Source organism: Seriola dumerili, unplaced genomic scaffold, assembly GCF_002260705.1.
Source record: "Seriola dumerili isolate Sdu_G_001 unplaced genomic scaffold, Sdu_1.0 BDQW01000362.1, whole genome shotgun sequence".
NCBI classification, from domain to species: Eukaryota; Metazoa; Chordata; class Actinopteri; order Carangiformes; family Carangidae; genus Seriola; species Seriola dumerili.
This window is the reverse complement of record NW_019174617.1, coordinates 999,766-1,246,792: the sequence shown is the minus strand read 5'-3', so window position 1 is coordinate 1,246,792 and position 247,027 is coordinate 999,766. Positions and strand designations below refer to the sequence as shown.

The 247,027-nt window shown below is 40.5% G+C and overlaps 3 protein-coding genes across 3 annotated transcripts in view; 2 read left to right on the top strand and 1 right to left on the bottom strand.

Moving 5' to 3' along the window:
• Positions 1–3,785: 3,785 nt before the first annotated feature.
• Positions 3,786–116,084, bottom strand: arap2 (ArfGAP with RhoGAP domain, ankyrin repeat and PH domain 2). The gene is made up of 33 exons (XM_022760736.1): positions 115,876–116,084; positions 115,258–115,806; positions 113,085–113,167; positions 109,714–109,790; positions 109,328–109,392; positions 107,608–107,970; positions 106,553–106,622; positions 98,172–98,292; positions 87,434–87,627; positions 77,541–77,647; positions 69,441–69,640; positions 63,750–63,835; positions 63,261–63,443; positions 57,914–58,088; positions 48,790–48,915; positions 39,674–39,818; positions 33,867–33,969; positions 32,973–33,171; positions 27,389–27,452; positions 26,656–26,819; positions 25,763–25,975; positions 25,389–25,494; positions 23,586–23,733; positions 21,495–21,572; positions 16,537–16,611; positions 15,639–15,756; positions 13,222–13,350; positions 12,062–12,198; positions 11,045–11,127; positions 8,846–8,881; positions 7,620–7,683; positions 5,623–5,727; positions 3,786–5,224 (listed from the first exon to the last, which is right to left on the bottom strand). Exons 1-33 carry the CDS (start codon positions 116,082–116,084, stop codon positions 4,871–4,873), a joined length of 4,929 nt encoding a protein of 1,642 aa, XP_022616457.1. The 3' UTR covers positions 3,786–4,870.
• An 8,725-nt stretch (positions 116,085–124,809) lies between these two features.
• dthd1 (death domain containing 1) lies at positions 124,810–134,021 on the top strand. Its single transcript, XM_022760735.1, has 8 exons — positions 124,810–125,076; positions 125,989–126,168; positions 126,695–126,954; positions 127,476–127,631; positions 131,127–131,416; positions 132,338–132,645; positions 132,747–132,801; positions 133,714–134,021. The coding sequence occupies exons 1-8, from the start codon at positions 124,810–124,812 to the stop codon at positions 134,019–134,021; spliced, it is 1,824 nt and encodes a 607-aa protein (XP_022616456.1).
• Positions 134,022–215,664: 81,643 nt separating this feature from the next.
• nwd2 (NACHT and WD repeat domain containing 2) overlaps positions 215,665–247,027 on the top strand; it is a 43,419-nt gene continuing 12,056 nt past the window's right edge. Inside the window, exons 1-5 of the mRNA XM_022760793.1 lie at positions 215,665–215,711; positions 216,742–216,913; positions 225,911–225,999; positions 236,238–236,354; positions 247,008–247,027. The exon at positions 247,008–247,027 is cut by the window's right edge and continues 184 nt beyond it. Of these exons, the coding sequence (XP_022616514.1) occupies positions 215,697–215,711; positions 216,742–216,913; positions 225,911–225,999; positions 236,238–236,354; positions 247,008–247,027 (413 nt within the window). The 5' untranslated portion in view covers positions 215,665–215,696. The remainder of the gene's footprint in view (positions 215,712–216,741; positions 216,914–225,910; positions 226,000–236,237; positions 236,355–247,007) is intronic.

Below are 247,027 nucleotides of genomic sequence, written 5' to 3'. Positions count from 1 at the left end.
GGGGGGGGGGGGCCTCAGTGGACACTTCCACAGGGCCAAGGGCTGATCAATAACCTCCACATTTCAAAACTGCATCGGATCAAGTCCAACATGCCTTGTTTTTAAGGGGGGGGGGGGGCCTCAGTGGACACTTCCACAGGGCCAAGGGCTGATCAATAACCTCCACATTTCAAAACTGCATCGGATCAAGTCCAACATGCCTTGTTTTTAAGAAGCACAGGCTCCGGGTTTAATTGAGAAGCATCTCACGTCGAATCAGAGGGCTCATGTCTGTTCTTTTGAAATAACTTGTCATTTTCTCTCTTTCTCGAGCATATCAGCTCGCCCCTTTTTCTCTCTAATCCCCCTCCTCTCTCTCTCACTCTCTCTCTGCCATCACTGTCTGTGCGAACACTGCATACAGCTCAGGTGCTCTGCTACTGTACACCTCTGCATGCATGTACCGTGTGACTCAAAGCACACAGCGAACCACAGGTGGAGGAAATATTCTGTTCTCTTCACTTACTTTAAATAGCAACATGGCAATACCTCAATGTAAAAGAATTCATTACTAGTAAAGGTGATGTGCTGTAAATTAGTATTATCAGCTAAATGTATTTAAAGGACCATACCTGTGTTTTCAAGGTTTAGTTTCTAAACTAAAAATCATGTTTTGTATTTGAAATAATGATTTTTGAAATGACTTTTAGATTTTGTTGGTGTATTTTTCCCGACTGTTCCCGGCATCTGCTTCTGTATAATATGCAGATCAATTACCTGCCTCTTGAAACTTGTTTGGGCTGTTTATTCCATCACACAAAATATCAAGTTTGTACTGAAAAGTTAAATCATTTCTGCCTGGTATTTAAGTTTTAAGTGCAGATTGACTCCAAAAAGACTGCATGGAATCACTTCGTGATAATAATTATAATGTAACTTCAAAAAAAAAAAAAAAAACTGTGATGGATTCCACAACTCAAGCATTTTAAAGAGTTTGCCACTTCAATTTATTACTATACAGAGATGAATGGAGGCCAAACAGATGCCTAAATAGAAGGAAATTAGATACAGACGCCTTAAATAGAAGGTGATTAATGGAGTAAAAGATAAGAAAAAACAAAATTCTGCTACATGAATTCGCATTCAGCTTTTGAACTTTTCTCTAATCTTTGCTTTTTCTGTGAAATATTGGATAATTTTACCTCTTTGTGCCTCAATTACTTAAATGGAACTAAACCAAAATCTGAAACATGAAAAGGAGCCCTGACTAGTTATTGATTTTTCATATGGGGCCAAAATGGTGGGGAATCACTGCTTGAATCTTTAACAATTTAATGAATTTGCAATGTTTTAATGCAATATCTTATTTTGAAGAGTAACTACTAACTATATCTGTCAAAATGATGCAGTGGATTAGTAAGAGTAATAATAAGTACCTCAAAATTGTATTTGCTTAGTGTATGTTTTGGATGTAAATTTTGACTCTTTGTACGTCTAGATTTAATACAGTACTTGAACAAATGTACTTCACACTGCAGCCATTCATGTTCAGTGCAGTGACATGGTCAATGTCAATGCATACAATAATGTCCATGACTTTGCAGAGCTTCTCACTGAACTCTTTTACACCATATGGTGACCTTCATACACTATAGGTCTCAGAGGGATGGCAAAAAAAAAAAAGAAAAAAGAAAATGCTGGGTTATAGAAACACAGAGGACAACAGAGGTAGATACACACAACAGTCCAAGGAAAGATGCAGAGGATGTAAAGATGGTCTGGGATCAGTACAAGTCAATACAAAAGAAATGAGAAGGTAATGTGGATCCAGAATTTTAAAAGGGTTGTTATCCTCACTATTCTCAAGGAATAGGCATTTAATGCAAAACAACTGATTTAGAGTCAAAGGCTCATATACTGTATTATCACACATGAGAACCAAGAGGCTATACTGCAAGTCTGTTGCCAGTACAAGCCAAACTGCTCAGAATATAAAAGATTCTCAACAGGCCAATTAAGTAAGAACATATTCATTTATAGTAGTGCAATGAACATAGTAATATAATTAATAAAGGCAAAAGAAGAAAATATATATTTGCACAGTGCAAACAAAGCCTTAATAAGAAATGCTCAGACCATGAATGCACAAATGTGCTATCTCTATGATTAGAATATAAGGACATGAAACAAAGGACGCGCAGCTGGCGTATGTGGCATAATGAAAATAAAATGTTAATATGAATTTTTCATGGAGGAACCTGTGTGACAATTGCCTACGTGTGCATTTTCCGACTGCTATGCATTATTCAACAAGTGAGTGTGACTTGAGGTGGGGAGTTTATTCTTACATTTGACTTGAGAAAAAAAGCAGACTGTGATGAAACCTACAAATAAAAATAATGATATAATTATGTATGAATAAGTCAAAGATGGAGGATGGAGTCTTTTGCAAGTTGAAATCCACAATGGGGCTGAAGATGCTCCGAGCTTCCAGGGCTCCATCTTTTATATCTTGCAGATATGTTCATAGAACACAACAGAGTCTCCAGACAGAAATCTGTAATATAAAAGTCCTACACATACTGGGCAGATGATATTATATAGAGCTGCGCAGAGCAGATGCAGCATTAAAATAGAAATAAAACACAGATAAAGAGCTCGAAGCAATTTAACAGAAAAAAAATTAATCATGATGCATAATAAACCTGAGAGAGATAGTGGTAATTATCATTAAACAACAACACTGATGATTATCACTTTTTAGTTTACCACATTTCTATCATTATATAAGGTATCTTTCATTTTCATATTATTTTGATGGCCTTGTTTAATGTAGTATTTTATTTTTTACCAAACTGTAATTATCTGATGAAACCCTGATCAGGGTTTCTTTGCTATATAAAGTACAAAACTTACAATTTCTCTGAAAAAAATTGTTTCTGTGTGTATCTGACTTTCTGCTACACACTCACACGCTGACACCTCTACAGTCTCCACTGTTCCCACCATCTGCATTTCTGTGAAAGCACAGGAAAAGCAATTTTTAGCATGTTTTCAGAGTGTTTGGCAAAAATAGAAAATTTTAATTTGCACTTCGCCCAAAGTTTCTCCTCAATTCATAAATGATTTTAAAGTGAAAGTCTAAAATTAAGCATCAAGAGAAACCAAACATGCCTTTAATTGGATTTTTTTTTAATAATTTTTCAAAATTCAAGAATCAGAGATGATAACCAACACCTGAATGTGAACAACCAAGCTGAAACCATGTTTCTCATCCATTATATTGAACTGGAAATCTCTTAAATGGATATCTGATGGTGTTTCTGTGGCAGATAGTCACAGAATCTTAATGACAAATTTCATGTAATAATACACATTTAGTTAAACAGAGTTTGTGCTCATCTAAATTCAGAGTGGGTATGGGGTGGCAGACAAATTACATAGAAGGTGAACACTGTCTTTCAGTAATAAAATAAAAAAATAAAAAAGTTTAAAAAAATAAAATATGCATTTCAGCGGATCTGGAGACACCTGTGGTAACTTGTAGTCATAAAAGCCATTTTAATAGTGTATATTTCAAATTTTCAACCAAAACGAAAATGATTTTTTCCATTTTAATTTATGTGTATTTTTAGTAAGAGCACTAAAGTTAACAGTGAAGCAACTGTTAACTTGTGTATTGAATGAGTCCCTGCCTTTCAGTGTTGCTGACTTCACTATATAGCAAAAACTTGACAATAAGACATTTTTTTAAAGAACATAAATAGAAATCTAAAGTCTTGGAGACCTTTTTAGTCTCCTGCAAATGGGTAAGGCAGCAATAATTTTATATTGTGAGGTGTGCATGCCAAATCAAGCTAGCAAACAGACAAGCTAGCTAAATTTGGCTAATTTTTTGCTTAAATTATTTTGTTATTAAGAGAAAACACTGAACATGATGGTGCAACCTCCACTGAAATATTGGGCAAGCGGAATTAACGTATCATTAAAGCTTAAACTGGTCAGTAACACTGCATGTAAAAGCATTTTGCAAAGTTTATTAATATATTTATACTGTACATTAAAATTACATTTGGTGGCGGCCAGTGCAATTTTAAAAGTGGTGTGCCACAGGATCATTTGCTAAAAAAAAAACACTGCCAGTGGATACAATTAAAGGTTACAATGTTAACTGCTATAAAAAAATAACAAATAATTATAAATAAATACTCATCTCATGTCTAATTAAATATGCGACTATTAGCCACCGTTAACGGCTAGAGGCCTAAAACTTGCTCTTCTATTTTGTATTGGATATGCACATACAAGTATTTTAATTCTTTGTTGTAATGGCAGATCCTGCCACTAACAATTACAAATATGAGGGAATGCTATTTAATGTGTGCAACTACATTAAACTGTTCTTGGAGCAAAAGTGCTACGAAGAAAAGGTAAATGCTTCACTAAAGATCAAAATAATCAATACTTTTCAGATGAAAGACAAAACAGCCTTTTTAAAGTAAGTGGAAACATAAAAGCATGAAGCAAGCAGTTTGGAGTATTTCTGGAAACTTCTGAGGTTTGACAGCTGAACATATTTCTGTAGCATTCTCAGACTTCAGAAGAGCGGTATATAAATCATGTTTTGTAGTGCTTATGTCAGCGCCATGTCCAGCTGAGGTCTGCGTGACCTCCAATGTCTCCTGCACCTGTTTTCCACATCCCCTTGTGCATCGGCATCACTTTATATATCCGAGTTCAAAAGCAGTCTTCAGGCTATGACCCCCCCGCCCCCCGACATGAAAGCAACTTTATTAGTCTTCATGTGCATTGTGTGCTCTTTCTTTGTCAGTCTCCACACTTTTCTCTGTCTTCTAACATTTCAAACTCACAGTACCTTTCTTCCTCCTGCTTATTTCTCTTCCTGCCAGTCATTGTTCTTTGCATTGCGACCGGTCTTGCTCAGCACCAAGCTCAGTTCATTCAGCAGATTGGACGGTATCACACCCTCCCCGCCCAGAGTGGGTCTCTTGCTGGTGATTTTACAGCCACTCTTAGGGGGAAGAGGCAAAGGCATCGGCTGCGAGTGTGTGGACAGGGACGGGGACGGGTAAGGGAACTGTGGAGGCTGGCCAATATCCACAGAAGATCTTCTGTGTGGGACCTCCGGGGCTTTGAGCAGGTTGTTGTGCAGACCAGCATCCATGGTGGTCTCCCGGTTGCCACCGCCAAGAGAAATCCTCCTGTGGATCAGTTGTGGGCAAACCTGGCCGATACAGATGAGTCAACTTAAATGCACGAGTGCTAACTTTAACATATTTTAGTAACAGGTTATTAGAATTATTTTGGACATTTTTCTTCAGAGTGAAGCATTTAAAACAAGTTTCAAGCCAAAGCACTGAAAAGCGGATCCTCTGCCTCTTCAAATGTAACATTAATAGTAGCAGAAGCCAGTGTTAGCAAGGCAAAAAAGCATTAGTTAAACAACTTAAATTGCTCATGCACAGCTATTTAAGTGTACTGAATGTAGGAAATAACTAGCTTAATTCTTGAAATGATTGATTTAATGATAATAAATAGATCATAGTTTTTGCTCAGCCATGTTAGCAAATAAGAAATGTTATATAAGTAAGCAGAAACTAAAACTGGCACAGCTTTCCTCACCTGTTTGCTGCAATTGATGCTTTCAGTCACAGCTGCTCCTCTGGACAACTTGTTATCTGCAGCTTTTTTTGAGTTAACGGTCTTCGAACAGAGGTCAGAACCGTACTGAAGACACACAGCCAACAGCCCAAATTTGTGATGGTTGTTGAATGTAGACAACAAAGACAGTTTGTGTTAATATATTGCCTCTTTAAGTGATGTATGCTTCGGATTGATACTCTCCACGTATATACAGGCACACACATGCAGACGGTCGATTAGCAGAACATGGTGTACGCTGTAGTTTTCCTTTTCAATTAATTGTATTCACAATTTATGAGGGAAAAAAAAATGGTTACTATGATAAAGCAAAGAAGAAATAGTGGAAAACAGGATGTGGAAGCTTAAACTGCTGTTTTTGGACAGAAACACAAAGAAACACAAGCACCTTTAAAAAATGAGGGAAAGTCAGAGTGTGACAAATCTCTGTTCCACTGCAGCTCTCTGACTGAATTTTGGTCTCTGGCTAAACTTTCTCTTTAACAATGTCTTCTTTTACATCACTGTGACCCCAAGACCTATAGAACTGTCTCTTTTTAACAAATCCTTATTTCATCACTGCCGCAACCTGTCCTTGGACCTTTACACCCTCCCCCCAACCCTCCAACACTCACCACCACCACCACCACCATCACCACAACCCATTCCACCTTGCTTCAACATGAGGCCCTCCGTTGCCAGTTGCTATGGAAACTGCCGGAGCACAATGCTCTCTAACAGGTAAGAGAAAGGAAATCAAGAACACCAAAGTGCTCTCTGTCTACTTTCTCATCTACACTTTCTCTCTGCCCTTCCCACAAGTCCTGTGTCCTTCCCACAAGCCCCGGCGTTGGAAGCTGACAATCCTGATATTTAGCGGATTTGGGAGGAGAATCCTAATATTTTTAGCCGGCTCCAGTCTGCTATAGATTTAGTCGCTGCAGAGCTAAGGGCTTCTCCAAAGAGCAGAGAAAAGTCACTGAGCCAACTGAAATAAACACCTTGAAACACTTAGAAACAACAGACAAAAATTGGCTTCTCCTTTAGATCCATCTCTCCCTGACAATGTTGCCCTTTTTACTTGCTAACCCAAACTAAGGCACAAAAAGGCTTTTACAGTAAGCACCTGTGATAAACAACACTGTGCTGCAGATGGGCTCCCATAAAGGAAGCCGAGCAGCGGGCTAATACTGACGAAATGTGCTGAGCATACAATACAGAGCTGGGATTTCTCTGTTTGATCTTTCCGTTTAGGATGAGCGTGATGTTCACGTTATAGTCATTTACTTGGAAATGAGCAGAGAATAGACACATGTGCTTGGTCTAATGAGGAAACAAGATGCTATTCACTAAAAAGATAGCAGCAATGAGTGTGAGAGTGAAAAATAATACAAAAATATGACACATTCGTTGCTGTTCTCCTTGTGTTTGCTTTGTCTTGCATTATTTATGTCATATGTGCTGTGTCAGCGACTGACAGCGACAACACTTAGCTGTATCTGGGGGCTAAGTACCACAATGCGATTGTTACAGTCGCCTTGACCTTATTCTCACAGCTTTTCCACATAAAATGATTTATGTTATTGCTGAGTGACCTCGAAAACTTTACAGTTCTTTCCCTGTTTATGTATTTCATCTGCCTAACAGCACAATGGAAATGGATGATTGGGGTAAATATGATTTATCATATCTCCTTGTTCTGAGATACGGATTGTAAAAGATGATTTATTCAGGCTGTAATCAAGAGTATTTTTTCGACCATATAAGGAGGGAGGATATGTCCACATCATGTGTCACATTCGCTGGTATTTTTGGTTTGCAACATAACTATAAAAATGGTTAGAGAAAGGGGACACAGACTTGTCTTGCACTCCCTAAGTAACTGAATGGCTTGAGCCTTTACTCATTACTTCATCAAGCTCCCGAATGAGTGAATTCCTCAATCTTTGCTCCAACATCTCTGTTGCACATCATCTTACCTTCATCCTGATTATGTCCGTCACCCAGCTGAACTGCTCCTCCCTCTTCTCGCAACACAAATGCCTGAGGAGGGAAAACTCACTCACATCACTGATTTCCACATTGTTTTTTTCACAGTAATTTTAAACTGCCGAGTGGATTCAGTGAGTCACTGCACTGGACACAGTTTGTTCTGAGGGGACAGTTCATTGATCACTGTAAATAGAATTGACGATAGGTGGGCTGACTGCCATTAACTATGATTACATGCATCTGCATGGGGAAAGTATCCCTTAGCAGCACTGATTAGTGCTGAAACTAACAATCTAGGATGATGGTTTAAATAATGCCTGTCACCTGCTCAGATTTATACAGTATTCTGTTTGGATTTGAGCTATTTCTGGTGTGTCGTGTACTGTACTGTACTGTACTGTATGTACGTTATTATTAAAGCCCTTTGAGGCTAATTTCTGATTTGTGAATTTGGGCAAAACAAAAAGGACTAAAATTGACAATATAACATCTTCTTTTTTCTTTGGCATAGAAATGTAAGCACTTGCTAAACAATACATATTCCCTTTTTTATTTAATTTTTCTCATCTCATCTGTTTCTTTAAATCATTTAAAAAATGGTATTTGGTAAACATAGATCAAAATATGCCTTAATCAAGCTAGCAAGATTAACAGTCTACAGCTATGCTAACAGGCTGTATTTAGCCACAGCAGTGCTTTGAGCTAAATGCTAACATCAACATAGTGTCAGTGCTAACAAGCAAATGTTTAACAAGTATAATCTTTAACCTGTTCACTGTCTTAGCTTAGCATGTTAACATGCTAACATTTGTTGATTAATAAATGAATTATTTTAGTCCGGACCAAAGTAGTGAGCTGATCAACCAAGAGCCTTGTTGTTAGCATGACTGAAAAATAAAGCCTAACATCCAACTGTGACGGAAATGTTCCCATCCTGTTCAAAAAGGTCTTATTTTATTAACTTCATTGTATGTTATTTCACTTCCTACCTGTTGACCAGAGAGAAGCCTCTCACCATGTGACCATCAGTAATACTATTTAACCGGACCGATGCTCCCATTACTAACCCACTTAGATCACGACGACGTGCTTTAACTTCAACTTTATAACTCTCTTCCACTTGATTCTTTCTGTTTTAGAGATATTTTGAGTGGAAAGTATAAAAGTCAAACTCATCAATGATTGAACAGGAGGACTTCTGCATGGCACTCACCATTGTTGTTTATCAGTGTAGACTGTGAAGCCCCAGCTGTTGAAACGAGAAGGACATGGGTTAGATTTTGAGATTTCGCTTCTGCAAACTGAAGCTTACAATTCCCTGTGCACCAGATTCTTTTGGAGACAGAGGTTATAAACATGTTTTTGTGATGTATCCAACTCAACAATAAAGAGAAAACTTGGTGAGAAAGTATTGTTAAAGATAGAAGCGGGTCAGAACCTTTTCATTAAAATGCAAAGAGGAAAAAAAAAGTTCACTACAAATGCTAGGTGCTAAAGAGTGGAGTTAATTAAGTTAATCAGTGCACTTCCAGCCCACATGTTTATGCATGCGCAAGCCTCCGTATGCTCTGGGTTAAAGTATACAATACACTGAGCGCATGTTGTTCACCTTTAAGGTTTAATTTATAGATTAAATTTAAGATTGTTGTATACTTAAAAACGCATGGATATGTGTATATGTGTGTGCATTTGTGAGAATTAACGTGGACAGAGGCAGTATAAGGTGAAAAGACCACCTTCCTGGAGAATACCTCTCCCTGAAACCTTTCACAGCTGTGGCTGAACAGGAGCAGAGGAGTGGGGGAAGAACAAAGCGAAAGAGGGGGCAGAGATAGAGAGCCCGCAGCCTGGAGCACCACTCCTGTGAGTTAAGGCAGCCGATCCAACCCCGCAGTAGGCCGCTCACAGATAGACCTCTGCCTAATGAGGTACTGGAGCGCTGCCTCTCCTAACCCTCTCACTATGACTCTCTCCGTTCTCCTCAGCACTCTGTCTTTATTTCTTTATTCAGCGTATCACTTCTCCCACAGCCCACTCAACAGTATATCTATGATACCACGCTGTATCATTCTTTCCTTCTGTCCCTCTTTCCCTCTCTTGCTTCATCTCCCTCTTCTTCCCTCTTATCCACTTTTTCTCCCCTGAAGGACTGCGTAATGCAGACAATCGCTTGCTGGACTCATTTTTCACGCTTCCCCAGACTCGAAATTCCGACATGGGGAAAATTATGAGGAATTGTAATTGGGTAATGTGAAATATAGGGTTTGGCTTCTCAAAAAATTCCCTCTTTGTTTGACCAACAAGAACTGCTGCACTTTTGCCATGTGTCATAAATTATAATAATAGAAGATCATTAAAATATAACAGCGGCGGCAATGTTTTCAACCCACAGTAGCAGAGTTTGATAATTTGTATTTGTTAAAATGCAATTACATTTAATCAGTTTCATTACAGTGAAAAATAAGATGGGGTCAGGAGTGGCTTGGGCATCCCAAACTTTGAGGGGAAAGAGAAAGGGCAATATATCTTTGGGGACTATTAGCTCAGACACAAACTGTTGCACATGTGCACAAAATACGCTTGAAAAGACAATAGCGATACTAAATAATCACTGGTTCTTTTTATATACACAATAGGGGTTGATTCGTTAAGAATGTGTAGCAGCTGTTTTGGTGCTAATGAGTCACTATATGTTTTCCAGTGAAATGACAAAACATTGTTTGACTCAAGGCAATATTTATCGCACCACAACATATGCAAGGAGGGAATGGAAGTTTAAACAAATGGCCTGGAACAGTAGTAACACTTTAACTCAAGGACCACTTACTAGCTTCTTGCAGAGCATTTAACTGCATCTCACTGTCTTCCACAGCAGTCTGCTTCGTTGCAAAGGTGATAATGTGACAAAAAAAAAAAATGCTGATGAATTGACCTAGAGTTAGCCCATAACTTGTCTTGTCAATCTTCTGTTTCCACATACATATTTTACCCATGATGTGAAAAACCTTCCATGATTCATTTTCTATTATTTACGGAGGCCTCTTTAATTCAATCCCTGACCTTCATGTTGAGCTGAGAGCATATTTTTTACTACCTTATTCTTGCTCGTAGCCTTTTCTTCTTGCAGCGAAAAACGTGCATAGTTGAAATTTCCAAATACATTAGATTTATTACTTTCTTTCTCCAATTATTTAACAGCCCAGTATCAGGCCTCAATGGTCAGCAGCACATTCAAGTTTAGTCAAATGTAGCTGCGCTCATTTATTTCAACGGTGTTGATGAAAACTGGAAACATGGCGGTGCAAGACTATTATTTAGATAATTTTATTGCAGAGATTTTAATTAATTTTAATCCCTCATTCACATACATTCAGACACTAGAGATGTATCACGCACGTGGAGTGCAGATTACCTGGTTGGAGGTTTGAGCTTTTTCTTCAGGCCTAGGTAACATTTCAGAGACTTGAGCTGGATCACTTTCTCTGCTTTAGTGCTCTGCAAAACAAAAAACAAACAAAAAAAAAACAAAAAAAAAAAACAATTGAATATTTTGGATAAATACATGAAGGAAAAAAACTAAGCGAGAAACACATTACACTCAACTTAACAAAATAAACCAAGATTTTAAAAAATGCCGGCAAATGATCTGTACTACTTCACAGCATCACAGCACGACAATCAATCAACTTCTTTCAAGCAACAAAGAAGAAAGTAGAAGAGAACAAAGCCAGAAAAATATAAGTAATAACTTGAGTCTGACACCTACACATCACACTACCCACTCCGTCTCCTCCAACACAATTTGCACTAAGTATAGACCTGACAATAATTGTAGAAGCCAAAGATATCAATTAGATTTCATTAACACTTCTCATTTCCTTTGCATTCATGCAGTAATTAGCCACATTCGTGTGCAACCTGATATTTTAAAAAAGCCTTCGGAGAAAGCCCCGCTAAAACGCCCCTCCCTACAGGCAGAATTACTGCACTTCCATCAATTATTAACACTTCTTCTCACTCCTTTACGAATCCCATGTTTCAGCTGCAGAAATGTGCTGAGAAGAAAAGCCCTCCAGGGAAAGCACTCTATTCTTCCTTTTCAAGAGAGAGTGGGAAGTCCAGTGCCATGAGTGTGTTTTATATTCCTCCTTAACGCCAAGATTTGGAACCCCGAGACGGACATGTCGCCAGGGATATGAAGCACAGAGAGTTTGGGTGGAGTTCGATCTGTGTGGTTGCAGTCATGCAGGCTCTGTTTTAACACATTTTGGTATTCTTAAGCAGCTCTATAACCTTTTAAATTCCCTCGTGATACAAGGCACGCTCTGCTCGCCAGATAGTTTGCGTGTGCATGAGAAAAATCCCTACGGTGGCAAGTGTTTACAGTAGATGCGGCAGTAGATTAAGTCGGAAATAAAAGTGTACTCACTTTGATATCTCTGTAGAGCAGCAGCTTCTCTGCACGTAGTACAACATATTTGTCTTGGAATTTGTGCCCCGACAGCAGTTTGGAGGATCCATCATTGAACTTCAGATGGTCGCCTTTAATAAACTGCCTTTGGTCTGCTATAACACAATGACATCAATTAAAAGGGAATATTTTCTATCCGCGCAAAGCAGAAGCAGTAGACGATCAACTGGTGCGGAAAAAAATCAGTCAGTTTAATCAATACTTTGATCAACACAAATTTTGATAACTGATTATAAGTAATATTAGATTATAAGAGTCATAAGTCATTTATGAAGAAAAAAGCTGTTTAGATTGTCAAATGTGATGGTTTCACTAGTTGTTCTGTTGTATGCTTTTTTCCTGTTTTTTCAGTTACATAATTTAAAGATGTCACGATTGGTTCTGGGAGCTACTCACTGTTGTATAGCTCCATGGATAACTATGTAAACTGTTTGTCCATTGCTTTTAGCTAACAAATATTTCAAATGCTTATGCATTACTATTTAACTGTTTACAAGCCATTGCCAATTACTTTCAATGGAAAGTTGCTGCTATAAAGCCTGCTTGAAAAGTCACTTAATGTCGCTAGATGATGTAATACACTAATCAGCACATTTTATGACGTCATCGTGTTGTATTCGCATTCAATTCAAATCTTATTTGTATAGCACCAAATCATAACATATATTATTTCAAGTCACTTTACTAGGTAAGGTCAAGACCTTACAATATTATAGAGAGAAACTCAACAGTTGCCACAATGAGCAAGCACTTCAGTGACAGTGACAGTGGGGAGGAAAAACCCCCTCCCTTTTCACAGGAAGAAACCTCCAACAGAACATTTTTTTAATAATGACATCAAATTTTTTCCAATTAGTTGAGTGGAAAATCTTTCCAAACACCACTTGGCTGCACCCTACCCCTTGGGGTAACAGTTGGTTGGGAATAACTGGTATAGACTAAACAATTGATAGAAAAAAAAAGTAATCAACACATGAATATGTAATGAAAAAAAAAAAACATCAAAAGAACTGACAACGACACATAACTAGTACAAAAGCTGTATAAAAAAAAAAATAAAAATCTGCATTAAAAAGCATCATTTTCTATGACTTTGTACCATCAATAGCATACTTAACCTTTCCCACCAGCCACTCCTTTGGCCCCTGCAAACTTCTTTATAACAAGAAAAGCTGAGCTTGGGCAGTCCAAGGTACTCCACTCCAACACCTGCTCAAGAATCTTCTCACTGTGGTGCAACGGGCGCTCTGTTGAACATTAAAACAACATCGGGTCAAAGGGAAGGGAATAATCAGCAGGTACAGTAAATCTGCGAGGAAATAGCAATGGTCAAACAACAACGCTTAGAAAAGTCAACCACACACAGCAAAGCTCCCTTCTGCCTTCTGGTCATACATGAATTATAAATGCATAAAACAAAATCACAACCTCATATCGTAAAATCCATGACTAATTCTAGTTAACCAAATAACAAAATTATGTTGTTGTTCTCCCCATTTTCATCACAGAGTAGTTTAAATTATCTCTAGCATATCAGGACCTGATTATAAAAACACACTCATGTGCAAAATAGACCTATTATCTCTTCCTAAATGGTGAACAGGGTACATGCTATCAGCCAAAAAAAAAAAAAAAAGCTGATAATTTGTGTACCACCACCCCTGCTCTGATGCCTCCATCTCTACACTCCCCTGTTTTTCATAACCGAAGGAGGTAAAAAGAGCCACAATGGCATAACTTATTCATAACAGTGAGCTTATCTTCTCTCTGGAATCTCTGCAGACCCAGGCCATGGAATTAGTTCCTCATTTCCCAACAAATATTAGCTCCCCTTTTCTGCCTATTGTCCTCGATAACAGTGTTTATCTGTAGCTATCCCCCAAAATGGCTAATTAACGCACTTTCCCTCCCTTCTTTATGGTTTTATGAGCAAAACCTGTCACGCTACTGCCTTCAAAATAGCTTGACTGTTTACTCTTCCACAGACATATTGTCTTGGCATGGAAAATATGCTGAACTGTCAGCAAATATATTCAGTATTCAACACACCTTCATTTTTAGAAGAGGACAGCCTGCCCTCTGTAACTTTGCGAGGAGAAAAACAAACATAAGAGCGTGGTGTAAACTCTCAGTGAACTGATGAAAAGTGCACAGGGACCGCCAGCTAAGCAACTTCACGACAAAGCTCAACTTTGACTTCCCCTTGCTCGCTGCTTACTGTGGTATGATCAAATGCGAGCGTGCGAGCGTGTGAGGTGCCATCAGCGCATATTAATGCAAGATGAGGTGGGTCAGTTCCCTAGGTTGATCATGCGAGTAAGATTAAGGTAATTTATGACATATGATGGTAAAGATGATTAATTAATGTGCATATCATCAAACCGACGATGCTTGGCTAATTTCCCAGTGTGCTTCCATGTTCACAGAGACTGCTTTATTAGAGAGATAGCATAGTCTTCTAATCACGAGGTCCTCCGATGAGAGGAAGTGTGATCTTTCTATATGCCCTGCATGAGAATAGCCATTTAAATGCTGATGTGACACATCAATCACAAATTGGATAAACTTTAAATGTCGGTGGAAAGTTTTTAGCTGTGATCATTCAACAGGTGTCTAATGATAAGAGAAATAAGTTTTTAGCGTGCTTAACATGAGCACTTTTAGAAGTGTACATCTAATAGTACGTTTTTCCATAATACATCATAATACATTGGAGTTGGAGCCACAGCTGATATAAGTCAGTAATTAAAGCAGAGGCTGAATTAAAAAATTGAATGAGAAAAGAAAAAGGAAATTACATATCACGCTAACTACCATGACATGTTGAAAAATATGAATTAATTGATTGTTCATAAACACAGTGAAATGAGGACAAAACTACAGACTACAATGGCAAGGGAAATCATTTTCATGAAGATGAGTGTATAGAAACACAATCACATTTGTCAGGTCTCTGTTAATCTACTGCAGCACTTCAATTAAAGAATAAGAACTCCTTGACTCGAACAAAAGAGAAGAATGAGGTATTCATTCCTAAAGATGCACTTCTGGTTGATTAAAATAAAATGCTTGTTTAATGTCTTCAAATGGATTCTAAGAAATGCTATTGAAGTTGCTTTTGCAGCTACTATGAGTAGAGTAAATAGACATTTCTAACGCTTGTTCTTTGATGTCATCATGGAGGAAGTGAGTTTACCCCAAAGCATATTTTGCTAATGCTAACCCCTAACCCTACACAAGAGTAGAGTTACTCTCAAGAAGGATATGTAGAATATACAATTGCTGGTTTCTAATGCAAGTTAGTTGAATATGAACAAACGCCAGCAGAAAACAAAATAGTGGTCAACAGCCATGTCTCAAAACTTTATGTGCTTGTGAACCTTTGAAGTGAAGTAAGGTTCACATGTTTGGAAGTGAATGCAGAAGTACAACCGAAGTGTGATGTTTTCGAATTCGGAATCATCACTGTTTGAAATGTAGTGTTTTCAGGGTTTGAATCGGTATCATGAGGTGACTCTCAGAGAGTCCTACATACCTAGCTCTCCATTCTCAATGACTTCAAAGGTGGTCCAGAGGTCATCACCGCTGAAGGCGACGTTCTTCGTGCTCAACGCCGTTTCAGCGAGCTCCGTTGAGCACATGCTGGGAGAGACCTACCGCGAGCACAACAAACAGATAAATTCATACCTCAGCAAACAGCACAATGAATAAAAACAATAAACAGAAAAAGAACAAAAGCTCAAAGCTCAAAAGATCATAAGCTCTCTCTGTTGATACCGCTGCCTTGAACCATCTCTCCCTTTTGAGCAGCCACTCAATATTTAACATGTCACATTTATTGCAAAGATATTTGACTCGCAGGCATATCCACGCCGCACTGATTAAATACTTGCTTCTTTGTCAAGTTATTAGGTGTACCTGAAAAGCAAATGTGCTGCCTTACTCCAGGGGGAGAGAGTGGAGTATTAAAGTCCAACTGTGCTGCTGAGCGTTCCTCTTTAACCCCATCCCTATTCTGCCGCCGCCGCTGACCTGAAAGGAATCCGTAACCTACAGCGGTCTACGTGCCTTGTAAAACGCAATTACTCACACAATTAAATCAGACATTTCTTTGATTAGTTCGCTTTTGATTTATTTCAGTGGTGGTAATCCCATCAGGTTAAACCACGGATGTCTCGGCCCTATTCTATCAACCTCTCCACCTCTCATTCTGCCCACCCTCATCCCTCTTCCTTTCTCCTGCATCACCTGCCTTCATCCCACACTCGGTCTCCCCCCTCCCCCTCCCTCTCCCTCTCCGCTATACCACTGAAGGACCTATGGGAAAGCAGGCACACACATTGACAACATGCCTGTTGAAAGCACAGATGCGCACATTAACACACAGACACACACAGACCCACACGCACACACGCACACACACACACTTATACCTTGATTAAACAGCAGTTCTCTGGCTCTCTCTTTTCCAGGTACACCTCGAAGATCAAGTCCCCAGCTGGAGAGAACTGAGGAGGGAGGGAAAAGGAAAAAGGAAAGAAAAAAACCCAGTGTGAGACAGAGAGATCAGCTGAATTACAAAAGCAATGGGTTGGATTGATTGGCTTTTCTCCTAAATTCCTTGCTCCAATGTGGCATGAATCTAAATGGAGAAAAGTGAGAGAAATGGTTGGAGGATTTGTGGAAACCAAAGGTCGTTTTTGGAGCTAGAGGCAAAGTAAACCCTGTAGCGATTATGGAATGCCAAACCAGGCTAAATAAAGAGAACAAGTGTGAAACAGAGACACTTGTAAATGTGGAAGTGTAGGGTGTATGTTTCACCTACACTAAAACTGAAATGCTTTCCTCAGGTGTTTGTAGAAAGTGAGATTTCCTTGCGTTTTGTTAAAATTATAAAGCAGGTGCTATATTAATACTGTGAAGGTATCAAAGCGCTCAGTCCACAGAGAAAAATGCACGCAGCCTGTATTCAGGAACTGTGCCTTAAAACGAGCCGTCATGACTTCCTTAACTTTGTGATGTCACTGTCCCCAGCCACACCCTAAACCCTGCCCACCTGGACCCACCATCCAAGCCTCGCAGGATTTGGTTTCTCTTGAGTGTTCGCCTGAAATCTGCTATATTTCTATTCAATCACTCAGAAAACAGTCAGCCAATCAGAAGAGAGCTCTCAGAGCCTCTCACCTGATTGGCTCACCAGAGAGGAGATGTAAAATTACATTGATATGGTTTTGGTACTTATAACCACACATATATCTTCTTATGGGGATCAAAACTTCAGATAAAACACAGGAAAAGTGTAAAATATGGGACCTTTAAAGCAAAGTGTCAGAATGAACCCAGCAGATATGTAGATCTAATGTCATCTAATGTTAAAACCTTTATAAAATGTTGCCTTTCTGTAAATGAATTACCATAATGTCTTTGATTTCTAGTCATCTACTGATTTTATATTGATTTCTGAAAGCTACATAAGCTAATCAGTGCATATTAAACAAAATGTTAAAGATTCAATACACCCCAAGTTCATGAAGTTTCTAAACCTTGGTGGCAGTAAACAAAAGTTAAACAACATTAAAACACTAAATTGCTTTCTTGAGAATTAGATGAGAGGATTGATACCACTCTAATATCTGTCGATTAATTATGATGCTAGAGCCGGGAGGCAGTTATCTAAGCCTGGCAGTGGTAAAAGAAGCCTGGTAAAGAAAAGGAGGGAAACTGTTAGCGCTGCTCTTTCCACACAAACAAACAAACAAACAAATAAATAAATAATGAATAGGCTTATCATGTAATCCGTACATAAACAGAAATGCAAAGAAGGTAATTTGTGGTAGGCTTTGCTGTGTAACTGCAAACCTGTCTAGTTTAGAGTTTGTTTCTTCTTGTGTATGTATTAAGCAAAAAAAGATTTAACATTTCATTTACTTGTGCCTAGCTTTAGAGGTGTTAACTTACCCAAATGTTTCACCTGCAGATCAACAGATAGGAGATGACACAGTAAATATAAATTTTAAACTAAATGTAACCTCTGTGAAATTAAAACAAAGAGTTTTAGGTGCCTGACATTCAAGAGGTATGGTCGTCAGTATAAATCACCTTTCTCGGCTTCCAATTAAAAACTTTTTGGTGTGAAAAACCAGAGAAATTAAGCAAGAGAGTCAAAATGTAACTTTCTTTTTAGCTCATTTGAGGCACTAAGTCCAAATTTCTGGCAGTCTAAGGGGAGTGGTAATCCATCTCTAGAAAATGAACAACTAAGTGAGCACGAAAGGTTTCTTTTCCTTTGGCTATCTGGAAATTACAGTTACTTTTCCTTTGTCATTTTAATGTGCAGGTGAATTGAGGTCCATTATTGGCTTGAGCTGGGAGAACTATCGTATGATAAGAGGGAGGAAGCCACTTCTGACTCCCGTGGCCCTAAAATGACACAGAAATTACAGTCATTCAAATCAATGGAGCGAAAGCTGTAATTGTGAAAATGTCACACACAGATATGGGACCATGCTGGGTTTCTCAGTACACTCTTCCTCCTTCCCTTTCATTGTTATGTGATGGGAAGAGGACCACGCACACTTTACAAATATAGCATCTGCACAGTCGAAAAGAAAGACGGGAAATGAAGATGCCGACAAATTTCCAGCAAATTACAGCTGGCCAATTTGGCCAAAAAGGATATCACGATAAAAATGTTCATATCACTCAATATAGATAATTATTGATCATTTTTAGTGACCTTCTTTGTTTTTCCTTGTACCGTTTGGATTTTTTGTCATATGGTGTTGTTGCTGAGTACTTCTCCATCATCGACTGCCTGTGGGTTGTTTCTTGAGATGTAGCAGATGGTGGTCGTGACTGACATGATGTGTAATCCATAGGGTGATAAAATAACTTTGTTGTATTCCCGCTTTTGGTCAGGGCAGTTTTCCTGCACAGCAACGTTGTTTTGATATCAGGCAGGACTCAAAGAAACCAAAAAACTACCACACTGGCTAAACGTCACCGGCTGCACTCACTCTCTCCCTCCACGCTTTTGCTGTTGTTAGTGTCACCCAAAATCACACCTGTTAAATTATTGGCGGTTTGTCACTCGAAGCACGCTCCATTGTCAAGGGATATGATCGCCTGTTTGTTGTGAGCTGGGGAGGGAGCATGCTTGAGGTTTGTTCATGCAACTGTGAAACTATTGGACTTTTTATCGAACTATTTTCATATTCAGATTGGTAAAGTGTCTGTCAACAGTACACATCTCTACTGTTTTAATCACCCAGGCCTAAAGATAATGCAACAAAAATAAGTGTTACACAGTTTTACAGCTACCAAGGTCATACTACCTCTGCACTCACCGTGGCTGTAAATTCAGGTATTAATTTTGAAGTGCCACTTCTAACTTAGAAGGCATGACATTGCTTTGCACCTCATTATATCACTGATTTACTTACTCCCTAAGTTTAGCCACCCTATCCACTTGCAGGGTGCAGGCCTCCTTGTCATTCTCTGCTTTTAAAAAAGGGAAACAGATTAGATCAGACCCTTTACCTGCAGGGGCCGAGCCCTCTGAGACAAGCTTCCTGCGAGTGTCAAAAGCGCATATTGTCTTGGCATTCGAGAGCAGACTCAAGAGCCATTTGTTCAGTAAAGCCTACATCTTGTACCTTAACTCCTACCTCCTCTGTTTGGCAACATCCGCACTCTAGTTTGAATAGTGCAATAGTTCAATTGTAAATCTTCTCATGTCAAATGCACCACGAACCACGAAATCTGTGTGCTTTTAGCCATGCTAGAGTCATCGCTCCAGGGATGGTAGGGTCAGTGTAGCTGGCAAAGGCACGAGTCCGAAATACATTTCTTCTGGAAAGCCACAGTATTTTTTCTCTGTCCTAACTTATTTTCTCTCTGAACTCTAGTAGTATTTCTCCATTCACACAAGTTTCTTTTTACTTCTCCAGAGTAAGTGTCTCTCCAAAACTGTTGACATTGACAACACTGCACATCTGAATCTAGAAAAAATGCTTAAGATAATTATTTATTAGCTGAAAAAAAAAAAATCCAGTAGCAAGCAGTGCTCCAGCCTCAACTGAGTCAGTTAAACATTATCATGCTGCATTTTTATATACAAGTGTTTATGAGAAACAGAGTAAAAGAGAGGTAAATGTTTAGTGCCGATTAGCATGTCACCATGGTAACCTGCTAACATTAAATGCTAAACATCAGCATGTTAGCATTCTGATGTAATGCCTTTAATAAAAACTACCATTGTGCCTAAGTACAGCCACACTAAGCTGCTAGAATGACTGTAGACTCCATTTTGACATCAGCAACCCAGGCATCAGTTTGCTTAACTTCACAGTGATGGAAGAAAGAAGAAATAACTGACCTTCCTGAGCTTGTCAAGTAAAATGTCTCAGAGATACAAAAATCTACAGGATGAATGAAGATGATTAAAGACATTGTTTCACCACCATCTTCAAGACTGTCTGTAAAGAAAAGGTATTTTTAATCTAAGAACCTGAACTGAAAGAGACTTTACATCATTCCAATGGTCCACTGAATGAAAAGCCAAAGATGATACAGATGATATATAAACCTGAGCCATGAACCACTTTAAATGAATGGATGAATATCGTGGACATTTCATGTTACAACATTAAACTTGCACTTCCAAATCGGTCGTTACAATGACTGGGTTCGATTGCTCTGCTGCTTAATAATGTTTACTAATATTTTAAATCATCCCTAAAATAAGCTTTCCCATTATCTCGACAGAGAAATCTTCCCCATGCTGACTTTTAATTACGCTACATGATTATATTTAATGTCTTTTTGTCGACTACAGTTTTCCTCGGTGCATAGCATAAAACCTGCCAAAATTCGTATCCATAGCCAAAATGCTGCCCCAATTTTCACCTCTGACAGCTTTATAATAGCACGGGCTTTCTGCTGCGTAACCCTCCTGACCCACAGCAGCAGACATGTTCTGAAAAGTCTATGGACAAGGTGGAGAGAAGTGTGTGTGTGTGTGTGTGTGTGTGTGTGTGTGTGTGTGTGGGGGGGGGCATAAACAACTTACTTCAGATTTCAACAACAGCAGCGGCATGTGATTAAATTTTTTTTTTTCCAGTTATCCGAACCAAATGTTTTTCTCGGCTGAGGCATCCAGGCATAAAGTACCTGCCGTAAAGGTTAACAGGAACAAAGCCCTTTTTCCTCACCTGCCTGCTCCTGCCCCCCCCCCCCCAATCCAGAACCCCTTTATTTTTGCCAGAAAAACAGGAAACCTGTTCAAATGAATCCCTGATTTGAGACACCTTGACGCATGCGGGCAAATCAATATACACACACACACACACACAACACCCATTGGTGATTTGGGTTCTGTGGGTCGACTTACTGTGGTGTCCTTCTTGTCGTTCCAGCGTGTGATGAAACTATTCTCTCTCTCCATCTGTTGCACCTGGTCTTCATTGACCTGTTGGAAGCATCACAAAATAGCACGCACGCATGCACAAACACGCACAGACACACACACACACACACACACAATTCAAGTCAAACTCAGCCAAAGAGAAACTTTCGGATCAAGTTAACTGCACTTGAGAAATATTAAATTGCTTCATGGAATCATAAAGCCGTTTTTCAATAGTAATATTAATTTCAGCACTTAAATACAATACACGGAAGACCGGATTGAACCAGGAAAAAGGTATCATCACGCAAACTGTAGAATTGGGTCGTTCAGCTGACACTCCTAAAACTAATTTCAAAGGAGGAAGTTGGCTGTGAGTGTTTGACACAGCTCAGCACCAAGTGAATACTCTTTTCTTTCACGAAACTCTGTGTGGGAAATGACATTTTTTATTCCAACTTTTTTTCTTTTTTTTTTTTTTTAACATAATTATCATTTTCAGAGAACAATTTGCTTTGTTAGAGTTATACGAATGGCAGAGAAGATTGGGGGGAGAGAAAAAAAAAATTCACAAACTCATCGTGTGTGTGTTTAGGCCTGATAATGGGCCCCGTCGACGACATCCAGCACAGAACTGGCGCTTTAATTAGCGAGACGTCTCACTCGTTTTGTGTCACAGCGTGTGTATTCACCGCTATTGGGCTCATGATTGGTTGAGCTTAATGGCTATTTGTCATGCGAATGATGGCGTCTCGAACCGATTTGGAGTGAATGCTCCTCCTTTAACGTCAGAACAAGAGGGATCCAGGCGTTCCGCTGGGAATTAGCAGTTGCTCTGTGCTGCGTATCCCATAAGCCAGGCAGCTCTCCAAGGGTAACATTGATCCCACACCCCCGCCCGTCCACACATCAGCAAAGTCAAGCCTATTGTGGAGATTTGGCAACAACAGTTCTGCTCCCCAGATGGTTGAAGTAAGGGAGTGTAAATAAAGTCATGCCTGCAGCCTGGTTTAGATATGCAATATGGTAATATCTGTATGCTTTGATAGCTGTTTATTTATAGCTGTTTTTTCCATCATTGATCACTGATTGGACAGTCAGACAGACAAATCCAGTGGACCAAGCACATGAGATTGGATATACCCTATTCCTACTGTTATGAATATAAGCAGAAATATTTCATGGATGACTTAGATAATAGGTAAAACCGCCTGTCACAGGTTAGCTACAATGCCAATGAGGAAGTGATGCAAAGCCAAAAAGTTATTATAATACACGGGTTATGGTAAATAAAGCTGGGCAGTATAAATGAGAATACATAAAACTATGCTAAACTATATTAATTATGGATGGTAGTGGTGTATGCAACATGTATGTACTGCTGTTTTTTTGTACATCAATACAGTATTACTCCTACACACTGTCAGCCATCAGTCACTCGTATTCACTTTGGTAAGTAGTTTTAGTATTGACATTTTTTGTCTATCAAAAACAGAGTAGATAGATAGATAGATAGATAGATAGATAGATAGATAGATAGATAGATAGATAGATAGATAGATCACTGACAGGGAGGGAAAAAAAAATCTGATTTTTCTACCATTATATTTTTCTTCTATCAAAATGGTACCTAACATATAGAACAGAGGCATAAGCCTGGCCTCCTTTCGCCTCAAGCGAGAGATGTCCTGAACAAGATTCCAGTGTTATTTTTTGTTCTAGGTGACCTGTTTTTTTAATATAATCTCTGTGTTTTCTGGAGATGTGTGCCGTCTGTGTGTGCAGAGCAAAGTCGGCGAAGACACCTGTTTCCATATTTGGCCGTTAATTCTGCCAGCAATAACCTGAGCAGAGTAGCACCAAGTATACCAACTGTTCTTTCTTTTTTTATGAATTACATAATGCGTGTTTATGCAATAGAAATTGGATGTTATCTAACTTACAGGTGGACGATATCATGTAACCACACTCAGCTCAGCCTTCTGTCAACCTCATTGTCTCCCAATCAGCTGCTCTCCACTTTCAGCGCTGTCAAATGGCAAAAAAAAAAAGAAGCAAACAGCACTTTTGACTTACACTGAAGAGTGTAATGTAGTTGTTGATGAGGTCATGCACCACGCTAATTTCCTGTGGGGTTTGTCCCCGAGTCTGGAACAAGCAGGAGGAGAAGACGGAGGCCAGTTTTTCGCTCGGCATGTGGTTGATGTGAGAACACTGCTGGATCCTGAATCACAGGGACGAGACATGTTTAGGAAAAAAAAAAAAAACCTCTTTCAATCTCTAATGCCCACACATACTCCACACTCACACGGACTTTAATGAAATGCGAGGCCTCAATCCAAATTCAGCAAAGGGCCAATAAAGTCTTCTCTAAACTATTTCCATCATTAACATAATGCAGCTAAATCACGACTATCCACAGCAGGTTTCCGGAGAAATGAGGTGTAATGTGCGTGTCAGTGAAGGAGACATTAAGACGGCAGTGTTTGGATTTAAATGCAACTGCGGGTTGACTTCTTGTGTGGAATGCTGACACTGTGGATTGTACACAGCGTATGTGCAGATTCCCACTATGTACATCAGGGGTTCCACCTCCAACCTGTAATGTATTAGTAGACATTTCTACACATAAAGCAGAGTAACAGTGCTATTGAATGAAATAAATTACTTTCAAAACAAGCCCACACAGCCAAAAATGCTCGAGTTTATAACGTAAGCACGATTTATCTTATGGACTTCAACTACTGTATGTGTGAGGTTTTAATAATGAGCCACTTGATTCGTCTTGCTTTGTAAATCCAACAAAAGGTACAAATAGTATGGAATCGATTCATCATATTCAACCTAAGGGCGCTGTTGCTTCAGTGACAAAAAAAACTAAAAAAAAAACAGCCTTTTCCTTTTCTGCTTGCAATCTGAAGGACCTGCCACCATCTCAGCTCCATATACAACTACAGCATCCCCGACTAAATTCAATTTGATTGTTAAGATGATTAAAAAAACTCACACACATAACAAAGGAGCGAGTGGGTCAGAGGAAAACAAGGGGGGCGACAGGCTAATCAGCAGGTGACAAACAGCAACCCTAAGGCGACTCAGGCCGCGGGACCTTTGAGTCCCTGTACTTGTTCTGTCTGATGCTACAGAGCTGCACCTGTTCCATCAGCCACAAATTCATTCAAAAACGTGATGAAGATGCAGACTTTTTAAATCTTTTTTTTGGCTGTTTTAATAGAGTCACAATGCATCATTTGGCATCAGAAGGGGGCTGTGTATAAATAAAGCGATCTGTTGGATCTCTACGTCGCATCGAGTGCCATCAAGTTGTCGCAAAAGTGGCTGCACTGATTAAGTTGATTTTGGACTTTATCACATCAAACCAAACAGAGATGGATCACAGTTAGCTCAGCGTAGCGCAGGCGAAGGCCCAGAAACATTTTCTTTCTGATGACAGCAGCACAAGAAACAAACCAGACAGAGATACAAACAGGCACAGAGAGAGATAGAAGTAAAGCTATATACAGTAGGCCAGAGAATATAATATGAGGTGAGTTTTATAATAAAGGGTTAGTCATACAGCTGTCAGGGGCCTGTTGTGTTGTCCGTCCAATTTATTGCGTTTCCTGTTTATTCATAAATATGGGAAGTACATTGTTCAATGTTGTTTTGGCATCTTAATCTCCTGGTTTTAATGTTTTGAAAACACTTCACAACATGAATGTCCCCGTCAGGATATTAATGTTTACACAGACAGGGAGCATGACCTTGAAAAACCCTCTCTAGTATAAGCTCTAAACGCATCTCATATTTGAAGCCTGTGTGTGTGCGTGTGTGTGTGTGTGTGTGTGTGTGTGTGTGTGTGTGTGTGTCTGTGTGTACCTGTACAGATGTTGCAGCAGAGCATCGAGGGTTGACCTGTTTATCTTTGGCAGACTCTCTATGAAAGTGGAGTATTTCTTCACTCTCTGCCTCTCATCCTTCTCATCTGTAAACCCACACAGATGAGGAGTACTTGAAATAATGCCAAATGTAACAAACTATAAACGGAGACATGACCATGAACACAAAAAGGAGATGAGGGTCACACTGTACTTTTTGTATTATTTATAGAACATTTAATATTTTTTCCATCGGTAGTGATGAAATCGTGTGTCTGCTGTTCAAAAACAGCATAAAGCAAAAAACATGGACTGTATATCTTTGAGACATTGGCATATTTTGTGTCACTCCATGAAAGTTTACACCTAACATACCTAGGGCAGACACCCAGTATGGATAGAGCTCCTTGGTCAGCAGCGCGTCCTCGGCTTGGGTTAAGAAGCTCTTGAGGGTGTCTGTCACGTCCTCCAGCTGGTGCTCCTTCTCTCTCAGCTTCACATTACGGGCACTGCGGGTGAAATCCTGCAGGAGCAAGGCGACTCTACCAGGGTCCCCGGGCCTCTGGTAGACCCCCTCTTTGCATAAACCTGGTTGCACAGATCGAAGGATGGGTCAGATTCCTAGTCATACTGTGACTGTCTGATGATTAATACCCTCTAATGTGTAGAATCTGCAACAGCAAATGACAGTAGATAGATTTCTATATGACTACATACAATTACAGGGCAATAACGGACCTTATAGACACTTTGACTTGTGGGATGTAACAACGTTACATAAGCACATTTGAATCTAAATTGCCGGTAGAACAAAATTGTCAGTGCAAGGTATATTAACCTTCTGTATCACTTTATAGTTTCACTCAAAGTTAACTTTAATGCCAGTCCTTCATCGCAATGCACACTACTTATCATGATATACGTCCCCCCTTTTGCATTTATGAGCCATTTCTCAGGCAACAGGCACTATGTAATGTAGATTTGCTGTGGTGTTTATATTTTTGAAGCAATCCTGCAGTAATAGTACACTGAAAAGTTAAGACTACATTTTCTACATTTCTAAAAAAAAAAAAAAGAAAAAAAAAATATGGTGAAAGTAGAGATAGGATAATGTCACAGCATTATGCTAGACAACATTAGAAAGCATGAAATTCTCATCACGACACAGCACACTGGATGAATCAGCTCCTTAAGGGGAAATCATAATAATAGTCCTGCAGAACTTATTTTTTAAAACTTTTTCTCCCCATAAATTTAATGCATCTCACCATACTGAGTGACAAAAGCAATGCAACTGTCGACTATAATAGGGACTCCATTCTTAGTCAGCTGTTGGTCACTGAGGGCCTTGCCATCTGTGTCAGCGGCCATTGTGATGGCAGAGTGCCACAGTGCAAAGTCCGTCTTGTTGAAGCCATGGATGTAAACTGTTCTGTTAAAAAAAATAAAAAAAAAAAAGATGAAAAAAAAAGAAGTCATTATTTATGAAGAACCTCGTAATATAATTTCCTATAACAGTATGGAGTTTCATATTTTAAGAGCTAAAGATGTTCATATATTTGGAAAAGCAGTGGTAACTCATTACATAAACAAACCAACAAGATTAAAGGAATCCAAAAGCGCTTCTACAGAACACACATCTATAAACAACCACCGGTTTCCCCCACGAGGTTTGATCAAAAACACACAAACGAACGGCAATTAACAGAGTAAGCACAAAGTCTTGTTGCATTACTCTAAAAGGGAGCCTGAAACTGTCGGCTTGTGTGAGGGCTGCGATGTGTTACGTGCCATCTCACCTCCTCTCTCTAACTAAAGCAGGCAGCCTGGCGAGGCCTTAATTACCTCGGATGGTTACAGTAGGTAAAGTGCATTCGGACTAACAAGACAAAGGCAGAATCAAAGCTAGCACAACTGCATAATGCATAGAGTTGCAGTATCACAAATACGTTGCCAATTAGCACACCTTTTTTTTTTTTTCATTTTCAAGGAATGACATACCTTCTGCCCTCCACCATCAGCAAGACTTGGATCTTGTCCTCGCCCTCGGTATGTGTGGAGACAGCTGAGGGAAAAGGGCAAGGGGCTTTAGTAAATGCAGGCTCCGAAACATTGGTGTACATTCAAAAGAGCAACACGTTCTGCACTAATGCACTGTAATGTGTAGGGAAGAGTTTAGGTTTGACATTTGCAGTTGTTCAATCTCTGTCAAAAGCATGGACACTTAGACGCTTTCGCCATGAAACCTGGAAGTTGACGCATTCATTACCTGTCACTGAAAGGTCTCCCTTCTCCTAAGTATTCATTTATGTTTTAGGGCAATCATGGCAAATAATACATTGCACAATATGTCTAGACATAGCTGACTATTTTTTCTCAAATGTGCAGACATACAACAGAAAGAAAAGTGAGCGACCAGTACAGGAGTGGAAAATGCCAAATGCATCCAATTCAAGTTAATAGCGTTTTCTTGTTGTAATGGGAAACACGAATTCACTTTTTGTGTCAGTGACTTACTAAAGGTAGTTTAAACAAGAGACGGAAGCAGGGCATAAACACTAGTGCCATTAGTCATTAAGCTTTACATAAAGTTGTTTTAAATACCATTACCAAATAAGACTGCACCAAGGGGAGTATTTAACACAGTGTAAAAAAAAAAAGAAAAAGAAATCTATTCAGTCAATCTTTTAAAACTGAAGTAACAGTGCAAGGATACAGAAAAACTGGGCTATGGGACTCGAAAGCTCAGCCATAATCTCTTCTGTGGGTTCAAACAGCTGCTTGGATCATGGCAACAAACACACACGCACGCACACACACACACACACACACACACACACACACACACACACATACAGAAGAAAAAAGTACAAAAAGAGATATGAGGCTCTGCAGTTGAGTCACAAATCTCCTTGAAACGACATCTGGCACTTTCATCATACTCAAGTTCCCACTGGTTGTGCTCAAATAATGGATGTAAAACCTCAATAAACAGTTGATTTCTAAAGATTGTTATCTCACTAAACAACTACGTGAACAGAACGTAATTGTCAAGTAATGCATGATTTTGTCGGAGTGGTTCGACATTTTTGGAAATAAGTTTATTTGCTTTCTTGCCACGAGTGAGGTGAGAAGTTTAGACTCGAGGCCAGCTGTCTCCGCCCAGTTTACTGTCTTTATGCTAAGCTAAGCTAACCGGGCCAATGGCGGTGGCTTCATATTTACGCCGCGTCCTGTGATTTTCGCCCTCCACTTTTAAAAAACATTTAGCATTCGAATGACAGAAAAACAAAACTTTTCAATTTCTTCTACCAATCACCACAATCTCTGCAACCGCTTCTTTAGTAAACACATGTATCGATAATCTCCACTGACAGAAAAATTTATTTGATTGTTGTCTCAAAAGAGGACACAAGGACTGGTAAAAAGAAAAAACATTACGTAATAGTGTTATTTTGGCCTTCAAATCATTTTTATAGGCCTTTGTATGTTGAGCTAAACAGCAAAAACAATTAATTCCCAGAAGTCTGACTTAACAAACAATTTGCTTTTCATTTTCGCTGGCAGATTTTCAAGGGCACAGTATTTCATACTGATATAAACAACAAGAGAAGAAAGCAGAGAACTTCAGAGATTGATATTGACATGAGAGAGGTTTATTAACAGTGTTATCAGGTAAATGCAAAACACTTGTCATTGTTGTTTGAACAAACACACAGCAATCCTCTTTTATCCATCTTACAGCTCAGTGGGAATTTTTTTATTACTTAATATGTTTGTGTGATAAGGAACTAAGTCTGCAGCCTTGTTCTCTCCATAATTTGCACTGGCTGTCCTGTAAGACGTTTTCATTATGTTTTTCCCTTCTGAAAATCAAGGGGATTCAGGTTGCTGGTGCATATTTTTCAGTGCAAGCGTTAAAGTTTTGATTTTTAGTTTTTTTGGACGGGTATTACCTCTGCAGACCTGGGTTCAGTTACCACCTTTGGTCTCCAATAAACCGTGATCATGGGTGGGAAGCAGTTGAGGGATCCAATGTTTTTTGTTTTTGTTTTTGGTGTGATGGCATCTTTTTGTGATTGGGAAGGGGGATGTAAAGATGCTGTGGCACTGTATAAAAACGAATGCTCAACCAATACTGAATCTTTGAGGCCAATACTGATATTTAAAATAAACCGGCTGATCTTTTTTTAACATAAATGTAAGTATAAGCATTTATTGATAGGGGTCTCTTACATTTTGTTATTTAAAAATCATAACTGACGTACAGTATATGATGGACATGACATTTTACTATATTTTTTTTTATTGCTGGACAATAATGAAAATTAACTTTCAAATGTCTGTCCATTTCTTGGTACTTATCAGCTGACATATACAGTATACTGATACAGATGTATCTGTTATAAACCCATGTCAGCCAGCTGCTTTATGCAAACTCTTATATACCATATAGAGTATACTACTCCATATGCACTATAACGTTCTACAGTGTCGCTGTCCTGTGAAAACCATGGATCTCTAGAATGTAAGCTTTTCATGTGCTAAGAAAAACAATCGCTTTTTCATCTTTCAGCTAATCCACTGGTTTTACAATGGTTTATTTAGTTTACAGCCCACATAGGAACACTTAATCCCTCATTTTATCTGGAAAAATTCAAAATCACAGAAATTCGGAAATACATGCTTCTCACTGTTGTCTCCCAGGGGAACAGCTAAAAAAACTGAGGCTACTTGAAAGGAGATGAACACTCAGCAGGGTTATTGTTTGCAAAATGCAAATGCATATAGGATACTATTTGAAGTGAAAGTTCAGCTGTTTGAATGTCAGTCATAACATATCTTAGCAACAGTGGATTGGTTTGATTAACTTTAATGGACTCAGAGTGAGTATTGTGCCGCTGTAGGCTATCGCAAAAAGTGGGAAAATGTTCATCAGAGCAGGACTGGTCTTCTTGCCCGTTCTGAACATGTTAGCTGTGATATCTGAGCTAATAATCATAAAAAGAATTTTTTACTTTAAAAATGAACCTCAGTGTGGACACAGTGAAATTTGACTGCTAAATATGCTGGACTTCAGTCTTGTGCTGATGCCTATCTTAATTTTCAGATGATTGAGCAGAGCAATGGGATTAACATTTTTTTTTTATCTATTTAGCCACTGCCTTAAGAGAAATCCACTGAGAAAATTGCACTAAATGAGATCAAAGTTAATGTGCTTATCTTGTTTGAAAACCTTTCATTTCAGAAAGTTCTGGGTGGGAAGGCTGATTTGTGCACTGTGACAGGTTAATGATTATCCAACTGTATCTGTCATTTTCCACTCATTTTACTTTGGTTCTAGTTATTTGTGCGGGAGACATCTTGACACACGACATCACAAAAAGATCAATCCTCTCTCAAGTACACAGCTAAGCCCCCGGGAAGCCATTCTGAGAGGTAGTGCACTCTCATTCTTTGGAGATAGGATTCCTTTTTTTTTGGTTTGTTTTTTATTCATTTATTTATTTATATAGCACTTTCCAAAAACAAAGGTACAAAGTGCTTCGTAGTGCAGAGAGATTAATATGGAACAATTGACACAGATCAATAACACATTTTGAACAATTAGCTTAAGGCAGTAAAAATTGCGTTAATCATAGGGTTGACACAAACAGAGAATAAATGACAGACATGGCAATTAAGGATAAAATGAATAAAAGCCAAAGATTAGAGCTTCCACTTTACCTCCAGTAAGAAAACCCTTTGGCGGGATTTGAGAAAAGATTTTAAAATGATCACAACTCTTGCAGCCTGAGGCCAAAAAAAGCAGGAACAGACTGCATCACACTTACAATGAACTCCTGATGCAGTATGAAGTGCTGCATGTAGGAAACGTGTAGTGATTTTAATTGAAAAGTATATTCATTTAATCCCTCGGTGCTACACAGGGCCCACCTTTCATGTGGTGGTGTCACTGTTAGAGAAAATAACAGTTAATCCCGTGTCACAGACTGCGATTCCTAAAGGAATCCTTTCAGTGCTCCAGAACCTACCATCCCCCGACAAAACACAGTCCCTTCTGGCGCTAACGGCTCCCTGGCTGTGACAAATACGGTTTGAGAAAGCCGGGAATAAAAATGAGCACCGCTGCAGTTCTTTATCCTGCCCGAGGTGAGTAGATGGGGCAGCACATTGCGCAATTTGATCCGCGTGGAGCTGTAAATAGATTAAAAAGATCCAATGATTCTCCCTCCTTCTGTTCGCACTTTTCACTGGCGCAATCGATTGAAATGTTACCAAAATCTTTATTATCTGTCAAAGTATGTGTGAACTTTTGAGCCTTCCATCCCTTCTGGCAGCTTCCCCCGACTAACTGTCCTTTAAATAACTCCCATTTGTCAGCCATGTGAAGATACTTACATAAATTCATGTTAGTGGGCAGTGGAAAACGGTGCAACCACGACACCTGCGCACTGTGAATATTCAATACGCTATGCTGAAAGCAACGTAGATCACATTACTCTCTCTGAAGATCATGTTTTCACACCAGATTTTGTGAGAGCAGCAAAGTGAAATCTGAATCCTATTTTGACTGATGCATTACGTAATATTGACCACTGCTGACTTCATGTGAATAGATCCTCTCACACACAGGCCTGCGGCACCTTTTCAATCTCCTCCAAGCCCTCTGCAAGCGTGATGTTTATAATGGAAGACTAAGCCAGCCAATTAGCCATCCAACAGAAATGTGTAATGGTGTGAGAAGCTGAGATGTCTTCAGACACCAGCCGCTTGCGTGCATCCTCCGACATCATTAAGCAGTTACAAATGCAAGTAGCAGCAAAGTGTTATGGATTGGTGGCTTTTTTGGAAATTGCAGAGTATAGGAAAATAATGGGAGTGAATTTTAAAAAGCCAGAAATTACAGCAAGTTGAGTGCCACCGATACTATCAACCATAAACAGATATGGTCACTTTGTGCTGGAGGATTTTATAAGTCTGATTTATTGCCAATTAAAAGCTTAGCTGAGGCTATTGAAGGAAGGACAGCTTGCTCATGTAAACTGTGGCAATTTGGGACAGAGCAAAAGTAAAAGTGTATTAACCAAAAATTCATTAAATGGAGTGTAAAATTTTTCTTTTACGCATACATAATAGAAAAGGTCAGTATCTGAAGTAAAAAAAAAAAAACTCATCTCAATGGATCTGACACGAAGAATAGATTTTTGCTCACAGAGGCAAAGGCACTCTCTTGTATCTAACATTTTTTTCTGAGCATTACATTTGAAAAAAAATGGGGATCATGCTACATATATTCAAGGACGAGGCATTTATGGCTTCACAACAGCAAATGCTCTCATTGAGTGTTGCATTATAGGGGTTTTTGGTTTTGGGAGTTTTGCTTTTTGAGTTTCTTTGTGTCAAAAACACGACTTTGATAGTGAAGTGTTTATGTTTAAAGGTTTGTCTTATGTCTGGACCAATACAGTTGAACATTAGCTTAACAACCGAGACTACAAATACTTGCTACGGCGCTGAGTTCTCATCACGAAGAGATAGTGAGAAACAGAGAAATAATCATGCAAATAAGCAACATTCTTACTGAGCTCCTGTAGTTGTTTGAGTTGAAGGACTTCCTGCTCGCCCTCCTCTTCTCCTGAGCCGAAGTGCAGAGCAGAGCCTTCCAGCATAAACCAGCCCAACCTCCAGTGGTACAGGTCATGCCCCTCTTTGTAGTGCAGTCTGCCAATCAGCTCACTGTCTTTCTGCACCAGTCCCTCGACTTTGGACGGGACGAAGCACTGCAAGTCGGACACAGACGGTACACAGAACGGAGCGAGAACAGGCTTAGGAATTAACAACTTTCACAATTAACTGTGTGAAACTTTTCACTGCGTCACCTCAGGACAACACAAAAACACGACAGGTGCAGCTTTTATTCTTGAAGGGATAAACCTTTGCACGGGTTCTGGTCCTTGGCTGAATTTTATTTTGCAAGTACAGATCCATCTCTCCTGCTCGGCTCTGTCTGGCCATTGTGCTGTGATTCAAAATGAAATATGGAGGTGTAGAAGGGCCGATGGTACAGAAGGAGAGACATATGGACTGATGCAGCTATACCTCCCACTATCTATGACTGTGTTGCCTGGGATTAAAGAGATAAAAAAAAAAGGGAGTTGTGGACATATTTATGTAGGGTGTTATTACAAGATCCTGTCAGCATGTGGGGGAAGAGATAGCAAGACCACTTGTCTTATAGAAAAAAAGCACAGGCAGAAAGGGACTCGCTGAGGACAATGTGTGCATGTGTGTGTGTTGCAAAGTAACTCAGCGAATAAAAAAGTGTGAGGTGGATGTGCTGTAGCTCTGCAACATGTTCACACAGTTTCTTCTTTGTAACTTTAAGTGAAAAAGAAATTTATAAAAAGAAACAATGGTAATAAGTGTGCTTGTGTGTGCTTGTGCGTGCGTGCGCGCCATATGCACAACGTGCTACCTTTGTCAGTGCCTGGATCCAGTCATGCTGCGTTTCCTGTGTTTCAGCTCCGACAACCAGCGCTCGCTCGGTCCGCAGGTACAGCTCCACGGTAAACACAGCCCTGCCACAGACGCACAGCTCACTATTAGATATCTGGAATGGAAAATGTCCTCACACCCACAAGCAGGAAGCAGGCAAAGAAACATCCAAAACTATGTAGGCTACATGTGCACACACAGAATGAAATAAGGGAGTTTATACTTCAATATGCCAGAGCAAGCCTAGTTTTGCTGGACTGAGAATCGAAAATAATAATAATAATAATTATATAATATTATATAATAATTTGTAACCATGAATATATTAACTATATATAGGATTATTTATTTATTTTATTTAACTTTTATTATTCCAGTCTAGTTTCACTAAGCAATGATCACACTTGCATGATTACATGCATTTACACATTTACACCTTCCCAGTACATTCACAGTCTAATCATTTGGCAGCTCAGCTCATCTGAAGCCGCTGGAATCACAGTTGTGGCACTGACGGAGGGGCAAGTTCTTCTCTCTCACTTTTCCCACCAAGTTTTATCCCGTTATGTTACAGCTTTTCTTTCTGTGCGTTGGGACATTAGCAAAACGTGTCCAAGCGTCTCAGTAGGTCATGACAGAGAGCGAGCATGCTGGGGAAACTAGCTCACCTAAATATACTGCAGCTGTTTTAACATTATCAATTACACCTGTGCCTTTCCTGCCGTGGCAGGCCGAAACGTCTGCTGTGAAATGGAGATCAGCTGCGCGTAGTCACGTGGTTTCAAAGGGATTAAACCAAATAACGAAGATTTGTTGGCGAGCCTTGTCTATATGCTGACCTTTAAGAGTTAAGGCTGGATTATCATGTCATATGTTTTATATATGTCATGGTTTATTCACTAAGTCTGTTGCCATTTCACTTTGTTGCATTTTGCTTTTATCAATACACCAACTTTTCCACCTCAGCCAAGTGTAAAAAACTAAAAAACTACACTCAGGGTTTTTTTTTTTAATTTTTTTTAATTTATTTATTTTTTATGCACAACTTGACAATGTGCATTAAAACCGATGGCTGGAAACTCACCTATGGAGAGGGCGGAGAGGCGATACAGTTTAAATATTGTGCACAATTTCAGACTCAGTCTCACAGAGAAGACAGTGTCACACTTGGTTCACATTAAAAGTGCCACTAATAGTTGTGTAACAACTAAAAGACAGAGCTAAAGAGAGAAGTGCAAAGTGGGTGTGTATGTCTGATTGTCAGTTTCAGAAAGTTACAGACATCACTAATCTGACATGGTGTAGTATGAGTCTGTTTTAAATAATACTATTTTAATACACGCTGTGGCTAAGGTGCAGTCAGTTCAGCCACAACAGGCATCTCATGGATAAAAACAAATTTTAATGGTTTTCCAGATAACAATGACTTTCTGATAAATTTTGCATGAATTTCAACTCAAAACCTCACAGCTGATTTTATTTATCCTCACACTTTCATATAGAGCTCCCCAAAGGTAAGAGACATTATTTTTCATTATCAAGTCTGCACAGAAAAGAACATCTGTCTAGACTTCAGGATATCCATATATAGTTTGAAGTTTGTTTTTTTGAAAACTTTTTCCATAAGCAAAGACTTCAGATGTTAAATAAAGCGACAAAGTCAAGCTTCTTTTTCTTTTTTTTTTCTGGAATCATTAGTATAAAGTAGATTTTCCAATGTTTTGTAAAGACAGTAACTTTGTTTATCAATACACAGTGTCTTTGCTCATGTTATAATGTAATGTCGTTCACATATACAGACTTTGCCTTAAAAGTGTCATGCATGCAAATTTCAACAACGTGTATGAGTCAGTCAGTGAGGGACAGTCTCCCTGCTGGGTTTCTATTTGAACAGAAAATTGTATGCGTGCACGGTATGAGGCTATACACACACCAAACGCATAATCCTTCAAAAAGAAAAGGATCACGCATTCACTCCCACACTCATTCGTCTGCACACACAAGACACACATTTGCAGGCAAAACCCTTGCTGTCGGAAGCAAAAAGGCAGCTATTAATCTTTGTTGGTCTTTCTCCTCCTGTCATCTCTGCCTCCGCCCTCTCTCTGTGTCTCTCTCTCTCTCTCTCTCTCTCTCTCTCTCTCTCAGTGAAGGCACAGAGGTCAGAGTATCACTATCTTAATGGTACGAACACAGTGCCAAGCTGTAGCTACGTTTCCATTGGTACGCTGCAGCGACGGAGGCTCTAAATGCTACAGCGATGGGTGTTTAAGGTGGCGTGTCACGAGGGGTCACGGCAGCGCTGAGTCGCTCTCTTCTCACGCGTGTCAGGGGAACAGGCGAGACACGGGTGTTTGTGTGCCCTCACGTGACCCCGCCTCCCTCCTCCTCCCCGCCGGCAGGTGTGCAGGCGCTTGTTAGAAGGGGTCCCGGAGGGAGAGAGCGAGGGAGGCTGTGGCGGAAGGGTAAGGCAATGTGCTGGTATCATAAAGAAAGGACAGGAGGAGAAGACAGAGGGAAAGAGAGGATGAACGCTGCATTATGACTGATCAGTGATCAGGTTTCTCCCCTACCTGCTCCTGTAATTCTGAACCAAACTGGTATATTTTAGTTGTCTTAGTGATGAATATGATGCTAGTGCTTTGTTTTTTTGGGTCAGAGCACTCGTGCTCATGCTGCAGTGAGATAACAGGCTCTGGAGTGAGGAAGCACATCGGCTTTTCTTGTGTGAGTATGTGTTGAATTCCAAGTCTAGATAACTTTATTAATCCCAGAAGAGAAAACTTTTTTTTTTTTTAAACAGAACATGGATAAAATTTAATACATTTTTCATGGTCATCCTGTCCAAAGTATGAATGTTTGACAGAAAACCAGTGGGGATGATATGCTTGAGAAATACATAATATGAATTTTTTCAATACTTCTCGGCAGTATATATGGCAATAAATCTTAATGATACCATTCATTAAAACAGTGATACCTAGACCTGGATAAGCAGCAGAAAGAGGGATTTTATCTATAAGCTATTGAGCTTTTGATAAAAATCAAAACTTGCCCTTTATGAGACGATGAGTTTCCTTGCTACTGTAGGTCGCAGTCGAGACAGTGTTTGCTACAGGTGTGATGGTGCTGACTGAAACGCCACAATATAGGATTAAACCCACCGTTGCAACAATCACATTTTCAGTTTATAGGTGTGTAATGTCCCTGGACAGACCACAATCAGACAGAAAAACATTTCATAATTAAGATAAGGCAGGTACGAGAACACATTTAAGACTTTTGTAAATGAGATCAAAAACTTTTAAAACATTTACAGGCCTTTGTGCAGGAAACTGAATTTGGTATAGATGAGAATACTTTCTTACTGCTGTGTTGCGGTTCTGGAAATCTGTATTTTTACTTTTGCAACACTCTATTATCACTAACTTACTTTACATTATTGGAGTTATTGGGGAAAAAAAGAACCAAACAACCAGTACAAGTCATTTGCAACAAAACAAAACCAGTCTTTCCCATGTACTCTCTGTAACTCACACCTACATTGTTGGCATGTGCAAAACACAGCGTCAGGGGATTTGATATTGGCTGGGAGATAGGCAAAGAGGTTCATCATTATTATTATAATGTGCTTATCTCAGTGTGCTGGAAAAACACTTTTTGTTGTCGACTAAAATTTAACAGAGCTTACAGACACTCTTCCTTGTGCAGGAGTCTTTTCCATGAGATTCACCTGTGGTTTCAACATGCACAGAGTTACCTATAGTGTTTCTGCAACCTTTTATTTTCTCCGTAGGGCTTTTGTGTGCTCAGAGAAAAGTCTTAATTCCCAAGCCCTTATATATTTATCTATATACATAACCTGTCTCAGTGGCAAAGCTGGCAGCTAAAAAGTCTTTAAAAACGCCGATATTTTCGTTAGTGTGTGTGAGAGAAGGAGACGGTGAGAAAGGGAGCGAAACGGTGCAAAAAGCAGCCAAAAAACGACAAAAAAAGGAAAAACAGGAAAAGAGCAGACAGGTTTGTTACCAAGGGTTTTTTTTGTTGAATTTGAAGGTCAGAATCGACTGAGAAATATTCTTGTCGAAACAGGAAAATGAGTCAAAAAAAAAAAAAAAGTCCCTGGAAAACCTCAACTTATCACCAGCCAACATACTGGCTTCGCATTAATTCCTTAGGAGAGGGTTTGTAATATTCATACAACTTTAGCAAACGTATGTGTCGGGGCAACGCTATAATTCACGGTGTCCTCTGCCACTGTGAAATTACCCAAATGCTGTGTTTAATGGAAACGACACCTACGGCCTCCTGTAGAGCGCCGATAGGTTGCTGGTGGGAGTGTGTCATCTGCATACGTTAATATTCATGAGCAGCAGACAGTCAAAAGGTGAGGCGTCCCCGCTCTTTTGGCGGCGCAGGCACGCTGGGAACGCGGGAGTGAGAGGGAGAGAGGCAGAGTTTAATCCAGCGAAACGCGCTGGCATTATGAGTGTTAGCGACAGAGAAGTAATAGCCACTCTGGAGGTGATGCCGTGACCTGTAACTGGGATGTATGCGCTAAGCTAAAAATGGTACGTGTCACTGTCGGTTTGTAGAGATAGAGCATGCACAATATTATCACCATAACCTGTTGCGACTGTGTATGTGTCCACTTCATTATAAAGGTCATAGTTTTATCTGGCCAGATGTGTTCCTAATAGCTGTATAAATAACATTTACAAATAAAAGCATTGTTCCCTCTTCATAACATCTGCTACTGTCATTAAGGACCTGGCTTCTGCTTTAATCATAAGCCATTATCAGACTCTTCGCCGAGGGACTGGCGCGCACACACAGGAACACACATACAGGACAGATCCAGTAGGAGCGGGTAAACAGGAAAGGATTGAGACGTCTGCTTCTTCTTTGTGTGTTTGTAACGCTTCCAGAAGAAATAAAGAAAAGTTTGTCGCCGGAACAACTTTTTAACTGAATCATAGTCTGAGAGAAGAAGTGAGGGAAGCGGTGCAGTAGGTGGAAAGGTACAGTGAATGGAGGGAGGGCAGTTAAAGACGCAACATTCGCCCGCATCTCCGCCTAAGTAAACAGGAAATATAGCACTCATAAAGCCTTGATAGGTTCTGTTAAAGTGAATAATGCCCAAGTTAAGACTATGCTAATGAGACATATGACAAGGAGGAGAAAAAATGCAGAGGCCTGGGTTTACATGTGTGTGTTTATGTCCTTAAACCAGGCCCTGTAATATATGAATTACATGTGCAGTACATTGTAATTTAGCCAAATAAAAGAAAATAAATCATTTTAAAAGGGGTTTTGGGTGTGTACGACATGTGTGTCCTTAAAGCAGGTTGAGCAATCACATAAATTATGATTTAGTGGAGAAGATGCAAATTAAGCATTTCAAATGTGTGTATGTGTGTGGGTGTGTGTGTATGAGAGCAGATTTTAATGGTGAGTGTAAATGAGTGCCCCATAACCTGGCTGAACAGCTGTAAAGTTTGATTTATGTGTAAATTACCATTTAATACAGTGGATTTAGATTAATATTAAATGTTAGATATTAATATTCATGCTCTAACAGCCATGGTAAGTCTGATTTTGGTGATTTAACTTCAATTTTGAAATTCTATCTTAAACCATTTGATACTTCAAAGTTTAGGAGAAGAAAATAAGTATACATAAAGCTACAAAAACTTTTTCTAACCTTGCTGCGAAAGTTTATGGTATATATATGGTATATGGTAGATAGCATGTAAGTGTGTTCATACAATACGTGTTTGTTCATACCCAGCTCCAGTCATTGTCTCCGTGTTGCTGATGGCCAGGCTAACCACCGCGGTGACATCCACCCTGCCGATGGCCGACGGGCTTCTCTCGTTCTCATAGTAACTCAGGAAGCCACCCTCCAGCGTGCACCAACGACGTGTCATGTCTGAAATACACACATAATCAGCCATATTTCCCATTAGAAATATACTTACATACATACATACGTACATACATTCATACAAGGACAAAGACAGACCAGAAATACTTATTTCAAGTTTTACTTGGATGAACTACTTGGATAAACTTATTGGTTATTGGTAGATGACGGGAGGGAAAGTCAGACACTTTATATGCCCATCCATCCACCTCAGTCATTCAACAAATTTTTGTGGTGGCGTTCAAGGGTCATGCAAGTTTTTGCTTAGCTACTGAACTGACTCACAGCTCGTTTTAAGTTGACTGAGTAAAGTCTCGACACAAGATTTAGCATATTAATTAAGAGGTGCTGGTGGGTGGATGTTGGTACCTTTGGACAGAGCCAAAATTGCTGTTTCCTATTCCTTTAACATTGTCATTAAGCACATGTTGGCAAGCTGATGATAGGATTTAGCTTTAAGTACAGCCTCACACAAACACCAGAGAGCCTGACTCATTCTTGTTCTTTTGTAATGCAACCAGCGAAATGTTATGCTGTGTCATGATGATATGCTGAGTGACAGCAGCTTAAAAACAGAGAAGAATAATAAAGACAGAAAATTGACAGCAATATCTATCTAAAGTTGGCTAACATTAGCCACCAAAGGCTACTAGTCATACCAGTAAGGCTGTAGCAGCAAAAACCCACAGTGTATTATTGAAATGAGCAAAAGTGTGTTTTACTGCTCTTAACTTTTCTTTTTTTTTTTTTTAAGAGGAGGAGGAGTGTGTTATTTCCTCTTTCAAAAATTACATAACACTACTTTAAGTGCCACATGGTTAGGATTCAATACCAAGATAGACAGTCTCTGTTAAATGTCATTTCGTGTGTACATTTTGAAACTTCATCTGATGAAGCACCCTCCAACATGTCTGGTGCCATTATTGGATTACTACTGTAGAATCATACATTTGCATACTGATAAAATTGAACAAACTGGCTATTGTTTGTGGAGTCAGAAAAAGAAATTAATTAGTGCCTGCAATGTTAGTGATTGGTCTGTGAACAATTAGCACCACTCCAACCCCATTTAACACAGCTAATGACTCTCTACAAGCTAAGGCAGCACTACCAAGAAATCGTTTAAAAGTTCGGAGACAAAACGCTGTGCATACAGTTTTCACACATGGATGGATGTATGAAGACGCTGCATTGTCAGAAGCCTCAACCTTTCTTCTTCTTTAGGGTACACTTGACTCAAAAACCAAGTCTTTTATATGTATATCCAAACCAGGTGGATGTAAGGCTACCACCGAGCTAACATCTCTCCGCAATCAACATCCAAGATACAACGCCAAAAGGAAAAACATCCGCACAATCAGATGACCATGCCTCATCTCTCTGTCCATTTGAGAACAACTGAGTCAAGCAAACGGCATGTGCAGGCAGACACAGAGAATTAAAAGAGTTAAGAGACTCCAAGTACTGAGCAGATTTCAATCAACAAACATGATCTCAGTGGAAAAGCTGGAAAACACACAACATTGTCTTTCATGACTGTCTGACTGTGCAATTTACATAGCCAATGAGCATGAAGTTCATGAAAACATACCTAATTTTGGATTTTCAAAGTCACCGTGCCATCTGCTTTTTTGTTCCGCAACAAACACTCACACGCATACACAGACACACACACTCAGACACACACTCACACAAACAGCACCCCCACCCTCCCCCCACCCCCTGTCGCTTGCGACTCCAAAGTTTCCACTGTATTCATCTCATGAATATGCTAATTGTGCATTCCTCTGCCAACTGTGTGATGTTTCTGAAGGAACAGATATAGTTCCAATAAAAAAAGGAAGTGTCTACAACTGGCTGTTAAAAGAAAAAAAGATGTGATAAGCATAGGAAAGGAGGATGTCAGTTTCACTCTATTCACCCTTGAGCTGCCTGTCTGTATGGCTCTTTCTGACTTTTTCTTTGTCTTTATCGTCTGGAGAAAAAAAAACAAAAAAAAAAAACAATTTGGACATGATTCTGCAAACAGCTTTAAAACTGCAAAATGACTAATATCTAGTAGCTTACTGTGGCATTTAAAAAAATAATATTCTTTTGACCCCACTTCCCTTCAAGAAAAGAATTATTCCAGCAGCTGAAGAATCATCATCTCTATCTGAAATGAACCATGCATGTAGCAGGTTTGTATGTGTGCATGTTTGCGTCTGTGTGTGTGTGTGTGTGTGTGTGTGTGTGTGTGTGTGTATGGGAGAGGGAGAGAGACTGACTCTGGTATTTAAAGTCATTACCAATCCAATCTATCTGACAGGACACTGTTGTCTAGGTGACAGAAAAGATCGTAATGCACTTCGCTTCCGTTGCAAATGTGTCCCTGGATTGCTAAGGTTTTGCACAAAATGTCATGTCCATCATTTCCCACCGGAGGATAGTTAAGTTTTTGTTTTCTCCCATATTTTCCAGTAATTTTGCCTTCCTCCCCAAGGTCCGACCTCCAGTAGGGTAATATCTGAACAGTGTCATTTGCACTGACATCTGAAACGCTCACACAATCATCTTCTTAAGAGGCACACTTAATTTCCGCACTGAAGTCAATTGCTATCATAAGCTGCTAGAAAGCTGTAATGCCACTGATTATCAAGACGTTTTGCTTTATGGTTCCTGTGGACGCAGAGGTTATTAGGGAGTTCAGCTTATGTATGAACTGATGTAATGGCAAATAAAAACAGTATTGTCTGGGGCAATGGATCCCAATCAGAGTCTGCAAGATAAACGAAAAAATAAATAAATAAAATAAAACATAATCTCCCACGCATACCTGTGTTGTTTTATATGTGGTCCTTTAATCTTTGCTTTTTTTAAGCCGACCTAAAGGCATCACTCTACAGAGGGAAATCGGTCCAGAAGGAAATATCTCTATCGTTTGGATTGTGAGGAAATTTTACAGACATTCATGCCCCCCCCCCAGAGGAAAAAGCCTACTGACTTTTCCCCTACCACCACCATGAGGTCGACACTTTTGGTTTCAAGTGAAATGTCTTGACAGTTATTGGATGTATTGCTTTTCATGTTCCCCAGGGGATGACTCCTAATGACTCTGACCACAGCGAAATATCTCGACAACCATTGGATGGATCGCTATTGAATTTGGCAAGGACATTCATAGTGTTTGTGAACTTTCGTGATCCCCTGACTTTTCATCTTCCGGCACCATCATCAAGACAAAATTTCGATTGGTCAAATACTTTCATCTATTTTTCTAACAGTTTGGTTTTTCTTTACAAAGAGCATTACAACCTCAGAGAGCCTCCTGAGCCTGGCTGCAGTTATTTTCTTTTCTTTTCAGGCAAAAATGTCAAACATCCTGTAGTACCAGCTTCTCCAATTTGAGGAGTTGCTGCATTTTCTGTATATATGTGATCATAAAATGAAAATGGTCGTATTTTCAACTGTTGGTCGGACAAAACAAGGACTTCTTAGGAAAAAAAACAGTTGAAGTTAATTAAAGACCTTACACAAAGTTTAGTTTTCTTAGGAATTACTGGATAATTTCTGACTTCTTTAAGCTTTTGAAAATGAAAAAAGGAGGAAAATATCTTTTCTGGTTGACGAGGAGTCCCACGTCCTGTAGTTTTCCGGGTTCTTGAGCCATAAATGTTGGGAACCATTTAGAGCAGGTTTTTATAGGAATTTTAATGAACTACTGAATAACTGTATCTCTTTTTTCTATATCTAAAAATTATCAACATATCAAAGATTATAAAAAAAAGACAGGGGTCACAGGAGACTTTCATTTTGAGTGGTCACTAGTCAAAACAGTTGGGAAGTGCTGGTCAAGGGCATGTAGAGTCCCAAAGAGTGTAGACCTCGAAATATGTATATGAGAGGACTCATATGTCCTAATACATCAAAAATATTAATAGATCTCATTTTGATGTCGGGATATGTGGCATCAGGATCATGTCTCCTTGAACGAACAGCATCTGACAGAATCTTTCATCTACACTACAGAAAAGGGGAAAAAAATTTTTTAATTTGCTCTCACCTCCAAGGACAAAGACCCAAAAAATCCCTCTGTGAATCCAGGAAGCAAATTGCTGCGGGATCCTGGGTCCAGACAGCATGGACACATGAATGGGCTCACTACTCGGCCAACCAGTTTCTGAAAAATTATCCTAATAAAGGCCAGCACACCCACAGGTACAGATGTCCACATAAGGCCTTAGCATGCCAAGGAAAAGGAAGGTTGAGAAGGAGAGGGGATTTAACAGGGGCCAAAAGGTGAGCAAATGTTTGACAAATGTAATTTCAGATACAGTTATCTCCTTTGGGTTTGAATTGTGAATGAATATGAGGGATTTGGTAGATTAAGGAGAGAAGCCAGAGACAGAAGAAGACAGAAGAAGCGACGCTGAGGGGAATTAGACATTTTTCATGGAGGCCTCTAAGGAGAAGAATATCTCAGACCCTTCAAAAAGCTGTATGACCATAGATAGAACCAGGAGCATTGGTGTGGCTGCCATTTCAGTATCAAAAGGACTATGGTGTAAATGTAGAATTGCTGCATTGAGTTTTACTGATGATTGTAACTATTATCCAGTTTTGTTGGAATCTGTGGCGCAAGTTGCTTCCGAAAACAGCAGTGAATGTCTCTGGATCCCTTCAAGACATTCCACCAGGAAACTGGCTTTATCAAAAACGTGCACATCACCGCACCACAAGCATCCTCCTTCCTTCTTTGTTTGTGGTTAAATATTTCCTTACTGGGTGGGATACCACTTGCTTCTACACAAGCACCAGTGCAATGGGGGGAACAATAGTGCTTGATTTACAATCAAGCAGCTGCGTCCATTGCCAGCTGTTCCACACACACACAGTATCGGCCCCGTGGCCCAGCCGTTCTCCACGGGGGTCCACAACCAGCCGCCAGAGACAACGCTAGCGGAAGCCAACCGTGGTACATGCCTCCACCAGCTAAATTGGGCCAATTAGCTTGTACGCCAAGAGTGCTCCCTGCTTAGCATTTTCCAGAGGAAAAGAGGCCTACAAATCTACAATGTGGAATCTATGTCTCTCTTTGTCTGCTTTTTTTTTTCTCATTCCCTCTCTCATTTCAGCAATTTGTACAATAAGCTAAATGCTCTAAGTATGCGAGATGAACAGGTTGATTAGACTAATCAAGTCATCAATGAGGCAATTAAACTGTCTTATTGTTCATCCACTGAATGGACAAAGTTATAGAAACATATTTACTCAAAAGTTTTGACTCTGCTAACAGCGCTCTTCCCAGATTTACCCAACGTCCCTCTAAACTCTTTATCGACATGGCACAGACACCCATTTCAGTATGCATCGAAACAGCAGGCTGTGGATCTTTCCACTGAATCACCCTCTTCCCTCGCTCACTCTCCCACCTCTCCCCCTTTCCGCCAATCTTCCGCCTATCTCGCCATCAGACTAAAATATCTGTGATGAAGACATCTGCTGGACAGCTTGTCAGGGGGGCTGAAAATGGAAATCGAGAAACTGAAGGGATCTGAACGATCTGTCTGTGCCAGAATTACAGCCCACTTCATTACAGGGAGAAATGGACAGATATGGCATACGATAAAGAAAAAAAAAAACACTATCTACCATGTATTTTTGGCTTTAGCAACAGAGCTGCTCACGCGTTTAGACAAGCAAAGGCGCAGTAATATGAACAAAGACATTCTGAAAAGCATATTAGATTAAGACAAATTGATTAAATAGGCTTTTGTGTACTTCTCATGAAATATAAAACAGAACAGCATAAATGTCACTACTTAGAAAGTCCAATCATTTTACATTCTTTGAGAACTAATTCTCACTATAAACCATAAAGAAGATTTGGTTTATTAACAAAAACTTGACTCCAGCTTTGTAGCTGCAAAGTAATTGAATTGTTCATGTGGGCTCAGATTTGTGTCCTCAATAAAACTGTTAACATAATTCTACTTCTCTCTCTCTCTCTCTCTCTCTCTCTCTCTCTCTCTCTCTCTCTCTCTCCCTCTCTCTCTCTCCCTCTCCCTCTCTCTCCCTCCCTCTCCTCTAGACAACCCCTCCTCCCTCTTCTCCCTCAGCAGCAGTTGTGAGTTACTGTTGCAGGCAAAAAACAGAGTGCCGCTGATGAGGAAAAGACAAAACTAATCAGAAATTAGGGGTGCCATTTCCCTGCTGCCACTCACCATTCCAGACGGGAGCTGCCTACTGTCTCTCTTTTCCTCCCAAAGTCTCTCACAGAAACAACACGGAAACGCACAAAGCAAGTACACACTCTTTAATGTGAGTGTAGCATGAGTCACTACCCTGCCCATTTGTGTGTTGGGAGGGGGGGGCTGGGGGCTTCATTAACGTTGGAATCAATTGTGTAAACCGGATATAGAGCGGAGAACAGAAATACAACAGAACAGCAAATAAAGTGGAGAATAAACCAGTTCAACCTTGATTTAAGCAGAAATAAAACAGCGAGGAATATTGTTTTCCTAAGCCTACTGTAATCTATATTCCCAGCAGCATCTAGAATGAGCACATTCTTGCTAAATGCTATTTTGTTTCATTATAGCGGACCAACACGATGATCCCCCGTGCCACCTCTGTCAAGGCCATTACCAAAATTGCTTGCCAAATTAATTTATGTCATACTCTGAATTTAGTTCCCATCAGTGGAAATACAAAAGCCTATTGGAGTTGTCTCCAGTTAAAAAAAAAAAAAAGCGAAGTTTAAGACGCTGTGCCAGAGTGCTTTTATTAAGCCCTGAGCACAACCTATGAATTATTAAGAACTTGGGTGTATCTATAGACCATCAAACCATTAGCCTGGGAGCGAAAGGCATCCTGGAGTACATTCAAAAATACCTCATCCCTTCGTGCTCACAAAGTCCTGACAGCGCTTCTTCGTGATTGAAGAAGTTGGAACACATTGAGTTTTAAACCCAACCCCTCTGAATTTTTCAACAGCTGCAGCTGCAGTTAAAGCACCATTAAAGCACAAAAGCCAAACTCGCACCGCTCTCCATAATAGATGAAATAACAAGGTATTTATTGGCCGAAATATTACCAGCACTTATCTGAGGGAAGACAACTCTGGAATGGTGTGGTGTCTGTAATGGTACAAAATGTACAACAGTGACTAAAATGGACCCTGGCAAAATGGACACCTGTAGTGTTAGTCCAGGAACTCACTGTACTGTAGGAGGAACAGTACAACAAACCATGCATTGTCATAATGACTGGCTTTTATAAGAACAGCAGTAGTGCTGTTTTTCTGCAATTACTGCAACATGAGGAATCACACTTTAAAGATAAATGCTTATTTAAAGCTGCTCCAATTTCTTTTATATTAACAATGGTTCAAATGACTATGTGTAATGTAAAAGGTGAATCCATAGAGAATTCTCTCCCGAATCTCTACGGAGCGTTTTAGCATCTTTCAGCTCATTATTTTGGTTTTACTGTTGTGGTTCATTCTACTACTACTACTCTCATCAACATCGTTTCCAGATGCAGGCAGCTGTTTCCAGCAAAAAAAGCAGAGAAACGCATTGCCTACTGCTTGTCCAGCACTAAACAGCAAACAAATTTAGTAGGAAGTTTAGCATTTAGCAGTAAGTCAACTACTAGGTGATGATGTGTTTGTTTTGTGTTTACAGTTTATTCCTGCTACCCCCGGTTGGCCAAAAGATAATGAATGCAGCTTTAAAAACAAGTCAGACGGGGCAAGAAACACAAACGTAAGCCGAGGTTTATGGAAGAAACAACAAAGGTGAACAGTGCAATTTGTGAGGGATTTATTAGCTGCATTTCAGATACACTAACTTTTAGGTTTACCTCCACATTGAGTTGTTGGTTCAGATAAATGGTCTTATTTTAAACACGATTGATCGTCTTACCGCTGGACCCATCAGACTTCATTGTAGTCACCATGTTCCCCAGAACTCAGCAATTACTTTGGTGAGTAGAAAAAATGATTAAAAATAGACATTATGACTAGAAACTATGAAATTAAGACCCAAGTTGAAAGATATTAGAATTATCCTTTAACTAATGAAATTAAAATTGATTCCATTTGTACAGATAATGAGAATTTCAACAGAAATTCATATAAATCTTCCCCAATCTCCTTTAAGGGGCAATTTCCCAGACCTCAGTCCTGTTCATTAGCAAGCATGTACAACCACCAATGAGAGCAGAGCATGTGTGGGGTGATGGAAATGGAGATGGATGTCTTGCCCAAGATTCAGCTCATTCAAGTGGCAGGTAGCTACAAGCTGTCACCCCCACACGCACACCTCCCATTCCTCCTCCATTCCTCCCCATCCTCCAGCCCACTCCTCCACCTTCCCAATAACCCCATTCCCCAGGGGAAGCATCCAAAGCCGACTCCATCTCCTAATTACCCATGGGCCCCTGAAACGCTCCAGCTGTTTGGAGAAGTGGGACCATTGCGGAGCAGGAGGTGCAGCAGCAGCAGCAGCAGCAGCAGCTGAGGAGTCTGAGTGTGAAATAGAGCCTGATTAAAAGTTTTAAAGTGCCTTGGAAGACAAAAGAAGGGGAAGAAGAAGTTTTGGTGGAAGCTTCTCTCAGGTAGATTGAGAGAAGACTTGTACCAAAAATTTTAATATCTATCTTTATTTTTTTTATCCTGGCCCTAATCTACCCTGTTCTTCCGGAGAGCATTCACTGCTGGGTCATCTACGAGCATACTTCTGTCTGACAAGTATTCCCAGAGGACCGATGCAGAGCGAATTTGAAAGACAGATTCATTGATCGTTTTGACTGGACTGTTTGGTGTACGGATTAAATGATTGGCAGTTTGACAACTGACAAACTGACACTGATTGATCGATCAGCGCTTAACTGGAGTAGACCTCTGACAAACATGCAGTTTAAATTGCTTACAAATGGATTGATGGATTGATTGGCCTTGCCGTGGATTTTGCAAAACGGCATTTAAACTCACCATCTCTTCTGCGGCGCTCCAACGTCGACTTGGCAGGGCCAGAGGAGATGTAGAGGAAGCCATCCATGAAGAGGGAAGTGTCAGACAGCGAGGGATTCTCCGACCACTGCTCGAGTCTGGGGAAATCTACAAAGGGGGGTAGAGACACAGTAGATGAGCAAGGGAATGGTTTTCCCCAAAGAATGCAATGGCAGTGGTGCACCATCCTGATCCTTCACTTGCACTTGTGTAATCAGTTCACCTCCACCTCCATACTATTACTTTTAAATATGATTTTTACTGTCCTTGATCCCCAGTGAATACTGGTATACTGCTCTCCAATAGCAACCATGTATCACTGTATTTTGTGATAAAGACAATTTCAGATAAACTGAAAGATTAATTGCTCCTTTATAAGTTGAGTCTTTCACTGCCAAAATTTATATTCAGGTTCCAGTTTATTAGGAAAATCTAGCTAAAGCTAATGCAGTCTAAAACAACAGTCCCACACTAAATTCTGCTTCATGAAGGAAAATAATGATATAATCCCTTTTTGTTGAAACCCCATTTATATCAATGAGGGCAGACTCAACAACAGAAACACCTCAATACAGTTCAACAGCACCACAAACTACATCCTCCAAAATGATCACAATGTTGAATCGACACCACTTTAAAAAAAAAAAAACGGTTCAATTTTGCCAGACACAGAATTTTGCCTGTATTACTGCAGCAACTGCATATACAGCATTATCCAGATATTATCTGTCATATTGTGCAGCTTCCATCGCAATCATCGCTGATATCCTATATTATAAAAAAAATAGTTTTGGATTTGGAATGTAGGAACGTTCCCAGATTAAGATAGCACTAATCCCAGATGTGATTCTACTGTATCTTTTTCTCCCCAACCATATTCACGTTAAAAAAAAAAAACAAAACCTGACGACAGAGATCGTCCTTCAACCCGAAAACATGGATTCATGGCCCAGCGTTAGCGTGCTGCTACACTGCTGAAGTGTCCGTAAACAAGACGCTGAATCCCCATCAACATCACGATTGCCGTTCTTCAACCTGCACTCTAACCTCCATGTGGAGAGTATTTCCCAGCGGGCATCAACTAAGAGGCACATTATTATCCACTTTTGTCCACGAGGAGCATAAAACATGATTATACAAACCGCTGTTTATTTAGTCATGACTTTGTCACATGGTCATTCTCTTGCAAAGTCAAAGATAAGGTGTAATGAGAGCATTACAATGCACCAAGTAACCTTCGTGTACTGTATCTGTTCAAAATGAGCTTTACACTCTGTCCTCTCTTCATCATTGTCCATTTAAATGAGAAGCTTTCCTCGCTCATTTTCCCCCTTTTTCCTCTAAACTCCCTCTACTCATCCTTTCTTGCTAGTTTTAAGAGATCCCCACATTCAACCTTATCGTTCTCAAATTCAATTAGCCCCAATTCTGGGGTTCAATTTTCTGCCAGAGCCTTGGCAATATCTTGGAGATTTTATCTTCACTACCTCTGGCTCTCTCATCAAGCAAGGTAAAGTAACTTTAATTGAAACCACTTTTAATTGAAGCGACATTTCCACCCTTTACTGACACCACCAACGCCACATCTCAAGGCCACATGTCAATCCACACAGAGAAAAACAAGATGCTGTGTGTTGTGATGCTGTACAGGTAATTTGTTTTGTGAAATACATGTTGATCTCAATGACACTCCTAGATTAAATAACAAAATGAAAATGGACCTCCAACATAGTGATCATAAATGAGGACTGTAAGGGATAACAAGATGAAAAACCACCTAACAATAGCATCATCATCACTAGGTAAATTAGCAGCAACAATAACAACAACAATAACAACAATAACAACATCATTATGTCTGGCATGATACAGGCATTTTTATGCACTGTAGCTATTTCTTTAAAATGCAATATATTTTTAATGTAATGCCAAGGATGCTGAGCCAATGAGGAGCAAGGTGAGATAAAGCCTGAGTGACGCTAGGTAGCAACATCTGTAATCTAGCTGTGAATCTAACATGGAGAATGTGCCTGCCAATAGCTGCATCATAAATACAAGGAATCTGACATACAATTTAATCAGCAAACTGCAGGGAGGCGAGTCTAACACACACATACACACACACACACACACACACACACACACACACACAAAATTGTCCAACCACTCAGGTTGAGAGAATGTAAATAAGCCAGTGGCATGATGCTGTATCAGTTGAAACAAGGCTCTCTCCGTGAGCCTTGTTACAACAGTCCCTCTGGGCCCCTAAAGCTGGACTCTGTTAAGATGGGACTGTGATGTCTGTGGGGGCGGCAGTTGAGAAGTCTGGCCTGTGCTGATTGGCTCAGTCCCCAGTGAAGGGAGGTGACATGACAGAGTGCTCAATTAGCCATCTGGTCGCCCACGGCAACGGTCACAAAGTGGTGCCCGACAAGCAGTGGACAGTGGGGTAATCAGAGGCACTCGCTCACACGCACACGCACGCACGCGGAAATACAGCCACACATAGTAAATGATAACACAAAGGACTAACATATGCAAGGCGAGCAAAGATAACATGTACAAGGCAGTTAAAGATAAAAGAGGCCAGAAGGCTAAATTTCTAAGTGTAAAAACACACAATCGTTCACATGATTACGGAAATGAAACCAATTTATTTACTGAGATATGTAGCCAGAGGGCACAAATACACACAGCCACTTTTTAGCCAATAACACTTCAAAGTAATTCTTCAAAATTAAAGCCATCCACATATATAGACACTCCATCAGGGAGAAACCTTTAATTTTCTCAAACTCTCAGCAGCAGCTTGTGACCTCCTGACCCTGTAACAATCCTGTGTACAGCCCTGTGTGTTGGTTAAAAAAAACAAACAGCTTCAACAAGCACAGAAAAAAAAACAAAAAAAAAACGACAGAGCCGTGCGACGTTGCTAACAACAGGGTGGAATGGAGACCCAAGATGAAACAGGCCCCTCTGATTTAGTGTTTGTGTATACGTGTGTGTGCTGGTGCTCATCTTTTTATTATCCACACAGAAAGCCTGCCAGATAAATTTTTAATGTGCCGCGAGATTCAGAGATTCCAGGCGTCAGGGATGCTGGGGTGGCAGGAATAAAACTTTTTCTTTGCCTCCAAATCCATGGTGTGTCATTTAAGAAGAAGCAGGATGATGTCGGCAGTATGAGGCATTGCTGTTTAGCTTGGTTTTACAGTACAACGACCCCCTGGGTGGAGCCAAGAGCCGCCATAAAACGCAATTTACATGTTTATATGCTCTGTTTACAGTTTAGGTATTAGCTGACACTTTTATCCAGAGATTTACAGTGGAATAGCTGGCAGGGATTCAGTATCTTGCTTAAAGACAAACAAGTTGTTTTGGACAGAAATCAAACTTGCAACCTTGAAACCACTATTTGTAGAATTTTTATGAGTTTGACATCTTACAAATAATTCTGAAAGCACAAGATATTTTTATAGTGAGACACCCAGAGATGATGGCACCCAACTCTACAGCGCTGTGTGGCTTTTTAGCGTTGTTCAGCTTGTTGTTTTGTTTGTCAGGTCTGCAACTTTACTGTTTTGGTTCAGCCTTACCGCTCTCGTTAGCATCATTTCCAGAGGAGCTGCTTTTAGCTTAAAAGGTTTCACTGTATGCTACCTGCCCAGCACCCAACAGTAAACAAAAGTTAGCAGCTATTTAATGAACACAGTGGAGCATTTATCAGTTAAAAGACCCATATATTTCCTTCAGGGGTTGGTGGACCGAAGCAGGGCTAGAAGGACACTGAATATCGGACTTAGATTTGTGAGGTGGACACAAACACTGCTCCACATGAAAGCTAACGTTGCTACATTTCTGCTGGATGTGTCAATAAACAACTGTTAACTAACACATTCATCTTAACAACTTTGTCACTGTTTTGTTTACAGCTGACATGGTTCTGCACCAAACTGCCATTGCGACTGACTTACGATATTTGACATTGGTCAGAGAATACATTGTTGAAAATAACATTTTTGTAAATTTTAATATAAGCCACTGTTGAGGGTCAAAATGGAAAAAAGACCTAAGACATAAACCAAATGCAGTAGCATAAAATTATCTACCAGATTAAAAATAATATATGTCAACATATTAGATTTTAAATACATGATACAAACGACACGTGATACAGCCAAGTTTCTCTTTATAAATGTTTACAACATAAAGACCTCAATCCATGCCCCAAAACATCGTCTACTACAGAGTTGATGCTTCAGTGCTTTTTTTCCCAGATTTGCTTCGCCAGCCTCTTTGGGAGTGATGTAAATCTGTGTGCCGGTTGGACAATAAATGCAACTAATACATCCAAACAAATGTGGGGCAGTAAATTGGAAAGGAGGCCAAGTGGAAGGTGGAGCTCTCTCGCTAATGTTGTGCAATACTTGCAAGATCCAATTACAAACTTGTCTTTCCAGTTGGACAGCGACCAGTGGCGCAATCAAACAGAGTGACAAGTCCAAGGACGTAGACTTCTTTGGGGTGTTACTTAACTATGCTTGTTTGCCAAACTGTTCTGTTGTACCATCCAATTAAACCACAGACCTGAATGTTGTAGCAGCACTATCAAAACGATCAGTGTTTCTTTGTCCATCAGCTGATGCTTTTATCAAGAATGATTTCCAAATTAGTGCAGAGGCTTTACGGAGCCACTAATTACTGTTCGCGCAGTTTCAAACCCACAAAATTCCAGTTATAGATTTGTTTCCTTCACCACTGGCGCTCTAAATTAACGTTCAAAAAGCAATATCAACAAATATCAAAGTACAGTATCCACAGTATTTGGTGTCAGGTATTATATCCATCACCATCTTTACGCTGCCAAGTGACAGGACAGACACTGGTGCCAGCACGGTTAGACACGATCTGTGCCAAAACAGATTATCCTAAAAAAAATGACATTGACAGTGTATGCTTATTTTGCCCTTTTTAATTCTTTTAGTTCCAGTTTTAAAATTTTGGCTTAAACTGTAGAAAAATGTTTCTTTTGATGTTGTCTATTTGCCACAAGTTGTCACCAATGGAAAATAATTTAAAATTTTCTGTCATCTCCAAAGTTTTAAACCCTTTTTTTTTTTGTTCCAGTGATGAAAACAAAACTTTTATATACATGCTTTTGATGGTTAATTTTATTTTTGTGGTCTTTGTGGCCTCCTGAGTATAACTTACGGGAATACGGCGCACATAAAAAATGATAGAGGAACCTAAAATTATACAAGAAACCACCACGGTGGCAGCCTTTGACTATAAGGGATAGAGCCATCATTGAAGCTGTCCACAGGGGTTCCCAAAGTACGAAGAAACACTGCCTCTGAGAGCTGTCCTTGGCTTTTTCTTTAATGGAATCTGGGATGGGGATATGTAAATGAACATGCTCCTACAGTATCCCAGGGTGCTTTGGGGCAAGCAGGTGTGGGAGGGAGAACGAGGCCCGTCGAGGCCTGTGTGCATGCACTCACGTATGCTTAGAGAGAAGTAGCAAATGAAGAGGCAATGCTCTGCCACCAGTGGATGTCCTAACACCGGCGCTACAAATGAGCTGCTGTGGAGGGAAGGGACAGTGGGGGGGGGGGGCAGGCTGACAGCTTTGTTTTGATTCGCTATATCCAGGGGAAATAGAGTTTTCCCATCTTTATTTTTACAAACTGGAAGCATGATTCTCACTAAGAGCTGCTCCAATTAAGACTTTAGTTGAGAATTGTTTAGGGTTGGCGATTGTTTATTGCTAGCTTGTTCCAGCCTCCCAGCAGGGGGATAGTGAATTTGGTAAAGAACCATGTTTATCATCATTCCATTCAGTGGAATTTCTGGCTTTACAGCACCATGTGGTGGTTGAATGAGGGCCTGAAGTGCACCCTTGTCTGTGGATGCATGGTTTATAAGACAAACAAAAGAGAAAGCAGTAAGGCGCGAAGGCACCACAGGTATGCACATGATGGCATGCTGCTGCAAACAAATGACATTCCTATATCTGTCCTCGTGTTACCTCGCCATGTGCGCTACCACTGTCCTGCTGGAGCAGCTGTAACTCAAGGCTGAGGTCTTTAGAACTCTACAACAACCCTTAACTGTGTTCTGCCCTCGTTACTGGCTGCTATATGGCTCCTTTTATTCTTCCCTCTATCTTCTCATTGTCAACACCACTCGATACAGTAGGGAGGGTGTCATATGGGTATTGAATTGTTCCCGGTTTCTGCCAGACGTAACACTGAGCACAACAACTGAGAAAGTTCAATTTCTGTTTAATCAGAATTTTCACAAGTTTTTTTTTTTTTTCTTTTTCTGCAAACTCAGGGGGCCACATGCACAAAAACAATGCAGACGCCACTTTCCACAGCTTTGTGTGATGTGACAATGTGGCCCGGCAGAAGGAAAATGTCAAAGTGGGAATTTGGACAGTAATTTGTCTGGAGCCTTAATCTTCTCCACAAACCACAGTAGTCTATTTCTTCACTGCAGTTTCACATATCATATTTATAGATGTATGTTTTTACATTATTTTACAACCAGTTCTTTTTAACCCTGTTAAAAAGGACGGCGGTGTTCTTGCCTCACAATATCCTGAGGCTGAATGATAATGATTGTTCGCACACCTAACTGAATGTGAATGATCGTCAGACAGAACTTTGGTATTAGATTATTTTGCAACATCAGTTTATATGGGATCAACTAAAAAATAAACTACAGTGCCATTTATCCATTATAATCAAGGAACATGTCACTTGTTTTTTAATAGTTTTTGAACAACAATGTAGGTCTATGGTAAAAAGGAGTATGTTATCAAGTTTTGGCTACACAGGCAATTGTTTGTTTTGCATCATCTGTAAACATCTTCAAATCATTTTCACCCTAATAAAAAAAACGCATCACTGATTGCTGGAATGGGTTTTAAATGTTGGTGCTTAACATAAGTCGTGTGCTGCAGAGTTGTCAAATATGGAGGTAATTCCTCAGGACACTGGGCTGGTGTTTCAGGATCTGAAGAGATTGTGTCATTTGAGGAATAGCCTCCTCCTTCCACTCTGCCACACAGTCCCAACAACAAGTGAACACTGTAAATCGGTCAGTATCATTTGGGTTCTCAGTAACCCCCCTGACCTAGGTCGTTCTTGCCTGCAGTAGTTGGACGGGTTAGTTGGACTCCCATCACTACAGGAAGAGCCTGGATAGCTCCATGTTAGTTAATGATGAAGCCCTACAACTTCTAGACACATAATGAGTGTGTAGAGAAAGCCTGTACGTACACATTTCAGATGGACAATGCCACACACGTGAATGTGTGTGCATCCGTCTGTCTGTCGGCATGTGAGTCTTGTAGCACAACTCCAAGTAATGGCCATCACCATGGCGACCAGGTGACCCATGCAAGCAATTAGGAGTCCCTAACAGGCTCAGTGCCGGCGAGTGTGCACAGATGCGGCGCATACATTATGTAAAATACAGTCCCTGAGAAAGGCTCCCCCGGCCCCAGCCAATGGCCTATCTCGCTCCTTTAATTTAATACATTCTTATCATCAGCCCTGTGTGGAGCCACACAAACAAAACACAGCCATCATGAGGAAGCCACACGACACAGCACATCTGTGCTGTGCCTCCAGTGCAGGGAACATGAAATGGGTAATACAAAGACTGAATTTTTAACTTATAACTCTCTGGTTTCAAATTTGTGGGTTTTTCTGACTTCATTTCCTATTCATGGCAGTGGAAAAAAGAACTTCCCACTGTGCTTTTATAAATGTGGCGGTACAGCGGTGAGTGAGGGTTTTAAACATGATTGGCTTGTTAAAGTGTAAAGACAATGGGCTGAATATATGTGGCGCCGATGGTTGTAAAAGTCCAACTCTCACACCTAGTTTAAAGGGCTTTTCACTGATTTATATGAGTGTCCGCTTTTTTTTTCTTTTTTAGGTCTGACCAGGAAAATATATGACTTATTATGTTTCATAGCAGCTTTCTGGGGTCCAGGACCTCACCTGGGTTGAACAATGGCTATGGAAAAGTTTCCTATATTCTAATTAGAACTCTTATTTCCTTTGTTTTTGAATGAAAGAGAATGTACAGTAATTATGAAAAATATATGCTCAGATACTCTAGACAAAACACACTAGGACAGAAGGTCGTCTCTTCCTCCAAAACCAAACACACAAGAGCAAAACTGTAAGAAGTTGATTAATCAGTGTGTTTGTCTGTTCTAAAGAAAGCAGATGACGTTAGCATAGCCGGCTAACTAGCTTAACAGTAAACTAGCATTACCTCCAAAGCCAAGGAGCATACCGGTAGCTAGCTACATTCTTTTGTCGGGTTACAGGTCACGTTACAAAAAATCCTGTTGAGGATTTAAGAACCAAATGCAACTACATCAGAGTTTAACGTTAGCTGCTCTGTCCTGCTTTTTACTTTCTAGTTGTCCTCATCTCACCTCATTTCTACAAGTAACAGCAAACAATAAAGCATACCTCTGTTTTGCTTGTCTGATTATCTGTACTTAGCATGCAAACACGGTTATGTCGGAACTAAATAACATTTTAATTACTTTTCAGAAATAATACTTCACTATATTATTAGCTACTTAGCTATTTGGCTAATGCTAAATAGCTCTACCCTTCAATAAAAAAAATTATGTAGGTCCTCCTCTATTTGGATAATCAACTGGTGAGGATGCTAACTTTTCGGCTACGACATGTCAATTTAGCCTCAATCTTTTATATTATTTATTTAGCTATCAATTGCATATTTAAGATGGTTTTGCAGAATTCCTAATTTAACATAAGTCAGTTGGAAACATTAAAAAGTGGGTTACGGTCAGGTTAAGCTGGAGATAGAGTTTTAAGCCAACTCACCAGAGTTCAGCTAGCTACAGCTGCTAAAATCTGCAACCAACTGTCACCAACAAACTCTGCAGTCACAGTTAGAATGAGAAGCCTGCTTTTGTTCACATCCCTGTGACCTGTTTGAAAAGTGAACATGGATTTGAAGTGTTAAATCTGCCACCATTAAGTGTAAAGTGCATATGTGCTGTGCAACAACGGACAGCTGGACAGGAGGGGCACCAAAAGTTACTTACCAGATAGTTTGTTCTGGTGCAGAAACTCCATCTGTAGCTTCTGTCCAGCACGTTGAGCCAAGAGATAGGGGGTGGAGTAGGTTGGATCTCCAGTGGCACACATAACATCTGCCCCACTGAAGACCAGCGCCATGGTCTGCAGCACGTCGGGCAACACCACAGCTGCACACAGCCCCTGTACACACATAAAACAAGATAAAAGAGCACATGATGACTTCCTCTCGACTGTGCCTTCTCTCGGGCCCACTATGTGTCCCATGCGGGCTCAACACCATTTATAAAACTCTTCAATAATTTATTTGTGGGTAATACTGTATTTCTGATTTTGACATGTTTTTGTAAAGCAGATTCCTGAGTCTGATTTTTAGTGGTCACAAATCTTATTTATGCAAGTCCACCTGTCACTTGACGTTTCCTGGTGTGATGGACTAATAATAAAAGACTGAATAAGTGCAGTCGCGGCTCATTGCATTCCTAAGTAGCTTTCTGTAGCTGGATTAATACTTTTAAAAATTTCACATCCCAGACAATGAGCCAGTGAAAATCCCTGAAATGCGAGTATGGTCTCACTTCCCTGTGTGGGAGGAGCAGCCTGGTGTCGCTCTGTGTGTCTATGTGTGTATGCCAGGTTGATAGAGGACAAAGAGTCTATAAAGTGGCGTCAGAAAACCATATAAAGTTTAGAATTGAGTTCCGCCCGTTGATCTCAAAAGAGAAGTTAAAATAAGATCAAACTTTAATACTCCCTGCGGGAATCATTAAATCTCTAATCCCTGTGAAAAGGGGAATATAGCAAATAAGAACAGGACAAATGGGCCATATTAAATATAATGAAACTAACAATTTCGAAGAAGAGAAATGTAGGAATAAAGACATGAAAAACAATGGAGTGAGCAAAATTACAGCGGCAGAGAATACTGAGGCAAAAGGGAAACAGGTAGTGAATCTGCTGCATGGAAACAAAGCAAGTATGCGAGACATATACAATATGAAACTGAAAATAACGACATGCAGTACATAACATGACACACACACACAAACCTTTGAAAAATTTGCTAAATATAGGAACACAGACTGATTTAAAATGCTTTCATGCAACTTACATTTTAAGGCATAGAACATGCAAAATCGAAACTGCCAAAAAATAGATTTCAATCATAATGTATGAAATCTACATTAGGGTGCCCATAATCATACAGTATGCCTTCTAATTTTAAACAAAAGGGAAAGTACGACATGAACTCAGTCTCATAGTCTTATTTTCATCTTGAGGGGCACTTTCATTAAGTCGAGAGACAGATTTAAAAAGAACGATCAAAATCAGCGCAGCCAAGCTGAGATATCTCAACATTTTGTCCCTAAAAATGAGTCAAGCTTGGAGCCTGCAATTTCCATAATGCAACTTAACAGAAACTTTCATCAGACTGCCTCTGCCTGTGAAATATCCTCATCTTTCAAACTCCAGCCAGTTTTTTAACGCAGGTTCTCAAATATTTAAAGTCTCGAGATATTTTCTTAGACTTCAGAAAGCTCCTCCAGGGTGACAGAAAACATTCTACAACCGTTTTCACAAGCTGGGCAGCACGATGCAGACTATGATAAGCTGAGACATCTGTCAATCAATCAATCAAAATCAAATCAAACATTACTATCAAGAAACAGGAAGAGAGGAAATACCCAATTAATTTCTTTACTCTTCTCTGTCACGTCTGTTTTCTCTGTACTCTATTTCTCCTATGCAGTGAGTCCCTTTATAAAAGTGCTTTAGCCTTGACTTCACTACAGACTGAATCTTATTTAGTGCCAGCATCCAGCGGCCATTAAAGGAACTGCTGCTTTAAAAGCACCTCTTCACTGAATTCATCATTCAGTGGTGGAGGGAGACACTTGCTCTCCAGGGCTTGCTTTGCTTTTATAAATACATGATGTTAAATCCCTTCTTTAATAAGGGCAGAAAACTTATATACTTAGTGTTTAGCCATGCAGACATGTTTTGTTAAAACTATTCACCCATTTCACTCAGTATTCCAGATAAGAGAAGGAAGATAAAAGGGCCAGAAGAATACAGTCTGACCGAGGAAAACATTTTCTCTCTGTATGTCTCTTCCTATCAGTCCAGTCAATTGATGTGACATTGTGCACGATGACCCACAACGAAGTGGATCAACAAAGGAGTCAAGTGGCAAATAGCGGAATTTCAACGAGCAACCTCTCCTTTCATCTGACTTGGACCGAGTCAGTAAGCTGCATTGATCTGCCACAAACAAGCAAGATCAGTATGAAAGTGAGGCACAGCAAGGCTGCGCATATACACACAGGCAAAGTACACACACAAACAGAGTAACTGTCAATATAACCTGCCCACCCACACAAAGGACCTGCACTGAGATAAAGATGTTTAAGTATTTGTGTGTTCCAGGCTCACAGGCTTTTTTTTTCCTATTTATGTGCACAATTGCTGCTGCAAAAAAAAAATCAATTAATCTCCATCCACAGAAAATGTCAGAAAATGAATTTGTGGAAAGATATGATTAGTTTATTCACTTCACTCTTTGTCTTTTTCCTCTCACACACAAGAGGGGGGGGGGTCAGATTATGGCAAAACAGTCCCATGCAACCTGGCCTTATTCTGTATCGTCTCTGGAAATGACCTTCCGTGTCATAGCAATTACTGCAGCCACTAGAGGGTTTATGTGTGTTAGTGTGCGAGTGTGTGTAATGATATAAGAGGGTCCTTTGACACCCCCCTCTCTAGGTCATGTGGCCTGCGGAGACTCTGTGGAGGTCACTGGGATATGAGCTTCTAATGGGGAACATGGGACTGAGAGATGGAGAGAGCGGCGGATAGAGAGAGGGCATGAAATGAAGGAAGCGGATGTAGAACGAAAACACCTTAAACAGAATAAGCACACGCGGTTGATATTATGTAAGGAGACGAGTTGACGCAATCAGGTATAAATCACTTCGCCACCTTTTTATTCTTATTTCATTACTTGAATTGACACTTAAAACGGCGATTTACTGTATGTGTCGAGTATGTTTCATGACCCCGGGGCGCATAAAACCTGTTAAAATGCCATTGCATGATTTCAAAATTGCATGAATGTCAATGAGGAAATTACTTTTATTATTGTCTCTGTACAAGAGAAGCCTCCCAAAGGAATAGGTTTTATATAGCTTTTATTTTTTTTCCTGTTCATACTTGCGTTATAGTAAGTAAATGTGACACAGAACTGGAACAACGTGTCCAATGAGATTAGACTCAGTGTCCTTGTTTATGTTAAAAATACTTTTTTTTGTATTTTTTTTTAATAGGTTGCTGTGATTTATTACTTTTTGCTGAGATTTGTGGACCTGTTTTTAAGAGTTTATCATTTCAGCAAACAGACACACACAAGTTGAGCCATCCTGTGGCATAATGCCTCTATGACATATTGATCCCTATCAAGTCTGCTGAGCCCATTTATAAAGGCAGACTAGACAGAGCGACAGCAAACACAACCACCCACCTCCACTTTTTTTTTCTATTCCTATCTTCCTCTCTCTCACACAGACACATAGATAAAACACACACACACACACACACACACACACACACACACACACATCTCCACTGGCCAAAGCCTTTTAGGCAGCTACAGGCTGAATCCAAATGTCCGGACGTGGGCTGCCCAAATCAACAATTCATCAAGTCCACAAGGGCTGTCGAGTGGACTTCCTGCAGGACTTCCAGAGGGTCCGCTAGGGGTAGAGACTTTAAGGGACTTTGCATGGAAAATGACCCATATTCAATAGTGATTTGGATGTGATGAAGTAAAATCCATTATTTTTGAAGACTTTTTTTCCCCTCATTTTTGTTGTATGAGTTTATTCGTGTAGTAAGGTTTCATATTGCACATAGAGAATATGAACATGGCTCACATAATGTAGCAGAACTGCACATATCACACACAAGTTGTCGATATGAAGATCTAGCCAGACAAAAAATCCTTTGCATTGAGTTACAGGGTGAGACATTTCAGTTAATCTCCATGGAAACACATGAGGTCTTCAAGTCCCGTCTCTTAGCTCATTTTTAACCCCTCGCAGTCCAGCAGACTTGCTGACACGAAGACGGCGAGGACGGTACACTGTGCGTTATGACAAACGTCTGCGAGGGCTCAGCCCAGAGGGTGGACATTTGAATTCAGACACATTCTCTCTGTGTCTGTCACACTTCCTCTCCTACACCGCCCGGCGAAAAAAAACTCCCACTATAACAGCAAATTCACACATCTCTAGCGGAGCAGCCCACATGTTCACACGCATGTACACACACCACACACTCCCACAACCACTCACACACACACACACACACACACACACTCAAAAGCCAGCAAAGCCGCAATAAAACCAACCCAAGCGTTTCTGTTGTGGATCCTAATCCACTTTTCCACTTAGCTAGCTAGTATATCTCTTCCTTACTTTCTCCCCTCTCTCTCTCTCTCTCTCTCTCTCTCTCTATCTCTCTCTCTCTCTTTCTCTACATCTCCATTCCTCTCTTTCTACTCAAGAAAACAAAACAAGGGGGTTGATCTGCGTAAATGCTGACGCAGGTGGAAACTTAGAGGCTCGATACACGGTGCTTTTAAGACCCTCTTTTTAGAGACAGGTTTTTTTTTTTTGCCGCAGCAATAAACCCTAAACCACAAACTGGCAGAGAAGGCCTTAGTGCCAACTTGCTTATACTTAAGATCAATAAGATGCCCCCTTTGGCATCTTTAGACTTATAGTGCAGTTTTACTGGCAGTCAAAAGGTCAGAAGAATACGGTCTATTTCAGGTTCAGGGGATTTAGCTAATGGAGTGGAGCGATGTAGCGTGTTCCTTAGAAGCACAGATGAGGCTTCTGTAGGTGCCCACTTCTGACTGCATGCTTGGTGCACTTCAACTGCACTTTGGTCTCCTCATAACAGACAATTACCTTGGTAACCAGCAATAGTAAAAGACATTCCAAGTCTTAATGTTTTACCTGTTTACACTATTGCTGCTATCAGGACATAACACTGCTAACTCTAGACGTTGTGTGTGTGTGTAAATGTGTAAATGACAGTGCAGCTGAAATGCACTGTGGCTGCCAGGTAGAGAGTGCAGCACTGCAAAAATCAATGGAACCTAAAGCACAAGTTAACAGACAGGTGTGATACTCAATGGCCAGTAAAAGAACACAGAGACAGCTCCTAAACGTTAATGTATGAATAACAGAACCATGTTAGCAATATACTAGCTGAAAACCTCAAAACATTATTTCTATAACTTCGATTTCTAGCGTTGTGACTTCTGCTCAAGTGGCTTTATGGAAATCACACCTGGTTGAGCTGCTCCAGGTCATGAAAGCCCTCCACGACCCTCCGGTACTTCCTCTCCCTGTACTTCCTGCGGATGAACGTGGCGCGCTGCTCCGCCGAGGCCCCGCTGTGCAGGTCCTCCTCCAAGGGAAGATTAGCAGCCCAGAAACTGTTAGCATTCTTGTTCCCCACCTCCAGGAAGAGCTGACAGGTTGGAAAACGTACACAGGGGAAAAGGAATCCAGGTGAGAATCATTTGTAGACCCATTAGTAGTGTTTGAATTTGCATCCACCAAGCGCAAAGTAAAAATGAATGTGTAACACATCACAAACACATCAAATCTGATCCATTTTAGCTGGGAGAAACCGCTGATACAGTAGGTAAATGGCTGGGGGGAAATATTTGAACATGTATAGTAGTTATTTGGCAGTAACAAATGATTTTTGGCAGATAATAACTTAATTTTTCTTATGAGGGGGAAGAAATAATGATGCGAGTTGCACACATACCTCCACTAGCTCATTGCTCCAGATACTGCTGTCCAACTTCAAGCTCCGCACTTTGGAAATACTCGGGCCGAGGGAGCGGTGTTGTCCTGGTACACAGGAAGACACAGTCATCAGCGCGATTGCACAGATACACAAACACGCACAGACTCAGAAAATCATACGAGCCTTGTGTTCATGAAACCTTTCTTAATTAGATATGGCTGGCTGTCAGGGCTCTTAGTTCCTGAAAAGTAAAAAGAAAAAATTAAGATGTACATATATGCACAGAAATCTCCGCCGTGTGCACAAACACACACCAAATGTCTGCAATGGAAAAAACAATAAACAGGCAGTAACAAGATGGAGAAACAGAGCATGACCGCAAGCTCATTCTCTCACTCACAACAGACATATTTAGTCCCCTCAGCATTTCTAATTGGAAATGAAAGCACAGAACGAGGGCCATTAATTGCTAATGAGTCATGAGTAATTCATTGTGTTTGTTGGTCGGCCTGTTTATTTGGGTGAACGAGAGGCTTCTGGGGTTGCTCATGGCCAAAGACAGAGCATACATGCATAATACATTAGACAGAAACACGCTGTATGTGTGAATGTGAATTATTGTCCTGTGTGTAACGGCGGATAATTTTAGATTTAGATTTGGCATGATCTCATTACTGTCTTCTATGCTCAAGTAGAGCAGCTGTGGATGAAAATGCGGTGCCATGAGCTGTGAAAGGCCATCTCGACACAAATCTAGAGGGCACAGATGCCAGAAATCTCTGAATAATTTTCAGCCATCATCAGATATTAAAAAGAGATACTAACTAGTAAGTTATTTTTGATAACAAGTGATCATTATTTACCCTATGTACTTTAGGAATGCCGGTGTTTTCTCATGTCCATACTGAGCGGAACAAACCATAAAATTGGGGTCTTAGATTATGAAGATTAAGCAGTACGTACTGCATAATCGGTGTAAGAGCAAAACACAGACTTTATGCAGTATAATAAACTTTCCCAAATGTGCTTTCATTATCATTTTTTTAGCTTTTCTCAAACATCTTAAGCTGTGGTGCCTTTTTGAATGTGACACCAGGATGCATGAACTGACTGACGGACTAATTGCTCCAAGATTGGATTTTGAATCTGGTATGCCATGCCATGCCCCATTCTGATCAGGCTTGATGTGACCAGATGATAAATTAAGGGGCAACTGGCAGTCCCAGTTTTCCTGCCACAACAGTTGTGAGCCAAAATTATCTGGTATACTGCTACAGTTTAAATTGCAAAGTTTTAGACCACTTGTAATTTAGTTTCTTTCAGAATCAACACCAATGACTATGAATTTTTTTTTTTTTTTTTTTTTGTTAAACAGCTGTGTGTCATCTGCACTGTTGAAAATTAAACATTTACATCGTGTTGACTTACAACTTGGCTGAATGGAAGTATGTTTAATGAAAAAAGTGGGTGGACGAAGTACTGAACCCTGAGGAACAAATCATCAATATTTACAAAAAAACTGTTGAGGGCCTTTACAGAAAAACAAGCCATGTGTTTTCAAGTTATTCAGTAGCACTGTGTATCTACCATATGGCCTCCTATAATGGATGAGGCATCATCTACATCAGCACTTTGTCTGAAGTTGTTCAAGACTTTTGCTAGCACAGTGTAACATGAGCAACGTGATGCACAATCGCCTTCAGCAAGTATGTTGAAATGGGATCCAGGCAGTAGGTGGAGGATTTTAATTATGTTGTTATTTCAACAAGCTCCAAATTATCTTGTTTGTTAAAAATATTAAAAGTCTGTCTCAGGAGAGACACTATACCCTTGTACTCCAGATGTTATGTCTGATCAAATTCTCTCATTTTCTGATGAAAGAATTTAGGAAACTCTTTAACAGTCTTTAACAAAGACCCAGCAGCAATCAAGGCTGTTTAGACTGACTCACTAGATGGTCAATCGCCATGAAAAAAACCTAAGGTTTTTTGTTTGTTTGTTTGTTTTTTGTTGTTGTTTCATTTGTTTGTTTACAACTACCCAAATGTGTTGCAGCTGAGCCCTGAAACTACAAATAAAAAGGATTCCCCTCTCTTCCAAGGTTAAATCAAATGTTTTTTTCTGAAAAACTTTACAAGTGTGGACACATTAGTGTAGTCAGAAGTGTTTAAATATGGTCTCTTCAACCCCTAAAGTCACATTGAGAAGACCGGAATAATCACTGCCTTCCGGACCACATGGGTCCAGCTTGACAAATAAAGGCCAAAGAGCCAGATTCTCCTGTGAGGGAGTGAAATTATGGCACTCTGGGTGCCTGCTGCAGTGCTATAGCCAAGCTCCAACCACTGAGCCATATAGCACCACAGGACCATTTTCACTTGTGTAAGGGTAATGAAGCTGAAAAAAGTGTGCTTGCGCACGTGCCACCGGGTACGTGGTGAGATCTTCACATATAAATAGCCTGTTGTAAATGTCTTTATTTTTCCTGTGTAACCAAAACAACATTCCAGACACAGCAGCAGCTTTCACAAAAAATTTTAAAAAACAATTAAAAATTGTCCAATCTGCCAAGGATTTCAGCTCCAATCAAAAACGTTCCCAGTGACTCCAGCGACAGGTCATGGAGCACTTTTCCAGCTCTCCATACTTATGGAATTTCCCCCTCATTCAATGACAAGTCAGAAGGAAACAAAGCAATGAGCACTGCATTTTTGTGTCACCATGGCAACTGTTGCCAACGGATGTGTCTAGAAGTTGCATCCTGGTTTAAAGGAGTTTATTGCAATTATATGAGAAGACCTTCCAGTCTGTGGAGTAATGCCATTTCCTCTGGGGGTTGTGCCAGACAGAGGGAGAAAGGGCAAAGAGAAGGAACAAAAGTTAAAAGTGGAGAAAGAGGGAGAGCTTTTGTTATCAGGGAACTAAGATTACTGATGAATGAGTGCAAAAGTGGTCACTTACAGTGATAAACCCACAAAATGTATCACAGAATTCTATAGTTTGCCTCTGCACTATGTGGAGTTTTAGCTTCTTTCTGCTCATTTAGTTTAATTTAGAGTCACCACTCTCGTCAGCCTCATTTCCAGCAGCAGCAGGTGGCAGTTTTCAGTAAAACTGGCTCTGATAAACCTACTGTACGCTACTTTCTCAGCAACAACGTGCAGACAGACAATGCCAGCAAGATGCATGGGTGGAGCACTAATAGATATTCAACCCAGGAATTGGCAGAGACCAAATAGAGCTTAACAGAGATGAACTATTGGACTGGGTGACCAGAAACATGACTCTAAATGAATGCCAATGTTTCTCTATGTCAAACGAATGCATAAATAGACAGTTTCTTTAGCTAGATCAAATGTATGTATGTTAATGTGTTTACACTTGGTGTGGTTGCACTGCTCCCAAGTGGCCAAAAAAATCAATTAATGCAGGATATTGCCACCGGTTTTTGGTTTTTACTCAATGTTAACAAATAATGCCCAGAATAATTCTGAAAGGAGTGTATTATATTATATATATTATATATCTGTAGAAATGATTCCTGCTGCAAGACGACATTGGTGTTCCTGTAAATAAAAACCTCTTGTGGCAAGGACAGTTCAAAGTATGCATCAGTAAGAAAAACATTCTTTGTGTTTACTTACTTTCTAATAAAAGACACTAATGTTGAGCTGAGTGGTTTGCTGCATCTCTTAAAGTAATTAAGAAACCACAGGAGTGTGCAGAGTGCTTGTGCTACATATAGTATTTAAGAAAAAAAGATTTTCACTTACGTTTTTGTATTATTTAGTTTTTGGTCAGATTCACCTGTTTTCTAATGATAAAGCTAAAAGCGGATTATTCTACTTTTAATTAAACTGACTGCGAGCCCCTTCAAGTCGACGCAAACAAAGACAAAATATTACAGTATGAAGCTGCTCCACAACAGAGAGTGAAGCTATAGACTATTAAAATTCATTCTGTCTTGGCAAGAAAAGAGGAAAGCCAGTCTGGGATCATTTTTACCATTAGCCTTCTCATTACTTCTTTCCTCTTCCTCTTGTTCAGCATTTCTCTTTATTGTCCATGACATGAGAGCGCTAATTAAAAGCGTGAGCAGTCATTGGTATTCCAAATGGACCACCGCCTAATTTAAGGAGAGCGCAGTGTGAGGACAGCTTCCTCCGTTGCAGATATTCACCCTCTCTCTCCCAGCGCGTCGACAAAATGTAATATTAAACACCCCTGCAAATGAAATCATTTAAGGGTGTTTGAAAAGGGATGTTGGATATCTGATGCGTACCAATTACATGGGCTTTGCAGAGGTGAGGTGAAGAATCGCATTAAAACTTATGACTCTGGGAGAAATCTCAAGCTTGGAGAAGGTCTGGAAGGGGAGGAGGGAGTGTACAGGAGCATGCAAGAGAAAAAATATATATACACCAGACACCAACCAGAAAGCCCCTCCACATCGAGCATGGCTGCTGCTGCGTCTCTCTAATCATGTTTAGCGGGTCAAGAAGCAGTTTGGGATTCCCCAAGTTCTCGCCCGGGGCTTAATCTTTGTTGTCATTTCATCTGAGACATCCAGCGTTGCCAAATAGATTAGAGTGAGTCCAGAGGCCAGGCGCCAAGCCCCGTGAGTGGCTTATCAACCTGAGATCTTATTCCAAAAGAGCCCTCTGGGTCAGAGTACATACTCACTAACAAATATCAGACCGCACAAACAGATTAACAATCGAGTGCTAACGCCCCTTTTTTTTTTTTTTATTTTAGCATGTTTTTGAGTCTTGCTCATAACTTTTCATTAGCAGCATGGTCTTTTTTTTGTTTCTCTATATAAACTTAATAAGCAAATAACATCACTTTATATGAGCAAAAGAATGGTGTATGTTGATTTTCCAACTGTGACCCTTTACAGCCAGGCGGTGCTTAGTCATGACTCCCTGTCATAGGTCATATATGCATGTGTATGAGCTCTGAGAAGAATGAGGATGATGTTCCCTATCCAGATTCTTTTATTTTAAGACATTTTAGAAGTAGGATTTAAGGATTTAACATAATTTTGAGTTGTTTTTTTTTCAGTGAAGGATTGCTTTATGGGTCTATAATTCATTAACAATTTCCAATAATTATTTCCAATGAATTGCAAGCATAATCTAGCGGGTCTTTTAGTCTGTGCAAAACAAGTCCGCTGAAGATTCAATAGAAATTTGTCAACAGGAAAACTATTACTTTTAAATTTAACATAACATAATCAACAAATTCCTAAAACAAAATAACAGTCTCAGACCTTTGTCTCTATTCCGCCTGTTTTTTGTTTCATTTTTTCCAGGAAACTTCTTATGATAACCATGAGGGAAATTGTGGACCCGTAACATAGAGTGTTGCAGTTTTGTTCTCCTTTTTTCCTCTCTTGTTCATCATCAAGCGACTGACTCTTCAGATTTGTCTTGTAGGTCCCTACTCGTCGGTGGGGAACCACTGGTTTTAGAGCGACCTAATGAAGCGTGTTGTGACAGGCTGTTTGTTGCTATTCATACAAAAGCTGTCTTTACAAGTAGGCGATTGTTCATCTGATTGTTTATCTTTAGTCTATGCACAGTATGTTGTTCAGCAGTTTGTATGTCGGCATCCGGCACGTGTGTGTTCATCACAGAGCCAAAGGAAGCAAAGTGTAAAGCTGTGTGCGTGTGTGTGTTTGTGTGTGTGTGTGTGTGTGTTCCTTACCTGCACATTTCTTACAGATGACCACACCCAGATTGACAGACGCCCACTCCGGCTGCGGGGCGCGACAGTCGGCGCAGCTCCTGTTGGCCTCGTCGAACCAGATCTTCTCTGCCACTTCATAGTCGGAGAGTGTCTCAGCGATCGATTCTTGGACCGCTTCAATCCACTCCTCCTTCTCCCGTTCTGACTCGGCCGTGAAGCTGCAACAATTGATTTTTTGCCCCCCCCCAATCCCCAACACATGCCTCACTGTTATTGATTTGATTTGAGAGAGCAATTAAACAGCATAGTATCGCTTGGCAGGGTTACAGGGGTGTGCAGTATTTGGAGTAGTTTTGAGGGGGTTGCTGAGTGTGTATGCCTATGTGTGATTGCAATAGATTTGGTGAAACTGATAGTGGGGGTGGGGGGTGGGGGGGTGGAGTGATGAGAGCAGCAACGGTGCAGGTAAATCAATCTGTCTCACCTTGCACCACTAAAATCTATAGTGCTAATGCAGGATATTTTTCCAGGATATTATTTCTATATCAGACTCAGGAAAGTTGAGAAATGGTGATGGAAAAAGAGTAAAAAACATTTACATTAAAAGAAATCGTGTTTAACACTCTTGTCCCATCAGGACTTACAATCAAGAGCCCTGTCAATTTGAAAGTGAGAAAATGTACGAAGGAGAGCAGTGAGATAAGCTTGGCAATAAAAGTGGTGTTGCTTCTTCTGTTGACATGGCTGCAGTTACAGACTTACAGACTCGGATTATAAAGTAGATAACAAGAGTGATTTGGAAGCAAACCTCATTAATTGTGAGTGAGACTGCGCTTCACTTTCATGTCAACCACAACTCACCATGTACAAATTATATGGGCACTTGTCCAATTCAGTGGAGAATCTTAATAGAAATCTTGAGGCCTCAGCGAACAATGACTTTGTTTACATGGACATAAGAAATCAGGATACTCAGGAAACAGCGTTTACATGCACTGTAGTAACGTGGTTACACGGACCAGGTCAGGAATGAGCCTGATCTTATTCTGGACACATTATTATTTCATTATCATATGTTATTTCACCTGCATTGGTGATACAATATGATGTTTCCTCACTGAAAAGTGGTGGAAACTTATACTTATATATACTTATACTTAAAAATAATAATAGATGGGCTACTTTGAGTTTCAATTCTGGTCTGATTGGATGGAATTATTTTAAATATGAGGATGTATCTTTAGATGTAATGATTTTTAATATATATACATACACACACACACACACACACATATATATATATATATATATATATATATATACATATATATATATATAAATGGTTATATATAATCCCCTAAGAGAAGTCTAGCCGAGGAAACCAGGTTGCCAGGTTTCTCTTTAAGAAATCAGCTCACTGGAAAAAGCCGACTATAATCTGGTTACGGCATTTAAGCAAATAGACTGAATGATATTTTATGATAACCGACTGATAACACTTTAGAGAAGGATTTTTTTCCATTTGAACGTGACAGTGCCCATGTCCACAAAGCATTGAGTCAGTGTCTGGTGTGGAGGAAACTCATCCAACTCCTTTGGGATGAACTGGAACAATGGCTGTGAGCCAGGCCCTTATCGCCCGACATCAAGTACCCATCCTCCTCACTAATGCTCCTGTGGCTGAATGGGAGCAAATCCCTGCAGCCAGGTTCCAAAATCTTGGCTAAAACCTTCCCAGAAGAGTGGAGGCGGTAACATTTGGCTTTCTACATACTTATTTCAGGTGTCAATGTTCTTTTTGCCATATGGTGTATTTAGGAAGAGAAGGGTTAAATGATTTAAAAATGGCTATATCTCATTTACTGATTGAAATAATATCACCAGAGAGGTCAGACCAGGGGGAAAGACAGGGTTGGGAGGTAAGGAATAAAAAAAAAAAAAATCTAGTGGCAGTTGGTCACACCTGGGAACATGTAGAACAGGTATACAGTACATGCATTTAAAATATAAAAACATAAAATATACATATGCACACTACACACATTTAAATATCGTGAACCGTTAGAGATCCCACAGTGGGATTCGCCTGTCATTCAATCCATCTGTGTCTCACGCATATGTTTTCCAGAGTGAAGAGATCTTGCTGGAAGACACACACACACACACACACACACACACACACACACACGCACACACACAAAGCAGCGACTGGATATTATTAGGCTACATCGTAGGGACAGACAGCACAAGTCTCTGACGGAGAAGGTGGTATTTAAGTGTGTGCGCTAAATGTACTGAATAACTCAAGATTAGCTAAATGTAAAGAGTGTGTGACAAGCAATATGAGCGCAAGTGTGAGCTTAAGTGAGAGCACGCGAGAGACAAGAAGACAGACAGCATAAACAACAGAGATCGACAGATGTATAAAATTGAGAGGGGAAAAAAAAGAGAGAGAGTCTTAGCTTGACTGAAAGAAGCACTTAGAAAGGAGAAATGGGACCACTGGTTTCCATGGCAACCTGGCGGACCGGTGCCGCAAAGTAAGACAGAACACGAAGGGTTGGGGGGGGCGGGGGGGGGGGGGGGCTTTCGCCCGGAGCAGAGGATGTGCACCAGGGCCAGCTTCACCCAAGTAACCCAGCAGGGATCGATAGGTTGATTGGGTTCAGCCGTTCTGTGCCCACCGGCCTCTGCCCAGTGCCCCCGTCTAAAAAGATGACTGCGCACATCGGCCGTTGAAGTGCAACGCGGCCTCCGAAACCACAGAGGGGCAAAGGGAAGCGGCAGGCAGGAGGCAGCGCAAGTGTATGGGGAGGCTCCCAAGCTGCAGAGTTTTAGATACGAAGTGAAGACCTGTGTCAGCTGAGGCCACAAAACAAGCTGCAGCTTTAAGGACAACAGGCGGTAAAGAGGAAAAATATCAACTCCAAGACAAGCTCAAATACGCCTTCCAATCCACTGAAACATGAAAACAAATGGAAGTAAAATTACTTTGTTTTACGGGCTAAGAATAATTAAATTGTTGCCTTTGTGGTGATTATAAATTTACTCGTGACTAAGCTGTTTGCATGTGCTATTTTTCATTAAAATTACAACTTTCAATCAGTCTCATACTTTGTTGAAAAATGTCAATCATCCTCATAACCACAGGCTTCAAGCTTCCACCATCTCCCTCCCCGCCACTAACCACAGTCATAGAGCTCACGTTATTCCACGCTGTTTCCATGTAATTATCTGAGAATTTATCAAAACTGAAAGCAAACTAAGAGTTCAATGAATAGAGTAATCCACAGATCCGAGGAACACTTCGTAAGCCCCCAAGTCTATGTTGTTCAACAATTTATTGATTAGTTTGACATTTTGAGGAAATATGCTTTTCGCTTTTCTGGATGACAGATGAGAAGATTGATACCACTCTTGTGTCTGTACATTAAATATAAGTCAGGATAAGGTTATATCATGGACAGAGCCAGGCTAGCTGTTTCCCCCCTGTTTCTAGCCTTTATGCTAAGCTAACCCACCCATCTCCTTGCTCTAGCTCCATATTCAACATACAGTCATGAGAGTGGTATCAAGCTCCTCATCCAACTCTCAGCAATAAGGCAAAAGAAGGCAAACTATTCAAAAACCATAAAAAAAAATTAAAAAAAGCACATCTAACATCCCATTTCAACTGGCCGACGTGACCTTCATGGTCCTGGAGTTGGAGAAACTGCTCTTTATATTCAGCTTAATGGTTTCCCATTCACCCAAGGACGTCACATCAGTCCCTGCTCATGAAAATGTATTTTTTATAAATGTAAAATGACAGTTAAATCTGGTAATCCAATTTTGATGTGAAGTATCTTGACATTCTTTTGAAATTCTCAATTATGGTGGGCATTAAATCTCAGGTTTACTTCCACTGGTGTCTTTCATCCTATTTGATGTGTAAGGCTTTTACGCTCTGCTACCCTAGAGTTTTCGTTAAATATAGCATTTAGTTCATCGGTTTAAATAGAGGAGCATCAATATTTCTTTCATCACACCTAGTCATTCCCAACAGCATTCATTACTGAAGAGCTTGGATATGAGAATAATCAATTAAGCCTCCATAGTGACCTTGATGCGAAACAGTTCAGTGCACTTCTAAAAGCCACAACTCACCATCATTTAAAAAAAAGAGTTACATTAAGCTATTGTAACATTGTCAAATGTATCTAAAAATGGGACTCCAATTTCAAATGCCAGTCAGCAACACCTGTAAATTAATTTTGGCTTCAGAGAGCCAGCCAGAAAATTACAAAAAAAAAAGTGTTATTCCAACAAACTGAAATCAATCATTATGACAGAAAATATACAAGGTGGTACTATAATGTAAGATGAAAAAACTCTGAGGAAACACTGGCAGAAATAAAAAATTAAAAAAAAGATAAATCAATCAAACATTTTACCCAAAATGGGATTCAGCCTATTTAAAGTGGTTTTCAGGAAGGTATGAGGAGGTAAAAAAAAAAAATAGTGACACAATGCCGTCTATTGTTTCTACAGTCGGCGGCACAACAATGTGATCAACTACAATAAGTAACTATTTGAAGGATCATGAGGTTTATATTAAACAATCCTGAGACTGCCTGTGAGTTCAGATTAATGTCAAGTCTGCAAAAATGACCCTGATGATGTCACAGTGATGTCATCAGTGGTATCTTGGCTTATGCTTGAGACGCTAAAAGTTTGCAACAGATAAGCCGCTTTAAAAACTGGGGGCAGAGAGTTCAAAAGACTCAAACTAAAATAATGGTACTAGTTGCATTGTGGGAAATGTAGGATCCAGTGTTTTTGCAGCTTTACTTGGAACGAAAACTAAGGTTATCTTAACCTCTGCTGCTCCGATATTGACCATTCTCTTTTCAATCCATCTCTTGTGAGCCTCCCAATGTTACGGAAGTGCACAACTAAATAGCTGAAGTGCCCCTACCTAAACATATGTAAATATAATGAAAGAGTTATCGGTCACTGTAAACCCTTCCTAACCGACTTAAAGGGACAGAAAATCCAGAGTCAAAGAGGGAATATGGTAATGAAAAGACTGTAAATGATGGAAATACCTTCTTGATTTGTTTAACTCAGACTGCTAAAGCCTCACATTAGTTTCTGCTTCACGGAGAGGAGCAACCAGTAATTCTCTCAATGTACATTTGAGTATATGAGAAGTGCTTTAAGATAGATTTGAAAAATGTAAAACGGTAATATCCAAAATGCAAACAATTTAACCTAGTTATATCTACCAATACAGACAGTGTAGCTTTGGGGTTTTATATGTCATGTTTTTCTATCATCCAACTGTGAGCATTTCACAGTGAACCTGTATTTTTGTGCCGCTCAAAGATTTGAAAAATTAAATTCTAGATATTCAACAGAAAACATGCCCTTCCAAAACCAATGCTCAGGATAATCCAAAGACCTCGTGCCACAATTTTTGATTAGGAAATATTTTCTGTCAAAGATAAAAAAAAAAAAAAAAAAGGAAAAAAAAAAAAGAAAGAAGTGAAATTGTCCACACATTTCAATAAACACACCAGACAAACACGGATTCTCTCCAATATGCCCTTGAGCTAGCTGTTTATCTGCAGCTTTATTTTAGTAAAAGTGTTTTCTGATCAAGAGCAAAAAGTTTGGGTTTTTTTCTCCAAACTTGAGTGTCTTTGCCTGGTAATATCTCCTCTCCGCCTCATTGTCATTCTCTCTACTCATAGAAGTGTGCGATTGTATCAACCATAGTGGACTGAACGCTCTGTCCATTTAACGGCAGCAAAACAATGGAAAAGCTAAAGTGAGTCTCCACAGCTTAAAGTGATTAGATGAGTTTCTCACTAATCCCCACCTTGAGCAGGTAGGAGAACGCTCCCAGGGCTACCAATCGATTTGACACACACACACAGACACACACACACACACACACACACACACACACACACACACACACACACACACACACACAATAAAACTCTTTCAGCAACCAACCTCATCAAAACAATTCGGGAGACCTGAGCTCATTTTAATTCCACCCCTTTTTTGTTGCACACAAAATGGGCAATTACGTCCACCGTATTAACGAAGCTGCCAAACGATGGGACCATTAAGGCAGCTGACACAAACAGATCGATCGGACATACAACAGACAGGTAGAGGAATTGGGGGGGGGGGGGTCTTTACACAAGGCGAACGGGCAAAAAGGGAAGGGGTAAAAAAAGAAGAGAAGATGGCGAACAAGCGCATACAAACAAACAAGCCATGCTTTGTCCAGGCAGCTGTGACGGTTGTATTCTAAATGGGCCATTACAGCACAAACAAGCAGCGCGCTCATTGATTGTAGGCCCTCTGGGACTGGAGTCGCCTCAGAGGCTTTTGTGCCCTACAGGGGCAGAGATACCTGCATGAAGCTCCCATGGGGAGGCTTCATAAAAAAAGTCCTGATCGATAATTAGTGATTTTTGTGCAGAAGCTTGCTCGCACGTAACGCGAGTACAGCAATGGCCAATAAGTCTGCGAGGCGTGCGGTGGGTACGGCGGTCGGCAAAGTGGTTTGTGAAAGAGATTTGACACAAATGAAAGAGAGCGCGACTAAAATACAGTGAAAACAAACAAACAGTGAAAACAAACTCTTTGTCTCATTAGAGCCGAATCTTAACAGTGTGTCATGACTGCTCATTAGTTTCACAACTTACATCTCAGAGGAAAACATACACTTTATTCGGGTACAAGCGTATACATTTGGTTTAACTGTCTGACAATAAAAGTGAATTTCCCTGAATAACTTTAAATAATTCAATGTATAAATAACTTTTATTTTTGTTTGCGGAATGACTCCCATTTTCACATCTGCAGTTTGTCCTAAAACAAAATTAAACGTTGTTGCTTTATTGTTCACACCAACCAACACAGTCCTGAGAGATTTTTTTTTCTTGCTTGAAAATGACTTAAATGATTTATCAATTATCAAAGTAGTTGCAGATTATTATTTTGCTGATTTACAAATCGATTAATCGATTAATTATTTGAGCTCTGCTTATTTTTACTATGTTGTGGGTAAGACAAACTTTCTATATATCTCATGAAGATTTTTTTTATATATACAAGTCTTTATAGACCATTCTATTTTGAATTAATCCTCCAACTCTCCAGGTAAGAAGAAAAGCCATGGTGATGAAAAACACAAAAAGGGAAACCTGATATTACTACAGTATGTGAATATTCTTTTACTACAAGTACCTAAACTCTTATCGCACAATGAGACTCTTAATATCTTACATGTATAAGAGCAGATTAACCATAGTGCCTGCCGTCGCCGATGAATACGGATGCTTTATGAGATATGATTATTAAGATTAAAATACAGTGAAGCAAGAGGCTTAGTGTATGTGAAGGACATTTCCCAAACTATATGGTTGAGATGAGATGATAATGCAGTGGGATTTTTTATAGAAAGGAATATGAATGAAGTCTTGACATCCCGCTGCTTCCTGCAGTAGGATTTTAAACTAATGCGGAGGTGTACTACAATGTCAGCCTGTTGAATGCATCATTCTGAGGGGTCTGTATCCAAGGAGAGATTCCTTCACTTAACATTCATTTTTTACATGATGAAAAAAGCAATAAGAAATGGAGTGTTAAGGAAAAAGCTGCGAGATCAAACAGAGAGAGCGCACTTTTCTCTCTCTCTCTCACACACACACACACACACACACACACACACACACACACACACACACACGCACACACACACACAAAAAGACAATTCATACATCACACACATCTTTGCATGAATCGTTCCTTGTTGTGGGAGATGGGGCGGCAAGAAAAACACACACATGCACACACACAAACACACACACAAACACACACACACACACACACACACACACACACACAAACACAAAAAGACAATTCATACATCACACACATCTTTGCATGAATCGTTCCTTGTTGTGGGAGATGGGGCGGCAAGAAAAACACACACATGCACACACTCAAACTCACACACACACACACACACACACACACACACACACACACACACACACACACAGGTAAACATACTCATAGACATGCATATACACAAATGGAGTGCATACGTACCAGAAATTCTTGAAGGGTGTGTTGACTTCAAAGCCCCTGCGGTCCATGTCTCTAATATTGGCAGCAGTCAGTTCCACTTCAGCAATAGCCAGCCCCGCTTTATAGTCCTGGAGAAACACAAACAAAGAGATGGAGATCCATAAATGTAACTATAATGAAGTGTGAGGTAGTTACAGCCTAGCCACTACAAATCATCAACAATTTATCACCTTCTTTTATTCCCTGAAGAAAATAACTTATTTGCTGTTTTACCAAGAGTTAGAAGAAAAGACTGATACTACCCTAAGTATGGAGGTAGAGCCATGAGGTGATTAGGCTAGCTTAGCAGTCTGGTTCTCTGTAAAGTTCTGCCACTGTATGCCAAGAAATAGATCCAGTATATAACTACCCATAAAACCACAAGTTATCTTTTACATTTCTGTTTGTTTCTGTAGGTTAAGTACAAAGCTGGACCAAACAGCATGTTAGCTTAGAATAGAGAATGAAGACAAGGGGAAATAGCTAGCCTAGCTCTACCCAAAGGTAGTGAAATCACTCATCTTGTTTGCTTAATTAGTACAAAAAAACAAGTTAAAGAAATATATTGGAATAAATTGACAACAGTTCGTCAGTTTACGACGCACACACACACACACACACAGGTGGTAGGAAATGGACGGGTTCAAAACACTGCAACACAAAAGAGATAATGATTTCCCAAAACACCCCGCAAATATTAGGGGCCTTCACTAAGACACCATCTCAAGTTTTTTTTGGTCAGAGGCCCTCCCTAATAAGGTGGGATCAACAGGTGGTTGTTTCTCATACGGGGCTTGAATGTCATTTGGTTTAATAACAACCAACAAACACTGAAGAAGAGCTACAATAACTGCAGGGACATTCTCAGTCTCAGTCCTTCCTGTGGATTGTTTTTGTTTTGTTGTTTTAGGAAATGGAACTGGATATAGACTTAGACATGTGAGAGAGGCCTCCTGAAAATAGCATGTGACAGACCAGTCACACACCCAACTGTCATCGGCTTTCTCTCTCCTTCTCACTGGTGACGCACAAACCTGGCCTGTGTGCGACATGTGCGTACATGTGCGCGAGCGTTAAAGAAAAGTGATAGAGAGGCTGTGGTGTGTGTTGCATTGAGTGTGTGTGTGTACACCTGCGTGAATCAGCAAAGCTCTGCAAAAGGCAAAAGGTGCGTCTGGGGAATCCAAGCCAACCTGAGCTTTCAGCCTCGATGTTTTCACAGGCCCATTTCAGAAATAGAGGTTAGATACAGAGCCACAGTTTTCATAAGCTCTGTAACTCGGCGCCCCTCCCTTCTCCACTTCAGCCTCAACACTCGCAGCAGTTTAGACCATTTTCTATAGCGTAAAGCTTGAGGCATCTGACATTACAGTACAGAAAAATGCAAACTTTACTCCACTCCTGAGGCACGTAGACAAAGCCAAAAACATGAGTCGAAAGACGGGGGAGAGAAAGGCAGCGGGGACACAAAGGAAGGTGGAATGAGGGGGAAAATATAAGTGTGAGAAGGTCCTGGTAATCCTCACTGAGTGTGGGTGAGACAGGTGAGGGGTCAGCTGAGCAGTTTACGAAAAGAAAGCGTGCGTGTGTGCGTGCGTGTTTCTGTGTGTAGAAAGAGCCAGAACAAAGGAGGATCTGCGCCAGTACTTGACGGCGAATCACAAAAAATACAGCCTTCTCAAGCGCTAAATGCTGCCTCGCTGTGCCAGCTATAGAGCATGTGTGTTTTCCGTGCTAGCTGTAAAACAATTTACCACTAATTACACCAAACAAAGAGACAAAAAATGAATCGACACCATCTTTGTTGATTAGGCACTTTTTTTCTTGGGAATACATGGCCTATTGTAGCAGTGCAAAGAAGCGTGTGTTTATGAATGGGGGGGGGGGCGCTTTGCCAGATCTCTTGCAGAATTCTTCAACTAATTAGCAACAAACTTCTCAGATCAGCCAAATTTTGCAGATTGTAACACAAGGGGGTAAGTCACTTAAATATTTGCGTGCTGCAGGATTTCCAGCCTGATCTTTTAGTATTGTGTGGGTTGGTTCAATTGAGGCTAATGTTGTCAAAATCATCATTTGACCATCATTAGCCCCAATTAGACTACTTCAGACAAATTTAGAGGACTGTAGTGAAAAACTCAATTATTCTCTTTTCCTCGCGGTTCTGCACAATAATACTGAGGCAGAGCGAGTGGAAGAGAAATATAGCCAGCGTGGAGAGATCCTATGAAGCGTTATGAGTAATTAAGACACTCTGAGCAAGAGGATGAAATAAGAGACACGAAGATAAAGAAAAGAAAAGAGCAAGATGGCGTGAGTGACACAATTGAATTCACTGTATGGCCAAGTCCTAATTGAGCTAAAAGTTTTGATGTGAGGGCTTTCGGTGCAGCAGAAACTTGCCTCTCTATCCTATCAATTATAACTACGTACAGTACATTGCTCTTTTAAGTTCAGTATGTTCTGAGGTTTGAAGATGCATGACGCGATAATGAGAGAGCGGGGGTGACGGGGTATAAACCAACCTCATTCAAAGCTCATTCTCACCAACCACTTGGTTCAGCCAAGGATCTCAAGGCAACAAACGGCAGTAATTCAAACACAGAAGGACAAATGGTTTACATGTATAATTGTATAACTGTTTTGTTTCATTCTGGGAAGATATATGGAGGAGGAGAGCACCTGTGCTGTGTGTGCGCGCACACACACACACACACACACACACGCGCACGAGCCTTCCCGCCTGTCTGAATGTATGGGCATGTGAGTGTGTGACTGTGCTGAGAGGGCAAAGCAGTCACCTATACCTAATGACCCTCATCCCTCTCAGGCAGCCAATTAGAGCGCTGGGTGTTAGCGGCCGTCCAGCCCTCGCCACTCGTTACCTACCCAATATGTGCCGTGGCCTCCTGCCCTCTCCAATTAATTCACCAAGGATGGAGGGAAGGAAGGATAGAAAGAGGAAGGAAAGGCATTAGAGGTAAAAATAACTCACCCAATTACAACAGCCGAGGGGTAGGTGGCAATAAAGGTGCTTACAGGGGGAGAGGGGAGAGGGCCCTTAGGCAAATGTTCGTGCGCATGCGCATTTTTTTTTCTTTTTTTTTGGCTACTTTTTGTCCACAAACCATACCACATAAATAATCTCCAAAAACTTGAACTCAAACTGAACTCGAAGAGGAAAAAAAATAAATAAATCAACTCAAATCAAGTAAACACACCAAATTCCTGCAAGAGAAAAAGCATTTCTCTCGCACCTATAATGAATAACCTTAACCTGATAAGTGCTAAGCAAAGGCTTACTCTGAATATTCTAGTCATGCATCCAATTATAATTTCTTTCAAAGCTTTTCAACCTCTTATTGTGTGAGTCAGTCACTCCAGAGTGCCGAGCTGCTCTAAAAGAAGCCAGACAAGTAGAGGCGGCCTCTACTTCTATCTCCAATTCCATGTCCACTCAACCACTTAAACTGCTCTAAAAGCATGCAGGGTAAGACCGTCTCACAAAGGGGTAGGGGAGTTTAAAAGAGCACACACTCAATGGAGACAAAAGACTTTTATTTTAAACATCAGGCAGCGAGACAGAGAGTCCAAGGAAAGTGAGGAGCTATGGACAATGATAGTGGATAGAAGAGACGCGGAAATAGACAAATAAATGTATAGAGACAAAGGAGAGAAACAGAAAGAGGCAAGTGATGAATGAACTTCTAATAGACCTGAGGAAAAGGTAACTTACTAAAAAAAGAAAAAGACATATTCTGGAAATACATCTGAAAATCCTGTATTGAGTTAAGGAGAGGTTTTGAACTGCAACCAGCAGCCAGTGCAAGTCATTCCACGGGTCTGAGAGTCACATTTGGTCAAAAATATTTCATAAAACTTTACTGTGCATGTGGAACACGGCTATAAAGGCTTTATGAGTCTGACTGCTGCTTCAGTGTGTGAGTTAGGCTGAGCTGATAAAGAGTAGGTTTTAAGAGTAGCTTTGGTAGCATAAAAGGTCCTGAGGTTGAGGTTCTAATCCCAAATGAGTCAATTTACAGTGAAGCGCCAACCTGGGTGGATCTTAGTGTGAACCACATGACTGTTCAGACAAAACTTTGAAAATCCAACTCAATATTTAAAGATGCGCTAAGAAATATTCTTTAGCCATGCTAGGAATGCTAGCCCTCGGGATGTCAGTGTCAGTCAGTCTGTCCACCAGCCTTTGGATGGACTGCTATGAATTTTTCTACAGACCATGATGTTCCCTGAAATTCCACTGGACATTCCCATCAGCCCTAGCGGTACTTAGTGCAAAATTTTTAAATGTTAGCATGCTAACTAGCTAAATTGGTGGAACATGGTTCAAACTGTACATGCTATCATCATGTTAGTATGTGCAGATTGTTGTGCTGCCCTCCAACAAGCCAAAAAAAAAAAAACTGAATTACAGCCACAGTATTTAAAATTCGCTCTTTGAGCTGTATTAGGTATGCGAAAAGAAACAAAACTCATTACAAGAGGAGGGCCTCAGTGGAAGCAAAGTCACTCTTGTGTCACAAATTCTACAAAACGGCCTTGCAGTCTTGGGATGTTGTTAATTGTTACAAAGACGATCTTGAGAAGAGCAAATGAGAAAGAGATTTAATTAAAGCAGAGATTAATTAAATCCTCGGTCTCACTGTTATTGTATACTCAGAATACCTTTTCCACCAGAGAAGGCTCTACTGTATGTGTAACTTTTGCTAAGTAGGAATTAAAGCACAAGAAAAAGATATCTGGCAAAAGTTTTTGTTCAGCCAATCACCAGCCAAGATTTCATTGTAAAAAAAAAAAAAAAAAAAAAAAAAAAAAAAACTGTTCAAGTACGCTTGCAGGAACCGGTTTACATATGAGATGGCAGGAAGAAATATGATCATCCAACAAACAATCCATCAGCTACTGGTGTGAAGACAAACCAGATAACTCTTGTGATGTATGAGATGATAGGACATGAAACAAGTTGCTCTGGTTGTAACGATCTGCCTATGCAGCCCATGTCAGGGAGATCATTCTCAGAGCAAATGTGTGTGTGTGTGTGTGTGCGTGTGACACACTTGGTGCACTGTCTGACTTTCTTTTACCTTAGTGTTTAAATGACCTTAAACACAGCTCCATCACGGGGCTTACGGTCCATGAGAAATGGGGTAGGGGTGGTGAAGGAGGAGCTGGGAGGATGATGTTTCCAATAGCTCGTTCATCATGTTAGATTAAATACTCCACTCCACTGAACTTGAACGGGGCAACGGTCTACCTCCCTCCTGCTCTCCATCACTCTCTCCTTTTCTTATAGCCCACCAACGCTCGTTTCTCACTCATGCGACCCCTGCACCAAAGCGCTCCCTCCATCCCTCTCACTTCATCTCTCTAGTTCTATCTCTTTGTTTCTGTCTCTTCCTCTTTTGTCAAAAAGAACTGCCGCTCCGGCTGCATTTATGCCGGGGATTTAGCTTGTAAGCTGAAATAATACAATTAATTTGTTCTCTCTCAGATTCTCCCTTTCCCTCCGTTACTCTAGCTGTCTCAGATCAAGGAAGTGGAAATGTGCTGACATGGAGTGATACCCAAAAGAGAATTCTAACAAAGATGTTTGTTCACCTTAATGAAGAAAATAATGAAAGGCAAACAACAAAACTACAAGAGCGAGCGAAACGAAATGAGAGCCAAGGAGGGATGGAAATGAGTTGAATGCGTGCAGCATTATCAAATATGCACACAAATACGTGTGAGGCACTTTAAGAAATAGTATCACTGCTGTGAGGTATCTTTCCATCTCAGATAAGATGTCTTGCTGCTGGGACAGGAGTAGGCAGAGAAAAGAGTCTCTGAACGTGAGCAGGGACTATCAGGGCTTAATTGGACTGACATCAAATAAAAAATAAAAAAAAAAGACTCAAGAGAAACTATGAGTAAGAGAAAACTTATCTCTCCTTTATTCCACGGCTAAAAGGAGATGTAAGTTATGAAAGAAAATGTATGACTCTGTAAGAATATATTCTGAGTACACAATAATACAAGGGAAGCTACTCTGACTTTTTGGGCTCTTTGTTCATTTGACAAAAGCCTCCAAAGTAAAATGCCCCACAACTAAGCATGCTAATATTTTAGCAGCATGTAAAGGCATTGACTTAACAAAGGTACTAATATTCAGCTAGTGGAAATGAGTCAGAGAAAATGACTTTGAGGAATAGCTGAACATGTTGCCAGGAGTTAGATGAGAAGATTGACACCACTCTCATGTCTCTGTATCAAGTCTGAAGCTAAAGTCAGGAGGCTATTAGCTTACAGGCTAGCATAAAGACTGGAAGCAGGTTTAAAAAGCTAAAACTTGGCTCGTATGGCCAAAGTTAAAAAACACGCCTGACCACCACCTCTTTGTTTATTCTGTACACAAACAGAAAGGTAAAATCGACAAATTTGTGCCATGGGGAGTTACGTGCTATAACTATTTCTTAGCAAACATTAGCCAGACAGCTTAGCTTAGCATAGAGAGTGAAAGCAAGGAGAAACACTTAGCCCGGCTCTATCCGAAATTCAAAAGTACACTTGCAAAGACCTCTATACCTCAGTAATTAACATTTCTCACTTGTTTAATCCATACACAAACAGAAATGTAAAAACAAAACCCTAATGTTGTAGTTTCAACTGTAAAACCACAATTCATCACGTTTAAAACACTGCTTATGGATTAAACAAATGAGATACAATATGTTAATTAGTGAGCTTTAGAGGTTTTGGTGGCAGATTTTTTTTTAACTCTGCACAGGGCTAGGCTCACTGTTTTCCTCATGTCTCTTTATGCTAAGCTAAGGGTCTATCTTCATCTATCTTCTATCTTCATACTTAACACACAGACATGATAATGGTATCAATCTTCTTATCCAACTCTCAGCAAGAAAGCAACTCATTTTTTTTACATAAAACCTGTGTTATAGACTGGGGATGTGGAGACACTGGATGTGGCGCCATTTACAGGCAGGGGTGGTCAATAAGAGATAAGCGTAGGACCCAGGGTTTTTGAGCTTGATCAATAACAGGTACTACAAGTTAAAAATATCTTGACACTCAGCTTAATCAATACTGACCACTCATGTTTTTTTAGATCCATCTCTCAAGAGCCGCCAACATTTTTGCAAGTGAAATAATGTCAGGAGTAGTCATTTAAAGGCTGTAAATATTCATCAGAAATACTGTATTCATCTTCCAGAGGGTTTTAACTCTAAAGACTCCAGGTTTTTCCTAACTTTTAAAACTATACTCATTAACTGTTTGTTTAGTTATTGCAAGAAAAAGACAAGAGTATGCCATAAAGTAAATACAGCACAGTCTCAGGAATATGAAGTACGCATGAAGTCCGAGGTAACGGGAATAAAGTCACGTAAAGTTTGAAATGCAGGTACAGCACTGTCAATATTTGCTTGAGGAGAAGCTGAGGATTTCAACCCACAGGCTTTACAGGAGGTTAAGACCAAACCAACCTTTTTTTTGACCACATTCAGAAAGTTTTTATCTTTCTATTCTTGGAGGTTATCACTTGCCATCTAAAGCAGGGGTGGTTTCAGAAGGTCATCAGGAGATCATCTTAAACGCCTTGTTTCTTGAATAAAATAGGACCTTGATTAATAGCCCAAAAAGTTACTGCATAAATATTCACTGAAACCAACTGGGTATATTTAGACAAATAATGTTTGTGAATATTTAATAAGTTTTTTGAATCAGTAGATAATTGCAAATTTAACAGAAGGGAAATATGCTAAAATATAATTAAATGCAGAAAACACTGAAAAAGATCTCAAAAGAAAAAAAAAAAGTGCACATTTTAGTTGTCACAAAACAAGCTGGTTCTCTCCTCCTATAATGTATTCACTCATTAAAGTCATAAGTTGCGTGCAAATTCCACTACAGATGAAAAACACCGTTGTTTGTAAAGGGTCACGAACGCATGTTAGACCCACTTCTAGTCTCCTATTCAGTGTGAGAAATAGTAGTAAATATGTTTGTCCTTGCAATATTTTGGACCTTGACAAACTAAAGTCAGTGCAGCTGTCATCTTTGAACAGTATGAACTTCTCTTTTTCTATTTTTAAACAAACTTGCTACTTGCTACTTCTCCCTCCCCGTCTTGCTGTTCTGCACCGAGCATTTGCATAAAGATGCGAATGGACGAGGCGCTGCAGTTGGAGGATCCTCGCATACTAATAACATTGTGACACCTGTCTGCCTCTGACAGCTCACATTCAGTCAGATGAAACTGCAGTCGCGCGGAGACAAGTGTGGGTTTCAGCTCGTGTCCACAAAGTAGCGGAACACTGACAGCCATCGATAGTAGCCACACCTGTGTATGGGCAGATGGTCAATACTTAACTTTATGAATTTCAGCAGGCAGCACACAAGTCTTAGCACAACTCTCTTCTCTCCCTTTCACATCAATCTCCTTCTATGTCTCGCTCTTTAAAGGTTTTTCAGAATTTGTCTGCAATAATTGCAAAAGTGTCAATCAAAAGTAATTAGTGGAAACAAAAAGCAAATCATACTTTCAGAAAACAAAATCATATCTCTGCATATGTTATTACAGTCTATCTATGGCAAAAAAAAAGCTTCACTTTGATATATCTATCCTCCTAAAAGTCATCATCCCGTCACTCATGTTTGTTGTGTGAGGATGGATGTTATAGATACATATAGCTCAAAATTAAAATGGAGATGATCAAGATCTCACTTCAAACAATTCACAGAACGCATTCAACCAACTGCAAACCAAGGCTGCATGCCACAGTGAATCCAGCACAACAGTCTAAAACATGACAACTTTGCTACTTTCAAAATGAAAAAGAGACACCAACACTGCTCCACAAATTACTATTAGGGCTGATTTTTACCCTATAGTTCGCTCTAACCACTAACTATTGGGGCAGTTGGGACAATTAGGAAAGAATTTTGGGGCACTTTTGGGTCAATTGGGTCTACCAGAGGGGCAGTGGGGACATCAGAGATCACCTGCGGTCACTTGGGCTGATCGGACTTACTGGTCATTCACTGGGCAGCAATGATACTTCAAAGTGTCTCTTTGGATTGAGTACTAAGAGCAAAAAGGGCTGTGGTGCTGCTGCCTGACCAGCCTAGACCGGACTACTTTTAAAGTTGGTGAGAGGAGCTGGGCAAAGCAAGAAATTGCCCCAGGGTCCCAAACCCTCAAGGATGTCAAAGGTTCTGTATTCACGATGTGTCAACTGGTAAGTAGTCATTTTATCAATTGCAACTACACAATATCAACATAAGAAATAAAGGCCTGGCAGTGGATTCCACAGTACCTGTCTTGTAGAGGAGCCCTGCGTCCAAATTTACATGGTGCGTCTTAAGTCCGAAATCAATTTGTGTATAACAAAATGACCACTAAAAGGGGCCAGAATAAAATTTTACCCCAGATGCCCTTGCGGGTTAATCTGGCACTGAAGAGAATGTGATTTGTTTGGACATTAATGAGGATTGTGCTACTAAGGTACTGCTCCCACTAACTACATATTTACTAAACACATTCTGTTCCAACCTATTCTGGACCTTCATGGCTGCGCTTGCATGTCATTAAACTTGCATAAATAAGTTGGTTGTTCCTGTGTGCTACCATGTGATTGTACCCACTGAAGATACAGTAGAAAATAGTAAGTAAACCCTAAAGCATTTTCACACATATATATTTACTTTTTGCATTACACATTCATGAACATCTCCATCTCTTTCATGAACCTCTCCATCTCCGCCTCATCTGCTTCAAATAGGCTGTGATTATTATCTACCTCTTTCAAACAGGAAGCTGTCATCCTGTAGAGAGGAAGTCCCAGTGGTGTTGGAAGTACCTGTTCTGTTTTGCAGAGCCTGACTTTACTCCCCGCCAGGGACACCAGCACTCTGCCTTTGTAACCACGGAGCTCCAGCAAACCTCGTTTGTTTGTGGAGGAGGGGTGGGAGAGGCTGTCGGAGGGCTTCTGGGAGCCGCAGGCAGGGGGGCGCGTGGCCGTCTGAAGAGTTTCCATCCACTCCTGGCGCTCCCCTGTGGACACGTGCATGAGTGAGAGACAGAAACAGAGAAAAAGAGAGGTAGATGGTGAATGAGGACAAAAGTGTGAGTGCGCAAAAGAGAGTGAAACCAAGACAAGCCAGGAAGAAAACTAGACAAAGAGAGATCAGGGCATCTTAAAGTCTTTGAATTATAGTGTTAATTCATCATTTTTTCATCCCTTAAGTGAGTTACATTGGCTCGTTGGCTGCTAAACCTTCCCTGCATAGCGATGCAGGCAATTCCAGTCTAAAACAAAAGTAATTGAAACACAGGATGAGCCATGATTGGTGAAAATTAACTTACGCCTCTGGAAAAAGAATATCCTGCAAAGCTGAAAAGTGCAAAGTCTGGCACTAGAGATATAGATAGCTGCTTCTCTGAAATTTGCATGCCTCAAGCAAGATGTGGTGGGGGTAATTTTAGTCAAAGACAACACCTAATTAAAATACACAATTAAAAAAAATATAGCTTCTAATGAGACACAGCTACAGTTCTGTGAATCTACTAATTTGTCTCAACCTGGAAACCAACAGAGAAAAGTCACTGAAAGGTGTAAATACATTTCGCAAAGTAGTTTATTTCGGTTTGAGGGACTATTTGATTTGATATGATATAAATGTGCAACTGTCTTGTTTTGTGGTTTAAGCAATTGAGCCCTGTACCCCTTCAGTTCTCACAGTTTACAATGATAATTTTACAACATTTAGTCATTTAGTCCATTTTTTTTTTTTGTTTTTTAAAATGGGCCCTCGATTTCCTAGTGACTTAAAACGAGAACTGTGTAAAAAGGTCTTAAATATGCACCTCATGGCTACATTCATATCATGCTAACAGGCTAAAAATGAACATCCCAGTCAAAAAAACGTGAGATCAAACTGTTATTTTGGTCCCAGCGTGTTTGGCACAATTATTTATTATCTGTTTCCACTTTTAACCTTGAAACAGAAAAGGCTTTAAGGATGAGTACTAACAGTTGTGTTTGGAAAATGCAGCGTTATCACAGGTCAACTGACTGCCGGTCCTGGAGTGTAAACATCTTCAATAAAAAGCAGGGCGGTGCTAAGGTCAAAATCAGCTTGTGCTAGTTGCGAACGGTTCTACTTCAAACGTAACCTGTAACCCCAAGAACTAGCGTAGTTAATGAATAACATACCATTGCTAGCAGCTAGCTTGTCAGACATGCTAAGAATTGCAGCGTATGTTAGAGCAGAGATACACACTTTATAATTGATTCCTTAATAAATAAATTAAAAAAAATTTTAAAAAAAACAACACCCTACAAACTATTTCTATACTACTGCTGGAGCTAACAAATATTTTCATTACTGATGAATCGGCCATTTCCCAGCCCAGTTGCAGCTCTAACATATAACATTATATACACACAGTATTGCTAGACCAGCTCCATGCATATTGAAAAAGCGAAAGCTTGAGAGGTCTGCTGCACCTAGGTATGGTTGCTAAGCTATTATTTGGACAATCTCCACTCAGGCGAAGGGTTCAGCAAACTGTCCTTAAACTGGCACCTCACATGTTTGGTGCCTTCAAAAGCTATTTGTCCTTGAGTAGGTCACTGAATCTCTACGTTATTGTAAATCACCCTGGATTACCGCACAGCTAAATGGCTCAATTGTAATGCGATGTACCATGTTCCCAACAGGGTTAACATTCAAACGATGTACACTCAAAAGGCCTTTAAGATATCTTCCTCTACAACTTTTCAAACTGACATAAAAGAAGACTTGGAAGCCGGTGCTGTAAAGCCCATTCCCTTACCGCCCAAGACATTTTGCTATCAAAGCCAGCAAAGTGGAAACACAAGAGATAGCAAAAGATTGTAAACACACAAGTATACACACACACACACACACATCACAGCAGCAACCACTGTTGTATCTGTTCAGTACAAGAAAGAAAAAAGAAAAGAAAAAAAAATCGGTAAACTGATATGAAAAGTAAGCCATCAGTGGGGATGGACCTGTAAATTTGAGCAAACAAAATCATAAAAGGAAAGGAAGTTTTTGAAAAAAAGTAAATGCACTTCAATTCAAAACGTGTGCAGCTATCAACTCATCACTCAAAAACAAAAAAGCAATTCTCTGACAGAATTTCTGAAATACACAAACTGACAAAGCGGTGCTCTAACAACAGTGAACATTTGTGTGATCACACAAGGGCGTCGCACCACCCCCTTTTTTAGGAAATGTATTTTTGGACTCCCATGAATTTCAACAGGATGGAGGATATTATGAATGATCTCCAAACACAGAACGTGATATCTGTGTTTCGTACTAACGCAGTTTGTCAAAATATTGAAGATGGAGCCTTTAATTGGTGTATTCACTTCACTTCTCTCTGTTTTTTTTTTTTTTATTATCCATTTATAAGTCCAAATCCAAGTTATTTTCCAAAAGAAGAAAAAAAGCACTGGCACACAAATCATGTCACCAAAATCAATTAAAATATTTGCTCTGTAAGCTAAGGAAACACAAGGACATGCTTGTAGGAGGTCTACAAATTACAAATTTGTAGCACGCCAATTTAGAAATAGAAAATAATTGTTTTGCTGACTTTATTAATTTCCTGAATGGAAAATGTGTCTGTTTTCTTCCCCACAGCTTATCTACAGAACAGAGGGCTTTTGAGTATCTGCAGTATTTTGTCAAACACAAATGGATAGTCAAGCCAGCCCTGTCTTTTCCATGTCTTTACGAGTCCACAGGTAACCAAGTCTGGCATTGCCTAGCAAAAACTAATGTAGTCTAATACAATAGTCCTGCAAGAAATCCGCCTTCATGAAGATTATTAACGTTGAGTTTTGTTAAAACTGTAAAAATATTACAACTATTATGATTGATTATCAAATAATTTCTTTATCAGTTCCAGCAGCTCATATGTGAGGATTGGATGCTTTTCTTTATCATACATGACAGTGATGTTTTGTACTGTGGACCCTGGTCTTCAGAGAGTTGTCCCTTCACTTTACAGTGTGAACTGGAGTGCAGGGGGAAATGTATTTGTTACTCTTTTTGACCACAGGTGCTCGTTAATTGGTGGCTCAGCATGCTGCTTCCAGCGTTGGCGTTATCTCTCTGTGGAGGTCTGTTTTTTTTTTTTTGTTGAACTACACTTTGTGTAATTATCCTCAGGTCTATTTGGATCAGTTCTGACTGTCCTCAGGTCTTTTTTTTTTTTCCTTTCTTTTTTTAAAGGGTTCAGACAAGTTTTCTACAGGTCATTTCAGGGTGAAAATTTTGGATGTGTAAAAACCTTAATCAGAAGTATTATATATGCACACATACAAATATAAACTTGTTTTTTTCTCCTTTCTCTTGTCTTAACAGAGCCAACTGTGTTACCCTCAGAGTGACCTGCCGATGTGTCCTCAACGCACCCTCCCTCTGTAAAGTGACGGACGGACGGGGGGGGGGGGGGGGGGGTTCTCAGTGACCTGTCAATCACTTTGCAGACACTGTCAACCTGACATTGTCGCCAAATTGACCTTAATTAGCCTCTTGACTGTGACACTCTAACCCTCCTGCAGCCTTTGCAGACGTGTTCCTCTCTCTGACCTTGCACGCAAACATATCCACCATCATCTCCACTTCTGAGGAAAAGTTCCTCCTCTCTGGGCATCCTGCTCCTACACGCTACCACCCTCCCAAACTCTCAAATACTGTATCCGCTGCCTGGTCCGAAACTGAGCTCTGGTCAGGCTACCCCTCAGATTCTTATGAATTCACAAAGAGCTGCTATCAATAATGAAAAGCCTACTCAATTATTGACTGCTCTTTACATCACTAGGCTTTACTGTTCCGTCCCGCCCTGCTTTCTGAGTTCCATTACCTGTCCTGCACTCACTTATTTGTCTGTTCATTTATTCAGGGCCTCCTTCCTCTCTCCCTCCACTCTCCTTTTCGCCCCAGCTGTCAATCTGAGCGCGGGAGGGAGGGCTGGAGTGAGGAAGGAGGTGGGAGGATTGAGAGAAACTTGTGAGAGAAACAAGAGGAGACAGTGGTATGCCCGTACGCTTGCGTGTTAGCATGTGGGCATGCGACCCGTGCGCCTGAGTTTGTGTTGCATATATTTGAGTGTATGTTATTGTTTGTTTGTGCACACGGTCTCGCACATGAACCTCCAGCGTGCTTGCCAAAATTATTTTTACTCAAGTGTGCAAACATGCAAACATGCCCTCACCTCTGCATGCATATACAAAGAATATACAGTTACTCTCAGACACTGAAACCCAGCGGCCACATCTAGATTCATCGCTTGTTAAGAGATATATGTATAGCTGTGTATTTGAACGACTGTTCCACTTTACATGGAGAGAGATGAGGAGAGAGGCAGATAGTCCTCATTGAAAGTGGATGAGATGAGAGCCAGGTCCACTCAGCGCTCAACAGAGATCTTAGAAGCCACCCACGCAGTCTCCATCAACAGGAATAAAAAAAGAAATAGAAAAAACACACACACACACACACACACACACACACACACACACACACACACACACACAAAGCAGAGGGTTTGCGGCCATTTGCTCTGATTTCTCTCATTTCAATCGTCTCACGCCAACATAATGTACATACACAACATGGAATGAAATGTTTCCATTATCCTTCAATATTTAATCTACATGTGTTTGCCATGTTTTGTTTTTGTTGCCATATTGCCTATATTGCCGCCATGGATGACATCATCAGCCAATTTTTGCAAATATGAGCACCTGCATGTACAGTCCCAGCAGCCACCGCACATTAATGCACCATCAGAAAGACACGAATCTAACGTCAGTTAGACATTAAATATTGGTTGGAAATGAAAATTGGTCTGACATTAAAATCTAGCGTTGGATAAATAACATTCTGACATTTCGCAGACGTTTTGCTGACGTTTAAAAGACGCTGGGTTTTTCTCATGACTATAATGTCAGTATTTTATATGTCAAGATTGCGTTGGCATGCGACATTTGTAAAAAGTTGGATTTTGGCTACTTGAGAACACAAGTTAAAGCCAACAAACATCAGCTTAGACATTGTCCTGTCGCTGAATTTTGATACACGACGTCACAACCTAAACTCAACCAAAGATCACACCAAGACAATGGTGGCCAGTACAGAAACCAAATAAATACTGTATGTTTGAGGTTAATTACAAACATATTACATAGTTTGTTCAACAGAGATTCCCGACGTCTGTATTTTTTACTGTAAAATGCGTACATATCGTGGTCTGAATTCTTTAATAAGTTCACTTATGCAAATCTTACCAAAAATGTTGGTTTAAATTAAGCCAGTGGTAACAGTCGTGATCTATTGCTAAAATGCTTAACATTAGCTAATGAGCAAAAGAAAAAAAACAAAAAAAAACAAAAAAACATTCCATTACTGGCTATATTGTTTGATAATTTAAAGCTACACTAATTCACATGTTCATATCACTCACAGTGATAATCCCACAGAGAAATACCACAAGACTACAGTTCCTCTCAGTTCAGGAGCATTTCAGTATCTTCAGTTCACTGTTTTGGTTTAACAGTCCCCAACTTCACTGTTTTGGTTCTGTCTCAACGCTTCTGTTTCCAGGCAGCGGTTTTCAGCAAAAAAAAGGCGAATGTCGATCTGCATCCGAACATGGTAGAGCATCAAGCCGCTAAACAGCCAGATAATTGTTGCTGTTAGAGAATGAAACAGAAATGAAAAACCAAAAGCAACAGACGTACATTAATCAGATGGACAGCAACACAGCTCCAGCTCCATGACTGCTAAATATGTTTTCTAACATGCTAGCCACATCAATGCCATAAAGTACTAATGTTTCAGTGTTGTGCGAACAGCTTGTTGCATTGCCCTCAAGTGGCCAATATTCAATTTAACAGATTTAAAAAAGGGGGGAGACTAAAACAAACCACTAGGTAGTTAAATGTAAAATGATGCCAAGTGAAATATGTGCTCCCATTCTGTGTCCTCCTGACTTTATATTTTTTCCCTGGCCTGTTCCCAACCATCTTGTTTTTCTTCCTTACGTCTTCTTTCTCTAACTCTCTTTCCTGTCATCTCAAACAAACCCAACATGTGTTATGAGCAGGCTTGTGGAAAGGCAATTGCAAAAGCATCAGAATCCAAATCATCAACATTTTTTTTCCTCACAATAAATCCCACCTCGTCTCTGGTAGCATGTTTATCTGCGTCTCCTCCACACTTCTCCAACACACTCCCTCCTTGTCCTGACCGTTCTACATCACTCTCCGCTGTGTCTCTTCCTGCCAAACTCTCCTTCCCTCTCACTTTTTTCTTCCCTCCATTCCTGCCACTACTCACTGCATCACTCCCTCCTTCTCTTTTCTCCCCCCTCCCCCCCTCTCTCTCTCCGCCTGCCTTCCTTCCTCCTTCCATCTCTCCTCTCTCAAGCTGACAGTACCTGAGGGAAGAGGCCACCTGCGGACCAAGTGGAGAATCAGCCGACAGCTGTGTGCACACTCTCTCCAGTGGCCTTCAATTATTCACTCACTTCTCCCTCCTCCTTTTCCCTCTCCTCATCTTTACTGTGCCCTTTTCATCTCTCCCCGCCGTCTCTGCCTTTACCTCTCTGTTGCTGTTTCACAGCGAGCTGCCTGTCTCGCTCTATCATTCCTGTTATTCCCTCGCTTAATCCCTTCCTTCCCCTGTTGCTCCTATCCCCTTTTCTTCTAACCTTCCTGGATGCCTTTTAACACTCTCCCACACTCTTCTGACCATCACTCCATCATTTTCTCCCCCTTCTCACCCCTACTGCATCAGCCCAGCAGCTCCTTAACTCCACTTCACTAACCTACTCCTCCTCTTTGCCTCTGTCTCCTCATGTCTCCTTCTTTCTCATGTGTTTCCCAAAAGATTGATGACTCTCCGCCACAAGGCGAGTGGGCCTGTTTAAAGATGCATGAGGTGATGAGGCCAAGTTTTCTCCTCCTTCTCTCTCTCTCTCTCTCTCTTCTTTTTCCCCTCCCAACCCTTTCTTCTGACGGCAGCAACCGCCTCCGTGAGAGGCTTCCCACTGATCCCAGGCGGTCAGAGGCCACCTCCAAATCAGACAGCCCTCCCAGCTCTTGTCAAGATGGCTGAGTGTGACGTATGACGATCAACCAGCAGACAGCGTGATAAATGATGCCGCTGAGGACTGCGACTCATAAATGGACAAAAAAAAAAAAAAGCTGGCAGTCATCGATATGATGATGCACTGAATCGACAGGGAGAGGAGGGAGAATCACTGGTGCTCAGTGCTCAGTGTGGTAAAAATAAATGAAAAAAGAGTTTGAAGGGCAAGTTGTTGGCGATATTGCTTTTTTATGAACCAGAGGTGATACAAAAATGCAATTTTTTTTAGCTGGATAAAGGATCATAATAAATATATCTCATCAAGCAATGCCATAAATAGAATACATGAACAAAACAAGGCCTGCATTTTGTGTATAAATAACTGCGTCAGGTTATACAATCCTTATTTAGCGCGTTGAGGTAGAAGAACTGTGTAGCAGAAAATTTGTTTAAGAGACCCTGACCAAAAATAAGTATGTATATGTAGGTAGTTAGCACTGCAGGTCAAAAATCACTGTTGTACACCCACCTGTATTAGAAACACCTGTGCACCTGCTTATCCTTAGCTATCCAATTAGCCAATCTTGTGGCAGCAGTGCAAAGCAGTGACTTTCACTTTGGAGTGATTGTTGGTGCCAGACGGGCTGGTTTAAGTTTTTCTGAAACTGCTGATCTGCCGGGATTCCTACGCACAAAGGTGTTGTAATGTTTCCAACATCTTGTTGAATCCATGCCACGAAGAACTGTGGCTGTACTGAGAGCAAAGGGAGGCCCTGTCCAGTGTTAGTGTGGTGTTCCTGATAAAGTGCTCAGTGAGAGTATAGATTCCGAAATCATTTCCACTGAAGACTATCTTATTCAATATATTCATTGCTGTCTAGAATGGCTGTCTTGGACTGAAATAAAGCATGGTGCAAGCACTCAATACTCAGGTATAGATAAATAACATCTATTTTAATAGGGCCCATGAGTTGATTTTATGCGACTGCCAACCATAATGTTTTTCTCAAAACCAGCACCATTAGTAACCAAAGTCATAAATTCTCTAATTCTACACATAATGGCAGAAACAGTAACCAGGCAGAATATTTGCATTTCACTGACCTCTGGCTAAAAGTTTCCAGTCTGTTGGACATCTGACAGGTGTGTAAACAAGATTTTTTTTAGGTGGTGTTACGGTGTGTATGAGACTGTCACATTTCCAATTTTAACTAACAAACGCGTGACTGTAGCTTTCTGATATATTACATGGTATTATTCCTGATACATTTCTATAAATTGATATGAAGCTCAAATGAGAGGCTGCTTCTTTATGTCAATAATAACCCATGAAAGCTTTTATGAATGGCCATAAGTGAATAACTGAACAAAATATAATCAGAGTGCTTTTGATAGCATAGACCATAGTGCTTCTCTTTGAAAGTAGCTTGAGCACTTGGCCATTAACAGCCTTGCTCATGAACAGTCCAACTATGCCTTTATAAATGTATTGTATTTTTCTGCTCACAATCTTGCTTCAATAACCCTTTCACTGCTGGCTTACAGGACACTGACTGATGAAGAAGTGTGTCTTAAATCACGCTTGATGTACGAGAGTCTTTAGTGTCTTAGCTATTTCTAACTGAGCACTGAGGACTAAACGACCAGTTGCATTTATCAAGAGCAATAAGCTGATGCTCAATACCAGTGATGAGCAGGTCAAATATTGATGATTCTATTCCTAGCTCAACAGATGTCAATATGTCAATAAGTAGCATTGAGGTCTCAATGATCTGGTCGATAAAAATCTCTCAGTTCTCACATATTCACACTGTACCACACAATGAGTCAAAGGTACTGAACGCAATAACCATGCAAAACTCAATTTCTCCAATCTCACTTATTCACATGAATCAAAGGGCGGCCAGTATCTGACCCCAGAAACAGACCCTCGATTAGTAAATGAGCAGTTTGACCTGAGCTGCCTAATAGACTGCCATCAAGCAGACAGGAAGTAAGGAGTGGAAGGTGTCTCTTTCCCCTCTCATTAAGGCCGACACAACTCTCACTCCATTTTGTCTGACAGAGGGATGAAGAGAGGAAGGAGGAACAAGACTATTGAAGGACATTTCCTAGAAGATCTGAGATTGTTGTTCCTTTATTCTAACCTTTTAGATTGACTTCATACCACAGGTTCAGGTAGGGATATTAAGTCATTACTGCCAGCAACATCTCCCTAAGTAAAATGTACACACCAATTCGCATAAGCATCATATTCATAAAGTATTTACATGAAAATACTTGTAATCTAACAGGCTTATTTGCCTTCTTAACAAACAAAGGTTTATCCATTCATGTAGTACTTCTGTGCAGCATCAACAACTGTAGCACTAGATAAACAGTGAGTGAGTTCAGTTTGGTGTTGGTTTCTGTACGGGCACAATGGTACCAAACGACTGCAGGTTACAGTGCACGGTCATTGCACCCACCTGGTGTTCATTTGCTAATAGTTCAGCACAAAACTCCTCCTCCACAAATGTGTGCTTTTAAATTTCTGTTTGTTTACATGCTAAACAAACAAGCTAGAAAATCTGTTTTAGAAGTGTTGTTAGGTGTTTTTTTTTTTGTTTTTTTTACTTGGGAGACAGCCAGGCTAGATGTTTCAGGCTAGGCTAAATATGCCCTGAATGCACATTAGATTTAAAAAAGAGATAGTACAGAGGACATATAACATGTTTATTATGGAGTTATAGAGATGCTAGTATGTCAATTTTGTTAGCTTTCAAAAGAGCCAGGCTAACGGTTACCAGTTTTTGTGCTAAGCAAAGCTAACTAGGGGCTGGCTGTCATTTCATATTTTAAGTACAGATGCAAGAGTTATGTTCATCTTCTCATCTAATACTGGGAAAGAAAGCAAGTTAGTTTTTCTCCAAAATTGGGAAATTATTCCTTTAAAGATTCAGCATACAGTCACTGTCTCCAGCTGTTGTCTGTTAGGCTAGGCCACACCTCCATACTTAACACACAGATAGGAGATTGATATTGATATTTTCATAAATGCTTTGAAAGAAAGCAAATAAGTACACATTTCTAAAGACAAGACTTTAAGTGATGTAAAACCTCCAATTAAACTGATAATGTCCTTTTAGAGAGAGAAGCAGCAGAAATAAATGGCAGAGAGAAAACTGCAAGAGGAGAAAAAGAGACAAAAAAGAAAGAGGTGAGACAGAAGATTACCACAGATGCATTTAGAGAGAGTGAGGTAAGAATGAGGGAGACAAACAGAAAGGGAAGGGGGAGGGGGAAAGGACAGAGAGAGGGAAACAGAGGAGAACGAGAGAGAAAAACAAGGCCAGACAGGGAATCAGACAGTCAGAGCGACTGAGGCAGACTGACAAGCAGAAAGAGCAGAATGAGTAACTGATAGATGACTGAAAAATACAGCCCAAAAAGAAAAGGGAAAAGATGCACTTGTTGTACCTTCTCTTTCAGCCCGGAATATGAAGGTCCGAAGTGAGGTGACTACCTCAAACTTGTTATCACCCAGTCCTCGTACCTGTCTGATAGCACTGGCCAGGATCATACCTTTGGAGTACATCTCCTATACAGAGAGACAAATAAAGAGAGATAAGAGTGCTGCAAAAACACACAAGGTGTATACACACACACACACACACACACACACACACACACACACACACACACCTTCATGCATGCTTGTAATGTTATTGAATTTTTGCTTATTCCTATTATCTGCATCTGTGGACCCACAATTACTGTTTTCCAGCGCACTGTTTGCATCAATAGATGTGTAATTCTGAGTTGTATTACCGTTGGCTATGATCGCTTTCAATTTGAAACACCACTGACAGACATCCTCAAACTAGAGCCATAACCCATCAATACAGCATCAAATTTATTTGCAGAAACAGCTTCCCTGTTCCCTTTCAAACAATAACTTTGATAAATGGCACAGAGCTCTCGGAAAAGCAGCATTTGAATCAAGAAACTGCTGCAGAAGTATAAACAGCAAAATGTACACTGTATCTTTTCATATGAGCTGCATACCATTTGCTAAGCCAGCAGTCATTGCATTGATGTGATCTTTACATTAACATTGACATTAACATAAAAATTCAAATTACAGACTTGAAATATGTGTAATTTGAAAATGGAGATGCAGGAAATAAACCTACGCTCAATTAAGGACGCCCAAAAACAAGAATAACACACATGGCGCTGTCATTTGGGCGTTAGGAGACATCATAAAACAAATCTACAAGCTGAAAACAAACTTCTCAAATATTTAAAAAGAGACATGTACACTGTACTGGGGATTTGGGTAAAGCATAGGAAGTGCTTGTTGGGTAAAGTGGGATTTGGTTGTGTGTGTATTGTCTCATTACCCCCGTGTTTTCCCCTAGCAGCTCTAGTGGAGGCATCCAAATAAGGAGGATGTTGCACTGGAGGCTTCATGACCCTCTTTACAGTCTCCCTTGACAATGGCAATTAAAGTACTGGGTCGTTGTCAATGTGAAAAAGAGACAGAAGGGGCAAAAAAGAATAATCAAACTTCAATATCATCACTTCTAAAGAAGTTGGGACAGAATGGAACCGCCATCTGATCGGTATTCAAACCATGATGCGGCAAATATATGAGAAAAATGCCCTTAAAGTAGTGGAAAAAGCCAAGAAGATCTCAGATTGTAATGTTCTCTCAGTAGAGTGAACTGGGGGACAGTACATTATGCTTCTGTAGCGGTGTGAAAATCACTGGGTTATAAAAAGGGGAAAAAAGGGGTCGTTGCAGACATTGCATTATTCATGTCGATAATGTCATTATCATTGCAAAGTATGAAAAAAAAAAACAGACATGTCTCTTTTTTCCTCTCTGTTGCTCTTCAATGGGCTTGACCTGAATTTTGATTCTCTGCAGTCCTGTGCACACTATAATGTGCAACACTGCACGTTTTCTCTACTGTAACGCCGCCATCATAAACTGCAAAGATGCAGAGTGGGAAGTGAGCAAGGAAAGGATGAATGGAGGAAGAAAAATGCAGTGAACTTCTGACTCCTCTCTCACCATTGTTAATTAAGCCCGTGACCTTGCCATCCACAAAAGCCTATTTCTGGAGACCATACAGCCAAAAATATACCAGCCAGCGCAGTCAGTTAGGGAGAGAGAGCGGGGGTGGAGGGGAGGAATGAATGGATGGATGGATGGAGGGAGTGTGAAATGAAAAAAAAAAAAAAAAACAGAGAAATTAGGTTTGCGTGAAAGGCCAAGGAGAGGGCTGAGGGAGAGAGAATGGAGAGAGCGTGGAGAGATACAGTGCAAAAATAAATAAATAAATAAAACACAAAGCAAAAAGCAACAGTGAAAATCCATAATAAAGAAGAGAAAGAGATGCAGAAGGAGGAGGAAGAAAAAGGGAGGTGTGTGGGAAAGACATCATGTAGAAATGAAGATGCCTAAGAGGGTCAGGGAGGGGTCCTTCTCATATTAAAGCAGGATGTTAACAATGGAAAGAAGAAGTGGCTCAACCTAATTACCGACAGCCGGCCTTGTAAATTTCTCTCCCCAGGAGTTTCACACCAATATCTCCCCTCTTTCTCTCTCTAAATTTAGATAGAAGTTAAAGGAAGGTGAGGAAAGGAGAAACTAAGTGTGTCCATGTGTGTGTGTATGTGTGCATGTGGATGAATTAGCTTGGTGGCTGCGTGCTGATAATTATACCCCCAGTATGGGTTAACAGTAATTAATTGTTTTAATTCTAGTTTTGGGGTCATGACGGAGAGAGTTGTTTAATTGTGAGTTGTGCATCTGTAAATACTCTGACAGCGGAGTCAGTGGAGGGATGATGAAAGGAAGCGGTCAGCGTTAAGACAGTGGATTCAGACAACAACACCATGCACTGCAGCCGCCCACACACACACACACACACACACACACACACACACACACACACACACACACACACACACACACACACACACATAATGTTTATAGACTAATCTCAAGAGGATGGACTGCCAAGGAAGCAATGAGGCCTAACTATCTCTCTTTCTCCAATAACAGACACACCTGACTCACCTCCCCCTGCCAAAGATCTCCTCCACACTCATTTCCCCTCACTCGTCCTCCCTTCACCTCCCTCCCCACGCTCGACTCTCTCACTCCCACATCCTCTCATTCAAGCTGCTCCTATATCACTACCTCTCATTCTTCCCTCCCAGCACTTGTCAATCCATGTCATTTCGCCAGGCGGTTGCCACCTTTTTTTCCTTTTTGTGGAACTGCCTATCCTGTGTGGATAACTACGTCTCGTTTCTTTTCAAAAACAAACCGGTAAACTTCAGGAAACAATTAAAGCAGAGCAGTGGCGCTAAAGCCTACAATAATGGAGGTGTGGAGAGAGTAGAGAGGAGGGTAAAGAGGGTGGAGAGTTTTACCACCAGCATGGAGTTAAGGCTCTGGCATCTCTAAAGCATCGGATTTTCAGTAGAGGCATGAGGACACCAACTGGATGCAGCAGAAAACTGCACCTCTAAAAAAAATAAAAATAAAAAAAATGCTTGTGGGCAATAATGCAGCCTTGATCAGTGTTTCACTGAGTGGGATGCCTTAAGGATTTGGAGGATGATGCTCTCTGGGCAAAGCTGTCTTTAGGGCAAGTCCAAGCCAAGTCTCAAGTCTTGTCAAAGCAAGTTCTAACTCACAAGGCCTTGAGGGGAAGAGCAAGTTAATTATAAGCAAGTTGGCTGCAAATCTTTCAGGCTTTTGAATGCTGACCATAAATGCTGTAAATTTTTTTGTAACATTTTCATTTCAAACACGTGTTAATAGAGTAGTTTGTTCCACTGGACAATTCCAATAATTGAATATCAGAAATGTGTGGCCATGCAAGGCCTTACTATCACAGTCTCAGACATTAAGGAGTCAGCGAAGTCCAAGTCCTCATTTTTCGACTTCAGAGTGCCACAGGTCTAAGGTACATAAAATTGATACACAAACTTGTTAGCAAACAGTTGCTTATTTACACATCCATCAGAGAGGGAGCAACATTAATATTGATTTGAAGTCATATTTGTGTCCACATGATGAATCTTCTTACGTCCATTCCTGGAGGAAATATCTGGCTCTTGAGCTGCTGAATGCTCCACTGGGTTCATCAGATAGTCGCTAACTGTGTCCGTCTGCTGTTTGGTGTGTACAGCAGCATACAGCTGCCTGCTGAGGCTAAAAGCAAAGCCGATGAGAGCTGTGAGCGTGAATCAAAATATTATCACATATTTCGGGCCCTGTTGTGGTGATCAAAATGAAAGCAAGCATAAATAAAAGACGACAGAAAAAAAAGAAGCATTTTGGGTGTTACAGAGACTGAGGCATCTCGGGAAGACACAGGAGGGAGTAGGCAGAGGAGCTTTCAGGCTTGGCAAGAGAGAGCTTTGCAGCGTCAGACAGACAGACAATCAGGCACACTGAGTCACTCAAAGACTGATCCCCGATCCTAAAACCTCATCTCCCCTTTGGCCTCCTCCCTAGCCCCCCCCCCACCCACCCTGTCCTCTCATCCCTTCATCCCTCGCAGCCATCCGCCTCACTTCCTCCCCTCACTACCCTGAAGCCAGGCTTTGGACTGTTTTTTCACAAACACACACACACTAACACACACTAACACACACACACACACACACACACACACACACACACGACACCACATCAGGACCCTGAAGACTACATCTCAGGCCCAAAGCGTTCTCCCAAGTCAATCCTGGTGTTGACGAAATCAGGCGAAAGGGGTGATTGATGAGACGGATTGGATACACCGCTGTAGAGGGAAAAGTGAGACTGAGGATCTCGCTACTCTCCCACGCCACCTCCGCTACCCCGATGATGACATCACCGCGGCCAGAGACCTTCAAGCTGCGACTGTGATTAAGTGCGATTAGTTCTGTCTGGGGCTGACAGATCCCACCGGATTTCAAACTAGAAAAGAGTTTTCTGGCTGTTGAAAGTTTAAGAAAGAGAACAAGCATGGGAATGTTTCAGTGTGTAGGCATTTTTGTTTTTGTGTACATGTACAAAGACTGAACAACATTTTCTACAGCAGAAGTAGAATGTTAGCTAACATTAGCCACCATAAGCTACTGGTCATAACAGACCGACCAGAATTGATAGAATTGTGGTTCTAGCAGCAAAATCTGCATGTATTGAATAGAGCAAGGTTGCGTTTTACTGCTAATGAATTCTCTAATGTGTAAGAGAAATAATATGTTATTCTTTTTTTTTTTAAGTTACATAGTTGTGGAAATTCTTGAGATTTGAAGAAAAGACATTCACCGGGAGCTCAGAAGTATTTATTCTAAGCTTGACGTCAAGGTGGAAATGATGAGCGGCACAATGCAGTTGTGAATCAGAGTAATGCCACATCAGTGATGTCCAGACTTATTTCTTGGAGTGTAAGTGTGGGCCTACAAAATAAGAAGAGTAGAAGGAAAATTCCTTCACACAATACTTTGGTTTATGTCTGGTAATATCTGACACATACATAAACTGACATCATCTTCATCTTCACGTGTACTGAAAATGTTAGTATGCTTAACTAAGATGGTTAACATGTTATTGTGGACATTAGCATTTAGCTTACATGTGTCTCAGCACAGCCTCACTGTGCCACTAGCATGTCTCTACATTCTTAGCTTTGTTGGGAGATAAAGGTAGTTTGAGTCAGTTGAGCTTAGTTTGGCTTCATTCGAATTTTTTTAATCTTGATAGATGTCAATCAGTATGTAATGATATACTAAATATGCAAATTAGTGCACAACACTATCTAGCGACATTTTGAGGCGGCTTTAGCTACTTTCCATTGAAAATTGTTGACAAAATTGCTTGTAGTTGGAGCACCTGAGAGATGAGTCTGAGACAGTATCCATTTAAAGCGCAACAAGATATTTGGTTTGGGGAAGGAAGGAGGCGGCATATTCACACACACAGTGAGTGCTTGCTTGTTTTTGTTGAATATCACAGTAATTTGCTCCAGTTGCAGATCACTCCAGTGGAATAATGTTGTAATCAGTACAACTCCTCTGAGATCAGTTGTGTAGATTTTGATCCCCCGTGTCAACGCGACAAAATTTGAGACTCAAAAAGGTTATGTACTGTAAGCAGTGCAGCAATTTTTTGTAGTCACACAAGCACACACACAGACACACCACACATGTCTCTGCACTGTGAGTGAAAGCAAACCACCGACTCATATTTCAATTTCAGACACAAAGCGGTGCTGAGAGACTTCCTCACAATCTTCATCTACCCCGCGTTCACCCTGTGGAGGTGGCACTGGGTGGCACGCAGGGTGGTACAAGGCCTCAGCTGGCCACATAAACCAGGGATGACAGAGAGATTGTATTCGACCTCTTCGCTCACCCGAAACATGATGAAGCCCTCTGCTTTCTCAGAGGGGAGAGTCACATTGGCAGGATGACTTTAAAAAGTCTAAACAATAATCCCTGTTCTCTCTCTCTCTCCCTAACACACACACACACACACACTAAAGCAAACTTTCATCTTTCCAAAAAGTGTCGTGCCTACGCCAACAGTGACACGGACTATAAAGTGCTGACTCGCTGGCCTCCCTGCCGATTGCCGCTCTGCTGGCAACGGAGCGTGTCCTGATAAATAAAGCAACAAATACAATGGAAAGAGAAAACGAGGGGAAAGAGAGAGAGAGCGACAGAGCGAGCAGGAGAGCATGGAGGGCTATAATTAGTATGTGATTAACGAGCAGGCTTCAGACAGGTCCCACATCATTGATTGTGATGTTGTGCAATGCTGCTGCAGCGAAAACGAGCTGGCCCTGGGAGGGGGCACCGAGGTCACCGCTCACACACAAACACACAGAAAAGTGTTTGTTCTTAGTGCAAGATACATCCAACAGTCATTAATGAGAAGATGAAGGTAAAGCACATAATGTCAGCTAGGTTGTGGCCGTGCGAGACTCACTTGAAAACAAAGGATCCGAGCATTAAAACTTGTACTGAAAAAAACGCTTTGTTGTGAGTTTTAGCTCCTCGAATAGAAATCATAGAGTTTTTAATGTATTTTGACAAGGAAGCTCGTGGAAGCTACGCATTTCTGTTTAGTATAAATTCATTAAAGAGTTGTGACATGTTCTTGAGTTGTGTAATTGAACGTAAATCAAGTTTACAACCCTATCTACTATTCATTTTTGTCAGTATTACAGCATTGTTGCATGGTAATGCAGTTTAAGTGCAAACTGATTGAAGTCTGCACAGCATACTTCCTGAGAACTGACTAAATTACATCCACAACATTAAGTATTGAAAAGTGTAAAGTATCAAAAGTTAGCATTGATTGCTTGGTGAGATTCTTATTTACCTTCTCTTCAGATATTTCCTCATCTAACATCAGAAAACATAGCTATATGTTTATTTATTTATTTTGTTTTTTATTTTATATTGATGCAATAAGGATACTGAAGAAAGAGGACATTTTGGCATTGGACATTAAAAAACACTGTAATTTAAGTAATCAGTAGGTGCATTTCCATTAACCTTTTTAATGCGCAATTTGAAACTGGGGACTTAAAAACAAGTAGCGAAAACAGGAGAATTTCACAAAAACTCTCAAATCTCGTAAAAGAATTTATATGCTCGCATAAGGTGGTTTATCAGACTATTCAACAAAGCAACATTTCGCAAAACTGAAACGGGATGAGACACTTTTTTCACATTTAAGTCGTAGCACCTGCCGTGTCATGCCCCACAGACCCAGTTCCAACCAAGAGACAGACTGCTGTCATGTTTCACAAGCAAGAGATTTCAGGCCCCTACCTCAGAGCAATAATGTAATGTTAAAAAAAAAAAAAAAAAAACATCATGCAGACTTGATATGAACTGTAATGGATAACACAACTCATTAATGGAGGCATCATCTCAAAGTTCAAATGAAAGAGCGGCTCAGTAGTTCAAAAGGACAAATGTGGTCATATAAAAGGATGGCTGAGCAAGGCAAACAAGCTCACTCTGATGCACTTCTTTAGTGAAATTTCATTAGTTAGTTTGATCGGCTCAGTTGATAACTGTCTGTAACTGACTGTTGTCTTCATTCAAAGCTGCAGCCCCAAACCAGTTTATAAATGTTGGTGCAAATCAAAAGGTGTGTGACTTGAAAACAACAGATGGAACAAGTGAAGGTTAAACTGCCATCTTGCTTGCATCTGTGTCTGCCTCCTCTACAGTTTCTGCTTTTTCAGCCCCCATACTCTCACCCTACCCCATCTCTCTCTCCCTCTCATCCCTCCCTCCCTCTGATGATGAGGCAGGCAATGCTAAGCGAAATTTCAAGCTCAACTGTCAGACAGAAGGAGTATAAAGAGAGGTACAGGGAGGAAGAAATGCTGAGGGAGGCAAAAACAGAGGAGAGTCTTCCCTCTCCCTCCCCTTTCCTTCTTTCTTTCTCTGATAACTGGTCAGATGCCAACATCAATGTACTTTACTGTATGGCTGGGCGGGCACAGAGAGTGCTGGCCCGTCATGCGTGGTGTAATGTCACTCTGTCCTTGCTCCCATTCTTTAGCCTGCCAAGCTAATGATGATGATGATGACAATGAGAAGGAGGAGGAGGAGAAAGAGAAGGGAACACTTAGGAACTTGGCTCGACCGCTCGTGGCGTAGATTTCTGTGACGGAGGGATGAGATTGGCTTCGCCAGTTTGCATGTGGAGGCTGCGAGTTTGTCAGCAGCAAGGGGAGGGGAGGTGTGAACATGTGCATGCAAAAAAAGGTTTTAGGCTTAAGGGACCATTAGCGTGTACATGTGCTTTCTTTCACACCTACCTTGTCATTGTTGTAGTAGGCCAGACTCTCACCATCGAATCGCACCCACCTCCTTTGAAAAACACATTTTCTGCGAATAAAAGGTGAAAAGTTGAGGTGAAAATATGTAATAAACCCCCAAATTCAATCCATCAGTCTCATTGGCTTATAAACCAAACAAAGTCAGTTTTTTCAAAAAAAAAAAAAAAAAAACACATCCAAAACTGTCAAGACAGTAAGCCAGTAACTAAATCTGCTCTGAACAGGTACTCATATTTCATCAAGAGTGCCACTGATTCAATAATGTCAAGAGTTGTATCAACAGCTGCCAATTAGCATAATCAAAACAAATGGCTACTTTCAGTTTGAATATTCAACAGCCCAAGGGCAGTTTGCCAAACCTATGCAAATGAGGTGGTGAAGGAGAATATAAAAAGGAAGTCAGTGATTGATAGCTCTGGCTTAGAGCAATGGTGAAACATGGAGCACCAAGAGACTCTGGAAAGAAAATGCAGTTTTGCCAGGGAGGCCAAACTAAGCAAAATAATGAACGACATAATATGCATCTCAGTGCTACGAAGTTATCTCCCTTCTTCTCTTCCTATCCTTCCAATAGGGCTATTCATTATGGAAAGATCTCCTTCGGGCTTCTGTATCTAATACCATTTATCAATTTTAAATAATCATCAAAGATAGACGACACATGGGGAGATGGGGCAGCAGGGGAGAGTGCAGAATGGAAACAGTCTGCATGGAAACAGGAAGTAGTGGTTGGAGACTCTTGCACTGTGGTTCTTTGCCACTTGACAGGTGGTGGCAAGATGCATATGTTCATTTGTTGGGGTGAAAGGTTGCACACCAAAACTCAGCAAGAACATGCACTGATGTTAACAGGAGATAAATATTTATGACCGACAATCCCTTTGCAATATGGAGCTGCAGTAAAACCGGCAGTCATGAGGATTTCATACAGACCAGCGTATCATTACATCAGATAAAGAAGGAATTTCTAAATTCTGATCATCTGAGCAGAATCTCTAATCACATTTACCATCCTCGGCAGCACTGTAACTTACCCTTGAGGTGACAGTTTGTCCAGCCAGCCCACTTTGAGCACCTGGTGTTTGGGCGCTCCATAGAAGCATGCATATGGAGAAATATCAGGCAATGCATTTCTGCTCACACCCCCCAGGGCTTCTGCAGGCTCTGAGTAGAGGTCACAATCCACCATGATCAAGGATCCATCCTTAGGGCCAGAGGCAACTGGACCAACGGCAAGAGTTTCAGGGGTCAGGGTGAAACTTTGGTCCGAAATGGCTCGCGGCAAAATGCTGACACACTCATCCACTGTTGAATACTCATCTTTGTAGCGGTCTGCGATAGCTGGAGCTGGTGGAGAACCTTTGTCCTTTGACGCTTTTTGTTTAGGTGACTTTTTCCTGCATGAACACAGATAACAAAATGTGTTGGGTGACTATACATTCATCTACTAAACTGATACTGATAAGCAGTTAAATTTATGAGTTAATACCGGCAAGAAGAACATTGTTTCTCTGCCCTTTGTTGTTGAAAATTTCAAACCTTTCATTAGCATCATCGCTAGGTGTGGTTGGATGATAATTAGCGTGCTCTGTTGCACCTGTAGCCACACCTAACAGTGAGGTAATGAGGAGTACACTTCCTCATTACTAACTAACTAGTAAGTAATCTTTAAAGTACGTTGCATCTTCTAAGGACAAGCTGCTAAAGAATTTTAACATAATTACAGAACTTTACTAACGCAATGTTCTTTGAGTCCTGTTGGACAGAAAACAAACTGAATGGGCCAAAACCAGAGAAACAGGACCCTTATCTGTAGTTCTACTGTCTCTGTACAGCGTAAAGGGGTTTGTTTGTTCAGATTAATTGTAGTTTAATGTAAAACGTGCAAATAACAGTAGAATTACCATTAGTTACGGCAGAGAACGTGGGCTGGGTGTTAAAGATAGTTGCACATTTGGCAGAATACACTGCCACGAGGTAGCTGAATAGCTCAATACCACAGAGAACTGTTCACGAAGAAATTGTTACAGCCCATATTGTAACTCCCCTTAAAACCACCCTTTTTTAGATCTTTGTTTGTGTCCTGATTAACAATTGTGATGCAACATGTTAATTAATGCTTTAGGGATGCCAGTAGGCCTAGTTTTGAACTTGGAGAGAGCCGGGCTAGCCGTTTCTCCATCCTTCCTGTCTTTCTGCTAAGCCAATAAGAGTGTACAGACATGAGTGTGGTATTGATCTTCATACTTAACTCCCGGCATGAAAGTGAATGTGCACATTTCCTGAAATTTCAAACTATCGTACATCTAAGGCAGGAAATGTATAGTTATTCCCCTCAAATCACCCTGACTACTTGATGATTTTGAATGCAGCTGAAGAATTGCATTTATTGTTGTACTGCAAACACCATTGTGGCCACATATTTGCATCTGAATATTGACCATTTAAATACATCAAACTAACTTGTGAAGATGCATGTAAGCAGATGAAATATTTTGGCAGCTGGAGCTTAAGAAGTGGTTAACACCACAGTAGATTTGCATAGTTGTTGTTGTCCTACTTTGAGAAAGCATGTGACCTTTAACATAGTGCTACATAACAATATAAAATCTTATTATTTTATCTGATGTTACACTGAGACTGAGACTGCTGACCTCAACAGCATTGTTTATGGTCAGTTCTCTTTCTCAACATTTGAATTTCTATTTATGCATCTAGAGCATGGGACACCAGTATTACTTCAGAATACTATACCTCTGTTTCTTCTGCTTTATCATGTCCTTAAACCCCTTCTGTAAACCCTCTTTAACACCTTGGTCCTGTAGAGCACAAAAGAGATTAGCATCAAATGAAAAAAAAGCATCCATCTTTCAGTCAGACACTGTTATCTTGTTGCTGCACTAAGCTATGTTAACTTTAGGGCTAGGTGACATTTCTATTAACCTCGCGGGGCAAACTGAAACAAGCACATTTTCCACTCTGTTATGCGTTCATGGTGACAATATTAACACTGAGAGGGAAGTTTGGTGTGCAGGCTGTGGCTGAAACACGGCTGATAGTGTTGAAGATCTGAGAAATGTCTGTTCCTCTTTGGTAAGCTGCTACTCACTGTCCACTAGTGGGAGTGTATGGTCTCTTACCGGAGGGCTTTCAGGGTTGTTGTACAGGAACATTTCTCCGTAGGGAGCAATAGGCGTCAGGGTTCTTTGAAGTGTAGCTAAAAGGACACAGAGACAACAAAATAGTGGTTTTGTCATGGCATTGAACCTTGCCGAACACAGTGTGAAGGCCTAAACATGATGCTTGAAAAGTAAGGAGCTTAACAGGATTGTTCCAGTTAAATTTCAAATCACTCAGATGTTATAGTGCCCTTTGCTTTAACCAACTCATTGATCTGAATAAATGTGCCAACCTTTGATCCATGCAAGCAGTAAACCAATTAAATTTTGTTTTAGCATGCCTATCTCTCTTCCTCTGCCCCTTTCCTCGCCCAACTGGGAGTATGAGCCTCCTCAGTCCGCCTCAAACTGACTGAGCCTCTTCCAAGGCCATTTCTCTGTCTTGGTTCCTGCAGGGACCATGGTCGGTGGAAGACGAAGAAGAAGAGCGGAGAGACTCTGGCCAGACACTATTAGTCTGGAGACCTGGGGCCACCCTGCGTGGGCTCCTGCCTGTCTCTGTGAAAAATGACACCACCCTCTCCTGAGGATTGCAAGGGCCAGAAGACACAGCCACAGGGCTAGACTCACACATAGACACCGGTGGAGGAACAGATATGCACACAGACAGTGGTGTACAAAGATCGAAATACCCTCAGACACATGAAGATGCCTTGAGAGAAACAGAGACATAAAAGGATGAACAGTCAAATAAGCGAAGTCTCACACTCACACCGTTACAGATGTGAATCGACTACATTTTAAAGCTTTACAGACACAGAACTCCAAAACAATGTGGGCCATTACAGAAGGGCACAAAGGGCATGTACCAGACTTGGTACATTTTATGAAGGGGTCAGTTTATTTGATGATAGAATCCACTCCAACACAGTGGCCCTCGCTACCAACGGGCTCGGTGGGCAGATGGCAACCATCAATCATCATCTATCAGCTGACCTTCAGGCCACTCGCGATTCTCTCTGAGGGCCACTGGACGCCACTGTACTCAATTCCTGTCTGATTCCCTCTATTCTTCCCTCGCTGGCTCCATCTCTGGCTTCTGCCTTTGTTTCTCTCAGTGAACCACACTGCTTCTTTATCTGTTCATGACCTGACTCACTCTCAAGTCGCAGTCTGTGAAGCGACCTAAATGCAGCCATCAGCGCAGAGTTACCGAGGAGATTGATTTTGTTCTGAATGAGGCCTCCCTGCTTTTAAGTCAGGGGGTTACAGGTTAGTTTGTTATAATCACTTATATGTGTCTCTCCCACAGCAGAGCACAGAGAACACAAAACTGCCACCAACTGAATTTAAATTAGTCAACAAAAAATGTGTTGTTTCCCAAATGTACTAGTGAATAGTTTAAGAGTTTTTTCTACTAAATGACAATAATTAATGATGTTGAGAATAATGGTTATTATTATTATAGTTATCATGATTTTTTAGTTCGTTTTTTTACTAATGTATTAAGTTCACAGTAGAAAGAAGTTTTGCAGTGGAATATTGAAGTAGTATTACAAATGAGCCAAAATCATCCTCAAATGAAGACCATGTATGCAGCTGAAAGCCCCTGAAAAAAGGAAAGTGGACTTTGATTACAGATTTTTGTTGTTTTAAGTGGTAAATAGCAAAACTTAGCTAAAAGCTAATATTTTTTTGGTTTGTTTTGCATCTTTTTCTATGAAAAATGTCAATCATGACAGAGTACATTAAACTTGTAAGGTCAGACTTAAACTGATTTTATAGAATAAATGAGGGAGAGTATAATCTTTTTGTATCTAATAGCTTATTCTTTGTCCTTTTTTTTCCTCTTGCTTTTCCAAATTAAAAATAAAATAAAAAAAAAAGAAAAGAAAAAGATATCTTCCAATAGCTTGTTTTGTCTGACCAACAATCCACAACACAAAGGTTTTACATTAATACCAATATAAAACTCGCTTATCTAGAAAGCCTTAGTTGCACTAGCATTCTTCCTCTGGCTACTGTGGTTAGTGCCAATGTGTGCGTGTGTGTATGTGTGTGTCTGTGTGTGTCTGTGGCTTAGGGTGTACACACATTTGTAAGTGTATTGTACACTGTAGTGTATGTACAAAGTCTGGCACTTGAGATTATGTATGTATGTCACTGTACGATCAAAGGCCCTGCAAAGTAAAACTATTTTAATAATTGAATAATTGAATATTCTGCCCAGTCTGCTGTGCTGCTACAGCTGCTGAAGAAGCAATACACAGAAACGTGTTTTCGCAATGAGATTTTTCTCGTGAAAGAAACTTATTTATAAAAGAGGATGTGTGAGGGTGTTAATTAAAATTCTGCAAGCCTCCAGTAACAAGTTTTGATTGAATACAACAATCATTCTGTGAGACTACACTGCACAATTTTTTTTAAAGTTCTGGATCTCATCTTGGAATAAACTCTTCAAATATGCTCGGGTAAAATGCTAGACCTTGCTGTGAAGGGAGTTTTAGCTTGCTAGTCAAGCTCCCCGTTTCCCTGCTCTGGGACCGCCTCGCCTCCCTCTCTTCCTCCGTCTCTCAGTCTGTTTTGCATCCATCTCCTCTTCCTTCCTCCCAACCCACTTCACTGTCTTGCCTTTCTCTCTAGTCTCACTGTCTTTCCTTTTCTCTCTAGTCTCACTCCCTGTCTTGTTCCATACAGAGAAAAAGTTGGCAAAACAAGGTCTACCGAGATATCGCTGCGTTGAAGGTACACGGAACAAGGATGGAAGGGGAGGCCAAAAAAGGAGTGTGAGGGGAGATGAAGCAAAAAAAAAATTGGACAGAAATCTGTTGAATCCGTAGCATGAAATAATGTCACAATGTGGTCATATATTGTCTCAAAGTGACTGACATCTTCACGGGTGTTAATGCATTCATACAGACTGTCCTCACAGAAAGGAGCCATATAATCCTAGGAGAACACGATTACCTCAGCACAGCACGCAGCTCACGTAGTATCTCGTCAGATGAGGGTTGACTAAGCCCAGTAAATACAGCTAGGGAGGAGGCAAAATTCTAAACATATTTGTTCTGGTTGTACTACAAGCCTGTGTGTTGTTAGCAAAGTTAAACAACTTCTGAAAAACTTTGGAGAGCTGGGCGACAGGAATACACACTAGGGTCTTGCTGAGGGATAAGATGTGAGGGAGCATATTCCCTCTGAGATGAGTGCTTGAAACAGGGGCAACACCTTTTCCCACGACACTGGTGCCGAACACCCCCACCCCACCCACGCACTACCCTCACCTCGTCTCCCTTCTTTCATCCGGGCAAACAACAGCACTGCTGACTCTACTGCTGAATGAAATATTCATGGCAGAGACGAAGCGGGTGCAGCTAAAAGACTGTGTGTACCTTTCCGTACGCCGTTTGCACCAGTGGGACCTTCGGAGCCAGTTAGGTGTTCAGGGCTGGTTGTTTGTGCTGGTGGTGTGCTCCTGAGGAGGAAGAGAAATCAGTGAATTGGAACCACCAGTACAGCACGTGGGGAAAAACAGGTAACACTATGTAGACGTAAAGGCCTTCAGAACAGAGATCTCACAGTTAGTTTAAGAGTTCAAAAGTTCAACAATATACATTAATGTACATGGAATGGAGAAGTGAATATGAAATTAGAGGCCTCAGGTTCTCCAGCGCGTGAATCTGAATGCAAAGTGAAAAATTCATTCATGCCGTAGCAGCATACAAGTATATTTCTCCAGGTGCTTTTCACCTTGCTGTTCTAACTTATGTGATGAGTTCTCAGAACTTTCATAAAGTCAAACTTTGTGCTTAAAGGAGTAGCTTTTGGGATATACACTTATTCGCTATCTTGCTGAATTAGGTGAGAAAATCAATAACACCAACAACACCACAATCATATCTTACAATAAATATGAAGCTAAAACTGGCTGCTGGTTAAAAGAGCTTAGCAGAAAGACTCAAAAAAGGAAGAAACAGCTGGTATGGCTCTGTCCAAAGGTTAAAAAAAATCCTATTCCTTGGAGGAATAGTTTGACATTTTGGGAAATGTGCTTCTGAACTTTCTTGCAGAGTGTAAGATGACCGCATTGACACCACTCTCCACTGTCCATACAGTAAATATGAAGCTATAGCCAGGGCCTAGCTTGGCTATAGAATGAAAACAAGGGGAAACAGCTAGCCTGGCTTTGTCCAAAGATGAAAAAACTGCCTTCCAGCAGCTCTTAAGCTATCTTAATCAACACATTACTTTCATCTTGTTTGTTTAATCCAGACAAAAATTATGTAGTAAAACATCAAGTAAAAACGTCATCATGTCTGCACAGCAAGCTACAGCCAGAAGCCTGTCAGCTTAGCTTAGCAGAAAAACTGGAAACGAGGGGGGAAAAAAAGCTAGCTTGGCTTTGTCAAAAGGTAACAATGGGAAATACACTTATTTACTAGCTTGCTAAGAGTAAATGGTGCCAAGTTTTCTCTGTATCTCTACCTAGCCAACATTAGCATAAACAGTTGTTTACTCATCAGTCTAGAAGAAAGTTCTACCTCAAACTTCATTTCTTTACTCGCCATGAACTGTCTCCAGTTGTTGTTGTAGTTGCTCCAGATGCTTTCATTTCTGTCACTTCTTTTCTTCTGTCGAAGTTAGCATACTAAACTGCTAGCCCCAACCCGCCCTGTCTCATAATACTACTCTGCAATAGCGTGTCACTGTGGCGTCCACTCAGTTCAGTATGTGAGGATGGAGAAGTAGTGCTTCTCAGATGGCATATTCTAAACTCTTGTCTTGGAAACACAACAATGGCTGAAGCTCTTGCCAACCAACCATCACCACCACCACCCTCTCCTGACAAAAAAAACACATTCAGCAGCAGAGAAAACTTAATACTGCACCTTTAACCAGGGTTCCCACGCCCTCTTAAACTTTGATGCTTCAATGTGCGAACTTTTCTCAATTGTGCTGTTGTACAGTGATGGCAGACTATGTGGTCTCTTGCTTTCTCTAGAATATTGATACCAATCTCATATCTGTACCATAAATCTAAAGCCACAAGCAGCCGTCTGTTAGCTTAGCTTAGCACTGAAAGACTAGAAACAGTGGAAACAGCTACACTGACTCTGTACTGTTGTTTTTACACTTCATTTATGCTGTATCCTCTTATATGCGCTTTGATGTGATTTAGGTTGCTTTCTGTGTGTTTGCTTCTTTTAATGCATAACATCAACCTGTAGAGATTGGAAATGAAATTCAGCATTTTTGATCATATTGATATTAATTAATGTGTGTTCTCCCTGATAAATAAATGAATAAAGTGAAGATTAAATTAGCATGTAAATAGTGAGTATTAGAGGTGCTGGTCGGTGGCTTTTGTTACCCTCAGACAGTCAAGCTAGACATTTCTTCCTTTTTTTTTTTTTAAGTATATCTACTAAGCTAAGCAAACTGGCAGCTAGCTGTAGCTTCATATTAACCATAGAGGTATCAATCTTCTAAACTATGCCCTTAACTATGCATCAGCAGGTAAATGAATAAGCGAACAAGTCTTTATTAACTTAAACAGGCCTTTACCTGTCCTGAAATGGTGGTATTGTCTGATACGGGATTTCAGGAACGGGCCGGTGCCTCAGCCTGTAGGAGCGAGTGAGCCGCGGACCGCCAGGAACCTTAAAACAAGGCTGTGACTCATAGATGGAGTTCTCCACCATTTCACCATGAAAACTCCCATGGCCCTCAGTCACTGTTAGGTTGGGTATTTCAGCAGAACAGCGGACAGAGTCGCTGCTTGACAGGGAGGGGTCCTCTGAGCAAATTTCCCAGTCTGAAGGCATTTCTGAAATGCAGATGGATTCACTGCTGCTGCTGCTGCTGGAGGACACAGAAGGAGGGATGCTGGTATGTACAGACATGGATGTTCGGATGTTCTGGGGATTACGTGGGGCCGGTTTAGGCGGGCCGAGGTATCCGTCCTCCATTTCTGTTCCCAGTCCTGCTCCTGGAGGCAAAGTCTGACTCCCCTCCAACTCATATTCCATCCTCTCCTTTGGCTGATGGTGCTGACATGAAGTCCCCCTCGTTTTATCTTTTAGAAAGATATGCCTCGGATGTGGCACCGGCTTCCTCCGGTGCCTCCCGTTCTCTACCCCTCCCTCTTCCTCTTCTTCCTCATCCTCTCCACCGCTCTGAGGCTTCACCCCTCGTGCTTCCAAACTGCGGAGGATGCGCCTCCGATGGCCTGTTGGAACCACTTTAAGCTCCACAAGGCGCTCTTCTGTGATGTCCTTGCAGTCTTCCAATGTTTGGTATCCTCCCTGCTGGAAACATGAGGTATACTGGGACAGGCGGAGGGTGGCCAGCCACTCCACAATCTCCTGACTGGGCTCTGGAGGCTCCAACATGGTGCTCTAATTCCAATTCTGCCACATCAGGAAGACCTTTAGAAGATGTAGCGGTCCAGCCTTAAAACCAAGACACAAAAATAGATAAAAATAAGTAATGGTTGAAGAAGAATGCTGTAAAGTTAGGAAGCTGCATGCAACATCAAACAGAATATAATCTTTAATTTAAGATGACTCCACTCTTGTACCATAGACAGGATTATTAACCTTTGAAATATCCATTAACTCTAACAGGAATAATTTAAAATATCTGTTAGGCTCCAGTGATATTCATTTTTCTACAAGCCCAAATTATCCAAAGTGGATATTGATTTTGTCTTAGGGGGAAGTCTTGCAGGTTAAAACTTAGGGGTTGAATTTCAGCTCTAAATATCACATTGATGGCATTTATCATCTGTAGCTTTGAAATTATGACCCCATTAACAGAATAGTTTGACATTTTGGGAAATACATTTATTCACTTTCTTACCAGGAGTTAGATGAGAAAAGTGATACATCCGTCACACCTCTCCATTAAATAAGCCTGGAGACAATTAGCTTAGCTTAGCATAAAGATTGAAAACAGAGGGATAAAGATAACCTGCCTCTGTACTAAGTAACAAAAAATCTGGCATATCTGCATCTCTAAAGCTTACTAATCAACACCTTCTATCTTGTTTGTTGAATACATTCAAAAACCAAATTGTAAAAACAAGTTGCAGTTTTGCCAGGGATGTTTGTGGCTATTTGAAAAAATACTATTCAGCATGGTAATTAGTAAGCTTTAAAAAAAAAGAAAAAAAAAAGAAATGCAGATATTTCTTTTCTTCTTCTTAATCAGGCCAGCTGTTTCCTCCTGTTTCCAGTCTTTATGCTAAGCTAAGCTCACCATCTACTGGCTATAGCTCAATGGTTACCAAACAGACGTGAGAGTAGTATTGATAATCTAATGTGCTCTCAGCAATGAGAACAAGCTTATTCCCCACAAAGTCTTTTCTTTTAAGCTTACTCTGAAAAGATCAAGATGCATGTAGTGTACATTCAACAACAAGTGAGCACACGCGCACACACACACACACACACACACACACACACACACACACACACACACACACACACACACAGCCAGACCTATATTTGCAACACCACTCCTGGATGAAACAGCAGGAAACAGCAATATCTATGAGGAAATAGCATGCCATTTTGTTAAGAGACCAACCTTAAGGTCTGCAAAAAAACTGAAAGGCCAGTTTACACAGCTCACATCTTTGTTAGAACCCCTTTTTTCTGCAGCACTTACCACAGCAGAGTTTTAAAATTCACACTTTACATTGCAGCTCACTGCATGGCAACATATAATAACCCTGCTAATGGAAAGCTGTTGTTGAAAGTCTGTTTGTTGGTGCTTTCACGCCATCTCTTCAAAGTCAAGCCCTATTTCTATATCTCCTACACTATCTCTCTCTCCCACACACTCACTCACATGAGCGCACACACACACACACCCACCCACACACATACACACACACACACACACACACACACACACACACACACACACACACACACACACACACACTTGAAACTCACAGGAAGATACATCATCATCAACATCTTGTCATGTCCACTTCTCCTCTTTTGAGTTCAGTGCACAGGAGACATGAAGTGTTACTTCTGCTTTCAAGTAAATATAATGTTGTAGCATGCATATACATTGGAGTGTTTTACTAGCAGGTCACAGAATTAACATGAACAGAGCAGGCCCAGTTCCTGTAGCGGTTTTACATGTGAACCTAGTATACAGCTCTGATGTACTTTACAATCTAAGGCAAATAAGATGTGCTCATGTATGTTCAGATGCTAGAAAGACACATTTCATTTTGTGAGTACAGTCCCTGCTCAACACAAGACTGTATTAAGTCCTCATAATAGAGGCCTATACAGTCTATCAGACCAGCCCAGCTGTGTATTGCAGTGTTAACATGCAGGGACCTGTGTTGGCTGTTAGCCAACACAGGCACACGCCAAAGCTTTCTCGTGCATTTGACCTGGCCTTTGAGGGCCATTGACCCTCTGCCTTTTAGCGCTTCTACACCCACTCACACAACTGCACGCCAACACAAACTACACACACTACAGAGCACACACTTTCAACAAACATTATTAAGGGCTGGATATAGGAGTTTTGATCCACAGCTACTGCCCAGTGTCAAAGCCCACAGAGTGCAGATCAATAGGAGAGAGCAAAAAGAGAATTTCACAAGATAAACAGCTTGCAAACATGCCACATGGGCATGGGAACATATGAAGTGGCGTGTGTGCAGACATAAAGACACCTCTGAAGGCAGCACACACACCAACACATTAAGAATGTGCACAACTCGCTCACATACAATAAATTTATTAGAACAAAACAAAACCAAAATCCGAAAGCATGGCTGCCAGCACAGAAGAGGTGCGTGCCTGTGTGTATTACACCCAACGCACAGTGCCTTCTACAGCAACCTAGGTATGCTTATACGGAGTGAGTCACAGCAAGCACGCCCATGCATGCGCACACACACAGCTACTGTACCTCACACATCTGCACATCCCTCTGCCAATCAACGCTGAACAAAGTCCGATATGTGCATTCCCTTCCTGGTTTGAGAAAAATACCTGTGGAAGTTTTACAATTTATGTTCCCTACTGAAATATTGTAAAAATATTAAATTGTGTTTTGAGGATAACTGTAACACACACACACACACACACACACACATACACACACACACACACACACACACACACACACACACACACACACACACACTTAATCTAAATGTGTAGCAAAAACCACAAGTGCTGAGTTATTTTGGCAGGAGTTACATTAGTGGTTCGCACGTGTGTAAGGTGCTAATTTGTGTGTTTAAACTTACGCCCAAAACGGTTTTTACACCACTATCAATATAACTGGTTGACGCAGGTTTACTTCACTTTCTTTTGACACTTATTTTAATAAGCTTAAACTACCTGGGAGTGATACAAATAGCTTCCAACACTTCCAGCCTAGCTTAAAAAAAGATAATTAACTTAAGCTAGTTTATGTCAGTCTCGTGCCCACTTTAACAAGCTTTGATGGATAAAAAAACAAACACTTGAAGTCGGGATGCTGACGGAACACGCTACCGTGCGTCCGGTAGTTTCACCAAAGCTTACCTGCTGGTTAAAAACAGGAGGAAACCTCTGGCTTCACCCGCACACCTTGTCTTCTGTTTCTGTCACATTACACCGGTGTGAGTATCTGTATCGGCCTGTCGCAGCTGTCCTCACAGCATGCTTATACACACTCGCCTGTTTCCGTTCCCTCTCTCTCTCTCTGTTCAGGCGTTTCAGAGCAACTCCACGCCCATTTCAGCGAAGGGCCTGGGGCTCAGCGACAGCAGAGGCATGAATTGCAGAAGTACAGTCCTCACCTTGCCTTAATTTGTGCTGCCACTATAGCCAAACACTGCAGGCTGTGACAGTGTTAATGTTGCTGCTGGACTTAGTTGCAACACTCACCATTAATCTCTTTGAGCTCTGATTTTTCTAAATAAGACTGTTTCCACTTTTAAAAAAGAAGAAAGAAAAAAAATGTGTGCATGCTTGTGTGAAGCATTGGAGGGCAGCAAAGTGGAGGAACTTGTGATGTTTTGCTGGGAATACATGGCATGTCCCAGCTTGATCCTGAGGCCCCAGGCTATGCATTCAGCAGAGACAGGAATGCATCAGGCACTGGTGGAAAGTAACTTAGTATATTTACTCAAGTACTGTAAATATACTAGACAGATAGTAGACAGATAGTAGACAGCTTTAATTACTTATTACACAATGGATAGTGTAACAAGCTTATAAAATACAACACATTGTTAAAGATTAAACCAGTGGTTTACAAACTTTTTTTATTTCTGACTTCTTACACAAAGCAGTGTGTAGTCAGGGTCACATTTCAGATGTCTGCGTTGTTAACAGCCTAATCGAATAGTGATTTTTTTTTCAACACTACTACTACTACTGTTAATCACCACCATCATCATCATCATCATCATCATCATCATCACAGGTTTTTGAAATAACATTTAATGTGACAGATTTTTTACCTTTATCTCTTAATCCAGTTGAAATGGTAGAAGATAAATAAATCAAATGAAAAATATATACATTTAAAATAGTAGTATAAAAACTACAAAACATAAGAAAGCATCAAGATAAAAGCACAAAGACCTGAAGTGCATGGGTCCATCAAAACCTAAGTAAACCTTAGTTTGGTCCCACATGGTCCCACACAAAATATGTAACACATCTGGGTGTTTGTTGTTCCACAAGTGAACATTATCAGGACAAATAAGTTAATAATAGTTTTCAGAATCAGCCACATGATGGTGACAGAGAGCTGCAGTACTGTGGCTTTCAGGCAACAAGGACTTGTCAGAGCTAACCATTGGTTAGCTATTATGTTATTTTGTTAGATGAATGTAAACATATCAGAAATCTGATCAGAAATTTTGATGCTATTCAACGATTAGTAAGGCCACTACAATTAAAGAAAAGAGCTCATATGAAAATTGGCCCCAATCTCATAAATTGAAGGGGAATTAGAGGGGGTGGCTTGTTACCCTGTCAGGGGGTCTTAACCTGGTTTACCCTACAGTTTGTAGTATAAGCCACATGATGGTGACAGAGGGCTGCAGTACTGTGGCTTCAGGTAACGATGACTTTAATGTCGAACAAAACTGAATTCTGTTTATCTGCTTCAGTTTCAGATTCCTGCTGTTGTGCATGCTGGCTCTCTGTCACACTGTCATGACTTAGTAGGATGCTCGAATATAACAGAGCCATCATTAAAGTTACATTAATGTTGTTACAGTGCTTTACTGCCTGCTGTGAAAACAGCCCATTGAGATTTGTGTGATGAAGGAAAACGATTTTCTTCAAATAAATAAAGATAATCAACAAACCAAAAAGGTTTATATTTCACTAATATGTTTTCTGGTAAATATATTTACATTGTCTTATTATCCTGTTGAATAAATCTAATCCAACTTTGACATTTCAAACCTGAGTTTAATTTATGGAACTTTTGTCAATCCATCCATCTTCTAAACCCAAATACTGTTGAAACACTGTACTCAAGTTTAATACAGAGGTCTAGTACTTGTACTATTATCATTTTATATTATTAATACTTGTATTGCACTACATGTTTGAGAGAAATATACCACTCACTTTTTTGTAATTAAGATTTTAACGAAAAAAATATGAGGAACTTATAAAATACAATGCAGCGCTTTACTTTGAAACAAACAAGTAGTCTATGAAGTACCTTCTAGTTGGCTATGCATCGACCCATTACATCATAATATAATGATATTCAACAATACATTATTGATAATATAACACTCTAAAGGAGTATTTCTGCATAATTAGTACTTTCGTTACTTTGAGACCATTTTGCTTATGATACTTATGTACTTCAATGGAGTAGTTTTAGACTGTGGTATTTGTCTTGAACTTCAGTAAAGGGTCTGAATACTGGATACTCCTTCCACTGTCTATGTCTTGGGACTGTAAAATCAGGAATTCCACTTAAAACAAAATGACATTCTACACAGTATTAAATTGCTCTAAAGCCACAATTTAATTCTATATCATCCTCCCCAACATACACAGGCCTTTAAAACACATGGCATTTCTGATATTTGAAATAAAAATAAAATGTGAAATTCTTCACTGAGTTCAGGAGTGGGTGAAGTTGAAGAGCTCACGTCTTTTACTGTCTGGACATACAAGCAGTAAAATGAGTGACGGAAGAATAGAGGAGAGGGATGAGATGTCTGGAAGACAGCAGTCTGTCTTCCTGTGAATCTTTTACTCTGTGGCTCCTCTTTTGTCTCTCCCTGCCACGCCTCCAGGGGTCGCCTTGGCAACATGTTTTACTGCTGGCAGCCATATAAATACAGCATTGGCTCCTGCAAACTGGGATAGCTGTGCACAGGAACACTCAATGCCAAGGACACAGCGAACAAGGGGGATTCGGCTTCAAATCTAAAAGGAGGTAGACGACAGAATACATTCATTCTTGGTGAATATTAGATATTATTCACCAATATTTTGTGAAAGCAATGAATTGTTTTTTGCTATATACAACATGATTTGAAAAGGGGGAAGGAAACAGGCCAGATTAGACATTTGTGACTCTTATATGTTGTATTTTTCAGCTCAGCATGGATGACGATCTGCTGGCGAATAAACAGACAGATGAAGCTGAGTCTCTCCATGGCAGGAGGGAGGAGGACAGTCTCCTCAACATGTTGACTGAAACTATTCAGGGGGTTGAAGCTGACAGACGATCCACAGATCATTACAAGCAAACAGTGGGTGGGAGGAGGTGCACAGGAGAAGAACCAGGTAGAGGAGAGGAAATACAGAGAGGGAGTGAAGAAAGGATGCTCAGTCCAGCAGAGGATGAGGAGGAGGATGAAGAGGAAGGAGAGGGGAGAGGAAGGAATACTAATGAAGAGCAGTTGGAGAAAGAATGCAAGCAAAAAGTTCTGCGAGTGCTGAAGGAGCTGAGTGTTTTTCATTCAGAGCGAGTGGCAGCCTGGAAAGAAGCCCTCAGAGAATGTGCCTCCATGCTCAACAAGTGTCCACCAGGGGGCGGTGATCAGCAGTATACGTCTACATTGGGTATGGAAGTTGATCTCATTGATACATATCTTTTTCTACCTTTTAGAGAAATTGGAACATTGGAAAAGTAAAAATATCTTAACACAGTGAGTCTTTGTGTAGAGGTAACAGCTAGACTTTGATTAGTTAAAGGAGCTGAAGTGTCAGTTCATTGTAAGCGGGAAAAGGAGTTGAAGTGTCAGTTGAAGTAGAGACACTGAAGGTAGTGTCAGCGGAAGTTTAAATGTAAGCATGAAAATTAGTTTATGCTTGTGTTGGTTGAAGGACTTCACATGCAGGTGGAGTTTAAAGTGTCTTTGCAACTGCTGATCAGTTTTTGCTGGAAGCAGTTGAAGTGTCAGTTAAAATAAAATCGCTGAGAGGAGTTGAAGCATGATTTGGAGAGAACGCCCCTAGATTAATTAAAGCAGATATTTAAAATGTATTTTTAAGGCAAATACCTACAAACATTATATACAAACTACAAAACACCACATTTGACTTCATTATGAATAGTTCATGAAATTCAAAAACAATTCTGTGAAACAGCAGTTGTTTTAATGTGTAGGTGAAGAATCAATAAAAAATTTTGTCAGTAAAAATCTTATTTTTTTTGTTGCCAGCAGTTGCCCATGTTCAATATGCTTGTTTTTTTCAGAGCCAGACTGTAAAGCCATATCTTGTTCAGACTCCCTCAGTGATACTTTTCAGAGTATAGTGGAGGACACAGAGAAAATTATGCAAAAACTGAGCACAATCATAACCAAACTGGATGCAGAAATTGTCCAATTATCTGCAAAAGAAGCCACAAGTGTGGATGCAGCACTTCAGGAAACCAGAGACTCAGAAACTTCAGCAGAACCTGAAGATTGCAACAATCACCTGAGCTCCCATGATCCATGTGAATCCGACTCTGGGCGTAAACAGAAGGGTGAGGATGAAGGTGATCGAAGCTACACAAGGCCGTCAACAGACAATGAGCAAACATCAGACTGCAATGATTTGAAAGACACAGGGAAAGAATTGGAGGTCAAAGGTCAAGTGAATGATAATGAGGTCTGTGTTTCTCCAGTGAGTCAGACTGAGTTACTGAAGGAGACAGAAAAGAATGCAGAGAAAATCAATGTCAAGGGCAAAGAAGAGACAAAGACTGAATGGATCACACTGGGGTAAGTTGACAAAATCATCACCTTTTTGCCCCCATTAAGATGCAGTTTTCCTCTTTGGTTGTTAAAATCATTATCTAATATTGATGTCTGGTTCTTCATTTTAGACACATTTAACCAAACTTAAGCCAGAAGCATTTTATGTACTCTTGTAAACAAGAAAGTGAGTGATCTCCACTAGAATACAATTGACAACAAACAGATTTCTGCTTGTTATGAAGAGTAAATCAGTTGAGTCTGCTCCCACCTGTGTCGACAGCAAAATGCTATTTAACCTAATGGATTTTTGAAGACAGTAAAACATGTCAACAAGTCCTATCACTAAAAAAAAAATCTGGACATGATTTGATTCCTTCCCATCATTTCCCTTTCTCAGTGATACAGAAGCAAACTCTCCGCGCTGCTTTATTACAAGGTGCACACGTTTTGACCACCTAGTCTCCCCATAGCCTGCTATTTCCCACAGTTCACTGTCAGGTCAATGCCCACATTTGTCCAAACGCCAAACAAATCAGGAAAATTCAGATCAGAAGGGCAGGCCAAGTCTGGGAGAGGCTGATATGGAAAATATGTGTGCTTCAGCATTTTAGAAATTCTTAAGATGGTTGCAGTTTTTCTTTTGTTTTTTTTTTAATCAGAAATGTTGCTTGAAGATAATAATATTTCTGCTACAAATTCTACTACTCCTATTACAGCCTCTAATATTAATAGCAATTAGGAGCTTTTTCATGTTGCTTACAATCTCCCATGTTTCTTGTTTCAGCTTGAACTTCACAGCTTAATGTTTTTAATCTGTGTACATACTGTATCTATTTGAAATAATATCTAGGCTCACTGGTAAAATGGAGGACAGCCAATCAAACACACCAGATGCATGCTTTATTAGAGCACCTATGGGTGTGGCTGAAGTCCTGAGGTGTGAAGTGGCGGACGCCTTCAGCTGCCTAATGGTCACCGGCTCGGAGGAGCTGGTGAGCAGAGTGATCAGGGTCAAAGTTCAAGACAGAGCCAACTTCCACTTCCCTGTGACCGTGGTTATGCCTTTCTGCGCGCGCTACCGTGGCAGCTACAGGGATGTCACTGTCAAAATAATGGATGGGGAGAGGAGGGTGAGCTACGTCACTCCTGTAACAACAGAGGGCACGTATGGAGGGCAGAGGGTAAAATTTTATATTATACATATGCTCACTTATTTTAATTTTCTAAAATTTCATGAACAAAAACTGTACATTTTGATCTATGTGTGCTTTTCATTTACAGGCTAAACCTAACTGAAAAAAATTAACATAAATTAATCGCACAAAAATGTGTAACCTTTGCATGCAGTATAGCACATTAGCATAGGACCTGGGAGGCATAAATAAAGCTTGACTTTCTTCCTGAAACATGTTTTGAATGTAGCATTGAGGGAATGCAATGAAGGCAGTGTTTTCCAAATATAGTGTCTTCTCAATTATTCCAAGCCCAGAGAGACTCTGGGGACCCTGAAGATTATCCACCTTGTTGGGTGTGATGCCTGTTTGAAAAAGATATAAATCTCAGTGATGAGTTTGTGATGCAACATTCAAAATAAAACCAATGAAAAAAAGGTCATCATGAACCAGGGGGGATAAAAATGTAGACTGAACAAGGTTTTTTCTTTCTTATTTAAAACCGAAATAAAAACCTAATCTGGATCTAAATTTCTATGTAATACATATTCAGTGTGAATAGTGAAGGTTAATTTGTACACAAACTTTAAGATACGTATGAGAGACTTTTTCTAATTCTGTTCCATCTATTATTTGAAGAGTAATGTTGTCTGTATTTCATACAGAATGGGAATGATTTCTTATTTTTCTGCATTCAGGGTTCATTTTAATTGGAACAGTGACAACAGCAGTTTGTAGCCAGCTGAATAGATAACAGCATCATCTGCATAGAGATAAAACGTCACTGGCTGGATGTTCTTTCCTATGTTGTTTTGAATTGAAAAATAAACAGGTTCTAATTTAGAGCCTTGTGGTGCACTGATTCATATACTTTGGCTGAAAAAGGTAATTTCATGTATGTGTCATTCATGTCTTCATCAGGGCTCATTTGCAGAAGTGAAGGTGTATTCCCTGGGTTTCTTTGCAGTTGTTTCCTGTCTAAAAAGAGAAAATTACACCGTTCCCAGTAGGGGTTTGTCACTCAAGCTCCCAATGGACCAGCGCATTTGTCTCAACTACCTCCCAGGAGCCTTCACTGCTCCAGTAATGGCACAGATCATGGTATGGAGATGACTTGAATTGATCATTATCCATCTTTCTTCCATTTGACCTTTAATACAAGCATGGTATTGCAAAATTCATTGGTTTACACGACTTATTTGTTGTGGGTTATTTGGGATTGAGAGTTGGGTAAAACTCCTGTGTAAATTTGAGATCAGCCCTCAGACTCAGTATTCAAAAAAGTGGAATTGTTCCAAAAATGAGATAAAAACAAAGTAAGACATGGTAAGGGAAAAGGGACATAAAAAGCAAAAGAGAGAAGGAGAAAAAAACCCAGCTGTGGCTGATATTTGAATTGACTTCAGAGTGTAATCATCCGTGAACTAACTTCACCACAGCTGTTTGTTGCTTGATTGTACGTCAAAAACCAATGTCTCCCACTCTGCACGGCTCTCTCAGACAAACCAGCATGCTGTTGGCGAAAGAAAAGTGTGGCTGAAAAAATATATATTTTCATATCACACAGCATCTCCACTCTGTCTAAACTGTTGCCTAAATAATGCAGAACAGCTGTTTCCTGCTTCAGATCCAGCCGTTAGACGCCGTCCTCCTGGCTGCTGTCAAGTCCAGAAGTGATGTCTATTATTCAGTGGTGTCTACGAGCCCACTACTCTACCTCACCCACCCGACCTCACAGCCCCTGAGACGACCCCTCACTGTCACCCTGCCCTGTCCCCCAAACCCTGAAAGAAAGAGAAAGATAAGGGGACAAGGTGAAGAGACAAAGCATCACCACACCCACTCTGTTTATCCAGCATGGGATCAACCTGCTGGCCACAGAGTGAGGTAAGATAAAGCCTCTTTGTGTTTGTCTTAATTAAAGCATCTGTGAAGTAGGAGGCTACTGATACTGCTTTTACTCATCTGCATTTCTGAGTCCTTAAAGTTAGTACTTCTCCTTTTTAAAAGGACACAAAATTTCCCAGTGTGGTTAAGACAGTTTCAACTTGTTTCCAATACAAATCAAAATGTTTCAATAAAACCAACTTTTTTATGTTTCAATTGTGCTGAGCTGCTCTATTCTACATTTATGTTTGATAAATAAAGGAAGAAAGAAAAAAAATTTTTTTAAAAGCAATTTAGTTTAATTTGAAAACAGGCTGAAATATCCTGCCTGCACTGCAAAATAGGTTTCTTAGGACTCAGTTATAGACAGAAATGTCCTTATGAGATTGAGATTTTTCCTGATTTAATATCCCTGCACTTTGAAGCTCACACATGACTGTACAATGCTAACAAAAATATTTTAAAAGCAGGGCTTTTTCTTGTGATGGGGTATTTTACATTGGTTTTGATATCTCTGTCAGAATACTGGGTGCCTTGAAGTCCTCAAAGGAAACATCCAATGAGCAACTGATTGTTCTGGGCTCAAAGGATAAACAGTGGAGCGTCCTGGAGAAAGTCACGGTCAGAAACCAGCAGGACGGACTGGCATCCTTTGAGCTGACAGAGAACTTTGACAGGTTTGTAACATCAGGTTTTCTCCTTTTAAAAAAATCCCTGGTGCAAAAGTAAATAGCTGATGAGAATCATTAATAAGATTAGTAAAAATCTGTTTTATTTAAATAGTCCTTTAAAGACAACACATTAATCAAAGGTGATTTACAGCACAAGGAACATAATAAAATAAAATACATACGTTAAGAGAAATGCAAACACACAATACAGTATTTGCCCATAGACTTACTATGCACAGAATCAAAGTAAGAGATTGGATACACTCAAAAGCCAGTAACCACTTGATTATGTCCTTGACCAAGGCCCCCCCTGCAGGGAGGCAGGAGCAAAGGTTGTGTTAGAAACCTTGCTGAAGAGCAATGCTCTGCGCCAGCTGGAAGCTACAAAGAGACACTTGGTTCAAAATATTGAGAGTTACACTAAATTGGATATGAAGCCTGAATGATTTTCTTATTTTGTTATTGACTGATCTACATTTCTGACAAATTTGAAAAAAAAGATATGCAACTGGTCATGATAAACTGGGCCAATTTAAAAGTATAGCATAGGTATAGCATTAACAGCTGTTTGCGTACCAGTCTTGCCAAGAGCTCAGTCATCTGAGCAGCCCTACTTCTTCAGGGCAGACTGGATGCTACAGTAACTCAGTATAGGAAAATGATGAGACAGTCTGACCAGGCCAGGGCTAGCTGGTTAGCATGCTAACTTCAGTGGAAGAAAAGAAGTGATAGAAAATAGAAAGCAAAACAAGAGGGATGATGTTTGATGCTGAACTCACAACATTCCTTTTGACTGGTATACAGCTGTTAATTCTAACGTTAGCTATACAGCAATAGCAAAACCTACAAATAGCTCCTTTAAAATGTTTATTGTTAGCATATCTATGACAGCACTTCTCAGCGGATGTGTTGTTGCACTTTCCAACTTAACAAGACAACAACACAAACTGCAATGTGAGGCAGGAACATCCAGAGCAGAACTACAGACAATGCAGACAGCCCCAGGGTCAGACGGGTAGGGTAACGCTCATTTTTAGCTTCATTTGTCTTAGGTTCACTGCTGATTTGAACAGTTTGTCCATCCACAAGAAGTACAATCTGAAAAACATACAGCATAATATCAAAACAGTTTCATGATGTGCTACAGATACAGTACATATGCTGGGATGCCAAACTGTAATAATTTTCTTACTACATCTCCTTGTTCCTGAGCCTTCCTACTGAAGTCCACCAGCCACTGCAGCTGATTTGAAGGACTGTAGGTTTTCAGTTTGTTGCTGTTGTCTACCATACACAGTATCACTATGCGCTGGCTGCTCACATCCCAGATGAGGATGTGACAAATCCTGCGTCTGACCACAGAGCAGAAATAGTTCTTAAGCGCTGCAGATGAATTTAATAGTTTTCATTTCCTGTTTGTACCTTTTTGCTGAGATGCAGTTGACAGATGTTGACTCCAGGTTCACGTGTTTCTCAGGGGAACCAGGAAACTGTATTAATCTCATAAAATCAGATCCACGCTGTGCTGCTCTTGTCACATCAAGGAAACTGTTGAGACTGGAACACACACATACAGAACAGTAAACACTGTCTTGATTGATGCACAACAGAATATTTTTTGTGTGAATGAGAGTAACTGAAAGTCCCTTAACACCTCTCAGTGAAGTACAGCCTTTTCAGTTTTTGTTTTGCGAGGGAGTTAGCCTGCAAGATACAGAAAGTCAAAACTGTGCTCATGTTTTCATATAAAAAAAAAACATGCAGGAATGAAATTGAGCATTTTGAATTCGTTTTAGAATTTGGTTTAGCCAAAGAGAGCAGACATAGTGTTGTCTTAACAAGATTTGAGTAATTAAATGACATTTTGATAATAAATAAATAAATTTTTCTTCAGCTGGACATGATTTTTAGGTTTCTCACAAAACGTATTTGGTGTCTGAAGCCCACGAGTCCAATGAGTGTGTTTGACAGACGCAGCAGCTTAGCAGGATCCTGGGCCGTCCTCACAGCTACATCCAAACATAGACTGCCAGCTGTGACTGTCATCAGGAGCCCTCCAACCACATAGATGAGGTAGAAGACTTTGCCCCTGGTCACACACAGAGAGAGCAAGAATAGAAAGAGAAAGTTAGGAAGTGAGGCTTCATATATCTGGGGAGAACGGTCCTTTGTGAAGTCTTTTGAAACTCATGGATTCTTACTTGTGGACAATCAGCTCTGGTGGAAATTTCAACATGGAGATAGATGTTTGATGTGTTGATGCGAGGCACTGCAGGAACAAAACAAACATGTAAATATGATAAATTAAACACACTTTTATACGTGTAAAACAACAAATGTTTAGTGAAAAAATGTGTAATTTCAAATTCATTTACTAGTAAATTGAGGTTGGGACTACTTGTTTTAATCTTACCAAATATTTTTTGTCATAGTGGAAGTTAGAGCATTACATTTCCCTACAATAATCATTATTATTTTTCAAATCTTCAAAACAGGATGTACAAGATTCTTCATAGAGCAGAAATTATTGTGGTACTGTGGTGTTGTGCAGAAATAGCCAAAACTCCAGCCATCTTACTGTCATATTTAATCTTAATAAGTTTTAAAAGTAGGAAAGATTCTTTATAGTTCTGTTGGTTAAATTTGCAATATTTTGTTAGTTTGTTTTTCTATCGTTGGATATACCATAACAAAATCTTTGGTACTGGTCTTTAAAAAACGTCATCATCATTACAACATTAACTTTACTTCTCAGTGTAGTTTTGTTAACTTTTTTAATCTAATGGTTAATAATGATAATCAAATTTAATTCAGTTTAATCTCTTTAGTATGTCCTCGAAGATTATTTTATTGTATATAAAGAACATGAACTCACCACTCATGCAACTCCTGTTCCACCTCTCTGGTGTTTTGATGTTAAAAGTATATGCCTGTTATTCAAACATGTTAAAGTATAGGAGACAGCATGACAAGAAATGAAATGTGAAGTGCTACAGCAGACTTAGAGCAAGCTTTCCTTTACATAAGAGGTTTAAAAGAGGCAGTATGGAATTCAAATGCTTTGAATTCCAGGCTTTAGCATTTCTAAGTCAGAACATAATCACACATTTATGGTGAAAGTGTTAATTAATCTCTAGAGAAATATAGGCAATGAGAAAATAAAGGTATCTGACTGCCTGTCTGATTTAGTCACCAGTTTAAAAAATCCAATTAAGAATATTAGTTGTAAATTGTGAACTGTTCCTTTAATAAGAATGGAGCCTGATTATTTCCCGAAACTCTTTCTCTTGTTCTTATCTAAAACAGCTTGCCTTGGGAATAATGTGTGTACAGTAGGTAATATGAATTCTTTACTCTGTATTAAGTGTGTTAAGTCTGTATTCTGCCCACGATAACAGACTCATCTCTTCCCTCTATTCAACCACAATCTAATCTCTTCACTGAGCTCAACTTCTTAACTTTGGGTCTGTCTCTGTCTGCCTCTCCCCTCCCTCCCCTCAGACTACTGCTGGTTCGTCTCCTCTCCCCACTGCAGCCTTGTCATCTCACCTCCCTGGCAGAGGAGCTGGAAGAGTCGGTTGGCTGCCACGCAGTCACTGTCGTCCTCCAGCACCGGCAGGACAAACCTCACACTGTCCTGTTAGCTGCCCTGCCCAGCCGGGACCTCAGCTGGGAACTGAACAAACTGCGAGCTCAGGGCTACAGCGGCCTCCTGGAGACCTCATCAGACATCTCCATGTGTGAAGGAGACCAGCTTCTGCTACGTTTCAGTGGCAACATCACCTCCACAGGTGGGGTGTGAAGTTGACATACAATGGGCCTGTGCTCATGCAAAGTTTTCACTTATCCAATAAAATATCTCAACATGGATTGGCACACACAAAAAATGGTTGGTTCATGGTTCCCAGAAGATGACTTGATATAACTTTGGTGATTCTCTGATATTTCATCTAGCACTACTGTTAGGTAAAATTTTCAATTTGTCCATTACTTTGGTTTGTGACCAAAAACCTGCAAAACAAATGAAATCAAATGTTATTATGCTAGTATAAATAATACTGCCCGCTAGCTAAACTCCCACACCAGGGTTCATAGTTAAACATTCAACAGGTAAAATATGTTCTGAAACATACCTGACCATGGCAAATAATAAAGCAAAACCTCCATGTAACTCCAGCTCCTGCAAAAAGTAAATAGATAAAACAGAGGTTAGCTTAGTTTACTGCAACTTTAAGCTAGCAGTGCTAGCACTGTTTAAAAGCAACTTTTGAAGTGCTAATTTGCTGAAAATATACATTGATAGGTGAAGACAGACATTATAATATTGCTATATACATAATTAGCAGTGCGAAATAGTCAGCTATTAAAACTTATTTGATGGATTTTCAGTAATTATGTAAACAAGAGATTGATAATCATTACCTGTTTCCTATAAGCATGTTAGCATTTCCACATTAGCATTCAGCTCAAAGCTGAACCTGCATCCTCGTCTTCATACAGAGGGAAAAAGGCTGAAAGAAAAATGTTTCACAACATATCAGACTCTGCTCTAATTAAAAGGTTCTCCTTTGTCCATATACAATAAACCAAACCATTATTATCTTTTGACTCAAGATAGATCTTCCTTCACACACTAAGTAATGTGTATTTTTTTTCATGATATACTCGCTGAGTCTTGATTCAGTTATTTTTCAAATCTGCATTAACCCTAGATGACACTGACTTAAATGTAATCATCTTTCTTTTTAAATATTCTTCTTTTGCAATAGGAACTCAAAACAACCAAAATGACATCCCACAGGACGGAATCGCCTTTCACAGTCAGCGCATCAATCACCTCTTAGTGCGTCTAACTGAAGTGGATCCATTTGGGAACCACAGCTCCCCCCACTACAAGGGGGCGGCTGTGTTTTACAAGGTGACCAGAGGTGAGCTGGAGTGGCGAGGGGACAAAGCCGCCCCGAAGGATGGAAAGCTCCTGGGAGATCCTGTGTGTAAGCTGTCTCTGACTTTACCCAAGGTGAAGAAGCATTCACAGAGATATTCAACATTATACTTGAAAACGTTGACCTTACGATGAAAGAATGTTCTTACATAATTCATTTTGTTTCATCTCAGAAGGTGAGAAGCATTAATCGGCCCATCACAGCCAGAGTGAAGATATGTGAGGAAACAGGTGGGTGAAGTGCCTTTTATCTATCATAAATGCATGCATAGTTCTTTTCCCCACTATATACATTTCCATCCTTGGTCTTTCTCCTCACATTCTTTTCCTGCACACTGAAGCATTCCTTGTCTACAATTTCAAATAAATGTAATAATCTGTAATGTTTTGAAATGGATTCAATTGCTGTGGTGCTGCTTATTGCTTTAACACTGATCAATATTTCAGTATTAGTACAGTATTAGTATCATTAATCTGGTAACTTTTAATGGAATCGTATCATATCATGAAGTACGTTATCATATTGTATAGTATCAAGTACAGTTCTACTTTATTTGAGCATTTCCAATTTTTATAATCTTATAATCCATTACATTTCAGAGGGAAATATTAAACATTTATCTGATATTTTATGGATTATTCTTCTTTTTTTTTCTTTGGAAAAATTGGTTAAAAAAAATCCAGTAAGAATATTTCGACCTGTTTTAATACAAATCAACACTTTTCAAAATCTTAAAAAAACTGCCTTAGTTCATTCATTTCAACCTGTTTTCATTTAAATTCAAAACAAGTTCAAGTATATTCACTGCAAAATAAGGTTATGAGAACTCTTAGACAGAAATGTTGGTATAAAACTGGAGGCTTTTGCCGATTAGACTGCAGAAGATTTCATAAATTTACTTAAAATTTAAAATCACTTCACAGCTACAACAAAAATGATGCTCACACATCAGTGATATCAATCATAACCATATGAAAGGGGCCAACTTTTTTGATAGTTGCACCAAATTCATTGCATCACTGATTATTTTTGCATAAATTAGCCATATTTTGATAAATATCAGGAAATGCCTTTGATGTTGTGAAAATTATTTCAACCACATTGCTCATTCCTCCATCCTTCATCTCTTGCCCACCCACCAGACTCCCTGCCAGACTCTCTTCTTCTCTGGCTGGCTGGGGAACTTTCAGAGGAAGAAATAGCCCTGTTGGCGCTCTCCCTGCGTCTCCGTCGTAGCGCTGCACAACTGGTGAAGCTCCGGGCCGGGGACAGCCTGTCCACGCAGGCCTTCCACGTCCTGGCCATGTGGAGGAGGGCGCTACCCGCTGCTCCACACCAACCCAAGGCCTCTCAGCTGGCTCATTGCTTGGCCAAGAGCGGCAGGCCAGATCTGGCCAGAGAGCTGCTTCTGCGACAGGCTGCAGCCACCAGACAGGGTTCACTGAAATAAAAAGACTTAAAAAGCAAAAATCACACAGATCTTTTACTGCTGCTCATGAGCATGGGTGTCAAATGAGGTGCGCGCAGTGCTTTGTTTGATCCACAAGGGGTCAGCATTGCCCTGTGAGAGTCTGTGCTCTCTTCAGACATGAGTCAAATTTTTAAATTACTGGTTGTCACCCTTTTTGGCTGGTGACCCCTAAAAAATGAAGCTATCTACTTGTGACAAATCATCAATGATTGATTATGTGTATGAGTTATAGCTAAGTAAACCACAAAGCTTTTATTTGAGTAGTTTGAGAAATCTAAGAACAAAACATTATTCATTTAATCAAGAAAAAAGCAAACATTAGAGGGAATAGGCTATCAGAAACAATAAATTAATTTGTCTATTTTATTAGCCATTTGTAATTGACACCTTGCCTCAAACTATGTGTTGTAATGCAATAAATCTAATCAATCTGACTCTAGACACAAGCACAGATCATTTTCTGCAACTACAACTTGATTCACACTTCCATAAAACAAAACAAAAAAAAAAGCTTGTATAGCTTTTATATGTGAGGTGTATGTTGGTATGGTATGTGAGGCTAACACACAATGTGTGTGACTGGAGATGTTAAGCGTTGCCACACTTTGAAATGTATGGGTTTTCTCAGGTTATTCTCACATTTAAAGTCAGCATTAATCTCTGTCAAGACCTTCACATTCTCACTTCATTTTGTAGTTTGTCTCCACAGACAGGTAGGAGATTTACACGACCAGTCAGCCATCTCCTCTCTCTGTGTAAACAAATGCTGACACTGAGCTGTGACCTCTTTTCAGCTCCCTGACACCGAGTCATCTTTTAGACTTGACAGCGTCTGTTGATGATAGCTGATTAGATAACAAAGGCTTTTCTCTCTGCGTGCTTAGGTATATTCTGTTTTTGATATAAATTGGAAAAACTTGGAATATAAATGTATGTATTTGTGTGTTTTTGTTTGTTTTTTTTAATATTTTTGTGTGTATACGTTTGTATCTATGCCTTTCAAGTGGAAAATGCTGATATGTACACAAATCATTGCCTTTGTATAATGTGTACAGATTCTGAAAATGTTAGTGAGGTTCAAGCAGTTGAGGAAACATCTCATCACAAAGTCCATTTAGTAGCTAATCTGGAGCTTTCAAACATATCTGACAAGACTCACCATCAGATGGCGTCTTTCCAGTTGTCATGGAATTGAGCGATAGTTACACCCATCCCTCAAACCTGTGAAGGTTTTGATTTCTCACCATGTTAACGTTAATGGGGCTGGAGTAAAATCGTTACTTAGCATGCATTAGTTTCACTGTTATTTTCTCAATTAATATAATTATTTATTCTGCAACATGCCAGAACCTCTGAAAAATTCGTCCAAGGTAACGTCTTCAGTTGTTGTCTCGTCCGACCAGCAGTCCAACATTTTTTCTTGAAAAATGAAGGAGAAATCGATTATCAAAATTTATGCAGAATAATCTTCTCTTAACCGAGTACTTGGAGAGTTTTTTCTTTAACCTCTTCAGCACAATGTCATGTACAATATGTTACTGTTCCAGCCATCAAGTGCACATCTAAAGCCGTTCTTACAGCATTACTGTTTTAAAATTTTCAACGAACTTGTGGAACCTAAGTTAGCTTAATTAGCCATTAACTACAGGAGGTGGAACTTTTCTTTTTTTAAGCCTTCTTGTCAATGTTGGTTTAAAAGCTGACGTATGAAATATGATCAAAAGCTCCAGAACAGCTACTCAATGAATGTAGTGAAATAGATTTCTTAACTGCTTCTTCCAAGGCTTTGAACCTCAACTTAAATGCCAATATGAACGAGAAATCCTTAAAGTGCCTAGAAATAAAAATGTAAATTTGACACCTGGGAGGATCGTGTGATATGACAGTAATCACTGGGACTGCTACTAAATAGACCTTGTGCTGAGATGTTTTCTCAACAATTATGTTCTGTCTGAAAACCTGAGCTGAAGTTGGTTTATGTAGCGCCACAATGAGTCCCTCTTATAACTAAATTACTGGCAGCAGAAGTGCGCTCCGTGTTTTTAATGACGTTCACCAGGGTTTTTCATCTGTCTTCAGAGCCTCCCGCTCCAGCTGTGTGACATTCTGCAGGCCCTAAGCTGAAGCAGGGGGGTAATGATAGATGCCATGTGTCCAGGTGGGGGGTAGGGGACTCCCCGTGGAGACAGAGGAGACCACCCAGTGCTGCAAATGGGGGGAACGGTTAATGAAGTATGAAATGGTAACAGGTGGAGCTGATGGATTAAAGAGGATGATGGCTTCTGCTCATTCTCTGTCACTTGCTAACAAAAACGGTCTCCTCTGTTCATTAACCTTTTCTCTTCCCTTTATATTCTGCCATTGTATTGTTCCCCAGCTTCACACTTAGGTGGGAGTATTGCTCCCGTATTTCCCTTTTCAAACTTTTTACACTCCTTCTTGCTCTTTTGCCCACACTTTTCTTCCCACTTTCCCTTCAGTGTGATTCTAAAGGACACGTGTGGCATCACTAGCAAGAGAGTTTAGTGCCTCGGGAGAGTGTGCCAGAGGGGGGTATCATTAGTCTGGCATAGGGCCATCAGACACACACACACACACACACACACACATTGAGGGCTCCACTAGAGGTAAATGTCACAGAGGGGGCTCCCACAGTGCCAGGAAATCGTTACCTCTCTCATTTTATCTCCTTTCTCTCCCCCTCTACATTATTGAAAAGGCCACGCAGCAAGGCACTCTGGGAGGTTGCCCATCGTCCAGTGGGGGAGGATACCGAGGGCTGATGAGGTGAAGAATTCCCACAGAGTGCCAGCGTAAAGAGATTCTGATTAAAACCTCATCTGTTTCATCATTCATTTCATCATCCGCCTTCTTCTTCGTTTGGAGTGCTCCGACTTTTTTTTTTTTCTTTCTTTTTTTTTTTGCAGGAGTCCTCGCTGCCTTTATTAGCCTTCACACTTTTAGCTGTCAAGGTAAAACTGTCTGATGTGATTGAGATGCAGAAATAGTTGTGAATTAATATATGCACCGTCACAGCTCATACTGAGAGTTATGGAAGAAAAACAGACTTCTTTTCTTTCACTTAAAAGCCCCAGATTTGTTGTTAAATTACCTTTTATCATAAAAGTGGAGGAACTGGAAAATTACTTGTGCAAGCCTTTCCATTAGCTGTATGGCTGATTATTTTTGATTTAAGGCTGGTTTAATTACCCTGTTTACTCATTTAAGCAATCATACACACTGTACTGCCTCACAGTAATTTAGATCTAAGCACAGCCGAATCCTCATCAAGATTGAACATTAAGATTCTGAAAAAAAAACAAAAAAATTATATATATTTATTATTTTGAGAAAATTGATAAAACTCTTATGTATGGTAAACATGAAGCTACAGCCAGCAGCGAATGCGTTAGCTTAGCTAAGCACACAAACTGGAAACAGGGAAACAGCTACAGCCAATCTCTGTTCAAAGGTGATTTTAGAGTTGCTGGGACACAGCTGTGTCCCAGCAACTCTAAAGTTCTCTAAAGTTCACTAAACAATGTTATATTTTGTTAGTTTAATCCATGAAAACAGAAGGGTACATCAAAAATTGCAGTCTTTTTGCTAAGCAAAACTAACTGGCTGCTGGTGGTAGCGTCATATTTACCAAAAGAAACATGAGACTGGCAGCAATTTTCCCACAAAGCTCTGCAAGAAAGAAAATAAGTGCATTTGCCAAAATGTCATTCTATCACCTTTACTGCATTTTATTCTAATTGTGAGTCCCATTTTTATCATATCAACATCATACATTGTCATTCATTCATTTATTAGCCATTCCGCTTGTCCTTTTAGGGTCGCAGAGGTGCTGGAACCAATCCCAGCTGACATTGGGTGAGGGCAGGGTACACCCTGGACAGGTTGCAAGTCTTTCACAGGGCTCATACACTGTTAACAAACGGAAAAAAAATAAACTTAACATGTACAGAAGGCTAAACGTAAATGGTGCACCAACAATCTGTTTTAAATCTGAAATTGAGATAAGCTATATTTAGCAGCCTCAGGTCCATAGGGTGAGTTGGGTCACTGTGCTGTGTTGAACCCTGTGATGAGTGAAAAATGGAGACAGCTCCTGTGTGGCTGTCCATTCATACAAAAACAAGGATGGATCAAATCTCAGGGGTGATTCTCTGACTCACACCCTGGCCCTGACTACAGCCCTTTGTGTGTGTGTATGTGTGTGTGTGTGTGTGTGTATGGGAGGGAAAGAGACAGACAGACAGAGAGAGAGAGAGACCTCTCAGGTGTACTGCTCACTGGTCCATGACAAACTCTTCATTTGTCCCTCATTTCAGTGGCAGACAGGGCAGCTGGGGCTGTAATGGCTTGAGTTTCCATTGCAAAGGGTGGGTCATGAATCTCAATCAGGGAATATTATCAATGTTTCTGTATGGATCATGACTGCTTACATGTGACAGGTGTTGCTCAATGATCCCACAGTGACAGCTCTGCAGTTCCCTTCAGCTCAAAGGAGCTATTGGTAAGTTTTGCTAATGCTACATACCCGGCATTTTGATGACTTTGAGGTCAATGTTTTGCTTTTATAGCCACAACTTGACAGTTTTTATTCATTCTCAGAGTAAAATAACTCTAACAATCCAAATGGTAGATAGACAAAATTAGCTTGTGGTGCATTTAGGAGCTAAAGAACCAAACATATTCACTCAAGAGCTGGTAGAGACCACAAACAGAGCTAAAAGAGGAGTGAATATTGGACTTTCATTTTTCAGGTGGACACAAATCAACTATAAATGAATGGCCACGTTGCTCCGTGTCTGCTGCATGATTTAATAGGTGACTGTTTGCGACGAGGTTTGCTTTATCAGCTTCAGAGGTTTCTGCTGAAGTGACTAATAAGCCAGTTTTAAGAGCAGAAGCACAAACATATTCACTAAGTGGTTTCAATATTAACTATGTTGAATTCATGCCGCTGTAGTGCAGTATGATGGGGAAGTGGACATACGGGCTATGTGGACATAGCTGTGTGGGAGAAGAGCAATCACAGCTAAAGCTAAGTAAGTAAAGTCACATCAACTGGTTTCACTACACCATGGAAGATGTTTGAGCCTTTCTATCATCTCCATCATTTGAAGAACACACATTTTAGGACATTACTACAGCTGTAGAGCTTCGTAACCAACTCCGGTGTTAGCTAGCTAGTATTTTAGTTAATACAGTCATTTCTGAAATCCACTGCAGTAGAGTTTTTCCTGGTAAGTCCGACCACAGTTTCAAGCTGGGCAGACTGACACCCGTCACACAAATACACCAGCACAACAGTCCTTTTCCAAATCAGAACTAATGAAAAACTGCTCATGCAGCAGTGAGGCACAAAAGAGTCTGGGCTGGGCTCAAGAGTTTGGGATCAAGATATAAAGGACATTGCTGAGAATTTTATACAATGCCAATGTTTTTACAGATAAGCCAGTGCTTTTCCAAGGGGATTTGGGATTTCAGGTTGGCCACTGCACCAACCTGCACCAGCCAAATTCTATGTTGGGTTGATGCCGACTTTGTTTTTGATAAGATGTTGGCAAAGCTGGTAAGACCATTAATATAAGCGTAAAAATACAATATGTGCTGTGGTTGAAAATTCTGCAGCAGTGGGCACCTTTGTGTCTGATGTTTTTTTGTGCTATTCTGTGCAAGTCAAAATGCAATTGATTTGAAAGTCATGTGTGCATGTGCATGCACACACTCAATCAGACAGATGCAATTCCAGCTGCGTCCATGTCATTGTTGACCATTTTCTGATGGAATAAAATTGGTATTGTTTACTCTGGAAATCCTCCAAGATTGTGTGAGATATTGTGAGACAGAGCAGGAGGGGGGGAAAAAAGGCTGAAAAAAAGTTGGGATGATGGAGAGAGAAATGGAGGGAGCGGCAGGAGGGGTGAAGAGGTGTTAGAGGATTGATGGAAGAGTGAATAAACAGGGGAGAAGGGATGAGAAAAGAGGGAGAGAGGACGAAAAGGTGCGACGTGATGGTGGAGGGTGCAACGTGAGGGAGGGAAGGTGTAGCAACAGTGTGTCCACTGGTGTGTGAAACCGGCTTGACATCTGGAGTGTGTGTATGCAAGAGTGATCACAAGGCGGGGAGAGCCATGGAGAGTGGCTGGATTTCTCCTTCACACACACACACACACGCACACGCACACGCACAAACATAAACACTTGTGGTTCGGCTGAGAGGATCTTCTTTAGGGTCAGAAGGTCAAAAAGAGTGCATTCCTCTTACTCCCGTGACAGTTATGTGTCACACATAAAGACCACTGTGCACCCATCCAAACACACATAACACTGCCATGACCGTAAACTGCAGAATGCCTGCAAGCCCTGAATTAACACACAAAGTACTTGATCTTATCATAGGCCAGTTTGTGACAGGTTTTGCAGAAACTTGAAGTATTCGGTTTGACTGTCTCTCTTATTGTCTGTCTTAGCCTTCTGTAAAAAATATGCACCTCATAACCCTGTCAGTATGTCTTTCCTACTCAACAAAGCAAGTAATAATAATAATTTTGCTCCGTCACATCCAGTGTCAGTGGTGGTTCTGAGCTAACAAACCCTGCCGCTCCAGACACTTTGGTTTAATTTGGGAGGAAGACTCAATACCCCAATTGATATATCTGTCAGACTGCCTGTTCTGAAATATTACTTTTATTTAATAGTTTACAGAAGTTCCTAAATTTCGAAGAGTTGCCTGCACTTGAGCTCGCAACTTGTGTCTGGAGAGTACATAAATAGAGACTTAACAATTGAATTGCAACCCGCTGTCTTGTGTCATTATCCCGTGATTAAATAGAAAAGATTGCTAAGACACAGCTGACGTCTCCGCACATTCATTCCGTGCTATTCACACGTGTGAGATGAATAATTGAAGCAAGGTCTGTTGGCCATGGACTGGTGTTCACAGGACCCACACTGTGTTTATATGTTGTAATTATTAATGCCTATGGAGTTTGGGAGTTGACAGGACTCAAGGATGAGGGTAGGATTTTCTAAAAAACAAGCTCAGGTTCACCTTCAAGTAGTAAAAGAAATAAATCAACAAATATTCTTAAGAAACAGCCGTGAAAATGGCCTGACATTGTGTATTGCCTACATTTGTAACATTTGTTTTTGAATACAGTGTGTACACCTTTAATATCCTGGTACTGATTCAACTGTGGGATCAATTTGGAGAATGTGGTCTCCATGTTGCTGCTGACAGGTGTCCCTATTATTTTGTCCTTTCAATTCAAATCAGTGAGGGTAGGCTAAAGAAGAGACACACCTATTCAACAAGAACTGAACATTATAACCTTCATGAACCTTAACTGAGGATTTATTGCATTGTATTGTATTAGACTGAATTAGTTTTAGCTTGGTGATTGTCGGTCTCCATAGCAGCTAAATGCTATGCTGACTTTGTGTGCGTAAATGTGTGGGCCATAAAACCAAAACAATGAGCTGAAAGATGCTAAAACACTCTAAGAACTGAGAACTGCAGATTCGGTTAATAATTATCTGTGTTAAAGAAGAAATATTGATTATAGCAGCCTTAAACCACGTATTGAGAGCAGTTTTGTGTCCAGAAATGAAAATCCTAAAGTCCTTTTTAAAAAGATAAAAAAGATCAAAAGTAGCAGGCTAGACATAAAGAATATAAGAAGGCTGTTGGCATGACAATGAAGAAATTTTTCTGAAATTCACACCGTCTAATGCCCTCTGATCTCCTCTTCATGTCTCTTTCTCTGTCTCCCTGGCTTTCACCTGTCCATCACTGACAGATGCCTTGGTTATGTCCCATGAGCCAGGGAAGCGATATCTGCATGCTGAGAGGCTCTGATCACTCACCTGCACACTATACACAGCACAGAATTACTACTATAACAGGTAGCTTACCTTCATATCTTTCATTGTTTTTTGAAGGAATTGTTCTGGATTGCTATTGAAAGTAAAAAATTGCATATAACTATGCCAGAGACTTGACTAAAATAAATTCTTGAAAACTGGAAACTGTCTCCTTTAATGCAGGAATGTTGCACAGCATCAAAATAAAATTCAAAGCCATAGAGACACAGATGACAGATGATGATGTGGAGGTCTCACAAGTCCCACTTACTCTTTAACAACCAGCTGTCTACTTTCGGTACTAATTCCACCAGTCCTCATTAGATGCCGCACTGCAGATGACCTTGCAGCCAAGTGGTCTCATTTCCTTCAGAATGTTGCCCCAGAAGTGGAGATGATGGTTAAATTGGCTAAATATTGAACTTAAAAAATATAAAAAAAAGCTTCTCTCTGTTATGATCATAGTGTTCCACATTAAAGTTGAGGTACAACCATAATCAATTTGTTGTTCATTTTAGATTAAGATTTTTAGGCCTGTGGATGCAGTGCAATACTGCTTTGCACAGATGTAGATACAGTATAGAGATTCACACACTCATTTTTTCTACATATTTTTAAGACAATACCTTCAGCAGTATGTTTGCAGTTTTTATTGTGCAGTGTGCATTGCACACCATGATGTACATCCTGCCATGACAGGAGAGAAAATAACAAAAGATGAGAACACAATCACAATGCGAGACCAACATGCCACACTTCTCCCAGGAGACAATGATTCACCGTTTTTCCATTTTTCCCTCAAACGACTGGAGGCAATAATGTGGCTTCCTGGTCACAGTGCAATATATCCAAACATCAACACGGGTTTGACTGCATTTGGAAAAGCTATATTCTCATTGTACTGCAAAATGGGACCGCAATGTTTGAATACACAAGCAATATTTATCCATTTGGGCCCATTTGAGCCTTCGGATATTAGACTCTATACAGCAGTCCATTTAAAATCCTGGGTTCACTCTGCCCAGGGCACCCTTTTCATGTAGCCATTTACATTACATGAGCATCTTGTTAGTCTCTGTGCTGAAAGCCAACAGTCTGTGTGGTTGGCTGACCTCTGCCTGACCTCTGATCTTTACCCCTTGGCCGGCGCTCAGCACAGCGGTTGCAAAGAGATATGAAACAAGCCTGCAAATATTCAGGTTGTGTGGCTGACAGACAAATGGCCATGAAAGGTTGAGAACTACTATTTTGTCTGCACTAGAACTATGTTATATCTGCTGTGGTAGTGTTGTACAGAAGCTATATGGCTTCCAGACTACAATTTAAACATTTCTGACTTTTCTCTTCAAATGTTTAAACTAAGAGCAATAATTTCCAAAACTATGAAAACAAGTCACAGTTGTCTTATCCGAAAGGCTTCTTTAGGATGAGAGGTGAAACGTCTTCAAGACCTTCAAGAAAGTCCAGTTTTGTCCATAAACTGTAGCTCTAGAGATACTATGACCTTGAGGACTGAGAATCTCTCCAAATTCAAAAATACACCTAACAAAATTTCAAAATCTCAAAATTAGCAAGTTCAATCTGTTGCTGTGGTTGGTCACAGCGACTTTCTAGATTGTTGTTGTCACACTTGAGAGTGTTTCTGCATTACTACATGGTTAACACCGCTAACCTTGTCGTCGTCATCATCTAAATAGCCACAATTAGGTTCCTGTGCTACATATTTGTTGCAGTTTGATAGCAAGGGAAACAGATACAAAAAAAACTGTAGCTGCTACCCAGAATCAACTATGTCCAAGTCAGTTGCTCATATTGAACAATATGACATGAAAGTGGTATTTTTAAAGGTGTTGGTATGTGTATTTTTGAACTTTGGACAGCAGGCTAGCTGTTTACTCCTGCTTCCGGTCTTTGAGCTAAGCAATGCTAAGCTAATTGCCGCCTAGCCCCAAGCTTCATACTTTTTGTTTACACGAATGAGAGTGGTATCTTCTCATCTCACTATTGAGTTTCTGGTGTAGCCGGACTAAACTTTTTACACACATGCAGAAAACCTGTTAGCAAAGCAAGAAAACAAAGGTGTTTTAGAGCTACAAATTAAACGGCTTTTCTACAGCAGCAATTTCTTGATCGTTTACCTCCTCTGCTGGTAAACACTTTGAGTAACTTGGGATGAATGTGGTATTTTGGGTAGAAACGGAAAGTATCCATAACTGTAATGGTGATGGTAATTGGCTACATGCTCACAACAAGGGGTAAGTAAATGACGTGCTCTATTACTCTGCGTGTGCTTTTGCAGGGTGCATGTAAAATGATGTGCATTATGTTTGTGCAGCGATGTGTTTGAGTGTGTGTGTGTTTGCGAGACTAAATGCCACAGTTGAGATGTTAATAGCTGCAGGCTATCACACAGCGAGCATAGTAGTAGTAGCAGGAGAACAACAGTAAATATTCACATCATAATCATCTTAATGAGCAGCGGCACCAGAGCAGTTTGGAAGTGCTGTAAGGTCTCTCTATCCTCCTGTCTGATTATCCAGCACTTTTCACTTTTTTTATAATTTTTTTTTTTAATTCAGTTCCCATTCCCTTCATATGCCAGATCTCTCAGCTGTCATTTCTCCTCCCTGAAGAGCATCAAAGTGGTTGCAGAGGCCTTTAGATTTGTGAAAACGACTGTGAGAATACCCATGGACAGGCGGAAACAGAAAATCTCTGAACAAACACATATACACACATATCTAGAACGATGATCATGAGCAAACATGAAAGGAAATGAAGCATGCTGTGCAATCACAAGGTCAAGGTCACCACATTACCATAATCTTGAGCCCCTGTGTGTTTGTCTGTGTGTGTGTGTGTGTGTGTGTGTGTGTGTGTGTGTGTGTGTGTGTGTGTGTGTGTGTGCGCACATTTGTTTACGTACTCTGTACAGATAAAGAGATTTCATTAATTTCTGAATCTGGATCATGTGGTGTCATTCACACTACCCAAAATCTCAAATTAAATATTAGGAAATACTCCAATCCATCTTTGACTGGCTGATTCATCTGCTCAGTAATTCTGCAACAACAGCAAACACTACAGTTGACAATGAATAATGAATGTTAATTTCATTAACACCTCTTGTTTCTTTTATTCAGTGCAGTTGCAGGTTGGGATTTCAGGTGCCTGTTTCTCCAAATTGGCAACATGCAAATCATGATTGGCAACAAACGATTTCTTCTCCTGTTAATTCTGACAGATTTCACTAATAAAAACAAACACTGCTCTTGCAATTTATGCATAAGCACGCCAGAGCAAACGACACTTATTCATCTGTAAAATGTGACACTGCCATGATTTGCGATTAAGCAGTACTTTTGTGAAACAGGCCCTTGAATGACTAAAATTAAAGAAAATCTTTCCTATTTTGACTTAAATGGGCTATTTGTAAGTTTTCTCTGCCACCAAAATTGTTTTCTTGCCATTCAGCCGTTCAACATTAAAATGCTTTATTCCGAGTTTTTACCAGATTTTATCACCGGGTCTGATCGTTTTTGAGAGGGGGAGACCTCTGCAAATAATTTGCCTTCCGGTAAAAACAATTAACACTGGAATCCTAACAGGGAGGGGCTGACTGCAATGAAGGCAATGGTGGTGAAGACGACAACTCACCATGATCCCATGCTACTTTCCGGCGCCACCAAACACTCTTTTGTTATTGTTTTGATTGAGAGACACCAAGCAGCAGAAAATGACATATTGTGCATTTAACCTACAAAATTCTCTAGAACAGTCTAACTTCCCTTATGGAGAAAAACAGGACACTTCCATGAAGTTACAACAAGGGAATCACTTTAATAGAAGTTCACAGAATAGTTCTTGAGCTTCATGGCTTTTATCAGTATTAGTTCTGAACAGGTAAAATTGCCTGGATTTTCCAAGAAAATGGACCCAGCACCCTTTAGATATGTCCCCATTACAACCCAATGTGTACTCAGTAACCCCAGAATCTCTCCATTAAATACTCTCTTGCTGTCCAAGTCTCTCAGTTGTAAATGGAGCCACTCCAACAAACGTCTCATATCATTTCCCTGCAATGTGTTCAAGCAACGTGCAAAAAAAAATTTAAAAATTAAAAAAATAAAAAAATAAAGCAAACCTGGGACAGAATTGACAGTGATCAAATGAGAAATACTGTATCTGTGGATTTGGTCTAACAGCTGTGAAGCCATTAATACTGTAGTCCAGACAGTGAAAGAGTTAAAAGGATTTCTTCCTGAAGTCAGCCAGACGGATGATCAAGTTAACTGGCTTGATTGAGAAAAGTCATGTCTGCTCAGTGTCTCATATAAGCACAGGCATATGCTCCTTCATTTGCAATTGGCAGTGGTTACTATGTACTATGTGTGTGTGTGTGTGTGTGTGTGGTGGTGGTGGAGGGGTAATATGCTTGCTCATGTGCACTGAACAGTACACTTGCAAATATTGCATTTGTAATCACTCTGACTGTACTTGTGCATATTTGAATGTGATCTAGGGTGTTTGAGAGTTTGTATGTGCATATGAGAGATGGATAGAAAGCAGATGTGTGTTCCTGTATGTGCGTGCGTGCGTGCGTGCGTGCGTGCGTGCGTGCGTGCGTGCGTGCGTGCGTGCGTGCGTGTTCTGCCAGCACCATTTGGCATTTCTCAAACAGCTGTCAGCTTCAGCCAAAGTGTTTCAGCTGACTGATCCTTAAACTGGGCCAATAAGTTCCCACACAAAACCCCACATCCCCTACGTGTGGACACTTTGGGTATATTGCTGCATCTATCTCAACACATCATTCTCCATCCTGTCATCCATTACTCTCTCTAACCATCTCTCCTTTCCCCACTCAGTTCCTTATACTTTCTGTTTTTCTGCCTGTCTTTCCGCTCTCACTTTCTATTTTGCTGTCAGACCACGAGGTTATGTGAAATATCTCTTGCAAAATGATGCTGTATAACTTAAAGTCACAATCTATTATATTTTCATAACATCAGACCATGTTTTTACTATTTATCATTATAGTTTCTGCAATAGGCATTTAATGTATTTACACATTGTAATTAATGCCAACTTGTTGATATTAGTGTCACTATATCGCATCAGAGCTGTATTAAGGACACTGTCCTCCCAAGATGTTTCAGAAGTGCCCCTAAACAACAAGGGCCTTTTGCGGCCATAGTAATTGTGACAGGAACCTAGGAGGAAGTCATGTGACAATGTCATGTGATGTTATAGTAACAACAGAGTCTCCATAATCAGGGACTCTGGTTGGATGGGTGAGTCAAAAAACAAACAAACAAACAAAAAACGTCAGACTTTAACACTGAGACCACCATTCGATTTCTGTCTACAAATGAGAGCCAACATTTTTAACCATGACCAGGATCATAACCACGTTTATTAGAGTAACCATGACAACGACGGCCCTTTAACCTTTACAAAGTACTAATTCTAAGCCGCCGACCATGAATAATCCTCATCATCAAATTTCTTGTGCCGAGTCAAAAATGAAATCAGATTTTGGTTATTTTTGACCGACCTTATTAAAATAGAGTGAGTTTGTTTGGTTGCATTGTAAACAGATACACCGGTTGCTTAGCAAATGTTTGCTGTAACATTAAACAACACTTATTGTTCCCACCAGTAACCAAATCAAATCTTAAGGATTTTAACTTTAATGTGGAGCCAAAATAAATGAAGAATTATGTCTGGTTGTATTCTTTGGAGCAATTTGCCAGTGTGATTTGTTCATATTCAGCACGTGCAACTGTATGAATGGACCCATGTGTGTGTCACTTGTATGTAAGGGAGTGTACAGTACATATGACCATGCGTTTGAGTCTTTGAGAGTGTGTGCATTTGTGTGTGTGTCAGTGCTGGAGGCGAGAAGCATGACTGAGCTGTACCATACAGCATCTCCTCTGGTCCCACCCCCTGCCCTCCAACTACCCCCCAAGGACAGCCAGCCCATTACAGTAATTAACTAGAGAGGGGGTTGATGGGATGGAGAGAGAGAAAGAAAGAAAGAAAGAAAGAAAGAAAGAAAGAAAGAAAGAAAGAAAGAAAGAAAGAGGGTTGGGAGAGAGAGAGAAGGAGGTATGAGAGATAGAGAAAGTGGTTTTGAGTGAGAGAGGAAAGAGAGATGGAGGAGGTTAGGTTTTGGAGGGAGAGAGGAGAGGAGAGGAGGGAGAGCGGGGGTCTTTTTCTGCCGAGGCAGCAAGTGGGTGGGGGCCGCTGCCTTCCTGCCTGCCGTTAATCCCTGAGTGACTTTCACTGCGTACAGTAAGCAGTGCAGCGCAGGCCAGAGCCCCCGCAAATTAATCTAGCAAAAAGCCTGGGATGTGGCCGCGCTGAACCCCCTGCTTTACAACCCCCCCCACCCTCCCACCCCCACCCTCTTGCTAAAAGACTTGGGAGAAAGAGAGAGAAGGAGTTGAGAGGGAGGAAAAGGAAGAGAGAGGGAGACAAATAGGGGGAAGAGAGAGACGGAGATAAGCTGCAGCTGTATTGTCCGGTGAGTGGAGGAGAAATGAGGAGGATAGAAGGCAAAGGGGACAAATGAGCAGAGGAGCGAATGACAGGAGGTGGTGGCAGAGATAAGGAAGACAGTGGACTATTTAAAGCGCAGAAAAGGATGACCGCGTGCCCTCGCACCACTGACATCACTCAGGGACATGATGACGTCACTGACTCTGGGGTGGTTTTCTGCCACTCCATCATGATGTCATTTTCCTCCAGCTTTGGCCCCCCACATCATTACAAAGAGACATTTCATCTTAAAAGGTCCGATATGATTCACTTTCCATGATGTTTATCACACAGTTGAAGCTCATATGTTATTTCTCTGAAGAATAGTTCTGATAGAATTGCCTTCTTTCTGGGAATCAGCTAAGAAGAAGTTCATGGGTTGAATACAGAGTTGGAGGCATATTTAGCCTAGCTTAGCAAAAAGACTCGAGGCAGGAGAAAAGAGCTAACATAGCTTTGTCCAAACTGAAAAACACACCTACCTACAATTCTAAAGCAGTCTTATTTACAAGATGTATTTTGTGTTCTTATTAACAATTTTCCATTAGAGGCAGCAAATGCAATCTTTATGCTAAGCTAGGCAATATCCTGACTTTCTGACTAACTCAGTAACATTACTGAAAAACATTGTAGTTATGTCCCTGTGTTAGTTGTTCTGTTATGTTTAGCCTAAGAAAGTAATTTTTGTGTGTATTTTTAAATCAATATTTTTATGACGTACCTTGAACTTGGGTATACACATGCTTCCAGTCAAATGTGATTTGGGGTGACTATCTAATCCGTCCTTCGTACAGAAGCAGCTTTTGACTGTTAGCTTGTGGGTTGTTGTAGCTAGCAGAGCAGTAACACAGGTCAGTGCTGTGTCTTTGGATATCATTGACATTTATGTCATTGATTTTTGGCCACTTAGGGCTGTAAATGCAACATTGACATCACTACCTTATAAAGTTGAGATAGCTAACCTGTTAGTAAGCTGTTGCCTATTTACATTAGCTCTACTCTGGTCTTCACCAGCTCCTTAGGGAAATATCTGGAAATATCTTAGCCAGCGGATTGCTAACATTATCCGTCTAGAAACAAAACAAAACAAAACAAAAAAAACAAAAATGTATTTCCCAAAATGCCTTAAAGGGTAGGGTATTCCTGGCAGCAGCAGCTCTTCTGGTTAGAATGATGTGGGAAAAGCACATTGCTTATAGCAGAAAAAAACATTTGATCATTTTGTTAACTGCAGTGCATTTCATATACAGTATATCATGCACTTGAATCACAGTGAGTCTGAATCTGGCTTGTGACCTTTATCACACACCATCCTCTCGCTCTCTCAGTCCCTCGCACATCTTTTTCTTTTTTCTCTTCCCTGTTTTTACAGAGCAATTCACATGGAATAATCTACAAAAAAAAGAGATTTATTCGCCATTATTCTGATGATTACATCTTGACCGTGACAGCTTTGGCCTAGATGAAACTAGAAGCTTTATATGATCGTGGTTGCCATAAGGTTGCATCTTTTGAGGAATGAGGCAGCGGCTGCAGTGCTCTGTAGCTGCATCAGCTCACTAAAGAGAGGGTGGGTGGTGCTGTTTAAGATGGAGTTCAGTTTAATCCTCATGCTCTCTTGTGCTGCTGCTGCCTCCAGGGTATCCAGGCATAACCGGCCCATTTTTTCCCCCTCACCACCAGTTTGTTTATCCTACCTGCAGCCCTCATTTAAGTCCTGCCTTGCCAGCAAAGAACAGCCACAACTAATTGATTGGAGCCACACTGTATAGAGATAGGGGGATAGCAACACAAGAACGCCCATCTACCCTCTCATTCATTTCTCTCTTCACTTCATACTTCTTTTTTCTGTCTGTTCCTAATTCAACAAATCCGCCACTGTCCCATTCACTTCTATTACCAACCACAATTTTTGCTCAATCCAATCTCTCCAATCAGCTCATATATCTTTATCAGTGGCAGCTGCTAGTCTTCCTTAGGGGGAGCGCAATAACCAAGCACCATATTGTTACAGCCAACTGAGGAACGATGATGAACGATGATAATACTAAACAATCTCCCCAATATCCTCTTTCATTTAGTAAGCTGCCCCCGAGGCCAACAGGCGCTTATTGAGATCTGTACTACAGCGTTTAGCCTCGGGGCCCCACATGCCTCGCCTACAGTGGGCTTGATTGACCTGATACCTCATGAAGATGCCAGGCAGTTCCCTCATTTGCGACTGAGTCTCCTTTTTACGCCTGTGCTGATTGCCGGACCAGTCGCAGCAGGGCGAGCGAGGGGGCGGCATTTGTTTTAGCCGACTACGAGAGCAAATGTAGGAGTGCCATGAGCCGGACAAATCAGTTGAACAATCACATCGGCGAATCATGTGCCACACATCTCAACTTCAAACCAAGCACATACACACACAGACACACAGCTTGCAGCCGCCTGTAGGCTCGTGTTATCAGGCATTAAACTGTGCACATGTAAGAGATAGGCTGACCCAGAGCGAGGAGTGCACTGACCGAAAGAAAATAGGCCCGGCGTCACCATCACACCCATGTCAAATTGTGTTTCCTCTTTGCTGCAACCTCTTGTTTCGCTTCCTCTATTTACTTCTATTTCCGTATGTTTTAATCCCGCCAATTTCAAAAACTCTATTCTTGATGTTATAATTAATCTGATTAACAAACTCTGAGAAACAACTAATTTTTGCCATATTTACCTAGAAACAGGATAAACATTTTCTGTGCAAAGCAGAAAATAGCTTTGATGATCGTGTTCATTTAAAGAATCTAAAAGTAAAAGTAAATGCCTGTTGGTAATAAAAGTTTGAGAAAGTTATTCTAAAAAAGTCTGAAATGTTCTTTAGATTTATCCACTGCGACACATACAATTTGTTTTCTCCTATGAAAATGTAAACAGAATGGTGGTGTACTTGCTAAAAAGCAGTGTACAAGAGTGTATCTTCAAATGTAAGTGAAAGTGAAAAGATGTGCACAATAAGAAGACTTCAACTTCAAATAAATGTTCTTCTAAACGAAGAACTGGGTTGAATGACAAGATAATAAAAAATAAAAAGGCATGGCCAAGTTAATTTTAATTTTAATTTCTGTCACTCAAGCATAAAGTATTGACTGAAAACCTTTTATTTCGCTCACAGATACTACTTTATGCCAGTGATGTACGCATATTTATGAATCACACTTAACCAAGAGAAAAAAATGACAATTAAAATTCCTACTCACTGCTGTAGTGACCTTATTTTGATATTCTTGCACTAACCATGACCTTTGTTTTCATTTTCCTTCATTGTTCACGTGGACAAGGAAGAACAAAGGCTGTCAGATGTCTCCACTGTTCCATAAAGTTACATTTTGAAAAGGTAAAATTCATGTACTCATTAAACAGACAAACAGACTAACCCAAGGACACAAGGGAATTATTTACATATTGGTCGAAATGAATATGTAATTCATGGTTTGTTTATTCTTTATCTTCAGCATTGTTGAGTCAATACAGGTCAAAACTGAATAATTTTTTAAAACTGAAGAGGATTTTTGCTTTTCCTTTGCCATTTGATGACAAAATGCACTTCAGTGCCTCACAGGAAATTCAGGAAATTATTTGTAGAGGTTATTACTGAAATGCAAATATTGTCTTTTGAAAGGTATAAAGTTTTTATCTTCTTTCCTAAAATGTGATTCTTCTGGCGACAGTCAGAGCTGGCTGAGTATCAAAGTGCTTTAAGTTTACAGGAAACTCAATTTGACATTGCTCTATCAAGTTGCTTCATCAAGTCTGACATTTTGGGAAACACACTTAATCACTTTCTTGTTGAGAGTTAGAGTTAGATGAGAAGACTGGAATACCTCTTATATCTGTTTATTAAATGTGAAGCTATAGCAAATATAAGATATTATAAATGAGTTTTACAGGTGGTGGTAGGCAGGGTTTTTTTTGGCCAGACCACAACAGTGGGGCCAGCCCTATAAATGCGAATGTCGCTGACTGACTGAGTGATGAAGTTACACCATTGGTTGGCCAGCCGATTGTTGGAGTTGGCCGTTGCTGTTTCAAAATGAATTGGCACAAACAGTTCCTATGTCATCAGGGGGCATTTACAAGTAGTGTTACTAACTTTGCACCTTTGCTGCTAGATTTACAGACTTTTCAGACCCCTTACACAAAAAGCACCTACCAACAAATCTAGCGATGGTTCGGACAAACCTTAGGTACTTTCCATACAGATCAGTAGAGTACTGCCCTGTGAGCGCCAGATTGGGATTTTCCCTCCACAGAGACACCTCTCTATGCCTCTCATTCAGTTGACCACACGTCAGCTGGCAGATGTGAATGAACCTCTAACTTTCTCTCTATAATATCAGAATTTTAGCAGTGGGTAGCTTTATTTGGAATTCGTCTGTATTAAAGTTCTGTATATGTGAGCACAGAGAAAGGGGTAGGAGAGAAGCATGTAAAGGGCTGAAACCAGCTGGCACTAGGCAGAATGCAAATACAACATGATGACAATATAAATATGCCAATTAATGCAATGGGTCATCTAGCAACATTTAGCGACTTTTCGAGCAGACTAGCTCGTCCATTGACTAGCTGTCCATTGAAAGTAGTTGTTTACAATGGTTCCACAACAGATTTCAATTACATCTTCAATTTCACCTATTGACCATTGACAGTCCAACCATATAGTAGGTTTTGGCCAAGTCTTGTTACCTTAGAACAGAGCTAAGCTAATTGGTTCCCCTTGTTTCCTTTGGTTGTGCTACCTTAACCAGCTGGTCGCTCAAGCTTCACATTGAACAGACAGGCACGAGAGTGGTATCAATCTTCTTATCTGACTCTTGGCAAGAAGGCGAGGAAGAGTATTTCCTAGGAACACCTTCAACAACCTGAAAGGTAATTGGAAAGACCAAGACTCAAGTCGATTTTGACACCTTTCGATGGCTTTGTACAGTAGAGTGGCATTACACAATAGCTGTGGACCAGGTGTCAACAGTTCCAACTGGGCTCCCCCAGCCAGCACTCAAGACTAATTACACCCGAAAATCGTCTCCACAGAACCAATTAGCTACCACTGACACTACTCGAAGCGTCCTATGCTACAGGGTCGAAAGGTTTCAAGCGCTTGGGAACTGTTATTATGATGGACAATTGGCCCAAAAAAAAAAAAAAAAGAATCCTGGCCAAAACATTCAAATATAAAACAAAATATAATCCTGAAGAGGTTCTTCTGAATGTTTTCCTGGCATCGTTGAGACTGTGGAGGTATTGAGTGAGGGAAGCTGGATGTATGGTGGGTGTGGAGAAAAAAGAAAGGGGCCCTGGATGGTTTTGTGTTCTCTAATTGGCTCCTCTGGCTTTCACCTTCACAGGTCATCGAGTCCGAGCAGACACAGAGTATAGTGGTGTGGATGGCTGAGGCCAAAAGGTGATATGGTACTCTGTGTGCTCTGTGCCTTTGTGTCTGTTCATATCTGCGAATATGTCTGAGTGAGACTATCTGTGTGTGTGTGTGTGTGTGTTTATATGTGTGTGTGTGTGTGAAAGAAAGGCGTGTGAGTGTGCATGCACGTGTGATTTTCTTTTATTTAACTCCACTTTTTGGCTTTCACTGTTAGGAAAAAAAAAAGTCTGTGCAAGAGGAAAACAAAACAAATGGAAGCGAGAAGGAAGGAAAAAAGCTCTGTAATTTGCTGGCTGCTTTACTAATTGAGCTACCACAGCACTTCTCAAGAGGCGGGTTGGCTAGGAGATTGGATGGATTGATACAGATGCACACACACACACACACACACACAGAGAGAGAGAGAGAGAGAGATAGAGAGAGAGAGAGAAAAGAGAGGCACAGCTCCACACACACACAGATAGGAAATGCCTCAGACAAGCTTTCATCTGTTGTTTTCTTCGACAAATTCGATTAAGTTCTGCACAGGCAAAACAGAAGAGATGGTGGCCTGCTCTTAAAAGCTCCAAGAAATCCAGCACTGCCTCACCGAGTGCTGTTTTATTAGTCCACAAGGGTGCATCTCAATGAGATTCCATTCGCTGTTGGAGAGATGTTTATTTCACGTGTTTGACAGGTTTTTCTGTGCAATTCAAATGCAGCACATTTTACACACAACACCCCAACATCAAAGGACCTCGAGGCAAAAGAATGACTTCAAGCAGGTTACAACATGCACTTAATATCTCCTGCTTCTGCCTGAACACTGTGGTAGGATGCGAGAAATGCTCAAATATTAAAACCACCAAAGAGAGCATGGGAGCGAGGGAGAGCGAGAGAGACCTCAAGCTTTACGCAAGCAAATAAATCTCTGTATTGTTGTTATTAATCCTGTGTCAAACAGGAAAGCTCCAGCGTCATCCAGAGAGGCAAATAGGCGCTTTCCATCGCAGCTTTGCATCTCAATGTGGACGATCCCCACACACAGGGCCCCACAGATTAGCACATCATTTAGGATTTTTAATGACACCCTAAGGCGCTACCATACTTTTTCTTATGATGACGAGGCACATGTTGTTTTCTGCCCATATAGAGTGTGCCCACTTATGTTTTTGTGCTGTAAATGTGGGTTTGTTTTACATTAAACGTGATGTCCTTGTTGTCCAAATTACTCCTGTATATGCTCATAATGTAGGGTGACCACATTTTTGAACCCCCACATTGGGAGCGTTGAGTGTACTGCACATTCATGCAGGTGCACATGTATGCGCCTATGCTTAGGTGATTTCATTAGGATTATTTCAGAGCTTGGCACGCCTGCAGAGCACACTTTTCAACACCATGGACACCGTGAATGCAGCACTTTTTTATTGCTGCGTCAATCACAGCAATTGTGGTGAAAAACGGGACATTTTAGTGTTTTACAGATATTTATGCTGGGACAGCGACACTCAGCTTGACAATCCTGCACAAACCACAATGTCTGGTTACTGTATCATAAGGTCCTGTTTCTCCTGACATCCAAATTAAATTTGATAAAAATAAATAAATAAAAAATTTGGAACCAGATCAGCTCATGAATGCATTGTTTCTCAAGAGCATCATTCAAACATTTCTGATTCACTTCCTAATCATCAGTGTGAGTTATCGTTTCCCCTTTTTGGGCTATTTTAGCTTTAGCTCCTAGCTTGTAGCTATAGCCTAGGTGCTAATAAACAGCCCAGTTGGAATCCTCAGAAAGCTGCCATACCTTTTCTATCATAATGAGGAGCCTTTTTCCTTATAGACCTTTCATATGATATATGTGAGTTTGTGTAAATTATTTCAATTTCTTCTGTCAAGTTTAGCTGGATATCATGTCTAAGCTAGCCAAATCTCACTTTGAAACCATTAAAGCCACATTCACCTTTGATCAGACAGTAAAAAGGATTTTCTGTCAGGGACATTTTTTCTTATAATTCAACCATGTCTCTCCTCCTGCAGGAGTATTGGGTATAAAGACATAATGACAAAAAAAAATTCATTGGAATGAAGTTACTGTTTCTCATTCTTGAGCTAATTTAGCTTTTAGCCACTAGCATGCATAGCCCAGGATGTCATTAACAGTGTGCATGTGAAAGCCCAGTTGGAGGCCTGAGAAAGCAGGCTCCCACACATTTGCAGAGCTTAATCTCTGACTTAATTCCTCCGGGTGAACAAATTGCTTGTCCAATGGTTTCTCATATGAGCAGATTAGCAAACAGTCAATGAGGCATTGCGTTATTAGCCACAACAATGTATTGTGTGTTGCATGATTGGAGAACATTAAGTTGGCTGGAAAAGAGTTCAAGAAGTAATTAACACAAGTACTGGGTCGCAATTCATTTCTGAATTAGCTGAATTGAAAGTGAGCTTGTCAAACATTCAATAACAGTCGGTGCACGGAAATATTACAGCCTGACAAAATAACCGAGTTGACTTTCATTCTAGCATCCCCCACATGATTATCCTGCTAGGTAAATGGCTTGTTCACTCCTTCTGTCTCCATCATACATCATTACATTTTACCCAAGATGATGATGCTACATGCAGTGCAGTAGGCTAATGATATGAGCACAGGAAAACAAACACTACTGTGCTTATGCCAATAGCTTTTTATTCATTATTATAAATGTTTAGGCTATGACACACCATTACCTTTCCCCACTGGCTTGTGAATGACATTTTGTACTGTCTGAGCATCATTTGGCAAAAATAATGTAAGTTTTACTAAGCCCAGGGGCCTTCTCAGACTATATTTGTGATGACAGCTGGGCCCCAAGGCTCACAGTGCAAGTATTTCCCCAGAGGATGCTGGCAAGTAGGAATGCTAACAAGCCAGGCCAGCACCAAGTCATGAATTCTCCCCGAACTGTATAGTTCTGTTCACTCAATTTTCATACCATATTCTCCAAACCAAATAGTGTCTTTAATTAACCAGAAACATATGATGAATAATGTCACTGGAACAAAAAAAAAAGTAATTATTCATCAGAGACATTGTTTCGGCCTTGTTTGGCATGACAGACATCCATGGACATCCCATCTTTAACATGCATGCCTGTGGTTTAGGGGCAAATGTCCATTGTTTGAATCCACAAACAGGCATAATTAGCGAGCTCTGTACTGCCTTGTTCTCTGTCTGAACTGTGTGTTTTCTCCAGCAGCACAAACAAGGGCCATCTAATCATAGTCTCCTGTTGCCAGGATGGGAGCACTGCATCTAGAGGAAGTGCCTTTAAGCAATTAACAAGTGTAAACAAGTCAGATTGGCACATGTCAGAGGCAACGCCCTGCTGTGTGGCGGCTGCATCAGGCGATTGGAATCTCTAGCAGAGAGATGTTGCCTACTGTATACATTCGCGTTCATTTGCATGTATGCATATTTATGTGATTTTTGTTTTCATTGAGACTTCTACATTTTCAAAAAAAGTTACATCCCATGAAATAATTAAAACATATGGTGCTCTTAAAAGCAAGAGCCTTGAACTGAGGAATGACTTATTTACTTATAAAATGCATTCTACATATTTTAGAGCTAATAATAAATTCTAGATTTTGTACAGCTTATTTTACTTCATTAGATGCATACAGTAGAGAGACTTTGATGATGCCATCCAGTGACAAATGACAGCACCCACTGTGATTTTAGAAGATGTAGAGACACTTTTAGTTCACAGCTGGAAGACCGGCATATAAAACCCACTTTGATGGAATTTCTCAAACAAAAACTGCATTAGTTGCGATATGAATGTCAATCAACAAGTCCTCAATTCAAGTCAAGATGTGCTGATGTCTAGTGTAGTGGTAGAGTTTGTATTTTTGTGTTTGTAAAGATACCAGTTTAAATGTCCCAAATTACTTAAACAGAGTAATGGAAACTCTTTTCTATCTGAAACCAATTCTGAGATGTAAACTGTTCGAATTATGACAAATGCATAAATTTGGAAATAAGATAAGGCCACTGTATTTAGCTGTGTGAAAAAAGTGACGATAACACATTCTTTTGCAAAGTTTTCCCACATCATCTTTGACTGAGATATACCGTTGTGTTATTTCTGCTGCCCCCAGGTGGTCAAAAACACTTAGCAACTGAAACTTTAGGTTTCATGCTTTGCTCACATTTAGGTAACTTGGCCCTGGTTAAGCTTAGGAAAATATCGTGGTCATGCTTAAAAGAAGCTAACGTTGAGTGTAGGTAGTAGATGGAGGCAAACAGTGTGGTGTCCTTCCTATAAGGATTTGCTGTGCTCTTATTATGACATCATGCTTTGTCTGTAAGACTCTTGCTTCACTTGTCTTCTTAATTTAGAAATGCAGCTTTTCATCAGTCTTCCACCACTGCATGTGAGATAGCTGTGCAACAAGATTCCTATTAAAATTGTATTACTTTCCATTCCGGACAGGAGGAATTTGTCAAGATGGCTGCCGTAACAAACCCCCGGGAGCCATTTAGGGGCTTGTGTTCAAAGTCGAAGTGATTAAAGGATGCTTTGTTGGACACATAAAAGGGAGAGGGAGTGAGCAAGAGAGAATGAGAAAGAATGAGGTATCATCTCCTTACGTCCTGCTCATCAACAACACGCTGTCTTCAGAGCTCCCTGTGTCCCTCATTTGGGCAGCAAGGCTGTTTGGGTTCGTGTTTGAAGCTCCGCTGTCAGCTGGCTGCTGATTGATTCATTACAGTTATCAAGGTGATGCAGCTAATGCATGTTAAAACATCACAGTCAAAACGATTATTTATGTGGTACAGAGGGCTTTGTGAGCTTCCTGTTTGCCTCTTCCTCTGCAGAAGGATACTATAGCCAGTCTCATATAATTCCCATTTTTAGGGATATAGGGATGCCAATGCCTGTGCCCCACTTCAGTCCAGACTGAAATGTCGCAAAAGCTACGATCTGGATTTCCATGAAGCTTTGCACAGGCATTCATGGTGCCCAGAGGATGAATCCTAATAACTTTGGTTATCCCCTGACTTTTCATCTTGTTCTGTCACCAAGTCAAACTTTTAATATCTGCAATACTTTGATTAATGACATTAGGGACTGAAGGAAGGAAGAGAAAATTTGTGATATTCGAGGTAGCAAAAACACACACTTTTTGTTGAGACAATCATGGACAGTGAATGGTCCTGTGTGCTTCACGTAGCCTTTTTTTAAGTTTCCATTGGTTTACATATGTTAATGCACAAAAATGGACAAAAAGACAAGGACAAAAATATGTCTATATAGCACTACCAGCGCTTTTACTTACTACACATATACCATGAAATTCTTCAGACGAAGCAAGACAACATTACATCACTTCCTGTTAAAGGTAATAGTGTGAGAAGATGGGAAGGTTATGGGTTCGTCCAAAACAGAAGCAGATTGAGACAACAAAACTCAAACGGATGCCAGTTGGTGTGACATATTGTGCCAAATGAAAGCTGTACACATATACTTGTCTCTGTTCAGTAAGCGGAGATGGAGTATGGAGCTCTGCTGGGCTAATTCAGAGCCCAGTTGGGTCCCTCACCCATACATCTTCACAATATCCTACGGTTGATAATCTCACCGCCCCGAGTTCAAGGGGAAGCCATGCACACACACTCTGACTGAGTGGATGTGTGTGCGATAATGTGTTAAATGCATGTGGGAACTGTGTATACATCCTTGTGAGAGTGCGTCTGTAATTTTGTGAACGCACGACTGTGATTGTTTGTGTACTCTATATGGAGGAAAGTCACATTGCAGCATTTCAGCCGCAGTGTCTGCCGTTATATTGGCTTTGCCAAAAAATCCCCAGTGATCAAGTCCAATTCAGCAGCCATGCCCTAATAAGCTCTGCACATCAAGGCTTTTCTCCCTCTTTCTCCCCGCTTCACTCCCTCACTCGTATCCTTCCTCCTGCTTTCCCTTTGACTGCCACCCATTAGCCAACTCAGACCACACAATAGAACTCAGTCACATCTGGCAATTTAAATTAGTCCTATTTTCTCTGTCTCTTGCGCTTTAAAACACCTCTCAACAGAATGGCCCCCGTGCTTCCGCTCCACCCAGATTATTTGGCTCCCATTTATCTGCGTGCACATTATGTGTATGTGTGTCATTATTTCTGAATGCTACTCTGAGCATAGAAAAAAGGGGGAACAAAAAGACTGGAGCCCAGTAATGACAGGGCCACACTCATAACACTTTCTATAGATATTATGAAGAGAATTCCAGCACTTTTCTGTCTGGGGCAATTAGCTTTTACATATTTAACTGTATGCGTTGGTGACGACGGTGGTGTGCATATACACGAAGACAGAATGAATTAGACAGCTTGTCAATTAGAAAAGTCCCTCGCCGTCTCTTTCATTGCTCATTCCTTTTGAGTTTCTGGCAGAGGAAGCAGGCTAAAACACACACACACACACACGCACTCACATGCACGCACGCACGCACGCACGCACGCACACACACACACACACATATATATATTGTACATACAAAGCCTAATTAAGAGATAAATGCCATGCTGATGTTTTTTTTTCCTGTGATATAAATGCATAATGTGTGAATGTTTGTATATGTTATACCAGTGTTTGGAATTGGCTGTCATTCAGCCTACTTAGGTCCGTGTCCCAGCATGCATTTGGGTTGCGTGCTGTAGGTTCTTTGTCAACAGTGCTATGAGATAAACACATTAGTCTTAACAAGCTGCCCGAACAGGGATGGAGAGAAAAACGGCTTACAATAATAATTAACGCTATACTCTGTGTATTACTGTTCACACATGTATGCCCACAACACACACACACACGGTGGCTATATCTTGTAATCAAAGATCGTCTTGTTATCTTCATTTGCACATATACACAAACACACATGTACACAACCTGCACAAGGCCTTTCTTAAGAGAAAGCTTTGGCAGACAGCTGAGAGCCTTGGACCTCGCTGTGACTGATTGCGAGTGTATACGACTCTGAAGGCAGTGACGCCTCTAACCCAGGGACAAATAAATCACCATGGTGAAGAGAAAGAGAAGCAGGGGAATAAGATAAAGAAGTCTCGCTGTGAGGAACACAGCGGTTCTGTACACCAAAGAAATCAATTAGTCTAATGTGTTGTACACATTAAAGGCTGCTTTAAAATAGCAAACTGCGTAACAGGTCTCTATACACCATAGTGGTACATGTACGACATGTTCTATGCGTGCATGCAGAATAGCTTTATCACACGGCTCCTAGAAGAAATCCAAGTTCACCGTCAACTCTTAATTCAAAGCACTGTAATTTTTTACCTCATTGAGCAATTTACTGGTAAATTTACATAGTTCAAAATGAATCTGGATTCTATATGATTATTATCTGAACAATATTTATGTAACCAAACCTTTACTCCAACATTAACTGACCTTTTAGCCACCGCAGCAGAAACTGTTATAAAGCTAACATGTATAGCTTTATAGCATACAGATAACATATTAGCAAACAGCTGCCTGAAGACACATTCATTCTGAGTTGCCGAGTCAAATTCACTCTCCTTTTAGCTCTGTTTTGGTCTCCACCAACTCCGACTCTTCAGCTGCTCGATGTTCCACTTTCCTTGTACTCTTGTACTCTAGCCAACTTTGTCTGTTGTTTGTAGCGTGTGTTGTGTGAGCTTTTTCATTTAAAAAAGGGCTGGACTTGGGCCGACATTGAGCCAGAAGAAACAATTATGTGGCCCAAGTATTCGCCAAATAATTTTGCTATCTTTAGCAAAAGTTATAGTCTCAGTTTAACTGTATAAAAATATTAACAACATTACCCTGTATTAAAAAGCATGTCAATAGAGTTAGAGAGTGATATTAGGGTTTTGAATCTTTTTGTTTACATCTTGATCACATCACATTTAAGTTGACAAATTGTGAAGATGTAAACACTGATTCAGCAAATGTGATGTTTTCAAGATGGGGAGGTGAAAGCATTTATATCGCTTTAGAGTAGTTTGTGCTGAGGAAATTGGGGTTTTTTTGTTGTTGTTTTTTTTTTTACCTGTGTCTCCTTCCCACTCTCTTTCTCTTTTTCTCTCTGCCTGCCTTTCCAACTCATTTGGTCAGTCAATCAATGACTCTGCGATAATTTGTCTTCATTTCCCACAGCCTATTCACGTGTCAAAGAAGCAGACTCCTGTCTGCAACACCCAGCCTTAAAATAATCCAGCCCTCCCACTCACCCGCCGCCAATTAACTTAGCAAGCGGCTGCTGCTAGGCTAATTAGTTTTGTTGCAAATGCTACCACTGTAAGGCAGCGATGAGTGAGCTTCAGGTTCTTCACTAATTCACTTGTTTCTCAGAAGTTAACATAACTCTTAATTTCTGCCACTGTCTACTGTGGTTTCAGTGTGATGTACTGGTTTGTGAATTTGCCCGACATGTTGTTTACAATCTCCGTTACAGCTAATGAGCCTACTGATGGCTAATTACATTCGTGTTTATTTTGGGGGAGGAAGCAGTGTTGTCTTTCATCAAATAAACTCCCACCCCATCCTTTTTCACTTACACATACACAAACACAAGCTATTGTTTTACCTTCCTCGGCTCTTTTTCTCTTTACTTTGTCACGTATGCGTTGATTAAGCAGCGCGGCGAGCAGCTGGGGAGCGGCAGCATTCGGGAGTGATAAAATCCCTTCAGGTGAAACTCTGTCAACACCTGCCATCTCCGCTCTGCTCTCAGCTTGCAGGCAGACACCAGGCCCGGGCAGAGAGAGGAACAGCAAGCACAGCAGTGCAGCGCAACAGCACTTCTGCCGTCTGTTGCACCCTGGACAGCTGAGTACCAAGGACAGGTCAAGTCTGCTGTTAGGTATGTGTTTGTGTGTGTGTGTGTGTGTGAAGGTGTATCGTCTTTACAGAAAGACAGGATAAAGCGAGGAGGAGTGTGCGGGCATCGATTGAGTCGAAAGTTTTCCTCAAGAGCAGATGTGTGTCCACTCTTCGCCAGGCCTGCACTTCAGACTGAATCAGACATTTTTTGGCCCCTGGACGACGCTGTTAGCTCCATCTCCCAGCATCCTCCTCTCACATCTTTCATCCCTTCACTCTTCTGTTTAGAGAGCAAGTCATTTCCTGTCTTCTTTGCTGGGGCTTCTTTTGTGGCAGCCTGCTTACACCCCCCTCCTTCAATAAATGATGGACCCTTTCTCCCTGACAGACACTAACAGCTGCATATATATGGATCCAAATGAAGCAGGGCGAGCTTTTTATGGCTCTTTATGATATATTAATATTTATACCCCTGCCAACCAAGATAACGATAGCGTTTGAATTTAGCGCTCCCAATTAACAAGTTCCAGCTGCTGCACTTGGGGTTTGTGCGGAAGGGTTGTGCATGTGTGTGTGAGGTTGTGTGTGTATCTGTGTGTGTGCATAAGTGCTCAAATGAGAGAGCATGAAGAGGGGGAGTTAAATGTTCAATTTAAATGTTATGTCACGAACTAAAGGGCAGATTGAATCAATCTTGTTGAAACACAATTAGGATTTTCCTGCTATAAACATGATGCTACTTCTAACACATAACACAGAGACAATTATCTCAGTCAAAGGAACAGATATATGGGTTTATGATCATCCTATTAATATTATGTTATCAGGAAGCAGCAGACTGGTAGTTAGACTGAGTTAAATGCAGATTTAATCATCATTCATCTTAGGAATTCACTGCACCCACCTTTTTCCATATTCCAATTTCCCTTCTCCTGATAAAGCAATTATGCTCAGCAAATTCAGGGTGAAATCTAAAAATAGACATACGAAATTAAATAAAGGTATTATTTATATCCTACTGTCAAGAGCCAAGAGCGCACCCTGCTTGATATCATGGGGCTTTCCTCTCTGAAATAGCTCTGAAGCATGTGTGTGTGTGTGTGTGTGTGTGTGTGTGTGTGTGTGTGTGTGTGTGTGTCATATGCTCAGTGACATCTCCAGAGTTGATTGGTCTTAGTCATCCCTGCCAGACATGGTGGGGACAAAAAGGACGGCGCATGACAGCGGCCATGACTCACTCCCACATATCTACTCGGCAGCAACTTGGAACATACAGACATGAGTGATGACATGAGTGGTGGCAGCCCATGGGGTGCACAAATATGCATCTGCTACCTGTTTGTGTGTATGTGTGTGTTTTTGATCTTATACTGTTTATTTCAATTAGTATATAAGATATCAAGATACTGTATCTTTTTATACGAAAAGGAACTCATACAAGACGCATGCTGTGCAATTAAACCTAACAAAGACAGCAAGTGTATTTCATAAGACTAATGAAATAACATGTCAATTAATGCACTTTAGAGGTGCTAGTATGCTTTTGCTAGCTTCAGATTGAGTCAGTCTCTGTTTCCAGTCCTTGGGCTAAGCTAACAGGCTGTTGGTGGTAGGCTTATGGGATATTTACTATGCAGACTATGACAATGATATACATTTTCTCCTTTAACTCTCTGCAAGAAAGCAGAAACTATGACACAGGTCCCCAAAATGTCCAAGTATTAATTAAAAAGTCTGCAGCCATGCTAACAGTGCTGTGAAGCTGTATAGGCACAGCTGTTCTTTGAGATAAATGCTAACCTCAGCATGCTAACATACTCACAGTGACAAAACTAACCCAGTCTTTCACCCCATAGTCACTAAAGTAAATACTGGACCGATTTTCTCAGCAACACACACTCGCGAGATCTGGCAACAGAGATATCTCATCTCTCTGTTGGCTCTGCAGAGCCGCCTATGTCGCAAAATTTAAAAGGCTTTAAAAGTTAAAATTGAAATAAATATTGTATTTCTTTGCTTAGCAACACTATTATTGTTATTATTATTTAACTTTTTGGAGGGAAAAAAAGAGAATATTATTAGGCTAACATGAAATTGTACTGGGTTGATCAGATATTTAGCTAGCAGATAAAAATGAGCTTCAAAAAAATTTGTACTGTATCTAGTGTTGTATTGTTTTGCATTGACATGGACAAGTACTAGTCCATCAATTTGTGTTTAAAAAAACAAGGACAACGCATATGTCTTCTTTTCCAGAGGATGCACACAATTAAGTAATAAATTAGCTATTAATATTAGCACATTTCATAACAGCTGATCACGCCCACTTAGGAGACAGGAAGTGTATATCATTTCATACCATTGATGCAGCTTGTATACTGGGTCATCTTTGTTATACAGCATCTTTGTTTTTCCTCAGTCCTCTCTGAAAAGGCATTTCCAAATGTGAAATCAGCCATTGCAATAAATATCTCTCAAAGCAAGCGAGGAGATATAACCGACAGATCGATAGTGACAGGTCAGACAGACTGACAGCACACAGTTAAATTTATCCCAAAGGAGAGACAGTCCCAACACAGATGGACAGACCAAAGGGGCATAAATCCTGCTATGACTCATAACATTAGCATAATCAATTTAAAACCCCCATTCAAAACACAAAAGCCAATAGATATCTATGAGAATGCTTAAAAGTCAATTCTCTGCTGGCAGCTACAACAACAAGTAATGAAGCCATTTCTGGTCACACACACACATAAAAATGTACAAAGTGGTTGACGGACAGTCACATGCTTTGTAATTCTTATCCAACTTTGCCACCTTCGATTTCTTGTTGAATTCTGCCTGGCTGACTTTTACAGCACTAATAAGGTATCCAATGTTCTCTAGAGCCCAAGCTTGACATCTCTTTGTGATTGCCGGGCTATTCTTATAAATACCTGAGCATAATAAGAGCCCGGGCTGCAGGCGAGTGAAGACATCCAGTCAGCCGGCAGAGGAGACGGATGTAGCTGGCTGGGCCCAGCCGCTCATTAGTGAACAGGTCCAGTTATCCTTCCTGGCGAGTCAGAGATGTCTAACCTCACCCTAGCAGAGCATAATTCTAGACATTTCTCAACCAGTCAGGCACAGCAGAGAGCCATCGGACCAACTGAAATCCATGAATATTTCACAAAAACATCCCTGTGACAATTGCATTATTATTTCCCTGTGCTCTATGTGTGTTCTGGTATTTTTTCATCTGACTCTAGCAAAGGAAAGTGGTCCGTATCAAAAAGTTTCAGTTCAGTATATGAAACAGAAATGGAGACTGATGGTGGGCAACATAACCGTTATGCCAAAGTCCAACCGCCAAAAAGTGACACATACAAGCAGAAGTATCCGGCACCCTCACACCTGTTTTCTCTCCCTCTCACACATATTCTCTGCAGCCGTCAACTCGTATCACTTTGTCAGTGTTATGCGGTTACATGTGAAAGGTCCGCCCGAACACAAGCCAAAAAAAAAAAAGGAAGGGCTTGGCATTCAGGTAAACAGTTCTCACCCTCACAACAAATTAGGTGAGACAAGGGTTTGACTTTTTCAGGTTGAGGACCACACACCAAGTTCAAAAGTTAAAACAGTAAATGTCACATCACAGTAATTGTTTAGCTGTATAGTCTGGTGGGTGGCTATGACTTCTGCAAGACTTTTTTATTTATTTATTTTTGTAACTGGAGTTTTCAGGCTGCTCTAGCAACAGCACTGGTGTGTGGATTTCTGTGGAACAGACAGAGTGAAGAGGTGAGAGTTTGTACTTCAGCTCGGCAACTGAATTCCTTCAAATGATTCCTTTAAAACTGGATATCCACTGATTTTAAACATCAAAGTCTGTTCGCAGGTATTGTGAAAAAAAGCTTTGTAAAGCCTTCAATGTGATTGGACAAAGTCTAGAATCTCTAAAGCCTGACAAAAGAGCCAAGAGGAAGGTGCAGACTTCTAGTTTGCTCTTAGACCATTTCAACTACAATATGCTGACAGGTGATAATGGAATTTTTGCCCATTGACGCCAAAAAGATTTCTGCTTACTTCAGCTTTAATTGGTGGAGTTCTCTTTCTTTCTTTTTTTTTTTTTTTTTTTTTTTTAGATTTTCTGCAAAACTGCAAACCAGAATTTCAGCTACAAATTTGAGTTGTCATCGAAAAATAAATATGATGAATGCACATATTCTGGCACAGAGATATAAGCACAGATCTTTTTCTTCATCTCTTAAATGATACGACTAGTGTCTAACTTTATTACCGAAGCTGATATCATATGCTTTATATTATATAGTTGGTGATGTAAAAGATGGGACTGGAAAAACGCAGCACTTCAGTGTGAACACATAGTTAATCTTTCTTTGAACTGCATTCAAAACCAAGACTTGCATTCCCTCACATCCAGCCAACACTGCTCGGATGGTTACCTCGAGACCACCTATATGCTCCCGCTCCCCTTACAGCATCAGTGGTTTCCTTGAATTTCCCTGTGACTCTTAGCAATTTTCCTATGCATTTGGCTGTCATCCATGTATTCATAGAACCACAGTTACACATGTAACTCTTACTTAAATACATATACCAGCTGGTAACCACTCACATTTCACTGAGATGATTCAAAACATTATTCTTACAAGGCGAAATTGAAACTGACGTCGAGTTTGGACAGATTTACTTGAACTTCTCTTGATCTGGCGTTAAAATGAACATGATAAAATATGACCAAGATCGGTTAATGGTGTAATAAAGCGACTGTACTAAAACTTGAAGTGACATTGCAAGGTTACAGTGCGAGAGGTAATTCTTTTGTGGCTGGTTAAACATGTTTTTATCACACAAGCAGTGTTGATGTGACATTGGAGACTTCTTGTTTATTTGACAACATGATATCTGACGCAAGACACGTTTTTGGGAGGAAAGCTGCAGTTAGGTGAGCATTTTTCTAAAACTCTCCATAGGGAGTTCATTGTCTGGTGCTGGGAGAGGACCTATTGATGGGTGCATTTCTCCCGCTCAGTCAGGAACGGCCTCAACAGACAACTCATTATTTATTTTTCACTCAGAGGCTGCTGGTCTGACACTGATGTATGAGCATCTCATTGGGGGGAAAATCCACTCTGCCTGCTGATCCCCTGAATCTAAACCCAAGCTAATAGGCAAGAATCTAATCGAAAGTGATTAAAAACATAATGAATAAAACCAGGGGGTGGGGGGGGACAAAAAAACCACACTGGCCTAGCACTGCATCAGCGCTAACTCAGGGCTGAGATGTCAGGAAAGGATGGGTAACAAGGAATGTGCAGCACATTTCACTCTCATTTGCTAATTGAGGAGATAATGTAAATCATTCTCAGAGTCAGTGGAATAAACGGCGACTTACAAAGCACCTACTACTATGGAGGAGTGAATCAGCATATCTGAGAGACGGATCTCATCCTAGGGGTTTGCTTTGCTTTGCCTCTAGCCTGGTAAGACTGAGACATTTTAATTGCACTAAAGGTTAATAAATCAGCAAGGAAGCACAGGGACTTGGGGTCATGTAGAGCATCAGTTAGCGACCATATCCCATCATTAGCAGGCACGAGCAGCAGTGTATGACTTACCAAACTAGTTGGTGAGAATTTGTATTTGTTGACATGGATGTTGATCAGAGCTTGACCAATAAATCGTCCAGGCTAAAATTAGTTTATTGAAAGTTTTTTTTTGGTATCGGGTCATATATCAGCAAATAAGTGACAAGAAATTGTGGTAGAGAAAGATTTGATATTTGAAGTAGTTTAAAAACACTGATTCCATTACATTAGTTTTTGAGCCGTAACTATCTTGATTGCTACGTATCTTGGCCACAACTCTTTAGAAGAAAGGATTCTTCAAAAGTCTGTGTTAATTAAAAAGAAAAAACAAAGCAATGGCCGTTATATCTTCATTTTCTTTCAAATCAAGCCTAAACAGCAACAACAACAAAACAACTCTTTATAGTTTACATCAAAAATGTCAGTATTTGATTTACCTGCTGCATGTTGTACCCCTTTCTCTCTCTTTCTTTTTCTTGCCTCTCTCTTCTCTGTTGACTAATCAATTGAATTCAGTGGAAGCCCAAGCTGAGCAAGCATGCAGGTTTTACTCGTCAATTTTAAATAACAGGACTCTTAAACCTTGTTGAATTCCTTGTCAGTTTCGTCAATTCGTGAGCGACTCGCCATTCTTAGAGAGCACCGTCTCTTTCTTTTTCACTCTCAGTTTCAAAACGGTCAATAGAAAATCCCGGTCTAATGTTGTAGTCAAAAGGTCCTTGGTGTGATTGTATTGGAAATGAGGAGGGGAAGGAGAGGCTGCTGAGATCATTTAATCATTGTTCCTTATACATCCACTTATCATTCCACAGCAAAACTAGCCTTAATGGCTTGGCTGTGCTAGGCAGGATATTATTTCATACATGGGGGAATTAAATGAATGCACGGCAGAGTTCAGTCTCCGGGAGAAAAATAATGGGAATCCGCTCATCTTAAAATATTGGATTTGTTAATGAATGGAAGCAGTTAATCTAAAGCTCGACTCTGAGAATTGTCAGAATTTATTTATTTCTTTTAAATCAGGAGATGAAAACGGTGACGAAAGAAAAGGAGTAAAATCAGGCAATGAAGCAGAAAAGGAAACACTATATTTGCGATTGCCACAATACAACAAACGTCCATCAGGAGTGACACGACCATGAAATACCATGAATGCAAACACAGTGGCTGTCAGACTTTCCCCAGTGGAGGGTTTAGATGAAGGTCACCCGTTGTTTCTCTAGCACTGTCATTATCTGACAGGGAGGGAGAGATAAGAGGTCGCCGATAATAAATGCTCCAGCATGATTGGAAATAATCTTGACAAGAGCCTCTCCAACAGTCCAGAAAAGTCTGTCAATGAAACAGGATTGAATATGACATGTTTTTGTCTGTGCCGGCCTCATACAATATGAACACACTGCAATTTCAAATAAATCTGTGAGCGACGCTGCCGACGAGGGATGATTTATGCAAGTGCTTTGACCGCTAATGCTTCTCACTGGGCATAACACTTGTGCAACCTTTTACCTCAGTGAAGACATGAAAGGGGTGATATGTGGCCGTTTCTACTTTTAAGTTAGCTTTGAAGGCACAGTCAGATGGGATAGACATAGCGGCTAACTTCAAAAAACTGACTAAGCTGGTTACCTTTTACAGTGCCGCCTACGAGTGATCTATTGGATTGAATTTTACATTGACTACAAGGTTTAAGGGCTAATTTGTAGATTGTCTCTCTTCACTATCCTAAAAAATGTATTTAAAAAAAAAAAAAAAGGGCCACAATCCTTTAGTTTTTAGTTTTTTTCAAGCGTTCTGTTCCTGCAGGGACATGTGCAGTTTACAATGACTTTTGAAACAATAGGTCTTTGATTTTAACACAGCAACGGAAGCAGGCTCCTCCTTTCTAGCTGAGATCCGCAGATTTTAGTGGCTAGAAGGGAACCAGCAGATTTCATTTTGCTGTGGCGCTGTGGGTCATTTGAATCTTCTGTTCCCTGCTAACATTTTAAAGTGACAACTTGGAGGGCTGGGGACTTCAGAACTGGTTACTCTACTCTATTATTTTTATTTACCATTTATTTCTGATTGTTCATCTTGCCTATTGACTGATAGGATAGATGTTTTTAGACCATTTAGTTATTATTTTTCAAGTTTTACTTATTACAATTTAGGTATTCAGTGGCTGAAATTTGTACATGCAGTGACTGGCCCCTATTTACAAGCTTCTGAGGCTTATTGCTAATTTGAATCCTCAACAACTGATGATCCATCAGACGACATGGAAACATAGGAGCAGTATTGTTCTTGCATTGCATTGTATAGCTTGTTAGCTCTTTTAATACAGAATTAAAAATAGAAATGTAATTAAAATGTTATTTGTTCTAACATGACCCTTTAATGGGCTGGATCCTTACTAGAGAAAAAGGTTCATATTGTTAACCGCTTCAATTTTACAAGAGAAAGGATTTGAATTACCATTTAGTATGAGAATGTCCATAGGTGGTCTGTGCCAGCAGCTTATTACGACCCACAGTTACATTTCATTGTTGTTAGGCAACAATCATTATACACAATTGTTGTTATAGCAATAAAGTATGCATTAAGAGGAGGTCCGCGTGGATCGATGGATCAACTAAATACAGGACTTTGATGACATGGGAGCCCAATAGTCAAGGTTGTTTGTTTTAATCATGAGCATTCCACAACCATAATGGTGTATTTATTACTGTTACCATGACGACAAAAGGTCCTCTAACCTTAGGGAAGTACTTATTCTAACTTAAAACACAATCTTTCTCTAAACCTAACCAAGGAGCTTTTATGCCTAAAGGTACCAAACTGACCTTTCTATATGCTTAACCGCGTTTATTGTTGTTACCATGATGGTGAATGTCCGGTACGTTTGCCGCCACGGGGGCGCTATTTCAGAAGATGCTCCTATGGGTCGTACATGAGGATGCGGATGATGGACCTATGTTGTTCGTAACAATATCTAATGCAAGTCTGGCTGGAGCATCTTGGCTCCTAAATGGTATGCTTCAGTCCTGAACATTTATTTTTCTAACGTAACCTGTAATCTCACAATATAATGTTATTAGCAAATGACATGTCCCTTGTCTTTAGGAAACCCTAGGTTACTCTAGGTAGTAAGCAAGTCAGCCGTCCACTTTTGCTCTTGTGTTTTTGGTACTGGAAACCCTTCAGACTCTTTAAAAGCTGATTATCGCTCTTATTAGAGCCCCATGATCTTAACTTCAGCATTTGGAGCACTCCAAAGCTTCAGGTCTGCTCTGCCAATTTACAATAACAAGCTGTATATTCGTCTACATTACCTCAAACCAACTTAAAGCTGAAACTCAGCATTTTAACCACAGTCATTGTTTAATTTTTGAATGCAATTGTTCTTGAGTACAATGCCAAATCAATAGAAAATTCTTCACTGTCCAAAAGCTTCGAGTCTGCACTTTATATTGTGGTCTGGTTCAAAGAGCAAAAGTTTGTTATGTGAGCCACACCACACGTTTGAGCGTCTGTTTGAAATGAACTGTTTGTGATTCAGGAAGTGGCTGTACGACTTAAAAAAAAGTGGAGGGAGGGTCATGTTGCTCCCGCTGTGCAGCATGCATCATTGTCTCCATTTATCTTGTTCGGTGTGTATGGTAAATCTAATCTGATGCTTTGTTTGTGTGCCATGAATTTTGGTGACACTGGAAAACCATTTTTTTTTTTTTGCCCAGGTATTCATATTCAACATAACACGCATGGCAGGAAAAGTAGACGACAATAGCGGCAATCAGTTCTCAGTCATAAACTATTGACAGTGCTGTTCATGAACTTTTTAGCTTTTCATTTTCTTTTTCATGCTTTTTTTTTTTAATAGGTTGCCACTTACATCATTGCCTAGAGCATTAATACACTGTACATGGGCAATGGATTATCATTAAGAGCTGTCAACATGTGGGGCTACCACAATTTTATATCTAAAGCCTTTACTAACAACAGCAGACTACTGCTATTGACATCAGGAGTGCAGCCCATACTTTGTTCCAGTAAATTAAAACAGTAGTAAGTATGCATACTAAATAGTGTAATATGACAATTAGCATATAGCACATGCTGTATTCTTTTAGTTTGAAGTATGAATTGGGACATAAAACTTGTTCCGACATAGTCAATGAGTCATTATTTGATATCATCAAACGTGCCTCCTCTTATCACAGGAAAATCTGCATAATGAAGGCTTTATCAACAGCAATGTGATGGAAAGACAAGTTCAGGGAAAAACTGCTTACAGGCTGTCAGATATAGCACCGTAATCAAGATTCTGTAGTTTGTCAGTAGTCTCTGAAGTGTTTGCAAGAGTTTAGCCATCTCCTGTGAAGTGCAGGCCAAAGTTTAGCATTTTTAATTACAGTAAGTTTAGATGGCTTTTATTTTGGTCTGTAGGCAAACTGCAGGAGGGGTCATTAATCTGTGTTTTCGCCATTCAAAACGGAGGCTCATAATCAATGCTTTTTAGCTCTGTGTGGCAAACTGCATAGGTGTTCAGGTTCAGTGCAAACAATCATCCTTATTGGTGTGGTTTTACTGACTGTATGGACATGAAAGTGGATAACTAAGTTTAGGAAACATGAGAAAAACTTAAGGCGCCCTAGAGATCTGGTGCAATAGAAAGAGGGACAATAAAGGGGCCCAAACGAGACGGTTGGGAGTCCGGGGGGTTGTGCTGGCGACACAGTCACCTTGCCAGTCTTTATACATCCTCCAGGGAGAATTTTGCAGAGAAACAAAATCAGTGTGTGAGCTGGAGCGGCCCTGACTTCACAGATGCCCACCTTTGACTGTCCCTCAAGCCTTTTTGTAAGACAACTGCTGATGAGCAGCAGCTGTGCTGAATAGCACACAGGCATGGGTCATTAGAGGTGACTATCAAATCCCTGAATTCCTACTCAAGATGAGTGCCATTGTCTTTTAGAAACAAAAAGCTTGTCAAGACCACAGAATGTTTTTGTGATTTAAGATAATTTTGTGTGTTTGAGGACAAATGATCAATTACCTTTGAGCCTTGGTGATGTTGTAACACTTGGTCGCTGACTGGACTGTATTGTTGTACGTAGATATTTCAAGCAAACATATTAGTGGCATCCACTCATCTCTGACAACTTATTGCTAACCATGCTGCACCTCTTTTATGCAGCACTTTTCATGTCATAGAGTAGGGTAATATGTCAAAGTTGATTCCTCCATTGTTCTTAAAGCTGTATTAGGGGATTATTGTTAGACCAAACATTTATATATTATTACTTTATGAATTTATTGTGACAAATGTATTAGCACACATTTAGCATTCAAAAGCATTCATTGGTGTAAATATTAAAGGAGCTATTTGTAAGTTTTGCTATTGCCAATAGCTAACGTTAGCATTAACAGCTGTTTACTTACCAGTCTAGAATAAATGTTGCAAGTTCAGCATCAAACTTCATGCCTTTACTCACCAAGAGCTGTCTCCAGCGGTGGAAAGCAACACCAGTGTTAACTCTTGTCTCTATTACTCTACTGAAGTTAGCATGCTAACCAGCTAGCTCCAGCCCATCCCGTCACTTTCCGATAGCAACTTGGCATCCATCATTTATCCATCCACCCATCCGTGTTACTTTTTATGGATTTAGGGAAACCCTTGTATGTTAGACATTATCACGTTTGCAGATGCTAAACTATAGACACAGTGAACCTTTCCTGGGTGTAAATGTTGTCTCCAGTCATGTCAGCATTTACGGTCACTGGCAAGTTAACTGCCTCTGTCCTTGGTCTTTCACTATCATTCATTTTGTTTTAGACTCACTCTTGAGCTTTTACATACTGAATCTAATGCATAATGGAAGATCTATTAATGCACAAAAACACATAATAAAAGAGACTTTACGATGTGTCTCTCCCTGGTTGTCGCTGGCCTTGTTGCTGAACCCACGCCATTGTCAGCATCTGCTGGTAAACAACTGACAACCCCAACATAGATTCATGTCTAACCTGAGCGAGCCGAGCAGCACTTTGCATGTAAAGTAGGAGTAGAAGAGCAGCACTTCAAGAGGAAGTAAGATGAATTTCCAGGATGACCAATCCCATTCTCCTTGTCTTAAATGTAACTCTCCTCTCTGCATCCTCCTCTAGATTCAGCCTCAACTTACACACACACACACACACACATATATATTGGCCCACACCTCATTAGACAAACAGAGAGTGGCATAAAGCGCAGCATTTCAGATGCTTTCTTCGTACACGTGAGCAGTCCGCACATCAGAAAAGACCTATCATCTGCGCATGCATTTAAATGTGTGCAAATGTTTTGTTTTAAACATGAGCACACATGCTGTTTTCATAGGTTAGTTTAAATCCAATTAAAATGTGTGATCCGGGAGAGAAGTCTCACCAGCGCACAAACACACGCACGTGCAAACTGCACACGGTTAATGAGCCGCCGTGCAACCAGCCAGAGTTTGTCGCTGTGTCTTCTCCTCTTCTCCCGAGCATTAATGTATTTCTCGCTCTCCTGCTCTGTGCGTCAAAGGATTACAGTCTCATTTGGAGTTAGCGTCTTCCTTGTGTGCCACTGTCAGGGGGACTGGCTGTCTAAGCCACGCTGCAATAAAATGTTAAGCTTAAGTTTTTCCTTTTCACATTTCAGTTTTTAAACGTTTTTTTCCTGCTATGATATGTGAAACATTTTTTTACTGGGGTGAGATAATTACTCCTCTTTCAGATGTAGCTCTGGAGAAACTTTTAATTTAAGAGTGAATTTATGAAGGCTAAAAAAGACATTTGATACTGGTGGCAATCTATAGTGTATATATTTTTTTCCTTTTTAAAGAAAAGGACAGATTTGTATAAAACATAAATGTATAAAACAACTTTGTCAGAGAAATATATTCCAGAGTTGCAGTTATCTACACTTACAGGGTACACAAACAACATAAAAACCCTCCTTCCATCATTCCTGTCAACTTGAACGCACTAATCTCTCTCTAGTTTCCTTCTCTTTTTCCCTCTCTTGCCTCTCTTTCACACCCGCGGCTATTATCGTCCCTTTGATGTCTGACTTTTCTCGCTGCTGTTTAAAAGAAATGGGAGAATTTGGGGTCTAAAAAGTGCGGGAGAAATTGGAAGAGTGGAACACTGCATCATGTGCCCTCCTTACGTTATTTTAGTAAACACACACACACACACACACACATATAACGCTACACTCCTAAACAAGTTGTAGAGAGCAAAAATGAGAGCAAAATGACACACTGATGGAAGCAATGAGCCGAGGGAAGGGAGGATGAGGGTGTGAGAGGTGTGAAAGATGAAAGCCTAAACGTGATTGTGGAAGGAACAGAGACGAGGTGACATATTAACGAGGAGCCAAAAAGCACTTGTTACATTTTGAGGCTGAATTTTACTCCGTGTGTTTGCCGTCACTTTCTACAGTCACTCTTTCTCCCTCCTTTCATTGGTAATCTCTCCATCTCTCCCTTTTCTTCCCTCCTCCCTCCTTTCCTCTCCATATTGCTGCCTAGTCATTGGAATTCATTCGTTTGGCCTGACAGCTTTGGTAGATACGGCACTTAGTCCTTATTTGGGGAGGGGGGGTAATTCATCTTTAATTCTCCCAACCGCTGTGCGGTACCATCACACATAAGTGGACTTTTTAAACAGATAAGTCAGAACAACTGCATTTCCACATATGACAGAGAAGATAATTGGTTTTATATATCGATATTCACACATTGTAACCCCAAGTTTCTCAGACTTACAGCCACTTATCTTTGCACTCAGAAATTTGCATTTGCTCGCTCAGCCAGTCAAGATGTTCCCTTTCAGTATCACTGGGGTTGCTATTTAAGGCCATAAGATAAATCGTTAATGAAAACAATTATTTATTAAATGTAGAGTTTTATTTTCTTTTGAAAGAAAGGCACAGGAAGTAAGGAGAAGCTGCAAAATGAACAACAAATAGCATCTAAATATTGAATATATGGTTGGTTTGTTCAAGTATTTAACCATTTAATTTAAATGTATGTGGTTTACAATGGCATTCTTGATTGATGCAAGAAACGCTGTGCAATTTTTTAAAAATATCGTATAATGCAAATGCTCTGTGCAATATATTTCAATACTTTTTTCTTTTTTGGTTTTAATGTGAACGCTGTCACTTATTTCTCTGTTTGCACATTATGTAAATATCTACAAATGCAAGTACTTATGTAGACACCTTCTTATTTATGGTTGAGTTGTTATTTTGAACTTTATTCTATTGTTATACTTCAATCAATAAAGGCTTATCTTATCCTATTAAAATCTCCCTGATTCATGTTTAAGTTTTCTTTTATCTATAAAAGTGTGGTCACAGTGAAATTCATCTGTGTCTCCACCAAATAGGTGGTGCTAACTCCACAGTTAGCAAGCAACCATTCATAGATAATTCCCACTACTACAGCTCTGCCTTCTTTCAACCTGAGGGTGTGAGGGGCCTTTAATATACTGTGATTAAAATGCATGCACACATACAAGCACACAGACAATTCTCACTGTCTGTTTTTCAAGCCACAAACAATGCCGGTGAATTGTTGCAAACACAACAAATCATGAATGCAAACACCGCAGCTAGCAATAAATAATCTATGCTAATTTGTTAGCATAGATGTCCACTGAGTGTTTTATGCCATTTGCAAACAATGCAAGACTCCATGCTGATTTACACAAATGCACAGACACACTCACACACGCACATACACACACACACACAAACCCACACACACATACACACACAAATTGCCATGGCGAGACAGAATTAGCTGCACTGACCCCCCAGGCCGCTTCACTGAGATGCAACCAGACAAAGTCCTCGCTGCACAAACACACACATACAACTCATGCGTCTCACACACACACAGAAACACACATGCACGAGGAGAGGGATTCCCCAGACACACAACTGTGGACAGGCATGTGCCAACACAAATAGACATGCATCTTTACACATGCATTTGCACACATTAAACAAACAGCACACACAAAGTTGCACGCTTACACACACAAACAACCGAACACAACATGCAAGCATCCGAGGAGATTTATTAACAGAGGCGGACAGGAGGGAAGAAATCTGCCTTGCTAAAGGGCCTAATGACCTCATCTGTGGCCAGCAGCCGACATGACTGATAACATCCAAGAACACACACACACACACACACACACCGCTGGAGGCTCGTCCTTTCCTGCCCTCTCCAACACTGTTCTCACTGTGTTGTAAGGGTTTAATTTTACACCATGCTACATTGCACCCTGATTAGCAGTGAGCTGCACCTTCATCAGATTTAAAAAAAAAAAGGAAAAAAAAAAAAAAGAAAAAAGTGAGGACTGTGTCTGCTGTCTGTTTCAGTACTGAGCTGAGCTGGGATCAGTGCAGGAGGCCTCCATTTTCTTCAAATAACCCAAAAACACTGCAGCATCACACATAACAAATAACCTAAAATACACTGCAACATCACATATAAAGCCGTGTCTGTTTTTTTCATTTTTACACACACACACACACACACACACACACACAACTCCACAAGACAAAGAAAGCCAGGGAGAGAGATGGGGATGTAAGAAACAGATCAAAAGATGGATTGAGATTTCCAGAGAGGGGGATGAAAAACAGATTACCTCCCCTCCAACTGCTGGTTTTTTTTTTATTTGTACCTGTTCTCTCTCATTCTCTCTGGATTCCCCCCCCCCCTCTCTTTCTCTTTCTCCTGGCTGGCCTGCACACTGTGTTACAAGGGGTGTGTTTGTGCATGTGTGTGTTTGCGAGCATGTGTTCGCATGACGTAAAACCTTGTGACAAGTCTTAGCATAGCCAACTGATGATGATAGCAGCCCCACACACACACACATATATATTATATATATATATATATATATATATATAATATATGTGTGTGTGTTTTTGAGCAATCCTTCATCCGGAAATACCATTAAATAGGCCAGATAAGCCAGATACGTGTGCTGTCAGCGTCTGCCTGCCTCCAAGGCCACACTCTTGTGTGTGCTAGCGTGAAGGTGTGTGTCTACAGTGCGTCACTTCTTAAAGTGGATTTTTAACTAATACCCTTCAACTTACTTCTCCCCATCCTCTGGCTATTTTATTTTCTCTCCAATTTCCAGTGGTGCAGCGTAACAGCAAGCTGTCCAGCCCCATGCTGTTTCCTGGATATTTCTACGTTTTTTGGGTTTTTTCTTTTCTTTCTCTCTTCATTTCTTTTGCCTGATCCATGACCAAGCCCTATAGCGTAAAGCTCCACCCGCTCAGCTCTCTAGGATTGGGTGGAAGAGATATCCATTTCTAGATGTAAATAAATCTGTTACTTCCCTGACAACACAATTCATTAGCTATCGCAGCAATCTGCCTGTTCACGCAGAGTGCTTTGACGCAGCTGCAAGTGTGTGTGTGCAGCAAACGGGAGAGGGTGGGTGGTTGGGTTGGTGTGCATGGGTGGGGGGGAGTTGGGAAAATGTGTCAGCTTACTCTTTGGAGGTTTGGGTGTGATTGCAGGAGGGAAGTGCTTTCAGAGGACAGAGCAGCATGTGTACGGTGGGGTTAACAGTGAGTAACTGCTGTATCGCCCGTTCTGTTACCTCATCGCTGGCTGTGTTTGCTCATTATTAATTGAATGTCTTTTTTTTTCCCCCTCCCATTGGAAACTGGTTGACTGAGGTGGTACTTAAAGGGAAGATTATGTAACAACTCAGTGTGGAACATACGTGGGTTTGAATTGTACATATAATTTATCCGGTAATTATTTTGTTCCGTCTGCATGTGCACCACTTTTCCACCACACAACAAAGCCAAAGCTATAATTTCCTAATCTAGGCGACAGTGATAACGCGCAAGTACAAAGTACAAACTCATGTAACGCTCTTTAGGCCAAGTCGCAACTAATAATATATGTGGTTCTAAAAGCTAAGGGACTACTCACAGGGCTAGCAGGTTGCGAGCTAACTGCTAACAAGCTAACCAGCCAGAAACATGTCAGTGCAAGTCAGTGCTTTTACTGTATTGGGTTGTTTACTCGACCTGACAATTTGTTCTCAGGATTTAAATTATTTAATTCAATAAAGAAGAAGGTGGGGAAAAAAAACTCTTAATTAAAAATCCTCCTAACTGCTTGCTAACTGCCAGTTAACTCAGTCACTAATGGGACGGTTACATAAACTTATTTGTACCATCAGCTCTTGTGTCTGAAAATCAGACACTGACAAAAGTTGACAGTGGAACATGCTAATAAGCACTAAAGTTTAACTTCTGAAAACCGCTGCAAGAGAATCCACTAATCCCATAAATTCATTTGTCCATGGTTCAAGTCCTGCATCCCACATGCTGGTTCTAGCTACAAAAAAGCTTGTTAAGATGAAGGAAAGAGCTTAATGAAGCGTGTTGAATTGCTAAATAAAACCATAAAAAGTTCATCTTTCTTTACTTATCAGCTTGCAGTACTTTGCAGTGAACACTTTGCAAGTATGTGAATTTTCAAGTTGTGTTTTTATTATCTTTGGTTTAATACAGGCTCTAGGTGGCATACCATTTTGTTCTAAATACATTGTTGTATATGAACATTTTTAGAGACAGGTTTGTCACACTTTCTGGTTTCCTTACATTCAATATACAGGTTATTTCAAGAAGCGGTCCAATATTTCCATTCTGTTAGTAAGAGCAGTGTGTGAACAGCTGAGTTCATGAGACACTGAACTGTACGTGTATCATAGCCTCATAATGAGCTTAGTGGCATCATTCCTCTATTGATCCAAAACACTACACTTGCATTTTAATGTGTTAGACCACCAAGTGAGATAGATACTACATTTATTTTAGCAAGGCTACATTGTTTAGTTGCTATTTCTGCTCTTTAAATTACTTTTTGCACGATATGTTGTTCTGATGCAATATTCATAAGTTGCAAACAGTGCGATTGTGTTATTTAGTCCTCTCTGTGTCTCTGGCTTCCCTCTGGTGATCAGATCAGCTCTAATGATCGGTGAGTTGAAGCCACACAGTGAGAACAACACTCCTACCCTGATAAAATCCACTTTGTCAGTGTTTCCCTCTGAGAATCCAACCACCTTATCAATGCCAACACTTTGCCACAGAGCTACAGTACCTGATGTTTTACATCAAAGCCCAAAAGGAGTGCTACATGTGAAATCAGCAGGCAACAGGATAAAAAAATCACGTTTAGTGTAGAAGATGTGATGCAGTGAGTGAGGAAGTAACATTTTTGATTCATATTCATTCATTCATTTGGGCAGCTGGCTGCTTTCATGTCAAATTATGAAGGAAAATCAACAAGAAGGGCTTACCTTTAAGCTCGGGTACCTTTAAAATTTGGCAAAGTCTCTTGTTTGGCATTCCAAAATCAAGGATATTGGACAAGAAGATCAATACCATTCTTATCTATTTGTTAATATGAACCTACAGCTAGTAGAAGTTAGTAACTTAGCTGGAACAGGGGAACACAGCTTGTCTGATTCTGTTTGGTCACAGATTTAAAAGTAGACTAGTAGGATTTTTAAACTTTTGGATAGAGCCTGTTCCCCAGTCTTTATGCTAAGCTAAGTTAATTTAACCAACAGATGCGAGAGTTATCTCATCTAACTCTTGGTAAGACATTAAATAGTCATATTACCCAAAATATCAAAAAATAAATTAGAGAGTAAATCATCTCATTCTGAACCAGTTTTTGTCAACATTCATTTTCTTTTCAGAATAAAACCTCCACGTTGTTTCATTGAATCCAACCCCATTCATAAAATCGACAACAGATGCTGAACATTCATTAAGAGTTATGAATGCTCCATAGGCTGCTGTTGCCAATAGCATCTCCGCTAACAAGGTTTGCAGGTCACACAGTGAGTGACAGCCAGCTCTCAAAAGAGAGACTGATGATTTCACTGGGCAGCTGATGGCAACAGAGAAATATTTCATTCCCGAAATACCACTTTTCAGCTTCTATAAATGCTCACATTTTTCGGCGAGGGTTCATATTGTGTTGCTTATTTGCTAACAATGCTCCTAACAACTAACATCTCACAGTAACAGTGCTATTTATTTAACAGTGTGCTGGTACCGAGCCCAGATTCTCACTGTTTGTGGAGAACATTGCGGTCTGTTTTTAGCTTTGCTGCAGACTTAGTGAATTTCTCTATAACAATGTTCTCCTGTTGGTTTGTTCACAGTTTTACTGAGTTTACGTTAAAACAAAACCCACAGAGGATTTGACTAAACCAGCTACTCCCATGTGTCGTCAAGTGCATCAAAACGCAGATAGGGGACCTGAAACCTTTAACCTGCTGTTCACCAACAAACACCACAGAGAATGAACAACATGGGTCGATGGGGATCGATAATGACTGTAGACAGGAAAGTGTCACGGTGAGGAAGCCAGGAAGTGATACACAGGATGGGGGCAACATCTCAATGAGGCATCGCAGCTTCATTGTCCCTCCTGTGGTTCTTGTAATAAGGGGGAAGGAGGCAACATAGTAGGGGATGGGATTTGGGACGGAAAGATGTGAGAAGTGAGAAGAAAAATAAATGGTTTAGGCACACCAATGTCGTTCGGTGCAGGAAATTGGATATGAATGTGGTGCAGTCTTTGTCCTTGGATTAAAATTATAGTTATGTTGTGTTTTCAAATAAACAAACAGATATAGCTTAAACACATACATCTTTAAAGCTGCACTAATAAATAATTCATATCAACAAGGGATCAAATGACTATGTGTAATGTGCAAGGAGTCGCTCACAGTTATGAAGCCACAGAGAAATATCATCCGACACTGCAGTTTCCTTCACTTCCTTGAAGCATTTTAGTGTTTTTTTTTAGCTCATTGCTTTGGTTTGATGGCCCGAACTTCAAGTGTTTTGATTCACTCTCTCTCGTCCTTCCCAGGTGCAATCAGCCACAACGTTAAAACAGGTTACTGCTATTGTTTTAATGATCGGTGTTCCTGCGCGGCATCAAACAGCAGACAAAGTTAGCAACTAGCTTGTGAACATTTAGCAGCTAAAGACACAAATACTTTTTTTTTTTTTCCCGGAGTGGGGTGGAGGACAAAACAGAGCTATAGGGGAGTGAACGTAGGACTTACAGTTGCCCTATGTGTGCTGGATGTGTGCACTGACAATTGTCTGCCAATATTTTTTGTTGCACTGCTGCAAATTTCCCCCAAAAATGAACGCACCTTAAAGAATTCTATGTATACGTTTTAAACATGTTTACACTCCATATCATGTACATGGCATGTGGGAATATGTTGTATTATGACGCTTTATCATCTTGTAAATGAAACTCTTAACACCATTACCATATAACTTGACCACTGAAGCAAATTACTGCTCACGAAATGGGGTCCAATAGGAGGTTCATACTGGCTTTACCCTCTTTTTTTATTTTTTTTAACTTGAGTCCCTTTCCAACAAGTACTGTGCCCTGTCATATGCTATCTCGTTGTGTCATTCTGCTGCGCTAGCCTCTGCCCCCACTGCTGCCTTCATGTGCTGCTTAGGCAAATATAGAAAGAGACATTGCTTGTGTGACATGCAAAGCCACGCACAGAAAAACCCCTGAGAAGGTGCATCCGCGCTTTCCACACACCGTTACATAATGGATAGGCTATGGCAAAGGAACAAGGCAGCACAAAAGGAAGAGGGAGACTTCTGTGATGTGTGTATGAGGGGGGGGGGGGGGGCAGCAAAAGTGTGGTGTTGGATGGAGGGAGGGACAGAGAGAAAACTAATTAGCACAGCACTTTAAGCATCACGGGCCACAGACTGCTGCAAGTGGGGACTGCCATAGACAATCCCAGTCAATTTTCCCACTCAGCGGAGAGAGCTGAGGCATGCTCTGACATTGTGTTTTATCTCAGCAGGCCTCTTCACTCATGTCAAGAGCTGGGGAGAGAATGAGGAAAGACGAAGAAGAGAGAGGGAGGCAGGGTTGCTGGTCAGAGAGTGAAAAAAAGATGGTGAATTAAAACGGAGAAAGAGCAGTAAAAGCAAAATTGAGTAACGGCGCGGGAGGGAGGCAGCTTAGGAGTGAAATCCAGGAAGACAAAGACACAAGCTGAGAGGAAGAGAAAGACAGAGACAAAGAGAGCTGCAGCACTTGGGCAGCAATGTTTTAATAGTTGCATTTGTTAAGCGTTTTTCTCAGCATTTAAATGGTATTTCAAAAGGTGGCATCTCAAAAATATTGGTGGTCTGCTGACAATACATCACTATATCCAATCAATAGCATTTGCAGAAATGTCAGTGGACTAAAGATTATTTATACAAGACAGGGCTGTGCAACCCGGAAGCAACTCAGTTGTTGTGGGTGATCCAGACAATTGAAAATAACGACTGCCCTTAGTGAGAGTCTTTTGTTTTTCAAAATGCAGCAATGCACAGTTTGATTCGCAGCAGGGCCCCTGTGTGTTTTTGATGAAAACTAACCTGAAGCTCCTGCACACCGTGAGGAAAACAAATAAATGCGGTATAGGTATTCAGCACAAAGAAGGAGACTACAGTTACATGTGAGCTCCGTCCTGCAAGCGTCTGTGTAGCTGCTGCACATGTCCCCCGTATCTAATCTGAATAAATCATTCTATGAGACAGCCCTTGCACTTTAACAGCTCTATTTTTATGGTCTCCCTACCATTAGCATCAAAGTACAATTCCCATTTACCCCTTCACTTGCTGCAATATGCATCGCACCAAACTGTTGGTGAGCGCTGGTGAGCATCATGAATATCTGAGTTTGAATGTCACCATATTGGATTTGATGTGGCAGCAGACAATATCAGGGTGTTAGAAGATGAACTACTGTGCACCAAAATATTTGGTTCCTCTTTTTAGCCCTGCCAGCAGCATAGTTCTAAGGGTGGTAATGTCAGTACACCATGTTGGTCCAGACTGAAATAGCTCAACAAATATTTCTTTGTTTGACATTCATGGTCCTAGTAATGTTTCCATCCGCTAAACGTGAGCATGTTAGCATTGTCACTGTGAGAATAAATCAATCAATCAAATTTTATTTATATAGCACTGTTCATATAGGTTAGTGCAGTTCAAAGTGCTTCACAGATGCCTGACAAGCTAAAAATAAATATTAGCAAATGAAGCTGCTAGCTTGACTGTAGACTCTGGCTATGTCCACACTGCTATGTTTTCCATGCATATGCTCCGTATCAGAGCTGATCACCATACGCACCTGAAAACGCTTATCAATAACAAAGTCAGTAAAGCTTATAATTCATTATCCATGTTGCATTCACCACTGGTAGGCGTGGCTGATAAGACCCAATCAGGAAGCAACCGTGAGTGTCTTCGTCATTGTTTCCAAAGGTCTCCGTTTTTGCCCATCCAGACTACAAGGCAACCCTGCAGTTTGCAAACAAAAATGCAGCCGGCAGCATTTCCGATTTCATTTTAGGTGTTCGAAAACTCTGGAGTAGTGTGGACACCAGGGGTAAACGTAACAAAAGAGATGCAGTTTAAAACTAAAACGTAGCAGTGTGAATGTAGCCTCTAAGTCTTGCTGATACAAAACTTTACTTAATGGATGGATTCACCTTGTTGGCTTGCTTCTGACTCAACTGAGCAGGTAAGACAGAACAGGTTTCTAATATTCTGTACACACGGTGTTAATACAGGAGTCCTGTTGTTTCATTTCAAGTAAATGTTCTGTGAGATGTTCATTCTTACGTTTAAATTATGCCGTTAACATTAAATATTAAACACTTTCTTCAAAGTGCAGCAATCTAAATAGAATCCATTCATCATTTAATGATCTCTGTATCACGGACTATATCCCACTCTCTCCGTGTTCATTCTCTTATTTCCAGACACTTTAATTGTCGCCACACAGCCGGTGCAGTGATCGCTCAGTCATTCCCTGCCATTCTCCATGTGGGGGCGAGCACAATAAATGAAAATACAGACGGAGTCTTGGAGACTTGAGCAAAAACAAGAGTGCTTTCTCCATTTCTGCCACCCTACTCTGCTTTCTGTCTTTTCGCACAAGCACAGAAAATCTGTGGGAATTCATTAGCCGGCTGCTGATTTATGGCACACAGTTGTCGGCGCATAATTAGCAGTTGAGGATCGTTTATGATGGCTTTGTAAGAGGAGTGGAAAGTGTGTGGCGAGGAGTGTGGTCCAAGGTCAAGACGGGCCAAAGAATGACAGAAAGCAAAACTACTTTTAGTGCTTTAAAAAAAATGTCAAATTCAACACGATTAGCTGATAAAAACTTTTGTAATTACGAGCAAAAAGTTTTCATTTTATGATGTCAACATAATAAGTCAGAGGATAAATATTTTATAACTATTTGGTATAAATATATCTTTTCTTGTGCTTACAGAAATATTGTTGTGTGAAGGCTTGTTATGCGAGTTCAAGAGATAATTATATTGTGCTCACAAGGAAACAAAACAAGTGGTAATTATCCCCAGTGGTCTCCATAATATCCTGTTATGTGGACCAAGTTGCATAATAACAGCCCAAACACAGCCAAGGATACAAGCCATTATGAGACGGACCATTACTGTACACACACATCAGAAAGTTTGATGTCATATTGCATCTTTCATGTTTTGGTCAAGAGCAAAAAGAAGAAATGGCAAAACCTCTTCCGGTGTTTTCATGTCCTCCAAACTAAATGGCAGCATATGTTGTTTGTCCATGCCCTTTAGAACAATCAACACCATTACAAATCAGTGTTGGAAGATAAGTCAGTTCTTAGATGTGATGGTTGAGGTTTTGTTTGGTTTACGCACAAAAAACAACCTGTTTAGATTTAGGGAAACATGGCCTTTTGGGTTTTTTAAGGTTAGGGACTATCACTGTCATTCTCATGTTTAAGTTCAAAGTTTTGTTGACCAAAACCATCCATCCACCACTTTTGTTGGTGTATAACAGTGTCTGCTAACTGCCTCTGTTATTATCAATCCAGCCACTAGAGGGCGTTGTCACTTGAATGTGTTGAACATGTGTCGTTTTGGGGCCAATTTTAGGTGCAGCGCAGTTGCGTTCAAAGATAATGGAAAGAATATGAATTGACTTCATGTGGTGCGAACTGAGGTCAAGAATTCTCCACACAAAATGTTTCAACTTGAACAAAACATAGGCACTGACACCAGGAATTTATGGCTGTCCTTAGTAAACATACAGATGTAAAGGAGAAGAACAGAAAATGGAGGAAAATAATAAGAGAATGACTGAAGTTCCTGGTGAGGCTCAGCTGTCACATGAACACGAACACATGCATACATTTCTAGCTAACAGTGTTTTTTATAGCCCGTACATTCTCTGTTTGTGGCAAATAAACAATGAACAATTGTTGTGTCTGAACACATTTTCACAAAAGAGATTAGCTTGGATAGATGTATAGATCAACAAAGCGTGTGACTTTCACACAAAACTCTGCTGTTCGCAGCCAACAAGCAACACTGGTTTCTTTTAACTACGACAACAAAGAAAAAACAAAGCTAAAGCACAAAGATGTAGATCAATCACATAAGTGTTTTTTTTTTGCTGTGGTAATTTGCAATGGTTTTGGAACGCCTACACACTGACTACAAACCGCAAATATATTTCAATTTTGAGTCTTGTACATTTTTCATCAGATCAAAATGTATGAATTGTGTGGCTAACCGTCTAACCTGCCCAGGCTGATACATCCCAAATTAATTACCAATTCAAGAAGTAAACAACGAGCACTCAGTCAAAAAATATGTCAAATGCAATTTTCATCAATCCTGATTTCCAACGGCCGTGCATCTAAATGTCATGTGTGTATCTCTCCACTCCTTTTTGATGGTTTTGAAAACCTCATCCTGTCAATGGTGGTGTCAGATGTGTTTTGGAAGGCGATGACAAACATGTTTTCTGTCATTTAGCTTGGAGGATCTTTGCCCCCTAACTTGAGAGGAAGAAACAGTGTCTTTCTGCTACCTCTGTCTAATATTTACCAAATGTCATTTTGAATGGACAAACTGCTATTGAGTTTTTCTCAAATTTTCTTAATTAACTGTGACCATGTTATCAGACGCCAGATTGAAGCAGCAGATTTATGAGCGGCTGGATTGGCTAGTGGTGTGTTCAATATTGCTATAGACTACCATGTTTGGTAAGAAAGGTCAGTGGATTGATATTTGTCCATGCTGTGCATCATTTTTGTGTGTAAGCGCACACACACACAAATACTCCTTCACGTACACACCTCTGGGACTCAGAGCCGACAGCCATCATTATCCCTCTCTGTCCCTTTAACCCACGCACACATCATAGTAGACACACACACACACACACACACACACAGCATGGCAAAGCTAAGGCATGTTCATCTCAGAAGGAGGCTGCATCAGTGTCTGATCTGATCTCAGGTCAGCCGGCCCCCCTTCAGCAAAACATGGCTCACAGTGTGTGTGTGTGTGTGTGCGTGTGTGTGTGTGTGTGTGTGTCAGATCAATACCCAGTTACAGACAGTTCAGCCCCACCCTGCCTCTGTGCCTGGGCTCCAGGGGGAACTAACATACAGACACACACACACCTGCACATGCACACAGAAGAAAGAAAACACAGAGGTCTGACAGACTTGGAGCTTTTAACCACCACATATGAGTCTATCTTTGCTTCTGGCACACGGAGACAAAACAGACAGAAAGCCCGGATAGGGAAAGGTGGGGAGGCAGTGAACAGCACGCCCCATGAGAAACCAGTGATGTCATGTGACCATGTACACAACTGAGAGAGAGAGAAGGAAAATGTAGTGTGCGTGAGATAAAAAATTACAGATAAGGAATCGAAGCGACAAGGACAAAGAGACAGAGAAAGCAGAAAAAAAAGAAAAATATGCAGACTGTGGAAAAAATAAAGACCCAGGGAAAAACATGAATTGATGGCCTTTGATTTTTTTTTCCTGCTGTCCTTTCTCCTGCTTTAGTATAAATGACAATGTGTCATATAAACCCAGCTGTGATTTACCAAATCCCCCTTCACGTTGTGACAGCCTGTGGAAGTGCGCCTCCTCTTGCTGGAGGAGTTCCCCGTACAAGATAGCAGCTTCCTTCCCCTACATTTGTGCTTTTTACTAGGCTCTTTTATTAGTAACTGTCTGAAAGTGTGGGGGTTAGTGCGAGATCAAGAGACAGAGGGGGGTTGGGGGGAGGAATGAGAGAGGGAGATTCCTTCAGGCATCCGTTGTGCTCCACACGTCTTGGAAAGGTGTAAATTGAAATGAAAATGTGGTTTGACTTTGATTAAAAATGTTCTGCATTTCAATAGTTCTCGTCGTCGTCAGCCGGTGTGGGGCAAACCAGAGAGCTTGAAAACAAAAGAAAAAAAAAAAAAACAACACACAGCCCGGTTTAAAAGGAATACTTTTTTGGAAATGCACTTGCTTTGTTGCCGACAGTCACATGTAAAGATTGATCCCACTCTCATGTCTGTACAGTAAATATGAAGCCGTCAGTTTGCTAGCTTTGCTTTGCTAGCACTTTTCTTTGTTCCCTGTCTAATTAATCCGTCTCCTGACTGTAGCTTCATATCGCCAGCTTGTCTACCTGTCTCATACTGTAGGAAGGTGTTCTGTGAAGAGGTGCATCACTATCCTTGGAAAAGGCAGTAAAGCCTAATAATTAACCCGACATGTTTCTTTGTACCGTCACTTCTAATTAGCTTTGATAAAGGGAGATTTGAACAAAACAAAGAATTTTCAAATTTGAAAAAGGTAAGGAGGAGATCTCATTCATTAAAAAAATGTTCCTGCGAACACAACTAATCAGAGTTTGAAAATCTCAGCACACTTACACTTAGCTTTCTCTGATCCAAACAGCTGATCTGCAGCGTAATACAGTGTGCCCTTCAGGTGCGCTTGTGCGTATTAATACTGTAGTTCAATGGTTGTGAAAATGTAGTTCCAAAGGAAACCCCCATCCTCTTACAACTCCTGTAACAGGGCTCCTGCCTGTTTCTCCAAATTGGAAATCTACTACACGTAATACCCAAACCATGATGTTTTCCTAAACCTAACCTAGTAGTTTTGTTGCCTTTAGAGGTGCTGGTGGCCGGACTTTGTTACCTTTGAACAGAGCCAAGCTAACTGTTTCGGTTAAGCTAACCAGCTACTAGTTATGTAGCTTCACATGTGACGGACAGCTATGACAGAGAGTCGTCTTTAATCTAAGAACAAGAGAAGTGAAAGTGTTTTACCTAAAATGCTGAAATATTTCTTTAAGCTGCACATAAGTAAGGTCTGTACATGACACTTACTAATATATAAAGCATAGAGTACAGTACGTCATGCACACAACACCGCCTTAACAATCGAACTCTCTCTGTTCAGGTTCCATCCATTTCTGAGGAAACAAATGAGCTCTTAAATGATTATTGATCGGATCTCCCTTTGTCCTCCCTTTCTGGAATATTCTCAGAAAACATGAAAAGGCATCTCAGAAATTCCATCTATCAACAAATACCTTTGATTCCACCCAATGCGCCGCACAGCCCTGCCTAATCAAAGCACAAACCACAGACGGACGAGGAGAAAATGGATAAGAAAGTCAGTTTTCTTCGATGCTGAGCTCAGAATTTATTGATTGCCTCCCTTTTCTCCCTCCTCCTGTTTCTTCCCTTCCCTCTCTCTCCTCCACTGAATTTTGTGAAACTGCTGTAATCACCGGCAATTTGCAGGGCGCCTCGCAGCTGGACTCTAGCCCACTGCTGACAGAGTGCAAGCATGGCGGTGTGTAGAGATATGTGTGTGTGAGAGAGAGTGAGAGAGTGAGTGTGCGAGGACAAATGCATGTGTCTGCATGTGTGTATCTTAAAAAAAAAAAAAGAGGTCTATTTGGGGAAATCTCTGGACCATCTCGGTATTGGGTTTGGTGTATAGGCCAAGGTCCACAGAGGGACGGACAGAATTTTATTTTTACAGATTGTTGATTACCTAGGGGGGGTCCCTCGCCTTAAATTGAGTTGGGGGCAAGACACACACACACACACAGATACATTTTGAGCACATTCGCCTTCAATTCTGTTGTCCCTGTGAGTCTCTATCATCATCCCGTTTTTGAATAAAATGCTAAAAAAAAAAAAAAAAAAAAAAAGTGCATATTTGAACAAACTGATGTAAATTTAAAACAGGTGACTTATACAACCCTCATTCTCAAACACTCAGACTGTCAAGGCCCTTCTACATCGAGTTTGATTTTAACTGTGATAAATTTGCAAACAATCAAACAATAGGTGAAATCTGCAATAATTAGAGCTTCAACCAATCACAATAAGCGACATCACACATGGAAACAGCGACGCGGGCAACACACTGTAACAACATTGGCAATCATTTCATAGTATACGTGTTGCAGCACTCAGCACATCTTGAAGTCTATAAAGAGCAAACCCGGATACTGGCACTTCACTACTGGCAGTCAACTGAGACCTCGTGCTCTTATAAAATGAATGCTAACAAGTCCGCCTAGATTATTGGAAGTGACAGGCAAGTTACACGATTAAAAACTCAAACACCTGTCAGTTTGCCAGAGCCACGGTTGAATCTTTTTTTTCAACTGTAGACAGAGTAGAGATATCTGACAGCTGTTTACATATAGCTTAAGGGTCCTGTTCTCTCCCTGTCCACTGGAACGTACTTGCCATGAGAAACACACCCCTTGTCAGAAAGGCACTGAAGGTGGGGCCAGCATCGTGAAGATGTATTCAAACTCCCTCACCGTCATCTTGTCCTTTTCAACATTTTCAAAATGACAATGACAAAGAAATTTGTATCGAAGATATAAATACCTGTGATACATCATCTCTGACAGAAAATCTTTTGCCGATAATCCGAACTCTATGTTAAAATTTGAATGCAAATGTACTTTTTGTAAAATTTCAGCTTTACTATACTGGCAGAAGCCAAAGGTGTAGTCTTGACAAATACATGAGGATTGGAGGAAAGTACCATGTGTTTTTCTATTGTGGTATTTATTAGTGCATTTATAATGTGCGCTCTTGTGCATTAGGTTAAGATATGCTGAAAATAAGTCAAATACACTAATAAAGTCAAACAAAATAAAGGAACTCAATCTTGTTTTGGAGAGTTGAACTTGAAGTAGAGAAACTAGTCAAATGAAAAAAAAAAAAAAACACATTTCAAAGATAGACATGCACACTCTCCACTGCAGCACCTTCGTAAATGGCCTCGGCACACCTGAGAAAAACTGCGGGGGCTGCCGGTTGATTTCCTGACCCACGAGACTGCAGCTGTCAGCGTCGAGACTTTCAAAAATGACTCTGTCCTTACAGCAGCTGGAAATCCTGCTGACATCACTGTTGATGTGAGAGCAAAAGTCCTAACGCAGCTCTGGTTCAATTTTATATGAGACTGAGAATAGCTGTAGTGAAAAGTACATCCGTGTCTTGCAATTTCCTGCTTTGCCGTTTCCATTTGGCTGGACAAATTGAGAATGAAATCGACAAGAATTTCCACACTGTAGCATGTAATATCATGTAATTATGTAATAATCATTGAGAGGCCGTGGATTATTAGGGCTTTTTATTGTCACGGATGTTGTTAGGCCCATTGCCAAACATGATTGCTTCCCATTAATTTGCAGTTGGGCCTCTATCATATAATAACCATAGCTGGAGAGGTTTGTTTCCCTTTGAACATTTCGCTCCTTCTATTATCATTTTTATATATCTGTACAGAATCGTATCATCAGTGTCAGCTGATGCTTTATTGATAGTTATATAGAAAATACAGGGCTCTCTACGGGGAGTTCATCATTCATTCACACACAGTTTTGTCACAATATTCAAAGATACAGCTACCTTCTGTGAAGCCGCAACGCTTCTGCAGCACCGGAAGCCACCATGACAGCAAACACACTTTTTCTCTGCTGAAACCCTGAACTCCCGACACACACTTACACACACTTACATACACTTACACACACTAATCAGTGCAGTCTATTCCAGGAAGCCATCAATAGCTCCGACAGCTGATAGGTGTGATAATAATAACATCAAGACAGCTTGGTGCAATTTGCAGTGGACTTAGCTATCACAACAATGGATATTACATTCCTGCCTATTTGTCATTCTTTCACAACCCAGCTTTGTTGTTTCCCACAAGGGAAAGAGCTACCACATAACACAGGGAGGGGAGGAATGCAAGGAATAACATTGTATCCATGACCTCCCTTATCCTGAACAATAGCGATGAAGCACACACAAACGCCCTCTAAACAAACCCGTACACAGAGACAGTTTTAGTCCCCGCTTTTCATCTTCCACGCACATTCCCAAAATCCCACACGGTCACCCTGAATCTATCCCCGCCCTCCCAAGGGATGACAAGGGCATACTGTACGGGCACTGCCTCTCTGAAAGCCAGTGGAGGAAATATTATAATTGCCGGCGGTGTATCAGTCATTAAGAAATACCTCGGGGAAGGGGAGGACACACTCCACAAAACATTACCAAAGAGACCTGGCTCTCGTGTATTAGTGGATATATGTGGCTTGTTTGTGTGCGTCTGCTTTTCATGCAAAAACATTTTCAAAGTAAACAGCGCAATCGCTGATTATCCCTAAATCCTGGAGCCCTTACGTTTGCACTCAAAGCACTCTGCTCGGTCCCAGCAGGACAGGAAACGTTTTGGACGGCTGATATCAGGGCTGGCCGCAATTTGTCTGTCATGTCACTTAGTATAAAGTGAAACAGCTTTTTACACCACTCTGTTGGTTGATTTTCTTTGAACCAAATGTGGGTTGACGTGAGTCGTGTTTTAGAAGTGTAAGAGGAAGGCAACCTACTCACAACATAAACAGTCAAAGCATTTCATTGCTTCTTTTGCCATGTAATGTTGTGCTTTTTTATATTCATTTATTTGTCTGTTTGCATGAACATATCTTTATATATCTGTGTGTGTGTGTGTATATACATATATATGGTAAATGGGCCGCACTTTTCTAGTCTTATCGACCACTCAGAGCGCTTTACATCGGAAGACACATTCACCCATTCATACAGTGCTTTTCCCGACACACATACAGTAGCTTTCTACTATACATGCACATTCACGCACCAATGATACATCACAGGCAATTCAGGGTTCAGTATTTTGCTCAAGGACACTTCCAGATGCAGAATGGAGGAGCCAATGATCAAACCACCCACCTTCCGATTGGTGGACACGCCACAGCCGCCCCACATATACAAATATGTGCATATTTATTGTGTCCAGGTTTGTATTAATTTTGCATACAATTGTGAGTAAAGTTGTTTTTCCCATGGTGGAGAGGGAATAACAATTCCCATTTCTGCTCATACCTCTAATTCTACACAACACTGAACAGCAAATAACAAAAACACAGTACACCATCCAAACAGGTTGAAAAGTGCAAGCACACTGTTTGTCACATGTACAAGCATTCGCTCACTTATCTACTTCGCAGGTCTTGAGCTTTGGATAATGGCTTTTATCAGATACCGGAAACCTCACAGCACACACACACGCACGCACGCACGCACGCACGCACACACACACACACACACACTTACACACAATCGTGATTTATTGCAAAGCTATTTTTAGATGCCCACAGATCTTCATTTAGTATCAGCCATGAGCTCAGATGAGACTCAAGAAGGAGCCATTTTTATAGAGATGATGAATAATTACTACACATCTGTCTGGAAACATGAGAAGGATCGGTAGCTAATTTTGGCTTATTTACTATGCCATGTTTATGTTATGAGTGCAAATGAATCTTTAAATAGAATTTATGCCCCGGCTCAGTTTGAAAATAGATATTATTGTTGCTCATATATCATGATGCTAACAGCCTGAGTACATACATGCAGCCACACTCTGTAACCAGCAATATTCTCTGATAGTCCCATCAATCAGAACAGACAGACTGCTGTTGGCTGAGGCTGTACTTTCACTCCATCGTGTGTGTGTGTGTGTGTGCGCGCGTTTCACTGTGTGTGTAGAAGTGTCTGTTCGAGTGACAGGGTTCTCAACACAGCACAACGTTTAACGGGAAAAGCGAGGAGGGCTCATGACAGGTTGCAGTGGTCATGGTTTATTTGACAGGCGCTCCCCCTCACAACCCCCCCCCCCCCCCCCCCCATCAAATGACTGAGTGCTGGGAATGACGGCTGACATCACTGCGGAAACCAACCCCTGACATTTCAGGTGATCTCAACAGCAGCCGGGTCACCTGCCCCACTGATTGGTGAGCTACATGTGTACATTGTTGAAAAGGTATGAGACCCACACTTACTGTATGTGCAGGAAACGCTGTTGTCATACAGCGTATGTCCATTTGTGCTATTCTTTCCGGCATGTGATGCCAAATATAGTACGTGTCTCATGTGGCATGGAGAAAAATAATGTCCCTTTTTAGACTGTAGTTACATTTACTGAGATCCGATTAGATGCAGAGGATTTTAATTGTTGGTTTTCAGACGTCGGAACATCCTGTTGAGACTTTCGGAGGCTCTGTGAGCTTAAAGGTACAGTCTGGATATGTCTTGTGACCAAACGCAATTATGTTAACATTCAGAGTGTCTCACCAAGACGCATTTTGTTTATCCTTGAGGCGCAGTTTGAATGAATGAATGAATGAATTTTTTTTTTTTTCCCTTCATAAAATATGTACAAACACCTGATTTCCTTGTGCCTCTAACAGCAAGGGATACAAACAAAACCAGCCCCACCAGTGGTCAAAAATTCCACAGGGGTCCTTTTAAAATAGCATTTGTGTTGGCTACATTAAATTAACATGAGGAAATAATGTGAAAAAGCTTCTCGGTTACCAGAGCACCCTGTTTATGGAAAAATGATCCATGTTTATGAAAATCCTTACCTGTTGACCCTTTATGGAGCTTAAACTCTACCATGTAAACCATTGTATTTAAAGCATTTACTTCCTCAATAAAAACCTATGCAAAGCCCATTTTAATAATTAGAAACCTGCATTAATTTAACCCATGAATGCTTGTTTGCTTATGTTCGTTTACTTCTTCATCTGCTCTTTGCTAGAGAATAGCTACAACACCTTGCCACCTTACCGCCCTCTAACTGTCGATCCCGCGTGATTGAGTCTGTACTTGTGCCAACAAAACAGACGCCCACTCACCAAAACATTGCTCCACAGCTCCACTAGTGATCACAAACTCAACAGGGTACCTTTAATTAACCCGCACATCAGTGATAGGAAGTAACCTGACTCCAATCCGCCTTTGTTTTCATATGTACAAGCTAGGTTTGCACTCACAGCAGGTGCTCTCCCAAAATACCAAATGGATATAAAGTGATTTGTACTAAGTTTGACAACTTTGCATGGACAGAAATTGCTTAATATTTTATCCCAGCAGTGCCCCTGTTTCTACAAACTGAGCCGTATCTTGACTGTGGTTATAGGAACAACCAACGGAAAGTAATTTTGGAAAGGAAGAAAAAAAGGAAAGAAAGAAAAAAAGGAAAATATTGTATAAGTCTTTCGTGTTTTGGAAAAATTAATGAATGAATAAAGTGATCGAATATAATAAGAGCGGTGTGTGCTAACATCTGTGGTGACATTGTTAAAATGTTTTCAGTAATAGTGCAACTACAATGAAACAAAAAGGAATAAATTAGTTACTGTATTGCACTGCAGTCTGTGTATACCGTGCAGCTCAGTGAAATGAGGCTCATATTCGTTGTTCATATACAGAGGCATTCTGTACTTAGATAATTAGATCATTCAAGCTGAAGACAAATGCCAATAAATATCTGTTTATTGAAGCCATTGGCTAAAACCTCCCACACTTAAATGCGTGCTGAAATAGTACAGTACACGAGTATAATATACTGTACATATAGTGCTTTCAGCTCAGAGGAGAGAAGCCTGAAGCTGTGTTAAGCAACTGACTATTGAATTTGAATATTTAACCAGCTTCCATTAAAACGCTGATTAATTTGAGGGCACTCCAGAAGTTGCCAGAGCATGAAAGAGAAAATGAGGAGGGAGGGAGTGAGGAGACAGACAGAGAAAGAGAGAGAGTGTGTGTGTGTGTGTGTGTGTGTGGGATATGCACACATGTTAGTCAGAGTATTAAAACTGTGGACAGAAACAATGGTGAATTATATTTAGTGAATGAAACACGGAGATGATTGCTTTTCTCCTGAACTGACCATTAACCAAGCTCGGTCCCATAGTTACTGTCGCTACGTTTACAAATTTCCTGCTCTCTAATTCACGATGATAACGGTGGCAGGTTTACCATCAAAATGATTCATATTTTTTAAAACTAGTGAAATTTCAAAACTGGTAACCCTCAGTTTTGTCGTTGAAAGAGGTAATGTTTCCGTCTGGCACGTTTCAAAACAAGAACACCATTTCAAATGTGCACTTCATGGCCACATACATGATATTGTGCTAAAAATGTTAAAGTTTAAAGCTGCATACTTAAGGAAAAACGTCATCCTCCTCACCAGTTGATGATCAATGTAGAAGACAAAGAAATAAAGAAACTTTGTTCTTGAGCAACAGTGCAAAGACAGTTAGTGTTATACTGCCAGTATGATAAGGGAAAAATGCTCTTACTACCAGAGTCTTATTACATTGTAAGTTCTTAATTTCATTTAAAGGTTTACAAGTGAGGCAGAGGTTAGATTCATGCCTCATTAACTGTCAATTTTAACATTACAAGAGGAAACGGCTAATGATAAGGGCTAACCAGTTTACGACCAGCGTCACACAACAGTAAAGTGCTACACAGTGGATGTGGTAATTGTGAATAGGGTTTTTTTTTGTAAACTGTAAAATAATGCAGTACAAAATGCTACTACTACTATGCCAAGGTAAGACATATATTGTTTAATCAATTCAGCACACCACCTCAGCATGTGGAGAATCCAAAGCATGAAAGTCCTGATACAATTTCTAAGCGATGAGTAATGAAGGGTCAGTTCCTAATCACGTACATGGCCATTTAGGTTCCTCTAAAATCATCGGATTCTCTTTCCTCTTCTTTGTCTTTCTGTCAAATTATCTATCACCGTCTCTGATGAAGTGAGGAATCCTCTTCCCAGCGTGAGGGGGGAGGGGTGACCACCACGAGAGGTAAAAGATAATGGAGGCAGTCTTGAAAACCTTGCTGGGGGAAAAGCTTGATGGGGGTTACTACTACAACCTCACACACACTGACGGTCTGACATATTTTCAATCTGAATCTGTAGTAGCAAGGATACCAAATAGTTTGCCCTTTTGTTTGTTTTTACATATTGCTTTCAAAATGAAAACCACTGTTCTCCAAGGTTTGGCTGTGCTCCAATGCAAAAAGCAGTCGCCTTTTGCATTGCTCAAAGGCACATTTACGATATGTTGATTATTCGCTTCCTCCCACGCAGGTTTCATACATATTCTCCATTAGCAGAATGAGCAACATTCCAGTCACAAGCTCCTCTGACCTTTAAGCTTCTGCTGCAGCCATTTGAAAGCAACGCAATGCTTTGAGATGCAAGTCGTGACCTCCCCTCACACCACCTGCCAATCATACGGCACATTACAACAGACAGATGTTCATTCACAGCCAATCGGATGACTAGTGGCATATACAGATGTTACCAATGCCCAGGAGATGCTGTGAGTGGCAGGGCCAGATGTTGGAAAACACTTTAAAAGCTAATCAGTAGGAGACGCGTAAATGCTGTTGCAGATAGTAAAGTGTAAACGCACATGTGGGGCTAAGTTATTTTAATTACATGTGATGGACTTAACATAATTTGATGGGAGCTTCCCTCACACAGCCCAACCCAGCTAATCAAGCACACAAACAAACAAACAATCCCATACACACACATACACACACATACATACACACACACACATACATACACACACACACATACATACACACACACACATACATACACACACACACATACATACACACACACACACACACACACATATATACATATACACATAGAATGGTTTCTCTTAGGAGAGATACCTGAGGCGCCATGCCTTTCTCCACAGAAGACACGTCGTCATGGCAACGGGCTGAAGCGGCAGCTAATGGCCTTCTTATCAATTCAATCCAAATGACTCTCAGGCAAAACAACGACCGACTCCTCAATCTGTCGTACTACACAGGCAGAGGCAGACGTAGCTCAGCCGTCCTTGAGGTTTACACAAATGTGGTCTAAAAGAGGGAGAACATGAAAACACACACACACACACACACACACACACGGCAAATGCAAAAACTAAATTTATGTTGAGAATCCAAAATTTCACCGTACGATGTTTGAGCATTGTTCTTATGTTTGCTCTCCATGTTTATACTCGCATACAAAACACATTCTATCATATTGACAGGTTCATAAAGAGGTTTCACTTTCATCCCCATCTCTACTGGACACACACACACACACACACACACACACACACACACACACACACACATACACACACACACACACACACACACACACTGAGCCATGTCCCAGTGGAATCCATCTTCATTTGCTGTGTTTGAGAGCAGCCCTGAGATTCAACTCTTCTCTCCTCCATCCTTATGTCTACAGATGCTCGTCGCTGGTCCTCTCTGCTTTCTGAACTGAGCAGCAGTGTTTCCCACAACCAGCGGCAAGGACACAATTCCTATTTCTCAATCATTTCCCTGCAGATTAAATGAGGGGGACTTATGACAAAACATTGAAGAAAAAGTATTACTTGATCTGAGGTGTTTGCTCAGGCAGCACACAGCTAGTGAGCAATGTGACTTATCTGAAGTTAGCTAAACACTAAAGGTGTGTTTAGACTGAAAGTTTCAATTTAATTGCGCCATTAGCGCAAATCTGACCACTGGACTGGACTGTGTATTCACCCCAAACAGCCAAGCGTTACCTGTAACCTAGCTAGCAACAAATGCACCAACCGTGTGTTCAGCTCCAGTTCTTTCTATCGTTTAAATCCAATCTCCTTTTTTCTCTCTCATCTCTGCACATTTATGAAGCAGAGACTTGATGATGGTGATTGAAAAGATGAATCACCCTCATCATCCTTCAGTCCTTCAGTCTGGAACCAACTGACGGACCATCATTGCCTAATAATGAATTTCTATCATGTTTGCTTGATGAGTACAATGTATTCCTGTGATGTCACGTCAAGCTGTTTGGCATCCACGACCTAATTTACATCCGGTGAGTTCAGAGTCAACACAATAAGTAGAAAGTAGAAAGTAAGGGTTTGGAGGTTGTATGTAGACTTTCATGCAAAAGATTGGACTTTGCATCCAATCACAGACCTGCAATTATTACTTGCCTTTTTTTTATAGAGTTGTTCTGATTTTGAAACTAGTAACGGAAATGCCTTCAATTTTGCCGAAAATAGTGGATTGGGAATCGGTGAGTATGACTCACGACTCTAAGCACCAATCTGATAGCACGTAATGTATTTCTGAACTGTTTAGTTTCACAACCTGATAAAACGACAGCTTTCCTGGAAATCGATTCTTCTTCGCCGCTCTGAAAGTGTAGCTCACACAGGAAGTTGCGCCGTGCAGTCACTGCCAACTATTGTTATAGACTGGCAAAGAAGAATTAAATTCTGGTAAATAGTGTAACGTTAGCCAAGGTCACTAATGGGCGGACTATGCTCAATTGGTGGACAATTTCTTTCAACACATTAGTATCGGCTCAGTACTCGGCCGATACATAAGGTCAGGTATCGGAATCGGTAAGAAACAAATGATATCGGAACCTGAATCAACCTGAACCACTATCTTTCCCTAATTTTAAATGAGTGTATTTGTTGTCTAACCCTACCTTAACCATTGTTTATTTGCCTTAACCACTGTGACCATAACCATGATATTACAGAGAGAGGGAATTTTACAAAAAGGAGGCTGAAGAAAATGTCATTTAACATAATCCTGGGCTCTTATCGAGTGATAGGGATGGTTTTTTTCCTTTGTGAGTGCACCTTCAATGCAGGAGAAAAAAAAAAACATCCTTCTATGTGCAGCTTTTATGTAAGAAGTTTATATTTTGACACCATCTCTATTCACATTTTTAACCAAAACTCACAAAATGAACTTAGTATCACTCTTATCTTTGAATTCTCTTTGACCCAGTTATACAAGGCTGATTAATATGCGCCCATCTGGCCGTCACTAGTTTTTGGAAGCAAAGTACAGTTAATTATAAATAGGTTGTCTTTTGTAAGGTACAGCTCAGTGTGTTTGTGAGTCTGAGTCTGTTTAAGCACACGCAGACAGGTGTGTTGAGTGTGATTAATACATTGGCAGACAACAGAGCAGTGAAGCAAAATTAGATTAGAAAGACGATTCAGTTTTTCAAGCTGTGCTTTTTTACCCCCCATAAATGGTACCATGGGCAGAAATAATAAAATACAATACAAATGCAGTAATACAAGCACATTACACCAGTGATGAACAAGGCAGGGAAATTATGCAATATTTAACAATCTGAGCTACTATAAAAAGGGGATGCTGAGATGCATTTATATGTAATTCATGTGTGGCCCAGCAGTTCAGAGGGCCTATGATCTGCTGGGGGATTTGGCAAGCTAAGCTAAACTAAGCTAAGGCTAGACTGGGCTGCACTAAGCCGGATGGTAATAAGGGAGTTGGTAGAGAGTAATCTGTCAGTGTGCCAAACTGGCGCTATCCTGCGGGAGCTCATTAGCTTAGCATTCTGCCTCGGTGGTCCTGCCTTGAATGAATGGAAGTGCAAAGACAGAAACAAACACTCGTCGTGCTGCCTCCCACAGGTCATTCCTCTGCCCATTTTCCCTCTTTCTATCTTTTTATCCCTTCTCGCTTTCTATTCTTTTTTCTGTCCTTGCCTCATGTCTCTGTGTTTTTTTGTTTTTTTTTTCTCCCACTGGCTGCGATGAGTAGTTTAACATGGTGCCATTTTACCCGAAAACGTTCCAGTCCTTACTTTCAGATGCATCAGACATGATTTTAAAATCGGCTCACAAGAGCCCGTCGATGAGCCAAAAAGCCCTTTCAAAAACTCCCAACCTGGATCTCAACCAAAAAGATTCTCCCTCGACTGAAGCTACCTCACTCAACTTTCTTCCACTTTTCTTTCCATTTTAATGGCAAGTCAAACAGAAAAAGGGAGAAAAAAAAGTTTTCCCAGGCTTAACAGTTTTCTCCTTTTTGTCAAAGCTTTTGTGCACCATCTGCTTCTCTCTTACAATTAGCCCTCTCTGCCTGACAGCCTGTGAGACGTTTACATCTCCATTGTGCAGCAGCAAAGCTACACTTCCCCTCCCTGGCTACAAAAAAAAAAAAAAACAGGTGAGCCACCGGTCGAGGATTTCCCATTAATAGACGTGCGGAGGTGAAAGCCAACTTCTTACTGGAAATGATGCTCTGTCATGTCTCGGTGGTACTCTTTGACAGCAATGAATCAGACCCACCTGTGGATCCTGATATATGGACTTTAATTAGAGGCTTTTTAACTGAGGTGTCAACCGTGTGAGGTGGGTTATTAAGACGGGATTGCCTGCACTGCCTTAATGATAAGTAATGAGTATGCAACCTCAGTGGAAATCAAGCCTCGCTCCTGTATCTGGAGCCCATCAGGTTTCTTGTTACAGGATGTGGTATTTATGACATATAGATTGTTTAAAGAGGCCGCCCGGCTTCAAAACAATATTTCATGCTTGTGTGCAGATGCAAATGCTTTCTCTGAGTGATTACCCGCCATTCAGACGATACCATGGGAAAAGACAAGACACAAGAGACGCGTGAAAAATTAACGTGCATGGAAATATCGGTTTTATGAGCTCTGCGAATGTACACCTCCATTATTTAGCAGTTCTTGGAGTGCAGCGTAAGTGATCAAAGCCCTCACGCCTCCTCTGTCGGGAATTTTTTAGCATTCCAGGAAGGAAAGTTGTCACCGCATCCCACTCATCAAAAAGAAAAAAAAATGCTTTTGATCATTTACAATCACAGGATGGCATGCATTATTCTGTGCCACACGCACATATTATCTGCACTACAGCAGGCAGGATAGATTTATTAATCAAGAGATTTGCCATTTGCGAGTCACTATTACATGCACGGTGGGAAAACGGCTGAGCAATTTGTTCACAAGCACCCAAATCTGAACACAAATGCGCAATTATATGCATCTAAATATCAACAAAAAGGAAGCATTTTTAAAAAATGACTTACTCACATACTGTACATTACATAACAAGTATGTCATGATTAAATGTACACTTAAAACCCCTTCCATCACTACAGTTTTGTGAATAACCGGAGAGAACCATGTATGAATTACAGAATAGCACAGAAGGGACTAAATCCGATGAACAGAACCAGCCAGGATCAGCAGGGGAGGACCGGGGATCAGAGCCCAATCCTCTCCGACATACTTGACATGTATTTCTGCCATTCCGCTGAAGCTGTCAGATGTTGCACACACTGAGAGGAAGGGAAAATTTGTCGAAGCTTTGCAGAGGTGAAAAGGCAAAGAAGAAGAGAACAGGCAGCTGCAAATGGTGGGGGAAAAAAAGAGCGAAGACTTCCTGTCAGTGTTGAGCACAAGCCGAGTTACATTGGAGGGACACGCACCCTAGAGGCGAGGATATCTTTGAAGTGCAGCTACATCAAAGCACACTGCCTTTCATACTCATTTTTAATCTCCTTCTGCCCCCCAAGTCATCAATCCTTGTGTTTACTCTTATCCGTCAGTGAATGAGGAGAGTGACTGACATACACATTGACGCTATTGTCTACCTAGGGCAGCCAGAAAGCTACACACCTGAGCCTGAAGCTTTAAGTACCCACACACTACAGCCCTGAGCATTCGTCTTATGTATGAGTCTCATCTTACTGGAATCTTGTACCTATTTCTAGAAACAGGTATATTTATTTCTTGCATGAAATGTGCAGACCATCGCTGACCATGTGGATCCAACCAGGCCACAAAAGACCAAAATCTTTAACCTAAACCAAATTTGAACCAACATTAAAAGGAGCTATTTGTAAGTTTTGCAATCGCTGCATAGCCAACGTTAGCATCAACACCTGTTTACTTACCAGTCTTCGTCTTCAGCCGTTGTCACGTTTGCAAGACGAGGTTGTAATATACAGCGCTACTTATTCAGGGCAGTGGCTTGATGCCACATTGATTTGTTGTCATAAATTGACAGGACGGGCCGGCAACGCTAGCTGGTTAGCATGCTAACTACAGCAGAAGATAAGTTAGTTAGTTACGTAGAGATAGCAAAAAATTATAATAGCTCCTTTAAAAAGGTGCCCACTGTGGAGTTTTTGACCACTTGTAAAGCTGTAGTGTGAGGGTCAGAAAGCCAAAGTGAAAGGGAAGCTGTAGGTTGTTTTCCGCAAGTAAGTTAACTTAATTTAAAATCACATTAACATTTCTAATTACATAAATTGACCGACTCCTGTCCTTTGCCCACTGAGCTACAAAAGAAACATAACTGACAGTTAAGCTAACTGGTCTTGATGAGGGTCATTGCCTGACTAACACAAAAAAGGCTTTGTCTTGCAAAGCTAATTATGTAGTCATTAAATATAAAATGCATCCATACGCCTGCCTTTTTTGACGATGAACTACAAGATCAATCCAGTATGTGTGTACTGTACGCCGTCTGGGTGCTGCACTGTGCTCTCATGGTTGAGTTCTGCCTTTTCCATCCTGTCAACATAAGCAACACTATACAAAAATCTAAATTTTTGGCATTTTTAATTCATTCAAATCATGATTCTTATGTGAATCAATTCATTCACTCATCCCTAATGTCTTTTAATTGAAAAGAGTCTTGCGATTTCATGCAATTCCCCATCGACAGTGGTAGCAGTAATGACCTGTAAACATCCTAATGAATGAAGGAGGATAGGAAGAAGGCTGCTAGCTGATGTACACTATCCAAGTTTGAAAACATCTGAAGGACCCTTTGTGTCCACTATTTGCACTGTGGTGCAGTTGCGAGTGAGTCCCTTTTTTATTTGCTTTACGCACACACACAGCAGTGCAATGCGTGCAAGCACATGGTTAGTGCAGCACACATTAAGCTTAAAGTTTCATACTATTTCACTGATGAACAATTGGTGTCACGCTAAGAGGCATAATAGTGCTGAAGAAGCAAAGAAATAAATGAGGATGAAAGTAACACAGGAAGAATATTACAAGACCGCTTTACAAATATATGAGAAAGGAAATGCATTCAACACTGAATTTAAACAGAACCCTTGTCTGTATACAAAATGACCCCACAGGGCATTTTTAACTTTACAGCTGTATTTGAGGTAAAAATGTTTCTTAGATCTGAAGTGTTGTGGTGACAAAAGTATAATTTTATGTGGTGTATTCAGTATTTGCTATGGCTACCGTTGGCATTTCAGATGCATGCGATGGGAATTGTATCAAATGCCATATGTACGAAGATGTACAGGTGTCATTTGCAAATGCACAGCCTGAGAATCATACAAAATGAAAGCTCTAGGTAATCCATTTTTCCATATTCAGAATTTGCAGGGATTTATTGTAATTCTTTTTGCATACTTGCAGCGGGAAACTATATACACTATCATTCCTGTCATTATGACCTTTGACACTCATTTGAATTCCTGCAGGTAGTGGATAGTGGAGCAGAGATGTGAACAAGGAAGTTTACAGACGAGGGAGAGGGAAATTATGAGACGCAAACATAACCGCACACGGCCACATCTATCACCCCTGTGTGATTGGCCGTGAGTTGAATTCATATTATCCGGTTGCCTCTTGCAGTCATCATCTCCTAATAAACCAAGTTGATCTCTCTCACACACCACCACGATCACTGCACACTTATCCATCTATCTGGAAAATAATAATTAATAATACAATGATGCTGTAATTATGGAGATTTTTGATTTCCACATAAAACATTAATTCTGAGCTGCTATCCCCCCCCCATTGTTCCCCACAGGATTTATGAAAAGATACCGTTTATCTCATGTTTTGACAAAACTGTGACCCATATTATTTAACCTCAATTCCCCAGTGGAGACTAAAATACTGCCTTTGTGTTTTAACTAAAAGACAGGACTGGAAAGAAAGAGAGAGAAACTGTTTAACTGGCAGATGAGAAATGACGGGGGATTTCAAGCATGATGGACTCAAGAGGCTTTTTCTCTCTCTCTCCCTCCTGCTGTTTTTCTGTTTATTGGTGAAATGCTACATCTACCTGTACACACACAGTTGTAAAGCACATACACAATGATTCACAAGTTGTGGGTGGGTGGGGTGGGTGGAGTGGGGGGGGGGCATCAGTGTTGAAGGCTTCTGTTGCCACATCCGTCACGCTACCAAGACAAACATATGGTGGAGATACAAGACCAGCCATTGCAGAAATGAATTCACAGATTTCGTAAGTAATTGTTTTGACAGCTTATTTTCTTTCTTTAGTGCTGTGAGCGAGAGATTAAGTAAAGATTTATGCCACGTCATTCAGTAACAATTATGATTTTTGCAATAGCATGTTACATGTATCGACATGAATCAACCAGGAATGGACAATGCACAAACACAGCATGACCTATTATAAGCATTTATAAGGAGCAGACTGGTGTTTGGGTGGAGATGGAACCTATTTTAAAGCTTTTATATTAAAAATAGATTAAAGAGCCACGCGTAATGTGAAAGGGGTCCCTCCTATTGGCAAACCTACACAGAATTATCTCCCAGCGCTACAGTCCCACTCAGCCCCAGGTAGTGTTTTAGCACCTTTCAGCTCATTATTTTGTTTTATGGCCTGCAACTTTACTGTTTTGATTGACGCTCACTGCTCTCAGCTCAGTTTCCACCCTCAGCCAGCTGTTTTCAACAGAGTAACTATTATACACCCACTGTACACAACCTGCCCAATAGCTAAAGAACCAGATATTCTCCTGAAGAGTTGGAGGAAACCAAAGCCGAGCTAAGAGGAGAGTAGATATTGAACTTGAACTTGGGGGGTGGCGAGAAACACAACTTCAAATGAAGGCTATCTTTCTCTATGTCTGCTGGGTGTGTAAATAAGCAACAGGTTGCAACATGTTTGCTATATCAGCTTTATTTGTGATAATATGTCAAGGACACATAATAAATTCACTTTATTCCTGTGTCCCTCACTACTTCTGGCAATACTGCTAAAAGGTAGGATCAGATTGTGTTTAATGTTAGCAATGCTAGCATATTTACTTTATTTTAGAATGAGGAAGATGATGTGTCTTACTCAGTTCATTAAAGAAGTCGATTCTATGGTCTCTCTGTCTCTCTCTCGCTCACTCTTAGCCCCTCTCTTACCTCATTTTAGGCTTTTAATCCTCTTAATTTTATTTAAATCTGTTTATTTGATGTTTAATGTTTTGTTATGTGAAAGTTTTTATGCTGGCTTTAGGCCAGACCTCTCTTTCAAAAGAAGATTCCATCCACAAAGAAACTTGCCTGATTAAATTAAATTTAAATTTAAGAGAGAACAAAAAAAGAAAATCTCCATTAGGGGTTTTAAAAATGTGTTTTATAGCCCTGCAGTCATTTTTCCATTGTCTAAGATACTGTTTTACATCCCAGTCACATTCAGACATCTTACAGAAAAAGAACTGTGCAAATACTAATGGTACTGTCCTGAGACAAGGGAATAATACACCTGAATTTTCGTAACGTATGGCATTTCCCAAGCTTACACTTTGTTGATATTTTTATGTCTCTGTCAAAGTTCAACAGGGGATTTAAGTACCAACAATCCCCACACTTTTCCTCGTAGCAGCTGACATGACTAATTATCACCAGATGGAGGGTCATATTTCCTGCCCTGACATCATATTAATCCCATGGGACAAGAACGCAGAGTTAGTTGGCTACCTATCATCTTTAGATTAATGTGACAATAGGTTATGGCCATGCTGCTGTCGTGGCTCTGCTCTGTTCGGTCTCCACTAAGCCGAGTTAAGTCATTATTCTTCACTATTCCCTCCACATCTCAGATCCGACAAGCAGTTTTCTCTTTTGTTTTTTGTCAGTAGGATTGGTGGGAACATCAGGGGATCTGTTTTCCACAAGATTAATTGGACAGGATTAATTGACAGGAGCTGCTCACTGAACATAACACAAAAGTTGTAAAGTTGTAAAGATATGAATCCCTCTATATTATGGATGCTTTGTATTTCACTGTTTGAACTGTCACTTTCCATCTGTCACTTTCTCCCTGTGTGTATAATTTCACCCCAGTGTGCTGCTCCTAATTACTCATCCATTTTTGGCATCATCCTTTCGTGTCTGTCCATACTAAGGCCGTTGTACTCACAATGCATTGCTATTGCGTGACTTGCCTTTCCCAAAGCAAATGGATGCAAGTCTGAGCCTTTATTGGACATGACATGTTAAAGCAGCCGTATTTCTGCTGCCATTTTACACATAAATAATACAGCATACAACAAAAGTATTTTCCCTTGGCTGCTAAGCCGCTGAAGAGGATAGCATGACAGGAAACACTCTGGCTATAGGTGGATATGAGTTGTCATATGGTGGGTTAATAGACAGGACATAAAATGGTAATTATATGATTTTTCTGCTTCTAGTTAAAGGGAAGACGTTAATGAAAGACAGAGCACAGGGCTATGCTTTTTCCTGCAGATATGCAGTTGTATGGCCATTACTACCATCCCCACACTTAGCAGCCTGACATTTTAAATTGTAGAGACACAGAAAGAGCAACTACATTTTACTTTATTTACACTATATATTCTGGCCATTGTCGCGCCCACAGTCTTGTTGTGTCAAAGTCAGTTTGATTTTTGACTCCCTCCTAGCACACACGCCTAAGCTTTTTCAGACTGAGTCAGGGGAATACAAAGCAGTAGAAAAATGGTGGCCTGTCCACTCTGGATAACATCTTGGTAAAGTGTGATCTCATGAGGAATTGGAGAAGGAGCTAGAACTTCCATTCTCTCTGTCTCTTTAACACACATAAGCAAGCTTCGACTGCAAGAAGAACTACAGAGGACCAGAGCCAATTAGCACTGCTGTCATGGATCCCATCCAGTTAAAGCGCCTATGTAACGCAGGAAGCTGGGACAGTTTTTTTAATTAATTTATTTTTTTATTCACTACATTATATAATTCTTTCAGTGCAGAAATATACAGTAACATGCATGAAAAGTTTTTGTTTTGTATCTCCTCAGCAGGACGGAGTGAAGTGTTCAGAGCCAGGGCCATCTCAGCATGTGTTGAACACAAGATTGATAACATAATGTACTAGATCTATTTGCAGCCATAGCCTTGCTTGGAAATCATCTTTTTTTCTAATAATGTGCGTCAGGACACACAGGAAACCCTGTCATGAAAAGAGATTAATAGTGTATTAGCTGTGGGTATTCAGTTCATGTCTTTCATTTTACTCATTTAGACAATATTCACTAGAACTATGTTTGGCTGTAGATATCCAAGCTATCCATGCTTAACAGGCCTTAACAACATTATCTGTTTCCATTCCCATGAGACTCATATCTATAATGTATGAATGAGTATGAATAATACTGACACATACCTGAATAAGCGTGTCTTTAAAGGCACAGTTTTCACTTATATTAATTAGACCTCTAATAACACTGAAGATGGGGCTGTGCTAGGAATTTACTTCATCTTTTTTTGCACCACTGATTATTGTAACTTTTTGTTCTTGAACATAAATGTGTCTAGATAGAGATATTTTATATGAAAAAAGGCAATGATATTATGTGAATAGTCACTATTCACATAAAAAAAGGGTTATAATCAAGATATTTAAATATTAACTTTGCCCATATAAGGGGGATTAATTATTGTAATGCACAGATACTGTATATAACTAATTTCAGAGCAGACATTTTGATTTGTCATAGTAGGAAAAGCACAGATATGACAGTAATCCAGCACAAGCAATACCAGGACCTTGAAACTGAAGCAGCTAAATGGAATTCAGTCATCATCAGTTTTACACCTTCTTCAGCTGTGACATGTCAATATGCCCCCCATGAAAAAGATGTAGTCAATTTAAGAGTGTAATGCCATTTATGCGGCACACAACATCTATTAATTACAGTCTAATCTCATTTATAATCCCTTGCTTATAACGCCTGTGGTGACAGCCTGTTTTAAATCATGAATAGCATCACATACTTTTAAAATGCAAGCACATGCACATCTGCTATTATGTGTACTAGCTTTCAGGGGGTTCGAGTTAGCACACTTTTGTGTCTGGCACTGTAAAGCAACACAATATGGTGTGCTTAATATGAGGGAACATATACAGCATGTTCAGACAGAGGAGGAAGTCTATAGGAGGTGTCATATACAGTAATGACCACCCCACTCCTTCCTCTCCAACAGGAGATCAATAAAACATTCCCCATGTGGTTGACTACACTGTGCATGCATGTGTGTGTTGATTTCTATTTAAATAATCCACAATAGCTAAACATAAACCCTTTTTATTCACAGCCGCACATGGGGTGTGTATTTTATGTATCTGAGAGTGGATGTGTTCAGCATTCAGCACACACGAACACGAGTAAGCACATGCATGTCTGTGTTTTGCCCTGTTTAAGCCTGAATCGCATTCATCACACCTTCAGCCTCACCCACTTGAAAAAATAAAAGCATAGAGCTAAATCAATTAACCACCAAAGGTCACAGTGGGAGCACAAACAAAACCGCTAATTGGTGAGCCATGAAAAGTGCCACGGCAGACGTGGCCATAAATAGCCATAAATAACTCAGCGGTCCTCACCTAGGCTCTGGTTTGGCACAAAGGTAATGCTAAGATAGCTGACATGCATCTCATACTGCCAGTGACCAAATATAACTACAGCTTCTTGGCTGGTGCTTGTTGTGGTGGAGGATTCGCACTTTGAGGGAAGTTAGCAAGAGGAGTAGGAGGAGATTTCTGCAGTCTGTTTGATTTTGGCTTGAATATTTTATAATTTGGCTTCAGATAAAGCAATTGGTAGTCTTTTCATATGACTGAGCTGCTAGGGTTTGGTTTCTTTGTCAAGTATGCATTTGCAGTACATTGCTGTACATCACATGCAGTTATCATTCCAGTAAAATGTAGCTCAATTTTGAAGCTAATTTCAGAGTCATAATTAATCATGCACTAGTTTCTCTAGCACCATCATTTGGTCAAATAAAGTTTTCTAATACTTTTGTTCAAATATCAGCAAAAAAAGTGTTGTGTGCTAATTAGCATGCTAACACACGAAGATAAGATGGTAAACATGGTAAACATACCTCTAAACCTTTTCTATTTTTCAATTCACTTCAGCCAAGTGTTATATAACAATATATAATCTTTATTTTTCTTGTTTCTGGCATTTCCACGTAGGATTTTCTTAAAATAGACAGATGCAAATGTACCTAAAGATATTGTATGTGGTAATCCAAATACAAATAAAATATGTTCACCCAAAGTAATACAGTCCATATTGTCAGCCGTCCATTGCAACAATTTTAAGTATTATTTTTCTTTATATCTTCTTGTATTATGATGTTTTGAAATCTTTTTTTCTGATGAATACCAAGACCAAAAAGTAAGTGTTTTCTTGGCATTTGAATTGCTTGTGACTTAATGGTGTCAGTGACACAAGGTTTGTATTTTCACTGATCCTATATGGGGGGCGCAAGGTTGCTTGTCACCTCTTAATCCTGTATTTTGCCGGTGAAAGAGTGGAAGAGCGAGGGAAACTGTTGTTGTAGAGCTCTGATTGGAATCCTGTCTTGGCTAATAGCTGGATTTTGTCTGAGTCCCCTTAAGCCAACACTGCCAGGTTTTTATTCAGTTATAGCCTGGGTATCTCCCGGGTTTTGTTATGAGAGTAGCGTTATCGGTTGTGTGAATGTAAACACTGTCAAGAGGAAATGTGGAGGAGGACAGATGCGCTCATAGGAAAATACCTACCGCTCAAAGCGGCCGAATCATTTTTACAGATCACAATCAAAGCAGAAAGAGCCGCTCTTGTCTATCGATTGTGTAAATTTTTCACTCATGAATAAGCCCGGTGATTTGCAAGGTGCCAAAGTTAATCTACTTTGCATACATAAATTGGTAAGCAGCATCTGTTCCTTCTACAAGCTTAAAATGGAAGTCAGGAAATCAGAAAATTACCTAATTATTCATACATTACTGAGAAACCTGAACATGTAAATGAAATTATAACAATGGGCTCTTTGATTTTTAGGGCAAATAAGATGCAGATGTGAAGATGTCACAGTAGCAATATAGTTCAAAGGGACCTGTGATCACTCGGGCAGTCAGTGATGTTATAGCCAATACAAAATCATTCAGCGCTTTATGGAAATGAACACTGTAGGAAAGAAATGAAATGGGATCAGAGTGCATGGTCACACTGGAGCGCTGACCCAGGAGCAGGCTGGGATTCAAGGACATGCTGAAGGAAGATCAAAGGGTCACAGTAATATCTATAATAGTTTCTGTAAATGAATTAAATTTAAATGATCTCTAATCTCCAGTGCAAATTAAAATCTCTCGATATACCAGATTTAATTTATTCTCCTTTCTTCTTGATTATGTAACGGAACTTTAGTCTACCTGAGGGGAATACACACATGCAATAATAAGCATAATGGGAATGGATTGCACAAAAAAAGATCATTCCAAGAGGAAAAATCTTTTGTAATCGGTTAATTAAAGATTTTTATTGGAATACAACTTGGTCATTACTATATAAATTCTCAACGCCCAATTACATTTACCGCACTTATGTTTGTTGCCATGCTGTCTGTTGGCTGTCTGCTGGGTGCTGGTCAGTCTGCCACTTTGGATTAAACTGTGAAATCTGAACAAATAGTGGATGGATTGCCATGAAACTTTGTACAGATATTCATTCATTCATTTTTCCTCTACCACCACTAGCAGGTCAAGGTTTTTCACTTCCATTTTCTCATCCGCATCACTTTATGTTAAGTGCTAATTAGCCAATATTAGCATGCTAACACACTAAACTAGGATGGTGAACATGGTAAAACAATGCACCTGCTAGCATTAGTTCAAAGCTTAGCTGTGCTGAAGAATGGCCTCACAGAGCCTCTTTTTTTCACACTTTGCTGAGTCAATTATTCTTTTAGTAGGGATGAACATGAATCACCCAGTCATCTGTTTCATTCATTCATACTCTCCTCTCCTATCTCAACATTGTAAAAGATATTTAAATCTACAGTTAAAGATGTTACCTGGCTGTTTATTTTAAATATATATTAATTACACTAAAATTGTTGGGATTTTAATGGATTTTTTCACTTCTGTTTCTTTCTTTCTTCGATATATATATATATTTGATGAACTCTGTAAAATTATATAAAAACAAAGACAGCAGGTGTTTTAACCTGCATTCTTGAAACCACTGTTTGTGTTCTTTCTATTTTATGTTCCCTTTCATAAGATTTGATTGTGCCCTCCATTTATGTAGTTTTGAGGAAACAAGGGGAGGCACACATTTAACCAATCCACCAAGATGCACTAAACAAAACCATGAATCACATTACTGGGACTTTGTCCAAAATAGGATTTCCCATCAATGACTTAAAACCCAAAAGAGGCCATTGGTAGTTGAATGCCCTTGATCTCTGAGTCAGCTAACAAGAAAAACCCAGTTCAGAGTGGGCATTTCAATTAAGGAGTGAATATAGTGGTGCCAGTGGGTAGCGCACAGAAATAGACAATCCCAAATGTCTTCTCTCACTCCCACTCCCTGTTTCTTTCCAGCTGTTTTGAAGAAACAACCATCCATCACTAGCCATTTGTGAAGTTGGTGTGTGTGTGTGTATGTGTGTGTGTGGACATTTGCCAAGTGAACAGCTATAGTCTGTCCTTTGTGTCTGTGTGTCTCCCAGGTGACACATCACATCTTGTCACAACGGTGACTCACATTCCCTTAAGAGTGGTCCAAGGTTTGGGGGACAGGAACACAAACACATACACATGCATGCATGCCAATAAACTCACCAACTTGCAATTACTGTAAATGCTTGAATGCACACACGGTCACAAACTGACACTTTAGGGCACCAAACTGGGTGGAGATGCTAAATTATTTAAGAGGGGCAAAGCTGGACATGCCACAGATGACATTTTTACTGTTTTAAGGCACCATGAGCTATTTTCACAGGGCCCTGAATTTCTAGCAGCACCCCTGCTCACACACATACAAAAACCCACTTTTCGCCTGCCAAATCACATCATGCCAACAAGCTGTGTAAAGTGCATCCTTTCATAAGACTGCGGTGCATTAATCCAGTGCAGGTGCACTCATGATTAACTGACTGGGGATTATGAGAGGAGAGCGGAACAATCAAGTAAAGAAAGGTCATAACACTGTTGGGAACAAGACTCCAGTCTCTGGTGCTCTACTTGAGCTTTTCCGGACTCTGAATTTTGTTCTGGTGTGAGCTGGTGGCCCTGCAGGCTTGTCTTAAATGGGTCGGTGTGAGAGTGCAGAGTCCTAGAATCATCCTCAAGAACTGCAGGAGAACAGTAAGTCATCTAATGCCTGATTATTTTATCTTACATAAATAATGTGTTAAATGTGGTATTTATAGTCATGGTAATGTGTCCTCTAGACTTCAGAGTGTGCCAGGAATAAGTTAAACAACTTAGATTTGAATATTATTGTGCTTTTCGATGTAGTCGGTTGCCTAGTTGTTATTTATGAATTGTGAAATAGCAGCTAAATTTGTAGCTTCTTGCAATAGTCATTTATGATGACATTTATTGATTTGGGATAACATTAACTGTCTCCATCTACTTGCAAACAGCGCAAATGTCTGTCTACTATCTTCAATGATACTATATTCCATTATTTATTTGGGCTAAAATGTTTGTATTAATTGTTTCAGCTGGATATGAGAAAAGATGAGAGATGATGATGTAAAAAAAAATTAATGTAAGTATCTCTGTGAGTGGTGTAAAAAGCTTTTTCTATCAGTTAGATACTAAAAACTTGATATGAAATACTACGACCTTATGCATCTATAGGCCTGATTCTTCTTCATCAGATTCGGAGAAATGCTTGCTGGTGCTCACTAAACACTGACACCGAGAGGGGGGGCTGAATATGTGGTTCAGCGTTTCCCCTTCACAAGAACAGCACAGTAATCAATTCCGTTTAGTACAAATCCAATGCACTTAAACTTCCAGCGCGAATAACCACAGGCTGCAGCGCAGAGGTACATTTATCGATAAAGCAATTAATTCAAACCCCTCCTCCTCCTCCTGGCTACTGCTGCTGCCGCTAGTGCTGCTGTTGCTCCCCCATCCGCGGCAAAGGACAGTCAGGTAACGTTTCCCAAAAAATTAACACGTTACTCGTTTAAAAACAGTTTTGGGACCTTTGTGCTGTAACAATATCTAAGAAATTAACACTTTGAATGAAAACTGGGGTGCAATGTTGGCAAATGTAAAATGCACAGCTAACTCAAAGTTCCCGTTCTGCTATTATTTTAGGTAGCTCGCACAACTGTTACCAGAAAAGGACTGTAAATATTGTTGAAGACAAACCCTGGAAAGTGAAAGCGTTTCAGATATATTAACTTTAATGTGGATAAGTAAACTTTATTCGACGTTTGCAGCCCGTTATCGACGTATTTGTAACGGTACCCCCACTTTTACTTCGGTCGTGACCGGTAAAAGTAGTAACGTCATTTACGACACCACACTGCTGACTTCGCGCTCCATTGCAATTTTTAATAGACACTGGGTGAGCACCGGTCTGTCCTCCGTAGGGGAGAGAGACGGGGAGAAAGAAGAACCACAGAGAGAGCATCCCGAGAGCTCCTCCGTCACCTCCGTCAAGTCCGACATGAAAAGCTAGAGCCCGACCGGAATTACATACTTCACTTAAACGTAAAAGCCTAACTCCTGAGAACGTAGGATAATCAGGTGAGTGCGCAGCTAATAGTTGCGTCAGTGTACGTCGTTAAAAAGAGATGTTTTCAGAATAATTAGTTTTTTTTTTCTTCCAGCCATTTTGTAGGCACAAGTAAGTGTGTGGCAACCTATATTGGTAAATTGATGTTTTATTTTGAAAATGTCAACCGGTAGTCGCGCTTTTATTTTGTGTGGCTTCACACTCTCCAGCTCTCAGAGCTCGGTCGGCTCGTAGAGACAGCAGGATGCCTAGGGGAGCACTCCGACACACGGCGTCCGTTTTACCGTCTCCCGGTGTCGCCTCTCGGCCATAGCAACTCTGATGGGCGTTTTTATCTTCCTTTTACCGTCCTCGACGCTTGGATATTTTCGGAAGCCACGAAATGAAGCGAATGAATGTGAGCAACAAGAAGTGTCCTGTTGTTGTGCCTGTCTCCAGCATCACTATTAGTCAAGTCCTCTCTGTGGATGCTGTGCCTCAGTGATTTTAGTTGTGTGCGTTCAGAGGATTTTATGTAGTGTTCAGTAGTGGACTACCCAACTTTTACCCGCTCTTTGTTGTCTTTTTCGAGGTTTTCCGTCTTTGAAACAAAGATTTCAGGATAGACCAACTCCGGAAAACCAGCGACCTGACATCTGCTCCTGGCGGAATAACCATTCTTAGCGGTTATTCGCCTTACAAGCATCGTCTCTGGGGTGGGAATACGACTGATGCTTGCTTTGCTCGTCTATTCGAGTTTTGTATCGTCTCGTTCTGTTTGTCTGTTTGTCCCACAGTGGCATGAAAATTCATGAATGCGTCCAAGGACATGTATACAAATTACGCATGCACCATGACGGTAGTAGGCTGTGCGTAATATCCTATTATTATATCTCTTACCACATGAAAGAAATAACAAACACATTCAATCTCATTCCTGTGTTTGGAGAAGATTTGGCAGATCCATCCTAACTTGACCAGTGTGTGTATGTGTGTGTAGCATGGGCGTTCAGACTATGGCAAGGTAGCCTATTGTAATACTTAAATCCTGGAGTAAATATGCAATTTTATATCTTATGTATTCCGTAGCATTATATATGAGAAATGATAAAACAGACATCTCAATATTATAAAATGACTGGTGGAGCATTTTGGATCAAGTATTGAAATGTGTCCTGCAAGTCCTCAGCACCGTTGCGTCTCCCAGTCAGCGCCTTTAAATGTGCCCAAAGTTAATAGCAAATTAAAAACCTATTAGATGCAGCTCCATGCCTTTGCCATGATTAACGCCCCATGTGTGTGTGGATGGATTAGGGGAATCTGCGCGCAAACATGCACGTCTGTCCATGTGTCTGAATGTGCGCCCCTGGCCGCACTAACATGCCCCTTCTGTGTGCTGTGTGCTGTGTGCGTGTGTGTGTGTGTGTGTGCGCGCGCGTGTCTAACAGCCACGCTGGAAGTCGCCCCCCATGTGGCCGTCGGGAGTGGGGAGCAGGCAGCCCTGCCCGCGGGAGTCGGCGCTGCGCAGAGCGGCCATCAGCGGCAACATCAACGCCCTGCCACCGCACCACGTCCCCACCGGCCGTAGCGTCCGGGTCTTCATCTGTGCCAACCCCGACGGTAAGAGTCAGCAGCGTGACAGCCCCGTCTCTCCTTCTCCCCATCCTACACACTCTTCTGAAGCCTGAGGGCCCTCATAATGACACAAGACACAGGCTTATTGTTTTGACTCATTTTACAAATATTTCAGACTTCTTAAACTCCTGCAGTGTTTCAGATAATTTATCTGCAGTAGAAATTGATGTAGCATGGTTCATAAGCTCTAGCTCCTGTGGACAATTCTTGAGAAGCAATCACAATGAAAATTTGCAGCGTTTATACACAAGTGCAGTCAAATTATTTGGCACAAGCATTTGGAGTACAGTACAAGGTTAACGCATTTGGAATCTAAGTAAAGCCACTGCCCAAGCTTGTGATCTTTTCTTTGAAAGAAAAGTCAAGACTATCAAAGTAAGGTGTAGTCTATTCACCCCGCACTGAGCTGTGACATTTAAAGACCCACTTAACCTAATGGAACTACTGGAAAATAACTTAAATTAGGTTACATTAGGCCATATGACAACTTGACAAAAAACAAATTGGTGCATGATTTATTCCAGTAACACAATGAAACAACAGATTGCCTTAAGCACAGAGTGCACGGTGTGAGTAGAGTGCAAGACAGTTAGGTCGTGAGGGAGACACCCAGTTGCAGCTCTGTATTTGAATATGCCCTCTGGGCAAAGGGGTAAAAATAGGCTCAGTAAAACTGGAGTAAACAAGGCAAGTGAAGTAGAGTAGGCTATGAGAGAGATAGAGAGAGAGAGAGAGAAGGAGGGCATGCCAGGATTAAAAAGGAAGGTTGCTTTTGTCGATACATCACTGTCATTTCCTTGCCCTCACTGAGCAAATTGCTATGGACCCAAAAAATGAATGAATTGACCTCAGATTATTGCACTGTTATAGCCTGCAGTAGACGGTGAAAAGCCTGGCATTGTCTAGCCACCTGTAGCTGACTCATTCATACCATCCCGACACAGCGCGAATTTAACCCCCGATGTACACACATGGATGGAAAAACCATGAGGGGGGCTATTCCAAGTAGTTCTTTTCACTCCATCTGCACAAATGGAAAGGCACACATTTCATCCTGAGCTGTGAAGAGAGCTAATTATGAACTGCTGCTTCCAGTGAAGCGAGGTGCCGATATCCTAGTAATGAAGCCGTAGAGGTACACTCTGTCTTACTTCAGACAGTAGCTCAGAAACACACTGAAGTACACCTAGATTAAATTGCAACTAGGAATTCTTTGCATTTGTTTAGATCTTGAAGAGTTCGCTCCATTACAGTATTCCAGTCACAGCTACATTGTCAGTAACAGAACAGATTCATACTAATCGCAGATACTTTTCCTATGCTTACAAACTTTCTTTCCTGTGTGGCAAACTCAAACTGCTGGTACCACATGCAAGTATAACAAAACAGTTATTCATAACTGTGACCCAGGTCTGCCCTCAGTCCTGCTGCAGAGCCTGTTTCTCCATGTTCACTAGAGGGGGCTATCCATGCACTTATTTAACTGTACATGTACAGCATAATGTGGTCAAATTAGACGGGAAATCAATAACATGACACCAATGAATAAAATCCACATTTTGACGGTACCCAGTCACAATAAGAGACTTCATCTTGCTTCAGCGTCACCCTTTTGGCATTTCCCCCAACATTTTAAAGCAAATCCTTTCATTGGAATCATACACTACATATAGTGAAGTAGTGGAGGTAGTCTGTTTGGGTTCGTGACTGGAAAGCTGTGGCCTTGAAATTGAAGTAGTAACTCTCTAACCCTTCCGCAACATGCTGAGGAGACACAGCAGGGAATTCATCCTTCCATTCCTCCCAAAATATAAATGTGTAAGCAATGAACGTAGCAGCATCAACGTGAAAGAGTCGATGAAGGCCAAGCAGGATCATTCTTGCTTTGACAAATCTCGATAACAGGTAATAAAATGTATGTTGCACTTAACAGCGTAAATTCACTATTTGTAATACCAGACACTATCCCGGTGAAAAATATAATCTCCTGTGATAATCAGGCCATCATAACTGAATAACAGCACTTTTTATTGTGTCTGTGTGACTGGGGGACCTCTCTACTTTGATCTACAGCACTGAGAGTTTTATGTGCTCCTTGGTTATAATGTTGGTCTGCTGAATATACTGACCTTAATGCCCTTAATCCAAAGCCACAGACAACTGTGACGCACTCCTACCGCTGTAGTCGGCTGCATAGACCTCTGCTGTGTTTGTTTGTGTCATCCATAAAAGATCATGACACTCACTTTTCATTGGGAAAAAGTACATTGTCTTCCTCGGAAGAATTTGGTAGGTGAGAGTGGTTTTAGACGTCAGCACAGCATGCAGATGCTACAGTAGAAAGTTAACTCCACAATGTAGTGATATAGAGTCTATAGCATAAAGGTATTCCCAAGTGTTTGCCACAATGTAAGCTAAACTACTAATTTGAGTGGATTTACATCCTCCTTCCATGATGTTAATGAATAACGTTTGAATCACGAATCAAGTTTTTAGCTCAGGTGGATGTGTGTGTGTGTGCGCGCGCGCGCGCGTGCGTGTGTGTGTGCGTGCGTGCGAGTGGCCACAGCCGATCAATTAAAAACTCTGCTATCAGTTCTTGCCAGTAACTAGACTCCAGCAACCATACCAGAGAAAAGCCGAACAGGATTTATTCTTGGTGTTTGTGAGCACCGCTTAGTAAATTATGCAGACTGTCTCAGCTCTCAATGTATGTGTATGTTCATGGAGATCCATATAAGCATATCAAGAGACAACTCCATTACCTTGCTGTAGTCACCTCAGGGGCCCCGGCATCATCGGTTGTGTGCTATAGGCAGCTATTTGTATGCAAGCAATCACTTAAGCTGTTTAAAGTTGATAAAAGCAGGAAGCCTCAGGGATGTGATGAATAAAATCGTCTAACCCTTCAATGCACCATCAGCAAGGCTATGGTATGTCATCACGGAGACCACTAATTACCTTACAATTTACCCCACAATTATTCCCAATGTTTGTATTTACTCTATTTATCTTTTTCTGTTTGTGTTGGAGGTTTTTAGCTCAGATTTTTGTGATACAGTGGCTGCTTTTCTTTATAATATCTCTTTCAGCCTTTCCTTAATTATCCACCGTTTTGAATTGTGTCTGGTGAATGAGAACAAAGGACAGAGTGGGAGGGATGGCAGAGAGGACACAGGGAGAGATGACAGGTGGGAAGACTGTGTGTCAAGGGTGTCTTTTGTTTAATAGGGACCGGTGAGTGCCGGATTTTTGGACGAGCCTGGCCCCGTTCTGCGGCATGTGGAGTTTATGAAGCGAGCTCATCCACCCCACCCCACCCTCCTCTTGTGTCTTCCTCCGTGCCTCCGCTGTTGTTCTGAAGGGAGAGAGCAAGCTTACTCTGAAAAGTCTGGCAGCAGCTTTTAGTGACCTCTCTGAATTTTCCAGAGCGGTGAGGAGCTATCCTACACCTCCAGGACGTCTCTCTGACAAATTCAGCAGTTGCCCTAGCACGCTTGTCTAATTCCTTTCAAGGAACACTCTGTAAAAATATTTCATCAGGGAATGATGGCGATGATAGCAAGCAGCCCGCTAGATACACCTGAGTAAAATTACATAGCGATTATTCACTCGTAACCAACATGATTAACCTCGAGAAAACTAGTGTGGCCTGAAAGCAGTTTATAACTAATGGGAATTTTATTTTATGTGCACATTGAGAGCTGTGCTGTTGGAGGGTTTGGGGGCTTAATACTGATAATTGAGACTGAAAATGAACAAAATCTTACCAGTAACTTTCAATGAATGTTTCATTCAATGTCTTTTTGAAAGATATTGTAATTTTACAAACCTCTCACTATTAATGGTTACATTTAATGTCATCTTATTGTAATGTGATAAGGATTCAACCCTCGCCGAACACTGTATTATTTAGTTTTGTTACATCACAGGTGTTATATACTGTATATGTACCTTCTTTAGCTTCCTATTATGCATGTTTACAGAATTTATGGAATACTTTGGGGGAGAAATCTTTCCCAACTATAATTTTGAGAGTCTATTTTCAGAACACATTTAATTGTAAAAAAAAAAAAAAAATTGTATTGATTAACTTTCCAAAGCTGAGGAGTAGCTACTTCACTTCAAAAATATCATAAATATTCAACACATCTCACATACTTAAATTGTCCTTGGAATATGATACATGTTCTCTTCCTTTCTCTAGATCTTACCAAAAACAGACAGAAATAAAATATTGCATGCAAAGATTTACCGTCCAAGATTAATAAGTAATATTTAGCATTATAAAATACAATTTCAATTTCTAGTGAGGCAGTATAAAATAGATGTAAAATAAATAAAATTGATAGAATAAATCTCTCTACACAAACTGACCATCCTCCAAATCTGCATAACTTATGTTATAAAATAAGCAAACACACTCAGAAACTCACCATCTATTAAAGAATTACATCACACCTTCAAACAATATGAGTTAATCCTTCTGAAATTGTCCAGCTCAAATTACCGAATCACATTCGATGGGAAATTGTTAATATTAAACCCCTGAAAACCACAAGATAACATGCACTGTGTGTCCATGGTTACCTGTCGTCTCTCCACAGAGCAGAGTCTCTGTGATCTTCAAAATTGGTCATCATGGCTTATTATTGGGCGTTAAAATGTCTACTGTGTTCCTGGCGTAAATGTGAACATGTCAGACCCTAAAAGCCCCACTAGTGGTTTTGAAGGTAACAGCTGTTAGCACAGATGTTACCCAGTGAACTGGTTATAGTACATTTTTATGTTGGGTAGATTAACGCTGGTTCCGCGTGCAGCCACTGTGATGGTTATTTAATCAAACACATTATGTTAGTGGCAGAGAGGCAGGGAAGTTCTGCTATCACTGTTACATCCACTTCCGTCTTTTACTGTACGTTGTCAAGGCTTAACATCAAGCTTGGGTGGTGGCACAATAACCTCCAGTGGATTTCCTTTATCCTGATTCAGTGGTATTCAGATAACCTGTAGGGTCTCCCTGTGCTCAGGAAATGCACATCTGGCCTTTATGGATGGCTGATTTACACAGCCACAATTAGCCTTCAGCATCTTCCAGGTCATTCGGTATCGATTTGCTCACTGACTGTGTGCTTGCATCATTGCGGTGCAGGTTCAGATCTGCACATTAGAGAGTTTGGTATACCCCTTTGTACACTGAGAAAGAAAGAGAACATGTTTGGCTTCCATTTTTGGTCTTTTGATGTCCGTTCTGCTGTATTGTCGACTTTAAGACATTTATGCTTTATTGTGAAATGTGATGATTGATGAGATACCAAGACAAGTGTAAGAGTACGTAACCTGCTGTGGGGTGTGAGCTGAATTTGCACCTATAAAATGCCAGGAAATATAGTTTCCCAAAGTCCAAGGTGATGTCTATACATATATTTTTATCTGACCAAAACCCAAAGATTTCCAATTTACGGTGATATAAAACAAAGAAAAACAACAGAACACTAGGACTAGAAAGTGTTTGGCTTTTTTGCTTGATAAATGACCAAAATGACGAAACAATTATTAACCTTGTTAATTTAAGTTTATGGCCACTGAAGCCAACAACATCCCTGACTTATTAAAACATGCTCAACCAGTGGTTTCCACAACAACAACAATTTGTCAGATTTTCTCCTGCAAAAAATATTGAATTGTTAAGCAAAATCATCACTCAGATTTATCTGGTTCTAGTCTCCAGACAAATCTGCTCCAGACCAACCTCCAAAATGACCATCTCTATATATTTTAGCCAATATCTCAGTCATACACAATATTCTTTTATATCTGTTAGACTGAAAATGACAAGAGCCTTGGTCTCCACATGTGATGCAAATCTCTTGTTTAAAGGGTCAGTTCACAACACATTTTAACATTTATCAAGCTGCACCTAACTGTACAACTTGCTGTAACTCTAACTCTTGTGTAAAATATTAGCTGTGACCAACAATTCACTACACACCTGACCAAGAAAACATCTCTTTTCAAATCAGGGCAGACAGTTTCAAGAATGCTGGATAAATCATGACTCTTGTGTTCAACCCAGCTGCTTCCCATCTCACCTGCAAGCAGAAAGCTCCTGTTGTCCAGTAACACAAACATCCAGAACTCTCTGCTCGGTATGAGGGAGAAGAGAGGAAAACACAAGCTGCTCTGCCTCTGAATTCGTGTAGTTGAAATTTATTGTTGGAAAAACGTTGGAGTTTTAGTCTGTGTTCAAGCAGCCCTGTGGCCAGTGGCCTCCAGGTAATTTGAGCTTGAGACCACTTCTCTGGTGCTATTCAGCCATGCAGATCCGCTCCACTCCATTACAATGGAGGTGAGTGGAAGCACTGAAGCACTGATTATCCTGAATAACAGAGACACTTTCTGGAAAGACATGTTGCTGAATTCTTAAAAAATTTGTCACTGTTGTGTGCACCATAAATTAAACTACTTTCACCTCCAAATCCAAATCTTCAAGGTGGATATCACAAAACCTGTTGAACCAACCCTTTAAGCTCAGATACACACAGACACACACACACACACACACACACACACACACACACACTCATTGCATCCTTGTCAGTGTGGATGACCACTGTGCCACAGCATTGTTCTATTTGCTAAGGCACTTGTCTTGTGGAATTCGCTCTCTCTCTCTCTTTTAATCAGAGGTCTCTAAGCAGTTGTGCATACCAAATGCCTCTGGAGTGTCAGTTGGTGTAGCTTGATGAGAGCAGAGTGATTGCTTTGTCAGAGCCTTGTTGATGAGACTCGGAGAGTGCAGCTGTAGAGTGACCGCTGTGTGGAGGAATGAAGAACCAGCTGAGGAAATGTCAGTATAACTAACTTTATGGTGTTATAATGCCGTTGGTTTAGCTTTCTGCCGTGTTTTAGGAACCATGGACATTATTGATGCTGAGTAGCGCTGAAATGGATTTATCAAGCAAAAAAGCCAAACAATCACTGGTGGCAGCTTCTCAAATGTGGGGTTTTCCAGCTTCTCTTTGTTTTATATAAGCGTAAATTGAATATCTTTGAGCTTTGACCTATTGTTCGCACAAAACAAGCAATTTGAAGATGCCCTCTTAGACCCAGGAAACTCCCAATGGGCATTTTAAAAGTATTTTTAAATTCTATAGACAAAAAAACTAATTGAAAATGTGAAGAATCACTACTTGCAGCCCAAGCACGAAGCATGAAAGACTGGCAGATAAGAAGGAAAAGAACCAGGAACATTTGGCTGTATGTCTCTTTTCAACTCGCCGCCAATGAGTTCCCGAAAGGGCAAGGGAGGAAGAGAGAAAAGAAAATTAAGTGAGAAAGAAAAAAAAAGTAGAGAGAGCTGACGGGACATATCTAAAAGAAAAGATAGATTGGTCGGCACTATTGAAATAAACAGATTGGAAAATTAGAGGGAGGGACACACAGCGAGGAAGGAGGGCGAATGTAGCATCTAGTCTTTGTTCCGTTGTGTGGGTGTGCACACAACGGACACACACATACGTCAGGCTGCCACAACTCATCATCATCCCACAAAAAAAAAAAGAGAGAGAAAGAGAGCGAGAGAGGAAGAAGCGTCTTGCCGTTATCAGCACAATACAAACAACAACACAGTTTAGTCTGTCAGGTCACATCGAGACACAGTTCAGCGAGATACAGATTTGAATTGCACTTGTTTTCTACCATTTAACACTTCCCAAACAGAGAAACAACGTTCAACCTAAATTCTCTCTGCTATTTTTGAACTTATGATGTCAGCTGTGTCACCATAAGATATTTTACATTCATCCTAGAGTAATGTGTCTCCGATGGAGTGAGATGAGAGCTCCACTGATGCAGCAACTGCCATTTATTTCATTTGCATACTATTACAGCCGTTCGGCTTTGATTTGACATTTTGCTCGGGTAGCTGTGGGCGGATACATGTACGGTCACGGCCCAAAGCCTTACTAAAGATAGATGAGAGAAAGATACGTCAGACCAAATCTGTGGGCTCTTCTACTCACGCTGCGTATGACACGATTTTGCAGCTGAGGGGCGGTTTGTGCGGCGTCCACCACGTGTGTTCTTTGCGCACGCGCATGTAAGTCGGCTACTTGGTCACACAGGGGCTCTCTGTTGGGCATGTTCTGTTTTTAACTATCCATCCACACCCTTCAGAAAAAGAGAGGGAGAAAGAGACTGGACCTGTCCAAATAAATTACAGTAACCATTTGGAAGACAGTGAAAGAGAGAGGTGAGGAGGAAAGAAAGTGGGACACAACATAGATGCCGTGGGCACTCACTCTGTGACACTCCGACTGTCCAATATGATCACTGCCTTTGTAATGCTGCATAATCCCACATTCTTCAACAGAGTGTGTCAGCACTGGCTCTTCTAGGGAATCATGTTTTCATGGCTGTGAAGAGTGGGTGGTGCTACCTTTAATACTGCCATGAGTGATATTAGAGGTTAAACGATTAGTCAGTTACTTGATTAGCCAGTCAACGGACAATTGATCAACTATTTTTATTATCAATTAATTCTAGTTTTTAAGCAAAACTGACAAACGTGTTCGCTCCATTTGCTCATATATAAGGATTTGTCACACATCAGTAAACTGAATGCATTTGATCTGTTGGTCAAACAAAACAAGCAATTTGAGGATGTCACCTTTGGCTCTGAGAAATGGATATGAGCAGATTTAACTATACAAAACTGATGTTTTACACACAAAACTACTAATCAATTAAGAAATTAATCAGCAAATTAATAGGTAATGAAAATGTGTGTGTGTAATGTGTATTTCCCAAAATATTAAACTATTTGTTTAATCTTCTTTAGTTGAACAAGGCATGCAACTAATTAGAGCTTTTGAAATAATTTACATTGTTTCTGCTCATATACACAAGTGCTCAAAGTCTGTGTTTTTGTACATGCTAGCAGAGAACTAGAATCACATTGCCTTTCTCTTTTGTTTTCAGACACAGAAGCAGAGAGGAACGCACTGAAAGAGCACGTCTACCCCAAACTACGAGACTTCTGCAGGGAGAACTATGGGATTGAATTCCAGGTAACTTGCTCCCTTGCCTTTTTACTTCTTTCATCTGAACTTACCTATAGCTACCTATAGACCTGTGACTTCCAGAGCGGTAGTTTGCCAGAACTGACAGTTAAGTGTCTCCAAACCTACGTCTTGGCTCACGTATGGCTCCATTGCCTGGAGAAGTCCCCAGAGCCACATGCAGAGGTCCCTGTCCCTTTAAGTGGCCAGAAGGCCAGCATAGATAAGGCTTCCATCGGTGAGGCCTGGCACAAATCTAGCTGTGGATAAGGCAGCATGATGCAAGGGCTTTCCCTTTGTTGTTGTGGGAGAGTTGCCGCACTCTCCCAGTGGTGTCCACTGATCAAGATCATTTGCATTGCAAATCAGCATCAGTGTATACAGAAAGATTGCTGTCAGAGGTTTGTTTGTTTAACAAATCCAAGAGAGCCCTCGAGTCTGACGGAGATTTCTGCCATAGATTGTTGCTGGAGGGATTTGAGGAGTTTTGTTTGCAACGCGGGGACTTGCAACCCCTGAATTGTTTCGTAAGCTGTAGTCAGCGGGGTGTCGGCAGCTAATTCTCATTTCATGCTAAGAATGTTTGGATCATAAACAGCTCCAAGCACATACCATTCAAAGATGTTATAACAAGACTTAAGTCTTTAGAATACCATGTCTATATGCACAAGGATTGTCCAGTCGTTTGCACAGATGGCCATTGTTTATATTTTAGTGATTCTGAAGATTAGCTGGTTCTGACAGAATCATGTTTTCAAATTCTTGGCATACTATTTGAATATGAAAAAAAAAATTACAATTTGTTGAAAGTAAAACCCACACTGAATTTCAGCAGATTTAGTTAATTTAGTCACAGGTATAAGTCATGAAAGTATTTTGTTTTAGGTTAAAAATCCGAATCAGGATCAGTAAAACCTGACTGTCCATCTCAAGGCAGGCACAGCTCACATACGGTAAAAATATGCACACCAAGTTCTACTGGCATTTAATTTATTTTCCCTGGACAGAGGTTTCTGATAACGGTGGCCAAAAATTGAGGAAATGACTTTCGAAGGGAGAGTGACGGGTCGTATGTGATGAGATTTGTTGTATGTCTAAATGTTCAGTGTGTTATTCAGATTTTTACTTTAGATGAGCTAATTTACCCCCCAGTCATAGTTCCGTATAAACACTTCATTCTTAGACCATGTAGTAGGAAATGACAGGTGTTACATACATTTTACTGTACCACACCTCTCTTTTTGAAGCTTAGCCACCTGTACACATCTGTTTACACATGTGTAAACTAGATAAAACCACACTACAGACCTTGCTCTGGGACTGCTAAGAGAAATCAAAAACAAATAAATCCCTGCTTCTTAGAAATTTGGAGCTTTCGGTTGCAGTTAAAAACCACTTATCCTCAATCGCTGTTTTGTTGTTAAGCTTGTTTTCTCTTTGCAAATCTCTATCATAAGACTAGCAAGTTACTGAATACCATTGATCATTTGCCATCTATTGGAAAGCTCCAAAGCAATGAACATGCCAACCAAAGACAGTTTCACCACAGATTTAATGTCCCAATGATTCATAGTGATGAACCTAAAGCCTCTCTTATACTGTATGTCTTGCACCTACAGCCAGTTGAAGAACTTTGCATGGTTTAACACAGATATATATCCAATATCACATGTGCCACTCAAATCAGGTCAAAGGGTCAAAACCACCAAACAAAAAGACATAGTAAACATCCCTGCATTTCTCAAATTTCTGTGTGAGATATAGAGAAGTGATGATAATGCAGGAAAAGCCAGGCAGAGAGGTTTTGGCTCCGGTGTCTGTGGCCACGTGTCTGTCTGGTGATTCAGCTTGCTGTGACGAAGCGTGAGCTGAAATGATTATGCAGAAGGCCTGGGAGTTAATACTATGACTCACTTACTCCTCTGTCCCTCCTCCTCTATCCAAATCCCCCACTCCTCTTCCTCACCCACGCCATGTGAGGATTGTCACTTTAGCTAAAACCACAGTTTACTAGGGATTTGTGCTTGTGAATTAACATCTTAGTTATCAATCATTTTACGTGTGAAATCATAATGTTTTCATATGTGAGGAGATTCTTTTTCTAGTTGCATTCTTTTTTTTTTTTGCTTTGATTTGTAATTTATTTGCGATCCCCCCTCCCCTTTCACATTCACCCTCTGTCTCACACACGCATCCGCTGGCACACACTGACACACATATGCCAAGCTGATGAAACCCAGTTCTCCCCGGTCCCTCATCACTTGACTCAGTTTCCATCCAGAACCTTCCCTTAAGAGGGATGGAGAGGGATTGCAGGAGATGGAGAGAGGGATAGAGGGAGGAAGAGGGCATGGAAATCCAGCCCAGGGGCCAAGGGCAGCGTCCTCATTCAGTCAGTGCACAGCAGCAGCGGGGGGGGGGATCAGGCTCCATGATCCCTTTTTACCATTTCTATTCCCATGTTTTTTGCGCTCTTTTTTTCTCTCTCTTTTTTTTCTTTTACAGAAAACAGACACGCACAATGACAAAGAGTGGAAACGGAGGAGTGATGCTAGCGATACAGTGAGGATCAGGGTCAGGCGAGGTTTCAGCACGTCTGTAACCATACTAGATTACTGCTGGTGTGTGTGTGTGTGTGTGGGGGGGTGTGTGTGAGGTTTGGCTTGCCTTAATCAGTGGAAATAAAATAACCAGTCTCCAAACATGTGGTGTTATTGGTTAAACACTGATCAGTGGATTTTCCTGCTGGTTGTGGTTGAATTTTTGGCCACTCAAACACAGAGTCATTCGCCATCTGATTTATTTGTTGGGCCAGCCTGAGGATCTGGATCACGTAGGGTGGTATTGTATTGACACCGAACACCTGAATGGAGATGATAGTGAGACACATGCTGCGTTACAATCATCACAGGAGAAGCCAGGCAGTATTGTGTTTATTTGAGGTGAGACAGAGTGTGAACTGTGTTTTGCAGCGTAAAATAATATGCATTACTGCTCTTTTGGAGCGTGGCTGGTTGTTAATTGGTGGCACATCAAGCTGCTGACAGTGCTGGTGTTTTCTCTCTATTTGGGTTTGTTTAGGTCGACCTCATTTTGGATTAAATGTAACTATTCTCAGGTTTATTGGTATTGGCTTGGGTCTCTGTCTTTGAATATTATTCTGTGAACATCAGGTTTGGGTCAATTTTCCACAAGTCATATCAGTTCCTGAGAAGAGCCTTCTTTATTTTTCACAGTTTACACATGAAATTAAATTATTAACACATACAAATCAACAAATCGCTGATTTCTTACATTATAATCCAATGAAATACATAATTTAATACCTGTCTGTTATTGGGTCCATTATCAGACGTACCACTTACCATATTTATTAATGGATAGACTTATCAAATAAATTGGGTTTTTTTGTGGCTTGGCAGACTCTTAAACAACACTGATGTCCTCTTGGAATATGGTTTAGTTTGTCTGCTAGTATTACTGCTGTTGTTGTTGCAGTTTGTCTTTCATATGTTTTCTGTTGTGACCTGTACGACTTATGTCTCTTTTGTTATTTGTCACTGTGCACTGGCGGCCAATCTAGTTTCCCTTGTGGGGAATAATAAAGTTATTTAATAAAGTTATCTATTCTCTTTTTTGGCAGCCAGGAAACAGGAAACTATTTTTTGAAGGCGCATGTGTTTTTATTGTTGCAGCACCTGATAACATCCCAGTGAACTGGTTTGATCATTTGCAGCTTAAAAGGCATTTAAGTATCTATTAAATCTGGACTAAATTTGTTTATTTGAAATTAGTTAAAACTAATTAACTAAAAAAAAAGTCCAGTTGACATGTTGATTCCATTTCATGGTTACTTTGGAAGTTGGAGTTTGGTGCTGATGAATCACATTATACTGAGAGTGATGTTTCTAATATTTTTTGTCCATCCTATTCATATCAACAATGGCAGACTAAATGTTAGAGGTGAAAACTAAAGTTTCTACATGTAGCAGCTGGTGCCACAGGATTTCCTGGACATATTTACAGCCACAGCTGCACAAAAGCAGCTATGAATTAAAATTCTTTACAAACACCACAGCGTTATTGCAGGGGATTATGAGAGAGATGCCACAGCAATACTGCAACAGGGATTTATTATTTATTAGTATTAACAGTTTTTATTGTGGGAATGTACATTTGTCATCCAGTACAACTCTAAAATCCCAGTTCCCACTATCTTGACCCATCTTGCAATTCTAAGACATAATTCATCTTGTTACAGTACTATCACTTCCCCCACATGCAGGAGTGAAACTGACTACCAGGGCTGCTGGAAGCAGTTAATAATGTGGTCAAACCTCGCTATGGTTGACAAACTCACTGCCCATCACACACACACACACACACACACACACACACGCACGCACACACACACACAAACACACTCCGACAGTACAATTATAATAAAAGTTTCCTGGCCACAGCTGTGCAAATCTATTCAACGGCTGTCACTCAGGCGTCTTTTACAACTCACAACACAAGCAGCAAGATAGAAGACAAGATGAGGGGTGAGACGACATTTCACGACTATTAAAAAAAAGCCTTTTCATAAAGTCTATTATGCTTGCACTTAAAGGAGAGAGAGTATGGCTGTCACATTGGCTTTGTCAGAAAAGACGCAGTGCTCTTCGAATATGTCACCCACTTAAAAATTTAAAAGCTAATAATTTATTTTTTAGGTCTTTTCACAAGCTCTTAAATAGCTTTTATTGACAAAAAGGTTCTCTCCATTTTGTGATAGACAATCTCAAGCGTGACCATACGTTTTTGCACTTTCTACAGACTGAAAGTTCAGATGCAGAAAACTTGAAAAAGAGAAACACTTCAAAGCATGAAGTATGGCATGAACCCTGTTTATTCATCAGTCTTCCATCTGTTTACCTGGCTGCCATATTTCTTGTTTTTGTCTCTCTCACTCTTCTCTCAGTCTGTTTCTTTTCGCTCTTTGGCAGCAGACCACCATCTCCATTCACTGTCCTGCTCCGAGATGTTCTTTTTCCTCTATTCAGTCTCTACAGAAATACATCAATATGCCAACTGCCTCCTAGGGAATGATTCTGACAATCAGCAAAGATAATCAAAAATCGAATAGTAAATACATCTAAGGCTTCAGTTATGCTGTATTTTTACAACCCTTGGGAGAACTCTTCTGTAGAGAGGATGTCTTATTACTGTCTCCATGAAGGTTATATTTTCAGCCCCGTCAGTTTATCTGTTGTCAGCAGGATATCTCAGAAAATATGAACATATTTCTCCTAAATGTGACGGACAGATGGTTTAAATTGGTTGGATAAAATCAAGTGTTTTTTAAATCCAAACTGTGAAACTGACAGAGACCTGATTCTGAATTCTGTTTAAGTTGGTTTTTTTTTAATAAAAATCTAAATATAAGTGATCTCATTGATCTTTGAAAGTAATTAAACTTCTTAGTACCCTCTACTAACACCTACACTTTCTCTCCTACCCCTAAAGCAGCCTTAGCTCCGGTCAGCCTTCGTTTACTGGGTAGCCGGACTGACTAAGAGACACTTAGCTGCACAGTAGTGGTCTGCAGTTAACCCACCGGTTGAAGAAGAGTGAAGTTACCCAAGTGATATACTGCAGGTCACGTTTCTCTGATTAGAGAAATAAATGGACTCAGAGCAACAGGTTCCCTTGAGCAGCAGTTTGTTTACACCATTAGAGTAAACTTGTAGAGCCTAAGGTTTGAGGCTTGTATTCGGTTAAAATGCAAAACAGCCTGTATGCCCCAAGATATTCAGTTTCTAAAACACTTTCATTGATTTGAAAATGAATGTATTGTATTTTAACAACAACGGGTTTTGATGAGTGTAGAAATGTCCAGATTGATTGAGCTATAGGGCAGCTGAGAGATGAGAATATATAGAAGAAGCTGTGTTGATACTTTGACTCCACTCCCAGTATACACTGGCTCTCATGAATTTTAAGACATTTTTATCAAGTCTGGCAAATATTCCGATGTCCCACAGGCAATATTAGCCGTAGAAAGAATGCAAACAGTTGAATTTCAATTATTTCTGTCCATTATTATAGTTCAGGTTTGTTCGTTAAGCCTCCTTTAAGAGGGGTTTTACTGCAGAAGCAGTTTGAAAGTTAAGTTTTCAACTGAAAAGAAGCCGAACTTTTCTCAATTACTGCAGTGTGCACAGGCTGGCCAGCAACACCTGCGTCATTCTACTGTGCTGTGATTAGTTTTTCCCTGCGAGTTTATGTCTTGGGTTGAGAAGCTTCCAAGTTGTGCCCGCTCCCATTTAACTCTCAAGCACCTCCATCTGGCGTGGATGCCACTGAACAAACAAACCTCAACTCACATTAAGAATGCTTCTCCCAAAGCTGTGGTCGACAGGCTCTAGAGTACACACAAGCTTTCTTTTCAGCGTACTGCAAGCCTTAGAGTTACTATCAAGAACCTTCTGCCACGAAATTGTATCTCCCTGAGCAGTTTAACCGAAAGCCTGCTCCCTCTGTTAGAGGTGCCTCATTATAGTCATCATAAATCATGTGATCTCAGTACCTCAAGTCTTTGACTGGCTCTTTAACCTTAACTTGCTATGGTTGAGCTACAACGTCAGTGTGTCAGAGCTTGACACAAGGTGTGACATGTGAAATTTCCTCTCAGATCTCATTATTGACAACCTGATTCAACTTTATTAGACTCATGAAGTATAAATGTGACCTCCTATCATAGCTGGCAGACTATTTAAATAACTAAAACATAGCATTAAGAGATCTAAAACTGAAGAGTAAAGCCGACTTAACCTCCATCCATGTGATCTGTCTCTGCTTGTTTTTTCAAACAGTTTGTATTTCATATCACTGGTAAAATTTCATATTTGGTGACGGATTTGCTACTAAAACCTGCATTTTCCTCAAGCACTAAGAAAGCTGTATTCATCAAATATTCTTAGAGATTTACTACATGTTCTTAATAAAATTGCCTGCGGTGGGGAGCTTAAGACATATTTATGTTGGCTCTGTATCTATTTTTACTGTTGTCTTTTGCCTGAGAGTCTTTCTGTTGGTGGGGTTTTTCCGCCTTTTTCCCGCCTGATTTCATGCCCTTTCTTCCTGGGCATCTTGGGCATAATCCCAAAGTCTAATAGTCTAACATTCAATAAATAAAAAAGGCTTCTCCTGCACTTGACCTGCCATCGGCAAACGCCTTCCAAGGGCATTAGAAAGCAGCTTAGCAGAAGCTGCTTCGGCTCTTATGTAAGTAACGGCATCCTCACCACCATAGTTTAGGGGAAGAGTGGTGGTGGGGTGGTGGGGCGAGTAATCAGAGAGTGGAAGAGCAAAGACAAAGTTGGCTGAAAGAAAAAGACACAAGGAAGCTGTGAAACATTTCCAGCCAGATCCGGTCCCACAGGAATCTTTTTTTTTCTGACTGTGCCTCCTTAACTAATCCCCCGTCCAAGCACTTTCCCTCTTGACCTCAGTTATGTGTCCTTGCCTATTTTGGATAAACATTCCTCGACTGTCTTTTCTTCCCTTTTCTCCCTCATCCCTCCATACTCCAGTGAAGCGCGGCAGGTGACAGGGCAAATTTAATCAGTCCATCCTCCCCACACACATGCACGCAGCGCATGGATATGACTAATGTCTTCATTTATCTTTTAATTACCGTGCATCCTCCCAATCACCTGCTGAAACCCAGTAGAAACCCATCGTAATCGGGGGCGCTCATCTCACTTCATTCCCCCTCCCTCCGGTCCTTGTCAACACAAGGCCGATTGCAGTCTCCCACACATGTGCGTTGGAAGTTGGAAGTAGATTAGTGACACTGATACACAGTGACTGATGGGCTAAGCAATGAGTTTTCCACAACAGGCCGACATGAGGGATGCTTATCATGTGCGCACTAGTGAGTGGGAGAGATTCTTTCCAAAGTAAAAGCCTTTGGTGACTGACAACATGTACATCCACGTAACTATACTTTATCCTAATATACCTAGTCAGCCCATGTGTAATTTTCTTATCACACATTCACACGTTTATATCTATGTTGGTAGCAGTGCCAAAAAAATTCCATCTCCAACAATTGTGATAATCAGTATATCAAGCAAAAATGCCAAATATTCTCTACAGTGGTGTCTCAAAGGTGAGAATTTGCAATTAATTTGCTACCGTTTAATATAATCTAGAGCTAAAACAGCTAGTTATTTAATGGATGAGTCAAGCAAAAGAAAATATATTTTGAAAATCAATTAATCATTTAAGTAATTTTCAAGCCAATTTCCAAATGAGGATTTCCTGCTTGTCCTTGTCTTACGTGATAATAAATGCAATATATTTTGGCTGAGGACTGTTGAAAATTGAAGACAATTAATCAACTATACAGTTAATCATAGAAAATAGATGAATGAAGTGGTTCCCTCCAGCTTCCAACACAAACCTGAATGGCGGTGATATGATCCACAGGACAGGAAAACAAAGAAATTATATTTGCCTGCTACACAACTTTTTTCTAGTGTCTGCATGTTTTTTGTGGACTACCTTTACTGGAAAGGTGATATTACACCCTTTGGTTGAAGTGGTCACTACAAATAGACATACACTGTGTGACATGGAGTCACAACTACATATTAGGTGTTACAAGACAGACAGGTTGGAAACAACTGGACTGATTGTTAGTGAAAATATTTGTTAATTGCAGCCCGAGGCTGTGCAAGAAATCTGGAGCTAGCTGACAGCTGTCTCCATCCACAGTAATACAGCTGCTCGCAGGTGCACAGTGACAATCAAGCAGATGAGCTGAGGTGTAGCTCCAGCCCTCCTCCTGCTCCCACCAATAATGGGAGAGGCAGATATCTCCCAGACTGTCAAAGTAAAGTACCACACTTTCAATTTCAGTGCCGTCCAGTTGCACAGGGCTGCCAGTCACTGCTGTTCTCTGCCACACTGCAGATGTGTCAGTCATTGTGCCAGGCTAAACTCATTTGAGCTAGCTAGTCTGGTGAGCAGCAGAGCATGAAGGAAGACAGCAGCCCTCACTGCTGAATCACTTTGGCTTCACCTCATCACCCCCTGCAAAACCCTCTACTCTTTACTCATCGCCTCTGCCATCAGGGAGACAAACCAGCAGAATAGCTGCAAGAGAGAAGAAGAAGAAGAAGAAGAAGAAAAGAAGAAGAATCATAAGATCACGCACATTATGCATTTTGGGGGCTGAAACCTGAGACTCCAAGCAGCAAAGGCCATGAGGCATAATGTATCTTTTAAAGCTGCATGTTAGGCCCCAACCAGTAGTCTAAAAGCTATCTGAGACCCAGGAAGCTGCCTGTGGGAGGGCTTGTTTTCCTCTTAGGCAAGCCTGAGCCAGCAGCAGCGTGGCGTGGGCCACACACACATTTACAGGCGTTTCCTCACCTCTCTCTGTCCGGTGGGAGATTCCCCCTGTGGCGTGTTTACAGTCTGAATTGTCTGAGCTGCCAAAACTTGTGATGAATGTGTTGAGGGAGACCTCCTCTGTCGCGGTTGTATGTGTGTGTCTGTGTCTGTGTCTGTGTGTGTGTGTGTGTGTTCAGTCAGTCCTTTTAGCTGGTGTCTAGTGGTGAGAGTGGTGTAGTGCTTTTCAGTCACACAGAGCAGGTGTGTGTGTTGAAAACAGTGATGGCTTTAGTTCAACTGAAATTAGAGGCAATATAGATTAAGTCTACTGATCCTCAGCCGTTTTGCTTTTATTTAATTAAACCTTGGCATCGGTTTTCCTTAAATTCCCTTAAATACATTGTATCTCTGTTTAAATGATTTTCTGCTTTTTTCTCAATCAAGTTCATTACATTTCGTTGTGTGCACAGAAACAGATCACTCTGTATTTGGTTGTGATGAAACAATAATATGTTTGCAAGCTTGACAATTACTATAAAAAAAGGCTTTTGCAGGAGAAAAATACATGTCTTCAGGTGTTTTCTACAACAGCAAATTCCCTCTGTAAAGCAAGCGTATAACCCTGTTTTTAAAAAAAGCTCCATCATTTGCTTATTCTGAACTGCAGAAGGTGTTTGTGCTATTTATTCTCTTCTATTGTTGAACTATTTCACAAAAGACAAGAAAAACTTTTCTATTTAGAGATGTATAACACAGTTTCTACTATGAGTTAGCTATGCTGCTTACATTTTATGGGTTTTTTTTGTTGCTCTCCTGAAAATATGCTGACATAACACTATATTTGTGTGTGTTTCCAGGTGGTGGACCTGTACTGGGGCGTAGATCCAGAGGAGTGGGACAGTCCAGAGTTGCAGCGACTGAGAATGAAGCTCCTGGAGGAATGTCTGAAGACTTCAGCGGGACCGTGTTTTGTTGTGAGTATTACACGCTGCATGGATTACAGTTAAATTAGACGTGTAACGGATTATACGGGTCTGTTTGGATGTTATCTAAATTCACATCTCTGTGTGTCCACACTTTAAATAATAAGTAGAAAATCAGTTTAAATCTGTGTCTGCTTCGGTTTCTCCCACCTTCCCTCCCTATCTCATTATATGGCTTTAAGACTGGTCTGTTCTCAGGCTGTGCTTTCGAAGATGTAATAACACTGAGAAACTACCTGATAATAATGAAATCACGTTTTTCATGCAGATCTGTCTTTTTGTAAGTCCTGTCTTGGTCACATTCGAAAAGTGACACAGAAACGACAAGAGTTACAGTAGCTTTTCAAGTCCTTTTGTGGCAGCTTTTGACAAGTATACACTCTAGAGACCTCTTTCATGTCTTTTTTTAACATGCTCAGTCGACAGAGGGGCCGTACTCGTGTTAGAGAATAGTAAACAGCATATGTACGGCAGCAAAATTTAAACGACTTGACAAATGTGACGAAGACGCTCCATCAAAAAGCTTGGGCAAGTATACTTTAAAACACTGAAAATCCATGGAAAGCTAAAATTACACTTGTGTGAATGAGTTATGTGAAGACCTCTGCAAGGAGAGAGAGAGTGGCATGAAGCGTAATTACGGCTGACATTTCAGTGATCTTTTTTAGATAATTTTAGGCCACATAAAAAAGTCAGGCACGAGGAAAGGAAAGGGTGAAGACAGGAGTGAAGAGACGAAGACGACGGGAAGAGAAATTGATGGTGAATTATTCAAATGGAACAGATCCGTTTCTAGAGGTTGAAATTGAGGTGAGAGATCACAGGGAGGGGTAATGCATTATGGGTAGGACAGGAGCCCTGGTCTCCAGGGAGCATAATCTCCTTCCCCAGACTGAGTTTTGTATTTCCTTCTCCCACCCTGTATGCTCTGCCTCCTCCTGCTTCTCTCATTTACAAGTTCTCTATGACAAACAAAACAAAACAAAACAAACAAAAAAAAATCTGCATCTTAATCCATTCCAGTTTATTTGTAGCAGAGTGATGCTCCTTATTTCAGGCCAGTGTCTCTCATTCCAGAAACAGTCTTCTATCAGGTAACAGTGCGTGAGAAACAAAAAGAAGTGACCATATTCCACTGCCAAATTCTGACACTGGTTTTGATCTAATCTGAAAATATACATTTTTCACTGCACTCACATGGGAAAGATATACATAATTATGTAAATTCAAAGTATGTGCACAGTTGATACTTTGCTTCCAGGCTCCAGGCTCCTCACGAGAATACACCAGCCTCAGCACGGCAGAGTTTGGGACGGGACAATAATAAACTCACCCCCTAACAACTACATTAGATGCAGACTCTGACACCAGCCATTATGTGGAATCACTAAGCTAACTTAGTGATTCCAATATACCAATACAGCCTCATAATAGTCAAACATGCGTATTATGCCATGTCCATGACAACTAAGAAAACTCCATCTGCAGGTAAGGAGATATGTGCTTGAAAGATCTGAAACAAGCTTATGGAAGGTCCCCAGGTTAAGCTTGTGTTGTCAAAGTGAGCATCGTATTTTGCAAGAAAGCGTCATAAAGCACGAGCCAAACAACAATAAAAGCAAATGAACTCACACCACATGTTAACTCATTTACAATCAACAGAAAAGTAGATAGAGGGTAACAGTGTAGCAGAAATATGACATAATCCACAAAACAGATCTGCAGTGAAGCAGTAACACAGGCAGCACTGTTGCAGAAGCTACTGCTCTCACCAAGCACACAGTATATAACACACCACTAAACAGAGCCAGCACATCAGCTCACATAAGTTAGCCCAAGCAAAAAATTTAACTTACCTCAGTGAAAAACTGTGGCAGTTTCCACTGTCCCAAGCAGAGTCATCACAAATAGGAAAACCGTCTTTGGCTTAAAATGGCATCTCTAGTCCAGAGTGGGCATGACAAACAATTGATGAAGACAATCAGGAAACACCAACAGAGGTCGAGGCAGTGCAGGGCAAGCAGTAATGTTCTGTTAAAGCTGCCTTAAAGCCACATAATCAGTGTTAACAAGCATGCTTTCTTATGAAATGCTTTTTTATTAACTGCAGCAGCACTAGCACTAGTGTTAGCAGCAAAGTTAGCAGGTGTGGTTGCACCTCAAAAAAGTAGGCGGGGCACTAACAGCTTGAACAGACCATCCCCCACCAAAAGGTGTGTTGGATATGTGTTGCAGGGAGTAGAGTTTGTCATGTGACTGTAGCAGCCTGCATGATTTTTCTGCCTGGTATACAACACTTTGCATAAAAGTTGCCATAAAATACATACATATATATTGTATGTGAAATGTTGTTGTCATATATGGTGAAGAAGAATATTTCTTGCCACATCTTACAGGAGTATTTGTTACAGATCCTGCCTGGGTACCTTGGTACTGAGCCCAGCACTTTGAACAGTTGATTGCTGTTAGTGTTGGCAGTCCAGGAGTTGTGTTAAACTTTTAGACTGCATTGTGAAACTTGATGTCATGGCCTCTAAAGCCCAATGAGACATTGTATGTGGTCTGGGGCTGTACAGTATAAGCTCAATCAGGCTAAACGGGGTTGAAATGAACAGATCTGAGGTAAAAAGAAGTGACACAGCCTCCCCCTTTTTTTGCTGCTGGCTTGCTGTTTGCTGTGGTGTTGTACACGCCGCACTGATTTCATTCATTCCCATCAGCTTCGCCGCCCTCTGTCCCTGCTGCAATTTCACCATCTTAACCCCAACTGACCCCAAGCAATACCAGACAACACACTGAGGGAAAGTAAATGCACACAAACTCAGGTACACACACACACAGACACACAGACACACAGACACACACACACTTTTCCAGCTCTTTGTTCTTTCTCCCTCTGATTCACCTTTCTTTCTCTCTCCTGCTTCCAAACACACACCCACACATACAAACAGAGCATCTTGACCTGAGGCATTTTCTCTGTCATGAGATTGAGAATCAGCTGGGGTTTACTCTAATGCTGGGTGATACAGACTCTTTACACCCCTCTACACACCCACATACTCCAGAGACACACACATGCATCTATGGTGCACGTCCTCCCCATCTGGCTGGTTAAATCTTTAATGGCATATTCTAATGCTCTGCTCTCGGTGGTGAATACAGGATTTTTTTTGCTGAGGAGCCCACAATAGCTCCGCAGAATTAAGTCCCATTCAGACATGTCAGAGCCAGCTGCTGCGCTCCCTGCAGCCTGGTTCCCCGTCGTCGCCACACAGGCTGGCTGGCCCTGTTTCCAGGACTGGGGTGCTCCAAGCGGCAACGGTGGCGGCCGATCCTTTGATCAGGGACTTGGATCCTCGATCATGACAGTTCTAGGTTGTCTGGGCCATCTTCGGAATACCATTGTTTATTTCTACAGGGTGGTAGACCTAGATATATATATGTAAGGATGGGCAAAATGTCAGCAGAATTTAGGGTCTTGTTGTTTCTGCAACAACATACAGTAGGTTTCACACCGTGCGTGTAAGGTTGTGTGTGTGTTGTGTGTATATGGTCTCTCCTGTGCTTTCGTTTCCCTCATTTTCTTTCTTGTTTCGGTCTCTTTCAAACCTTAGTGGACATGCAGCCATGCTGGTCTCAACACACCATTTATCATCACCTTCACCCACTCAGGTGCCCACCTCAAATGCTGCTGCACAACTGTCACCCCAGCTAACATGCATGCACACATAGTGCACATATACACACAACCACATGGCTGTACGGAGACTTCAAAGAGAAGCTGCTCTGGGGGTCTGAAGCCCACAACAACAACTGTCACAGAGCCCAGTGCATGGATCAGAGGGGAGAAAGTGGATGAAACAGAAGAATACAGGGGGTGTGATGTGCTTGTATCAGAGAGAAGAGGAGAGATAAATAGAGGGGGAGGTGGTGAGAAAAGGGCAGGATGGGAGTTCGAGGAGGGAAGAACAGGTTCCTTAGAAACACTACAGAGGAAACAGAGAGACAGGGTTGACATGCGTAGTGTAGGTGTGTTTCCTGCTGCCACAGAGGATCTGTGCAACAACTGGAAACCTCTTACTACTCTCCTCATTCACCTCCATGAATCATTCAGGGCTGTGAAGTCCCTCCTGTTATTCAGTATCAAAATAATAGCTTTAGATATCTCGTCTAGTCCTTATCTCTTTTATGTATTTCTGTTTTGTAACCTCTATGTAAGGACTCTTCATCTCAACCTTGTTATTGCTATAAAAGCAAGTTCTTTTCATCTAGCAGGAGTGTGTGACCATCAAGGTTTAGAGTTGTCTTAGTTCATAAAAACAGAGAGAGTCAATTGTTATATAACCAGCTTTTTATTGGACATGTCAGTCTTTCTTTATGACTAAGAGTCAGTTGCAGCAAGTGTCTTTCAAAGGGCACTGCTGAATACAAGACAGGCGGCAGTGAACACACACACCACACCACACCTGGGTGAGGGGGGCTTTTCTCTAACCTGTCGATCCAATAAAGCTGGTTTCCATAGCAATAGCAGGGGTTGGCATGGTGATGGTGTCATTGACCCGGAGATTAAGCATGACAATGAGCCATGACTGTTTTTTTTTTTTCTTTTCTTTTTTCCCTCCCTTCTTCTTTCCTCACCTCTCCTCTGCTCTCCAACAGTCTCAAATTCCCTCATGTAAAAAACACTAAAACTTGATAAATGCCTCAAGGACGCGTATCGGCAAACAGTATGCAGACCCTCATCCAGTTTTGCAGCTCTTTGTTTCCACTTGTCTGGGCCATGTAGCAGGTTTACTGGATGTAAGAGGATAGTTGAGGATACTGTAGCTCTTATTTTCTCTCTGCTGCTCCTCCATTCAGTTAACATGATGTAACTGCTAATGTGATAGGTTAGACTGGCTTTACGCTCTCATCCTTAGTGCAAATTGATCGGCATACCAAATACTTGGGAGTCAAGAATTCAGCAAAGAAGGAAACTTGCAAGAATTCAACAAAAAGAGGTGCTCATTTGATGTTGGGAATTGTGTCTGTCTGTATTGCTTGTGCAGAGATTGCTCATATTCAAATGTTGCATCACAGTCACTCTGAAGCTTTTGCTGTAAATCCATGCAATGTATGAACGTTTTGACAAATAGTGTTCAAACCGGAGTCTCCATGCATACTAAATTCACTTGCTTTTAAACACCTTTCTTTATCTGTATGTTTTAACTATAAGGTTAACGTTATTGTGTATTATTCTCATAGTCAATAAATCCCATGAAAAGACCAAAACCAACATAGTGTCAGTTCATCTAGTCATACTTCTGACTTCCATACAGCATTCAAAGCCTATTTATTCCTACTGAAGATGTAAATCTTTAAAACAGGATTGTTTTTTATAAAAGGTTCATTCATTTCCTAAAAAAAAGCTGCGCATGGTAGTGTTTAGGAAACATTACTCAAACAGGAGTAATCTTTCAGGACTAGATTTAGCAGTGGATGAATACACATTTGCTGACCTTGTGAGAATTTACAGTAACAAAACAGTGTACTGTCTTGAATCATTGCATTGTTTTGTGTTTGTACAAAACTATAGTCTACATTGACGTCTTGTTTACTGAAAAAACAGTATATCAATACAATTAGAGTATACTGTATGTAGTATGGAATTGGTTTTGCTACTGAGTTAAACACTGCGCTGTGAGTGAGTGTGCATGTAACTGAAAATTAAATATTTTCCCTTTTTCTCTCTGCAGTGCCAAAGCTTATACAGCAAATATCAGAACAGTTGACTGTGTGTTTCATTGATTGATTGACTGCGTTAGTGATTGATTGGTTGATTCATGCTGTTGCTGCGTATAATATCTTAGTTGCCTCTCCCAACTGGCTCATCAGATAAAGTGCACTTAGTCAGAGTATAAAACCCCGTCCAAGGATGAAAAGCCCAGAGGAGGGAGGAGGGAGGGAGGCAGCGGAATGCAGCTAAAACTGGAATTGCATTTGGCCCCCCATCTGCTTTGCTATTGTCACTTTAGCCTCCTATGTTTCTTGCACCTGCGGCTGCTGAAGTGTAATAAGAACTACTGCAACCCCTTGGTCCCCTCTCAAAAGAGAGACACACACAGACTGTACATGAACACACACATACACATAGGAGTGAAGTTCTAGCCTGTCAGCTGCTGTGCTGTAATCCACTTTAGATGGCCTCATTCCAGGCCTGCTCTCTGGCTAAGACAGGGGTGTTAAAACCACCCGGGAAATATTTGGACATTTTTTACAGTTTGGCTTTGGTAAGTCAAGTGGATGACAGACGTGACAGTAGATTACACACAAGGGTGAAGTGGTGTGAATGTGAGTGTGTGTGTGTGTGTGTGTGTGTGTGTGTGTGTGTGTGTGTGTGTGTGTGTGTGTGTGTGTGTGTGTGTGTGTGTGTGTGTGTGTGTGTGTGTGTGTGTGTGTTAGCATTTGAACACCTGATTTTGATGGGAAACACCAGTTGGTTTTATCCTAATCTCTATCTCAACACACACACACACACACACACACACACATAAAATTCATCCTGCTATATCACCGCAAGGCAAGCTGACAGAGACTTTGTCAGCAACTTGGAGAGTGACTGTTCTCCCTGCTCTCTCTCTCTCTCTCTCTCTCTCTCTCTCACTCTCACTATACGTCTCTCTCTCTCTCTCTCTCTCTGCATTACTGTAGTTCAGCTTAGGCCTCCATCCTCTACTGACACATCACTGCAGCACCATGAGTCATAGAGGGCCATCTAAAGCAGGTGAATGAGGTGACCTGTAGGAAATCCCAGTGACTGGAGAATCTGTCTCTTCACAGGTTCTTAGCTCTAATGTGTCCCTAAGCAGTCGTGTTACTTGTTTGTAGGCTGTCGTAGCTAAAATAGCTAGTTAGTTAGTTAATTTAATTCCCATGGCATTATCCATGTGGAATGGATGAATGTATATACAATACATTAAATACAATAATTGACCATCCACTGAGCCCCTCCCTAAAATAGTGATTGTCCAATCACTGCACAAATTTGTCATTAAATATCATTTTGTGGGGTCTCAGGTTATGTTAAAAAAAACAAAAAAAAGCCCTGTTCATAATAGGACATCTATTGTGTAGCTGCTTCTCGAAGCTACTTTATCAGCGTGTCGGCTAATGTCAGTAGCTTTGTCCTGCCCTTTTAACCCGACCAAATGTTGGTCAAGATGGTATTACGTTAACCTAACACACTGGTAAGTCCTCATCCAAAAGCCTAAGTATGTAAGCTGAGCAGCTAAACAAAGTTTTGTTAAAATCCTAAATGTTTCCATATCCTTCTTAACAAAACAAAAGGGAGCAACATTGTATGCTCTTTATTTATAAGGCTCTACTGCAAAAACTGCCCAGTTACCTCTGCTGTGTAGGTACATTTAAATACAGCGCTTACAATGTCAGGACATTTAAACTTTAGCTGTACCCCGTGTTCACACTGAACTTGGAAAAACTGGGTTCAAATACCCTGCTGCATACAGGTGGAATGAGCTCCAGAAAATGCTGAAAATGAAGTTACATTCTCTTATTTCACTGAAACATTTTAAAAGGTTGTATTTATGCATTTAAAATCACACTTGCACAATGAGTCATTAAAAAGTCATAGTTTTCTACCAATTCATGGAGCGAACGTGAGCTACAACTGATGAAATCTGCTAATGACAGCTGAAAAATAAACACTGCCTTTATTTACTTCTATCTGAAATAACGAAGCCATTGCTTCGAGTGGTAATTCTGCCCCTGTTATCACAGTGACCTGCACACATGCTGCACAAGTATGAAACTCCTGACAAGCACGAATCCTTTAGATCACAATTTATCCCAATGAGATCTCATGTTTTGAAAGCAACTGTCAAAAAATAAGGCAGTTAAATATTTCTTTTGAAGTACCCTGAGCTAAAACGTACACCTGTCACTGGAAACATTTTGGGCTCGAATCCAGCTTGTGACCTTTCCTATCAATCACAAGTAAAGATAGCGAGCTACCTGCCCTACTTAGCTATTTATTTTGGCAGGTAGAGAGCACAAAGCATTAAACACAGGGGAAATCCCAACTTTCTTCCTCTATTTGTTATTTATATTGTTTCTGTGTTTTAGATATCCTCAGCTCTTGTTTTGTTCTTCAATTGCATTCTTTTCTCATTAGGCATCTTGCTTTGTTGGACATGTTCTCAAGAGTTTATTCATTCATTACCTAGCAGAACTATATCTTTTAACCTACTATCTGATCCTTTGTCTTTGGACTTTAAACTTGCTTTTCGGTGCCGGTTACACTCATTTATTCTACTGTTTCACTGAATAAGAGTGTCAGCGAAATGCTTATGTAATGATACATGAAAACGAAGAGTGAGTTTGTATCCAAAACGTAATAGCCAACCTTGCAAGTGACACCTCCTCCTCCAGAACAACTGATACTGGACGTAGAAGCTATTTTCTAGATCCAAAAGATGCTGTAACGTGAACCTTTGGTACCAAATTTGTGCAACATGGACACAAAACTCTGTGAATATAAATGAATCTAGCACAGGCATTTGTGGGTTTTGAGAGTAGGCCGTCCTACAGACCATGCCACATGCCATCATCTGATTCTGCTTGTTCTCTGCATCTGTTCCCACTGCGAATGCCAAGGGAACGAGGAGTCCAACATGGAGTGGCTTTGAAGCGTCATTGCCTTGAGCATACAAACGTAGTTTTCCTGCTCATCGGAGCTCACAGTCATTTGGCGTGTCCCTCACTCGCTCTGCATCTTTCGCCCCGAGGCCTTAGCTGCATGTGAATTACAACACATGGAGTAAAGATCAGCTGGTCATGTAGAGGAGGGTCTCCAGTGATTTCTTTTTCTTTTCTTTTTTTTTTGCTCTTGTTGTCCTCGACTATGATTGATAGAGCACATCATGAGCCGTGCCAGTAAATGGTCCTGATCATTTCCGATGGTATTGAATTGGTGTGTGCATAGATGCTGAGGGGAAAAAAGTAGACTCATTGGAGCTTATGGTAGATACGCCACGTGGAGTGAGAAATAATAGTGGCATGAAAAAGCCACCATTTAATATGATAATGCCTAATTATGCAGCTACTATGCTGAGTGTTCTGGTTTCTGACTAAAGAGATTGTGCAGAGAGATTGTCGTTGTTGGCTTTGGTATGTAAGACTGATGATGATGATGAGGAAGGCAGTGATTGTGATGATAATATCCTTTTCTTATAACACAGAAGCGCACTTAAATCAAATTTCACAGTCGTATTCTCACATGTAAACATACCTCCCTTTAATGAATGCATTAATGTCTTTTTTAAAAACAGTCCCATCTGTTCTATATATATATAAAGCAAATCTGCTCATTCTCTTAATACTACTGATTACTGAGCATTAGGAAATTTGGCCGAGGCTGTGGATTTTACATAACAGTGTGTCATTCAAACATTTGCTGTGCAGCAGCAGAACAAATCTGCTTTTTCTTACTGAACACAAAGATTTATGAGGGGGGGATTTGTGCTGAACCTCTGTGCTCGTGTGGTACCGACCAGAATGTCTGCATAGCCCCGGATAAGTCCCGAAAGCTTGCACTGGATGTTTGGTCAGATTTGTAATCTTGTTTGCTTAAAGTTTGATTAGATATTTCCTAATGTAAATCATTTTGCCAATTTTTGATTAATTTGTAAGTTCGTCAAGGCCAATGTGTGTGTTTAGACAACGTGTGTGAGATGAGAGCGATGCTGTCAGTGAGACAGGGGGATGAACACCGATGCTTGAGTGGTTGTCAAAGAGTAAAAGGGCACAAAGTGAGTCCCACTTTATTCTTTGTTCTCTTCTATTTTAAACTTCAGACATTTACAATTAACACTCAGCTCCTGAAGTGTTTTGATGATGGTGATTAACCAGGATGGGTTAACAACACTTGATGGGCACAAGGGGTTCATGCAAATAAGTTTCTTCCTCTTTGTTTCTCTCTTCTCAACACCAGTTCACTTCTAAAATACATACAGCAACATTTTACTTTATTTACTTTCTCTTACTCCTCATATCAAAACTGTGAAATGAGAATGAGGCCTTACTCCTTACTCATCCACCCTCAGCTTTAATTTCTCCTTTCTGTCTTTTACACACCATTATGTTGTGCTGTGTATGTGATGTACGGCAGGCAGGTGGCATTTTCACTGAACAAGCACGGGTTTATTCTTGCTTGCGCACATTTGTTATTTTTACCACTCACCGCAAACATGGATGTTCCTACTTGGGCAAAGAGGTGCAACATTTTCTATTTCCGCTGTACATATGTGACTGAAGTCATTTCCATTCAAGACAAAGCTGTTAGGATGCACTGCAGTCCTCACGGTGTTGGGACTGTGGTGGCAGCTACTGTACATCCCTGATGTCACAAACTAGCTGCTAGATGTCCTGACTGCACCACAAATGTGCCTGTGGCGCTGAAATTGCCTTAAATAAGTCGCACTGTGTGCATCATTGATTCAACTGTTCACCCTGCGCCACTGGTCCAAAAAATAGAGCCCTAAAACTCTTTGAAAGATAATGATGATAAACACTTCCTGTCTCTCTTTCTCACCTTCCCTGCCCTCTATACATTTTCTTTTCTTGCTTCTTCCTTCCTTGCCTCAGGGTCTGGTGGGAGAAAAGTA

Excerpts from the sequence above, each read along its gene's own strand:
- dthd1 (XM_022760735.1), top strand. The coding sequence starts at position 124,810 with ATGGGTGTGGCTGAAGTCCTGAGGTGTGAAGTGGCGGACGCCTTCAGC. Across the intron at positions 127,632-131,126 it reads CTGACAGAGAACTTTGACAG|ACTACTGCTGGTTCGTCTCC; the intron begins GTTTGTAACATC and ends CCCTCCCCTCAG. Across the intron at positions 132,802-133,713 it reads GAAGATATGTGAGGAAACAG|ACTCCCTGCCAGACTCTCTT; the intron begins GTGGGTGAAGTG and ends CCCACCCACCAG.
- arap2 (XM_022760736.1), bottom strand. The coding sequence starts at position 116,084 with ATGTTGGAGCCTCCAGAGCCCAGTCAGGAGATTGTGGAGTGGCTGGCC. Across the intron at positions 107,971-109,327 it reads ATAAAGCAGAAGAAACAGAG|GAAAAAGTCACCTAAACAAA; the intron begins GTATAGTATTCT and ends GTGTTCATGCAG. Across the intron at positions 39,819-48,789 it reads GGAGCGCCGCAGAAGAGATG|ACATGACACGTCGTTGGTGC; the intron begins GTGAGTTTAAAT and ends TGTGTATTTCAG.